This window comes from Sminthopsis crassicaudata, chromosome 1, assembly GCF_048593235.1.
Source record: "Sminthopsis crassicaudata isolate SCR6 chromosome 1, ASM4859323v1, whole genome shotgun sequence".
Taxonomy (NCBI): Eukaryota; Metazoa; Chordata; class Mammalia; order Dasyuromorphia; family Dasyuridae; genus Sminthopsis; species Sminthopsis crassicaudata.
In genome coordinates, this window is record NC_133617.1 from 485,551,554 (window position 1) to 485,816,340 (window position 264,787).

General features: G+C 37.1%; 2 protein-coding genes and 1 long non-coding RNA gene across 13 annotated transcripts in view; 1 reads left to right on the plus strand and 2 right to left on the minus strand.

Annotated features, from left to right (window-relative positions):
- LOC141550501 (uncharacterized) overlaps positions 1 to 14,635 on the plus strand; it is a 26,537-nt gene extending 11,902 nt beyond the window's left edge. The window contains exon 3 of the long non-coding RNA XR_012484610.1: positions 12,828 to 14,635. This is a non-coding gene — a long non-coding RNA (uncharacterized LOC141550501). The remainder of the gene's footprint in view (positions 1 to 12,827) is intronic.
- Positions 14,636 to 43,063: 28,428 nt separating this feature from the next.
- Positions 43,064 to 174,661, minus strand: FBXL18 (F-box and leucine rich repeat protein 18). 8 transcript variants are annotated; one of them, XR_012484611.1, is made up of 7 exons: positions 174,492 to 174,661; positions 156,771 to 156,980; positions 154,105 to 155,651; positions 140,385 to 140,603; positions 110,753 to 110,946; positions 48,314 to 48,372; positions 43,064 to 43,168 (listed from the first exon to the last, which is right to left on the minus strand). XR_012484611.1 is itself a non-coding variant. In XM_074281233.1 (7 exons), the coding sequence occupies exons 3-7, from the start codon at positions 156,975 to 156,977 to the stop codon at positions 110,881 to 110,883; spliced, it is 2,082 nt and encodes a 693-aa protein (XP_074137334.1). In that variant the 5' UTR covers positions 156,978 to 156,980; positions 166,786 to 166,853; positions 174,492 to 174,661; the 3' UTR covers positions 110,136 to 110,880. The 8 variants fall into 8 exon arrangements, 7 of the variants coding, with proteins under 7 accessions (XP_074137330.1, XP_074137328.1, XP_074137334.1 ...); XM_074281233.1 differs by lacking the exons at positions 43,064 to 43,168; positions 48,314 to 48,372 and adding exons at positions 140,974 to 141,016; positions 166,786 to 166,853 and having other exon boundaries at positions 110,136 to 110,946; XM_074281229.1 differs by lacking the exons at positions 43,064 to 43,168; positions 48,314 to 48,372 and adding an exon at positions 97,786 to 101,596.
- Positions 174,662 to 186,121: 11,460 nt separating this feature from the next.
- ACTB (actin beta) lies at positions 186,122 to 191,486 on the minus strand. Of its 4 annotated transcripts, none has more exons than XM_074281237.1 (6): positions 191,265 to 191,486; positions 189,061 to 189,189; positions 188,441 to 188,680; positions 187,519 to 187,957; positions 187,225 to 187,406; positions 186,122 to 186,980 (listed from the first exon to the last, which is right to left on the minus strand). In XM_074281237.1, the coding sequence occupies exons 2-6, from the start codon at positions 189,181 to 189,183 to the stop codon at positions 186,837 to 186,839; spliced, it is 1,128 nt and encodes a 375-aa protein (XP_074137338.1). In that variant the 5' UTR covers positions 189,184 to 189,189; positions 191,265 to 191,486; the 3' UTR covers positions 186,122 to 186,836. The 4 variants fall into 4 exon arrangements, with proteins under 4 accessions (XP_074137338.1, XP_074137339.1, XP_074137336.1 ...); XM_074281238.1 differs by having other exon boundaries at positions 191,216 to 191,362; XM_074281235.1 differs by lacking the exon at positions 191,265 to 191,486 and adding an exon at positions 190,252 to 190,343.
- Between the last annotated feature and the right edge of the window lie 73,301 nt (positions 191,487 to 264,787).

The window sequence follows — 264,787 nt, forward strand, 5'->3', positions numbered from 1 at the left end:
GCAATGGGAGACCTTGGATTTTTTAAGTTAAGGTCTTCAACAGATCCCAGTGTGACTGAGGCTGCACCCATTCCATGATTAATGCCATTCTCAAGTACCAGTACCTTTATTAAGCCTTCCCAGATCACAGCAACCACAGGGATCACCAACCTCAGACTGGATTATCTTTGTATGTACTGCTCACTTGGGTACATACAGCACCAAACCTGGAGTCAGGCTGTCTCATCCACCCAAGTTCAAATCTCAGACATTTACTGGCTGTGTGACCCTGGGCAAGTCCCCTTACCCTGCTTGCCTCAATTTCCTCATCTGTAAAACAAACTGGAGAAGGAAATGGTAAACCATTCTGGTACATTTGCCAAGAAAATCCCAAAGAATTGAGATTGAATATGCTTAAAGAACAATTGCTCATTTGGGCAATTGTTAATCAGAGCTTTATGACTTAGGCTTCTATTTAACTATTACTTCGATGACATGAGCAAGTCATTTAACCATCTCACCAGATCTCAGTTCTCTCAAATATAAAATGAGGGGGTTAAATCAGAGATCTTTACCAGGTCTAGATTGAGCTCCAATAAATTGATCTTTTAATATGTTTGAGCCTTATTGCTGGACTAGATTGTAGGTGCCTTGAGAACAGAAGCCATGCCTTATATTTCTTTGCACTTCCCATAGTGCCTAATGTTGCCTCCTAAACAGTAGGCACTAAATCAACATTTTAAAGAAGTTGAGGGTGGCTCTTAAGATTTGTGGTTGCTAAAGTATATGTCAGGGTCCCACAGATTCAGACACAAGCCTACTTGAGAGACTAGGGGAGGGTGTAGAAAGTGTTGGCGTAGTCCCAGCTGTGGCTTGTGACATGAGAGTCATCACTGCCCAGCCCTCTGGTGTATCCTGTGCTTAGGACTTCTCAGGCAGGATATAGTCTCACAATGCACAAGAGGCTTGCCAGGGACACACACATGCACACAACCAAGATACTTCTGGTGGCACCCATAGACCTGCCATGAGGTCTTGCTTGGTTCTTCTGAAGACTTTCAGCATACTCAACTTTATAACTACATCTGGGGAACGGGTTTAATGCATCGCAGAGAATGCTGCTCTCACTGTTTATCTGTGTTGCCTACAGGCAGTCTCAGAATCAGGGAGAAATGAGTATTCCCATTGGGCTGAGCTGCCTTCCCCCAGCCTCTGTTGCTTTGCCTCCTTGATTAGGGTGGTAGTAGTGCATTTAAAGAGTGAACAAAGTCACCACTATCCATACACGCTTTCTTTAGGCAATATATTAGGGTACTTTATCATCATCTTTAATAAAATTTCCCTCCCTTTTGGGGATGGGTCAGACAAGCATAGTCCCACCCTAGTGCTCAGGATGTTGCTGCAGCTGGAAAGGATATAAATTTTCTGCTGTAAATTAAGTCGAGGGAAACCTTAAGGAACTTATTTCTTACCCTCAGAGAGGCATCCAGGAGTCATGACTCTGATGCTCTCCCTTTTTATAGCTGCTGGTTGTCCTTCCGGATGGAGCTGCCAGCGCCTGCTGAGGACATTGTGTTCCTCATGATGAAGTATCTTGGCAGGAGAAGGAGAGGAACAGACACCTGTGGTGGCATTTCCTTGTTCACTGCTGCCCAAGGGCCTAGTCAGTCTGCCTATTCTTGGAGCTCTTTAGCTTTATGTTCTTATTCCTTAGTTCCTGCCTACAATCTCTGCTGAGTGAAATCCTCCTTCTCTTCCACGGCTCAATCAAACTCTCTCCCTTCTTTCACCTGAGAATGGGCACTCCTCATCTCTCACTCACAATATTCTGATATCCTTTCAAGCGGTCTCCCTGCCTCTGGCCCAATCTATTCTGCACAGATACCTACTGAAATTCTGAAACACAGTTCTGACCAGCCTTTCCCTTGCTTAGGAAGTTCCAGTGGCTCCCTATTACCTCCAGGATAAAATATAAAGTCTTTTGTTTGGATTTAAAATCATTCATAGTCTGGCTTCAGCCTGCATCTTCAAACTAATTACACATTCACCTCTCTGACTCTCCATCTCCCGCCATGCTGCAGTATAACCCAACTGGCTCACCTGATGCTTCCTGTATAAGACATTTCATCTCTAGTCTTCATGCTCGGAATGATCTCTTTTTTCATTTCTGCCTCCTGAAACCCCTAGCTCTGAGGCAGCCCTAGTTTTGGTTTGAATCTAAATTCAAATCCAACCTCAGACATTTTTAGCTGTGTGATCCTAAGTAAGTCACTTAACTCTAAATGCCTCCAAAAAGAAAAAGAAAAAAAAAAAGGAAAAAAATAAAGAAAAAGAGAGAGAGTAGGAGGGAAGGAGGGAGAGAGGGAGAGAGGGAGGAAAGAAGGAAGGAAGGAAGGAAGGAAGGAAGGAAGGAAGGAAGGAAGGAAGGAAGGAAGGAAGGAAGGAAGGAAGGAAGGAAGGAAGGAAGGAAGGAAGGAAGGAAGGAAGAAAAGGAAGGAAGGAAGGAAGGGAGGGAGGGAGGGAGGGAGAGGGAGGTAGATTGTTTTCTCTTCAAGGATGTTTACCTATAAAAGGCCTTTCAACTTGTATACTGGAGTATGCTGGTAAATACTTAACAACTGGATTTCCAGAAAAGAAGAAAAAATATACAGGAAACATTTTAAGTTGAATCTGCATTATTAATGTTTTCTACTTCCTTAAATCTAGACAATCAACAAAACAGTAAATCAAGCCTTGTAGCATTTGCCAATTTTAGAGGTGTAAATGCTCATGCTGATAATTTAACAATCATTCTCTGGCTGTTAGAACAGGCTCCAACACATTCCTGCTTGTATACATTTTGTATTTACTTCTCTGTTGTACACATACACATTGCTCCCCAGTAGAATATAAGTTCCTTGAGATCAGGGATCATTTGGCTTTTGGCTTTGATTGATTGATCATCCTTACCAGAGGTAAGCTCTTCCCGGTGATAGAGCACTAAATTGGGTGTCAGAAGACCACAATTTGAAAACTGGCTTGGTTTCTTACTGCTCATATATGAGCTCAGTTTTAAACCTTCATAGCCTCAGTTTTGAGGTTGAACAGGATGGCCTCAAAGATTCCTTCCTATTCTAATTCTCTGAGCCTATCATCTGAATAATCAGCACTTAATTAATATATAGGGACTCACTCAGGCTGTCTTGCTATTGCGTACAAGCCTTTTCTTCCCCAACAGGATTGTAGACCCTAGACAGTAGTACTGTGTCTTACCCATTGCAGGAGTGCCTGATGCCTTTAATAAGGTAGATATGTGGTACTGTGGATAGAACATCAAACCTGGAGTCAGGAAGACTCATCCTGAGTTCAAATCTGACTAGCTGTGTGATCCTGGGCAAGTCACTTAACCCTATTTTCCTCAATTTCCTCATTTGTAAGATGAACTGGAAAAAGAAATAGCAAAACATTCCAGTGTCTTTGCCCAGAAAACCGTAAATGGAGTCACAAAGAGTCAGACATGAACTAGAAAACAACTGAACAGTGGTGCCTTTAATATTAGCAGACATTAAGAAATGTTTGTCTATGCCCAAAGGGCTATAAAATTGTGCATACTCTTTGATCCAGCAATACTGCTACCAGGTCTGTATGTCAAAAAGACTATTAAAAAATGGAAAAGGACCCACATGTACTAAAATTTTTATAGCAACTCTCCTTGTGGTAGCAAAGAATAGAAAATTAAGGGGATGCCCATCAATAGAGAATGGCTGGACAGATTGTGATATGTGATTATGATAGATTACTATTGTGCTATAAGAAATAGTCAGGCAAATTTCAGAAAAGTGGAAAGACTTACATGAACTGATATTGAGAGAAAGGAGCAGAACCAAGAGAACATTGCATACATTAAAAGCAAGATTATGTGAGGATCAACTGTGATGGACTTGGCTCTGCTCAGCAATACAATGTTTTAATATAGTTCCAAAAGACTCATGAAGGGAAATGCTATCCACAGCCAGAGAAAGAACTATGGAGTCTGAATGAAGATTTAAGTGTACCATTTTTACTTTTTTGTTAGTTTTTCTTTCTCGGAGTTTTTCCTTTATGTTCTGCTTCTTTTTTCACATGGCAGTTGTATAAATATGCTTAATATGATTGTACATGTAAAAAAAAATAAATGTTTTGTGAAATGAATGTAACCTCGTTCCTGTTCATGTTGTTGCACTGTGTAGCATACTAGCAGGGCCCCAAGAGGACTCTGCTTAGAGCTTCTCTGGTACCCAACAGGTTCAGATTTGGGATATGTGGTACATGGAGTTAGGGATTCTCTTCATTAGACCTCAGGGACCTTTCCAGACTATATGGGGCACCACCTTGCCTTGGAGGAATCTCTGTCTGGAAAGTTTGGATGCTATCTAATATCTCCCCCCCTCCAAACCCCACAGTTTTGGGGCCTAAGGCAGACGCCTCAGTTGCCACACCCTGGTTCCACCCCTACCAAAGATTCCTGCAATCTGCAAGTTTGGATTCAAATCACTCCATTCCCCATTGGACAGTGGGTGGAACATTTGTCCCTGGGGATTTCCCTAATGAACACACACCTATAATTAACCTAACTGGCCACTTGGGAAACACCATTATTCATGATAATGTACCTATTAGAAACTCATTTACCTGGCAGTTAAAAAACAAGCATCCACATCAAAAAAAAAAAAAAAAAAAAAAAAAAAAAAAATCTGAATCAGGCAGGTGAGAGTTGGATTAAAAAGATTCTTGTAGTCTGTTTTCCATCTCAAACTGAGTGTTCCAACCATCCCATCTTATTCAGAAGTGAATCTTTAGCACCTAACATTGCAAGAGATGGATTTTTCTTTTCATCTGCACTTTCTTTCTTCATATGGCCTATTTTCCACTGGGCCCAAGGACACGACATCAGGGCCCTTCCCTGGCGGGGAGATGGATGAATTGGTCTCTTGGGTTTTTCATCTGATTGCACTGACACCAGTGACCTGGACCTTGGCGGGGGGAGGCTCATCTATGAATCATGCCATCCTCGGAGCCAAGAAGGGTCTGCTCTTCATATTCAGAGCCTCCCAGACCAGTACCTGCAAGGTTCAATTTCCTAAGAGGATGAATGAGAGAAGAAAAATCCTCCATATTCCTGGCCCCATTTGCCCAGGAGTCTCTTGAGACGAAACCATTGCCCTTGACCTCAGTGGGGAAACTAAGAAAGAACCTGAGCACCAATTCCAAGGGAGGACAGAAAAAGAAATTGTGGAGCCCCTTCCTCATTTATAATCTCTTAACCATCAGGCTCCTCTCTTTAAAAAACGCCAACACAGGGCTTGATTGTGGGCAAGAGCCAGAGCACCAAGTCCAACACTGTGGCCTTTGAGATTAGGGGCTCCCTCTACTCCCTCTTTTATATAGGAGGAATATGATTGGCTAAGACAGAATTGGCAGACTGTAGCCTCTTGGAAATGAATCAGGAAATTTTGTTTTTTTTTCCTTGGATTAATCCCTAGAAGAGTGTAATATCCATTCCTTGCCCATGTAAATTCGCCAACCCTTCTCCTTAACTTTAATTTTCTTTCTATAGAAAAATAAACTAATGATGTTTGCAGAAGGCACTCATTTAGGAAAAGGTCTAGACTCAGCACTTTTCCTCAGGAAGGCAGTGATGTGTTCAGAGGATAGCAGTGTGTGTGCTGGGGGAAGGGTGAGAGGCGCTGATTAATCTAGTCCTGGGGGGGGGAATGGTAATAACCTGCTCCTTTGCTGTTTCTATTACCTGCAATCTAATGCCAAGGTCTAATGGAAGCACCTTCAGAATGGGACTGCCCTGATGTAATCAGTCCCAAACACTTCAGATTTGATGCCAAATACATTAAATATCCTTCACTTGGCTTCCACACTATGGAGAGAAGCCCTGCCAGTGAATTCTGACTCCGCTGCAATGACATCACCTCAAGTGCTTTGTGAGCTGGTAGACAAGCTGTGCTGACTCAGTTTCCCCATCTATAAAATGGAACTAATAATGCTTACCAGTTTTCCCACAGCTGATCAGTGAGAATTTGGGCACTCATGAAAGCTAAGGGAGAGACACTGTAAACCTCTCTGCTGGGATTCTTCCTGGGGACCTGCCCTCAGCCTCTCCAAAGACATGAGAAGTGAGAACCATTCCCAGCTTATTCCTAGATTTAACAACATTTCTGGGGTGTAGAATGACCTGCTATTCAGAGATTCCCAGCGCCACCTTAGTTAATTACTCACCAGTCACCAGAGTCACAGATCTACCTTGGAAGGAACCTCAGAGTTCACCTAATTCAGTCCATAACTGGAAAGTAATTCCTTCAGCAATTTGCCCAACAAGGATTCATCCAACCTTTGCTCCAAGGTCAGAGGTGACCCACTGTCACCCAAAGCAGCCCATTCCACTCTTAGATAGTTCTCACCATGAAGAAAGTGTTCCAAACCTGAATTTGCCTCTTTTGAGCCTCCACCCTGGGTTCCTACCATGATCCTGCACCTAATGGCACCTAGAGAAGCCACAGTCCCTGCTCCTCGGGAGCTTGAAAGGATGAAGAGAGCAGTAAAAATGAAAAGAGCTTCTAAAATAAGACCTGATACTCAATGTGATCTTGAGCAAATCACTTTTCATTTCTCCAGGCCAGGGCTCCTTAAATTTTTTCCCTTGTGACTGCTTTTCAACTGAGAAATTTTTACACAATCCCCAGGTATAGAAGTATATAGAATCTTAAACATCTCTTGATAATAAAGAAATTTATTATTAAAACAATTCCTTGGGATACTTATAATTTTGCCATTTATTAATGAAAACAAAATTTCATACTAATGAGATAGATATGTTTACTTTTACATAAAAATTAAATCTTGGTGGAATATTGCAGGATCTAGTGCATTCAGAAACTTCTTAGTGTTGGGTTGGCAAAATTTTTGCAACCCTCACATTGCAACTGCATATGGGGTCTCGACCCACAGTTTAAGAAGCTTTGCTCTAGACTAGCTTATCTCTAAAGTCCCCTTCAGCTCTAACATTTGAGAATGGAACTATGATAAGGCTCACTGATGGGATGGCTAAGCCACAACCGTAGCCTCAACTTTGATGAGGGGACCGGGAGGTTGGAACTTAAACAGTAAAAGCCAACTTCATACACAGGGCAGAGGGACTGGTACCTGACTCTGTGATGGATTTATTCGTTATTTATAGCGCATGGAAATTAACTCTTCAACATCATCTTCTATCACAGACAAGAGCTGATATTGGAACATCTAATCTCATGAAACAATGGTGCTATCCGGAGATCATTGGGTCAAGGATAAAAGAACTCATTGAGTGCGAGAACTTTGAGACAGAAAGGAACTTCCAATATCATAGATTAGAACTAGTAGAAGGATATTAGAAGGTCATTGAATCCAGCTCCACTTGTCTTACAACCAAATAAATTGAGGATGAGAGAGGTTAAGTGATTTTTCCGGTATCACACAGCCAGTATCTGAGGTAGTATCTCCCTCCCTCACTTACAGATCCAGTTCCCCATCTACTCAGTTTCACAGATGGGGTAAATGATATCCAAAGAGGAGAAATGACTTTTACAGAATCACGTAGCCAAGATTAGTACTCGGATCTCCTAAATCCTAGGCTGCCACTTTTACATGATGCTACTTCCATCCTTTCCTCTTAATTCAAAGGTGCTTCAACAGAAGAGTCTGCAAAGTGCCAATTCTTTCTGGATTAACACACACACACACACCACACACACACACACACGCGTGCGTCCCTCAGGACCATCAGGGAGCTGATGCCATGACACATACTTTCTCTTTGTCTCTCTGTTTCTCTGTCTCTATTTTTCTTTCTTTCTGTATATGTATGTGTGGGTATAAAAACATGCATATGTATGCATACATATATAAATGTATTTATGCGCACTCAGAGACATATATAAACACATAGGAAGGTACACACATATAGATTGTTTTTCTCTTTTATAGCCTAGTCATTTTCTTACCCTCCATCCAAATTAAACCCTCCATTACAACAAAGAAAAACAATTAAGCAAAAACACTTCACATAGTAACTACATTTGACAAACATTTGACCAAGACATTCTGCCCTAATAGTCCCTCACCTTTTTTCCTAAGAATGAGGAGGTATGCATGATTTATTATTTGTTCTTTGAGATTATCACTGTTTTTTCAATTATGCAGATTCTGACTTCGTTTTAATGATCTTTTCATTTATTTTGTTGTGTATATTATTATTTTAGTTCTTATTTCATTCTGTACATCCACAGAAACCTTCCCACATGTCTCTGAATTCCTTACATTTATCTTTTCTTCCTGCACAATATTCGATTACATTCATATATCAGTTATTTTTAGCCATTCCACCTCGGATGGGTACCCGTTTTGTTTGTTTTGAGTGTGGTGCAGTGGGAAAAAATGATGAATTTAAAGTGAGAAAATCGAGGTTAAAAGCCTTCCATTGCCTCTTACCTTTAGTCAAATCACTTAAATTCTCCTCTGTATAATGGAGTTGGACAAGCTAGCCACAAAGATCCCTTCCAGCTCTAAATCTCTGGTTACTGCAAAGAAGGTTACTATGGATCTTTTGAGATATATTGTGCTTTGGTTTCTGTTTTTGGCTTTACCAGGATATATTCCCAGAAGCGGCATTGACTGCTGGGTCAAAGGGAATACACGGTTTAGTCACTTTTCTTTCATGACTCCAAGGATGGATATCTAGAACAGCCAGTCCACTTCACAGCTTCACTCACAATGTACTAGTGAAGCACCTCCTGTTTTGACCAGGGCTTCTTTTAAATCAGCCAGGACACAAAGGCCATTGCTAGCTAGGGCCATATGTCGGATCAGAGATGAAAGAGCCCTTAGGGAAAACCTCATTTAACCCCTTCATTTAACAAAGCAAGAAAGGTACTTCTATAAAACTGTGGAGGCAAGTTTGTGGAAGATTCCACTGTTGTAGGTCATTTTGATTCAGGAAAACTGGACCCTCAAAAGAACCCTATATATCCAGGGATCCAATCCCACCTTTGGGGCCAGAACCCAAAGTAATAACCTTCTAGAGGTGAGGAAAGCTTAGCCATCCACTCAGATCTTAAGAGGGGCTTTATTTAGTGTTTGTTTGGTGAGGTGTGTGTGTGTGTGTGTGTGTGTGTGTGTGTGTGTGTGTGTGTGTGTGTGTGTGTTTGCAGATAGAAAGCTTTTAACTGCTGGGACAATGGCAGCCAAGGAAGAACGCAAAAATACGCATGGTAGGCACAGCTGTGATAATTTTTTTTTTTTTTTTAAAGGGACTGCTGTTGTACAGTAAGGCTGTTTATACAAGGAATCTAAAAGCCTATGTTTAGGGTCTTTGCTAGTACTATTAAATCCACCACTCTCCCAGGGAGCTAGCCTATCTATTCCATAGACTGTAGCGACACCCACTGGTTCCTTCTTCCATCATCACCATAGAAACCTACAGATGCAGGCCTCTGGAACAAACCTTGAGTCCCAGAATGGACAGGACTTGAAGCTGGGGGGAAAGGGGGAAAACACTTCTGTGCTAGGGGATTTGGTATCTGAAAAACTAACTTAATCCAGTTCCTAACCAAAGCTATTGCAAGGCTGACCAACTGTTAGTGCCCCAAATCCATCATGGTTTTCCTTCTAATAGTTGGCTGTATTCCTAACACTCAGAAGGAATGAAGGAGCTGTGGGGGCATATTAGCATGAATTAAAATATAATGATGTTTTTAGGGGTGCCTAGGTGGCAGGGTGGATAGAGCACCAGCCCTGAATTCTGGAGGATCCGAGTTCAAATTTGGTCTCAGATACTTAACACTTCTTAGCTGTGTGACCCTGGGCAAGTCACTTAACCCTAATTGCCTCAGCAAAAAAAACAACCCCCCCCAAAAAAAAATAATGTTTTTAAAACCCTAGGAAAAAAATACCAAGGAATCTTGACAGTCTGCTACTCTTTCTCTCTCTCTCTCTCTCTCTCTCTCTCTCTCTCTCTCTCTCTCTCTCTCTATCTTCCTCTCTCTCTGTCTCTCTCTCTTTCTGTCTCTCTCTGTCTCTCTCTCTCTATCTCTGTCTCTCTCTCTGTCTTCCTCTCTGTCTCTCTCTTTCTCTTTCTTTCTTCCTCTCTCTCTCTCTCTCTCTCTCTCTCTCTCTCTCTCTCTCTCTCTCTCTCTCTCTTTCTCTCTCTCTCTGTCTCTCTCTGTCTCTCTGTCTCTCTCTCTCTCTCTGTCTCTCTGTCTCTCTGTCTCTCTCTCTCTCTCTCTCTCTCTCTCTCTCTCTCTCTCTCTCGTGTCTGTCTGTCTGTCTGTCTGTCTGTCTGTCTCTCCCCCTCTCTCCCCCTCTCATCTTCCTCTCATCTCCCTCCCACCTCAATGGGGCTGTTGTAGGGTCCAGGAAGTAAAGCACCATACTCTGTTCTGGTGAAGAAAGAATGCATCTTTTTTCCCATACTTAAGAGAGACTGGTGGTTGTCTCTTGTGTTAAAGATTCTCCTGAATACTCTTGTGCTTCCTGAAACTCCTATCAATTTAGAAAAGGGAGAACTGGGGCATTTCAGCCTGGCAGCAGACTCAAGCAGCATCAAGTAAATCCCTGCAGTGGGCGGGAGGCTGCCCAAGGTTGGGAAGAACACCCAAACTTATTCTTAGGTTAGAAAATTCACTTATTGTCCTGAGGCACGCTGTTTTAGGTACAATAGAAAGAGCACTTGATTTGGAAGTTCTATGTTTAACTCTCCCCCTCCCCACTTATTACCTAGACCCTCAGTTTTCCCTCAGTTTTCTGCCCTAGAAATTGAAAGGGAAAGGGAATTCAATGACCTTGAAAGTTCCTTCTGCTTGTACTTATATGGTTCTGATGTAATTAGGGAGCCAGCTGGGAAAGGGGTAAGATGGCTTTGCCAATAGGGCTTAAAAAAGACCTGAGGTACATAGGAATATAGTCAGTCTTAAACTCCTCCAAATAAATTCAAAGGAAGTCTGATTTGTTTCACTCTTATATTGAAACAATGAGGACAGTTCTGGCTCCCTCCCCCCCAGCCTCAATAAAGGATACTAACCAATTCAGAAAAACCTTATAAGCTTCTTAAAAGCCTTCGAAGTGTTTGCAGTAAAAAACAGACAAATACTACAGAGGCCTTAAAATAAAATAAAAACCAATGAAGAAAAATATAATTATGCTTTCTCTTTATTCTGAAATGTATTGTGGAGGGAGAGGTAAGTTTTAGGAATTCTTTGACCAGACAGTGGGCTTGACTAGAAAGATAAAGACAATCCCTAAGCTGGAAAAAAAAAAAAAAAAAAAAAGACTCCAAGATCTGTGTGATCCAGGTATGTCACTTAACATCTGACTGAGTTTCCTCATCTATAAAGTGTATGCATAACACTGAGCTGTTTTGAAGATGAGATGATCTATATGAGCTATTTTGTAAACTTTATAACACTATATAAATGTTAATTATTATTTTTGTTATTGGTTGATTAACTAAGTGAGAGACAGGATATTACAACAAGAAATTCTTCGAGATGGAAGGGGCTTTCAACGTTACCTAGCCCAACTGAATCTTATAGACATTTTCAACAACACCTCTTATGATAGGAAACTCACTATGTGACAAGAAAGCCTATTCTGCTGGTGGACACCTCTAATTGTTAGAATATTCATCATTATGTGGAGCTGAAATATGGCCTTCCAGCTTCTATCCATTAGTGCTAGTTCTCTCCTCCGGAACCAGCACAATAAGTCAGTCTAATCCCTCCTCCATATGATAATCCTATAAATATTTAAAGATAGCTATCACAACCCCCTAAGTCTTCTCTTCTCTAGACTAAACATGTCTGAGCTGAAGCATCCACGACCTTAAATGTTCTCTCCCAATCCAACTGTGCCACTGCTGCACCTCCAACATTCCCCATCAGAAAGGAGGCAGGTGGATGGTAGAAGGTCCCTGACTCATGGTGGCAGCTTGTGGCCAAAACTGATGCATAAATGGAGAAATCTCAGGGAACAGAAAAGATGCCAGAGGCCAGGATGAGTCAGTATAAAAAGACAAAGTGGCAGCAAGCCCTGGCCCAGCCTGAACCTTGACTCCCAAAATCAGGTAAAAGAATGGATCTTAGGAGAACACACTTGGGCAGTGTGATAGCTCCCTAGGGCACCTGACTAAATGAGAAAGCCAGGGGTGTCTGGGGCAAGGAAGGAAAGTGGGACAGAGGATGCTGAAGAGCCCACTTGGAATGCTATAAGGTAGAGGGTGGGAGGGGGGAGAAAATTGCCTGTTATAGCTTCCTACTCTTAACTATTCTTGCAGACTTGATGGTAAGCTCCCTATTATCTAAGGGACTGAGAGATCCAGCAGCAAATATTGTGCTCCAGAGCAAAGCCCCGATCACACCACCCTACTTATAATTCTATTAGATCTTAAGAAATCCTATCTATCCCTTATGAAGTTTCTAGTTGGGTTTGTGATCCACCCAGGTAACATGTTCTTTGGTACAAATATTTGTGATTTCTGCACAGGAGCCAATCTTTCCCTTGTCAGGACTGCAGTAAAAGCACTCTCTGCTTCAGAGTGTGGTATCCCTGTCCTCACACTTATGCAATATTCCACTCAGCTTATTCTCTGAAAAATGTTCAGTTATCTAAGGGGGCCTAGGAAAAAAGGTCAGGTTTTTGAGATGAGAGCTCTCTGCAGCTGGATCAAAAAGGATACCAACAGTCCCACTGGAAAAAAAAAAAAAAAAAAGAACCACTTAGTATTCTTGTTTTCTCTTGCTTTTTGTTTATTTATTTCTCTGAAGCAATCTTTGAATTTTTTATTTCAGGACCAAGGTACAATTGATGACATTTCCAGGCGGTCTGCCATTTTAGAAGACACTTTCAGCATTCTGCAGATCTCACCAGGAAGAAGGCTGCTTAGAGAAATGTTGCCCCCCATTGCCCCCCAGGTCTGAAAATAAGCCATGTCTCAGCAGTTCTCGAGGGAGCAGAGAGCTAAAAGACAAATACATATGGACCTCCAATGGGCAAAAAGTTCTGTTACTGACCTGTTAGCCAGGACAATGCATCTCACTCTAACTCATCCAACCCCTTTCCTGCTGAAGCTGGAGTCAGCATCAGAGGGCTTGCACCCCTTAACCCCCAGCTAAGTTTGAAGAGGTCAGGTTGCTGGGCTTTTAATCTTTCTTGGTCTGCTAGGATTTCTCCTTATCAGCACCAGGCCTTTTAAAATCTATAAAAAAAAATTATAATGAAGGTGGGAGAGAAAAAGGGAGGAGGAGTAGGGGTACAGAAGGACAGTTCTCTTCAGCATGGAAGTTAGCTGAGAGGATAGTGCTTCACTTTCTGAAATTCATCCCCAGCCACTAACTAGCATCTGACTTCTAGCTAGAGGTTTCTCCTTGAGGTCTCATGGGATCCTTAGATTAGAGCAAGCCAGAGGCTCCAGAGGTCATTGGGTCTCACCTCCTCTCTTTACACATAAAGAAACTAAGGGTCAAAGACTTGTCCAAATCACACAGGTAGCTAAGTGGCAGAGCTAGGTTTCAGACTGAAGTCTAGCTCTCTCCCCATCACTTTATGCTGCCATTTCTTCTGCTGTCAAATGGGAGAGTTGTGTTAGGTGCTTTTCTGTGTGTGTCGTGGCCTCTGGGGGAAGAAGAATAGAAGCCCTTTTTCAGAATAAGGTTGTTATTTTACAATGAATAAAATGTCTGTTGTCTATAATTGAAGGAAATCCTCAATTTCAGTTAGAGGTTAGTGAATAAAGATGTAATTTTTTTCTCATGCAAGTTCACAGATACCTCCTCCTCTCTCAAAAAATTGGTGCATTGACCTCTTGAGTGGACCACAAACCCCTAGATTATGAACTCCTACTTTGGATGATCTCGGTTCATGCTTTTCAGTTCTGAGATTCTATGATTCAAATGGCAATGACTTCATATCTCATTCTAGGAGGCCATATCCATAAGAAAAGTCTTGGGGCAGCTGGGTGGTTTAGTGGATAGAGAAGCAGCCCTCAAGTCAGGAGGAGATGAGTTCAAATCCGGCCTCAGACACTTAACACTTCCTAGCTGTGTGACCCTGGGCAAGTCACTTAGCCCCAATTGCCTCAGCAAAAAAAAAATTTAAAAAGAGAGAGAGAAGTCTTGTCATATAGCATAAAGAAAGAACACTGACTGTAGAAATTTTGATTTAATCCCACCTCTGATGCATGCTGCCTCTGTGAACTAAGTCATTTTATTTCCCTGAGCCTTAATTTTGTTCATCTGTAAAAATTAAGGGTGTTGGACTAGATTTGAAAAAAATAAACAATAATGAGTGAAATCAGTCATCTGTGATACATATTGACAGCTGTCTCCCAGAGGTCTGGACCCCCAAAAAACCAGGGTTGGTTCAGAGGTAGTCTTCTAGGATCTGCCATCAAAACATCAAGACCAGTCAGATCTTAAATTTTATCCTGGACCAACATCACCAGGAGACATTCTAAGTCCTAAGGTCTTATCACACAGCATTCCACAAGGGTGGGAGTCTGACAGATATCTCAGGCTGGAGGAAAATATTGCATTTTACACATTAATCAATGGGCTAGAAGAAAAATGATGGCATCAAAAACCCACAAAGAACCCTCTCTCAGATGACTGGAGAGTGCCTGGTTATCTTATCCTAGACTCTAGCCAGATGCCTTTTCCCTCTACCTTTCTCCAGTGGTGCAGAATAGGACACTGTGCACACAAAGCCTTTTTTGTCTCTGGCTAAAAGAGAGAGAGAGACAGAGAGAAGAGAGAACAGAGAGAACCAGAGACAGAAAGAGAGAGAAAAAAGAAAAGAAGGGGAGAAAAGGGAGAGGGAGAAAGAGAGAGAAAAAGAGGAGAGGAGAGAGGAGGAAGAGGAGAAGAGGGAGACACACAGAGAGGGAAAGAAATAGAGAAAAGAAGAGAGGAGAGAAAAAAGAGACAGAGAAAGAGAGAGAAAGAAAGAGACAGATATAAAAGAAAATGAAAGAAAACAGGTAAATTCTAGTCTTAATAAAGGTGGATGACCCTAATCAGACTAGACCCTCCAGTGGCCTGGAGGGGTATGATGAAGTCTGAGGAAGCTGTTCTCCTTCTTCTTGAAGTAATAAAAGCGTTGAATTTTGAGAGCTGGAAGGGACCTCTGAGGCACTGGAGTCTAAGGAGCTTTGGCACCTGGGCCTTTAAGCACTGTGGTTGTCAGCAGTCATGCCAGGGTAAACGGAGCTTGGAAACTGGGGAAAATTGGGCACGCCTTCTCTAGGCTAAGAGCTGCTTCCAAGCCAGGATTAGATCTGTACCAATTCCCAGTAGAGAGCCTGATTCCTTTGAAGCCGATTTCTAAACTTCATTTTGCCTCCCACAGGTTACAATTCCTTTAAAAGAAAGAAAGAACCTAACACATACTCCGCATAATTGCCTCCTGCTAATAACTGTTTGCACCAAGTATAAATGCTAAGCAAACCCTGATTCTGGCCATCAGTACACCTGGAGCCCAATTGCCAATCCTGAGAGATCCCTTGAACCTTTTCTTTCCTCTTCTCAGACACCTCCCCCACCCCCACTCCCGCCACAAACAAAACAAAACAAAACAAAGAATTCCTGCCCCAAGTCCTGTCTGATGAAGGAAAGCTGCACCTGGGTGCAGTTCAGGATTAAGTCTGATTAATAGAGACTGGATTATTTCACTGTCTGCTTCAGAGAAGAGTGAAGAGAAGAGAAAGAAAGAAACAGAGAGAGAGAGAAAAGGAAGGAAGGAAGGAAGGAAGGAAGGAAGGAAGGAAGGAAGGAAGGAAGGAAGGAAGGAAGGAAGGAAGGAAGGAAGGAAGGAAGGAAGGAAGGAAGGAAGGAAGGAAGGAAGCAAGGAAGGAAGGAAGGAAGGAAGGAAGGATGGGAGGGAGGGAGGAAAGAAAGGAGGGAGAGAGGAAAGAAGGGAGGGAGGAAAAAAGGAAGGAAGGGAAGGAAAGAGGGAGGGAGGAAGAAAAAGAAAAGAAGGAATCCTGTACTCAGCATTAATAGAGGAAGCAAGTGACAAAATTACAAGGGGGGGGGAGGGGGAGGAGGAACTGTTTACCTGGAGCTGATTTTGATTTTCTCCTTTCAAATACCAGCAGGATGCTCAGTCCAGCTTCATTATGCAAATAGAAGCAATTAGAGCTAACCCAGGATCTCACCATGTGATACATTATACTCACAGAAATGTTTCCTGCTGCATGAGGAGAATAACAAGAGTGACTCACACTACACTCTCTATGCTGCCTTCTCCTCCATTTGGGGAGGGAGGGGAGGAGGGGAGTAAAAGAAAAAAAAGTTAAAGCCAATTCTAGAACTCCAATTCCACACTCGTCTTTTTAATCTCTGTCTCCGGGGACAGGCCTCTTTTCAAAAGCTCCGGGTACTTTTGAACACCATTTAAGAAGAAAGAAATCCTCCAGAGAGACGATGGGCTCGGATTGGAACAGATTTCCAGGGTTCAGGGCCAGCCAGGGCTCTTATCTGGATGTTTGATAAATGGATGGAATTTCAGGCTTGGGGAGGAAAGAGGAGGGGGGACTTGGGGCTCAGACTGGCAGGACCAAATCTATTGCCACATAAAGAATCACTTGATGTTTCCAGGGTCCTAGCAAAAGCTCAGTTTACAGTGCACCCCCCCCCTCTCTCTCTCTCTCTCTCTCTCTCTCTCTCTCTCTCTCTCTCTCTCTCTCTCTCTCTCTCTCTTTCTCTATCTCTTATTTTCTCTCTCTCTCCCTCTCCCCTCCATCTCTGCTCATCCCTCCATTTCTCTTTCTACTCCCTCTTCTTTTTGTCTCCTGCTCGATTACTCTCAGAATTTCTCTCAATTCCCGTCTTTCATTCCCTCTTAATTTCTCATTCATTCTCTGTTCTTCTATCTTTATATCTGTCTCTTGTACTCTTTCTCTGGTCGGTCTCTCTCTGCTGCAGATTTAAAAACAGAAAAGATGGTATTGCAGTGATGTTACTAGAGAAACATGGTATGCATGTTAATGATGTGGTTTATTTTTTTCCCCCCATTTTAACCATTCTCTGCCAGACTCCTCTCTCAAAACAACTGGATGCTGGGAACTAAGCAAATTTCCAACACACACACCAAGCCAATTCCTCTGACTGCTTACTTAATAACTATAATACAAGAAGTGGCATTTATAGAGAGCCTTAAGATTTGCAAAGCACTTTACAAATATTATTTCATCTTCTCCCTTCAACTAATACTGGGAAGCAGGTGCTATTATGATCATCTCCATTTTACAGATGGGAAAATTTAGGCTGAGAGATATTAAGTGCCTTACCCGGAGTCATGAAACTCCTAAGTATCTGAGGCCAAATTTGAACGTAAGTTATCCTAGGAACAATGGTCTTACTACTGTACCACTCAGCTACTTCACTTAAAAAAGGGGATTCACTGCATGTAGCATAGGGACCTAGAGATGAGATGCTAAAGTCAATGTTGCAATCAATCCTGCAGAGATGGAAAAACTACTCTGTATATTCAAATGAATCATAATCTAGTGACATGGTGCTCAATATATGACTGAGACTTTTTTTTTTAACTGAGGCAATTAGGATTAAATGACTTACCCAGGGTCACACAGCTGGGAAGTATTAAGTGTCTGGGGCTGGATTTGAATTCAGGTCCTCCTGACTTCAGGGCTGGTGCTCTGCACACCTAGCTGCCCCAATGACTGAGAGTTTCTGAGCAGCACTAAAAAATGATAGAGTTTACTTGAGATCTCCCAAAACACCTCCAGATTTTAAAAAGTGACTTAGAAATGTTGTATCCCCAGTACCCAGCAGGGTACCCAGCATAATAAATTAATAAATGCTTATTGACCGATTGATAAAATGTTAGAGTAGAAAGAGTTCTTAGAACTCATCTGGCCTTAATTCCTTTATTTGACAAAGGAAAGAACTAAAATCCTGAGAAAGAAAGTGATTTGAATAAAGTTCCATAATTTGGTCCAGTCAGAACTACAACCCAAGTTTTCTCACTCCCAGTTCACTGTTTCTACTAAGCAAAGTTGTCTTTTTGCCCCATTCTCCTCTATTGCTATTTTCACATGATTGAATTCATGGACAGCTGCCCAATGGAGAAGAATATGATGGAAGTCAGCAAGTTGTGGCCTGTTAAAATAAGAAATTATACTGTATAAGGAAAATAAATGATGTCATCAGAGACATATATTAGTAGAAAAAGAAAAAAGAAAATTAGCCAGTCACATAGAAAGAGGGTGAATCAACTGATGGACAACAGATGTGTCCAGATTCTATCATTGTAATATCAAGAGAACAGAAGGAGGAGATCCATGATACTGGGTGGGCCCTCTGTGACATCCGCATGGGAGGGGTGGGATGAGAACATTAAAGTGCCTACTCTAATACTTCACTAATGAGAAGCAAGTGTGGAGAGAGGCTACTATGAGAATCAAGTTCATCCTTTTTAAAGAAAGGAAGTGATGGGAAACTTTTTGCATGTTTTTCTAAATCAGCGGCTCCCAAACTTTTGTTCTCAGTATACCTTTAAACTATTAAAAATCATTCAGGATCAGTCAAAAAATTTTTGTTTATATGGATTATATTTATAGAAATAAAGATAGATATTTATAGATATAGCTACATTAGAAATAAAAAACTAATTTTGAATTTGTAGACCCTCTGAAAGGGCTTCAGGATTCTCTGGACTACGCTTTGAGAACCATTGTTCTAGAAACAGTGATCACCAGTAAACCTTCACCTCAATCCGACCTCAAACATACACTAGATTTATTTCCAGTTAGGAAAATCTCCTTATAATTGTTAGTGCCCTTCCTTCATCAAAATTACTTTGCCCATACTTTCTATGTATTTATCTGTATAGATGTTGTTTACTAATAGAATAAACACACTTTAAGAACAGGGACTGTTTAGTTTTCTATCTCAATACCCGGTACAATGCTTGGACAGTAGGTAATTGATAAATGTTTATTGAATGAAATTAATGCAATAAAAAAAATAAAATGTAATCATTCTGAAAAGCAGTATGGAACTATGCCCCAAAGTTATTAAAGTGTGTATATCATCTGGTTGTGTTATGCTATTTCCAAGTCTATTCTCCTAAAGAAATCAAAAAGGAAAAGGATATATGTGTTCAAAAATATTTATAGAAATTCTTTTCATGGTCACCAAAAATTGAAAAATAAGGAGGTATTTTCCTAATAAGGAATGTGTAAATGATGGTATGTGGATGTGATGGAATATAATTGTGTCATAAGAAATAATGAGATAGATAATTTCAGAATAAATTGGGAAGAACTTTATGAACTGATACAAAACAAAGAATAAGTCAGTGCTAAGAAAATAACTTATACAAAGATATATACAGACATAGACAGACAGACATAGATAATTATAGAGAAAAGCAACTTTGAAATAACTTGAAACCCTGATCAATACAATAATAAACCATGAATCCAAAATAATGAAGATGAAAGATGCCTTTTCATCTCCTGAGAGAGAAGAGAGAAACTTAAGATGTAAAAGGAGATACATTTTTAGTATGGATAATGCAAGAATTTGTTTTCTCACACTATAGAAATATACAATGAGTCTTTTGTTTTTGTTTTTTCAATTCGCTCTTTTAGGAGGAAGAGGGAGAGGAGGAAGTAGTTACAGGGAGAATACCTCAATTTCCTCATCTATAAAATGGGAATAATATTTGCATTGTTTACATCCTGGGACTTACATCTTGGGTGGGAGAAAAGTGCTTTGTAAACCCAAAGGTTTTATGCAAAGATGAATTATGTTGTTGTTGTTGTTTTAAAGTGGGATGTGGTTTCCTTCTAGCTCTAACTTTCTAATGTTCTATCCAGCTGTGGCTGCAGCATCAGGAAGATTAGAACTCAAAATCTGGGTCAGTGCAATCTGAAGAACAAAGCTAACAGTTTCCTACTGATCATAATAGTTGTTTTTTCTATATTACTTTAAAATTTACAAAGGCCTTTTCTCATGACATATTTATTGTTGTTCTCAATAGTGATTTATTTTTCCAAATACATGTAAAAATAGTTTTCAGTATTCACTTTTGCAAGACTTTGCGTTCCAAAATTTTTCTCCCTTCCTCTCTTACCAGCCCCTTCCCAAGACAGCAAGCAATCTGATATAGGATAAACATGTGCAATTCTTTTAAACATATTTCCATATTTGTCATGTTGTGCAAGAAAAATCAGGTAAAAGGGGAAAAGAATCACAAGAAAGAAAGAAAAAGGAGTCAAACAAAGAACAATTAAAGGTGTAAATACTAAGCTTCAATCCACATCCAGTCTCCATATTTCTCTTTGGAAGTGGATGGCATTTTCTATCCCAAGTCTATTGGAATTTTCTTAAATCACTGCATTGTTGAGAAGAGCCAAGTCGATCACAGTTCATATCACATAATCTTGTTGCTATGCACAAAGCTCTCTTGGTACTGCTCACTTCACTCAGCATCAATCCATGTAAGTCTGCCCAGACTTTTCTGAAATCAGCCTACTTATCATTTCTTATAGACAATAATATTTCATTACTTTCATATGCCATAACTTATTCAGCCATTTTCCAACTGATGGGCAGCCACTCAATTTTTAGTTCCTTGCCACTACAAAGAGGGATGCCACAAACATTTTTGCACAATGACATCCTTGTGTAATATTATAATTCCCATTGTACTGACAAGTCAGATGAAGTGATCTGTTCAAGGTCACACAGTCAGCATTTCTGAGTTGAAACAAACTCTCTCACTGACATTTGTTCAAAAAGGGTAAAATGCACAAAGTACTTTATATATGCTATTCAGATATGTAAGTTGTATAGTAGATAGAATGGTGATCCTTGATCCTAATGAATCTGTGAGAGTTGAATTTAAGTCTCTGGACTCAAAATTCAGCATTCTTACCCTTGCACCACAATGTCTAGAAAAGTTTCCTTAAATATCACTTAGATAACCCAAATTTGGCTGACCAGAAAGAATATTATAGATCTAATCTCCATAATTGATCTTTCCTGTCATGTTGACCTCTATAGAAACACTATTAAGCAGATTCATTAGGATCAAGAATATGATAGTTATTAGCTGTGTGACTCTAGGAAAAATCAATTGACCTATCTGAGTTTCCTCATCTGTAAAATGGGATAATAATATTTGCACTTTCCTCACTGGGTTGTTGTGCAAAGAGCACTTTCAAGATTTAAAGTGCCATATAAATTGTTATTTGAGGTAGCATGGATAGAAAGCAAGTCTTGAATTTAGGAAGATGAGTTCAAATCTAGCCTTAGACACTTACTAACTGTAGACAAACCATTTAATCTCTCTCACCCTCAGTCTCCTTCCCTGTAAAAGAGGTTAATAATAGCATCTATTTTCCAGAGTTATCGTGGTGATCAAATGATCCTTACTTATAAAGTGCTCTATAAATGAATGTTATTGTTATTAATTATTTTTATTAAATGGAACTGAGCCAATAACCAGGTTCCTGCTGAATGGTGCTGTTGTTTCTTCAGAAACTAATAATATACTACACTGGCTTCTTGTATTGGGACTGGGAAGAAAGGAGGGAAGGAGGAAGTATTTTTATAGCGCCTATGATGCTCCAGAGGATAGCTAGATGTCTCAATGGATAGAGTGCTGGTCCTGGAGCCAGGAAAGACTCATTTCCAAAGAGTTTAAATGCAGCTTCAGGCACTTAGTAGCTGTGTGACCCTGAGTAAGTCACTTCACCCCGTTTGCCTCAGTTTCCTCAGCTGTAAAATGAAGTGGAGAAGGAAATGGCAAAATACTCTTACCAGAATCTTTCCCAAGAAAACCCCAAATGGAGTCACGAAGAGTAGGACTCAATTGAAAAACTATTGAACAACCAAAACTGTTAGATTACTGTACTAAGTGCATTACAAATATTATCTTATTTGATCTTCACAACAATCCTTGACAGGTTGGGGCTATAAGGTGCTATTATTACACATACATTATATTACACAGGGGTTCTCAAACTACAGCCCAAGGGCCAGATGTGGCCTGCTGAGGACATTTATGCGGCCTGCTGAGGACATTTATGCGGCCCGCCGGGTTATGGCAAATGGACTGAGGGGCGGAGACAGAGTGTGAGTTTTTGTTTTTACTATAGTCCGGTCTTCCAAAACAGTCTGAGGGACAGTGAACTGGCCCCCATTTAAAAAGTTGAGGACCACTGCATTACAACATGTTCATTTTACAGTTGAAGAAACTGACAGAAGTTAAGTGATTTACTCAGGGTCACCCAACTAATGAGTATTTCTGGCCAAATTGAAATTCAGGTTTTCTTCACTCCAAGTCTAGCATGTGCTCTCTGCCTCTGACTCTCTGTCCCTCTGTCTCTGTGACTCTATGTTTCTGTTTCTCTGTCTCTGTCCCTCTCTCTCTCTCTCTCTGTCTCCCTCCTTCTATCTACCTCTCTGTCCCTCTCTGTCACTTTCTGTGACTCTGTTTCTCATCTTTCTCATCTCTCCTTTCTGTCTCTGTCTCTCCTTCCTTCTCTTTTCTTCCCTCCCCCTCTCTGTCTCTCTCCCTATCTCCTTCCCTCTGTCTGCCTCTCTGTCCCTCTCTGTCATTCTTTCTGTGTCTCTGTATCTCTCTCTTTTTGTCTCTCATCTTTTTCTCTCGGTCTCTGTCTCATTCTGTTTCTTTGTTTCTCTGTCTTTGCCGCTCTCTATTTCGGTCTCTCTCTCCCTCTGTGTCTGTCTGTCTCTCTTCCCCCTGTGCCCAAGAGTTGTCTCTAAAAGTAAGGAGGTTTATGCAGAGCCATCCCCACTCTCTCCTATGGTTTCTCTAAGACTAGGATCATGCATACATTGTGAACCATCTTGCCAGGGGTCAGTTTATCTCCAAGCTCTCAGCAGCAGCAGTAATCTTCTGTGTCCTCATAAGCATATTTTGTAAGGCTTTGCAGAATGAGGTGTGCTTATCTGCCGCGAGGATCTTGGCGGTCTTGCCCACCAGGCTGCAAATAAAATCACTTGACACAGATGCCAAACCTCACATAAACCTTTCCTGCGGGCTGGAACTTGCCCTAAATTGGTCCTGAAGGTGCTGAAGCTTGTTCTAAGCATAACTAGGAAGGGTGATAGAAAGGGCAGAATGGTCAGAAGTCCAGAGAAGGAGGGGTGGGCTCAATGACAAAGAAAAGAAGCCACAAAGAATAAAAGTAAGCAAAATGGAGAAGGGCATAGCATAGAAGAGCTGATAATAGAAGAGGAAGATTATGTTAGCTCTTTAAGGGTAGGGACCATGTTTTTAAAATTCATCCTTCAATTCGCATAGTACCTTGCACAGAGTATCTTAGAAAAATAGACCAGCAGAGCTGTAAATGACCTTAGAGGTGCTCTAACGCAACATCCCTTTTGTGTCATGGCCCCCCTTTGGTAATAATCTGCCTGCGGAAGCCTTTGGACCCCTTCTCAGAACAGCATCTTTAAGCAATTAAGGGAAATGCCACATTTCTTAGCTAGAGGTTAGTGAAAATAAAGATGAAAAATTTTTTCCCATCGAAATTCACTGACCCCCTGAAATCTATCCAATAAGAAACCCTGATATACTGTAACCTTTCCATCCAATCTCCCCATGAGAAAACCATAAATATTCTATGAATGAATGAATACAACAAATAGTTATTAAGTATCCAGACATCAAGGTGGTGCAGTGAATAAAGGGATAGATCAAATGAAATAGAGAGGATTGGCTCTCAAATAAGAAAGAACTGAATTCAAATCTAGCCTTAGATGCTTACTAGTTGTGTGACTTGGAAAGTCACTTATATCTGTCAAGCTCAGTTTCCTCATCTGTAAAATGGGACTCATAAGAGCACCTGGTTTTCCCCTTCTTTTATGAAGACAAATTAGGCCATTTTTTGCCTCAGTTCTTACTAGCTTCTAATTGTTGAAGAGTCAGACAAATTGAGACCTGGAGAAAAGCTTAAAAAGACCAAGATTTCCCACTACATCCAAGACCACTACCAGTTGTCTTGACCTATACCTTGCCCCTTTATTCCTGATGACTCTGCAAAAGAGTGGGGCTGATGACTTTGCCCAGTCCTGTCTCATTTAAATTCAATTCACTTGCAAGTCAAGACAGCATCCTCCTTCAAGGATGAAGGATGAGGGGGCAGCTAGGTGGCTCAGTGGATAGAGCACCAGCCCTGAAGTCCGCAGGACCTGAGTTCAAATTTGACCTTAGATACTTAACACTTCCTAGCTGTGTGACCCTAGGCAAGTCACTTAACCCCAGCCTCAGGGGGGGAAAAAAAGATGAAGGATGAGCAACAACAACAACGACAATACCTCCCTAATGGGGTCATTTGTGAGAAACAAGTGAGATAGTAATTGTAAAGCACTTAGCACAGTGCCTAGCACATAGTAGGTGCTATAAAATATTAGCTATTATTATTACTATGTGAATGAATGAAAGAGTGAATGATGGCAGGAGGGAAGTAGAAAATAAGGGGAAATAACGAAAAAATAATAAAGAGAAATGTTTAGAGGAGATATTGGGAGGGAGATGGAAGGAAAAATGAAAGGGAGCAGAAGTTAAGGTGAGCAAGCAGAGGGGCAGTGATTCATAGGAACAGTAGAAAGAGTGAAAGTTGCTATTAAGTATATATGTAAATGACTAATACCTTTTCCCTTTTGAACATTTGCACTAAGTTATGATCTTCCTGTCATTTCTCCTTATTACATTTAAATATAACATGATGTGAGAAAATAGATAATTTCTTCCTTCTTGGTCCTCCCTTCAGCCCTTACAAACGCTTTTCTAAAAATTTTCCTTTGAAAAGGTTGCCCAGGGCAAGAACCGAACCTGCTAATGTGCTCCCAAAGGAAAAGTTCAGTTTCGTTTGTCATGGACATTTTCCAGTTTAATCATCATGTAAGGAAGACCCAGATGGTACCAACTCAATGGTGCTGGCTGTTCAGTACATTTTTCAGAAAGTTTCCACCAACAACAATCACACTGTTTGCCCCAACCAGAGGCGTGGCTCTCTGCCAATGAATGGAGAAAATATAGTCAGGTCCTCATTAGCACAAATGACAACCTTTACAAATGGTTGTGTTATTTGAATTGACACTATTCAAAGTTATATGTAAACTCTGATAGTTTATTGTAGTCTATGAAATATGCAATACAAATTTAAACAGTGCTTCTGTTTGTTGGGAATCCTTATTCACACTAACGTGTGAAAACCTAGCTGACTTTATATAGGTATAAGTGAGAGCTTCCAAACTGAAAGTCACCCGTCTTTAGTTAGACATGAACATAGTCCATGACAAGTGATATCGCTATGTGGCAAATACTACAGTTTATAAAATTTGGTTGACAAGGCTAAATATCAGTTCATTTGAAATAGATCTGGGGGTCTATGTGATATGGCAATCAAAACGACTAATACAATCTTAGATGACATTGAAATACATGTATCCAGAACAAAGCATCTTTGTGAATAGTTTCCCTACCTAGAAACTGGACAGAATTTCAAACCGAGGGAAGGGGACACTGTAAAATACCACAAGTTATAAGACAAAGTGCTTTGAGATTCTCAAACGAAAGTTTCCTCCAAATGCTTTGTAAGTAATAATAACCAATAGTTAAATAGTACCTTAATGCTTGCAAATTGTGTTATAGATACTTTATTTGAATATCAGCAATACCAACAGTATTATCCCCATGTACAGTTGGGGAAACTGAGACTTGGGAAGATTAAATTACTTTCCTATGGTCACATAGCTTGTAAATGTTGTATAGGAAGGTTTTCTTTTTTGTTTTGGAAAGGCAATCAGGATTGTCCAGAGTCACACAGTTAATAAGTATCTGAGGTAAAATTTGAACTCAGCTCCTGCCTCCAGTGCCAGTGTTTTATCCACTGTGCAATCTAGCTGCATCTAAGACACTATCCAGGACGCCATGTTTCTCTTTAATGGAATATGTTATATTTTCCATCCTGTAGAGATGGTTTTATGGGGATGCAGCCACTGTACATAATAGCATCCAAAGCTAGCATTTCTATAGCATTCTTAAGATTTCAAAGTGCTTTGAATATGGTATTTTATTTGATCCTCACAGGAAGTCTATGAGGTAAGTGCTATTATTGTACCCATTTTACAGCTGAGGAAACTGAGGCAGGCAGAGATTAAGTGACTTGCTGGGGTGAGTGAGTGATAAGTGTCTGAAGCTGATTGAATTCAGATCTTCTTCTTGGAGCCACAGGTAAAAGTTGAGTGAAAGATAGACACCAAAAATGGATGAGCAGCCCTGAAAAAGGCCCTGCAAACCCTCACACCAGAGTGCTACTCTTCTTGAACATTCTTTACATCATTTATTGCATTTAGACAATAAGGAAATCTGGTTCTCATATTGTCAGACTGAATAATATTATTTGGTCCAAATTTATCAGGACTGGGGGAACCATCCTAAAGTCCCATTGAACATCTACTCAGTTTCCTGTAAGATAACTTTCTGTTATCTTTCATTTTATTTTAAACTGTACTTTCATTTTATTTTAAAATTCAATTTTATTTTATTTTCAGGTCCTAAACTATACTTTCAATGCTTTTTAGAGAGAAGGAGCAAGAGTAGATTTTGAATTCCAGAAGATTTTAGCTTTGGTTCCATTCAAGGATTCACAGAAAAAGCAACTTTGAAAAAAAAGTATGTTTGTGCAAACTGATTCTCTGGTTCAACAGTTTGGAGAGAGAATGTGCTACAGGAGAGAAAACTCCGGATTAGAAGTCAAAAGACTGTGTCTTATAATTTATACAATAACAGAAATAATGTAAAGGCAAACTTTTAAAAGTAATTGATGAGTGAAATGGCCAGCCTTCCAAAGGACAATGATGAATCTCATCTCCTGCTTCTCACCTCCAAGACAAATAGATTGTTTATTTGTTTGTTTGGCAAGGTAATTAGGTTAAGTGACTTTCCCAAAGTCACACAGTAAGTGTTAAATGTCTGAGTTTGGGTTTGAACTTGGATCCTCCTGACACCATTTTTCTTCTCCTGTACCACCTAGTTGCTTGGAGTTTATAAAGCATCAGAAGTCATCTTTAGAAGCATCTCAAGAAGTATCTAAGTAGCAAAATGGAAAGAGCCCTGGACTTGGAGTCAGCAGGCCTCAAACACATAACTAGTTGAGTGCTCCTGGGAAAATCACTTAACCTTAATTTTCTCAACTATAAAATGGAGACAATAGCAGTATCTACTATAGAAGGTTGTTGTGAATTGCAGATGAGATAATATTTGTCGTGTTTATTCAGTGATTCGATGAACTTAATGTAAACCACTTTCTCTGTATTCCCCCAGTGACTTTTTCCAGCCTAAACCTATAATTTCATTGGTTTAGAAAGCTCCCAGGAAGGAAAATCGCTCTTCCAAACATTACCTTTTGCTTTTCAATTAACAATCTTGAGAGGTGCCTGGATTCTAAAAAATTAAGTAATATGTCCAGTGTCATTCATACACCTAGTGTACAACTAGGCACTAAGTCTTCCTAATTCTAAGGCCATCTCTCTCTTTTAAAAAAATATCTTTTTATTGTTTAAAATACACACAAAGATAGTTTTCAATATTCACCCTTGTAAATCCTTGTGTTCCAAATTTTTCTCCCTCTATCTCCTTCTACTCCCTTCCTTGGACTGCAAATGATCCAATATAGATTAAACATATGCAGTGCTTCTAAACATATTTCCACATTTATCATGCTATGTAAGAAAAATCAGAATAAAAGTGGGAAAATGAGAAAGAAAGAAAAAACAATCAAACAAGAACAAAAAAATGAAAATATTATGTTGTGATCCAGATTCACTCTGGATTCACTCTAGTCTTCTCTCTGGATATGGATGGCTCTTTCCATCACAAGTCTATTCACTCTTTTGAGGATAAAAAGGTGCCCCATGTAGAGTGAGTTTCAAGAGTTATTTAAATGAACTATGGCATCTATGAAGATCAAGCAACAAGTCTTTATTTAGTGACACTGTAAAGAATATTAAGAAATTCATTCTATGGTACTCTGGTGGACCTTTCAATCTAATTGTTCCAATGAAGTCAAGAAATATTTATTAAATGCTTACTATGTTCCAGACACTGTGCTAAACAATAAGGATAAAAATTCAGGAATAAAGAAAGATATCAAAGGGTTTACACTATAATGGAGGAAACATCAGGAAAAAAAGGAGCTGATTAGGGACTGGAGGAAACAGTGGCAAAACTCTAGAGAGATAGTGATAATGTCTGGAAAAGATTGAAGGATAGTTGGCAAGAATCCTTCCTCAAAATCTGGAGAGGAACTAATCAATGGAAAAAAGGGTTACAAAAGAGGAAGGATCCTCCAGGGTGAGAAAGTCATAGGCTCAGAGAAAATTTGCTGAAGAAAGCTAAGGTGTGATGACAGAGTCCAGAGAGTCAGAAATAGAGCAAAGAGAGGAAAAAACAGGATAATACACACATAAAAATAATTAAAAAGATGAAACAGTATTCAGAACTGAACTTTTTGTAATTGCAAAGGACTGGAGACAAAGGAGCTGCCCATTGATTAGGAATGACTAAACATGTTGAGGAAATGAAAGTGATGGAATATCATTATACTGTAAGAAATCAGGAGAAGTGTGGGAGAACTTATGCAAACTGATGCAAAATGAAGTAAGCAGAAAAACAAGAGACACTATGAGTACAATAATGTAAGTGGAAAGTGAAGGGAGGGGAAGTGTAATGATAATAAAATAATAGCTAGCATTAGTACTTTAAGATTTACAAAGCACTTTACAAACATCTCACTTCATCCTCATAACATTTGTGTTTGATGTTGTTGGTTTTTGGCAAAGATACTGGAGTAGTTTGACATTTCCTTCTCCAGCTTATTTTACAGATGAAGAACTGAGGCAGACAGAGTAAATTACTTACTCAGGATCACGCAGTAAGTATCGGAGACCAGATTTGAACTCAGATGCTCCTGATTCCAGGACTGATGCTCTATCCATCGCACTACCTCGCTGCCCCCAATCATTTGCTTCTTAAAGCACTATCAAATTATTGTTAGTATGAACCCCATGGTCTATAAATGTGAAGAAATTCAGGGACTACTAAGTGAGAATCACTGATTTAGTCTAACTTCTGCCTTTTAGCAGGATTGTGCTTGAATCTATAGCTTGGGCCACCTTCTACACAAGGCTTTCATTGATTCTTCAGTTGTCAGTGCATTATTAATGCCTTCTCCCAAATTATCTTGTACTTCATTTGTACATACTTGTATAATATCATAAAGTTTCTCTGAGTCTCCTTCCCATTTATGAATTGAGCACTGACCACAAGCTGCAGCCTGTAAAAATGCTTTGAGGTCCAAATGAAAATGGCATACACTTTTAGTGCATCCGTAAAATGGGTATAATAAAATCCTTTATGATCCTCATTTGCAGAAGGCTAGAGAGGGCAAGCATCACTAAAAAGTAAAATGTCCTATTCTTGTCTAGAATTTCTGGTTTCAACTTTTTTTTCCATTTCTTTGTATCCATGTTTTAAAAGTCTTGTTTTTTTTTTTTTTTCCTGGAGTTTAGCAAGTAAATGTACATAAAATATTCATGTGAGTGATTGGTCTAGTAACATATTAACATAGCAAGCGTGGTTTGTAATAGGGTCATGCTCCTAATGCAGAATAAAGAGACCAGAACTATTAACAGGTTCTGGAGTGGTAGAGACTCCCGTCTCTAGTAATTAAGTTTATTTTCCTAAGTGCCTTGGTTCTACTGGGAAGTGGGGCCAATGTTTTGCTTAGGGAAACTTCAGGGGAAAATTGCATATGTGAAAGAGTGGTGGAGGAGACACGAGGGTGTGGAGTGGAATATTTTCTAAATGGATAAGCTATCACAGGATCTACAGGGAAAGAAACCAAGAACTCTTGCTTCTGGGAAGTTCCTGACTCCTGACCTCCCCAACTCCCTGGCCTCTATCTCTCATTCATCACACACAGTCAACCTGCTGTCTGAGTGACATCTCACTATTATAGAATCAACTATGGAACTGGGAGGGATCTCAGAAACTAGCCTTTTCAATCCCTTCAATCCCTCTTATAGAGGAAGAAACTTAGACCCAAACAGGAGGAGCATCTTTTCCAAGGTCACATAGTCAGTTAGTGACCACCTTACACTTGACTTTCCATATTAGTTTTTCCACAGATTGTCTCCCCAAATCTGGAATGCACTTGCTTCTTTTATCCACTGCTTACATCTTGGGCTTCCTCCAAGGCTTAGTTCAGATAACTCCTCCTATTTTTGATTCCCCCAAAGTGCTTCTCCTTCCTCATATTACCATATATATTTATTTATATATATGGTATCATAGGACTTGGATTCCTTGAGAGCCTTGTTTTATTTTGCATCTCTCCTCCCAAGCACAGTCCCTTGTACACAGTAGGTGTTTAATACATGCTAGTTAGAGTCTTGAACTGGAGCCAGGACTAGATCATAGTGTCTCCCCAGACACTATACCTGTTATAATGAGAAATGAATCAAAGTCTGGTTCTATTTCCAGGTGGGACTTGAACCAGGAGAGATCAGGAACTGGAATAAGCCTGGATTCTTTGCTGAACCTTCAACCCAACTGGAGAATTAATTTTATTGCTGAACTATGACATGAATCCAAGTTTAAAAGGGAATGAAAGCACCCAATGAACCAATTAAAATCACAGCTGAACCTTTGGAATTTCTAGATAAGTCATGAAGTCATCCTTGGACTACTCCCAAAGCTGTCTGATCATCTGCTCAGGTGTGTTGCCCATAAAAATGCCCAGACTATCAAGGGAGTGTGCTGAAAGGGCCGGATAGATTACTAGGTGGTTGTGAGAAATAGCATAACAGAGGCACAAAAGAGTATTGTGACCCTGGGCAACTGACTTCCATCTCTCAGTTTCCAGTGAATCCTACAACATGGTGCAGCGCACTAATTTTGAAGTCAAAGATTGTGCACAGCTCTGTCACCTACTCCCTGGTCATCTTGGACACGGTTATTAATGTCTTTGGGCCTCAGCTTACTCATCTGTAAAATGGGGGCGATAGTAGTAGTGCCTACCATCCAGGGTTGTAAAGATCAAATGAGATATTTGTAAAGCTCTTAGCATAGTGTCTGGCACATTGTAGGCCCTTGAATGTTTCCTTCCTTCCCTCCCTCCCTTCCTACTTTCCTTCCTTCCTCCCTTTCTTCCTTCCTTTTATTCCTTTTTTTCTGCCTTCCTTCCTTCCTCTTTCTCTCTCTTTCACTTCCTCTTTTCCTTTCTTCCTTCTTCCCTTTCTTCTCTCTCCCTTCTTTCTTTCCTCCCTCTTATTCTCCCTTTCTCCCTCCTCCCTCCCTCCACCTCTCTTATTCTTCCCTCCTTTTCTTCCTCCCTTTCATCCTTCCTTTCTCCCTCCTCTTTCCCTCCATCTCTCTTTCTTCCCTCCTTCCCTTTTCCCTTCCTTCCCATATAGCCTTCTTTCCTTCCTTCCTTTTATTCCTTCTTTTCTGCCTTCCTTCCTTCCTCCTTCCTTATCTCCCTTACTCCCTCCTTTCCTTTCTTCCTTCTTCCCTTCCTCCCTCTCTCCCTTTTCTTTCCTCCCTCCTATCCTCCCTTCCTTCTTTTCTTCCTTCCTTCCTTCCTCTCTCTTTTTCTTCCTCCCTCTTTCCTTCCCTCCCTTTCTTTTCCCTTCCTTCCTTCTTTTCTTCCTTGTTTCCATCCTTCCATCCCTTCTTTTAACCCTTCCTTCCTTTCTCATTTATAAACCCCACAGTCTTTTTTTTTTTTTTTTTTTTTTTGGCTCCAGCTCCTGCTCGCAGTCTTTACAGCTCCCTTATCAGACTATTCCTCTTTCCCAGCCCCCTACTCCCATCAGATTTCTGAGGATGACAGCTATTACTTGATTGGCCAATGTTCTGGAAACCAACCTGAGTGGCTCTGGGGTGGTTCTGCCCTTGCCTGTATGCCATAAGTACAAGGGCACCTCCTTAGAGGAAAGGACACAGAGCTGCCCACAACTCTGCCCATGTCAAATTACTCTCTCCACGGCAGGATTCTAGGTTACAGAATCCCCTTCTGGGCCAAAGAGTTGACTTAAACCTTTTAGTGCAATTGGATGGGCAGAAAATGCTAGGGGAAGGGAATGTTAAAAAAAAAAAATCAATACATCCTGTGCTGAATAATAATAAAAACTCCGTGTCAGCACTTTAACGTGCAGTCCTTACACACAGAATGGGAGTTAGATTTTATATAGTCCTTTCCAGTGGTGTTTAAAGTAATGACTCATGGGCAATGGACCTGTAGCAGCCTTTGAATAAGAATGGCCCAGAAGAAATGATCAGGCCACTTCAGACCAGGCACTGGCAACCTGCTATAATCTCCTTCTTTTGGGGCCATGCCCTTTTCCCAGACAGTTTTCAGAACTGGTCTAGCACATATTGACCTCTCTCCCAAGACAGTTTGACTTATTTTTTAAAATTAAATTTTATTGATAGCTTTTTCTTTTATATCACCTTTGTTTTCTAATATAGCCCCCTCTCTCCTCCCCTAACCAAATAAAGAGCCATTCCTTATTACAAAGAATAAAAAATAAAGGGAGGAAAAAACATGTCAGCAAAACTAACCAAAACATCAGCCAAGTCCTACAGTATATGAAGTATTCCATAACTACATTCCTTCACTTCTGCAAAAAAAGGAGAAAGATGTATTCTCACATCCCTTCTTTGGAGCCAAAGAATGGAAGGATGGAAGGAAGGAAAAAAGGGAGGGAGGGAAAAATGAAAGGATAGAAAGAAGGAGGGAAGGACCTTTATAATGGTCATTATAATGACACTGCATTTGATTTTGAGATTTTTGTTTGTTCTTTCCATTTACATTTTTAATAGCCTTTTATCCATTTACATTGTTGTAATAATTATGTATTTCATTTTTCTGGTTTAGGTTTATTTTATTTTGTATCAGTTCACATAAGTCTTCATATGCTTTTATGTATTATTCATTTTTAGTCCTATGAGTAATTCTCTAAGATTATAAGTTTATAAGTTGCTGAGAAAATGCCAGTCTTCAATGGTAAAGGGAGCCTCTTTATCTAAGAGTTTCTGATATCAATGAATCTACAGGTCCAGTCCCTATTCCAGTACCTATTTCCCCAATCAATGGACATCTACTTTGTTTCCTATTCTAAGTATAATTTTGAATTGCTTTCCAAAATGGCTAATTTAGTTCACAACTCTACTAACAAAATATAAGAAGGCCAAACTTTCCACAACCCTTCCAACATTTACTATTTCCATGTTTTGTCATCATCTTTGCCAATTTACTGGGATATGGCTGCATAAGGGTTTCCAACTCTAAGCTGATTCCCACAAATAACTGAAGTGTTAGGATAAAGGAAAGTAAAATTCATTTCAATTCCACAAATATTTGTTAAATAGCTACTATGTAGAAAGAATTAAAAATGTTTTTAAAATGTCTGATTTTGTTGGTACAGGATTCTTTTACCAGTGCAAATACTAATCTGTCTATAATTTATACACCTAAAACTCAGAGGGGTTGAGTGATTTTCCTATGGTCAGAACTAGCATTTGAACCTTTCTGAATTCAAACTAGGAACTCTATAAAATATTTTATTGTTTTCCCAGTTACATATAAAGATAATTTTTAAATATTCATTTAAAAAATTTTGAGTTTCAAATTTTCTCTCCTCCTCCTTCATCTTCCCCCCTCCTCAAGATAAGCAATTTGATATGGTTATATATATTCAAAAATATAAAAATATTACCCTATTAGTCATATTATGAAAGAAGACACAGTATCACAGGAAAAAATGTAAAAAAATGCAGAATATTTAAAAATAGTATGCTTCAGTCTGTCTTTAGTCTCCCATCAGTTCTTTCTCTGGAAGTTGATAGAATTTTTCATCATGAGTCCTTAGGAATTGACTTGGACAGCTGTATTGCTGAGAATAAGTAAGTCATTCACAATCGATCATTATATAGTATTGTTACTGTGGATAATGTTCTCCTGATTCTGCTTATTTCACATCAGTTAATATGTCTTTCCAGGTTTTTCTGAAATCAACGTATTCATCATTTTTTATAACTAATATTCCAATACAATTATGTCCTACAACTTGTTTGGCCATTCCCCAATTGATGGACATATCATCAATTTCCAATCTCTTATTAATATAAAAAGCTGTTTCTATACACTTTGAATATTACTCTTAAAATAATTTTAAAAAACATTTCTGACCTCAAGAGTTGTTTATGAGGATTCCCTCATTTGATTGTCAAAATTGTCCATTAAGCCTCTCACTTAAGGAGTCAGAAGCACTGGATAAAGTCATACCCTGAGATATACTTTCTACCCTTTCGCCATTTACCATCTAATATATTTCCCATGGTTTTCCCAATAAGAAGAAACAGAATATAGTGTAAGTTATTTATAGAGGGAATGACCACTTGCACAGTGTAATCTGAATATGAAGATTCTTTCAAATATTCTCTCCTCCTCCCTAATCTCTCTCCCTATCTTGAGATGATAAGCAATTTGATATGGGTTATATATATTAAAAATATAAAAATATTACCTTATTAGTCATGTTATGAAAGAAGACATAGCCTCATAAGAAAAAATGGAAAAAAGATATAGAATATTAAAAAATAGTATGCTTCAATCTGTCTTTAATATATCTCCAGATATCTCCTATTCAGATCCCTGAAATTCTATCCTTATTATTATTATTATTATTATGATTACAATTTCAATCAGTCAGTCAACAAACATTTATTAAGCACTTAACATGTGTCAGGTATTGTGTTAAGTGCTGCAGATGGAAATATGTGATGGAGTCTGAATGCAGACTGAAGCATACTATTTTTCACCTTATGTATTTTTTTAAACTTTTTTTTTCCTTTGGGACTGTGTCTTCTTTCATAACATGACTAATTTGGTGTCTTTTTGCATGATTGAACATGTATAACTTATATCAAATTGCTTGCCAGGAAATAACACTCAATTAAAACAAAACAAAACAAAACAAAACAAAAACTTCTACTGCATATATATGATCATGGATCTAGAAGGGTCCTATCTTGTCCAATCCTCTTTTTACAAACAAGGATAATGGAATTCATTTTTTTCCACTTAATAGTATTTTATTTTTTTTCCAATTACAAGTACAGATAGTTTTCAACAATCTTGTCTATAAAATTTTGAGTTCCAAATTTTTCTTCCTCCCTCCCTCCTCTCCCAGACAATAAACAATCATCTGATATATATTATACATGTACAATCATGTTAAATACAGTTCTATAGACAATGAAATTTAGAGAGAATAAGTTACTTGTCCAAAGTCACACAGTTAGTAAAGAACTGATCCAAAATCTGAGCCCAGGTTCTCCAACTCCAGAGCTCTTTCCCCTGTAGCATTTTTCCTTTCCCGTTATGAGTACCACCTTTTACTAGCACCATGGAATATATCTAAAGTTCCTATGTAGACAACTCAAAGACATGGAAGACATGTCACTTAATAATCTGACTGGGCAGGTCAGACATGCACAAAGGAAAACAGAGATACAAGTTCAGGAATAAATGTCAGGCTCTTATGACAAACGAATAGTACAAATCATGAGATGTTTGCTGGATATGGGACCTTTTGCCAATTCACTTACCTTCTTCCAGCCTCAGTTTCCTTCTCTGTAAAATGATGCTATTTTACAGGAAGATCGAGTGACATAATCCATAGGGTATTTAAAATGTATCAATGCAGTTTGAAACCTAATCTCTTTTTTAGATGAAAAACAATATTTTTAATATGAATGATGCAAAAAAACCTTTTTGTCTGCCAAAAATTTTGCTAAGAATTTTTAGTGAGAGCAAAGCTTCATTATTTTCTTTTTTTTTTTTTTTTAAATTAAAGCTTTTTATTTACAAAACATATGCATGGGTAATTTTTCCAACATTGACCCTTGCAAAAACTTCTGTTCCAAGTTTTCCCCTCCTTCCCCCCACTCCCTCCCCTAGTTGGCAGGTAGGCCAATATATGTTAGATATGTTAAAATATATGTTAAATCCAATAAATGTATACATATTTATACAGTTATCTTACTGCACAAGAAAAATCAGATCAAGAAGAAAAAAAAAGCACTGAGAAAGAAAACTACAATGTAAGCAAACAACAGAGTGAGAATGCTCTGTTGTGTTCCACACTCTGTTCCCACAGTTCTCTCGTGTGTGTGTGTTGTGTACACATATATAGGTTATATATGTGCAATTTTTCTAAATATATTTCCATATTCATCATACTGTGCAAGAAAAATTAGATCAAAAGGGAAAAAAGCAAGCAAGCAAACAACAACAGCAACAAAGTGAAAATACTATGCTTTAATCCACATTCAGTCTTCATAGTTCTTTTTCTGGATGCAGAGGGCTCTCTCTATCACAAGTTTATTGGAATTGCCTTGAATCATCTCATAGCTGAAAAGAGCCAAGTCTATCACAGCTGATCATGTTATAATCTTCTTGTTACTGTGAATAATGTTCTCTTGGTACTACTCACTTCACTCAGCATCATTTTATGTAAGTCTTTCCAAGCTTTTTTGAGGTCAGCCTGTTCATCATTTCTTATAAAACAATAATATTCCAATACATCCATATACCATAACTTGTTCAGTCATTCCCCAACAGAGCCACTCAATTTCCAATTCCTTGCCACTACAAAAAAGGGCTTAATCTTAATCTTTTGAGCTATTAAAACTTAAAATTGCACTAAGATACCTGGGATAGACTTATATAAGGCACTTTGCAAACCTCAAAGTACTTTAAGAATGGTTTTGTCATCATCATCATTATTATTACTCCAGGAAGGAATACACATTTAAAAACCCTTCCCACTAATCCAGCACTGTCTCCTGATTACTTATTCTGTGTGTAAAAAAAAAAGTATTTATTTGCCTAAGAGTGGGGTGGGGTGAGTGGCAAGGGCAAGCTTCATGGGGGAAGTGGTATTTAAAAGCTAGTTATAAAGGATAAATAGGAAGGACCTCAATAAATGGAAAAGGGGAAGGAAGGAGGAAGAATACTAATCATATTCTCAATAAAAGTAACATTTATTTATCATTGCCTATCATCTTATTTCATCCTGCCACTGAATTTTGATGACTCTGGAAGAATAAGTGAGGCTGATGACTTGACACAGCTCTGTTTAACTTAAATCCAATTCACTTGCGAGACAAGGCATTATCCTCCATGTACTATTTTACCCCATGATGTCACTGTACCTATGATGTTGGTACTCTTTGGAAATGAAGAATGAACAGCAGTTTTCTATCCTTTCTTGAAGTACTTCTTGGAAGCCCCATTGTGGTGCAAAGTTGATCCTGGGTTTTCTCTTAATTTACTTTTTAAAGTTTTATTGATATGTTTTGTTTTTATTATGACAAACATTTGCAGATTATTTCCACTTCCTAGAGGTCTCTTGTAATGAAGTATAAAAGTTCAGTGAAACTTCTATTAGCTTCTTGTCTCTCTCAACTGAACATAAGGTCTGGCAGACTCTTTATAGAGTCAAAAAGAGTACAAGTAGATAACTAGGCAGATAGATAAATAGATAGACATTTTGACAGCTAGAAAGACAGACCCACAGACAGACAGATATGTAGATGGATAGAAAGATAGACCGGTAGATGGATAGACACAGCCTCATATTTTAGATAGATGATAGATAGATGGTGGACAAACAGGTAGACAGAGACAGAGACAGTAATGTATAGATGAAAATTAGATAGAAAGGTGGAATACAGATAAATGGATGGATGAAGGACAGACAGGTAGAGAGAGAGAGAGAGAGAGATGGATGGATGGATAGATAGATGAAAGACAGAGATAGCAAGGTGGATGATAGACACATAGAAAAATAGATGGATTATAGATGGAAAAAGATGGATAGATAGATGGATTAGATAGACAGATGATGGATGTTAGAAAGAGCTTTTATCACATGCTTACTATGTGCTGGACATATGCTAAATCCTGGGGATGCAAATACAAGCAAGCAAGACAGGTCTTGTCCTTAAAGAGCTTACATTCCAGCCACTCTCAGTTCACAGAGACATCACCTGAGGACTCGCCACTAGTTGATGAATTTTACTCACGGTTTACAAACAGAAGACAGAGGTTGCAGAATTGCATTCCTGTGTAGTTCCTCCCTTATTTCTATCACCACCTTTTCATTCATTCACTCTTTTACTTATTTACTTATTCATTTGGTCAACAAGCATTAATTTCACATCTACTTCCTGCCAAGCACTGTTTTAGATATTGAGGATAAAGTCAGAAATGAAATAGTCCCTGTGTTCTTCTGAGGCAGTAAAAGAAATACAGCAGAAAAGTAAATGCAAGATATGTAGAAAATAAATACTAACTACTTTGGGCAGGGGAATCAGCAAAGACATCTTTAAAGAGGCAGTACTTGAGTTTGGTCTCAAAGGAGCCAAGAGTTCTGAGTACCAGAAGTGGAGAGGGGCAGTATTCCAGGCCTGGGAGGACAGTCTGAGCAAAGAAAGGTCCAGAGAAATGAATGAGAGCAAAGGAGTGTCATAGAATAGGGAGGAGGTCTGTTTGGCGGGAATACAAAGTGTGTAAAAGAGAATACTGTGTAATAAATCTGGAAAGGTAGAAGGAAGACAGATTGTGAAGGACTTTAAAAGACAAACAGAGGAATTTGCATTTTTAGCCTCAAGTTAAGAAGGTGCTTCTTCAGCATGGTCAGACTTGTGTTTTGAGAATATCTCTTTTGGGGGAGCTAGGTGGTGCAGTGGATAGAGTACCAGCCCTGGAGTCAAGAGAGCTTGAGTTCAAATATAGCCTCAGACACTAGCACTGGGCAAGTCACATCTCCAGTTGCCTCAAAAAAAAATATTGCTTTGCCATGTTTGTCGAAGGTGAATTGATAAGGAGAAAGACTGGGGGCAGAAAAACCAATTGGGAGATGCTTGTAATAGCCTTAGCAAAAAGGTAATGGAGGCTTGATTTAGGGAGTTTTTCCCATCCTAGAACAAATGGGGTGTTAGATTCTGAGTTAGAATGGTACAAGGAATAGAGGGTTGGACTCTGAGCCAGAAAGACCTGAGTTCAAATTTTGACTCAAGTACTTAATAGTTGTGTAACCTTGGTTAATGACCCTACATATATCACTGTGCCTTTATTAAGCACCTACCAAGTGCTGGGCACCATGTTAAGCTCTAGGAATAACAAAAAAAGGCAAAAGCCAGACTCTGCTCTCAAGTAGGTCACCGTCTACTAGGGGAAGATGATCTGCAAATAACTATATACAAAATATACAACGAATAAATTGAAGATAATCCAAGAGGGAAGACGGGAGCATTAAGGAGCATTGGGAAAGCTTTTTTGTAGAAATTGGGATTTTAACTAGGACTTGAAGGAAGCTAGTATAGATAAGAGGCAAAAGAGAGGAGATGGAGTATTCTAATATGGAAGACAGCCTGTGAGAATGCCCAATTAAGAGAGAGAGCAGAAATTTCCTGTGTCGTTTTAGCAAGGTGTATCTCTCTGAGAAAGGAGCCAGAGAGGGGGCAACTGAGTGGTACAGTGGAGAGAGCATTGGCTCAAGAGTCAGGATGATCTGAATCCAAATCTAGCCTTAGATACTTACTAGCTGTGTGACCCTGGTAAGTCACTTAACTCCAAGTGCCTCAAGTGAAAAAAAAAAGGGGGGGGTCCAGTATATGTGACTGGCTCCAAACTGAGTAATCTGCTGCCTCTCCATTATTTTTCTATCTTAATACAAAGTCTAAATGAGATAGCCAAGAGCATACTGGGTAAAGGTCTGGGGTTGGCGGTTGGAGGACTTGCCTCAGATGTTTACTAGCTATATCACCCTGAACTTAATTTCTCTCAGCCATGGTATCTTCACCTGTAAAATGGGAATAAGAATAGCATTTTAAAAATCAAATAAGCTGTTGCTTCTTGTTCTTCTTCTCATAGTTGTTGTTATTGTTGTTTTGAAGCAGCTATTGCTACTTGATACTGGCATCTTGATGACAGGAAAGAGCCCTGGAGAAAGTCAGAAATTCTGAATTCTTGTCTCTATTCAGTTTCTATTATTCACTTCCAGTGTCCAGATTCAGGTTCTGCCTCAGTCTAATAAGAAATTTAGATCAGAGGAATCAGCTGATATTCATTTATTAAATGCCTACTGTATGCTAGGAACCACACAGGTGGCTAGGGACACAAAAACAAACAACATTCAAGGAGCTGACATGCTATGAGGGAAGACAACAATAGATGATCTCTAAGGATCTTTCCACATAAGCTTCCAAAGGCTCAGCTTGATGGAAAGCAAAGCCAGACAGAGGATTTAAACTGAAATAGGAAATTTTCTTTTGGAGGAGGTGATAATCTCTGGTCAGAGTACCAATCTATTCTGAAAACACAAAGGATCTTGGGAAGAAAAGAAGGACACAGAGAGGAAGAAGGAAAAAGAGAGACAGAGACAGAGAGAAAAAAAAGAAGAAGAAAAAGAAAGGAGGAAGAGAAGGAAAAGGAGAAGAAGGAAGAGGAGAAGGAGGAGGAGGAGAAGGAGAAAGAAGAGGAGGAGAAGGAGGAAGGAGACAGGGACAAGACACAGACAAGAGACAAAGAGAAAAAGAAAAGGAAGAAGGGAGAAAGAAAAAATGAGAGGAAAAAAAGACCTTTGTATCCAAAATAACAATTTATTCTATGACTACATGTAGGAAAAGGAAACCAGCCGGCATGTCTCCCAGCCAGAGAGCCACAGCAGAGACAAGGGTGATTAAGCTTGGGCTGTGCTGTATGTTAGCAGTTGTCAACCTCTTTTCTGTGAGTGGGCAGGATGGTGGGAATGGGGAGGGGTGGGCGGGAAGTGGGGTGGTTAGCAATCAGCCAGACTTAAAAACCAGACAAAACCATTTCCACATGCCAATAAAACACTGAAAGTGAACAATTTTCTGGAACTGTTTGGGGGCCCCACTGCTGCACTTAAAACAAAACAGAAGGGTTGGAAAACATAGCCTACGATGGCCCAGGCTAGGGATATAATCTACCGGTTTTGCTGAAGCCCTAAGCTCCGTGGACCTGGCCTGAGAGGCTGAGCCTGGGGGACTTGGGGGGAAGGAGCCTGAGAAGAGGGAGCAGGGGAGGATCCTGCCTCACCTGAGCCTCCAAGCCTTCCCCAAGTAACCACCCTCGCCCTGGCTGGCTTGGCATTCACCCGCCCACCCGCATCCGCAGCCTCCTCTGGAAAAGCATTCACCAAGGGCAGCCAGGGAGAAACTGTGTCCCATCAGTGCCGGGAGCTGAGCTGCTATCCAATTTGTTTCACATGTCTTCAGCCAACTACGAACTTGAAAAGAGCTGAAAAATAGCCCACAAGCTAAAAGCTCTCTTGCACAGGTTTAAAAGAGATTTCTTTCCAGCAGGCATCATTCTGGCGTATCCAAGGCCTTATCTTTCCTTTCCAGGGAGAGTCTTTGCTCATCTTACTTACTTACTTTCTTTTTTTAAACAAACTGAGAAACAGGTGGGACTGTTTCTAGTTTGGCTGGAGTTTGTTTGGGGGGCTTAGTGCTGATGATAAGGAAGCGACAGCTGCCTTGACAGCACGGCCTGGTTTGGAGATACTGGGGCTGTATTGACCTTGGCAAGTGAGGCGTTACGGGGTGGTACAGTTTCTCACACTGGAGCATCTTAACTGTGAGCATACTTTCTGCAAAGAAAACATTTTGATATTTTACGAATGAATCCACTGTTGCGGAGGTGGGACATTCTGGCCTGCAAAGACTCCTGGGCCCATATAAACTGTTCCTTGATGTATCCTGAACAGGAGCAGCTGGGTCTGTAGATATGCCTCCAAAAACTTTTTTTAGATCTTTTCTGTGAGTATGAGTGCTTCTTGTTTTTCCCCATAAACATTCCCTTTCCTTATTCTGCCTCTGAAATGTACTTTCGCTTCTACCTCCTAAAATCCTTAGCTTTCCTCAGGATCTTGACATTCAACCATCTCTTACATAAGGCCTTTCCCAATTTCCCTAGTTGTTAGCTCTTTTCCCTAATAACTTTGGATTTATTTGGATATATTTATGAAAGCTCTGTGCCCCAATGGATTGGTTAAATGTATAGACATGGCTTGCAGGTAGCATGAGTAGATCTTTTTGGAATATGGTGAACCCTCTCCAAGGGAGACTGTGACTCCTGTTTTAAGGGCAGGAACAAGAGAATAGCTGGACACTTACTCCTTCCTTTGCCTATCCCTAAGAGATACTGGGATAGAATTATATCTCTCTACCCCCCCCTGAAATATCATTGGTCTAGGAGAATGGTCTAGGTTCAGATTGGAAAATGGCTTATGTTCTTATAAATTTGAATCAATTCTCTATATATTTTAGAAATGAGACCTTTTTCAGAATCCTTGGATGTAAATTTTTTCCCCCAGTTTACTGCTTCCCTTTTAATCTGTCTGCATTGGTTTTGTTTGTACAAAACCTTTTTAACTTAATATAATCAAAATTATTCATTAAATGAGCTCTTTCAATGTCAGAGAAATGAGATATCAGCTCAAACTAAGAGACAGTGCCTGATCTTACTCAAAGAGAAGTTAGTTCTCTCCCCAAAGTTTCTAGGAAGGTAAGCTGGGAATCAAGAACATGATAAGAAATCAGCTTGGCCCACATCTACAGCTTCCAAAGTCTTTCCTCTATTCCCTAGACTCTCCTCCATGTATATGCCTTTCATATGTACTCAGCCAATCTGTAATCTCTTCTTCCATATGCAGCTGTACACACAGTGCTGCATGCTTGGTTGCAAACCCAGGTTCTGTTCACCTGGTTCTCTCCTCTGTAGAACATGAGCTCCTTGAGGGCAGGGCAGTACTTTTGTCCTTGGATACCTGTGACCTAGCACAATCCCTGGCACAATTAGTAAATGCTCATTGAATGAATGAACAGACAGATGAATGAAAGAAAGGCTATTGAGTAATACTTTATTTGTGGGAAATATGTGTAGACAGAGTCTGTGTGGGCCCAACATGTGAATTAGTTCTTCCTCTTCAAAATCATATTAATTTTTCTTCCCTGGGTTGACTTCCTAGGGAATCAGAAAAGAAATAGAAGCAAAATATTTATTGAAACCATCAACATTTGAATGCAAATTCCAGACTGAAATTTTTTGCAAAGGCTTGAGGTTTGCATTGAGTGGCCATCCGTATCAGTAAGGAAAACTGATTTCCATTTATGCTACACTCATGTAATTTATCCCAAGCGTACAGACAGGAACAGGAGGAGAACAGAGAACAGGCATTTGCAAGTCTTCTAGGTGGAAATCACTGAGGGGTTGTTAGTCTGCTTTGTGCAGCCCTCGAATAAAAACTCAATGCAAGAATGCTGCATTATAGTTTGTACTGAATTGTGTAAACTGGTCAGACATCATGAGTGTTTTAATAAATATCTTATCAGTGGCTGTTACTTCTCAATTGCTAATAAGCACTTCAAATGCTCTGCATTTTGTTGGCTAAATCCTGAGGAAGTGCTTTACTAGCTGGGTCATCTTGAAAAAAAAAGTCATTTGTCTTCTTCTGGCCTCCATTTTCTCATTTGCCAATTTTTAGGGATGGATGGTACTAGATGACCTTTTTCTTTCTAGGTCTAACATTTTGTGATAACAAAATAGGGTGCTACAGTCAGTACATCTCAAAGGTGGGATCTGAACTCAAGTCTTCCAGATTTTGAGACAATTCTTCTATTGTTTTTAATAGGGTCTTCTATTATAAAAAACCCTTCATTCTGGAGCAAACTGACATACTAAATTTCACTACCATGAAAAATAAAATATATTAGTATAGGTTGACCAGAAGAGTTAAAATGAGGGATCCCAAGAATTTTTTTTTTAAAATTACAATGGCAACATCCTACCCATTGAGTTGTGCCTCAGCCTCAAACTAATCTGTCTCAAACTAGTTGGATGGCCTAAGAAAGCTGGATTTTTTCTTGCTTATTACAGCTAAACAATCCTGCTGGTCAGTCACAAAAAAGGAAAGATCAGTTGTTGATTTCTAAAAAAAATTTTAGGTTATATATGTACATTCTTCTTTATATATTTCTATATATATAAGTTATGCTAGGAGAGAAAAAATTAGAACAAACAGGGAAAACCATGAGAAAAAAAAAACAGAAGAAAAAAAAGGTGAAAATAGATGCTTTGATCTGCATTCAGTTTCTCTCTGTAGTTCTCTCTCTGGATGCAGATGGCATTTTCTATCCAAAGTTTCTTAGAACTGCCTGGATCATTGCATTGCTGAAAAGAGCCAACTCTATCATAACTGATCATCACACACTCTTCTTGTTGCTGTGTATAATGTTTTCCTGGTTCTGCTCACTTTACTCAGCAGCAAGATCAGTTTTTAACTGAGTTCTAGTTCTGTTTCTAGTTTTGCAATCACGGACAAGTCATTTCACTGTTCTAGTTCCTTGATTTTCTCATCAGTAAAATCAGAATAACATTTGCACTACATACTTTTTAGGATTGGTGTGAAGCTTAAATGGGATGATAAGCATAACATACTTTGTAAATTGGAAAGTCCATATAAAGGTGCTGAGTTTTGGCAAGCCAATTAGGTTACTAAGAAGAGCAAAATTTACCAAAGTTCATTATCACATAATATTGCTGTTTCTGTTTATAATGTTCTCCTGATTCTGCTCCCTTCAACTCAGGATCAGTACATATAAGTCCAGGTTTTTCTGAAATCCACCTGCTCATCATTTCTTATAGCAAAACAGTATTCCATTACCTTTATATACCAAAATTTGTTCAGCCATTCTCCAACTGATGGGCACCAAATCTTCTATAAACATTTTTGTACATGGAATCACCCCATTCTTGACAGAGAGGTGTTGAATTTAAGATGGAGATGTTGACATACATTCTTGGACATGGATAATGGGGGAATTTGTTTTGCTTGTCTAGACATAATTGTTATAAGTATTTGGTTTTCTTTTTTTCTTCTTTTAAATTGGGTGGTCTACTGGGAAATGAGTATGAATTGTTTGCCTTTTTGTTTTTCTTCCCAGATTATTTTTACCTTCTGAATCCAATTCTTCCTGTGCATCAAGAGAACTGTTTGGTTCTGCACACATATATTGTATCTAAGAGATACTGTAACATATTTAACATGTATAAGACTGCCTGCCATCTAGGGGAAGGGGTGGAAGGAGGAAAGGGAAAAGTCGGAACATAAGTGAGTGCAAGGGATAATGTTGTAAAAAATTACTCATGCATATGTACTGTCAATAAAAATTTATAACAAATTTTTTTTAAAAATAAAAAAAAATAATTGGGTAGTATGGGAGCAAGGAAAATTAATGTTTTCGATATAAAAATTTAAATGATTTTTTAAAATTTAATTTAAAAACTGGTTGAGAATCTATTCACCATCATCATCACCACTCTTTTTGCTATCTATGCAAAGCAATACTTGCCTATCTCATCTAATTAATAAAAATGATAAGAATACTCTACTTGGATTTTAAGCACATGAGGCACATATTGACACAGCTCTCAGTTATCACACATAAACTGAGGTGAAGAGAAGGGGTATCATATTGACTTACAAGAAAGACTATGCAGTGTGATATAAAGAACATTCTATTTGGAGTCAAGGAATCAAAGGATCATCGATTTTTAAAGCAAGAAGGGACCGTGAAGGTCTTCTATATCAGCCTTTTCCTTTTTTAGATGAAGGGACTAATCTTAGAAGGGTTCCAATGAACTTGAATTGGAATCCCAGCTCTCCTACTCCTTAGCTTTGTGACCTGGAGCAAATTAGCTCCCCGACCTGTGCCTCCGGTTCCCTCCTTTATACAATGGGCAAGGGGAAGTTTAAATTAAATGTTTTCCATGTTTAAAAGGATAGCACACATTTAATCTATATAAGCTTGCTGTCTTGGGAAGAAGGAAAGTTAGGGAGGGAGAAAGAAAAAATTAGAATACAAAGACTTACAAAAATGAATGCTGAAAACTTTCTTACATGTATTTAGAAAAAGAAAATACCATTGAAAAAGAAAAAGAAAAAAAAGAACTAGATGATCTCTAATACTATGATTACTATACATTATATATATATATATATATATATGTATATATATATATATATATATATAACATCCCGAAAGTGTTAGTGCAATTTTAAGCTTCAATATCACTTAAAACATTGAGATCTTTCAGTTTCATAGTAATGAAAATTCTGCATGTCAATTTGTAAGCTCCATAATGAAGGACATTTTATAATAGAAAGTTTCAATTTTAATTTTCAGTAGCTTAAAATTGCACCAATACTTTTGGGATACCTGTAAAATGCTAATATAGTATATAATAATACATATATTGATACACACACATATAAAATATATAAACGTTATCTTATTTTATCATCTGATGCAGACTCTTCAGATCAGTTCCTTCACTTAGAGATAGAAGACATGTACGTAGAAACTGGCAGAATAACTAATGAATACTCATGCATACAGATTCTGATTCCAAAGAAATTCTATCAACCCCTATGTTTAGCTTCATTTGCTCTATTCATGATTAGAATATTCCAAAATGACTGAATTCTATTCTTGTAAGTTGGAACTTCCAGATCTCCTGGACTCCTCAGTTTAAACAAAACAAAACAAAACAAAAAACTTCATAACTCCCCAATGCCTTTAGGTCATCTAGAATCTGTTCACAAAGTCATGGAATTGCTATAAGCAAAGCTAATTACTTGGGATTCAGCTGTGTTATGTATGTGTGTGTTCCCTACAAACATTTTTGCACATGTGAGTCTTTTTCCCTTTTTTATGATTTCTTTGGGATACAGAGCCAGGAGAGACACTGCTGGATCAAAGGGCATGCACGGCTTGATGATTCTTTGAGCATAGTTTCAAATTGCTCTCCAGTATGTTTGGATTAAGGCAGGTAGGTGGTACAATGGATAGAGCACTATCCCCTGAAGTCAGGAGGACCTGAGTTCAAATCTAACCTCACACATTTAATGCCTCCTAGCTGTGTGACCCTGGGCAAGTCACTTAGCCCCAATTGCCTCCCCCCCCAAAAAAAAACAACAACAACAACAACAAAAACAGAATGGTTGGATCCGTTTATAACTCCACCAACAATGTATCAGTGTCCCAGTTTTCCCACATCCCCTCCATTATTTATCAATATCTTTTCCTGTCATGTTAGCCAATCTGAAAGGTGAGAATTCTCAATTTGCATTGAAATCTAAAATTTAACAAATACATTCCCATGAGGTGGGTGGAAGTATTAAAACCCCTTTTAAAGAAAGGAAAACTGAGATTCAGAAAGTTAACTGACTTGCCCAAGCTGATATAGTTAGTAAATGGTAAAGCCAAGACTTGAACCTCATTCCTTGGACTCCAAATTTGACTTCAACTCTTTCCACTAACAATCTGAGTCACTAGATTTAAGCCTGATAGGAATCATTTAGGTGAGAGGAGGCAAACAACTAGTCCATTTGGTTGCATGAGATTGACAATATTCCTCAGTACAATCCAAACCAGATTAAAATTCAAGTGGCAAACAATAAATAAAAATGCAATAAAACATAGATAATGCTAACACATGGTTTTCTAAGTCAAAATGAGTTGCAGGAATCCTTATATGGTTTAATGGTTCACTTCCTATTTGAGTTTGCTATCAGTGATCTAGAACAATCTCTCCATAAATAAATAAAGTGAGTGCCAATAAGAGGGTGTGATTCACCCAGCTCATATAGATTTAAGAAGCAGAATTGAAATTTGAACCCAGGTCTTCTGAATACAAATGAATATATATATATATATATTTTTTTCCTAATTGCCATCATACTAGAACTGAGAAGTTATCCTGTATGCATGAATATTCATTAGTCACTCTATATATCTCTATCTGCATGTCCTCTCCCACTAACCTATATCAGAGGACAAAAAGAACTAGTTATCCTTTCCATATCATGACTTACCCCATTGCAGTTTTGATTTTGATATATCAGCATCTGCAATTAAATGGGAATTTGGTGGGAGTTTTGTGGAAACCATAGTCAACATTTAAAGGCCAGCAAATGACACAGAAAAAAAGTTTAAAAACTCAGAAATCCATAAAATATATGTATAGTATTGCATAATATTGACATATTTTTAATATCATAATAATTTAGTTTTTTCTTGCTACAAAGAGAGGACCAAAAAACTTTACCTGGATTTTCCAGATCTTGGGGATGCCAAACTCCTAACCCCAATATGCAGAAGGGTTAACTGTAACGTAAACAAGGGATAGTTACTTCAGAATCTTCCCCAAAGAAACCCCATGGACTCTTTGTAGTCACTGTCCAACGTAACTGAACAACAACAATACAGAGAGTAGGAACTAGACTGTGATTTTATCGGTATGGCAAAGAGCTAGATGAGGAAACTTCCTCTACCAATGGACCTTGGCTGCATCTTTGAAACTTGACCTCTATGTGATAGAAACAAGACCAAAGACTCAGAATCAAATTTCTTCCTCTCCCTTATCACTAATATCTCTGGATCTCAGTTTTCTCCTTTATAAAATTAGCAGGAGCAGCAGCAGTAGTATAGTAGTAGTAGTGGTGGTGGGAGGAGGAAGAGGAGGAGGAGTGATAGGACTATTACTAGTAGTAGTAGCAGTAATAGTAGTAATATTAATAACAATAAAATTTAAATAGCACTTACCATATGCTAATACTTTATAATTATTATCTCACTTGATCCTCACAAGAACTCTGGGACGGAGGTGCCATTGTCCCTATTTTATAGATGAGGAAACTGAGGCAAACTGAGGCTGTGTGACTTTCCTAGGATCACACAGCTAGAAAATATCTGAGGCCAAACTTGAATTTGCGTCTTCCTGGCTCCCTGCCCAGCATTCTATTTTCTGCGTCTTTGCTAGTTGGGCATGGTGGCCCATGCCTGTAATCTCAGCTACTGGGGAGGCTGAGCTGGTGGATCTCTTGAGTTTAGGATCTCTGAAACAAAATGAGCTATGCCATTGGGATGTCAGCACTAAGTTCATCTTTTTCTTTCTTTTTCCTCTGCCAAGTTAATTTTCAATATATTAAGTTCCTGCAGGTAGGGGACCAACAAGTTACCTTAGGAAGGGCAAAGTGTCCAGTAGTAGGATTAGGCTCATGATTAGCCCTACATTTTCAGTCTGAGAAAGTGGGGAGACCTTGTCTTAAAAAAAAAAAAAGACAAGAAAGATAAGAAATGGCAAAAATGTCACAACTATGAGGCTGGGAACCCACACCGTCAACTTGTCCACTAACACTGAAGTTTACTGTCCTCTCTCTCCCCAAATCCCTCTCCACTAATCCAGTGCCTATCTCCTAGCAGCCGGCTGTCCTGATTCCTTATTCTGTGTGCAACGAATGTATTTATCTGCCTGGAATATAGAAGGAATGTTATGTCTACCTTGCATGGCAGCTTCAGGCAACATAAAAGAGGGTAACACTGTATGACAGGGAGAAAAATTAAATGCCATCTGAGAAAATTCCCTTCATCAGGAGAAAAGCTGTTGGCCTTTTGGGAATTGTTGGACTCTTAAGGGGGAGCTCATGGCTGCTCATTGTGCTCTGGAAAAAAAGACATCTTACATATTTATAAGATGCATTTATGTCCTTTTCACTCACCAGAAAGCTAGTCTTTATTTGTCCTCCTCTCCCCAGCTCCCATCCCCCAACTAGGAGATGGGAAGATAAGGAAAAATGAAAACATTATGTCCACTAAATAAACCTTTTCCCCAAGAACATACATGCATCAGGACCACGGTGAGCTCAGCCCATCCATCCTCCTGAACAGAGCACATTAAGGGTTCTCCCCTGAAGAAACACTGAAGAAGTTAAAATAAACTGCAGTGAAAATGGGGGAAAAGCTGAGGTTTAGAGCTATTTGGAGGTTGGCTTGTTCCGTGATCTTAGGTCAACCACTTAAAGCCTTTTTGGCCTCAGTTTCTCTATTTGCAGGGCAAAGCCACTTATACTTGAGTACACTTAGATTGCTCCAGGGGAAAGGGCAGTACAAATGTAGAAAGCTGTTATTATTGTTTATTACTGTTATTAGTTTTCCCTTATGAAAGGATTTTAAATACTGGTGAGGACTTTCTCCTCTACTTTTAAAATAATAGTAATAATAATACAGATTGAAGGGAAAATTGGCTTCATTCTGGGAGGATGGTTTGTCTAAAAGGGCTCATGGAACAGAGGCACATAAGTGGCTCGAGCTTCTCCTCCTCTTACTGCAGGGAAGATAGGCTGTGGTGAGGCAAGATGGTGTCCTAGAGAGGGGCACTGGGTTTGGAATCAGACACTTTGGGTTTATGGCCAAGCTTTGCTATTTTCCCTTGGATAGAATATTAGCTCCTCAAGGGCTGAAACTGTTTTACTTTTGAATTTGTCTCCTTATTAAGTACATAGTAAGTGTTTAATAAACATTTGTTAAAGGTTTGGTTTTCTTCCCTTTTTTTCCTCTTCTTTTTTATTTTTAATACATATTGCTTTATGAATCATGTTGGGAGAGAAAAATCAGAGCAAAGGGGAAAACTCTTCCTTTTTTCAATGGGAGGTAGGTAAGAGGGAGAGAAGATGAATTTTCATTCATTTAAAATTTAATTTAATTTTTAAAAAAGAAATTGATGTAGAATGAAGTAGGCAGAACCAGAAAAAAATTTATACACTCATAACATTATAAAGGTAAATAACTTTGAAAGACTTAAGATCTCTGATCGGTGCAATGACCTAAATGACCAATAATTCCAAAAGGCTAGTGATAAAGCACACTGCCCATCTTCCAACAGAAACAGAAAGGGGAAAAGAATAAATAAGCACTGGCAATATGTTCCAGGCACTGTGCTAAGTTTTCCTCTCCTCCCCAAATATCTCATTTGAGAGGTGATAAACTCCAGCTGCAGAGTGAGATGCATGTTTTCAGATATAGCCAGAGTGGCAAATTGTTGTTTGACAATACAATTTGTGACCATAAGTTCAGTTCCATCATATCTGACTCTTCATGACCCCATATGGGGTTTTCTTGGCAGAGATAGTGGAGTGGTCTTACTCCAGCTTATTTTATAGATGGGAAACTGAGCAAACAGGATTGTTTGCTAAGTGACTTATCCAGGTTCACACAGCTAGTGTCCTGTCTGAGACAGATTTGAACTCAGGAAGAGGAATCCTCCTGATTCCAAACTCAGTGCACTATCCACTGCATCATCTAGCTGCCCTATAAACAAACAAATAAATGCCTGTTCATTAACTGATTGTTTGATTGACTCTTAGCGAGTCTTAATCTCTCTCTCTCAAATCCTTCATCTGTAGAGATTAGTTCCAGTTCAAAACCCATGACCCTAAAAGCTTTGAAAATGCCCCCAAACTGTCATTTTTGGTGGAGATGAATCAACTGTCATTTTTTTAAAAGCTATTAAACATATATAAAAATATGTGAGTGGAATACATTTTGTTTTGACAGAACAGATACTTCTGAACTAGCACCTAAACTTTCTCTAGCCCCCACCCCAAAACTCATCCTTGAAGAGTCCAGCAAAACCTCCCACTAGGGTGAATGTGAGTGATCACACTTGTTACCTTCTACTTTTGCAGCCAACTGATTGTTAACAGAACAGAAAGATGTATGCTTCAACTTTGGCAGCATGGTACTAAAATTGTCCACAGTATTTGAACTGCTTGCTTTTTAGTGCTGTTTTTATTTATGTTGTTGTAGCCATTGTGTATACTGTTCTTTTGGCTCGGCTTTCTGCATTCTGCATCACTCCACATAAGTTTTCCCCTCACTCCTCTGAATTCTTCATTTGTGTCATTCCTCAGGGCAGTAATATTCCCTTACATTCACACACCGCAGCTTGTTCAATCGTTGCCCAATCGCTGGGCATGCATTTTGTTGCTAGCTTTTTGTCATTACAAATAACACTGCTATGAACATTTTTGTACACATGGGCATTTTCTTGCTATCATTAACCTCCTCAGGGGATGATCCCAGGAGTAGTTCTCTAGGCTAAAGGGTATGAAGAATTTAGAAACTTTTCTTGCATAATTTCAAGTGATTTCCCAGAACATTTGGAATAATTCATACTATCAGATACTATGTGTCACCACTAATGGATCAGCATTCCTTTCTCCCCCCACCTCCCCTCCCAGCTTCTCCAAAAATGAATTTTTTCATCCTTTTATTTATCAACTTTGCTAGTTTGATGAGTCTAATATTAGTGATTCTAAAGAATTTTTCAATATTTTTTAAAATAGTAGACCAGGAATCAGAAACATTTCTGCCTCAAACATTTTATTAGCTGTGTGATTCTGGGCAAGTCATTTAAGTTCTGTTTGCCTTATTTCCTCATCTATAAAATAGTGATGATAGTAATAGCAACTACCTCATAGGGTTGTTGAGAAAATCAAATGAGATAACACCTGTAAAGTACTTTATAAACCTAAAAAAACTATATAAATGCTAGTTATTATTATTATTATTTATTATTACATAGTACCATATAGTACCTATCCATTTTCCCACATATCATCTTTCCCCTGAACTCCTTAGGCTGAATTAACCAGAGGCAGAATTATGAAATAAGTATTTCTTTCCCAACTCCCCTTGTGTTCTCCTCCTTCCCCTCACAGCTCCTTCCCAGTAGCATCTTTTTCCCTCTTAGGCTTCCATTCTTCTTACACTGACCGAAGTTGGCCCTTTTTACTGTGGCACCCAAACTCCCTACAAGATTTTCTGTTTTGGGCTTTCTCTCCCTTTAAATACATCATCAAAACTCACCTTTGAGAGACAGCATAGTGTAGTGGAGAGCTTGAATAAATTAAAAACTATGATGGTTTTGAGGAAATCTTAGGATACAAACTATATACTTCATACTTCAAAAAAGTAATAATTCCATTGGTGTGCCTCTCATTGGTACAAATCATAATTCCTCCACCTTCTTGTAGATGATTTTTTCAGGGGTTCCTATGGTCAAAAATGATGACCTTGTGGTTAAACTATAAATAATAAGCAAGCTTGATCACACTTAGCAAGGCTGGTCCCCAGATGATAGCTGCACAGCTTCTTCAGTCTGTTGCTGGTCTTAAATCTGGTAATGCCTGATTAGGGATAGTCTGGTCACTGTTTAACTACAGGCTCTCCAAAAAACAAAAAAACAAAACAAAAAAAAACAACCCACCACACATTTTTAAGTTTTCTCCGCCACTTTAGAAATTAACAAAACAATGTCAGCACTGATTTTTTTTTCTTTTTTACCAATTTCTGAAGTGTTTGAGTGCTCATATTGAAAATTTATTAATGGGCTCTCAAGGTACACTCCTGAACCTTCCAGGTAAACTTGGAGAACCCCCAAAATGTTCCCATGTTACAATGAAGCACCAAATAGAGCAGGACAGACAGCTCTGTGGGATACAGGTAAGTACCCAGATTCATCATTTAATTCAGCTTAACACACCAATCAGAGTTATAGAGGCCTTTGCTTTGTTTCCTTTCCCAGTCTCATATGTGGACTTTCAGTCCAAGCAAGTATCTCCATTATCCCAGCATTCCTTGGTTTCTGAGGAGACAAGGTGTTTTCTGTCAGATTTCTTTAGGCAGCTCCATGACATTTTGAGAATTATTGTTCCTTGGTTTTTCATTCAAAGAAATCTTCCTAAAATAGTCCTTTCTTTCCTGATACAAGACCCCCATTCATAATTGCACTGCTGTTTCTCATTCTCTCCTGCTCTACAGCCCTGCTAACAACTCTTGAAGTTTTGGTCCTCCCAGCTTCTCTCAATAGCTCCTCTTTTCTTTCTTTAAAATTTTTTTTGAAGCTTTTATTTTCAAAACACATGCATAGATAGTTTTCAACATTCACTCTTGCAAAACCTTGTGTTCCAAATTTTTTTCTCCCTTCCCCCTCTCTTAATCAGCAATACATGTTAGACATGTGTAATTTTTCTATATATATTTTCACAATTATCATGCTGCACAAGAAAAATCAGATTGAAAAGGAAAAAAATGAGAAAAAAATGAAATGTAAGCAAACAACAATTAAAAAATGAAAATACTATGTTATGATCCATACTCAGTTCCCACAGTCCTCTCTCTGGATACAGATGACTATCTCCATCACAAGACCTTTGGAACTGACCTCAATCACCTCGCTGTTGAAAAGAGCCAAGTCCATTAGAACTGATCATTATAAAGTCTTGTTGCCATATACAATGATTTCCTGGTTCTGCTCACTTCACTTCATATCAGTTCATGTAAGTCTCTCCAGGCCTTTCTGAAATCATCTTGTTGATCATTTCTTATAGAACAACATTCATATACCATATTTATTCAACAATTCTCCAACTGATGGGCATATGCTGTTTCCAGTTACTACAAAAGGCTGAATAGCTCCTCTTTTCCAAGTAACTCAGTTTATATATCTGCACACTTATTAAAAACATTAGTATATCTAAATTTCACATTTACATTATGAATTTGCTCCCATCTCAGTTAGAACCCCATATATTTGGAATAAGAAATTGTCCATCCCCAAAGGGATTTGCTGGTCACCTTAACCATCACTATCAATGCTGCTATTTGGCTGCCAGAATTTCCTCCTCCTCACTCTTTGTATTCCCTCAGAATAAGTCTAGATTGTCATGTGAAAAAATATTTTAAATCATGATTGCTTAGAGAAATGCAACTTTAGACATCTCTGAGGTACCACTACACACCTGTCAGATGACCGAAAAATATAATGACCAATGTTGGAGGGGCTGTGGTAAAACTGGGACACTGATACATTGTTGGTGGAGCTGTGAACAGATCCAACCATTCTGGAGAGCAGTTTGGAACTATGCTCAAAGGACTATAAAACTGTGCATATCCTCTGACCAGCAATGTCTCTACTGGGTCTATATCCTAAAGAGATAATAAAAGAAAGGAAAAGTACAAAAATCTTAGTAAGCTCTTTTTATGATAGCAAGGAATTAGAAATTGAGTGGATTAGAAATCAGTTGGGAAAAGTTATGGTATATGAATGTAATGAGATATTATTATTCTATGAGAAATGATCTGCAGGCTGATTTCAGAAACGCTTGGAGAGACTTACATGAACTGATGCTAAATGAAGTGAGCATTGTACACAGTTACAACAAGAAAAAAAAAAGAATAAGTTTTGATTAAGGGGAAATCATTAAAGAAGGTGGGAGCTCCCTACAACTATGCCCTCCTCACTGACCAAGACAACTGTTTATAGGACAGAGGCAAATCTAGCCTCACTTGAGACCCCTGCCATCCCATACCTTAGAGCAGAGACCCTTTGAGTCTTTCCTTTAAAGTCATGGCCCTTCCTTTGACAGTATGGTAAAGTCTGTGAAACATTTCTCAGAATAATGTTTTTGAACCATTGAAGATTTTGACATGTAACATTTCAATGAGAGGTTAGTGAAAACTTAGATATAGTCTTTCCTCCATATAAGCTCACAGATGCCTTAGGGGGTGGGGGAGTATGTGACCCCAGTATAAGAACCCTTGCTAAAGAAAAGGGGGCCTGGCCTTTCTCCAGTCAGCCTACCTCAGTGTCAAAAATGTTTCTTCCTTCTGGAAATTTTCCCTAAATGCCTCAGCTAGTAAGAGATCTTGCCCTCCCCTGAACTCCATAGCATCTTGTGTGTCCTTCTCTTGCACATTTATCCTATTTCATTTTGCATTAGAGTTATTTCTTTGATTCTTCACATAGAATCATAGTTTTCAAGCTGAAAAAGGCCTTAGAGATAATTTAATCCAGCTCCCTCTTTTATTTTTGTTTTCATTCTGAACCTAACAATACCACATAAAACGACCACTTCCATCTACATTGTTAAAAAGTAAAGGATGAAACTCTGAATCTATTATGTAGGGCTTGCTTTTCTTTTTAAGTATTAATAAATTTAGTTTGTCCTGTTTATGTGTGATTCTTTCTAAGCCCCCCCTCACTTTACAGGGGAGGCATGAAGTGATTTGGCATTAAGCAGTCAAGAAGCAATTCTTTTTTTCCCCTCAATATTATTTATTTTTCCAAATACACATAAAGATAGTTTCCAACATTTAAAAAAAATTATAGCTTTTTATTGACAGAACATATGCATGGGTAATTTTTTATAACCTTGTCCCTTGCACTCACTTCTGTTCCGACTTTTCCCTTCCCTTCCTCTACCCCCTCCCCTAAATGGCAGGCAATCTTATACATTAGACATTTATTTTTGTAAAATTTTTCTCCCTCCCTTCCTTATCCTCCCACTTCAAGACCTCAAGCAAGTATAGGTTATATATGTACAATCATTGTAAACATATTTCCATATTAGTCATTTTGAAAAAAAATCCAAACAAAAGGGAAAAACCATAAGAAAGAGCAAACAAAAAAGAAAAGATGAAAATACTATGCTTCGATCTACATTCAATTTCCATAGTTTTCTCTCTGGATGCAAATATAATTTTCCATCCCATGTCTCTTGGAATTGCCTTAGATCAATGTATTGGTGAGAAGAGACAAATCCATCATAGTTTATCATCACATAATCTTGGTACTGTGTACAATGTTCTCTTGGTTCTGCTCACTTCATTTAGCATCAGTTCATGTAAGTCTCTCCAGGCCTCTTTAAAATCATCCTGCTGGTCATTTCTTATAGAACAATAATATTCTATAACATTCATATACTACAACTTATTCAACTATTCCCCAACTGATGGGCATCCATTCAGTTTTCTGTTCCTTGCCACTAAAAAAAGAGCTATTGCAAATAGTTTTGTATACGTGGATCTTTTTCCCTCCTTTATGATCTCTTTGGAATACAGACCCAGTAGTATGGGTATGTACAGTTTGATAGACTTTTGGGGATAGTTCTAAATCAAACAATTATTCTTTAGAGAGAGAATTGTGGTATAGTAGCTAGAAAACTAGCCTTGGAGTCAGGAAGGTCTGAGTTTGAATCTTGCCTCAGATATTTACTAGCTCTGTGTTCCTGTGTAAGTGACTTAATCTCTCTTGATCACAGTTTCCTCATCTATAAAAAATAAAGATTAAATGAGATAACAGGTGAAAAGTATTTTGCAAATATCAAAGAGCTATGTAAATGCTACCTAACATTATTATTTATTAAGTACTTATTGTGTGCCAGACACTGGAGACAAAAAGAAAAACAGAAATATTTCCTGCCCTCAAGAAGCTTACATGCTAATGTGGGGAAAAGTATATACATACATACATATACATGAAATATACTAAAAGGGGATATGAGGACATACATACATACACACACACACATATATATATGAAATACATAAAAAGGGGATATGAGGAAATACATACATATATATATATATATATATATATATATATATATATATAAAGGCATTGGCAGCTAAGGAGATCAGAGAAGGTCTCCTGCAGAAGATAATGCATCATCTGAGTCTTGAAGGAAACCAGAAATTCTAAAAGGCAGAGGAGAGGAGAAAGAATATTCCAAGCAAGAAGGACAAAATATCACATATGTAAGGGACTTAAATTAGGTACTTCCAGATCATCCAACATGGAAGCACCCTGAATTTTGTGTTTCTCTATTATTGTTTTACACATATGGACCAGCAAGAAGCAAATAAGGCTAGGTCATAGAGTATATTTAAAGAAGTAATATGTAATATATTGTATTTAACTTATACTTTAACATATTTAACATGTATTTGTCAACCTGCCATCTGGGGGAAGGGGTGGGGGAAAGGAGGGGAAAAGTTGAAACAAAAGGTTTTGCAATTGTCAATGCTGAAAAATTACCTATGCATAAAATTTTTGTAAAATTAAAAAAAAGAATATGTAAGAAGATTGGAAAAATATGAAAGGAGCAGATTATGAAGAGTTTTGAATTCTAAACAGAAGAGATTATATTTGATTTTAAAAAGCTATTTGAACTTAGTAAGGGAGTGACATAGTCAGACCTGCACTTTAAAAAAAAAATTCATTTTGGAAACTGTATGGAGGATATATTGCGAGTAGAGGAAGACAACACAGAAACCAATTTGGACAAAATCACTGAACCACCAGTGAAAGGTGATGAGGGTCTAAACTAAGATTGTGGCTGCCTGAGTGGGAGAGAAGGCAATATATATGAGATATTGTGATAATAGAAATGATAAAACCTGATAACTGATAGATATGTGGAGTAACTGAGAAACAGACGTCATAGAAGAGAACCCAGATTGAGAACGTGGGAGATCACACTGTCCTTGATAGTATTAGGAATGTTAAGAAAAAGGAGGGTTTTAGGGGAAAGGCAATGAATCCTTATTTGGATATGTTGACTTTGACGAGCTCTCTTGAGTTCCAGTTCCACATTACCAACTGCCTATTAGCCATTTGAAAGTGGATGTTCCAGTGGCAGTTGGTGGTGTAGGATTGTAACTCAGGAGAGAGACTAGGGCTATATTATAGATCTGGGAATCATGTGCATAGAGAAGGTAACTGAAACCATGAGAACTGATGTGAGGAAAGTAAGAGAAAATAGAATGGAAAGATGATAATTCCTTAATTGTTAAATAGTCAAAAGAAATTCACAGTCACGTTTCAAAGGAAGAAGTACAAACTATCAGCAATTTATGAAAATGATCCAAATCACAAATAATTGGAGAAATACAAATTAAAACAACTCTAAGACTCTACTTCAAACCCTGATCAGGTTGGCAAACTTGATTTAAAAAAATAAAAATTACAAATGTTGAATAGGCTGTGGGAAAATAGGCATATTAATGTGTTATTGGTAGAGCAGTGAATTGGGATAGACATTATGAAAAGCATTTTGGAATTATGCCCAAAGTCATTAAACTGGGTATGACCCTTTGATATCTCAGCTAGAGCCAAACCCCCAAAGAGATCAAAGAATGAGAAAAAGGACTCATATATACAAAATATTCATAATCCTTTCTGTAGTGGCAAAGAATTGGAAACCAAGGGGTGTCCATCAATTGGAGAATGATTGAATAAATTATAGTCTATGGATATAACTGAATATTATTAGGTTAGGTTGCTGTCCTTCGTTTTCTAAGAGGACCAAAATGACATCACTGTTACAGTGAGTTTGTTACAATAAATGAGTCCTGCTATGGGTTGGACACAAATAGTCCCTATGAACATTTGGGGTGGACTCTCTAACTTTGTACAGCTCGCAATTCCTCTGGACTAATTCAATTCTGCTTTGCTCATGGAGCACAACACCTTCTCTGATGAGAGAACGCCATGCTGGGAGATCCTATGCGGGTATCTCCCATGTCATACTATCAACATTAAAGTTCTTAAAGTTAAATTCTTAAGTTCTTAAACTTAAAGTTCTTAAAAGCACCTTGAAAGTGTCCTTGAATAGCTTTTTCTCACCACTTTGTGAGCACTTGCCATGTATGAGTTCTCCACAGAAATGCTATAAGATGCTATAAGATATAATGAAAAATATGGCTTCAGTAAAACCATGAAGACTTGTAGGAAGTTGTATATAGCGAAGTAAGCAGAACCAGGAGAGCAACATAAGTGACAAAAATAACATTATAAAGACAAATGACTTGAAAAGATTTAAAAACACTGATCAATCGCTATTCCAGCAGCTCAGTGATGAAGTAAGCTACATATTTCCTATAGAGAGGTGATAGTGTAGAAGAAGACACATATCCATATATGTATATTTTATGAGTGTATATATGTGTATATATTGGATATGATCAATGTGGGATCATGCATATTTTATTTTATTTTTCTTCCAGGGGTGTGGAAATTCAGAAGTGAGAGGGAAAGAAAATATATGTTAATTGAAAAAAAAATCCTTTTTAAAAAGAGAAGAAAGTCCAAGACAGGACCTTGGGGGATACACATATTGGTCATGACATAAAGATTCAAGAAAAGAAATTGAGAAGGAGCAGTCAGGCAAGAAGGAGAAAAATCAAGAGAAAGGAGTAGCAGGAAAAGAGAGTACTTAGACTGAGAAAGTTATCACTGGGCTCAAAGGCTACAATAAGGCAGTGGGATTTTTTTCCCCATTGGTGGAGATCAATGCTTTGAGTCTATGAGACTGAGCAAAAGTGAGAGAGAGAAGTTCACTTTTTTTTTGAGCCCTTAAGTCTCTTCAAGTCTTCAGAGCTACCTCAAGCTATTCTGATTTTGCAGTTACCCCAGGAACTTCTGGCTTCCAGCTTTGACAGAGAAGGTGGGTGAGTCTAATCCCGCTTCATGTTGCTGAAGGAAAAGATTCTGGGAAGAAGCCAGCATGAAAAGAGCAGGCAGTCTCCATCATGTCCCTATATCCCCATCTGGCTACACTTGAAACATCAGGGAATTTCCCTTTGGGTGAGATCTAGCATTCTCTCTCTTGGATGAGCTGAGTTACCTCACTCCCAGTGGGAGTGCTCCTCTACTCTGTATTATCTGTATATATTCTCTAATGTATACTTTCTCTAGTTTCTGTTCTATTATCAGCTTGGAGAGATGGGTTTCTTGCTAATTGCCATGTGTGTTCATTCAGCAACTAGTATTTGCTGGGAAGGAAGTCAAACAATGGCAACAAAGTTTGGGGTCCTCTCTTACCCTCATTAATAAATAGCACCCAAAAGTTTAGTTTGAACCTGAAAACCACATGCTCTAGATTAATACCATTTAGAGAGCAGATAGATATAATTCTAGTTCAATTCTCTCTCTGTCTCTGTCTCTCTGGCTCTTTCTGTCTCTGGCTGTATTTCTGTCTTTGTCTCTCTTTAGCTCTATTTGTCTCTATCTCTTTGTTTCTCTGTCTCTCTCTCTCTGTTTTTGTCTCTGTCTCTTTCTATCTCTGTCTCTATTTCTGTCTTTGTCTGTCTGTCTCTCTGTCTCTTGGCTCTCTCTTTTATCTCTCACTCTATGTCTGTTTCTGTATATCTCTTTGATGAAAACAGAGTGACCAAGCTTCTGGCCCTAATCTCCTGCTTCCCTTCCTGGCAGAAAATAGTCTCCCTTTATAGAAGGATAGGGAGGGGAAAGGAAGGAAAGAGAAGCTAGAGATGTCTATTTTACCTCCCTTAGAGCCACACAACATCCCCATCTCCATCTCCATCTCTCCTGGTGTCTAAGATAGAACTGTGCACATTGTGTAATAGAAGCTACACAACATCCCCATCTATATGTCAGGAACAGCCCTTGCTATATTTTGAATAAATGCATCTTAGTAAGCATTACTATGTGACAAGTATTGGCTAATCATTAGGAATATTTTTTTAAAAAGCTAATAATAATAATTAGCATTTATATAATTCTTTAAGGCATACAAAACAACTTACAAATATAATAATACTATTTGATCCTCACAACAACCCTGGAAAGTAGATGTTATTATTATTGTCCCTGCTTTATAAATGAGGAAACTGAGGCACATTGAGATTAAGCACTCTAACCATCATGGCTCCTAGCTGCCTCTGAGATTGACTCCAGTGCTCACAGAGCTCATATTTTAATTGAGGGAGACAATCAGACATGCCTCTGTGTATATTTAATCTCCCTTTTAGATCCTTATATATAAGGACCACATGATTCTCCCCTGGTGTCTAAGACAGAACCCGCATATTGTGCAACAGAAAACACCAGAGGAACCCCCTGACCTGGTAGATATGTGTGCATAAAAGTCTCCTCACTATCTTACCCCCAGACCCCAGAGAAATGAAAGCATACATGCCTAACTCCATGGAACGTGCATCTGACCTGCCAATCAAGGAGTGTTAAAGGATCTACTAGACTTTAGCATTTCCCATGGAACTAAGCATGTGTCCTTTGGCTCCTCTGGTTAACCAGAGTCCAGTAGATAAGACAGCTTTCCTGATTTTTAAAAAAACATTTTAATTTATTTAATATATTTTAATTGTATTTATATTTATCATTCTTTTCTTTTTAAATTTTTATTTCCAAATTCTCTCCCTCCCATCCTCTTCTAAGCAATGTAATATCATTTATACATGTGTAACCATGCAAAACATATTTCCATTTTATTTATATATTTTTTAAAAGCAAGAAAGATAAACTGAGAAAATTATATTTCAATTTACACTTAGAGTTCATTTTTTCATCATGAGTCCTTTGGAATTGTCTTGAATCATACTTGATCAGAGTAGCCAAAACTTTCACAGTTAAATCATCATTACATCATTGCTTTTACTGTATATAATGATCTCCTGATTCATTTTATTTTGCATCAGTTCATATAGTTCCTGCCTGTTTCTTCTAGCACAATAATATTCCATTATAATCACATCCTATAACTTGTTTAGCCATTCACCAGTTATTGGGTATCCTCTCACCTTCCCTTCTTTGCCACTACAAAAAGAGCTGCTATATATATTTATGTACAAATATATCCCTCTGGTAACCTGGACTTCCACCTTGATTTCTTCCTTTCTGATAAATAAAACTTATGCCTTATCTTGCCTCATTGGAATGGGAGCTCCTTGAGGGCAGGAACTATCTTGCTTGCTTGCTTTGTATTTGAAAGGATAGCTGCTTAGCACAGTGTACCTCACATAGTAAGTACTCACTAAGTATTTATATACATCTGTTTAGCTATGTGGGATAAACTTATAGAGATAGGTAATCAGACAGCAAAGTGAACTCTTTCATCAGCAGACTGACTTCCAGAAAAAAATCAAATGTTAATTGTGCTTTCACAAACTGCACCCCAAAACACTAGCTCTGAGTCACTGAAGAAATTGATTTTGGCTCAGCATCTTTGAGGATCATTTGATAATTTCTCTAGCGTAGGCTCATGGAGAAATTTTAGCAATCTCGATGGAGTTTAGCAACTTAGCCCCAAGGCACCCCTTGTGACATCTTTCACAGTGTTTTCCAGACATTCTACAGAATAACCTTTAACTTCAATTGGAAAAAAAATTCTCCTTTCTCCTCTTTCCCAATTCCTCCTCTGCTCACATTTCCTTCTTCTTTCCCTTTTTCCATCACCTTTCTCCCTTCTTCCCTCTCTCCCTCTCCTCTCCCTCTCCCTCTCCTCTCTCCTCTCTCCTCTCTCCTCTCTCCTCTCTCCTCTCTCCTCTCTCCTCTCTCCTCTCTCTCCTCTTCTCCTCCTCCTCCTCCTCCTCCTCCTCCTCCTCCTCCTCCTCCTCCTCCTCCTCCTCCTCCTCCTCCTCCTCCTCCTCCTCCTCCTCCTCCTCCTCCTCCTCCTCCTCCTCCTCCTCCTCCTCCTCCTCCTCCTTCTTCTTCTTCTTCTTCTTCTTCTTCTTCTTCTTCTTTTCTGTCTCTGTCTATTTCTATCTGTCTTTCTGTCTCTCTCCCTTTTTCTTTTCCCTCTTCACATACAATGTGGAAAGGATACTTAGTTATGCATTGATCTTCCCAAACACTAGCACACAAATGCATTAGCAAGCTTAGCAGCAGCAGCCTCTGCAATGTCATTCTCTCATTTTCTGCCAATCCTGGGATTTTGCTTTAAAATCTAGAAAGAAGACTCTTGGACATTTAAAAGGTGCTATGTGCAAAATACAGCACAGTTGTATTACTGATTTATACTGACAAAAAAAAAAAAGCAGCAAGTGGGTGATGATGAGTTCCAAGGAATTAATTTCACCTCCAGGTTCAGCTGACTTCTCTCTATCCATCTATTTATACAGTACCTATCACCATGGTACCTCGTTGCCTTAACAAGCATGCTATTATAGCTCAAGAAAACACAAAAGGAAAAAGTGAGACTATTTTTTCCTTACATTTCAGCATGGGAGGTGGTGTGGGGGTGTGGGGGGGAGATGGCTTCTTAATCTGAGCTACTTGACTGGGAGTCAGTAAAGTCTCAACCTAGTTTCTATTCCTGGGTTTTAAATAATCTCAGTAAAATCCTCTGGCTTTTCTGAGTAATGGTGATAATGATCATTGAATCATAGAAGCTCTGAGTTGCAAAATACCTCAGAGGTCATCTAATTCAGCCCATACCTGAACAAGGTAGCTGGCATTTGGGTGGTATTTTAAGGTTACAAAGCATTTTACATATGCTATCCCACTGGGATCATCACAACTCTATGAGGTGGGTATTATTTTCCCCATTTTGCACAAGAGAAAATGAAAATTCACAAAGGGACTTGCATAAGGCCACATGTGCTCTAAAAAATTTGCAGAGCCTGAATTTGAAAACAGATCTTCTGATTTGAAATCCACTTCATGTCGCTATAGCAATATTACCGTTGTTGTTTAGTCATTTTTAGTCACATCTAAGTTTTTGTGACCCCCCACCTCGGATTTTCTTGGAAAAGATACTGGAATGGTTTACCATTTCCTTTTCCAGCTCATTTTACAGGTGGGGAAACTGAAGCATACAGGTTATGCAACTTGCCCAGGAAGTCACAGTTAGTATCTAGGGCTGGATTAAAATTCCTTACTCCAGGTTGAATATTGTGCCACATAACTGCCCCAAAGGGGTCAATGACAGATATGAAAAAAAAAAGTTAAGAAACCTCATATTAGTCCAATCCCTTCATTTTGCACATGGAGAAATGATTCCCAGAAATATTAAGAGAGCTGGTTAAGAGATAAGACACTAAGTGACAGGATTGAGCTTTGATTCCAGGTCACAGAATTATGGTTCTAGAACTATAAAAACCTCACAAGCTATCTATCTAATCTAATTCTCTCACTGTGTAGAAAAGAAATACAATCTCATGGAAGTTAAGTGATTTGCCAACACAGAGCCAGTAGCAAGATTCAAACACAGATTCTTGACCCCAGACTCATGTTATTTCTGCTGTACCACACTGTGTCCCATGTGGGCTTATCTCCCCCAAATCTGACATGTCAGTGTCATTTGAATCAGAGAGTTGCAGCATTCAAAGGCTTAGACTACACATCCTAATTCCTGAGTAAGTACCCACATTGATGGTGGATATCCATACTGCTTTATTGGTGCAAGATGCTTAGGTGAAGCTCCCTCACCTTTTGGAAGGGGAGAGACACAGACTTATGCACTATGGACTCTTGTGTACAGCAGCCTCCTTCCTTTCAATCTCTCTCTCTCTCTCTCTCTCTCTCTCTCTCTCTCTCTCTCTCTCTCTCTCTCTCTCTCATCTCTGTTTTTCTTGTCTCTCTCAATGTCATTGTCTCTTTTTTTCTCTGTTCCTGTTTCTCTCTTGCTCCCCCTCGGTCTCTGTTTCTCTGTATCTCTGTCCCTCTGTTTCTCTCCCCTTCTATCTATATGTCTCTGTCTCACTTGTCTCTCTGTCTCTCTCCATCTCTTTTTCTCTGTCCCTCTGTCTCTCTCATCTTTCTTTGTCTCTGTTTGCTCTGTGTCTCTCATCTCTGTCTCTATCTCTGAATCTCTTTTTCTGTCTGTCTCTCCTCCCTCTCTTATTCTCTCTGTCTCTGTGTCTATTTGTCTCTGTCTGTCTGACTGTCTATCTCTCTGTATCCCCTCTGTCTCTTGGGAAGCAAATCCATATGTCCCTCGTTGCATGGTTCCAAACTTTCAGATTTGACTGTGTTCCCTCCTCCCCCAATACCACATCTGTTCTATCTCAGTCTATCTGAGTCCTTCCAAAAAACAGATTTGGTCAGAGATTTGTGCCCAATCTAGACACTACCTCTACACTACCACAAAAGGGAAGATATACACCCTCTTGGCACCCTCTTCAGTCCTGTGGCCAGATAAAAATAACAAGCTTTTCATTGACTCTTTTCAATGTGAGTTCTCAGCTTCTGTGGTCTAGGGAACCCTAACTAGCAACCACTCACTGACATCACTGGAGTGAAGCAAGTTGACTTGGACCAGAAGAGCATCTTATCTGAAATGATGAGAAACAGGGATCACAGGGTCATAATAATTCCTACAAATGCTAGAAATTTTATGTCTTGTTCTTTAAGAAGGGAATTATATATTTCTGGTCAGGGTTTTGAAAAACCTATCGAGTTGAGTCTCTTTACCAGCTTATCAGGTCCAGGCAGCTCATTTGTAAGTATGCTTGGGAGGCTGGGCACTGTTTAACCAATGGCCAGACTGATTTCTTGGCCTGATTTCATTCTCAGATTTCCTCTGCCCTGGTTTGTCTGGGTCCAATTCTCAAGGGTCTGGGTAGGGAAAATCTTAGGTTTGAGTTGGGGCCAGAAATTGCATCCTCATCAAGTTTTGTATTTCAAGAAATCTGATTATCCTTCCCTACAAATATTGATTAACTATGGAGGCTTTTTTTCAGAATTGGGGCCAACTTCATCCCTCCCTATAGAGTGGAAGAACAATTGACTAAGCTTCATGTTCCTATCTATTCCCATATGGGTGTCCTTGGGAAAGAGTGTGGTGGAATGTTGGATTTAAAGATGGGGATCTGGGTTAGAATCTTGACTCAGCATTTATTAATACATGACCATGGGCAAGTCATATCACCTTAGTTAGTTCACCTGTAAAATGGAGATGATCATGTATTTGTTTATTACCACCTTACCAGGTACTTGTGAGGTTGGTGAGGCAATTTGGTTTAAGTGATTTTCCCAGCTAGTAAGTAGCAAGTATTTAAGCCAAATTTGAACTCAAGTTCTCCTGACTCCAGGATCAGTGCTCTATCCACTATACCACCTAGCTGCCCCAAGGAGAATGCTTTAAGTGATATACATTTTATATATTGCTATTGTTACTAAAACTTGTTTAGCAAGGCACTGTGTAGTTCTGGCTTTTGAATGATAGCTCAGCTAATGCGGTTTCTTTATAGAGCTGTGTTTCAAATAAGAAGTTGCTGCAGAAATCTGATTTTCCCAAGAATATTGGCCCACAAACCAACCAAGAGTGCTTGTTGGAAGGCTGCTCTCTGTGTGGAGTTAAGATGGGACGATCACAAGCTGGGAGGGCAAAGGAAACCTTTTAAAGACACTGAGATGCTGTGTCTTGGGCATAGCAGGGGACCACAGCAGAGAAATCAGTTTGATGTATCTCTATGGAGCTTGAGCCTCTGAGTCCAAGGCTGGAAGTGGATTACAAATCTAAGAAGCTGAATTCTATGCACAGAGGCTATAGCCACAAATCAAAAGGCAAACTTTACCGATATTCCAGGGTTTTGGTCACACATTGGTCTTTTTATGCTATCCCCACTGCTTGATTATAAACTTCTTGAGGGCAGAGATTGATTGACTTTTTTGTTTTAAATTTTTTTTTTTTTTGCATCCCAACCCCTAACTAAAGTACCTGACATAGTGAAGATGCTTAATGTTTTTTGAAATGAATTATGTCTTTCTGTCCTCAAAATTTAGTCCTAGTAGGCACCTAATAAAATGAGAGAATAGGTAGCGTTGCTTGGCAAACCTTAAAGCATTAATAATGGTTAATAGCATTCTTAATAACAATAAATGCTGGCCGATTAAACAGATTTAGCAACATTGTCCCTAGAATAGTCAAAGAATGACTCCACGCCCATTTGCCTCCATATAGTGCTTCTGACTTCTAGTCTTTGTAATTATGACTCAGTTGCTTTCTCACCCTGAAACTTCCTTCCATCAGGCCAGGCTACCTCTCATTGATGAGTTCTTTAGGGATGTGGAGGTAGGGAATGATTCCATTTTGGGGGGCAGGGCCAGGCTGGCCCCTATTCATTCCCCTCCAAGATATGCTTCTGACTCCATAGACTTCACACTATGGGTTCCCTCAGAGACTTTATATTTCAACTCCCTTTCAGTCCCAATCTATGTGTTAAAATCTTGTAAGCTCCCAATGGGCTGTAAAATTGTGCATACCCTTTGACCCACCAATTAAAAAAAAATAATCTAAAAATAACCTATGAGTACAAACATATTCACAGCTGTTTTTTAGAACTGAAAACTGAGGGGATCCCCATCTATTAGGAAATGTATGAACAAGTAAGTATATGATTGTGATGGAATACAGGGTGGTTTCAGCAAAACCTGGAAAGACTTACTGATACAAAGTGAAATGAGCAGAAAGAGGAGAACTTTATATACAGTAATAGCAATATTGTAGCAATGATGAATTGTGAATGGCTTAGCTATTCTCAACAATACCATGATTCAAGACAGATTCTGAAGGACTTTAATGAAAAAAATGCTATCCATCTACAAAGAATTGATGGAATCTAAATGCAGATTGAAGTACACTTTTTAAAAATTTTATTTTTCTTGGGAGTTTTTTGTCTGTGTTTTCTTTCATAACATGACTCAAATGGAAATTTGTTTTGCATGACTACAAATGTATAACCTATATCAAATTGCTTGCCTTTTCAATGCCTCTTCAATGAAGAGGAAGAGGAGAAAGGTAGGACAAAAAACTGGAACTCAAAATTTAAAAAACATTAAAAAAATTTTACATGTTAATTGAAAAAATATTTTAAAATTAGTAAGGTCCTTGAATTCAGAGACTGCCTTTTCTCTGCATTTTTGTTTATTATGTTATTTATTTTATAGTATTTAGTAAGTACTTAATAAATGCTTATCATTCTGCCCTGTTTTGACCAGGAAAAAAAGCCTGAATTACTTAGGTTGCAAAGCATGACATTTGTCTCTTCATAAAACATTTCAAGATTTCTAAGGAATTAGATTGTCTCTGAAGCTCAAATACCTCCAGTATGAGCTAAGTTATCTTTGGGTCCCTGAAGTCACTTGTGGGTTTTGCTAGCCTATATCTAGATAAAAGGAATTTTTCATTAATGCTTGGTAAGAAACTTCCAATTAACAACATCGGCTTATACTAAGCCATTCACCACAATTTAGGAGATATAGGAAGGAATTTTTTGCTTTGGAAGACCAAAGGTTCATAAATATATAAATGGAAGGGATCTCAGAGATTATGGAATTTAATCTTCTAATTGGACAGAGGTGGAAACTGAGGCTCCCAAACATTAAGCGATTTGTCTACAAGTGCATAAGTGAGAGAGATGGGATTTTGAGGCCAAAGTACCAATTTCGCTCAATTTTCCTGGTGCTATGGCTTCTGAATCATGGAGATCTGAATTACAGGTTTTCTTAAAACAGGCCTGTTTCTCTGAATAAAAGAGTTGTTGCTAGCCCCCATCCTCAAAACTCCAAGATCCCCACAAATAAAGGGAGGGAGAGAATATGTCAACCTGCTGAGTCTGGACACTAGATGAAAACTGTCTCACCTTGATGCACAGATACAGGCTATTCTACAGTTCTTTCTCCTCTGCAGATACTTGGGTACCAAAATGAAATCTCTCTCAGGTAGGTGATAAGCCTTCTCCTCTTAGGCCACCAGAGCTCCCCAGCTTCGTCCCTCTCCATCTCCACATTACCTCACCTTAGAAAGGGAAATGAGTTTGAATGGGGTTTGAATGCAGCCCCTCCAATATGCAGCCCCTCATACACACACATTTATATATATATATATATATATATATATATGTATATATATATATATTTATTTATTTATTTATAAAAGGGCTGTAGGAAAACAACTTCTGTTTATATTTCAAAACAGATTGTTTATGTAATTGCCCAAATCGAAAATGCTACAATGACTAATTAGTTAGCTCCAGCTTCAGCCCCTGTAAACAAATGTATTTATAACCAATTTGCAAGCACTTTGCATAAGGGGCCTGAAATACTCGTGCCTGTTTGATGCATTTTGACATTAATTTGATAATGGTGGCTTAACAAGAAATCCAGGCTCCCTGACTATAAATATGCCGTTTTTTTCCGTTTCCTTTTATCTGCAGAGCAAAATAATGTTGTTTTTCCCCCTGCTGCAATAACAGCCATCCAGCCCTTTCATGAATGCCCTTTAACATTTTCAATGCATTTGTTCTGCAGACTGCAAAGGGTTTTTCTTTCTTTCTTTCTTTTTAATATTTTTTTTTGGAAGCTGTGTTGTTCTGGGATAATAGTGCTTCTGGGAAGCAGCGCAGAGAGTCTTGTTTGTTCAAAGGAAATATTTTTCTTCCATACATAAGTGTTGTGTTTATGCTACAAATTTCCCCTCTTCTTCTTTTGTCCTCCCACCAACCTTTCTTCGTTTTATTTGCCCCTTGTTTAAGGTTTTACCCAACAGATCTGTAGGAGAGGAAAAAACAGAGCTGGAGTCTACTTCAGTGGTGACAGAGGAAAGAAATTTGGCATGAGCTTTCAGATGCTGATTAAATGGCAAGAGTCCTTGAAGGACAATCGGCATCCATCCAAGGCAAGTAATAGCAGGAGATGGAATTTCATAATGCCAACAATCAACATAATGCATATACTAGCATGTCTTGCCATGTCGTCCTTATGTCATTAATCTCCAGTGGTTCTCTATTACTTCCAGGATCAAACAGAAAATCCACAATTTGGCTGTTAAAGCCTTGTATAACGTGGCTCTTTTCTACCTTTCCAGTCTTCCTACACTTTTCCTCTCCTCTACAAACTTCACAATCTGGTGACACTGGACTCAATCATCCACCTGTACAATGCGCTTTTCTTATACCTCCACATATTTTCAATTGCTGTCCCCTATTCTAGGAAGGCACTTTCTCCTTATCCTGCTTCTATTAGACTCAGTTCTCAGTTCATATCCCACCTTCAGCAAGAAGTTTTTTCTAATCCCCCTTAAACTAATGAGATTATCTCCAATTTACCCTGTCTATTTTAGATGGACATAGGTATTTTATGTAGTCTAACCCTATTAAACTCTGAGCTAAGTTCTTTGAAGGTAGGGACTGCTTTTTTCAACCTTTCTTTGTGTCATTAGCACTTAGCGCAGTCTTTAATATATTGTAGCTGCTTCACAAATACTTGTTAACTTGACTTGACATGGCCATCTACAAAGGGATTCCATTTATACGATCTTTATTTGATCTTCACACCACTCCAATAAGGTAAGTAAGGCAGATATTTCTATCCCCATTTTACAGATGAGAAAACAGGTTCAGAGAGTTTGTATGACTTGCCTATAGTTAAATAGTTAGTAGAGATATGATTTGGACTTGATTTCTTAGGAATTTTTAGATGAAGAAACTCCATCTACTACAGCAGACTGATTTTTTTCTCTGTAACTTTTTTTTTTTTTTTTACTGTGAGGTAAGTCCTTTTTTAAAAATGATATTTTTCCAAACACATGCAAAGATAGTTTTCAACATTTGGCTTTGCAAAATTTCAACATTCACCTTGTGTTAAAAATTTTTCTCCTTTTCTCCTTCTCTCCTCCCTCCCCAAGATAGCAGGCAAACCTTTATAAGTTAAATATGTAAAATATTTCCAAACATATTTCCATATTCATCATGCTGCACAAGAAAAATCAGATCAAAAGGGAAAACCACAAGAAAAAAAAAAGCAAACAACCCTTCCTCCAAAAAAGGTGATCCACATTCTTCAATCCACATTCCCTCTCCATAGTTCTCTTTCTAGATGAAGATGGCATTTTCCAAACCAAATCCATTGGGACTGTCTTGGATTAATGTATTGCCAAGAAGAGCCAAGTCCATCACAATTGATCAAAACATAACCTTGGTGTTACTGTGTGCAGTGTTCTTGTAGTTCTGCTTAATTTCACTTAGCATCAGTTCATATAAGTCTTTCTAGACTTTTCTGAAATAAGCCTGCTCATCATTTCTTATACAACACTAATATTTCATTACATTAATATATCTTTCAGGCATTCTCCAACTGATGGGCATCCACTCAGTTTCTAGTTCCTTGCCACTACAAAAAGAGCTGCTACAAACATCTTTGCACATATGGGTGATTTTCCCTCTTTTATGATCTCTTTGGGATACAGACTCAGTTACACCCTATATTCTTAATCCAGACAAGATGAAATTTGTTCAATAGTAAACATGAGTATTTTGGGAGCTACAAAAATTCTAAAAACTACAATCTGAACAACCCCATAATACAATCTCTAATAATATGAATAAGCTTTTTTGAAGCTCCAGTTAAAGAGAAGCCTGGTGTCCTTGTGAAGCTTAATGAGAAAGAAAGAACAGTGTGTTCGTGTACTCTGGCTACCATCAATTAACCAATAGATATTTATTAAAATCTTTTCTGTGTCAGACATTGTGGGAGAAGCAAAAACTTTAAGGCACAACCCCTGTCTTGTAAAAGCTTCTAGTCTATTCTAGGACCCACAAACTAAATATATGGGAAAAAACAAATAAAAAGTCATCCTTTACGGAATCTGTGATCTCAGCCATGTGGATCCTCCCTTTGGTGACTGACAGTTTATTTATGTCCTCTCATCCTCATCTCTGGGTCTTTCCATCCAGCCTACCACAGAGCCCTCCTTCATGTATTGTCTCCCCCTCCTGTGAGAATGTGAACTCCTTGAGAGTAGGCACAATCTTATTTTTTTTGTTTCTATTTATGTCCCCAGTGCTTAACACAGTTTTTGACACATAATAAAGTACTTCTCACTTATTCAGACACCTGGGTATCTCCTGTCTATGTCTTGTGATTCTACTTCAAGCCATCCAGTCAATATAATGTAGGTGGAGCTTTATCTAAATCTCTTGACATGTTATAAATACATATAAATGCTATATATATGTATAAATTTCACATACACATATACATATGAACTGGAAGACTTGGGTTCAAGTCAAGCGCTTGACAGACCCTGAAAAAGCCACTTCTTAATGCTTTAGGCAACTCTAAGGCTCTAAGTTAATGAGAAAACATCAAGCTGTATTAGAAAAGGAAATCTCCTCCTTAGGGAGTTCTCTATTTTAATGAAATAACTGGACCAATACCTACCCCAATCCCCTTTGAGATGTCACAAAATACAATGATATTAATTGCTAAGTGTTATGAGTTCAATGAATGAAAAGTCATTTATTAAAAGATTACTATGTGTAATATGTACTTGCTAAATGCTGAGGATGAAAATAGAAAAAAAAAAAGATAGTATTCCTTGTTGTTCTCAAGGAACTTATATGGTAGGAAATATAGATTATATTAGAAGGGTAGGTGGGTAGCACAGTGGATAGAGCACTGGACTTGGAATCAGGAAGAAGCTCATTGGCCTCAGTCTCTTATTATCTGTGTGAGCCTGGATAAATTATTTAACCCTGTTTGCTTCAGTTTTTCATCTGTAAAATGAGCTGGAGAAGGAAATGGCAAATCACTTTAGTATCTTTGTCAAGAAAAACCTAAAATGAGGTCATGAAGAGTCGGACACAACAGAAATGACTAATAACAATAAAAGATTTATGGGTCGTTTTAGCTGTAAACCAGATAGATAGAAAGGCCCAGTGGTCATGGTCACAAAACATATGGCAATACATCTTTTTCTTTTAATTAAATTTTTTTTTCAATTTTCAAACATTTGTTTTTTTTACTTCTCACAAATGAAAAAGAGGAAAGAAAGAAAGAAAAACAAAATCCTTGTGAAAATTGAACAGAGACAAGCAAAACAAATTTCCATACAGACCATGTCAAAAAATGGATCTTATTCTGCATATTTCTGTCAGATGGTAAATAGCATTTTTCATCATCACTCCTCCAGGGTCATGGCTGACCAATGCATTAATCTGAGTTCTTAAGTCTTTCAAAATTATAGAGTTCAGAATAACTGTACCAATTCATAGTTCTACCAATAATGTTAATGCCCTTTTTACCATAGCCTTTCTAACATTTATCTTTTTTTTTTTTTTTGTCAAATTTGCCAATCTGATGAGTATGAACTAGGACTTCAGTTTCTTTAATTTGCATTTCTCTAAATATTAGTGATATGGAGATTTTTTTCATATTGCTAAAGAGAGCTCAGATTTCTTCCCTTGAAGAATAGCTCTGATTCTTATAAATATGAATACAGTAAGTTCTTTATAAGTCTTAAAAATGAGACCTTTATTAGAAAACTCTAACTTGCTACAAAAATCTTTTTCCAGTTAACTCTTTCTCTTCTAAACTGAATTTAGCTCTTTTTTTGATGGGAAAATCTTTTAAATTATTTGTAATCAAAATTATCAATTTTACCTTCTATGATCCTCTTTATTCCTTGATTACTCCTCTTATCCATAAATCTGAAAAGTAATTTCTTCCTTGTTCTTCTAAGCTTGTTTATGATGTGACCTTTATGTCTAGTAATATATCCATTTGTAGTTTATTATGGCATATGGTGTGAAACCTTGGTCTAAATTTAATTTCTGCCAGACTGCTGTCCAGTTTTCACAAGAGTTTTCTTTGTCAGGGCAGCTAGGTGGCGCAGTGGCTAGAGCACCAACCCTGAATTCAGGAGGACCCGAGTTCAAATCTGGTCTCAGACACTTAACACTTCCTAGCTGTGTGACCCTGGGCAAGTCACTTAACCCCAGCCTCAGGAGGGGGGGGGGGGGAAGAGTTTTCTTTGTCATATTATGACCCTAAGTCCTTAGTTAGGATTTTTAGATAAATTGAACACCAGTTTACTAAATTGGCTTGTTTTGGAATGTTAGGTGCTAATCTCTTCCACTAATCAATTTCTCTATTTTTTAACCAGTACCAAATTGTATTGATGATCACTGCTTTATAAAATAGTTTGTGATCTGATACTTCTAAGTCTCCTTCCTTCCTACTTTGTTTTCTCATTTCTCTCAAGATTCTTGATTTTTTTGTTGCTCATTAGTTTTGTAAAGTAATTCTTTGCTAATTTGACTGGTATGGTATTAAGTAAATTAATGTAGGAAATACTGTCATTTTTATTATAGCTTGAACATTTAATATTTCTCCAATTATTTATTGAGAAGAGTTCTAATATGGCCTCATGGCATATGATGCTTGCTTTGGTTTTTCTTTGACTTTTTTTTTTTTTTAAAGGTTCCTTTTGCTTACTTAGTTTTGGTCCTACTTAGTAGGATTTTTAGCATAAGAGAATATTGTGATTTATCAAAGGCTTTTTCTGCATCTATTGTGATCTTGGAGTTTGGGATGTTTTCATTTCCTATTGTTGAACCATCTTTGAATTCCTGAATTAAGTCCCACTTGGTCCTAATGAAGGGTTTCTTGAATAAATTGCTACAATCTACTTGATAGTTTTAAAATTTTTGAGTCAATATTCATTAATGACATTGGCCTATAGTTTCTTTTTGTGTTTTATCTTTTTGTTTGTTTATTTAGGTATTAGAACTATGTATTTCTCATAAAAGGATTCTGGCAGGGTACTTTCTCAATTTTTGAAACTAACTTGTAAAGTATGGGTACTAAAATGTTCTTTAAAAGTTTGATAGAATTCTTCCATGAATCCATCAAGACTAAAAGTTTTTTTTTTCCTTTGATAGTTTCTTTTTAGATAGTCCTATAATCTTTTCTTATATTGAGTTAAGATCTCTAGCTAGCTTTCTGATAGTTTGAGTAGTTTATTTTTGAAGGTATTCCTCTAATTCTTCTAAGTTTGTTAACATATAGCTTTGTAAAATATGTTCTGATTATTCCTTTTTTGGGGAGGGTTTATTACAATTTCATTTTGCTCATCTGCTATCTTATTCATTAGATTTTAAAAAAAAAGAAAGATTAAAGATTTACCTTTTTTGTCTTTTCAAAGACCTGGCTTTTAGTTTTATCATTATTGTGGTTTTTAAATTTCTAATTCATCTATTTCTCTTCTAATTGTTAATATCTCTTCTTTTGTGCTTATTTTACATTTGTTTATTTCTTTGCTAATTTTTAAAATAATACAATTCTTTCCTTTTCTATTTTGTTAATGTATGCTTATAGGAATGTGATTTTTTCCCCCCTATGGACTACTTTAGCTTCATCTCCAAAATTTTGGTATATCGTTTCATTAATCCTTATGTTTCTTTGATAATTTTTTTTATCCTATTATTTAGGATTTAATTGTTTCATTTCCATTTGGGTTTATATCTTTTATTTGTGATCCTTGAATCAATGACTTTTTTATTGAATTATGGTCTACAAAGATGGTTTTATTATTTTTGCAGTCTTAAATTTGTTTGCAATATTTTGTTGCCCTAATTTATGGTCAGTTTTTGTAAAATTCCGTTATGTTAAAAAAAATCTATTTTTTTGCAGTCTGTTATAAAGGACAGGATAAATTCTTTAGGTTTAATTTCTTCAGCAATTTGTTGTTTCTTATTTTCCCTCGTTTATATTTCTGTTAGACTTATCCAAAACCAAGAGAAATTGAAATCTTCTGTCATTTCTGCAGCTTTCCATGTCTTCTTGTAACTTAATTAACGCTTCCTTTATTAATTTGGATGCTAAAGTATTTAGCTAATATAAGTGTATTACTAATATTGCTTTGTTAACTATGGAACAATGTAGTTTTCTAGGTTTTCCCTTTGTATTTTTGAATGTTTTTATTTGATCAGATAGCATGATTGCAATTCTTGCGTTTTTGTATTCATTTAATGCATAGTAATTTTTTTCATACCCTCAGGTTTCTTTGTGTATGTGTACGTTTTTAATGTGTTTCCTGTAAGCAATATTGTAGAGCTTTGTTTTCTTATCCAATCTGTTACTTTTTCTGTTGCTTAATCCATTCACATTTATAAGTTAGGTATATATTGTACTCTCATCTTTGGTTTTTTAAAATTATGATTCCCCTCCCTTCTTCTGTTGTAAACATAGCACTATATTTCTGTAGTTATTTTGACTTTTTTTTTAAGGTAGCCCTTTCCCATTGGTTCTTCTCCTTACTCTAGACCTCCCTTTTTGTTACTACTTACCTTTTTTGAGTTTTTCTTTCCTTTCCTGCTTTAATTTGCTTGATTCTTCCCCTCTTTTTTCTTCTCAGTCAAATAGATTCTCCCTTCCTTTCCTCCTCTTCAACTAGTTCTGTTCATTAGTTTTTTAAATTTCATTTTTTATATTCCTTTTCAAAGAGGATTTCTCTCACTCTCTTCATTATGCATTCTCTATATATCCTACACCGTATTCTCTTATTCATGATCACTGTATTTATCTAATCATTCTCTATTCTTTGCATTCATCCCATGAAATCAAAATTTCAGAGATATTCATTCTAGGCTCTTCTCCCTAAGTAGTTTTGGCACTGCCTTGTGAAGCTTGCCTTGTGGATTCCTCTTTTCCACTATTCCTCACTCCTGGAAAAATACCAATACCTGTAAGTGACAAAGAAGACAATGCTGTAAGGAAAGACCACCTTCCCCAAATCTCTTGATCACACAGCCATCCATTGAGCTATAGCCTCCCTCTTGTCATCTTTCCTTGCCATTTGCCTCAAAATCTCCTCCATGGGCTGATGTCCTAACACTCACCAGGGACCAGTTGCACTAAGGAGTTCTGATTCCTCCACTCCCAAGACAAAATGAGTGGTCTTGTTAAGCACTAAATCCTTCAGACAACACTCAGCCACAGGATCTCCACTCCTTTCACAGAACATCTATCTTTACCCAAAGGAGCATTCATCAATTGAACCCACTCCCACTTCCAAAAAAGGTCTCCCCCTTCTTTTTCTGAGAGACCACAAGGATCTCTTTCCCTTCATCGCTAGCCCTCAATTTTACCCAGGCATATCATACACTCCCTTCTATTTTTTCCTCCCTTCCTGCTTCAATGTACCCTCCCATTCTGTAATGTGGTCCCATAAAAGGCATTGATTAACTGTACATAGGGCACTGAGAGGTTTCATCTATAATGCCCCAGATCCACCTCTCCACTATTATCTCCACATAAATTCTGCCTTCATCCTTGCCTTCTTGTTTACAGTTAGAAGTCTCTTACAGATTTTTCTGTTGCCTATTTATTGGTGTTGATGTACTTAAGAGTTCCTTCATTCACTCCTCCTGCCTTTCTGTTGTCTGGACTGTTAAAACAACAACAACAATAATAAATAATCTCTTTGGGACTGGTTTTCTTTATAAAACTGCTTCAAATATTTCTTTCTTATTGAAAATCCATCTTTTTTTCCATTTATAATTAGTCAGATTTGCAAGGTAAATCACCCTGGTCTGCATCCTAAATTGTATGCCATTCCCTCCAGTATTTTTCTGGCAAGTCCTGAATACTTTTCTGTTATTCAAATTTCCTTTCTCTACATTTAAAAATCTTTCTCCAGGTTGTTGGGAGAACTTGTTGATCTGAATTGCTACATTTTGACACCATGTGTCTCGGCGTTTGCAGTCCAGGGGTGTTTTCTGGAGATGATATTTGAATTCTTTTAATTGGTATTTGTTTTTCTATATTCAAAAATTTGAGGCAGTTTCTTGTATTATTTATTACATTATTTTGTTCAGATTTTTTTACTTGTCATGTTCTCCTGGGAGACTTATAATCCTTAGGATGTCTTTAAGTATCCTGTCCTCAAGATCAATGTTTTGATTGATTAGAAAGCATGTTTTCTTTTATTGATTTTTTTGCTTTTCTTCTTCTAAACTGTACTTCATTTCTGTGCACCTTAACCAGTTGTCATTTTTTTTGTTTCTTTGGTGAGGATCACCACCAAAGATTTAAGTTTTTTTTTTTTTAATTTTGCCAATTCTTTCTTTCTTTCTTTCTTTTATTAATTTTATAATTATAATTTTTTGACAGTACATATGCATGGGTAATTTTTTTTTACAAGATTATCCCTTGTATTCACTTTTCCAAATTTTCCCCTCCCTCCCTCTACTCCCTCCCCTAGATGACAGGCCATCTCATACATATTAAATGTGTTGCAGTATATCCTTAATACAATATATGTGTGTAAAACCAAATTTCTTGTTGCCCGGTAAAAATTAGATCCCGAAGGTATAAGTAACCTGTGTAGAAATACAATAGTGCAAACATTTTACACTCAAATGCCCAGTGTTCTTTCTCTGGGTGTAGCTGTTTCTGTCCATCATTGATCAACTGGAACTGAATTGGATCTTCTTTATGTTGAAGATATCCACTTCAATCAGAATATGTCTTCATACAGTATAGTTGTTGAAGTGTATAGTGATCTCCTGGTTCTGCTCATTTCACTCAGCATTAGATCATGGAAGTCTCTCCAAGCCTCTCTGTATTCCTCCTGCTGGTCATTTCTTACAGAGCAATAATATTCCATAGCCTTCATATACCATAATTTACCCAACCATTCTCCAATTGATGGACATCCATTCAACTTCCAGTTTCTAGCCACTAAAAAAAGGGCTGCCAACATTCATCATTATTATTTCCTGTCATCTTAGCCAATCTGACAGGTATGTAGTGGTATCTCAGAGTTGTCTTAATTTGCATTTCTCTGATCAGTAGTGATTTGGAACACTCTTTCATATGATTGGATATAGTTTCAATTTCATCATCTGAAAATTGTCTGTTCATATCCTTTGACCATTTATCAATTGGAGAATGGTTTGATTTCTTATAAATTAGAGTCAGTTCTCTATATATTTTGGAAATGAGGCCTTTATCAGGACCTTTAATTGTAAAAATATTTTCCCATTTTATTGCTTCCCTTCTAATCTCGTTTGCATTAGTTTTGTTTGTGCAAAAGCTTTTTAATTTGGTGTAATCAAAATCTTCTATTTTGTGATCAATAATGATCTCTAGTTTTCATTTGGTCATAAATTCCTTCCTCTTCCACAAGTCTGAGAGGTAGACTATCTTCTGTTCCTCTAATCTATTTATGATCTCATTCTTTATGCCTAAATCATGAACCCATCTTGATCTTATCTTGGTATATGGTGTTAAGTGTGGGTCCATATCTAATTTCTGTGATACTAATTTCCAATTTTCCCAAGTTTTTTTTTTTCAAATAACGAATTCTTATCCCAAAAGTTGGTATCTTTGGGTTTGTCAAACACTAGATTGCTATTTTTATTCACTATCTTGCCCTGTGAACCTAACCTATTCCACTGATCAACTAGTCTATTTCTTAGCTAATACCAAATGGTTTTGGTGACTGCTGCTTTATAATATAGCTTTAGATCAGGTACAGCTAGGCCACCTTCAACTGATTTTTTTTTTCATTAATTCCCTTGAAATTCTTGACCTTTTGTTCTTCCATATGAATTCTGTTGTTATTTTTTCTAGGTCATTAAAATAGTTTCTTTGGAGTCTGATTGGTATAGCACTAAATAAATAGATTAGTTTGGGGAGTACCGTCATCTTTATTATATTCGCTCAGCCTATCCACGAGCACTGAATGTCTTTCCAACTATTTAAATCTGACTTTATTTTTGTGGCAAGTGTTTTGTAATTTTGCTCATATAATTCCTGACTTTTCTTTGGTAGATGGATTCCCAAATATTTTATACTCTCAACATTTGTTTGGAAGGGAATTTCTCTTTGTATCTCTTGCTGTTGCATTTTGTTGGTGATGTATAAAAATGCTGAAGATTTATGTGGATTTATTTTGTATCCAGCAACTTTGCTAAAGTTGTGAATTATTTCTAATAACTTTTTATTAGAGTCTCTGGGGTTCTCTAAGTATACCATCATATCATCTGCAAAGAGTGATAATTTGATTTCCTCATTATCTACTCTTATTCCTTTAATCTCTTTCTCGATTCTTATTGCCGAGGCTAACATTTCTAATACAATATTGAATAGTAATGGTGATAGTGGGCAACCTTGTTTCACTCCTGATCTTACTGGGAAATGTTCCAGTTTATCCCCATTATGTATGACGCTTACTGATGGTTTTAAATATATACTCCTGTCTATTTTAAGGAATAGTCCATTTATTCCTATACTCTCAAGTGTTTTTAGTAAGAATGGATGTTGTATTTTATTAAATGCTTTTTCTGCATCTATTGAGATGATCATATGGTTTTTGTTAATTTGATTATTAATATGGTCAATTATACTAATAGTTTTCCTAATATTAAACCAGCCCTGCATTTCTGGTATAAATCCTACTTGATCATAGTGTATTATCCTAGGGATGATTTTTCTGAAGTCTTTTTGCTAATATCTTATTTAAGATTTTAGCATCAATATTCATTAAGGAGATTGGTCTATAGTTTTCTTTCTCTGTTTTCAACCTACCTGGTTTAGGTATCAGTTCCATGTCTGTGACATAAAAGGAGTTTGGTAGGACTTCTTCATCCCCTATTTTTTCAAATAGTTTATATAACATTGGGGCTAATTGTTCTTTAAATGTTTGGTAGAATTCACGTAAATCCATCTGGTCCTGGGGATTTTTTCTTGAGGAGTTGATTAATAGCTTGTTCTATTTCTTTTAGTGAAATGGGACTATTTAAGCAATTTATTTCTTCCTCTGTTAATTTAGGAAGCCTATATTTTTGGAGGTAGTCATCCATTTCACTTAAGTTACCAAATTTATTGGCATAAAGTTGGGCAAAGTAACTCCTTATTATTGTTCTAATTTCCTCTTCATTGGTGGAGAGATTCCCCTTTTCATTTTTAAGACTAACAATTTGATTTTCCTCTTTCCTATTTCTGATCAGATTTACCAAAGGTTTATCTATTTTATTGGCTTTTTCAGAAATCCAACTCTTAGTTTTATTTATTAATTCAATAGTTTTTTTTACTTTCAATATTATTGATTTCTCCTTTTAATTTTAGAATTTCAAGTTTAGTATTTGGTTGGGGGTTTGCCAATTACTTCTACCATACAGGCCATAAATTCTACTCTCACAATTCTCATTTCTCTTTTAACCATTCAGGAACATCATGGTTCGATCCTTTGCTCCATAAGCGTTGAGTTGTTTTCCTTTGTTTTGCATTAATTATTCCTAGATATCTAAAGTCATTTGCTACCTCTGGCGTCCATATTTCCTTCTGCTATTAATATTTTCTTAGTTGATTTATTTACTTATCCTCTAGGTCTTTGAATTTTTTTCTCCCTCTTGAGATCTGTGGTAATTTCAGTGCTTCCCCCATATTTTCTTTCTTTCTTTCTTTCTTTCTTTTTTTTTTTTGAGGCTGGGGTTAAGTGACTTGCCCAGGGTCACACAGCTAGGAGGTGTTAAGTGTCTGAGACCAGATTTGAACTCGGGTCCTCCTGAATTCAAGGCTGGTGCTCTATCCACTGCACCACCTAGCTTCCCCAGCTTTCCCCATATTTTCTTACTCCCTCACCTCTGATGATGGTTTCCTTTAGGGTTAAATCTTAGTGTCTTGGCTTGCTCCCACCTTAGATAATCTTCAGTTCATAAGCCCAGGTCTCTTCTCCAAGTAACTTTTGGGCAAACACAACTGGCCCCAGTTTCCCTCTTGTTTAATAGAGTCCCATAGAGTGTTCCATATCATCCCATTCCCATGATGTTCAGTCCTGTTCCTTCTGTTCCTCGGTTGCCTGTCCTGGAAATTCAAAGCAGTTACACTAGATGTATTGCAACCAGGTCATTTGTAATTGGGATCACAAAAGAGAGTGGAGAGGTTGGAGTTTATTGTTCTTTTTTCAAACCCAGCTTTTTTTCATACCCAGTTCCCTCAGTTTCTCCAATCTCCCATGGAGATCTTCTGCAGCACAGAGCTCTGCTGAGGTTTGCTGGATAGCTGTCACAGTCCCAGCTAATTTCTGCAGTTTGGAATTTGGATCTCCATGGCACTAGAAAAAGGAAAGGGTACCAGATTTGTGTTTTATTACAAGCCTGTGAGATGACTGGTGCATCCTTCCAGTTTGCAATGTAGTAGGCAATAGAAGGATAGGCCCTAAATGAGCTTAAGACATATAAATTCATGGTTTGTTTGAGTCAATTTCAATCTTCTTTTGAGTTCCTTATGTTAAAAACATGTAGCACATGACATTCCTGAGTAAAGCCCAAGCCAGATTAAAATGTAATTGAGAAATATTTAACAAAAATGTTTTAATAAATGTTAAATTTAATAAATTGAGAAATATTAACCAAGAACAGAGACAGTGTTAATTTGTGGTTTTAAATCAATATGTGGCTTACAGGAATCCTTATGTCCAGTTTAGTGGTCACCATGTCATTTGATTCTATGCTAGACCATGGAGACAGCTGAAATTGTTTTATCTTTGGTGCATGATAGAGATTTGAGAGACTGTGAGGATCAAACTCTCCAGGCTGCCATCTTATTGATCATCTGATCAATCTGATGATTCTTAAATCTTTCTACAATCTGTTTTTTTAGATCAGTTGTTTTTAATATATTTTATTCTGCTTTTTCAATCTTTTCATTGTTTTAATACTTGCTGCCTTATGAAGTCATTAATTTCTATTTGGTCTATTCAAATTTTCAGGAAGTGTAACTTGAGTAGGGTTTTGTGCTTCTTATACTAAATTCTTAATTCTTTCAAAATCCTCCTTCTATAGCTCTCATTTCTTTTCCAATTCTTTCCTCTAGCTCTACCATTTATCATATTTTTAAACTCTTGCTTCATTTCTTCTAGGAATTCTAGTTGATCTCATGGCCAAATTACATATTTTTTTTCCTTTAAGGCTTTGCTTGTGTTTTGGAGTGATTCTCTTTGTCTGGGTGGGATGTGTGGGGTATTCAGGGAGGACTAGCACCTCTAGTGTGAGAGTCTGCCAAGCCCTTTCCAGAGCTGCTCATTCACCTTTGGTGACCTTGTATCCCCCAACTCTAACTTGTGACTAGGAGAGGCATCCTCTGGTATACCACCCAGCAGACAACTAAACCATATTGAGGATAACCAACAGACCTCAGATCCTCAAGCCCTAACATGTGAAGACTTCCCCAATTGTAATGGGCGGATGAGAACAGTTTGTACCAGTGGCCATGAAGGTGGCTAAAGCAGTGCTACAGAATGCTTAGAGTTTGGTGGAGTGTGGAAGGTGCCATGATCATCCAATGCCTGCCGGGCCACTGTCAGTCATCCTGACTTTTTTTCTTGGCATTGGAGTTGGATAACTCTGGATGGGTCTGAGGCTGACTCTGCCTCATTTAAATCCAATTCATAGTCAAATTAAGATGCCACCCATGATGTAACTGGTCATGTTATATTTTGTACATATTTAGTTGTCTCCCTCATTAAGTGAAGTTCCTTTAGGGCAAAAAGAGGTTTTTGTTTTTGCCTTTTGTATATCTCTAGCATTTAGCACCATGCCTAGAACATAACAGGTGCTTAAAATGCCTGTTAACTTGTCTGTGGGATAAATTTGTGGCCTTGTTCTGGAAAGGTGAACTGCTGAGGTTTCTCACTGAAGTTTACTCCTTAGTCAGATGCTTTTGTGACAATTGATGGAGTATTTGGAGAACTGGGTGCTCATTGCTTCCTCTTGTTGTTCCCTTTGTGATCCATCTTTTTTGGGGGGGGGAGGGGGTCTTTTTTATTATTTATTTTTTAAAATTAATTTTATAACATTTTTTTTGACAGTACATATGCATGGGTAATTTTTTACATTATCCCTTGTACTCCCTTCTGTTCCGAATTTTCCCCTCCTTCCCTCCACCCCCTCCCCTAGATGGCAGGCAGTCCCATACATGTTAAATATGTAATAGTATATCCTAGATACAATATATGTGTGCAGGATCGAATTTTTTTGTTGCACAGGGAGAATTGGATTCAAAAGGTAAAAATAACCTGGGAAGAAAAACAAAAGTGCAAACAATTTACACTCATTTCCCAGTGTTCCTTCTCTGGGTGTAGCTGGTTCTGTCCATCATTGATTAATTGGAACTGAATTAGATCTTCTCTTTGTTGAAGATATCCACTTCCATCAGAATACATCCTCATACAGTATCGTTGTTGAAGTGTATAATGGTGATCTATCTTCTTAATCTCATTTCCATTGATAAAATCATTATTTCTGGTATTAAATCATTTGACAATGCTAAGGATTTTGCTATCAACTTTGTTTTCAATAGCTACAGATGGTGAGGGAGGGGATGGAACAGTCTAAGAGAAAGTCTGGGGAAGAGGGAAGCAGGCTGATTTGAAGCGATGACAGTAAGAAGAGGAACAAGACCTTCCTTTGCCCTCAAACTTTAATCTCCTTTGGACATATTTCCCAAAAGAAGGCTTCTATCTTGGCCAATGTAATTTCCATTTCGTGCTACACTTATCTCCAGCCTGATCTCCAACTTCCCTTGGGAAGAAGAGTAGCACCATACATTTAATTATGAATATACTCACATTTATTCATACAATATACAGCTCAGTAATCTTAAATGCTTACAGATCATTATTCAATTGCCATTCTCTATCACCCATCAACTGATTCCTCATTCTCATTTCCTTCAACCTTCCCACTCCAAAATCCCAACCAAATATCCTCTGGAGTGCCTGTTTTGGAGGCAACAAAATTCCTTTCATCATAAATCTTTTCCTTTCCCACATCTTCCATCTTCTAGCAATCCCTGAGATCAAGTTCTCTCTTCATGACAGAATTCCTGGCTACCCTTTCCAGAATCCACTGAACTTCCACTTATTTTCCTAAGTCCACTGACTGAAGTAGGGAACTTAGAATAACCCTTACTCCACAGTGCCACTTCCAGGTTCTTCCCCTTTCCTCCATCACTCAGTAACCTTTCCTCCTTTGAGGTTTATGCAATCCAAATCTATTATCTAATCAAAATCACATTAGCTATTATTTATAGATCTTTAGGTCTCTTTCCTCCCTCTATACATTCATATGAGGCTCACAATTTTTCTTTCTTCTCCAATACTAAACTTACATACTATAAGTTTAATGACTTTAACATACATTGATTTTCCTAACTCTAGCCAGTTTCTCAACCTGGCAACTTCCTCCACGCTATCTCAATCAACAAAAAGTTGATCTTGGCAACCAATGTACTACCTAAATGTTCAAGAATTCCAAAATCTTCTTAGCTGACCACTAACTATTGGTTTTCCTTCTTCTACCTTCCCTTATCAGACCCTACTCTTCTTCCACACTGGAACCTCCAATCACTTAATCCTTCAGTTGAAGATCATCCTCTCCACACTAGTCAGTCTCCACCCTTTTCCCTGTCCTATACTCTCCTTTTCTCTTCAGTCTTTTCTATTGTACTGAATGTATTCTAAGTCTCAGAGTTGGATTATCCCCATCATCTACTGCCTTCACTCCTACACATGTGGTGCTGGACCAAGAGGGAGAAAATTTTGCAAATGACTTGATTAGGTCTACTACAAATTTATGTTAGACAACTTCAACTAAGCCCTCATTGCTGCTAAACAATCCCACTATACCTCTCTAATCAAATCACTATCCTTTTTATACCTCCTCAACCTTCCATGGCTTCCTGTACCTCACTCCCTTAGCTGAGAATTTTGTCTCATACATTCCAGAAAAAAACTGAAGCCGTTTACAATGAGCTCTCTCCTCCCCCACTTTCTTATTCCACTAAGATGCTTCCTTTACTCCATCTAACATAAGGAGGTAGTTTTCCTCCTTATCAAGGCTAACCTCTTTTTTCTATACAACCCCATTCCATCCTATCTCCTACAACAGATTGCTACCTCTCATTCCTATTTTCTCACTTTCAATTTCTCTTTATCTTCTGCCTCCTTCCTTAATAACTACAAATATATTCATGTCTTCCTCATCTTCAAAAAATGCTCAATTGATCCCTCCATTCCTGATAACTATTGTCTTATATCTCGTCCCCTTTGTGACAAAATTCCTTGAAAAGATCGCTCTACAATAGGTGACTTGTATTTTCTTCTCTTCTAAACCTCTTACAATCTGGCATCCAACCTCTTCATTCTACTGTTCTTTCCAAAGTTACCAGTGATCTTTTAATTACCAAATCCAATGGCCTTTTCTTTTCTTTTCTTTTTTTTTAAATCTGTCACATTTTGAGTTGTCTTCCTCCCTCTCTCCCAATCCCATATTACAGAAGGCCAACATTTAATATAGATACATATGTGGAACCAAACAATACATACTTCCATATATTAGTTCTTTCTATGGAGGTGAGTAGCATTTTTTTTCAGAAGTTCTTCACAGTTGATTTGAATGTTAGTATTGCTCAGAATAGTTTAGTCATTCAGTTACTTTTTGAAATGTTACTATATAAAATATTCTCTTGATTCTGCTCATTTTATTCTGCATTATTTCATGTGTCTTTTCATATTTTTCTTATAATACAGTAGTATTCAATCATATTCAGTCATTCCTCAATTAATGGAGATCCCCTCAGTTTCAATTCTTTGCCACACAAAGAGCTGCTATAAATATTATAGAACATACAAGTTCTCTTCCTTTTTCCCTCATCACTCTGAGAAACAGACCTAATAGTGATATTACTGGATTAAAAAATTCACACAGTTTATAACTCTTTGGGAATAGTACCAAATTGTTCTCCCAAATGGTTGGATCAAATGTCCCAATTTTTCCACCTTCCACCAGTTTGTCATTTCCCCCTTCTTTTACCAATCTCCTAGGCATGAAATAGTAACAAAAAGTTGTTTTAATTTGTATTTTTTTAAATAATGATTTAAGGGTTTTTTTTTTTAAATGTAACTATAAATAGCTTTGATTCCTTCCTCTAAAAACTGCCTGTTTATATCCTTTGACTATTTACTAATTGGGAAATGACTCATAGTCTTATAAATTTGATTCAATTTCCTTTGAGATGAGATCTTTATCTGAGAGATTATCTATAAAATTTATTAAGTGACCATGAAGCACAGACTTCAGGATACTTCAAAGAAGTGGGAACTGTCTGATCTAATCTGGACTTCAAAGCACAAGAATTATCATTCTTTTTTTTGCCATGGTCTGAAGATACCTTATTTAAGAGTTGGGAAGCTCCTTGCTCAACTAATTGTAGATGTATCCTGTCCTGCCAAAGAGCTGGTCATATCTTTGTCAGTAACTGAAATCTGCCTGTATCTTTCTTCCCCTCATTCCTTGTCTTATGTTCTTGCTTTCTTTTTTGTGAGTTAAATGGTGCCAAATAAAGGCCTATTTTTTTTAAGCTTCAGTAACTCTATTAGTTTCATCTCTCTCCTCCCTCCCTCCCTCCCCCCTCTCTTTCTCCCTTCCTCTTTTCTTCTTTCCCTCCCTCCTTCTCTCTCTTTGTCTGTCTGTCTGTGTGTGTGTCTCTCTCTCCTGCTCTTTCTGGCTCAGCTTATGGAATACTGGAGCCCAATTCTCTTAATTCACACTTTTAGACTTATTCCATTATATTACTGCTTCTATACATTCTTCCCCTGGAACAGAAAATCAAAGGGATGCTCATTCTGAAGGTCAAGTTTCAGTGAATAAGACAACTGGTCCCACCTAGAACCCATGACCTTTAATATGAAGAGTGTCTTATAGGGACAGCTAAGTGACTCAGTGGATAGAGCACCAGCCTTGAAGTCAGGAGGACCCGAGTTCAAATCTGATCTTTGACACTTAATACTTCCTGGCTGTGTGACCCTGGGCAAGTCACTTAACCCCAATTGCCTCAAAAAAAAAAAAAAAGATTGTCTTATGAATAGGGGACTCTTTCTTTACACAATGGAAAGGGAAGGAGAGGAATAATGGGGAATAGTCTGTGTTCAAAGCTTCAGTTGTATTCATTTTTAGTTCTCTGTGTCATCAAGAGGTAGAGAAAGGGATAGGAATTAGACATGTGGCTTCATTAGTATGAGGAACTCCCAAATGAAGGAATGCCTTCTACCAATGCAGGGAAGGTCCTTTGCCTGCAATTTCATCATCTTAGAAAGCTGACACTTACAAAGCACTTTAAAGCTTCCAATGGTCTTTATGTACATTATCTCATTTGAGTCTCAGAGCAATCCTGGTATACTACCAGTCAATCAGTCAATCAATCAACAAGCATTTTGTTAAAGTGTTACTATGTGGGAAGCACTATGTTGAAGCTAGTGATAATACAATTGATGATATAATTGCAAGGAATGAAACTGCTAAGGTTTTTAACCTGGAATATATGAATTTTTTCTTAAAACAGTATAATTGGTTTCTTTTGAAATCCTTATAGGATGTTTTATGTATTTAAAAACACTCTTTAAGAAGGAGTCCATAAGCTTTGCCAGATTGTTCAGAGGTTCCAGGACCTAACAAGAAAAGTTTTAGAACTCCTGTTCAAGTGGCTGTTAAACTATAGGCTTAATTATTAACCCAGTTTTACAGATAAGGAATCTGAAGCTAAAAAAGACTAAGTGATTCTTTCATGGCCTCCCATGGCCACATAAATAAGATGGAAGATCAGATTTAAGCTGAAGCCTTTCCAGGACTCTTTCAAATAGACCAAGTTTCTAAAATTAAAATGCAGTATTGTTTTACAGGACATATTTTACAACATTTTTACATTGATGCCCTTATTGCCTTTCACAGATTAGTTAACATTACTCTGAAGACCAAAGACCATAGGAATGCTGTTGTCTATCATTTACAATACTCAAGGATGGTGAGAGCTCCTAAAGCACTATGGTAAGGAAGCCTTCTTGGGTAAGATACACACATTCTTTTGGAACTGAAATAAATTGTTCCCTGAATCTCACTGCTACTCACTTTCTCAAAGGAAAAGAATAAGAGTTCAAAGAATCTCTTCAAAAGGCACATGACAGTTTTGGGGGTTGGGTGTCCTACAGAGAAGCCCAAATTCTTAGCCAGAATTAAATTGGAGAATTGGCACCAGCTTAGTAAAGCAGGCCACATGGATATATGCATTTCCATACTGGGCTATCATGAATCCTAGGATTCTGGCCTGCTGTTCAAAGAGAATCCATCTAAAACATATGGACCAAATAGGGCTCTATCAGATACTTAATTTGGTTCACTTAAGAATATTTCATGAAGGACAAATTCCACCCTTGTGGCCTCCTCCTCTGACTAGTAATCCTACCTAGGAGCTCCATTTCAGGAATTGTCCAGGCCAGTCATGGTCATTTCTTCCTTTTTCTTTTCTTTTCTTTTCTTTTTCTCTCTTTCTTTCTTTCTCTTTCTTTCTCTTTCTTTCTTTCTTTCTTTCTTTCTTTCTTTCTTTCTTTCTTTCTTTCTTTCTTTCTTTCTTTCTTTCTCTTTCTTTCTTTCTTTCTTTCTCTTTCTTCCTTCCTTCCTTCCTTTCTTTTTTTTTTTTTTTTTTTTAACATTTTTCTTTTTTTTTCTCAATTACATCTGGGCAGCTAGATGGCGCAGTGGATAGAGCACCAGCTTTGGATTCAGGGGAACATGAGTTCAAATCCACTTAACACTTCCTAGTTTTGTGATTGTAGGCATGTCACTTAACTTCAAATGCCTAGCCAAACACAAAACCAAAAAAACAAACCAAGAAAACCCCAACAAAACAATATCAATATCAATTACATGTAAACAAACATTTTTAATACTTTTAAATTTTTTAAAATTTTGATCAGGTTGGGAAAGAAAAATCAGAACAAAAGAGGAAAACCATGAGAAAGAAAGAAAAAGAAAAAAAAAAAGGTAAAAATAGTGTGCATTGATCAACATTTAGTTTCCATAGGTTTCTCTCCGGATACAGATGGCATTTTCCATCCAAAATTAATTGGGATTGCCTTGGATCACGGAATTGTTTAGAAGAACCAAGTCTATCACAGTTGATTATAATACAGTCTTCTTGATGTATACAATGTTTTCTTGGTTTTGCTTGTTTCACTCAGCAAGTAATGTAAATATAGGCTTTTCTGAAATCAGTTTTTAATATTTTTTTTTAATTTTGAGTTCCAAACTCCTTTCTTACTTTAACCCAAATCTACTCCTGTCTCCCTAGACTTTTCTATTTCGGCCTCTGCCCTTATACACAGGAGATATAGCCCCTTCATTGTTGGTGAATTCTTGTCTAGAATATCTAGTTAAAGAAGTGTCCAAGGCAGATGAGTTCCTTTCTATCCTAGCTCTATTCCTAAATTTTTATCTCACACACACACACACACACACACACACACACACACACACACACACACACACACTTTATGTGTTTTCTTCCTCGATTAAAATATAAGCTTTTTGAGGGTAGAAAACATCCTTACTTTGGTTTACATTTGCATTCCCGGTACTCAGCACAATGCCTGGCATATATTTAAGTGCTTCACAAATGCTTTATTTGATCTAAATACTATATCCCAACTCCCTCTCAGATACAAAGCTACAGAATCCTTTTCTGTAGAAATCATCTTGAATATCAGAGAGCCTGAAGTCACATTTTTTATTGTGCACCAAGCACTTTGCTAAGCACTAGAGATACAAATAGAAAGTGAGACTATTTCTGTTCTCAAAGAGCATTCAAACTGGGGGAGACCACATAGGCAGGATCAGCTACAAAAGTGTTAGAAAAGTCCAATTAGTTCTTATGGTGCAGAAACTGCAAGGATAGCAATGAGGTATAATCAACACCAAATCCACCCACCTTCCCTACATGTGAAGTTTGAGGTAAGAGTATTTGCACTTTTACTTTTTTTCATGGAAGCAATAGCATTTGATCTGAGCTTTAAAGGAGAAAATTTAAAAAAAAACTGGGAGAGGACAACAGAGTAGCTCTGTTTGGCTGGAATAAGTGAAGAGGAGATAAAGGCTAGAAAGATAAGGTGATGTCAGATTGTGGAAGATCTTGAATACTAAGGTCAGCAGTTTATTCTTTTGAAATGTAAGTTCCAGGCTATCAAGATACTCCAAGTTGGGTGCCATTTATATCATATTGATTATAACAAAAAGAGAATTACATCAACAATATTAAAGAAGGAATATGGTTAAAAATAATAATAGTGAGGAAAGCTCCAGATTTTAGATGGACCGGCATGTAAAAGCTTATCACTATCAAAATGTATAGTACTCAACTACTATGTCTTGCACTTAGTAGGAATTCAATTAATATTAGTTGAATGAACAAATGAATGGATGTATTTTGTCTGGAAGATGCTAGTCTTAATCTTACTTAGCCTCTGATTCCTCCAAGGTTATAGGATGTAAAGGGATCCTTTAAAAATCATTTAGTTCAATTCTCTGTAGATGGGAAAATTGGAGCCATGGAAGGAAAGGTGACATCCCCCCAAAATATAATGAGATTATATAGTAAAGCAAAAAAAGATTAAAATCTGAGTTCCCTGACTCCAAAGTCTTTCCCATTATCCCACACTGCCTAGCTAAACTGAAAGTAAATTATCAGATGAGTTTTGACAATCAAACCAGTTTGGCAGTGCAGATGGTCACAAAGTCACTACATAGCTATGTAAACATCAGGTGAATCAAAGACACGTTGACAAGCCAGTTGAGTTGTCTAGAGAGTCATGAATTTACCAGACAACTATGCAGCCATCTCTTCAGCTACTGTGAAGCTGATATGATTAAGAAAAATATCCCTTGACTTCAATGTGGAGTCCTCAAGCTATTTTCAAGTTTGCTTGTGCTTGCCAACAGGGAAAGCTTCCATGTGCCTGTAAAAATATCCCTTATTTACAATTTACAGTCTTCTTTAGGACAACACCATAATTTCCCTTTTTCCCTGAACACAGGCCCTCTCTACCAGAACATCAGCAAAACTGCCATGGTCTAGTCTGAATTAACTAGTAGTCCCAGCTCCACAGCAGGCTAAAGCAAAGCAGGCCAGGGGGATTTGCATGTCATACAGAGGAATGGCTGTATACAAGCACAACAGAGGGTGGAGGTGAAAGCTCCAGAGCAGACCGCCTGTTGAAACCTCTGGGCACAAAGACCTATCATCCAGGCCAGGGGTGCCACCACCATCTGGCAGGTATGAGATTTCTGACCCTCAGAAATGTTGTCAAGTAGCCAAAACAAACAAAGAGAAACCCATATTGTGAAGCTGTCAACATCCTGTCCAGCGCCATGATTTGGCTGTCTGGTTTGGGGAGCACAATGAAAACTCTCTCATCGCCTTCTCTCTTAGCCATCAGGCTTACACACCCTTCCTGGCTTCCTCATTCCACAGACTAATCTTGGGCTTCCCCAAGAGAGGGGAGTTTGGGAGAGAACCCAGAGGTGAGGAAGATGTGGCTTGGATTCTCAAACTAGGGGCAAAATGGGCTTTGTGCAGGTTAAGTCTCTCCTCCCCCAATCTTGTCACCATCTTTAGCTCTGATACTCCACTACTATTCCCTCAAAGTTATAAGCAAACTCCAGGCTTTAAATATAAAGTACAACAATTTCTCATTTCTTTGAGAAGGGGGGCAGAAACAATCTATTGTTTAAAAAGAAAAGTAACCTAGGAGAGAGCAGACTTGGATTTAAATCCTGGTTCCACCAACTATATAATTTTAGGTAAATCATTTACCTCTGGATACATTATTTTGGTCAATATAAAGTGGGAACAGCACTTCCTTCTTACTTCATAAATGAAAAATTATGTGAACTAAGTACTTTGAAGTTCTTAAAAGGCTAGACATAAATTCTAAGGGGGAATGTTTTCTTTGGATAATATTAACGCTCATTATTCTGATGCTAATTAAGGATGTGGATGATATAGTTCTCTTGCTCCTTTTATGTAACTTTTGATCTTTCCTCTGACTGGATTATGGGATTTTAGAGGTAAAAGAAAAACAAAGATCATCTTAGCTATTACAGACCATTTTATAGATGATAAAACTGAGGTTCAGTGAATTGCTCAATTAAAGTCGTTTCACTAACTTACTCTCAATTTAAGACTATTTCCACCATATCACAATGTCTCTTCAAGGAGGGATGTAAAATCCATATATGTGGTTCTTGCTTCTTGATATCAGCCGTAATAAACAATTTGAAAGAGAAATCTTGGGATTATATATAGTTTGTTTTTTCTTTTTAATTATACAAATGAACCTGATTCTAATCTAGCTTCTACCCCTAACTAGCTCACTTTATGACCTCAGACTTATCCTCACTGGGACTCAGTTTCGGGACTGGGTAATAAACTGAAGGTCTTTCCCTATATCTAATCTTTTTGCTTTCTAAGATTATTGCTCATTATTTAGGAAAAATTGGAAGTTGTATATATAAAATTAAAAGAACCAGGTATATCAATGGACACAAAAATTTTATTTTAATTATATATTACAATTTTTCATCCTATCTCTATTTTATTTGCCCTATAGATTTAAAAAATGTACTACATCAATTGATGCAGCTTGGTCCTTCAAGATACTCAAATTCTGGTCCTAATAGTGTTAAAAATTATAGGTAATATATACTCATGAATACATAAATATATACGTGTATTATACATACATACATAAACACACAGTTAAGCATTTATTACCACTTACTGTTGATAGTTGTTTTCTGTTTTTCTCTACATCTCCAGAATTATTACCTCTTCATTTCAAAGCCTGTTTTGGACAGGTAATATCATGAAAACCTAGAGGTTCTTCTTGCCTTTTTTACTTCTGCCACAAGATAGATTTGGCTCAGGAAAAAAAAAAAAATTTATTAAGAAAAAAACCTGGAAAAAGTATTTACTCTTGTATATTGTTCAGAAAACTCAATAAAAAAAAAAAGAGAGGGGGGGGGAAGGAGGAAAGAAGAAAGGAAGGGAGGGAGGAAGAGAAGAAAGAAGGAAGGAGAAGGAAGAAGGGAAGAACAAAGAGAGAGAGAGAGGGAATTAAGAAGGAAACATAATGCAAAAACATTACAATAACAAAAACAGTACAAGAATCAAACACAAATTGAGAAAATTGAGGTAACCCTACTGGGTTTGTATACTATGATAAATGAAGTGCTCTGTAGAAGACTACCCTCAGACGTATGTGTGTGTGTGTGTGTGTGTGTGTGTAAAATAGACAAATTTTATATTTATATATGTATATTTCACACATTATATGCACAAGCAGTTTGCTTTCCTGGGCAATTTAGGCAGCAGGGTCTCCAGGAAACTTTCTGAACTATTTTCCCCTGCCTTTATGAAGCTACTAAAAGGAGAAATCCAGGGTCAAACTTGGTATGGCAGAGAAACAGAGATCTAGCCAATGCTTCATTCAATTGTGCTAGCCTAGAGACTTTTGATTAGTTATGATTCAGACACTTCCCCCCCACTCCCTTAATGCCTTCACCATTTTGCCATATTTCATGGTTATTTCTTAGACTTGGCTCCCCTCTCCCTCACTCTTATCTGTCATTGTAATGATCAAGTCATAAATGTGTCTCTGAAGTAAGGGCTGCTGTAATTTCTCTCAACTACACAAATTCCCATCTAATATCACCCAGCTGTCATATTTAGCTTTAGTAGTGAGAATGGTCAGCTCCTTCCTATATTGGGAAGGACACTTGCTGAAATACTGTATTAATGAATGAGATTTTTTTTTTTTTTTTTTTTTAAGATCTCAGCTCCCTCCTTCCCCAGCTCTTGGCCAAAAGTGGGATAATCATGTGGTGATTCTGTTTATATGGTAGACTTGGGCCAAGCCTACAAAGATTAACTGGTTTAGTACATATCCAATTTTCTGCCTTCAGCTCTCTCTTTCCTTCTTTTCCCACAGCAGGGCTACCCAACCTGGGGTAACTCATACCCCCGGAGAGTATAAGAGGCTTCTCTTAAGAGTATGGGGAATATCTAGTAAGTAGCAATATGATCCTTTAGAAATTAAACTTAATTTTATTTCTAATGTGCATGTGCATAATAAACTCTAAAATTTATTTACTTATTCATATCGAATAAGGAATATAGGAAGGGTTACTGAAAACTAAGAGGTACAAAGACTGAAAAACATTGGAAATTCCTTCTCTAGGTTTGCTTTCTCAGAGATTCCATCACCTTGTAGAAATTAAGCTATCACTTCTATGTAATAGATCCCCAAATTTACATATCCAACCTTGACCTCTTCTGCAAGCTCCATTTCCCATTTCTATGTATGAAACTTCTCTATCTCTTACTTAAGTCCACCCCAAATTCAAACCTATATTTCCCTACTGTACTATAAAAATGTTATTATTATTATTGCTAATAATATATAACTATGCTTCCTAATTATCCAGGCTTGAAACTAGGGTCATATTTTAACTCCTCTATATTCTTCATCCCAGACTCAGTCATGGCAAGGTGGTCCCTCTACCTTTCAGTGGCATCTACACATTTCCATCTCTACTGCCACTATTCTACTTAAGGCCCCCTCCCTCCCCACAACTTGCCTAGACCATAGTGGTCTCCTAGCCAATCTTTCCTTCTTTTTTCTCTAATCCAAAGTCATCCTAAAAGACTAATATTTCTTTGCTCAAAATCCTTCAATAACTTCCCCAAAGCCTAGTGAATGACATCTAAACACCTGGGTTAAGCATTCAAGGCCCACTGTTACCTGGTTCCTTCCTAATATGCCAAGCTTTTTATAATTCTCCAGAATACCAGCACTTAGATGGAGGGCAGGAGACAGAGCACTAGACTCAAAATCAGAAAGACCTGAATTCAAATCCTGCCTCAGATATTTGATAGCTGTTTGACCCCAGACAAATCACTTCACCATTATCTGCCTTAGCTTCCCCATCACTAAAATGTTTTTGTATAAAAATGAAATCCAAGATTTTGTAAACCTTCAAAGTATTCTACAAATGCTAGCTGTTACCACTATTATTTTAATTTATTAATATTAACTATTAATTTTGTTTTGTTTTGTTTGGGAGGGGAAGAAATCAGTATTAGATGATGCAGTCACATAGTGTCCGAGGTCAGATTTGAACTCAAATCCTCCAGGGTTGGTGCGCTATCCACTGCACAACCTAGCTGCCCCTATCTGCTACTATTATTAATGTTACTACTGAACTTGAAGTCAAGACCTGGGTTCAAAATTCTACATATCTGCCACTGCATCCTTTAATCTCCCTTGGCATCTGTGTCCTTGTCTATAAGATGAGGGCAATATTTAGAGAGCTTTCCTCAAAAAGTTATCGTCAGGCTCAAATGCACACATTAAAGTAGGCAAACTTCCTTTAATCTGTTCCTCAGTACTACAATGCCTTTTCCCTCTTCATCACTGTCTGTTGAAATCCTACTGATTCTTCAAGGCCTGGCTCAAAACTTCTATAAATCCTCCCCAGATCTCCCAAGCCAGAAAAGATCTTTTCTTCCTTTGAATTCTCATACCTCTTTCCCCATACCTCCCTCATGCAGTTCTATTACTTTGCATTATCATTATTTGTTTAGATCTTAACTCCCCTACTAGACTGTAAATTCCTTAAGGGCAGGGGTTATGAAGTTCATTACCTTAGCTCCCTCAGTAGCTTCAGCAGCAGGGGTTTTGCAAATAGGTGCTTGATGTTTGTGGAATCAAATATCTAGATAATCCAGCTGTACTCTGCTCTGGGAAGACCTCGCCTAGAGCACTGTATTCACTTCTGAGTGTGATTTTCTAAGAAAACTGATGGGCTGGATGATGGTGACTTGGACAGTGACAATGAATTCGGTCTACAAAACAGGAAAGACTAAAAGAACCGGGGATGTTTGGCCTGTGGAGGAGAAGACTTAGGAGATAACATGATAGCTGTTGTCCAGATAAAGGACTAACCCTTGGAAGAAGATTTAGATGTGATATAATTGGGTTTCAAATGCCAGAACTAGGAACAGTAAATATAAGTTATAGAGAGAAAGGATCCATAGAGGGAGGGAGGGAAATCCCAATAATTGATGTGGTCCAAAAGTGGAATAGGCAGTTTCAGAAGATAGTGCCCCTTCTTGGGAGGTTTTCAAATGGGAGTTGGATGACTACCTGTTGGGGATGTTGTAGAAATTCTTGGTCAGTTATAAGTTAAATTCTGAAGCTACCAAATTCCCTTCTAACCCCAAGACTGTGATTCTGTGAACCAGGTGAACAAAAGAAAGCTCCATATAACAGGCTATTGTTTGGCCCTGTCCTTTTTATAAAAGTGGATCAAGAGATCTCATTCAGCCCCTGATGGCATACACAATGGAGTTGGAATTTCAATAAATCTTCTATGGATGATAACTGATTTATACTCACAAGGCTTCATTTGAACACCAGTAATCTCCTCTCAAAAATGGGGCAAAACAACACGAGGTAATCTTTTTAAAATCCTTTTCACTTTATTTGAAATCTTTTACATGCCACAAATTTACATGAAAATAGCACATTCAATATGTGATTTGATACTTTGAACACAAAGATCCAGTTGCAAAATACAAGTGTAAAACCAAGTGCACAGATGGAGTCATTAAAATTGAGGAATTTGTCACTCACTTGTAAACAGGTTCTGTTTCCTGCTGTTAATAATATAGCACCTTATCACATGATAAACCAGGACTCTTTGAGCCTCCTTAAATTGTAACACTGTTGACATCTCAAGTCTCTTCTTAAATCACCCTATGATGAATGGACACAATTTTTTTTTTTTTTTTTTTTGGTAAAAGTCACATACACAAAGGAACAGTGATAAATCAAGCAACCAGTTTCACTCCACTTAAATCAACACTATTGACAATCATTGTACAAGAATCACAAGTTTGACATGATCATATATGCATAAGAGAAGATACCCGAGTGAGTGAGCATACCTGAGACTAACTACTCAGGTGAATATTCTCACAGTCACCAAGGCTTTTGTGTCTCATTAAAATTTTGGTAAAAAGATATACCCCCTCCCCCCATCATTTTTATGTGGAGTTCCAGTTTCCACTTCAAAGGACAAACTTCAAAAACTGATCTTATGTCCTAATGGCATTGCGCTACATTACTTAATTGTTATAGAGCTAATTAGCAATGCCTGGTTTAACAATGATTCTCGGTACACTGATGAAATTTGAAGCAGTGGGACTGCTGAGGAAAAAAAAATAAGGTTTCTTGACCTCATGATAACAACGTAAAATTCTACATGAGTGTTTTTCTAAAAGAGCCTGAAAAAATATGGTAATTAAGTCTAAATTGATCTCCCTCTGTCACATCTACAGTTTTTAAATTTCCATTCATGTCTAGTATTCTGCAGATCTCATAGTTCTAATTCTCTGGCCTCAATGAGATCAATGACTGGTACAACTGTCTCTCCCTCAGACCCTCCCCATCTCCACCCTTTTACTGTCAATAAAAAAAAAAAAGTGGGGAGAAAATAGGGGTGTCAAAAGGTCGATGCCACTGAAAACAATGGATATCGACTTTTCCATTTATTTCAACAGCAGAAAGGTCAATGTCTCCCTTGCTTCATGTTTTATGGCTGAAATGGCCAGGATCCTGCTGCTAACAGCAACAATGTTAATCATCTTGCCTCATCCATTAACTTTTTTTTATTATTATTCCCAGCAATTTTCAGATCCTAAAAGCAGCAAGTAAAAATGGGGACAGGAAGAAAAGAAATTCTGCTTTCAGGACTTAATAGAATAAGGATTTTCCATTTTGAGTTCCCCCCACCTCTAAAAGAACTAACTCCCCCTCCCCCACAGCTTTTCTCTTCTCTTCTCCACTAAAATAAGGCCCAAGGCAGTGTCCTATTCTTATTAATCATTACTTCTCTGACCACATCCCAATTGGTTTCTATGGAAATCATCTGCTTGTGCATCTAATCAAACAAGGAGTATTTAGCTGACAGATCATAGAACTAAGATGCTTGCTTTTCTTCAATCTCAAATCTTAAATTCATTTATTTTAAAACATGCTCTTCTCTGAATAGTATTGGTCTCAGTTTACAATGAAATCATTTCAAAGCAAATTCAATAATCTTACATCAAATACGTGCACGCGTGCACACACACACACACACACACACACACACACACACACACACACACACACACGTTTTCATTTTGAGCAAGATTCTGCTCCTAAGCATCCTCTCTGAAAACTGTCTTGGCACTCACTGTGGCAGCTTCTTACCCTTTACACCCCAGGGATCACCTTTTCTCAGTCATTTACCCTGTGAACTGGCAGCTGCAGGGCATCTCACTGCCAACAGCAAGACACAAGTCCCAGCATGAAGCAGTTAAGGGAGATTGACGATTTGAAAAATCAGCACTGCAAGGCGAGACCAAGATGTTTTTTTAAAAGGGGAATTGAATTTGTTATAGGTCACATTTCTATCGCATAAGGAACAGGAGCAATGCAGTGTGAGGCAGATGCTTTTTCCTTACCATCCTCTAAAAGTGCAAGATGCTGATCTGAATTCCGCGCCTCAGAGTGAGGGAGAAGCCAATTTAGATCAGGTTTCCAAGGTTCTTTACAAGTCCCTACTGAAATGGGTCCCAACTAAAAGCTCTGAAACAAGGAAGCTGAATCAGGATCTGCCCTCACCACTCTAGCTTCCTATCAGGATGCCTGTGCATAACAAAGGGCATCTAAATGCAAAGGAACAAAAAGAAGATCTGTTGCTTCTCCTTATCATTTTAGTCTTAAAATGAAACATGGACTATCATGTTACCAAATCAAAATGTTTCATTTATCAAAAAAAAAAAAAAAATCATGGATTTAGACCTAGAAGTAGAATCTACTTTACAGCAAAAAAATACTAGTAGAACCCCCTTATTTTTACACTTAAGAGAAATAAGGCCCAGGTGGGTATAAATAAGTCATCCAAGGTCACAAGGGTAGTAAGTTGCAGAGCCAGGATTTAGATCCTCAGGCTCCAAATCAAACACATTTCCCATGGCACCATGCTGCTTCCCATGGAGGGGGAAGAATATTTAATCAAGCTTTTCTGAGCCTGAACATAAAATTAATTTTAATCAAATTTAAAAACCTCTTTCCTGCTTTCTCTCGAGCAAAATGGGAAAGCAAAGGGCCCTTAAATGCACCAACTTTCTTTGGCTGAAAATTTCCATGTCACCCAGCCTGAAGCAGCTAGGACCCAGAGGCTCTAATCCCTCTTGTGAGCTCTTGAGCAGCACAACGATGAGCAATGTGCTACTCAGAAACAAAACAAAACAAAACTGGAGATGCCACAATGACACCAACCCTTTGGATAAAAAGTAGGGAAATCTAAAGTAGATCCTCTTTTTGAAGTAGATATCAAATAAAATTTTAAAAGGGGAAGAGGAGGAAGTATGCTCAATCCATTTCACCTCCACCCTACTTCCCAGCACCCCCATAATAAAAGAAAAACACACACACACACACAATAAAACTCATTTTGGAGCTTTAATGCTGACCAGGCTCTAAGTCCCATGCTTTTCTCAGCTCAGAACATATGGTACTATGCTTAATAGCCCAGCTCTGCCAATTGGGGACTATTAGGGTGGGTTCTTTTCCCAGTGTAAATGCTGCAGAATATAAATTGTAATTAACACCGGTGCCAAAATAGCACTTAGAGAAAATAAGCACATTATTAACATCTGGTGAATCCTGTCTCGAGTGCAGAAGCAGCGGAAATTCTCACTCTAAGTAAAAGGATTGTTGCAGGGACACTAAAAATATCAGTTCTACAGTTTTGGTGTCTCTTTTCACAGCAATTTTCATTTCCATCCACTACTGACACCCCCTCTCTGCCGAGGGGCTGCCCTTTTCCCAGTCCTGTTTATTAGTATAAATTATGTTACTGTTTAAAATTGCTTGCTCATGAGAATAGAATAGCTAGGCCCCAGTCATAAAGATACAATCATATTCTTCTAATAAATTCCTAAGGAAGGCATACCCCCTTGGTTTTACTATAAGCAGCAACCTTCTGATTAAAAGAAAACTAAAGAAAAAAATCATCACCTTAAGAGCCTGCAACACTCAAAGGACTATGTGTGAGTGGGACTAACCTGTGAAAGAACCAATTCTTTGGGGCGACAAGCTTGCATGTTTAACAGGTTGCACCTGCCTATTTTCTTTGGCAGCTGGATCTTCCAGGAGGGAGAAAACAGGAGCAGCAATTTTCCTCACGATTCAGGTCCACTGGGCCAGAACTAACTCTATGATGGTAAAGGAAAAAGCCTCACTTTGGATATGAAGGGGTCAGCATTGCAGCATTCCTAAAGTACTCCCTCCCCCATATTCTCCCTTTCAATCAGATTGCTGCGCTAGATTTTTTGGGGAAAAGATTCAGATCACCATTCTTTTTCATGGTCTAGACCTTGTTCCCCAGCTTTTTGATCAACTTTATTTCATTGCCTATAGTTCTTGAAAGGATATGGTGGGCCTAGAGAGGCATCATCTGCAAGGAAAAGGCAACTTCTACTATGTCATCTTTACAAACGAGTACAATTCATTTTGTCAGGTACAGAAAGGAGATGCCTGAGGAAACCAGCTGCACAAATTATGGCAGATAACTCCTAATTCTAATATATTCCTCTCTATAAGATAAAAGTAGAAAACAGAGTTTAATCCACACTGGACATAAATAGTCCTGTTATGCTATGGGGCACCTATTTTACACTAAGAACATAATCTCAAATTCCCTTAAAAGTAAAAGTTTCCAAATGTCTTCCTCTTCTCTAAACTAGGTGCACAGTCAGAAGGAGGATGTGGATAGGAAGATTTCTCCAGTGCCATTCCTCTTGGAGAAAGGAGAAAACCAATGAAAAATATTTGCCTATTTTAAGAAATGGAGGGAGAAATGATAAATGTCTTTATCAGTAATCTTTAGTTCTTTAGTAGCAAGGTGAAGTGCAGGACAAAAACATCACAGAATGGTGCTTATGTTAAGAGGTGAATCACTTTGGAAAAATCAAAGAAAGGGCTATTGCAGAGGTTGTTTAAATGTACTCAGATTTGCACGGTCATAAATCAGACCATACACACATAGATGTGAACATGTGACACAGATAAGGCTGCACCACAGCATAATTATATAGTGAATGACAAAGACAGGACAAACAAGTCTGACAGCCTTGATTCAAAAAGGAAGAAAAAAGAGAAGGTGAAAACTTGCAGGAGGAGATATGGTGTAAGCAGGTCACTCCTTCCTCCTGGGCCCTTCCAATAGCAATGAACACCACCCCACTGGAAACAATTCTAAGAAGTAAAATCTAGAGAAAGCATTTTTAGCTATGACATTCTTACAATGAGAACACTACTCGGATGAAATTGAGATGGCACATCTGGAAGCTCTGTGTTTTTTCAGGAAGCCCTTTGGAAATATTGCACCAAACAGATGTGTAACAGATCTAGGGGTACTGAAGAGCCTAAAAGTCTAGAATCAAAATCATTTCTATTTACCAGTGAGTGGTACAGACAAGATGTCCACAAGACACTATAATTAAAGAGGGAAGACCTCACCACCATACAACCTGATGAATTTAATCCTTTACATTTTAGTAAACAGTGGCTAACTTTTGAAACAGCTGTTTTATTTCAAAAGCACAAAATAATATGAAAAGGTTAACCAGGTCAATATTAAGAGCATAAGATGCTTTTTTTTTTTTTAGGTTCCAATATTTTGTAAATCTATTGAAAGTAAATACACACAGATATACATACACACACTATATTTTTCAAAATACTCTACAGAATTTCTAAAAATTATCCAGTGTAATTAATTATATAGTGTAAATTCATATTGTTTAGGTAAAAAAGACAAGGCTGTTTCATTTGAGAGGTAGCCATTATCCTGTGCGTTAAATCAACATAGAGTTGAGAAGGATCTAGCCTATTTCCACAACTCTGTATAGCGTAACTAAGTAAATAATTAGGAGTAACCTATGACCTTATTTAACTGATATGTGATAATTAAAATATTTGATACATAATTGAATTAAAATACTTGTTTCAACTGGATAAATATCTAAAATTTGGAACCCCACAAGTTAAAAAGTCAATTTAAGAAGTCAAGTTTGTTATAGATATTAACTCTAACTGGCAAGTTAGAATAGTAGTAATAAAACAAGCAGTAATTGAGGATTTGCATAACAGTAACTGAAAAATGACTCAATATGTAGCATCTGTGATCTGAGTAGGTTGGATAGGCAATGGGTTTTGAGAACATTGGTACTTCTTGGGAAATGTTCTATTTTTATGGAAACTGATGCTGGATTATAGGCTGCAATAATCTAGGATTTTCTTGTATGTTATCTTTAACAGCTAAATGACAGTTATTTGGGGTTTGTAAGTTCATTGTGAATTTTAGAAAATTGGAATATTTGAGAATTAGGGGAATACAGATTTCCCATCATACTAAACATAGAAGCTGGGATCTGTGACTTTGGAAGTGACATGTGGGGAGCACCTCTCAGTTACATCATTTCTAAGAGAACATTAACAAGGTCAAATCTATTGAAGAAAGAACTGAGGATCTAGCCATGTGTGTAATAATTCTTTCTTTACAGATGAGATGTCCAGTTGGAGTAAGATATATAGAAAACTTTAAAACTGAGAATTTTGACAAGGAAAGAGATTTGGAAAAGGAACTAGAGAAAATGCATTTCTTGCTTTTCCTCATAAGACATAACAGTTGGAAAATGTGTGTTTGGAGTTTTTTGTAGTTAATTGTTTTTAAATCAGTCTTATAATTTGGTCCTAATAGTGCATGTGTAGAATGAGGTGTGAGTGCCTGATAGTGAAAGACAACAGTGTCTTTTCTCTGTGAATTTTATTTTTTTCATTGTTAAGCAATTCCTTTCCACTTCATCTTCTGAGTGGGCAGACAGTAGGAAAGTATTTTGATAGGGGGACACAATGATTTGGTACCATCTATCAGCTAAATACATTGCAAACTGTACTTGGCAACATTGTAGTTTTCTATGGACTACTCATTACCTTCAAGTAATTTGAGATGAAAAGTATAATTCACTATTCTCACCTAGCTCCAGTCAAAAGGATGAGTTCTGAAGAAGGGGGCAGCTGTGGTTAAAAGAATTATCCTTTCATACCATTTCAAATTACACCACAAATTACAATCAACCAATATGAAGGAGCATCCTAGTATTCCAGTTGCCTGTACAAATACACTAAGGCATAAATGCAATGTTTCAATGGCATCCCTATTTTTAATGCTCTACCTAAAGCAAATATTAAGAGAGTTGAATGTAACAGATGATTTACTAATTGGGTAAGTTAGATTAGCAGCTGACTATTGCCCATGATTTTCGATTTCTGTGGGCACCTTCCATTACTATGTTGAAATACTTACTGAAATTCCAAAGGAAGTCATGGCTCTCCTGGACCTGATCACCTACACTGGCCTAAACAGAACTCACCTTAGGAGATTATCTAGCACCATTACTAATCCATCTGTCTTTTTTTAGAGAGTAATAGGTTCCATCATATACCAACTAGGACTCCAAAGGGTTTCTAAAGCCCTGGGAGCAAAGCCCTAAGCTATTAATTAAGTCACCAACCACACCTAGTTGAGTTTCATTACTGAACCCACTAGCAGATATAATGAGAATGGCTGCTGCTATCTTTTTTCATCTGAGCAGAGTTGATGACTGATTCTTTACATTATCTTCTGGACCTGTGTGATTCTTTCAGTACCTACTTCCTATGTCATCTGGCTGCTAACTCAGCATGAGTTTGCTGTTATAGACCCTTTGCTTCCTTGTGTTACATGTGCTCTATTCTACACATCAAACATAGACTATGGATTTGTCAATTTTTGATCTCCTAAGAATTAGCTCTAATTTTTACAGCAAGTTGGATAATAAGACTCACAGACATGATTGATAAATTCAAACTCTATAAAGAAAGAATCATAGCTCAATTTATGTGCAAGAGTCCATTATCCATCAGTACACTGGAATGTGTTACACCTTGTAAACAAATCCACTCGAGTGGACATGGGAAAAATCTTTAACTGCCATCACTAAGCCCTTCATTTGTGGAGCAAAGACACCTTAAAACTTCCACTAAAGAACATTAAAAACACAGTACTCTGTTCCAGTGGTACAAATCCAAGGAACCTAGGAAGTCTACTTACTATGATCAAGGACAAGGTTAAGGACTAAAAAGAAGAGAGAGAATGGACTGGAAAAGACTAGTTATGTTCTATGAACAAGGACTTATTTATTCAGAAAGAGTTGATTACTTGATTACTCTTTTATTTCCTCAACTAAATTCTTGTCCCACTCCTCCTAATTGGTTAAAGATGAATAAGGGTAAAACTGTCTATTAATAAAGGGTAGGATGCAACAGATGTCATCAAGAATGAAAACATTCTGAATTCTTAGGTTTCCTAAAAAACACGAGTACATGGCCTAAGATTCCTACTCACACTATGGTTATCTAGTCTAAAAGTCAAATAGATCATATCATCCAACTCCAGCAAAAAAATATTCATTTATGATTCACTGTTTCCATTTAATGATATCATGGGGTCATGAACTAGATCATAACTTCAGTCTAATTCCAATTTTTAGCATCTATTTTAATCACATCCATCCTTCAATTCATGTGGGGCCACTTTAGCTTACTGCATCTGCTACTGAAAGTTCAAAAAAGCTTACGTCAGAATGAAAGCCCCTTCTAAAAACCTCACGTGCAATGCATATTTTAAAATGAGCAAGAACAAAAATAAGCAGTCTCCTAGACATCCCCCCAAAATTAGAAAGAGTCTCACTATCAGATTTAAAGAGGTTTTGCCAGTTGTTATTTTTAGTACTTTATGGGGTGTCCTATTGAAAAGAGGTCATATACAAGTCAAGAACAATGAATGACATCAGACACCTGTTCTTTTACTACTCCAAGTTTAGTCCTACCTTCCACTAAATACACAAAAGACATCAAGGATTCAGATATCATTCCACCTCTTCATTATGAAAGAGAATCTCAATCCTAGTGTGACATGGCAGTGAGATGTTACACAACAAGTTATGTCAGAGCCTTTGTAATTAGGATCAGCAAAGATGTCTCTTAATGTAGCAATGGATCTCATCAAGAATCTGGCAGCAGAAAATAATACCATGAATTTTTCAAGACAAATATGTGTGCAAAATATTCTACAGGAGAACATTCCTTAATTGCTCTAGTCATTTCATCCTATATGCTGAAGAATCCCATCTTCTTGAGCAAACCTTTGGAAAAAACAGCCATTTACAAGTTATTTGGCTTAGGTCCCACATTAGATAACAGGTGAAACTGTCATCACCACAGAAGGGATCTTCAAACACCCCTTTAGGGGCCCAAACTATAGTGCTGTAGTGCTGACTCCTGTGGTGCTGTCCAAATATACGCTCCTCTCTGTCGGTCCCTTGCTGCATCATGGCAGTCTATTTGCGCAAAGTGACCTAGGACATGGTCCATCCATTAGGGTGAGAACAAATTAAGTGAAGACTGCTGAAACGAGCAGTTTCTCTACACATCTGAAGCTACTTCCTGGTGTCCATTGTAGATAGGAGATTGGACTTGGCAGACCCATACCATTCACCTGAGTTTGCCCTCAGAATTATCTCTTTTCATACCTAACCTTATGACAGCATTTCAAATATGTGGCCAACCTTGAGCAACTCTATACAATGACTGTGAGGACAATTTTATTTTCCAGATGATTCATGTAAAGTAGCACTGATGCTTTAGAATAGCTATTGAAATTAGCAACGTTTGCCTATGGATCAAGATGAAGACCTCAAGTGATCTATTACAGCTATTAAAGCCATACGCCATCTTTTAAAATGAGACATCATGTCCAGGATAAAGACTCATTCCATGAAGAGAAACTCTAATGCACTATTACACTCGCTTGACAGCATCTCATCAACCTCCCCTAAAAATGGTGCCCTGGTAATTAATCTCGACTCTAGGTCGTTCTACAAAGCATTCAGGTCTGAAGTGCAATCGGCACTATGTTTACAACTTGACCTGATGTAAAGGAAAAAGTCATTCTTTCTATCCGGGACATATTGGCTGTGCAGCTCACCATCTTCCATCAATTCAAGGTAGGTTCAATCCTCCATACCAGATTCTATGTGTCAAAGAGAGACTAACTTGTATCCCCAGAGCAGAATCTCTCAGGGGAAGTAAGAAAACATAAGTGAGCTGCTCCCTTGTGTTCTACCCACATCCATCTCCGTTCATCCCCGGCTCCTCAACATGTTGCCATTTTTTGCCATCCCTGAAGAATGACTGTGTAGAGTTTCATTTTTAGATGATGTTTTGGAAGAAGTGCTGAAATGTTTGTCTTCACACAACAAGAAGACTTCAGATAACCTACTACAGTGAAACGAGGCATTGGGTAAATGTCATGATAGCACCAATCTATGTGAGTGTTTATGCCTATCAAGACACATACTGCTGTAGAGTTGTTTAATTCTGGGTGCCTTTCAAACCAAATTCAAAGGTACCTTTATGGCTTGATAGAATTCAAGAGAAATAATAACAAATAAAATGATGCCCACCAGTACCGACAAATCTGAGGGTAATATGTTACATTGCGCATCATTTGTTGGCTAGAACTGAAACAGTCCAAGCATTCTGGAATACTCTAGAAATGGAAGACAAAGGAACTTTAACCTGGGCAGAGACAATTTCCTGAGACCGAGAATAAAGTTACCCAAAAAACTTTCCTATTTTTAAGGATCCAAGTTACTTGGTATCCCCAGAAATATAGTAAGGTAGAAAAGATGGGACACTTTCAGGAATCTAACTTCAAGAAGACCCTGGGACATCTGTTAAACAGTCCTTTTATAAAAAATGCTTTGTAAAATATTTAATTGAGTCAATAATACTTATATGATAGGAATCAAAGTTTCAAAATGGGAAAATGAAGAATCACAACTTGCCTTGAAATAGTTAATATATGAATTAAATCTTGATCCCTGGGAGGAAGAGGATGTGTAGCCAAGCAGGAGCATAGGGGAATTAGAAAGCTTATTTGATAAATACTGCAGTCTCTACAATGTGAGTAATAAGAGGAAAAGGTTGGTTTGTCTGAGGATTTTTGAGGGTGGGTCACCAGAGATATTGGCAGATAAATGAAAGGGAGGTACAGCTGAGAGAGGAAATGGAAAAATGGGATCAGGAGCTGGATAAGTAATATAGAGTAATAAAGCATCTTGAGCAAGAAAAAGGCTTTAAACATGATGATGAAGGACACAAAGGAATGGTTATAAGAGAAGCAAAACTTCAATCAAAAGTTGAAGGCAGAGGTTGGAAGGCGTCAGGCATCTACTAGTGACTGTCAGCCAGCCATTACAAGGTAAATACCGGGCATTATGGGAGGAGAAACAAGCTCTCTTTAATTATTAGCTAGTATAGAAGTTAAAATGGGTGATATATCATGTTGTTGACTTAAGTGTTGCTACAAAACCTGGATAAACAAGGACGAAAGCCTGGGACACCAGGAAAAATAGGCAAAAGAAATCATCCAGAGGAATGATTCACTTAAGTCCCTGAAGTTACAAGTTAGTGAATTCTTCTTGGAGGAAATGCCTAGAACATCTCATTCGATGGCCCCTGACAAGGAGATAGGAACAAAAATGGGTGAAAACACCCTCCCTGGTATTAGCAGCTATAAGGGTAAAAGAAATCAGAGATAGCAACAGATTAGACACTGCAAAATCAAGCTGCTGATCTACAATCACCCCTGAACCTCTTCCCACTTTCCAGTGTTTTCTTGGGCTTGAAATCTGCTATCCAGGTAGTAGCTCCAGGTATTTTGCCATTGTTTTCCCTGCACTGCTGTAAAGCATTGGACCCCACACAGGAAATGCAGCAACTCTACACATTTAATGGCAGAGGAGATGCTTCTTCTCAGTCTCAGAGGACTACAGCAACCAAAACTTGACTGAAGAACTATCATGCTCTTTGCCTGAGACCAAATGGAAATCAATGTTGGTTTTCTGGCATTCCAGTCCGTTTTCAGGCCCTCTGTGCATATATGCTGAGACTTCTCTTATCGAGTGCCGTCCAGTGGAAGCAGCAACAAAAGAAGAACTACCCCAAGGCAACAAGGGCCCCCATAATTTGATGGCACCTTGCCAGAGACAAAGTAGCAACTTCTATGTTTTGGACTAAGTCCTCATTTTTCCTCCAGGCTGCTTTCCTTCATTTGCTAAATGTCTTCTTTCAGGGATTCTCCCCAGACTACTCCAAGGATTCCATTGTTACTTTTTCCACCATGCTGCCATGGGAATAGAGTGTGCCCAGCCCCTTTCTACTTTGTCTCAGGGCAGCCTAAAGATATAAAACTCCCTCTCCCAGGGCAGCACACGGTCCCCAAGCTGTTGCAAGGAGAGAGAATCCCTCCCATCACTGTCTCAAGATAGGTCTCAAGGCTCAAGTACCCCTGGCAAAAACTGGTCTTGAGCTTCCTTCGAGATTTAAATGGAGTCAGAGAGGGAGATGAGTGAAATACAAGGGAGCACATGCTGTGAGGAGGCAGAATTTGCTCTTGGGCTCTCTGATGCAGTCTTATGCCTATGATACGAAGTGAAGGAATAAAGTTACTCTTCAGAAGGCTCAAGTGTTCCAAGGGTCAAAAGTAGGGAGGGGCAAGGGCTAACAGTGCAAATGGCTGAATGTGGAGACCACGGCAGTGTTCATATAAAATTTTGCTGAAAGAAAGATTACAGTACACTGGTCTTTGAAACGAGTCAATAGATTACATCACTCATAGAGATGTTATCCTGATATATTTTTTCATGTGCAAGTACACACATGGTACCTCATGCCTGGGTACAAAGCACCACATCTATTTTAACTGAATGAGTCCTCCCCTTTTAAGGCTGCCCACTTCACTCTCCTCAGGTAATCCTGTTAACATTTAACTCTCAATATAAATCTCACCAAAGCAACAAGTAGTCACAAAGAAAGTGTCTAAAAGTGGAAAGGTTACAAAAGGTACTGCGCTAAGCACACACAAAAGCCCTAGTGAAACATATTGAGTGGAATGTAGTGTGATGAAGAGGGAATATTTTCTCCCCTTTTACATTACAAACCAAAGAACTGATATCCACCATAAGGAAACAGCCAAACCACTCCGATGGGACTTCTCAGCAGAGTGCTGGAGAGCACAAGCAGCAGCAGCAGAATAACCCAATGACAACATTCACATGCCCCTGGAAATGTCCAGTCTCATCTGACTTTGCTGTGGAATTGGACTGTAGTGATTCTAAAGCATCCGATAAGGCAGCTGTAAGCTGAAGGAGTTGGTGAGGGATGAAAAGAATCAAGTTCAGGCTAAAGGAAAATGATTTCACCTGTTGATGCAGACCATTCCATTTCCTGATGGAGTCATCACCACCACAAGTTTGGGGGTTCTTCAGCTACTCTGCTTTTGAACAAGGTAATTTCATCCAGATGCATCATGGGGACATCTCTGATGACATCAGTCAACCCCTCGTGGAGCAAGGGGAAAATAACGACATTTAGTGCTGGACGCTCTGCCTGGAAACTAAATAAAAAAACAAGTTATTAGCCAGGGAAGGACAATGTGAGCTAATTTTAAAATATGAAGGCAAAGGTGGGGAGGAATACAACGAAGAGACTGGAAAGAGAAACTGACTTAGCCAGGCAACAAGTAAAAGCATTGAATCACCTTTGAACTTCCCACCTTCCCAAGTTTTTCATGGCTCAATCTAAGATCAATGAATTGTTAGTCTTTAAACCAAAGCACAAATTATTCATAAATGAAAAATTCACAAGTCCTAAATATGTCCTGTCCTTCAAAGCAGGAAGATAAAGTGTTATCTAGAAGGATGTATGGATAGTTTGGGAAAAGAGAAAGCCACCCAATCTGGTCATAGCTATTTCATTTGGATAATATAATTCAAGAGTTTCTGCCTTTAAATAAAGGCAGAAAGAATACTTAGAATCACACTGATCCAGCTCCAGTGACAAAAATCCAGCAGAGCCAGGAAACTGAAAATCAAATTGGGATCCCTGAAGGCCACCACAAGTTCACAATGGAGTAGGCTCAAGCTTTTAGGTCAATTAAAGATCTATCAGAAACTTCTGGGTGCATCTCTAGATTTGGAATAAATAGGATGAGAGCTGGTATCAATCTGTAGCCCTTGAGTCAGACAGAAATCATGGAGTAGGGTAAGGTGAAAAGGAGACAAAATGAACATATACCTGAATATTCTTATACCTGAATATTCTCTATCATGATTTCCTGAAAATGTCAAATTCCATAAAGTAAATCTACTTTTTTGTTTAAATGATTATGTAGGTGAATGGGAAATCTATAAACTTCCTTCAGAATTCAGTTATTTTATATTAAGAGAAAGAGAATACAGTATGGTTTTCTAAAATAAGAAACAAAAAAGGGTGAAAACATTAGCTCTGAGTATGCAGAATTAAAATATGAAAAACATGGAACTATACAGTTGAATGAATGAATGAAAAAAGCATTTATTAATAAGCAGTTATTATGTACAAAACACAGTGCTACATCTTAGGGATACAAACAAAACAGACCACTCCTGTCCTCAAGGAGCTCATATTCTGATGGGGAGGGAAAGCACATAGATAAGTTTCAACTGTTAAGTCAGATAAAAAAAGTCCCAAGTGCCTTAGCATACAGAAGCACAGCAGATGCTAATGGCTTTTCTTTAATGTCATTCTCATGGATAAATGCTATCAGTTCTTCACTATCAGGGACTTTGGTGACAAGAACTCTCCTTCCTGAGTCACAATTGCTGTGGCTGTGGTTATACTACCCACAGGAATAAAACTGCAAGATTACATCTTCAAAAAGGTTTTCAGGAGGATGACTATGAGATAGGGTTGGAAGCCTTGCTATTTCAAAGGCTCTTGGGTCCTAGTCTGAGGGAAAATGGCAGTGAAGGTGGTGGTGATGTATTGATCTGCCTGGCATATATACTCTCCTATTTCTCTCCTACACTATGAATGGCAATTGGCTGGTAGTAGACAGAAGGAGCTGACCCCTTATATATTATTTAAGTTTAAAGAACTGAAAAATTTAGAAAAGTAGAATAGTTCCCAGATTTCCCTCCCCCCAAGCATTAACAGTCATGGAATTGTATCAAATGGTTAACTTTGTTTAAATCTCTCTTTTACCTCTCCCCTCCCAGCAGCTACTTCCTCATTGTACTAGGACTCTTAAAAGTTCCCTTTTCAATCTTTATTCTGGTGAACCACTCCACTCTTTCCCAGCCACTCTTCCCAGAACACATCTTGAGGCAGACTATGAACAGAGATGGCAAAGAAGCTTTAAAAAGCTTTAAAAATGCGAGCTCCAAAGAGAGGTGAAAGGAAAATTACATCACACTATTTTTAAAAGGCCACTATTCCTGCTATCCCCCTCCCCCTCATTACACAACCATATTGTGTTTTTTATTTTCTTAGTTGTTCTGCATTTTATTTGGTGATATAATGGAGCCAAGCTCCAACTCAGGAGGCAGGAGGACTCTGTAGTAGATTTCATTCTACCTCATCTCATTCATTCCTAATCTGGGGAAGGTTATTTTTCCTCTCATGAATAAAATGAGAAGACTGGCCTAAATGATCCATGGTCCCTTCTAAACTTTTAAAATTCTATGACTATACTATGTTTCAGTAGCTATGACTTAAACTGGTTAAAATATCTAAATGAGAATTAACAAGACAAAGTTAATCTCCAGATGGAATAGTATTATACTACTAAAGAAGTCAAGAAAAAAAAAATTCTGTCATCTGTTAGCTACTGAAAGAAATTTTTATAGGATGATTTTTTAAAAGTATTTTTTGATATTATGGGGAGGGAGGAGAAGGGAAGCAAATGAACAAAACATAACCTTTTTATTTAAAGGAAAGCCTTTGTTAAAACTAAGACAAACCAACCCTCAAGTTTAGATGGGTCATAAACAAAAGACAAACAAAAAAGCAATCTTGACTTTTAATTAGAAGAATACAAATAAGAGTTTCAAAGCAAGTTATCCAGCAAGATATTACAACTGGCAGAAGCATAAACCCCAAATACCTGATAAAGAGTTGGATTTATTACATATGTAAAGTAAATGCCAGAAAGGCTCTCATAAAACTTGATGTTTTGGTAATAAAAATGCCAACAAAATACCTCCTGAATTTTGTTTTGTATTTTTTAACTAGGAGCTATCTATGTGACTGTGAACCTTGAAGGCTACATACCACAGCAAGTCCATGCCTGTAAATTCCCTTTGTGTAATTTACTTGATTTAAAACAAAATGAGACCCACGTGGTTTACTATTATTCTCAACTGTGTGCGTGCAAAGCCCCTTCTTTTCTGCTGCCTAGATCTGCACATTTCCAAACGGCTTTTAATGAGCTGCTGTCATAATGTTAAATTGGGATTAGCATTTTACCAAAAGCAAAGAATGTGGCTGCAGATGCTGTGTGTATGTTCCTTCAATCTTCCCCCTAAAGGCAATTCCATTCTTCATACAGCTGTCCAGGTGGGCCTGAGTTTTTTTCTTCCCCGTCCCCCCCCCCCCCCCCAGCCGTGTTTTTCCCAGACTTTTAAGTGATCAGCACTTAAAAAATAAACACTAAAGGCACCAAAACAAGAGAGGGAGGTGGCATTAAAAAAACAAACAAACAAAAAACCTAAACCCAAAACAAACTATTCTAAACTGATTACTTCATTTTATGCCTGGATTAATTTCAAATTTTGCTAGACCTCTAGCCAGTGTTAAAGTATACAATGTATGATAGAATAAAAGGGAAAAAAAAAACCCCCAACAATAAATAGAAGTAGAGGTCAGAAGACCCAAAGTAGCAGCACAAATCTAATATCTCTTCTGGAAAAGTTCACTTTTTGAAATGGAGAAAAAAAGAAAAGCAAATGGAAGGATATGGGAAAAGGTCCTCTGGAGAAAGAAGAAAACCTCATTTATTTGTTGCACCATCAATAACCATCCGAGACTCAAGATGAATTAAAACGAATATAGAACATAGTGTTACTTCCTTGACCAAGGACAACCAGTATTGGAAATACAACAAAAAGTTGAGGGCTCTCCCTAATTCCAGAGATGGTTCCCTTTTATAGCCTTTGCTCTAGAATTCCAAAATGAGAATAAAAGTCAAACTAAAGGCTGCCTATGCACTTAAATGTATTCTGATCAAAATGAAAAGTCTTTTCAAATTATTAATCTGTTTCCAACATAAACCTACTTCCAAATACATTATCAGGCAGTGTTAATTAAATCTTGTCTAGTCTCTTTAAGCATTCTCAAAAAGAGTATGCCAAAACTCAACAATGAATAAAACCTGAACTTCATTTTTACAATATTGTATTATAGTAATCCTTCAGTTATCCAGAACTGAAGATACTTAAGCAATCTCACCTACTTAGAGACAGGAATGACAACCAGAAAAACAGATAATATCTTTAAGTGGCCAAAGAGATATTATAAAGTCATGTATGTTATAAAGATCATGTTAACAAAAAAATCTAAAGTCTTCACTCAAACACTGTTTGTTTTTATTTTTACAAACAATTCTATCAAGTTTGGTAATCTATTTACTAAGACCACAACAGATTAGATACTGCCATAAGAAATGGTGAGAGGAACTTTAAAAGGAGATAAACTAACAAGGGGAAGAAGCAAGAAGTGACAGGAAAACTATAAAAAGTAAACCTAAGAACTCAAAAGAAGAAAAACACAAAACAAAACAAAACAAGACAAAACAAAACAAAACAAAAACAAAATAACACCAAATCCAAAACCCAAACATGATTCTGGCCATTTAACACAAAACCTACAGCACAATAAACAATGAGGCTACATTTTATTTTCAATGTATTCATCTATGCTACCAAAGATATCATACTAATGATTCAACATAATTAAAACATGTTTAAACTATGTCAGTTATATTCTATTTAAGAAGATGGAGAAATACACAATACATTTTATAAAGATCTGTATCCAAAAAAGTTAACACTCAAAAGGAAGAATAGCAAAGATGCCAGATTGCCAAAATGATGAGAGTTTCTCCCAGTTGCACTGTTCCCCCCCCCCCTTTTTTGATATTGCAAAGAAGGGATGGCTTACCAGGGAGGGGAAAGGAAAGAGAGATACTCTGAAATTAATGTGATATAAAAATAAAAAATTATCAAGATAGCAATCTAATGTTTGAAAAATCCAAAGATACCAACATTTGGGATAAAAATTCATTATTTGAAAAAAACTCTTGGGAAAACTGCAAATTAGTATGGCAGAAATTAGATATGGATCCACACTTAACACCATATACCAAGATAAGATCAAGATGGGTTCATGATTTAGGCATAAAGAATGAGATCATAAATAGATTAGAGGAACAGAGGATAGTCTACTTCTCAGACTTGTGGAGGAGGAAGGAATTGATGACCAGGGGAGAACTAGAGGTCATTATTGATCACAAAATAGAAGATTTTGATTACATCAAACTAAAAAGTTTCTGTACAAACAATACTAATGCAAATAAGATTAGAAGGGAAGTAACAAATTGGGAAAATATTTTTATAGTTAAAGGTTCTGATAAAGGTCTCATTTCTAAAATACAGAGAACTGACCCTAATTTATAAGAAATCAAGCCATTCTCCAACTGATAAATGGTCAAAGGATATGAACAGACAATTCTCAGATGATGAAATTGAAATTATTTCCACTCATATGAAAGAGTGTTCCAAATCACTACTGATCAGAGAAATGCAAATTAAGACAACTCTGAGATACCACTACACACCTGTCAGATTGGCTAAGATGACAGGAACAAATAATGATGAATGTTGGAGGGGATGTGGGAAAAACTGGGACACTGATACATTGTTGGTGGAGTTGTGAAAGAATCCGGCCATTCTGGAGGGCAATTTGGAATTATGCCCAAAAAGTTATCAAACTGTGCATACCCTTTGATCCAGCAGTGCTACTACTGGGCTTATATCCCAAAGAAATATTAAGGAGGGGAAAGGGACCTGTATGTGCCAAAATGTTTGTGGCAGCCCTTTTTGTAGTGGCTAGAAACTGGAAGATGAATGGATGTCCATCAATTGGAGAATGGTTGGGTAAATTATGGTATATGAAGGTTATGGAATATTATTGCTCTGTAAGAAATGACCAGCAGCATGAATTGAGAAAGGTTTGGAAAGACTTGCATGAACTGATGCTGAGTGAAATGAGCAGAACCAGAAGATCACTATACACTTCAACAACAATACTGTATAAGGACGTATTCTGATACAAGTGGATATCTTCAACATAAAGAAGATCCAACTCACTTCCAGCTGATCAATGATGGACAGAAACAACTACACCCAGAAAAGGAACACTGGGAATTGAATGTAAAATATTAGCACTACTGTATCTACCCAGGTTACTTATACCTTCGGAATCCAATACTTAACGTGCAACAAGAAAACTGGATTTACACACATATATTGTATCTAGGTTATACTATAACACATGTAAAATGTATGGGGTTGCCTGTCATCTAGGGGAGGGAGGGGAAAATTTGGAAAAATGAATACAAGGGATAATATTATAAAAAAACTACTCATGCATATTTACTGTGAAAAAAATTTTTATAATTATAAAATTAATTTTTTAAAAAGTGAAAAAAATTAAAGAAAAAATGACAAATCCTCTCAATTGACTCCTAGAAAGTCAAACAGCCAAAGTTTTACAAGCTGCTGTTTTAAGATTCTAGATGTCAACTATGAAAAGAACTAAAAATGGTTAAGTGGCATAAAAACTCCAAATTCTCCAAACCATTAGGGAGAAATAAAAATTTAAACAATTCTGAAGTTTTACCTCATGTGACCAAAAAAAAAGCAAAAGGGACAATGTCACAAAGACTATAGGAAGGTATATGAATACATGCCTAATGGGGCTGAGGAAAGGATTCAACTGTTCTGCATCTTAGTGTAGAATTGTGCAAGGAAGGAACTTAACTACCCCCTCCTTCTATGATCCCTCTACCACCCCAGGGAAGTCAGAATCAGAACCATAAGTCCAAGAGATACCAAAATACTCCTAATGGCATTCTTTATGATAGCAAAGAATTGAAAACATCAAGGTGTCCACTGTGCAGGATGGCTTAACAAACTATGGTATAAAAATATATAGCATGTTCCAATATATATTCATATACATACATATGTTGTATAACATGAATGTTATATTAATTAAAAATCAATTCATGAATTAAATAAGAACCTACAAAAGAAAAATTCAGAAAAAGAATTTATGAACTGTTATAGAGTAATAATAAGCAGAAACCAGACAATATGTGCCATGATTATAACTAGGTAAATAAAAAGAAAGTCAAAACTCTAAATACCTGAAAATCAATGAAGATACCAAAGAACAAGTATTCTAATAATGAAATAGCCTTTTCCAGGCTATTTAAATATATTATCAGTATCTGATATCTACTGCAGATGCTTTTGCTTAATAATTTTCTTTGTCAAGGGGATAGTTCAACTGAGCAGACTGAGGAGGTAGTTTTGGTTGGCATTAACTTTTTATGACTGTAATTTAAAGACAAAAGCCAAGGGGGAAAAAAAAAGTTAAGGAATCCTCCACTCTCCCTTAACCCCTTTTTCCTAAGCTCAACAAAGCTAGATAAGATGTATATGGATGAAAAGAGCAATAGGAACAGTTGTATGTTGCATGATCTATACTGGGATCAATTATCACCAACAGTAGTTTAGAAGTTAAAAAATCAAAAGGAAGAAAATCCGAAAGGGAATACTGAAGTTAGGATCTTTTAAAAATTTTTAGAAATTCGCATTATGTTGTATTATCCTTTGAGAAAGATTCTAGATAAATGAGTTGATGTCCATCAATTGGGGAATGGCTGAATAAGTTAAAGTATATGAAAGTAATGCAATATTATTGTTCTATAAAAAATAATGAACAAGATTTCAGAAAGACCTGGAAAAATTTGCACAAACTGATGCTGAGCAAATCAAGCAGAACCAGGAATACACTGTACATTGTAACAGCAAAATTGTGCGATATCAACTATGAAAGACTTGATTCTTCTCAGTGGGTCAGTGATCCAAGGCAATTCCAATAAACTTTGAATAGAAAACACCATCTATATCCAGAAAAATTTTGGAGATTGAATATAAATCAACACATGCTATATTCACTTTTTTTTTTCTGATTTTTTTCCCCTTCTGTTATGGTTTTTCCCTTGTATAGCCAGAAAAAAAAAAATAAATTATATATATATATATATATATATATATATATATATATATATATATATATATATATATATATATATATATATATATAATAAATTAAATGGAGATCAAAAAAGTGAGAAAAGTTCAAGGTTTTTCCATGTAAAAGAGTAGTGTAAATACATACACAAAAAAGATAGGAATCCTGACATACTAATTAAATGTGTTACCTCATACAAGTTACTTCACCATTCCCTCATCTCAATACGTATTCAATGATCTCTAAATATTTCTTCTAGTTCTATTATTTTTAAGACTGTCTAGGAAATTCCCTTAAAAAGGACAAGCAGAAATATCCTTGCTTGTATATTAAATTAGTAATAGAAAAATGTGTACCTAAAAAAAATTTTTTTTGTAATACATAAGTGAAAAATATTTTGGATTTCTCCCTACCTAAATTTTCTTCTCAAAAACTGGGGGGGAAGTTAGTTGTATACTTCTTACAAGATGTGAAGAACCACCAACTAAGTTTATGAAAATATGTAAAAGTTTTTCATGTCCTGTCTCTAAGAAGAAAAGGAATAAAATAATGGCACAATCTGAAATACAGCACTGAGGAATGTAATATTCTTTGAAAAAAAATTTTTAGAGAAATTGTTCAGCATGGCTAATATGGAAATATGTTTTGCATGACTTCACATGTATAACTGCTTGCTTTCTCAAGGAGGATAGAAAAAATGGAGAGAATTTAGAACTCAAAATTTTTTTTTAATTACTTAAAATTTTCTCAGATGTAATTGGGAAATATTTAACAAAATAAATTTTAAATGAAAAAACAAGACAAAACAAAACAAAGAAGTTGTTCAGAGAACAGTAATAACTAAGGATCTGAAAGTATCCAGAAACGTAAAGATGACCATACTTAATAAAGATGTCCTCTGGATTCATCTGAAGATTGATTCTGAGATTAATCATCAATTTAAGCTCTCTTCAATCATCACTGTCTGAATCAGGGCTTTTTTATATGACAAATCTAATATTTTTCAGAATCTAAAAGTGTTTCTACTCAAAAGCAAAGAAGAGAATAAGATGGAAGAATTTACTAAGAAAGGAGAATGCTTCCAGTAGTCAGTTCATAATGCTACAAATCTTGTTGATTAAGATTCAAAAGCAGAAACCTAAAATGTAAGGCTGCTACTGCATTTGTCTAAACCACAAAATAAATAGCTTGTGGGGGACTTGATATTGGAAAGGAATTCTAAAATACAGCAGAACACAAGACATCTTCAGGTCTTTCGTCATAAAACAGAGTGGGAAGTCTGTCAAGCATATACTTCCTCAAATTTCTTGTCTTCCACAAATTCCATCATCATCTCTAACATTTAAAAAAAATGTATAATGTATGGAAATATATCAAATGAATTTGTTTTAATATAAGTAAACTTTCACTTTCCATAAGTAAATTAAAACGGAAAAAATAAAAGTATTAAAAGAAGTAGAAAGTGCTGATATAGCTCAGAAAATGAGACTAATTAAGCAATGTCCCAAGTAACGAAACTCATGTTCAGCAAGCTTTGGGAATCTTTTTACCTTAGCCATTTAATTAAATATTTTTTGAATGAAAGAAGAATTGTATCTGCTTGACATAGGTAAAAACACTAAGTCCAGGAAAACATAATTTTCTTTTTATTACTGGTTTCTTCTGTTCAAGTTTTTCCTGCCCTCTATTAAGTTGACAAAAATAAATTAGAAATCGAAAATTCCTAAGAAGCTCCATTTATAGCCCCAATTCAATTAGTATTTTGTAATTATCTATATAAGCTCTACTTTTAGAGTTAATAGTCAAACATGTTATGTTGTCATGTTCATCTTCATAAGTTAATGATATAGTGAAGGGAAAAAACTTTTATATTTGGAATCAGAAAACTTTGGTTCAATAAAGATGGGTAAGTCACTTAATTTTTCTGGATCTCAGTTTCCTCATCAATAAATGAAGTGATTGGATTATATCAGTGCTTCTTAAACTTTTTCCATTCATGACTCCTTCAGAAATTTTTATGCAATTCTAGTTATAGAGGCATATAAAATAGGTATACAAATCAAACACTTGCTGATAATAAATCATAATTTTCTACATTCAGTTATTCAACCCTCAAATGGGGTTATGACCCACAGTTTAAGAAATTTGGACTAGATGACCTTTGAAGTGCTTAACCTGCACTAAATCTACAATTAAAGGGCTATATTTTTCTATGATTAATATAACTTTAAAGCTTAAAAAGGGCCATCTAAATATTATTGTTCTATAAAAAATAATGAACAAGATTTTATTTCAGATTTTATCTAAAAAAATTAAAAAAAAAAACTCTCATGTCATCTTTCCTTTAATCACACACAAAGAAAAATAGATTTCTTCTATGTCTTCCAAATATCCAGAATTTGTACATCTCTTCCTAAAAGGCTGATTAATAATGTCAAATTTCCTCATTTTCTATATAATTATGAAGCAAGATTTATACCCTAATAACTTGGCAAGATATTAAGCCTACAGGAGACAAGCAGTGGAGAGTGGTTAATTATAGTCCACAGATAACAATGAGGTTTTACCAAGAGATGGGGAATTTGAGAAGACCTCATTTCCCTAGTCTCTTCTTTTTAGTAGTCGAATGTTCTTAATTCTCATTTTTGTTCTCCAGCTTTTTTGGCCCTGGTGCAGTAGCTCTGTTTTGGAAGAGTGGAAAAAGTGTGTCTTCAAGCTATAACTGTACTTAAACTAGTATATGGCTAAGCATCAAAAACAGATGCCAACCCTAAAAAGCACAACAGATGCAACCATAAAATACACATACACACACACCCCTACCCAAATTCCTTTTACTTTCTGAAAAAGCAAAAACTGCAGACAGTACCTGCCTAAGAGAGAAAGCAATATCCACAACAGACTGATTAAAGCTACACAATTAAAAAAAAAAATTACAGAGTATTGTGGTGAGCAAGATGCCTTAAATTCATAATGGGTATGCATTATATTCATCATTTTCTAACCAAGAATACCAAATATATCAAGGAATGTACCTGAACACTTCCAGCTTCAATTACACTTACCCTATTTAACTAATCAGTCAAGATTCCTCTTTCCCCACTGTCCTTACACATTCTTTCTCCTTTTCCTGTTTGCAGAGGTTTCTAGACAAAAAAAAACAACTGAAAACTTCTATTCTATATTCTACCCTTTCTTCTGTCTATCCATGGGGATCATCTTCACTCTTTCTTCTGCCTGTCTTAAATGTGCTGGTGAAATTATTCCCAAGGTGATTCCCTCATGAGACAGAATTCTATTTATAGCTACCAATACTTCATAGGGACTCTTCAAAAAGAGGTAATATACAAGCAAAAGGGCACAAAAATCAGCTTTGTATCTTTAAGAAAGTAGATCACTTCCCTTGTGTAATCCCTGCTGAAGATCCCTTTGGAATCTTAATATTAACTAGCTCACTCTGGAAGGACTTTCTAAAATCAAAAGCAAAAAAATTCTGAGACTATTAATCAACTAACAAATAAGCATGAGGAATTAACTATAGTCAAGGAAAACATCTTGAAAAATTCTTATACTCACATCACGACTATTAAGTTGGAGTCCTTTAGAACTTAATTTTTTTCCCCTGTGCAACCAGGTTTACATTTATAATAAAATATTTTATAAGCAAAAATGCTGCTCTCTGTTCAACAAAGATTGGCTGTTATTATTATATATGTTGCTTCCAAAATGACTGAACCAAATAGAGAAAAATTTATCTTTTTTACCATCAATGAATGACTTCTTGGTCTGATACCAAATTATTTTACGGTCAGTGGCAAACAAAATTTTCTAGAAATTAAAATCTGATCATATTAGTTTTCTTGATGATGCCAGATTTCAAGAACATATACTATACACTAGGAGAGTGTGTGTGTGTGTGTGTGTGTGAGAGAGAGAGAGAGAGAGAGAGAGAGAGAGAGAGAGAGAGAGAGAGAGAGAGAGAGAGAGAGAGAGAGAGATTTTTTTTTTTTTTGCAAAGAAAGGAAGAAAGGAAGGAAAGAAAGAAGGGAGGGAGGGAGGGAAGGAGGGAAGGAAGGAAGGAAGGAAGGGAGGGAGGGAGGGAGGGAGGGAGGGAGGGAGGGAGGGAGGAAGGAAGGAAGGAAGGAAGGAAGGAAGGAAGGAAGGAAGGAAGGAAGGAAGGAAGGAAGGAAGGAAGGAAGGAAGGAAGGAAGGAAGGAAGGAAGGAAGGAAGGAAGGAAGGAAGGAAGGAAGGAAGGAAAAAGAGAGTTACTGAATCTCAAAAAGAAAACTGACTTTGCCTCCATTTTATTCATTCTTTTTAAAAATAACTTCTTAATTCCTAATGATGTACATAAGAAGCTCAGCAAGATATACTAAAGTTTTAAGTTTCAGCAAAAAGATCAAAAAAGCAAAAAAGAAATTAAAAAAAGAAGAAGAACACAAAGGAGAGGAAATTTAGATAGTACCAACGGTTATCTGGAATCAAGAGTTTTAAAACTGTAAGGGGTCATGGCAAACAACTACTTTAATACTTCTTCCCATAATAACAGATGAGGAAACTGTGGTTGTTAAGCTAAATAATTTACTAAATATACAGTTAGTTGAGATACTGGTAAAAGTGGTATACATACAAATGAAGAAATATCTAAAGACTCAAATACATTTAATTTTTTAAATCCATTCATAATTTTAAACATCTTACATTAACCAGATAGAAAATAATTTATTCATTCATTCCCACAACATATATATTTGTAAAAATACTTAAACATAAGTCAAAAGTATAAAGTCCATCTTATAAATTCCATTTACAATTCCAAGAATGTGTTCAAGTAAGGTGCTCAGGAACTACAATGTTAGGTAATCATAAACACTACTGTAATCAACTACTCCTACCTCTATGTTATAGATGGACAGATAGGAATTAGAAGAAAAGAGCCAAAAAAACGTAATGTAAGAGCACCCTTTACTGATCTCAGGGTACTTGCCAGGAACAAGCCAGAGCACATCAGGGAGTTATTTTCCAACATCTTCTGCAAATTAAGAAGTTATGGCAATAATTACACAATTATGTTTAATTTCTACTTTGGAACCACATTGAAACTGCAGTTAGTGCTTCTGTTCAGTTATCTTTACTCTTCCCTATTCCTCATTGGCATAAAGTGGCCTTTGAGAAACAAATTCCAATACAACTAAGCAAATAAGAAGATTTCCACATGGAACAAAGTGACAGTCCATTTAATAGAACTCCAGGTCCAAATTACAACAATCAACAGACAACGTATTCTTTCTTACACTTCTCAAAAGTTAATTCTCTTCATTCCATACAGAGAAAAGTTTACACATCTCTAATATAAAGGATCCTCAGACTCACAAATTCAAGGAAACTATCTCAAGTAAAAATACAATGGGTCAGAAATTTTATGTATGTGCTAAATGGGCACTACCATATGCAAATGTCTTTTCTTTTAGGGTTTTTTCCTTTGAAACAAAAAACTCTTTTAAAAAGCATTCCATTCCAGATCACATCCATGTGATAGCTAGCAATAGGCAAGGGGCTTTCTAAATTCTGTAAACATAATAGATTTATTATCATACACTTTGCTGATAGAAGCACTAGAAAGCCAAGATACAATTTTGGTAAAATTATTAAGAAATGAGATCATAAATAAAAATAAGTAAACTTGTTCCTGAGTGGCTTTTAGCATGGTACATTTGATGGTTTTATATCATACGTGAAGGGAATGTTGCTAGTGATGATACTATTTAAATATCTTAGTACTGCATAAGCCATCTTACTTCATTCAATGTAAAATTTATCCTCTGATTTGGAACTGCTATTGATAGCCCGATCACAGATCTGATTTTCTGTCTCAAAGACAAAATGCTATCTTTGGTCAAACAAGGCTAAAACCGCTTCTAACACCAATTTATGAATCTATTAGTGAGTTAAACAGGATGAAAGAAGCTTAGATTATCAAAATACCTAAAGAAGAAAACTGTACAACAGCAAGATTATATGATGATCAATTCTGATTGACGTGGCCCTTCTCAATAAGGCCAGTTCCAATGATCTTATGATAGAGAGAGCCACTTACACCCAGAGAGGTGACTGTGGGAACTAAGTGTGAATCACAACATAGCATTTTCACGCTTTTTGTTGTTTGCTTGAATTTTATTTTCTTTCTCATTTTTTTTCCTTTGATCTGATTTTTCTTGTGCAGCAAGATAACTGTATAACTATGTAAATCTATATTGGATTTATGCATATCTCTTTACCATGTTTAACATATATTGGATTACTTGCCATCTGGGGGAGGGGATGACAGAAAGGAGGGGGGAAATAAGAACACAAGGTTTTGCAAGGGTCAATGTTGAAAAATGCATATGCAGTTTTGAAAACAAAAAGCTTCAAAAAACAAAAACAAACAAACAAACAAGCTGTAGCGTAGCTAAAACCAAGAGTAAAAGACCTGGGCTAATATATGAGTTTCACTATAATGCAATTAGAAATAAATGCAAATTAAGTTCTTCTTTAGAAACTATCCAAAAGAATTTACCTGACAAAGAATGGAAAACCATTATAAAACAATAATGACCCAGATCAACATAATACAAATGTCTATTGCTAACACATCTTTGATACTGTATCACTCTGGAATAGCTGTTTTCAATAAAGAACTGAGCAATTAAATAACGTAATAAACTCATACTGAATGAAGTACTCAAGTTACTGTCAATCAATCATATCTTGAGAAACTAGAAGAACTGAGATGTCAAGATGATATGTTCCAAGTAGCTATCATTTTCACTTTGTGTTGTTTTATTCTAGAATTTAAAATGAAACTTTGATCAATTATTTAGCAACAAGTATTTAAGTGCCTACTATATGTTAAGACTTGTGTGGGCTCTAGAGCCCAGCTTCTTAAACTGTGGGTCACACTTCTATGGGGTCTCATATCTAAATATGGGATCAGAATATTATCATTTATTATCAGTAAATGTTTGATTTGTATACCTATTTTATATACTTATATACCCAGAGTCATAAAAATTTCTTGGGCAAAAAAGGAATCACAAGTGAAAAAAGTTTAAGAAGCCCTTCTGTAAAGGACTCTCTACTCACATGGAGCTTAAATTCTGATGCAGGAGATAACACGCAGAAACATATATAGCACAAATATGTAAGAAGTACTTAAAGGCAAGGCAGTTTGGGTGGAACTGCACCAATAATTTGGGAGTGGGGAAATCAGGAAAGGCTTCACATAGAAAATGAACTGGGTCAGTTAAGAGATCTGAGGCAGAGAGATTAATTAGGAGGCTATTGCAATAATTTAGGTGAGAAGTGATAAGGACCTTAATTATGTGGTAGCTGTATGAATGGAGAGAAGGGGTCATAGTCAAGAGATCATGAAGGTAGAAACATCACAATTTGGCAACATATTAGTAATATATGTGGGAGGAAGGAGAGTAAAGAGTCTAGAATACTACTAAAAGTTACACAACTGGGAAGCTAGAATAACAGTGGTGGCTTCAACAGAACTAGGGAAGAACGGAGAGCTTGGGAGAAAAGATAATGAGTTCAATTTTGGACATATTGAGTTAAAGATATCTCTGTGATGTTCAGTTTCAATTTTCCAATAGGAAATAAGTGACACAGAAAAGAAACTCAAGAAAGACTGAAGCTAGATATAAACAGAGAGACGGAGATATAAAAAGAGTGACAAAAACAAAGATAAAGGATATATATAATTATTAGCCTGGAATAACAGTTAAACCCATGAGAGCTGATGAAGTTACCAAAAGAGACAATGAAGAATAAGAAAAGAAAGGGCTTGGGATACAGTCTTTGGAAATATCCAGTTAGGGAGTGTAATATGAATGGATGATAAGTCAGCAAAGGAACCTGGGAGCCATCAGACAGGCAAGAGGAGAACCAAGAAAGAGTAGTGTCTTAAAAACCTAAAGAAGGAAAAGTATCTAGGAGGAAAGATTTTAAAAATCTAAGTTCTCATCCCATTAGAAAGGGCTTCTAATTCAACATAACTGTCTAGAATGAGTTCAAGCAAAAATAAGCAATATGGATCAGTGGGCAACTCCAAAGAAAATATTACCTGCACTCTGAGATACAACCATATAACACATACCCTTTCTTTGGCTTCATCTTGCCCAAAGAAAAAAGTCGGTGGAGCTAATGGTGGACAAAGTAGACTACCACACCCACTTCAGGCAAACTCATCCAGAGCTCCAACCCATTCTTAGGTAATACAAACCAACAAGGATGCCATTTATTATTAATTCAATCTGTGACAAGATGATTCAGGAGTTTCTAGAGGGGCAGGAAATGAAACAGACAATGAAAACTAGAACAAGCTATTGTGATGATTCACTATGCCCATCCAAAGATACATTAAGCTTTCTGCAATGAGGGGCCAAGTCCACAACTTGCTGTGGCTAGTAAACTGGGTTTGGATGCTGTAGGGCCAACCCTGAAGGAGTGAGGGGGAGGAAGGCAGGTGAAAGATCACCATGTACTTGGAAATTGTTTTTCAAAGTGAGAAAGTTAGTGGGCACAAGAAAAAAATTCCTTTACACTTCAATCCTATCTAACTAGGTTTGGTCAGAAGAGCAGAATTAAAGTTGGCAACAAGAAAAATCTAGAGTTCACAATGAAGCTTTGCTTTTTTTTTTTTTTTTTTTTTTTAAGATGACATTCTTCTGAAGTCTAAATCTAGACCAATTCACATGGGATGTACATGAACAAATATTTTTCAAAGAAAAGATCAATTCAGTAGAGTGTAGCAAAACTCTTAAAGGAAGTTAGGAGGGTTGAATAAAAACTTTAAAAATGAAATAAATAAGGCTAAGTTATGTATAAGAAAATGAATCACTAAAAAAAAACAAGAAAATGCTTGAAGGATATAAACAAAAGAGAAAACAAAGTTTTCTAAATAAGATATTTTAAGATAAAAATTAAATAAATCAAAATGTTGACTAGTAAAATGGAAAATATTTTTTGAGTGAAATCTCTTACACCAGAGACAATTCTCATCCCAAAGGAAGTGGTACATGCCCATCAGCTGAGTCATGGAAAAACAGACTAGTTCTAACACAATACTGCAGAGCACATCATGAGAAATAATCCTGCTTTTGCCCTAGGAGACAGACAAGAAGGAAGACTTATAGTAACAGGTCTTTCCTCACACTAATTTTGATAATTCTCTGAATTCTCAAGGGGAAGTACTAGAAAAGAACTGCACTAAGTTACACAAAACAAAATCCATTTTTTCTTTTCATATAATTCCTATTGTATAACACAAGCCTGGAGGAGAAGATAAAATGTTGAATATTTATTCAACACTGAATGGTCATTAGTGATGTTTTAGGTACCATAAACCACATCTCCATCTACTGGAGAAATTTGGGAAAAGCAAGTTAAAAACCTGTTTACATAAATGTAAGAAAGAGGGTCAGGTTCTGAAAGGCTGATTTTTCTTCTACTTAAGCTTGATTAAGTCCTTTGATGTTATTAAGTCATCAATGTTTAAGTGACAAAATAGTTTAAAGACATTAAGTTAGCTGAAAATCATCTTTGCAGCCACAATTTTAAGTAATACAGTCATATGCATCTTAAAAGGAATTGATAATTTCTGAACAGCCAAAAAAAAGCTTCAATGAGCTGAGTTTATGTGGCCTAAGTATCAAGTGGACAAAATAAATGCACAGGCACAAAACATGGAAAAATGGATCACACTACTTAGGTTAGCACTTAATTGTATCAGAAGTTGAAAAGGATGAAGGTGTATCTTTTTCTCAGGATTAAGCTGCAATAATTGGCAATCAACTACATAACAACAACTTTTATTGTTATTACAATGTCCTTTACATTTACAAAGCACTTTCTATCTTTTTCAATTTATTAAGTTTTAAGCTGTATCCTCTCCCCATCCCAAATTATAGAAGGCCACCATCTCTCATCCCTTCTCCCCTATACACATAAATTCTTACTATACATACTTCTATTTATGAGTTCTCTGGAAGTAAATAGCATCTTTCCTCATAGGCCCTTTGTAGTTGATTTGAATATTTATAATAATCAGAATAACTTAGTTGTTCACAATTATTCTTCAAATAAAGCTGTATTCAACATTCCCTTGGTTCTGTTCATTTCATTCTTCATTATTTCTTGCAAGTTTTTCCATATTTTTTCTAAAACCAGCCTGCTTATCATTTCTTATATCACAAGAGTATTCCCTTTTTTAAAACTTAATTTTATTCTCATATTATCTACATATTATTTTATGTGATGCTACTAATAATCCTATGAAGTAAGTAGTACATAAAGAAACCAAAGCTTAGAGTGCTTAAATGAATTCACCTAATGTCATACCACTAATACTAGAAGCAATGAACGTAAACATCAAACTCCAAATCCATTGCTCTTTCCATTAAACCAAATTATTATATGGGCCAATTAGTTCACAACCAGTTATTAATCTAAATCACAAAGTCCTTTATTTCAGTCAAATCCCTGACAAACGTCTAAGCCATGAAAAATACCAAGCCATTCTTCTTCCATAATCAAGTCCTCATAATACTGGCATGGGAAAAAGAGTAATCATAACACAGTCATCTCCCTCTACTATCAACTCCAATTCCTGAGGTGTGTACTGATTTCTTTCTTTCTTTCTTTTTTTAACAAAAGGGATACAAAATAGTAGTACCCAGTGGATGAGTATATAATTTTCAACATATGCAGGGAAAGATAGCATGGCATATTAAACAGAGGGTTAGCCTTGCAGTCAGAAAGATCCAAGTTCAAACCCTGCAATCTATCACATTTAACACGAGTGATAAAAATACCCCCAAAATTTGAGTTACCAAGATGTATCAATTGAGAGTTTCTACACCAGGAATTTGCAAATGAAATCACAAGTTTGGACCCTTTCCACTTCCTACCTCAGTTTATTCAACCTTCCTACCTCCTCCATTCCCCAATTTCCCCCTTCCCCAAAAAAGGATCTTCAGTTACCTTAGCTAGTTTAGTTTGTCGAAAGAAAAAAAAAGAAAAAAAAGAAAAATGTCTGGCTCGTGTCTTAAGGTTTAGTTTTCCTTCTCCCTTTATGTAAGTAAGGACATTTCCCTTCACCTTCCTAAAAAAGGATTGTGGAGAAACATTTGCACCGCTGAAGGAATCTCTATTCTAGGAGTTATCTACACAAATCATAGATCTGAAATTGAAAAAGGAAAAAGCCAGCTGCGTTAGCCATACAAAGCACTCTTTATTTGCTTGTCTGGCAAGATTGGGCTCAATGATTTCCCTCAACCTCTACTTCCCATACCACAAGGTTTGCCCTGCACTGGCACAATTTCTAGCCAGCTTGTTTCAGGGAACCTGTAAGTCCTCTGCAAGACTGAATGTCAACTTTTTGGCAACATTCACATTCTCAAGATGGAAATTAACAGATACTAATATACACTAATTATGGCAATTAGGTGGGTAAACGGAGTGACTGAACATCATAAATTCCCCTGCAAGTTATACCACCAACCCCAGCAAATTCTAGGAATAGAAGATGGTCAGAGAGGGTGTGGGACTTATATTAGCACAAGTTCCCCTGGGTTTTTCTGCCAGCCAACAGGGCAAGAGTTATTCATAACAACCCACACTGGTCTAACATGGATCAAGAACTAATTGAGAGATGGCTACTTCCTAGTAATATGCTAGGACATTTAGGTAGGTCCGTTCTAAAAAAAAATAAATTTTTATTCACATAGTTTTGTATCATCTACATTTACGATTAGAATCTTTATCATTTCCTAGAAAACCATTCTTTATAATAAAATATTCTTTAAGAAAAAATACCAAAAGCTCCTCAAAAAAAAAAAAAAAAAAAAAAAAAAAAAAAAAAAAAAAAAGCAACATAACGAAGAAAATGAATGGTATATGTAGACTTTCATACCCATAGTTTCCTCAGTCTGCAAAGAAGCTTGGTAGAGGTATCTTCTCATATTTCTTCTTTGAAATCAAATATCATATTTTCACAGTATTCTGTTTTATTTTATTAATTCTGAACTTAGCCACAAAATAAAATGGATATTTCCAAGTACATAATAGCAGAGAAAAAGGAAACTGAACAAAAGACTGCATTTTTCTATTATGTACAGATTGCTTATCATTTTAAGATATAAGTTCAATCTGTAGCTTTCAAAACTGCCCTGCTTTTCAGTGTTTCTTTCCGACCTTCCTTCAAATTTTCTTCTGAATTTAAAAAAGATATTTTAACAAGCCTTTTTTTCTTTTCTTTTCACTCAATCCAGTTGTTTTCTTATAATTTTTTTCTATTTACATTGTTTTAGTCACGATTTTTGTTTTTTTTTTTTAATTTTGATACTTTGTGTTTCCATCGTCTAATTTCTCTTCATAGACCCCAACCAACCCTTTGAGAATCTTTTTATATAACAAAGGTCATTTTTTAAAGAAAAAAAAAAGGGGGGAGAAAAGAAAAATAAACAATCATCAAAATCAATATATAGAAAAAAAATCTGAAAATATATGCAGTGTTCCACACCCATGGAACTCCCACCTCTGCAAAAGAGTTGGGGGGGGGGAGGTTTGGGGATAAGGGTTTGAAGAGGAAGAGTTCTCTTATCTCTTCTTTAAGGCACAACTGCTTGCTTTATATAATTTTGTAGCATGTGCTATCTATGGTTTTGTAGTAGTTGTTTTTTCAATTTATATTGCTGTAGTCATTATGTATATTGTTTATAGGGTCCATAAAGATTATATATAATAGTTTTCCAGGCTGTGCTTACTTCATTTTGCATCAATTCACACAAGTCCTTCCTATGCTCACTGATGCAATAAATATGGTTTCCCAAAAATCTTGGTGTAGTTTAAAACTTGGGGACATGCTGTATTTTGGTGTGCACAGGTCATATGTCTAGCAGCAGAATCTCTGAGATAAAGGATAGGGACATTTCCATAATTTTTTTTACATAATTTCAAATATACAATTTCTTTGACTGCTGGCTTAGATTTTCTTTTCTGTAGCTAAAGTTGCTCTGTATCAAGACATCTAACAAATTCTAAAATTGACAAAGCAGCAGTCCATTTTTAATAAGATAGTTCCTTACTTAGGAACAGAAAAATGGGCCAAGAATGCTCTAAAACTAATTTCTAAAATTGTAGATAAGAAACTTAGTAGACACTGCTTTCAGCCCAATATAAGAAGCCTCCTTATAAAAAGTACTAATAAATGGAAATTCTATTTGCAACCAAGTGGAGCTGGAAAAGCACTGAATTATTCCTATGAGGCTAAAGAAAGAGAAGGACTCATCTCCCAAGTAGATTAGGGGAAAAAAAAAATCAACTTTCATACTATATTCTCTTTCAGTTCAGGTACCCTAAAAATAAACCTTCACTTTCTTTCATGCCCCTGGATGTAAAAGGATTGAGAAGAGTTGAGACTGAAGAGAACACTAGGAAAACACAAATAAAGCTATTCATAAAAAATCTATAGTGAATAAGTTTTTTACTAATACAAATTTGAGCTTAGTAAAATATTATAGAAACTTAGCTATTTCTTCTTTTATTGAACTTCCACATTTAACAGTACAGAATTTTAAAATTACATTAAATTAACCAAGACTTTCCAATGGATTCAATGATAAAACAAACAAAACTGAAGGGGCCATATATAAGATTGTATATAACAGTAGCCTTGGTTGCCCTTCAGATCATCTTTAGAGCAACTGAGACAACCATGTACTCTTTCTAGTTTTTATGGCGTTATTGTCATCAGAAAAGCAAAGAACTGGGTGACAAATGGCTTATAGTAAGGTAGGAAATCCAGAACAGTATCTTTATGGAGACATCATTAGTTTCCAAATCAACATGGATGTACCAGTAAAAGACTTTTAAGTCTTTTAAAACTATCTTAAAACTAAAAAACAAACAAACAAACAAACAAAACTCTTTAAAAACTATCTTAAGATATTTCAAATGATTCCATCTTAAAAAAAAAATCTGTTTAAAACAAAATCCTTCTTGTGCATCATTTTCCTTGAATTAGACAAAGTTATAAGGAAACCAAATTTCTACTCCTGTTGAATATTTACTCAAGTTCCTCAAATCAAAATCTTCTAAGATAACAAAATCATAAAGGTAGTCTCTATGTTATAATAAGAGTGATTAAAACTTCTGGATGAAAGTAAACAGCAGGTACAAATACATTCTTTAAAGAAAAAGAAAAAAAAAACCCTATCTTTTCACAAAGTAGTATTCTCAATAATAAGTTAAATGAAGAAAAGGAAAACCAGATCTAGATCTAATTGAAAGCAGAACTGTTTTACATCTACTGGTTTCCCCAAAATTTTCAAGAGACAAGCAACTGTTCCTTAAGTCTCAATAATTCATCTGGGAAGAGACACTTAAAATAACTAAATTGGGGCAGCTAGGTGGCACAGTGGATAGAGCACCAGCCTCGAATTCAGGAGGACCCCAGTTCAAATCTGGTCTCAGACACTTAAGACTTCCTAGCTGTGTGACCCTGGGCAAATTACTTAACCCCAGCCTCAGAAAAATCAATCAATCAATCAATCAATCAACATGGTTTTCCTATACAGAGAGAAACAAGGCTGTCTCCAAGACATAGCAAATATTGATATTGCAGAGAACCATGAAAGACAATAAAAGACAAACTTAATAGATATAGAGTTTAGACTTCTCCCTCTCCACTAGAATAGCCCCCAAACACAGAAGGCTGAGGTTTGTTTTTGTTTTGTTTTTTAAAAGCCATTGATTAATTGGGGCAACAGATTTGCTAGATTTGTGATTTTTAAGGTAAGAGAATATGTAATACATTAAAGAATAAATAAAATTCAAATATGTTAAAATGTAGATTATTTCTTCAAATTAAATAGTTTTTTTTTCTTTTGAATTTTTGGAGTAAATAACATGAAGAATCAGAATGCCAAAAATTAGTATTTCATTTGGCATTTACAGAATATTAACATAACATAGACTTCTCACAGTAAGAACTTCAGAAACATTCTCCTATCAATGTAGTGTTTAATCATTACTTCAGAATATTGATGGTAAAGAATCCTTCCAACCTCTCTGCAGAAAGGTAATGAATAAATAAGTATGGACAAAGTCAGACATTTTCAAATATGGTCAATATGTTAATTATTTTGTTTGATTTGACTTATTTGTAACAAGGGAGGATTCTATTCCCAGGAAGTCATTGTGAAATGGCAGTGGCCTTCAGGTGATAACACATCAGGTAGGAGTGAGTGTTTTCCCCCTTTCCCTTCTTCCTCCTCTAAAGTGATAATGAACATCAGGCTTAGGAAAGTGACCCTCCAATTCTCCCCACTCATAGTCACAGACATGCTTAGCCAGATCTTCAACCCAAGCATTTGAATGTGATTATGAGAGTCAGGGATTCTATAGCAGCTTTACACATCTTGAGTCTGGCTCAATCCTGATGTCACCTGGAACAGAAAGAATAACCTAGAACCTTGGAACAATTCTGAGTCTCACTAATCAGTATAAATTCTATTAGGTTAATATAGATTATAGCAAATGAAGAAAGAAGGCCCAGAATTCTAAATGAAAATTATCCTTTTAAAAGATGTCCAGACTTTCCAAAAGCCATCCACATAAACTAAACCATTCAATCATGAAATGTTGGGTTTTCCTTCATGTTGCACTAAATCATGTGGGGTTTAATAGATGAATAAATGTGACACTAGGGGGGGGGGGGAAAGAAAGAAAATGACAGTAATGTTAAAAAGAAAAAATTAAAAAGCAACAATAAAACAATAAAATACACAGCAGTACACTAAAGTACAGCAGTTTTGAAGGGTGGGTAGATTTGGAGAAGAGAGAATATGAAGCATATTGCAAAATCAAAACTCAAGAAGACTTTTAAACTGTTAGTTCCCACCAACACAACTGCTGTTTTTCAAAGGAAGCCTGAGAATTAAGAAGAGCACAGGAAACATAAGAGAGAATTCCAGACAAATTAAAAGGAGAAGAGAACTAAATATCTTCCTTTGTACAAATATATTCCCATTCCACCTCTCTATCATTTTCAATCATTTAGAACACAATCTAGAACCCAAAAGAAAGCAAAACAAGTGTATAAGCTTATATAGTTCATGAGTCTCATAGATCTTTTCCTTTTCATAAGTTATTTACTTTTATTTTATATATAATTCTTATCTTGTTTTTGATCCCACAACACATCAGTCTTCAATACTTCAGTACATCTGGTGATCTCATTAATAAGGCTACTTGTGGAGAGAGTAACTACAGAATGCAGACATTTTCTCATGCTATTAAATTCTTGTTTATATAATAACATAAATCCTCCACATAAAGTCCACCCAAGGTGCTAAGGGCTTTTCTCTCCATTCCTGCATATCAGACCCAGCACAAAAGCTATCCATTATTCATCATTGATATAAGCCTAACTCATCTCCTCCTCCAATTATGTGTTACACACACACACACACACACACACACACACACACACACACACACACACACCTAAAAAAATCTCATCATCTAAAGGAAATCCCTCTCCCATCTGGACTGGGTACTGAACACCTTCCAAGTAGCAAACACTACTTTATTCTTCAATCAATAGTAATAATCAGAGAATCAAACATAATTATTTCGGCTGTTACATATATCAAGGAATTGTATGATCTTTATTTTAAAAGTTTTATTGGTACCTTTTGCTTTGTCATTAGTCATTTCTAGATATACCCTTCTCTTTCTCCACCTCCCCATCACTTCAAATCTTCCCTAGTAAGAAAAAAATGAAAACAACTGATGATGCCTGAATCTAAGAGTGATTGCAGTCCTAAAATTCTATGATTCAGGGCCTCATCACTTTTTTACTTAGACTACTGTAAGAGCTTCTCAGCTAGTCTCCCTTCCAGTTTTTCCTTTCTCCAATTCAGCTATCACATAAGTTACAAAATAATCTTGGTGATACACAAGTCTGACCATGTTACTTGTTTGCTTGATAACCTTTAGTAGTTCCTTCTTGCTTGTAGGATAAAATATAAATTCTATAGTCTAGCATTTAAGGTCTTCCATAAACAGATTCCAACCAACTTTTTGTAGATTTATTTCATATTGTAACTCTGCATATCCAATTCATCAATATATCTTGCAATTGCTTTCCCCAGAATATTTCTCAAAAACACTCTATGTCTCTCCCCCCTCCACTCACAGTTGCATTTCTAGTTCAAGCCCTCATTATCTTTCACCTATAAAATATCCTTTTAACTAGTCTCCCTGTCTTATGACTCTCTATACTCCAATCCATTCTCCACTCAATTGCCAAAGTGATTTCCCACATCTCTTCCATGTTCAATAAACCCCAGTGGCTATTAGCTCTAAGATAAAATAAAATCTTCCATTTGGCATTTAAAATTGGCTCCTTCCTATCTTTCCAATCTGCTGACATAGTACTCTTCTCTATATACTCCACAGTGTAACCAATCTGGCCTATATTCTGTTCCTCACATGATACCCTATACTGCTATTCCATGCTTTCCACTGGCCATCTCTCATGCCTGAAATACTCTCCCTCCTATTTGACACCTCTGTGGATCCTTCACTTTTTCAGAGTCAGTTCAAGTGCTGTCTACAGACCTTGCCTAGTAGTTCAGTTGCTAATGCCTTTCCCTATAAGGCTACCTTATATTTACTTTGTATATATCTAGTATGTACCAATTAATTTATATGGTGTCTCTTCCATTAAGCTTCTTGAGCACAAGGACTGTTTTTGCATCGCCTGGGTTTAGCACAATGGTTGGCATATAGTAGGCATTTAATAAACACTTTTTTTGGTCAGGTATGGTGAACACACCTGCAGTCTCTGCTACTAGGAAGGCTGAGGCTGGTGGATTGCCTGACTTCAGGAATTCTGAGCTGCAGGAGGACTAAAGCTGATCACAGCTGGAATCATTATGGAGAGCCTCTGGAAGCAGTGGAACCTCAGGCTGCTTGAGGAGCAAACCAATGCAGGTTGAAAAAACAAAGAATGTTAAAGCTTCCACCCAGATCAGTATTAAGATTGGATCTGTGATCGGTCACACGATTTCTAGCCTGGGCTAGATAGGCAAACTCGGTCTCCCCCCCAAAAAAATTAGCATTTTGAGTTACTGCTTGATTGTGCATCCATAGTCATCCACCCCTTTTCCAAGCTATGTTTTGTTATCTGTTCTCTGGGACCAAGACTGGGACTAAAAAGTATTTAATATACTTTTCACTTAAAATATTATATCTAGTCATTACCATATAGTACTATAGATAACTAATATATATGCTATATGTAGTCATGTACATTTTTTTCCTGGTTCTACCTCTCTCTCTCTCTCTCTCTCTCTCATTCACACACACACACACACACACACACACACACACACATACACACACACGCATGCACACACACACAACACATAAGTTCCCATTTTTCTCTGAATTGCCCATATTTGTAATTCCTTATGGTACAATAACATCTATTATATTAGCGTATCATAATTAGTTCAATCATTCTCCAACTGGTGGGCACTCAGTTTATTGCCAAGGTTTTTGCTACAACAAAAAATGTTGATATGAATATTTTCCTAAACAAATAACATGCCTATTTTATTCCCTTAAGAGTACAGGCTCAGTAGTACAATCATTGGGTCAAGATATGATCTTTACATATGCATGGTAAACACCTTGCTAGAGAGGCTTTTTATTTTATTTATTTTTTTTTTGCTGAGGTAACTGGGGTTAAGTGACTTGCCCAGGGTCACACATCCAGGAAGTGTTATGTATCTGAGGCTAATTTGAATTCAGGTCCTCCTGACTGCAGGGCTGGTGCGCTATCCACATGCCACCTAGCTGACCCTGGAAAGGCTTTAAAGCTAAGTTTTACTCTACTCTATCAAATGCTTTAGAGTCAAACAATAAAGATCAAAATAAATCTTCTGTTCCTTGTGCCTATTAATCAAATGCATAGCTATAAGAATAGGGTCTATAAAATACTGTTTACAAAAGCATAATCTTTCTCTTATTTTAATTCAGGATGTCATTAATATTGTTCATTCAAGTGAATATTTGGAAGAGATGATAAAGTAGTAGACATGTAGATCAGTAGTTACTGATTTACTCATAACTGCTTTTTTTTTTTTGAAAGGAATGTCATGTATGTTTTTCTGAAATTTTTGTATCTTGTCCTCATCTTTTAGATATGTGGAGAACTGATGCCTCAATGTGCTCAAAACTGTTCTCTCTAGTCTAGGACTCCTCTACTTCTACTTCTGCTTTTCTTTATTTCTTTTTTTTCTTTTTTTGGTTTATTAGTATCATTTCTTTTTCTTCATTATATGAATTAGGCATACAAAACATGAATATTGAGTTCAAATATGGATATTCCATTGTAATTAATAAAGAAAGCAATTTGATATAGAAATCCTGACATACCTTTTCTACTTTTCATCTATTTGGTGTTCTTTTAGTTTCATCTTTAGATGTTTTTGGTATGATTTGACTTAAATGGCTTTCAAGCCAAGCTTATTTCCACTGGTTTATAAGGTGATAGTTTTCCTAATCTTCCACTGTTCGCGTTTTTGAAACTGAATTTATTTTGTAAATGAGCACTGTCATTGCTTCTGTCTCTTTCTGCTTAGCAAAGAAATAAAGTGTTTACAAGCCATGAGGCAGTTACTAGGATATTTTGGCTTTCTTGTTCAATCAACAACTATTTATTAAGCACCTATTACATCAAGTACTGTGATAAGATGACAAAAAAATTAAATAACTTCAGATCTCATGAAACTTATTTCTATTGTTATGCTTATGTCTTTCACTGATTAAAATTCCAAAGCAAACGGGCAGTTTGTGTTAATATTTGTTCCTCAATGCAAACCCCATATTTTTAGTCAAAAACTTATCAAGTTAAACTATTTTAATTGCAGGTTTCTTCTGTTAATCTTTCTTGTAATTTACTCCTGATTTTGTTCTTTGTTCTAATAAGTTGATAGTCTAATTAAGACAGAAACAGATGACTCAGAAATGATCCCCTAAAATGGTAATTACTTTTTTCTATCTGTTAAAATAGCTGATTACATTTTTTTGGTGATGTTATTCAATATCACCATGTTCAGTGTCTTCTGACTATCTTCTTGAAATACTCACATACTCACAAGGTATAAAGCTTCAGATAGTCTACAAACATTTGATCACTTTTATTTCTTGATCGTAAGACATATTTTCCAACATACTTTTCCATGTCCTCTACTACACCTATCTTTATATTTATATTCATGTTATATATATAAATATATTTATATGCAGATTAAATTTGTTAAATCTTATTAAGTTTTATGTAGAATTTCTCTACCTCATCCTCTGCAACAGATGTTGACACATAAGCTGCAATAATCTTCAAGGTGGTCTTTTCATTTATGTTCATCATGGGCACTACAAGGCAAGATGACCAAGTGTCCCATTAAATTATGTTTCTTGTTGCCTTTAGACATAGGATAAAACCAACTTTGCAAATTCCATTATTTGCCTCTTTTAGAAATGTCTGTGAATCATCATTTTATTTTACCCAACTTCTTTTTTCTGATTTCATTTATAGTAAGAATGTCAATATTGATATAATCCAGTTCCTCAAAATGTATGTTCAGTCATTTATAATTGAACAAGGATCTTTCATTTAGATTACAAATAGATTAATACTCATAAGTGATCCAAGAACTATGTAAATCTTAGCAATCTTTCCATCCTTTTCAAATATTCTAATATTGTCACTCTAGAAGTATAAGGGGATCAAGCAGAAATGAGAATCACTTTGTATTTTTCTTTGTTTCATAGGTTGCCATGGCAAAACAACTCATCATCTAATGGTCAATCTTCTAGTGATAAGCTTTCTCCTTATTTAGTCAGACTGCTCTTTGGGAAGCACATACAGTCTTACACAAAGACTATATAATCAAAGCATTCTCAGGATGCTAAAACCCAAAAGACCTTGCATTCCACTGACATATCCTTCATGAAGCCCAAGTTATCCACACCACCAAGAAGTAGCTGAGTAGTATTTTTGTGAAGTACATTAGAAGATATAAATTTAAAGCTAAGAAGTAGATACAATGAAGAGAAGTCTTAAAAACTAAAAAACAGACCTAAACATGGCAGTAAGGGCACTGTTACATACTCTTGACAATTCACAAGGGCAATAGACAATAGGACAATTTTCCTAACAATGAAACTAAGTAGTTAAGAAAGGGTTAAATAATGTTTGAACTGTTTTGAAACACAAGGAAGTATATAATTGGAAAAATATTTTAATTTTAAAGTGATTTTTTTTGACACTTAAAGGGATAAGCATCAATTATAGGGAAAATTCATTTACAAGAGACATATTCACCAACAATGTCAAATAAATGAAGTATAACTGAAGTGACACCAAGAACAAGCTTTCTGTATTAAATCACCATATAATTATTTTTACCTAAGTATAACTGATTAAAAAGTCATAATACCTTAAGAAAGTTAATTGATACTCTTTACAGACATGTTCATCCTGAATGCTCACACCATTTGAGGACACAAATGGTATGAGCACAAGCACTGATTAAACATCCTACTCCAAAACTTCTAACTCTCACCTTCGAACAATGGACTGCTGAAGATTCTTGCAGGCGGTGAGGGACTCTCCTGTAAACATGTGGCACATGATGAGCCCAAGACAGCTGCCCATGAATGACATCACAGCATCTGACTGCAAAGTACCACTTCGGGAGATGATACAGAGACGCTGAAGGGAAGAGCAATGACTCAGAGCCTGGAAGAACTGAGCATTCGCACTGAAGTAGGGCTGCTCTAGTCTGAAAGAAAAGAATATGAGCTATGACTCTAGATAGAGAGAACAAGTCCAAAACATGAATAAACAGATAGATCCAATAAATTCAGACACATAGGATGATAGAATGTTAGCACTTAAAGGGATGTCAAAAATTAAAATTAATCCAACTTCTTTATTTTAATGATAAAAACAGTGAGTCTCAAAGAGTAAAGTGACTTGCCCATGATCACTTAACAGCAATAGTTGGGGACAGAACCCAGATCTACTCGATCCCAGATGCAATGCTCTTTTTACCACACTGCACTGTTTAAGATAATGCAAACTACACAATAATGGATTCTAAGACCAAGAGTGTCACGATGTAAAAGAGGTATAATATCTATAATACTTACCCCATAAGATTGTCTTAAGAGGAGAATCTTAACAGGACCATCTCTTTAAAAGAAGATAATTTATTTAATAAAGTGATTACAAAACATAAAGCATGATCAACTACTCATTATTATTATGATTATTATTAAGATGTAAGTAATAGTCAAAATTTAATACATTTTAAAAGGTAGATGGATTTGATAAAATGTTTAGTTGTGAACAAGACTTTATCATTCAAAGCTATAAATAGCTTTGAATATGGACAATATAATGGACAAAGTTGAATCCAGTGCCTTTAATTCAGGCTTCTTCTACAAAAAAGGGGACAGTTTTTTCCAACCACAGAAAGGAACAAATGTACTTTCCTTCCCTTGTTTCACTGAAACACATGTTTTTAAAAATATTCTTTACCTATCCCATAATATTTTCAGCAAAAGGATACTGGGTCTGTATGGTGATAAATTGAGTTCTTCATATCAAATATTCAAAGTTTCCTAGAGTCTACGGGACTTTAAAGTTCCAAACTTACTGTGGGAAGAAAGCATGTCAAACTTATGAAAATTCATGGTCCATTAGTATATCATCAACTGTTCCCATTACCAGAATCTGCAGTGGTATAACCTATCCATCTTATACTACCTACCATAAATAATATACATTCTAAAAATAGAGTTGTATATTATGGACAGAAGGCCAGATAGAGTCACCTTGACCTGAGACATTCTTCTATGGTACATTACCAGCTCAATTTTATGAAGGACCAATAAAGTAAGTTACAGTGTGACAAATAAAATCCAATGGAAATTTTAGATTGCCCATTTCTTGCAGCAAACTGAGAATGTCAAGAAACAGAAACTCAGGACTATGCTGATAAGTTGTCCTATTGGGATAGCTATAAAGGGAAAGAAAGTTTCTTCCTTAAAAAATTAGTACAAAAAGGCCAACACCCAAACTGGTCCCAAATAACCTTGCTAACCACCCAAGGTAATTTTCCCAGGAAAAAAAGAGGGAATACTAATAAAAAAACAAGGTTGCTTTTTAATTACCAGATTTAAGGGAGAACAAAAATGCTTCAAAAATATCTATACATGTGTTCAAATTTCAACCATAGCAAATGTAAAAACAACTAGGAAGATTTTGTTTCAAATTTCCAACTAGTCATTAATTCATTGGGAAAAATGCCAATAAGTCATTTTACTCCTTGTGATTAGTTAATGAAGATGGAAGGACTTTAAAATTCAGGCCAACTTCAATTAAAAATAGGCACTGCTTAACTATTATTTGTGCACATAAGTTGAAAATAGAGCCTGCCCTAGACCTTAACAACATCATTAACTGTATCAAACAAGTGAAAAGCCTAAAAGAATTCTTGAGGTGAAGAATGCAATTTGTCATTAGGGACTAAAATGAGTTATCACCTGGTAAATTTAAAATTCACAACATTCAAGTAAATTAGCAATTGTCCAAGTTGCATTGAATAACAAGAAGATTCCACAAATTCCCAATTCCACCTATATCAAATTTTTATGTTTTTCCAATAAAATTTTTTACAGGGTACACCCTTACCTCTAATTTTTAATTAATAAATTAATTGTATAACTTTATTCAATCTTTCTACTTCATCTTTTCATATACCCTGCAGACTACTCCATGCATGCTCCTGGAAAACAAAGACTATTCCTCTATTTGTATTCCTAGCATTTTAGCACAATGTTTTTTCATTCATTCATTGATAGTACCATAGAATATTACAAGTACAAAGACCTTTGAGATCATCTAATCCAAGAATCAGCCAATTATTGACTATGTCTATATAGCCCTTCACCCTTCTAAGCCAAGAATGAGTTTTACATTTTTAATAAAATTTTGCTATGGATTTGGCCATCAGCACAAATGACCTTAATCCAAACTCATTTTATAGATGAATGAGCTAAGAAAAGTTAAGGAACTTATTGAAGGTCTTAAGTGCTAATTTATTGAGAAGCAGTAGAAAGGAAGACAGATGGGTCACGGGCTTCATTTTTAAAAAATTATTTCATTTAAGTTTGAACTTATGGAAAATATACATGAAGATGGACTACTGACTTAAATATAAGTAAACTATATAACTTAGGCATGGTACAGAGAGTAAATAATTTTCATTTTTACCCCCTCTAACATGCTTGAATGTCAAGAAATCATTTCAGCTCTAAAAGATGCATTTACCATGTCACATGTAGTTGCTCTGTCAGTTTTCCTTAACTGTTTTTGTTACAAGGAAGGATTTTATTTGTGTTTAGAAGAGGCAGGGGAAGAGAAGAAGGAATGCATGGGGAAATGGCATTAATAAAGTTTTTGTTTTGTTTTGTTTTGTTTTTGTTAAGAGAAATTCAGATAACACTTGATCCTGACCTTAAAAAATAAATCAATAAATAAATTTTAATGCAGCTATTAATAGGAAACTGATTCTCAAAAGGCATACTTTCATTTTCAGAAGGGGAAAAAAAGGTCAAATTGGAAACAGAGAGAGAGAGAGAGAGAGAGAGAGAGAGAGAGAGAGAGAGAGAGAGAGAGAGAGAGAGAGAGAGAGAGAGAGAGAGAGAGAGAGAGAGAGCTGTTTAAGAGCCTGAAACAAGGGAGGCAATAAATCTGTTGCAAAACCCATATTATTCTCAAGCTGGGCAAACAAATTGCTTTTCCCTTCCAACAGTAGTAACGTCGCTACTAGCATCTGACACAAAAGCACAAGAGTAGCTCTTGTTCAAGGATATGAGGTAACCAACAAATGCTATTTGTTTTGTATGCAAAGCAATAACTCAATACGGCAGGTGAACGCATCTTATGAGTTAGAAAATGGGAGGAGGAAGATTGTGGAGGGAAGCACCATAGCAAAAACTTTGGACACTAGGTGGCACTATGGTCTCACGTTAGCATTTCTAACCCTATAGACCGTTTTTAAATCTCACAGTTTAAACCTCTATGTCTACACATAAACACAAATATTAAACAGCTAAGAAGACAGCTCCTTGGCACTTGGATCTCTCCCATTCACCTGTTTAAAAATCTTCCTGCCAACCTGATAACAAGAACCATGCTGTGTCTACTGGGGCATAATTAGGTGGAATTCCTTTTTGGAGGAAGCTATTTGTTTTCTGCCACCTCTGTCCAAAATAGTCTTGAACTCAGGGGATAAATTCCTGAATGCCCAAACTTAGCAGAATGACTAGCTATTAAATAACACCTTATATTATACTTCATTCTCATTAATACTTATTCTAAAAGTTCTCAATCAGCAAGTACTGTTTGGAGATAAGAAAAACAGACAAAAGGCTTACAAACACTGCAAAACAAAATCATTTTTTTCTTTCATGCACAGTAACAATAGCTAATTGACAAGCAATCTGCAGAATGGAACCTAATACAACTGACTCAATGCAACTGTTAAACCTGAACCAACTACAGGTGATTCTGTCAATTGCTCAACAGCTATGGTGGAGTGGGAAAGGAAGAACAGACAGTAAATTAGTTTTGCTGAACATAAAATCTTAGTATTGCTATGATTTGTTTTCATATCAAATGATTTCTTTCTTCCCTTCAACTTAAGTGATTCTCTTTCAACCTTAAGGGGGGAAGTACCTGATTTCCGAATTCACATAACTTTGTGAGAAGACATTTCAGAAATTCATGGGCTCTAAAATCTAGCATGATCACTTAAGTTATGCTGCCCACATGGTACAGAAAAATAAACATTTAATTACAAGTTGGGAAACCTAGACTCCAAAACTAACATCCCAATAACTAAACATATGATTCCGTTTCATTTCTCTGTAAAATGGTGGAGGCCAATAGTATCTCTGGTCTTTTCTAATGCTTATATGCTAAGATCAAAGTTTCCCACTGACCTTGAGTTCTATTTCTCCCTGCATCTTACAACCTCTTTAGATTTCAGTTATCTCACCTATAAAACAGAGATAATACTTATTAACTAGACTACAGCAGTTCTAAGGATTCAAAAAGTTTTAAAGTTATAGCTCTAAATAATTGACATTTTAATTAAAAATCAAATTGCCACTAAAACATATCCAAACTCTCTAGATATCCAAATTACTATTTCCAAAGAAATCAACTTAAGTCTGGGGATAAGAAATGTGTTCCCCTCTGCAATTTCATTAGTTTCTTAGTTTATTCTCTCCTGCTTTCTGAAGAAAAAAAGCTATTATCTTATTTTCCCGTACTCAATAGCAATAGTACTTCTAGAAGATATATGTACATTTTGCTCCTCAGTGACATTACCTACTAGGTCAGAAGACAAGCCAACGACTTAAGAATTTAAATTATTTTATCCTGAAACACAAACCCCACTATAATTTCATCAGTATGACAAAACAAACAAACAAACAAAAAAAAAAACCTCTACAAATTTTTAAATGCAACTGAATAGAGAAAAGAGAAAATATATCAGTTCTGGGGCAAAAAAAGAAAGGACTAAATGATTTTTATGGATCCAAGGATGATGACTTCTTAAGTATTGACCTGACTATATCTGAATGTTTGTTCACCTATGAGCCTTCTCTTTTTCACTTAAAAATGCAAAAGAAGTCTTCATCCTAAATTCACAAGTTCTGACCAAGAGGTACAGAATGCAAGAGGATAGAGCCAGTTTCATCTCTAAGCATTTGAAAACCATTTTTCTTTTTAATACTATTTCTTCCTATCAGCTTTAACCCAAGGATGGATAAGTACCACCTGCTCCTTTCATCTCAGTCTGCTTTGGCTCTTCTTAAAACTATGATAGCAGAAGGCAGAAATTCAGTTAAGAGTTCTAAATTGGCTACATTTTAGGAACTGGCATTTATTACATGCAGGCCCTAATTTACAGAATTATGTGCCAAAAGTTCGTTTACAAAGAATCATTTGGAACTCAGAACACATTTTCCCATAGTAACAAAATAAACAGGCCAGGCTACAATTTCTTTAACCCATACTACATTGGAACTATATTCACTAATTGACCCTAACTACCATTTTATAACACTGTTTATGTAGGAAAACATATTTCTTCTCCCAGAAACACATAACCACAAGTCCAGGCAACAGGAACAGAGTTTGTTTCCCATTGCCTTCTCCTTCAGCAGAAGACTTCTATTGCTTCCATAGCAGTGATGGGCAAAATAGAAAGTATCCACATGTAGAGACAGAAGTAGTAGCTAGCTCTTCATATGTCCATGTATGCATTATGTTTGTAAACCAGGCAAACCACTGTAACTCAACCTTGAAAGGTGTGACTGTAAACAAACTGTAAGTCATATATGAAAATTACTCATCATTTTTACCACCTTAAGTATAGATGCATACCTCCATACATTCTCCTGTTTCTGTTAAAGGTATCAACATCCTTCCAGTTTCCTGGGTTCATAACCTTAGCATTCTCTTTGATACCATTTAACCAACTACATGTCAAACTTGCCATTTTTCCTCCATGTCTTTCACAGCCAAGATCTTTTCTCTACTCACATAGCTAGCATCAGCAGAATGCTTCCTGACTGATCTCCATCTCAGATCCCTTACTATACCAGTCCAAGCTTCACACTTCTGCCAAAGGAATTTTCCTTAAGCAAAAGCCTGACCACCTTACTCCAATGGCCAACTTTAGAGACTCTCTATGCCTCTAGGATCAATGTAAGCTCTTTCGTTAACTCTGAAAGACCTTTACACCAGACCCCAACCTATCTTTTAGCATTATTGGACATCACTCTCCCTCTGGCAGCCTGGGATACAAATACTGGACCCCACTCCATTCTTTGCACATGATACCCAATTTCCATTCTTCTGCCCTAGTTATGCCTCCATGCTTAGAAAATTTCTCACCTCCATCTCACAATCTCTTCAAAACACAGTTCAAGCATCATCATGAAGTTTTTCCTGATGCTCCCAACTGCTAATACCCTCCCACACTAATTACTCTACACTTAACAACTTTATATTTATTCTCTTTTCATTTATTCTACTTATATACTTCTCATCTCCCCCATTTGAGTAGAAGTTCCTTGCCAGGAAAGAATTTTTCATTCTTTTTATTTCTATTCTCAGGGCTTAGCATTTAATTTTAGGTATTTGATAAATGCTTTTAACGAACAATTTATTACCAATTGAACTTGCCTCAAAAGGTGGTTAAGGATTACATAAGATAATATATAGAGAACACTTTGCAAAATATTAAAGGATATTTATGTGATGCTTTATTAAAAAGATCTTGTTTCCACCTCTTAATAAGAGCTAACACTGACAAAATATAAGATTTACAGACCTGTGAAGAAGGGATTGCAAGTGTTATCATCCCCATTTTACAGATGAGAAGCCAGTCAGTATCACATGACTGACCACTAAGTGTCCAAAGTAGGGCAGATTACTTGCAATTGAGGAAGAAGAAAAATTACTTGCAATTTAAGCTCACAATTACTAGGAAAGGAAGGAAAAACCTATCAGATTTTATTCACAAGGTAACTAATAGTAACAATAACAACTCACATTTCAATAGTGCTGTAAACACTTACAAAGCACTTTTCTCCAAACAAGTTTAAGATCAGTATTAGTAGTAGTAGTAGTAGTAGTAGTAGTAGTAGTAGTAGTAGTAGTAGTAGTAGTAGTAGTAGTAGTAGTAGTAGTAGTAGTATCTTCATTTTACAGATGAGGAAACTGTAGAGAGGCTATAACCCTATAATAACTAAGGTCTCCCAATAAGTTGTGAGTAAATAAGATGACAAAGAAAAGGGACACAAAAGTAAAGATGAAAAGAAGTTACATCAGCCTGCAATCAGAGATAATTAAGACCAGATGTTGCAATTCTAAAGCACAAGTTCAAAAGAGAGAAGTTGTGGTTAAAATCTCCTAGACTAAAACGAGAGCTGCCAAGATTTCCCAAGAGAAATGATCTTATTTAATAATTTCTAAAAGGGATGACAAAGAGAGATTTGACTATATATGGAAAAACAGAAAGTACAACAGGGCTGAGTTCAAATCCCTGAAAGCCAAGAAGGAAGAAAGCCATCTTCTTTCAACTGTTAATATTTTGCACTTCTTGAAATTATAGCCAGCCATATTCCTTTAATGGCTTCTTCCAAACTCCTTTCCTTTGTAACCTTATTACTCTCCAAAATATTTCATATTTACCATTCCTGGTGCCTATTTTACCTCTTCATTTTGTCCGTAACCTCTTCTCCTAAATAAATGAACCTTTTTGGCTAAGAGGGGAAAAAAAAAGTAAAGCCAGGGCCCCAGGAAGTTAAAATTCCAAATCTGGGGAAAACAACAGCTAAAAAATAAAAGACCAAAAACACTGGAGGCATTGTGGAGAGGCAAACATATGAATATACTGTTGGTAGAACTGTCTGTCTAGTTGTCCAACCATTCAGGAAAACAATTTAGAATTATTCAAAGCATGTAATTAAAATATCCATATTCTATAACTTGGAGATCCTACTAACCATTTACCCAAGGAGTTCAATAATAAAAAAGAAAGGTCCCATATACGCTAAAATCTTGTAGCAGCACTTGTACTAGCAAGTAATTGGAACAAAGTAGATCCCAATCAATTGAAGGAATAGCTAAACAAATTTGCCACAGGAATATCATGGGAACATTATGCACTGTAATACACAATAATTATGATAAGTATATAGAGAAACATGAGAAGATCTATCTAAACTGATGAAAAGTAAACTAAACAGAACAAAAAAATACACATGAGGACAACTGAAATGGAAAAATCAACATTAAAAAAACCAGGAATTGATTGCTGTGAAATTAAAATGGCTTCCAAGTTTGCTTTCAAGAAGAAATATGAGAACAGACCACCTTACTCCAAGTATGGAATACTGAGGTCTCCACTTGATTTGCAGAACCATTTTTCCTCTTGTATTCTCCCCCTGGGGTCCAGAGGGAGGGGGTAAAGAGGAAAAAAGGGGAAGAGAAGAAGGATCTTTTGGGAAAAGCAGATGTTATAAAATTTTAAAATATCAATAATAATTTAAAACCACAAAATTAAAAATACCAATAAGCAATGATTATTATTTTAGAATAAAAATAAATTCCTATGAAAAAACGTTAGGATGGTATATACTATCAAACCAGATTTTACTTATAAAGTCACTAATAAATAGTAAAACAACAACAACTCATTTCAATAGTGTTATAAGCACTTACAAATCACTTTTCTTCAAACAAAACTCTGAGATCAGTAGTATTATTATGCCCATTTACAGATGAGGAAACTGTAGAGAGACTAATAACCCTATAATGACTAAGGTCTCACAGTTAAGTTTCAGACAAGAGGCAAAAATATCTATATGTCCTGATTCCAAACCTAACATTCTTTCAAATATATCATGTTTTATCTTTGATGTAATGATAAAGGTGAAGAACAATTATTTTTATTTGTTCTTTGGTTAACAATTATCCAGTTTACTTCATACCTCTCAGATTAGCTAAAATGACAAGAAAAAATAATAAATGTTAGAAGAGATGTGGGAAAAATGTAACACTAATACATTGTTGCTGAATTTGTGAAATGATCCAATCATTCTGAAAAGCAAGTTGGAACTATGCCCAAAGGAGAATCAACTTGTGCATACCCTTTGATCTAGGAGTGTCACTACAGCATCTATATCCCAAAGACATCACAAAAATGGGAAAAGGATCCACTTGTTTGTAGCAGATCTTTTTGTAGTGGCAAGGAACTGGAAATTGAGTGGATAGGAATGTAATGGAATATTATTATTATATAAGAAATGACGAGCAGGCCGATTTCAGAAAAGCCTGGAAAGACTTACATGAACTGATGCTGAATGAAGTGAACAGAACCAAGGGAATATTGTACACAGTAACAATGTTTATTTTTTTGGTAGTATATAATGACCAACTGTGATAAGACTTGGTTCTTCTCAACAATGTGGTGATTCAAGGCAATTCCAATAGGCTTGAGATGGTAAATAGCAAACACAACCAAAGACAAGACTATGGAGATTGAATATGGATGAAAGCATGGTATTTTTCACTTTTATGTTTGGTTTTGTTTTTTTTCTTTTAAGTCTCATTTTTCTTGCACAACACAACAAATATGGAAATATATTTAAAAGAATAACACACATTTAACCTATATCAGAGTGCTTGCTGTCTTGGGGAGGAGGGAAGTGAGAGAGAGAGAAAAATTTGAAACACAAAGTTTTACAAAAATGAATGTTGAAAATTATCTTTACATGTATTTGGAAAAATAAAATTCTATTGAGAAAAAAAAATCATCCGGTTTTAGGTAATTTTCAAAATATGAGGTTTGACTTAGGTTTAACAGAGAGGTACGATCTACAAAGGGATAGGTATTTTCATTGTTTCACACTCCCTGGGCCTTAATTGTCTAATTTATAAAATGAAGAGAATAATACTATAGTACTTACCTCAGAGTTGTTGTATGGGAGACAAATGAAATAATACCTAAAGCACTTTGCAAATTTTGAAGTATTATAGAAATAATAGCTAATATATTATTGCATCTATAAAGCATAGACAATGTGGAGTAGTGTAAAGTAGGACTCAAAGTCAGCAGAGATCTAGATTCAAATCCTCCTTCTCAAATACTAGCTGTGTGAACATGAGTTAAGTCACAACATCTTTGAGCCACAGTTTCTTCATCCATAAAATGGAGATAACAATACGTATAGTATTTACTTCAAAATGGTGATATAAAGCTCAAATGAGAAAATGTACATAGTATTCTCTGTAGTGCTAATACTTATAAGCTATCACTATACCTTTTCTATAAAATGAAGGTGTTAGATAAAGGCGCTTTCTCATCAACAAGTTATGACCCTAAAGGGAAACTGGGGGTAGAAGAAGGTGGAAAGATGGAAAGATGGGGTAGAAGAAAACTACAGGATCACTGTCTTCAAGTAACTTAAGTGACTTTCCTATGGAAGAAAGAACAGATTTGCTTTGAGCACATAACTAAGACCTATGAAGAGAAGCTACAAAGAGCAAACCAAGGCTTAATCCAAGGAAATAAGTCCTCACAATTACAACCATTCCCAGCCTCAGCAAATGGTAACTTACCCTTCACAGGGGGGATACATGACTACTTTTGTGAGGCATATACTGGTAAAAGGGCTTTTTTTTTTTTTTTTTTTTAAATACAGATTGGACTAGAGGTCCCTTCTAACATTCAAATTCTATGATTCCAGTAAATTACTATCAGTGGCCTTCTTTCTTTCTCTCTGCTTATCTACACCTAATCTTTAGGGTAGGTACCAAGATATCTCATTCTATGATTAGCATCTAATCTAACATCTTACATGTGGCAGATCAAAAAATGTTTTCAATAATAAAGATAAACAGGTTTTATCTTTTTGTGCAGCAAGAAAAAATAAATGCTTTTTAGAGGGCTGCAAATTTTCGAGGCTTAATTAAAACTGTTATCTTAACCCAACTCAACTCAAAAAGGACTCCGATTCACCAAATAAAGGAAACTCTCCATTTCAGAACATATGGAAAAGTAAGTCTTAGACTAGAAACTATGTCCTTGGGATACTAAGATCTTTTAATCTTCAATTAACCCTACCTAACTGCATGGGGGTTTTGGGAGGGGGGAAGGGGGTTGAAAGAACTCTTTCCACTCAGGCAAACTGTAACCCTGCTATATATAAAATTTTTTCTCTCTCTTTGTCTCTCCCCCCCCCCTTTCTCTCTCTCTCTCTCTCTCTCTCTCTCTCTGAAAAGTCAGTGTGAGTTGGCATGGCTAAAAAGTTTTCATCACTGAGTTGCCCTCCTTTGGTGTGAAAAGCTTTGTCAAACTTAGCTGGGCTCATCCTCATATAACAGCTATTCATCCTGGTGATAGGTCTATACTCAGAGCCAACCTAGCAAAGCCCTGATAAATGCTGAAATTCTCTGGTAAGACTTTGAAGAATCCAGGGACATCCCCATGATATGATAAAGTATCACAGCAGCTCTGTATTTCAGAGGATCATAGAATCATAACTACTGAGATGGAAGGAAAAAGGAAAAAAAAAAAAAAAAAGACAGATAAAGAAACTAACACTTAAGAGGTTAACTGTCTTCCCTAGGGTCAAAGAATATATCTGAGCTGGGGTTCAAATTCCTGTCCTCTGACACTAAGTCCAGGGCTCTTTGCATTACACTATGTTGTTTTAAGTGTGTGCACATGGACGTGCATGCACAAATATAAACATGCATACATAATGCCTAAAGAGAATTTTTTAGAAAAGAATCCCATCTGCACTATCTAAAAAATAGCAAAAGCACAGGCATTTCATCATTATGCCAGTAAATCCTTTTTTAAAACCCTTGACTCATTTTTAGTTACTATTCAGTAAAACTGGGGATTTTGTTGTTTCTTTAAGCAAATCTATATCTAAAAAGCACTCATAAATATTTTCACAAGCCAATGTTTTCAGCAAAAAAAATTTTTTTTTAATAATCCATGAAACAACACTTCAAATAAAACTAGATCTGGAGCTCCACATTTTTGGATACACAAAACTACATTTCTGTCCTCTTTTACACAAAAATAAAGCCAAAAATTTACATAAATTTAACTTTCTGATTGAAAAATGTTAAATCAGTAAGAGTTAGAGAAAGCAGAGCTACATTTCTCAAAGCAACAGTAACATGGATGCAAGAGACAGTGGTATAAATAACTGCTAAATTCAAAGTAATACATATGCTCAAGGGGTGAGCTACCGTTGCTGAGAAACAAAGCATAGGAGAGAAGTGTTGGTTCAACACAACAGTGAAATACACATGATTACAGCAATCTGTTCTGCCGTCTGAATGTCTTTTAGTCCTAGGCTTCTCATCTCCCAAGATTTGCAAGGGTCTAGAAATCCTTGAAAATATTTTGTTCTGTGAGGAATGAGGGGGGAAAAGAATACAGTATTACTTAAAAGCAACTTTTGAAGATACTGAACAACAATGACTAGAATCAAATTTGATTTGCTTCAATTCTTTACCCACCATCTACCCACAAAATAATAGTTGTTCTTCAGAACTTCTGTTATAATGGTAATAGAGGCCTGAGCAATAAGTAGGAAGATAACTAAAAACAACCCATTAGAATTCTATTTCAGGATAGAAGGTCACATAAATTTTCCAAATTCCAGAAGCATAATATCTAAAATCCAAAATTCTACATTATCATATACACTAGCTACTTTACTGTATTGGTACTCAAGACTAGCTAATAAGACAAGAAAATAACAAATTCAGCAGTTAGGACCACTTACATTTAAATTCAGAATTTTAGCACTGAAAGAGAGAGTATGAAATCATCTTGTTCAATTCTTTCATTTAATAGATGATTAAGCCCACAAAGAAAAAGTGACTAAATCAACGTCACAGAGTGGCAGACCTGGGATAAAAATCTGATCTCTAGTACAATGCTCATTCAGCCTTCTCAACTTTACAGAAAATATTTAAACATTATTAGTTATAAGCAGTGAGTATAACTTTATCATACATAATATGCTTAAAATCACAGTAATGATAGAGTTCTTCAAATACAGACAAGGGATGAAAGCATTACAGATTTAGAGCTGAATCAATTAAGATTTTCACATAAATAGGACACCCGATTTAAACCTATAGGATCACATATTTAGATGAGAAAGAACCTTAGAAGCTAATGAGTTTTAACACCTTCAATTTTACTGACATGAACACTAAGGTAGAGAGAAATTACGTGACTTTCCCAGAACCAGGCAACAAATTAAGTGTCTAAGACAAGATTTGAACCCAGATTTTCTTGACACCAAATCAATGCCCTATCCACTACACCAAGATTCCTGTCAGATATGCTATTCAAAGTGATTAATGGAAATCCATCAAAACAGAAAAACTCTGGAAATTCACTCTACCATTTGCCACAAAACTGAATTCAATATGAACACATCCCTTTCAGAGTCTATCCATGTGTGCTTAACTACTGTTAAATAGTTCCATTATATGTTACTAATAAAAATCCAGTATATGTACAATTCTAATTCATGAATTGGACTAACAGGCCTTCCATTCTGAGGTATTAAGTCTCTGTGTTCAGTGCAAACCATAATGTAGCTAAATCTTCAAAGAATGAAGAAATTAGAAAAAGATCATGAGTCCTTCCTCACCTGAGATCTTTTAGCTGTTTGCAGTGCTTTAGCATATCAGAGAGGGCAGACATGTAGACCACTTTCCCCATCATGCCCAGATTGGCCAATGATAGTGTTTGCAGTTGCTGGCACTGCAACCCAATGCTAATGAGACCAGAGCCTGTAAGAATGCTGGGCAGCTGGGCCAGTGTCAAATTTCTTAAAAATGCCAGCTGGCCAATGGCAGCCACCTCAGCATCCCCAACGTTCTGTGCACGGCTGCAGGGGGGTAGTGAGTTTCGAATGGCAGGCTCATTCCGAGGCATGGCAGAAGAAAAATTGGACCCAATTAATTCCAGGGTTTCCAAAAATGGCACATTCTCCAGAAGAGTCCAGAAAACAGAAGACGGCTTCTGAGTTACTGACTCAGAAGACATGGTCCTGGGATATGTCTGCACTCCAATTCGGACTTTCTTTCCAAATCCTCGGGGCACTGCATTAGTCACTATCTGTGTGGGTGCTTTATCTGCCTTTGGTGCAGAGTCCGCAATGGAGCAAACAGGAAGGGATAAAGAACGTAGGTGTTGAAGCTGAGCTAAGAGCTGACACAAATGCTTCCCCAAATCTTCAGAACTGTGATGGTGTGCAGCAGATAGATTTAAATGTTTCAGATTGCAGCATGACATAACCAATGTTTCCAGGATGCTGCTATCAATATCATCCTCTGCTTTGCGAAACAATGAGTCTGGAGATAGACAATGAATACAACCACTGAGATTCAAGCTGGCTAAGCTTTTGAGGTCTTTTCCCCCATTAATTACTCTCTGAATAAGATGTCCTCCAGACAAAGTACAGCGGCTGAAACTGAAGTAAAACGGGTTGTTGAACTTCATATTTTGAAGGAGTGAGGAGCCATTAAGCCAGGATTTGGGAAGCTGCAGTGCATCCAAGGAGACATTGCGAGCCATGGAGTCCAGGAGGTTTTTAGTGGCTCCACTCTCTGCAAAGCTGCCCGGAACCGAAATAAGAAAGGCATGAAGGTTTTCAGGTGTTCGGTCACTGAGCACAGCCAAATAAAGCCTTACTACCTCTTGATTGATGTAGCCAGGGGCCAATCTGGCATAAAATACACGAAGATTCTGGTAGTGAGGGACATTACTTTGGCCTACCATTAGCTGACCTGAAAGAATAGCTCCTTCCCGGGTGCGGTCTAGTATTTCAAAATAAAGCAGCAGTTTTTCAAGACTAGTACAGCAAGGTACCACCCCATATGATGGCGTATAGAGGGTCTGTTTCAGCTCTAGCACCCGGCTGAGAGTGGCTTTACATTCACTGCTCAACTGGCTGGCATCAAACCCCGGGTTGACATCGATGGCCAAAGAGCGCAAATGCTGGAGGGCTGACAGCATCTTAGAGAGTCGGATAGAAGTAAGATGACAGCCGGACAAGTTCACTTTCACTAGGTTCCTGCAGCGTGTCACATGTTCAATTGTAGTACCAGACAGCCAGTAACAGCCTGCCATGTTCAGCTGGTGAATCTCTTTCCCAATCTCCCTCACCAGTTGTTTTACTTTATCTTCACTGGCCTGCATTAAAGAAGGAAGGAGAAGAAAAAAGACTTAGATTTATAAAGAACATAAGTCCAACAAGTTATTTTATCCTTCCTCAATTCCTTATATAAACCCTCTTTAAAAAATTAGGATCACAAAATTTTAGAACAAAAAGACCACTTCTTTCCAGTTTAAATTCCTAAGAAGGAAGCTTTACTCTTCTTTCCCCTCCCTACAGGGATTTCATATTAACTCACAAATTATTGTATTCTTCTAAATATAGGCCACACATATCCCATATCTGGCTTTCATAAAAACCTATGCAAACTTATGCTGTTACCGTACCCACATTTGGGAAGATAGCATATATTTAATAGTTGAATGTAACAGTTAAAAATTTCAAAGACAGTTTATAGATTTGTTGTGTCCTGTCTTGCAGAACCTAAAAGCAACTATAAAATTTCTGGACTGAATGGAAATAGCAAACATATAAATATATATGTATTCTTAATAAATACAAATTTATAACATTATATTTTGAATTAGCATGTTGTTTATCAGCTCTTCTACATGGTATTGCAATTTCCCTATAAGAGAAATCCATCCACTCCTTCATACCAGGGTTATCAACATTAAGGACATGCTAGGGAATTTAACTATTTCCTAGAAAAATAAGCCTTCTTATGAAGCAATAATAATCCATGGTGATAATTGAGGGCAATTGCCATATAATTTCCCTTATGTCCTTCTATAAAAAGAGTATGTAAAGAACAGAAATAAGTCACATAACAAAAGCAAAGGATAAAAAATGGACAGCCTCATTACTCCCCTAATGTCCAAGATATATTAAAAGAATCAAAAAAAGCCCTCCAATGTGATATATAAATATCCAATGATAGATAAATAGATAGACAGAAGATCTAGACAAGATTCACAGAGAACTGAGATGTGATCTGCACCAGAAGAGCCTTAGAATTAAAAATCTCTAAACTGGGTACTATTTTTTTTTTCTTTTAAACAGCCTTTTTTTTTTTTTTTTAAAGTACATAAAACAACCAGCAAAGACAATCAACACCTACCTAAGAGCCATTTTCTCAATCTAAATCTGATTTGAAATGAAATTGAAGCATAAGAGAGTAAATTAGCATTTCTTACCTGATAATCCCTATGAAGCAACACTGTATGAGTGAGACTTTTGTCAAGACAAAGAGTTGCCAACTTCCTGCAGGTTCTCCTAACATTCAAAATCAAGTCTGTGCTGGGGATATAACTCAGGATGTGTAAAAGGATCTCATCAGAAAACTCCATTAGGTTTATGCTATTCATTAGGTCAATGGTGTTTGGTTCATCTTCATTCGGCATCTCCTGAAAAGAAATAGGAATTTTTTTTTTAAGTAAAAACAAGATTCCAATTGGATATGAGAGAATTGAAAAAGCCATGTAAACAAATTCTACCTGGCCAAGCAAAATAAATAGGCAAACAAGTGAAAAGAAAATAACAAAACCCCACTACATTGCAATAAAACACATTTTGAGGGAAAAAAATTAAAATCTTATTACAGAGCCTTTGACCCATTAAAAAAAAAAATGAAAATTCTTTAACTTCCTTTATATCAAAATCTACAGTATTGAAATTCTTTTGAGAAAGAATGAGTAAAAATAAATATATTCATATCTAAAAATTAGTTTACTTGTGTAGTGGGTTTTCAATAGAAGTTGACAATAAAAGTATTGTGTCTTTTAAGCATAACACTTTCACCAAATAAGACTACCTTCCCTCCAAAATTCTTTTCCCTATTTTAATGATCATCACAGCATGAAAAGCAGCAAATAGTCATTTGTACTATTTATTTTTAAAAACAGTTTTGTTTCTTAAACCTCTGCTTATGTTTTTCTCCTTTTTTATTCTCATTTTCTGTATATATCACGTCAAAGGCTTTCATTTCTTCGATTGGCCTACAAGATCCCATGGCAACAATCACTATGAAAGTCTTAAAAAAAAAAAAAAAAAAAAAAAAAAAGCCTGCTTTTTTTAATAGTGCTTTACAAACATGCAGTGGTGGGAATGGAAATCACTTTGTTCTGAGAACTGTTAAATCATTTGTATATTGTCAAATGCTTTGCATGGAAGAACAGAACAGCCCTAGAAATGAATTTCCATGAATATTCCCCACACACATTTCCATCAGTGCAAACAAGTATAATCATTTTCCAAAAAAGGAAACCAAAATGTAAGTTAAAAGATTTGATAAAAATTGTGAAATGTCGATTTCAAACCTAACATTCTATATTGTCCTGCTCTTAAATTCCAAAGACTCTATAGCAAATATCAATGAAAAATGTACATACTCTTTGTGAGCTTCAAAGATACCCCTAAGAAAGTGGTAACTAGAGGGTAACATGCTATTTATACCTCAAGTGTAATGTAATACACTCTTTAAAATAGCCATCAGCCAAAACATTCCTATATCCTGCTTTGCTAGCCTTTCTATACTATGACTTCCTTCATTTTCCTGCCCCATTCAGGAAGGAAGGAAGGGAGGGAGGGAGAGAAGGAAGGAGGGAAGAGAGAAAGGGAGGAAAGAAGAAAGAAAAGAATAAATTCAGATGTTTGCCAAAATACCTCTGTGAACATATGTCCATGTGTGCTCTGTTAATTTAATTTATATTTTAGAATGGGAATTCGCAGGTCAAGATCAGGCCTTTTTAAAATAAGACAATAGTAGGCATTCAACATTCATTAAAAAATGAAATTCCTGGAAATAGGATGAAAACACAAGTAATTCTCCAAGTTCCTCTGCTCATATTTCCCTAATATATTCTACCTAGTTTTATTTTTTTTCAACACACCACAATTTACCAGTCCTTCTATAATAAATCTAGAATTATTTTGTCACTTGTCAAAGTAATCCAATGCCTTTCCCATTCTCCAGCAGGTCCTGATGCATTTAAGCATACAGTATCCAAATACAAAAAGAAGTGTCTCAAAAAAGGCTGCTACAATGTCCTACATCTAAGTCTGGATTAGTCTTAGATATTCACATTAGAACCAAACGTGTTTGGTGCTATCTTCCTCTATAATGGTAATCTTGTCATCAATTGGTCCAGCATGTTTGTCTACTAATACTAAAGAGTTGCTTTGATGCAAGTTTCTTCTTCTTGGATTCCTGAAAGCACATTCACCAGGCTTGTGAGCAAGGTCAAAGGGGGGATAGGGGGATGGAGGGGAGGTGTACATTCTGCCTATGAGAAAGTGCTTTTCCTCCTACTTTATCACACAGCAATCACAGAATTAAGAATTAAAAAGAACCAAAGGGCCACCTTCAGCAGGTAAACCTGAACAAGAATGTCATCCACAACACATCTAACAAATGGTTATCCAACTTTAGATTTCAAATCTGTCACCCAAATGCAGAAACCAAATAAATTAACTGCCCCAAAGACATCTTTCCGTGTGCAATAGAATCCTTACTTGTGGGATACAATGATAAAACAAATTACAATCTAAAACTGTTTCTGTATTGTTGAAAACTTACTATTCAAGTTAGAATCAAGTTATGATTATCACTTTGGCATCAAATTAACATAATCAAAGGAATATGTTAAGAGAAGCACAATTCAAAATTGATTACTTTACCTTTCCTGTTTCTTCAGGCTCTGCCTGAGTAGGTGGTTTTCTGAATTGGAATTTTTCAGTCAACAATATTTATTGTATGTTTGCTGTATGAAATGAATACTTTACTAAATAAATCAAAATAAGGAACTCAAAAAAAAAAAAAAAAAAAAAAAAAAAGGAATCTGAAAACCAGAATTTATCTTTATGTCCAGTGCAAGAAATTATGCACCATTCTTCCCTTATGAACTTAGACCCAGAGAGACGCCAAGTCAAATTGTAACTGAGAGAAAAAAAAAGACAACCAACTTTCTCCAAAATAATCAGAAAAGTTCTCCTACCAAAAAAGGGATCCACATGTGCAAAAATGTCTGTGGCAGCCTTTTTTTGTAGTGGTAAGAAACTGGAAACTGAGTGGATGCCCTTCAATTGGAGAATGGCTAAATAAGTTATGGTATATGAATATTGTGGAATATATTGTTTATAAGAAACAATCAGTAGGATGATTTCAGAAAGGCCTGGAGAGATTTATGTGAACTGATACTAAATGAAATGAGCAGTACCAGAAGATCATCATACATGGCAACAAGAAGATTATACAATAATAAATTCTGATGAACATGGCTCTTTTCAACAATGAGATGATTCAGACCAGTTCCAATGATCTTGTGATGAAGAAAGCCATCTACACCCAGAGAGAGGACTGTGGGAACTGAGTGTGGATCACAACATAGCATTTTTACTCTTTTTGCTGTTGTTTGCATTTTATTTGCTTTCTCATTTTTTTCCTTTTTGATTTGATTTTTTCTTGTGCAGCAAGATAATTGTATAAATATGTATGTATATATTGGACTTAACATTTATTGAATTACTTGCCATCTAGGGGAGAGGGTGGGAAGAAGGGGAGGAAAAATTGGAACACAAAGTTTTTTGCAAGGGTTAATGTTGAAAAATTATCCATGCATATGTTTTGAAAATAAAAAGCTTTAATTAAAAAAAAAAAAAAAAAAAAGCTTTCCTACTTTGAGGGTTCAGTTTTTCAAGCCAAGGGGAAAAAAAAAAAAAAAAAAGAGGTATCCAGAACCTCTTTGCAAGGGACAAAAGAGAAAGTAGGATAAAAGCACTAAAACTTTAACAACTTTACAGAAATATAGATAGGAAAGAATGCTAACCTCAAGTACTAAAGCCAAATAATGAGCAACAATTTCCACACTACACACTAGAATATATCAATGATCTTTTCCAAAAAGCCATAGGTGAAAATACTTCAAAGTAATAATTAATAATGTGAGTACTTAATCCCCCAGTATATATTGCAATCTACTCATCTATTCTCATTTTAATGGATTTTTACCAGCACCAGCATAACATTTTGGCTATTATTTGCCTATTATCTTTAATCCTGATTTGTGACCAGCCCACCTATTTGATTTTTATGACTTTTACAATATTTATTGCATTCAAGTTACAACTGGTAAAGATCAATAGCCTTTCATCTCCACTGTTTTTTGAAATTACAGTTTTTATAAGGTTGTCATGTTCCATGATTGGAAGATATAAAACAAACAGAATCTTGGTGTTAAAGAGAAAGGCTCATGTGTCAGGGAACAGTGTGGGTTTAATCAAAGTAACTGCACAATATCACAAAAACTATCTCTGCTCCTGCTTCTATTCAACTCTGATCTCAGCTCAATGTCTTCCTCCTCATTCAACTATACATTTTTCATCCATTTTGTTTTTCCTTGGTGGATAATTAACCATTTTTAATGATTATAGATTTCATCAGGAGGTTTTTTAATATATTAGAGACTTGAGGCTATAAGAATGTCATCCACAGAGATTTACATGAACTGATGCTAAGTGAAATGAAAAGAACCAGATCATTATATACTTCAACAATAATATTATATGAGGATCAATTCTGATAGAAGTGGCTATCTTTGGCAATGAGAGGATACAATTCAGTTCCAACTGATCAGTGATGAACAGAACCAGCTACATCCAGCAAAAGAACACTGGGAAACGAGTATTGAGTGCTTGCATTTTTGTTTTTCTTCCCAAGTTATTTTTACCTTTATAAATCCATTTTTCTTATGCAACAAAAGAACTGTATAAATATGTACACATATATTATATTTAAGATATACTAAGGTATATACATGTTTAACATATATGAGATTGCCTGTCATCTAGGGGAGGGGGTGGAGGGAAGGAAGGGAAAAGTTGGAACAGAAGTGTTTGCAAGGGTCAATGTTGAAAAATTACCCATGCATATGTTCTGTCAATAAAAAAACTATAATAAAAATAAATAAACAAATGAAAAAAAATGTCATCTACAAAAGAGGTTCAAATATCACCATCTATATATAAGGGAAGCCCTCTTTGAGTTGGATTTTACACAGGATATCCTCCATGACACTGGAAAACAATTCTAGTGAACATGTCACTCTGTTTTATGCCCCACTTAATAATGATAACCAAGAGACCAAAAGTTTTCTTTATTGTTTTCTCTCTTTAAAAATCTTATGAAATCATATGAAAATATGGTCTATGAAATACACCAAGTTTGTTTTCCAAGAATCAATCTAGCTAAGGTGAAAGATTTACCACCTGTTAACTGGCAACTTAGCAATGAATTCTTTTGACTGTGACAATCTATGAAACAAAACACAACACTGGCCTTAGTCCTAAATATGCTTTTTCTACTTCTATGGTAAAAGAGTTGACAAAAAAAGAGGGCAAAAGATGCTAAGATTCACAAAGTACTTAGCTGTTTAAAATCTTAGCTGTTGATATGCTACATGTGAGAGTCTTGTCTATTGCCAAGTGGATCTACTTTTGGACAAATTAAATCTTCAGTCGACCTTTTTCTAAACTGAAAGGAAGAACTTGCAGATAAATGAAAGAATAAATATCTTACTCAGCAAATGTTAGGATTACAAGGTAATGTACTTGGTTCACACCTTTAAAGGAATTTACACCTTTAAAAGGAGCTCACTCATTGATTCTTTTTTTTTTTTTTTTTTGTCCTTCATTCTTTTTTATATATATATATATATATATATATATTTTATAATATTATCCCTTGTATTCATTTTTCCAAATTACCCCCCCTCCCTCTATTCCCTCCCCCCGACGACAGGCAATACCATACATTTTACATGTGTTACAATATAGTCTAAGTACAATACATGTGTGTGAATATCATTTTCTTGTTGCACAATAAACATTAGAATCCGAAGGTACATGCAACCTGGGCAGACAGATATTAGTGCTAACAATTTACATTCCCCTCCCAGTGTTTCTTCTCTGGGTGTATCTACCTCTGTCCATCATTGATCAACTGGAAGTGAGTTGGATCCTCTTTATGTTGAAGATTTCCACTTCCATCAGAATACATCCTCATACAGTATTGTTGTTGAAGTGTACAGTGATCTTCTGGTTCTGCTCATTTCACTCAGCATCAGTTGATTTAAGTCTCTCCAACCCTCTCTGTATTCCTCCTGCTGGTCATTTCTTACCGAGCAATAATATTCCATAACTTTCATATACCACAATTTACCCAACCATTCTCCAACTGATGGACATCCATTCATCTTCCAGTTTCTAGCTACAACAAAAAGAGCTGCCACAAACATTTTGGCACATATATGTCTCTTTCCGCTCTTTAGTATTTCTTTGGGATATAATCCCAGTAGTAGCGCTGCTGGGTCAAAGGGTATGCACAGTTTGATAACTTTTTGGGCATAATTCCAGATTGCTCTCCAGAATGGCTGGATTCTTTCACAACTCCACCAGCAATGTATTAGTGTCCCAATTTCCCCACATCCCCTCCAACATTTGTCATTATTTGTTCCTGTCATCTTAGCCAATCTGACAGGTGTGTTCACTCGTTGATTCTTTAAGGAGTTCCCACAAGCCCATTCTCTGGGAGGATATAAGGAGCCAACATTGAGTGGGGAGGTCAGTCTGATTTGAGTCAAGGAGAGGATTTCCCGGGAGAACTTCAGGTATGAACCAAGTACATTACCTTGTAATAGATTACCTTGTAATCCTAACAAGCACTTAATATATTTGCCAAATGACGAGAAATGATAAGCAAAAACTAGTTTCTTAAAACTGCTTCTCATAACTGAATGTGGGGGTTGCAAAACTGTGTTTTATTAAGAGCAAATGTTTGATTTGTATACCTATTTTACATAATTATATGCCTGGAGTCACATAAAAAATTTTTGGGCAAAAAGGGGTCACAAAAGGAAAAAGTTTAAGAAGCCCCAGTTTATGTGCCCAATAGGCTATTAAAAACTCAGCATACCCTGTGATCTAGCAGTGTCTGGGTCTGTATCCCAAGAAGATCATAAAAGAGGGGACAGGACCCACATCTGCAAAAATGTTTGTAGCACTCTTTTTATGGCAGCAAGGAATTGGAAATTGAGTGGATGCCCATCACTGGGGAATGGCTGAATAAGCTGTGGTATATGAATATAATGGAATATTATTGTTCTATAAAAATTGATGAGCAAGCTGATTTCAGGAAAAACCTCTTAAGACTTACATGAATTGATGCTGAGTGATATAAGCAGAACCAGAACATTGTATACAGAAACAGCAAGGACGTGATGATCAATTATGACAGACTTAGTTTTTAAAGCACTACAGTGATCCAAGACAATTCCAATAGATTTGGTATAAAAAAATGCCAGAAAGAGAACAAACTATGGAGACTGAATGCAGATCAAAGCATACTATTTTCATCTTTTTTTTTTTGTTTGTCTTTTTTTCTCATGGTTTTCTCCTTTAGTTGATTTTTCTTTCACAATATGACTAATATGGAAATGTTTAAAGTACTGTACATGTATAACCTATATTTGATTGTGGTCTTTGGAAGGAGGGAGAAAAAAACTTAACTCAAAAAATCTTACAAAAGTGAATACTAAAAACTATATGTGAATTCACAAAAATAAAATACTATTAAGAAAAAAAAAAAAAAACAGAAGCAGCCTCGGTTTAGAATGCAAACTCACTTCTTCAAGAAAAGGATAATAAAAGAAATGAGTATATATTATAAAATAGGAAGAAGCAGTAGAGAGAAAAATCAATTTTAATAAAGTTTGACAAGAGAATCACGCAAAGTCGTTTCAAGGACAGGTAAGGTCAACAACAAACAAAATGGAAAAGATCAGTACAACTCTTATTTATTTTGTCATCGGGGCAACAGAGTCATCACAGTTGGACCAAACAGCACAGTTGCAGGTGTGTTTAAAGAAGAGGCAGATACTGCACTAAGGCAAAGGTTCTTAACCTTTTTTGTATGTGTGTGAGACTGGACTTTTGATAGTCTAGTGAATCTCCTCAGAATAATGTTTTTAAATACATAAAATATATGGAATTACAAAGGAAATCAATTAATTTGAAAGTTTTCAAAATATTTTTATTATTTTATTTAATAATATTTAGCAATAATGAATAATGTAATAAATAAAAATTATTTTTAAAAAAATAAGTTTAGGGGAAGCTAAGTGGCAGAGTGGATAGAGAACATCTGCCCTGAAGTCAGGAGGACCTAACTTCTAAGTTTCCAAAATATTTTTATTTAATAATAATAACAATAATTTAGTAATTAAATTTTATTTAACAATACTTAATAATTATTTAATAATAAATAAAAATTTATTTTTAAAAAATTTAAGTTTAGGGGCTGCTAAGAGGTGCAGTGAATAGAGCATCAGCCCTGAAGTCAGGAGGACCTGAGTTCAAAGTTTTTAAAAATTTTTTTACTTAATAATAATAATAATAATTTAATAAGTAATAAATTTTATTTAATAATACTTATTTAATAATTTAATAATAAATATAAATTTTTTAAAATTAAGTTTAGGGGCTGCTAGGTGGTGCAGTGGATAGAGCAACAGCCCTGAAGTCAGGAGTTCAAATCTGACCTCAGACATTTAACACTTCCTACCTGTATGACCCTAGACAAATCATTTAACTCCAATTGCCTTAGCCAAAAATAAATAAATAAATAAGTTCAGATACCCAGGTTAAGAACTCTTGCACTATTGGGAACAAAGATGGGAAAAGCAACCCAACTAAACAAAGTGTATATAGAAGGTATAGATGCTAAAGGCAACCCAATGGTGAGGTTGTGGAGGGATCACAAAAATCAAGGTTTAAAACTGGAAGTAACTCTAGAGGTCAACTGATGCAATCTCTTCATTTTACAAATGAGAAATTGATACCCAGAAGGTTAAAAATCACATAAGTAGTTCAATTGTAAAACCACGACTTCAGGTTCTTTGATTCCAAATGCAGGATGCCTTCCACTATATCACACTAACTCCAGATTCATTTACAGAATATCTGAAAGATGATAAAATGCTAAGGACATGGGTGGGTGGGGGGAAGTCTACCCCTTATTTTAAAAGGCAAATGAGAAATAATCTTTTTTTTTTTTTTTAATAGCTTTTTGTTTACCAGATTTATGCATGGGTAATTTTTCAGCATTGGCAGTTGCAAAACCTTTTGTTCCAACTTTTCCCCTCCTTTCCCCCCTCTCCCCCAGATGGCAGGTTGACCAATACATGTTAAATATGTTAAAGTATAAGTTAATACAATATATGTATACATGTCCAAACAGTTGTTTTGCTGTACAAAAAGAATCAGACTTTGAAATAGTGTACAATTAGCCTGTGAAGGAAATAAAAAATGCAGGCGTACAAAATTAGAGGGACTGGGAATTCTATGTAGTGGTTCACACTCATTTCCCTGAGTCCTTTAGCTGGGTGTAACTAACTGTTCTATTGGAGCTAATTTGTTCCACCTGAGAGATAATCTTAATTGTCTCATAACTGACTTAGAAATAGAAAATATAAGTCCCACTAAACTTACTGTTTGTGTTTTAAAAAAGCAATTGATTCAGTAACACAAAATGTCACCTTAAAAATTCTTTGCAACAAAGTATCTATCAATCACAAAGCTACTCTCTTAACCGCCAAATCTAATGTCTTTGCTCAATCCTCATTTTTCTCGACCTCTGAAGCACTGTTGACCATTTTCTCTCCCTGGATACACTCTCCTCTCTGACTTTTGTAATGCTGTTTTCTCATATTCTCCTCCACCTGTGCCATTCCTTGCCAATTTCCTCTACTAGATTTTCATCTACATTATACCTATAGGTAAACCCAAAGGTTGTATTATATCCTCTTTTCTTTTCCCAATACACTCTCTCATTTGGTGATCTCTTCACTATAGGGTTCACTAATCTCTATGGCAACTTCCAGATTTTGTTATCCAGCCTTAGTCTCTCTCCTAAACTCCAGCCGCATATCACTAATTGGAAGGAGAGTAATAATAGACCAAAAATCTCAAGTTCTCTACCTTTCAAGGTGAGAGAAGAGTTTGCTATGGAAGAATCATCCATAAAAATAGGTCTGGTCCATTCTCATTATTTTCATCAAGAATACCTTCAATACTTGTGGAGATTATTTTCATAGATGTCTTGGCATCATAGACAGGGCACTGATGTTACATATAGAAAGATCTGGATTTAAATCCTACCTCAAGCACTTATCAGGCGTGGTATCCCAGGCAAGTTACCTAACTTCTCTGGGCTTCTGTTTCCTCACCTGTAAAATAAGGAAGCGGTCTCAATGACCTCTAAGGTCCCTTCCAATTCTACATCTATAGTTTTATCTCTAATATACAGAATACCTTCAACACACACGATATCTTCAATACTCATATAGATTATTTATTTAAATAATTCAGCATAGTAGAGAGAGCACTGGTAGAGTCAGGTAGAGGTGGCTTCAAATGCTACCTCAGACACTTAGTGTGTAACTGACTCAGTCCCTTACATAATTCTATGTTATATAACCTCAACTGAGCATTCACTGCTGCTACTATACCTCCCTTATTAATTCACTATCCCATTTTTTAAAGTGGCTCTTTCTAACCTTATTTCTCCTCAAACTTCCCATGGCTTCCCTACCCTCCACCCTTCACAGCTGAGAGCCTTGCCTCATATTTTACAAAAAAAATTGAGATCATTCACTGTCAATTTCTCCTCCCTTCTTCATCTCCTCTCATACACCTTCTGCCACTATCTCTTTTTTCATCCCTCTCTCACATAATGAGGTGGCTTTACTCCTCACCAAAGCTAACTCCATTAACAAGTTTAAGTGATCCCACTTCATCCTGTCTCCAACAGATTGTCTTTTGTCATCCCCATTCTTTCACTTAGATTTAATCTATCCCTTTCTACTGGCAAATTTCCTACTGCTTACAAACATGCCCAAGTCTCTCCTACCTAAAAAATCTCTCACTTGATCCTGCCATTCTTGCTATCTTCCTGTATTTTCTGCTGTTTGTAGTAAACTTGAAAAGGCCATCCATATAAGAAGTACCTCCATTTTCTTTCTTCTCACTCTCTTAACCTTTTACAATCTGGCTTTTGATTTTATCATTTCTATCAAAACTGATCTCTCCAAAGTTAATGATGGTCTTAGTTGACAAATTCAATTGCCTCCTCTCAATCCTCCTCCTTGACTTCTCTGAAGCCTTTGACACTGCCGATCATCACTTCCTCCTTAATACTTTCTTCTGTCTAGGTCTTCACGACAAAATTCTCTGCTGGTTTTTCTCACCATTCCTTCTTAGTCTCCTTTGCTTGATCCTCCTCCAGATCATTCCCTCTAACCCCAAGTATCCCTTTCTTCTTCCACACTAGGTGATTTCATCCATTTCCATGTATTAAATATCATCTCTATGCTGATGATTCTCAAATCTATCTTTTCTGCCCCAATCTCTCTGCTAATCTCCAATCTCCCTTTTCCAACTGCCTTTCAAACATTTCAGAATGGATGGTCAGTAGACATCTTAAAATTAATATGTATAAAACATAACTTAACTTTCCAATTAAACCCTTCCCTTGATTCCTACTTTCCCTATTACAATACAGGGTAACATCATCCTCCCAACCCCTTAGATTCACAACCTAGAAGAACTATCTCTCATCCCCTACATCCAAGCTGTTGCCAAGGCCTGTCAATTTCATCTTTGCAACATCTCTCAGATATGTCCTCTTCTCTCCTCTGACATTGCCACCACTCAAGGCCAGGTGCTCATTACCTCATGTCTTGATTATTCCAATAATCTGCTGGTGAGACTGTCTATCTTTTAGTAGATGCTTAATAAATGTTTACTGATTGGATAATTGACAAGTCACTTAAACCAAGTCTCAGTTTCTTCATCTATAAAAGAAAATAATAGCATCTACTTCATAGGGTTGTTGTGAAGATCAAATGAGATAATATTTCTAAAGTATTTTGCAAATCTTAAAACAAATATAAATGATTGCTAATATAGAGATGAAAAGGGAAGTTTAAGGAGTTGTACTTGCTACTATTTGCTCTGTCTGCTAATTTTGGAAATCATACTAGTTGTGATTTTTCCTATCCTCCTGGATTCTTCCTCTTAATTGGTCTCTCTGCTTTCAGTCTCTGTACTCTCCATTTATCCTACAAATAGCTGTCCAAATTGTCTAAGATATAGAACACATCATTCCCATGCTCAAAAATGTTTCAGAGGATTCCTACTGTCTCAAAAATAAAAATAACAAATTCTTCAGCCTAGCATTTAAGGACAGCCACAATCTGGCTCCAACCTACCTTTCTAGCCTTTAGTTCATATTACTCACCTCTACATTCTAGTCAAACTGGACTACTAACTGTTCCCCAAACTCAACATTCCATCTCATACCTCTACACATTTGCTCATGACATTCTCCAGGCTTAGAGTGGGCTCCTTCAACTTCACATGACTAAATACTTATCTTCTTTGAAGAACACCTAAGGTGTTACCTTCTTAAAGTATTCAGATTCCCTCCCCTCTATTAATATTCTTTCCCTGCTTAAAATAGTTTATATTTACCCATCCATGTATATTTTGCAACCCAGTAGAATGTAAGCTCCTTGAAGGCAAAGCCTGTCTCCTCTTTGTCTTTGAAAAATCCCTTCTTTGATATACCTTCCAAAAGGGGGGGGGGGGGGGGGGGAAGCAATTCCTGAGCACTTTAAAAATTTCATCAAACCCTCCTCCCACTCACATAGTAAATTTCTTCAGTGTATATTTGATCAGGTTCAGCCATAATTTTTAGCATTATTTTCTTGAAACCTAATTTTTTCCTTTAAAAAGCTTTTTCATAAAGTACTGAGGATTTAAAAACCTTAATTTGGACATTACACTGAAAAGTCACTCACTATCAAAATACTAGAAAATACTAGCAAATCTATTCCATTTCATTCCTATTAAATTCTTTCCAACTTTATCTATAAAAACTGGGACAACTTGGATTAGATAAATCTTATATCAAGTCTTCTGCAGGTTTATTTTTTCCTTTAATGCTTTCCATATTTTGTGAGAATATTATACATACTTTGATATTCAATGATTTCAATGCAGAAGGGGTAATAGGTGAGGATGGTGAGAAACACATTGGAAAGCATGGGTCACAAAGGAGGAATTAAAAAGGCCAAGAACTTGTAGCCTATAGAAGCTTTACACTTTTACATCATGACTATTTTCAAAAAAGAATTCTGATGCTGGACATGGCAAACACTGAATATATCACCATTATCCGCCCCCCCCCCCAAAAAAAAAACACCACCAAACCATTTTGACAGGAAAAGATTTGTTACTGACATAAGTCACCAATGAATCAGCTATCTATATGTAATCAGACTAAAGAACAGAATTACTAAAAACTTAGAAAAGAAAAAGAAAAAGATTTGGAAAGACCAAAGAGAGGTCTTTAACTTCTCTTTGTATTCCCAGAATACCATCAGCAGTTAATAAATGCTTACTATTTATGCAATTGAAAGAGCAAAATCTTTAGGACACACACATACCCCCTAGGATATCTCTCCTCCATAACACATTTTACACAAATCCCACTCTGGTTATTGTTGATTTGAAACAGCATTTAATTTGGTAGAGTAAAAAGCCCTCTTCCAATAAGATCTCTCCTTATACATATTTAACATTCCTTGAAAAATATTACTGAAATAACGTTGTTCAATTTTGGTCATAAATATCAGGCAAAGCATAGAATAGATAGCTATATGCTCTTCAAAGGTGCTCAACATCATCTTGGAAGAGATTCAAAACTATCTAAATGGAAGCTGATTTTACTAGGAACATCCTCCAGATGCTCCTGTCTGTATGAAATTTAACTGATTCCAATGAAGCAGCAATCACTGCTAAGCTTTTTGGAAAAGAGCCTGAAACCCTCTGAATGAGTTTGGCTTGATAAACCATACTTGAAAAGACCAACAAAATGAAAGAATTTCAACTGACCAGATTATAACAAGAGAACAGGCTGAATTACTTTCAGAAATCTAGAAATTTTATTTAATGATCTAAAGCTTCTTGGAGAGATAAAGGTTTTTTGTTTTGTTTTGTTTTTAAACAAAGTGCCACAGTTTTCTTTCCTTTTTTTTTTTAATGGCTGAGAAACACAGAAGACGACAGTTTCTAAAGAACTGAAAATGGGTATTGCAGAGAAGGCACTGGAGAGGTACACTGTAGGTATGTAAGTTGCAACATGTATCCAACAAGGGATCTTGAAGATGATCAAGAAAATATGCTAGGAAGAAAAGATGGGCTAGCCCTCTAGCATAGATGAGACAATAATAATACAACCTTAATACTCCAATGGTATCTATTTATCAAGAGAAAGTGAGGAAGGCTGCCTAATGTAGATGTTGAAGACTGACCCACTGAGTCACATAGGACTGCACACATTCAAAAAGATGAGACCACAGATCCATCTGAATAGTGTTCATAAAAATTTAATCATCCTTTTATATAATGGTTTCAAGTAAGCTTTTTTCCAAACTTATCCTGAACAAGAAATTCCCTGTAACATATTTGAAAAGTGGCCAGCCAGATTCTTCTGCAGTAAGACTTCCAATGACAGAGAATTCACAAATGCCTAAGGCAGTCTACTTTGGTTTTGTCTAATTATTAAGAAATTTTATTCACATCAAATCCAAATTTGTGCTATTGTACCTTCCATATCAGTGTGCCAACTTCTTCCCTATGAAACCAAATATAATGAATCTCATTCCTCTTGCTTGACAGCCCTTCAAATATTTGAACGCGGCTATTATAGTCTCTGCCAAATTTTATCTCCTTTCATCCAACATAAAGACCCCCAGTTCTTCTAGCCAGTCCTCATAGACATGTTCTCAAAGCCCTTAACCATTCTGGTTATCCTACTATAAACACTCCAAAATATCAATGTCTTTTTTTTAAAGGCTTCTTTTCTTTAAAAAAAAAAAGCTATATTCTAGATGTTTTAACAAGGACAGAGTATCAACATCCTCCTGAGCAGCAGTCTTTCTGAATGCAACCTACAACTGTATTAGCTTTCTTCTTTGCCATATAGAAGTAGAACCTCAATACATAAATACTACATTTATGAAGCCCTTATTGTATTCTGGAAGCTGGGTTAAGCAAAATGCCATGACAATGCCAGCCCTCAAAAATTTACATTCTAATGGGAGAAGACAACATAAAGGTGGGGGCAACTTAAGGATCTCTTTGAGACACAGTCTGGAAAACACTAGAAACTGAGATAGAGAGCTAGAAAAATAAATATCCTTCTATCAGAGCACAAGGGCAGAGTCCACGTATCCAGTTTGGGAAAAGATCTGATTAGAGGTAAGATGCCTTAACTTAGAAAAGAGTTAAGAGCACACTTCCAAGGGCTGTAACATTTAGGTGCTGAGCACTATATAAACTTCTTTATAAAATTCTGTATAAAACTTTACCTTATCACGAAGAAAAACTGTTGTTAGGCAAAGTCTATTCATAATTCATAATATTCAGAATTTAATTTTCTGAACCCAAGTAAAAAACTTTTTCACTCTCTAGCTTTTTATGTAGTCATTTATCATGTCTAGCTCCTTATTTATATTAGACACCTCCCCCTTTGATCACTCCAATACCTCAAAGTAAACAAACCTTAAGTGAATCTATCTTATCCTTCTCTCTCTTCTCTTAACTTGCTCATTTTCACTGATGATACCATTATTCTTTCATCCAAACAGGAAATAGCTTGATCCTTCCATCATTTTCACTCTCCATATTAAAATATTTTAATCTTTTTTTCTAACTAAATTAGTGCACAAAGACAGCTGAATCTGAAATGGCTCCCAGGTCAGTAATTCTTCACAAAAATAGCATTCATAAATGGTAGGTGAGCTTGTATCTTTGGACTCTTAATATTTCTTCAACTCAAATTATACTTTTCATTTATTTTACCATCCTTCTTTGTGCTTAACTTCACACTGCGGGTGCCATTTATGAGAGTGTATTTTAATGTGGTTTGGAAGATTTTCTCAAGTACTTGGTAGAAATCCTCTGCTTCATTCTCTGCAGCTTATGTGATGAAGCCTCAATTATCTTTTCAATGGTCTTTTTGCTTATACTCATCATAAGCACTTCTAGATGAGTTGGTCAAGTATCCTCTGAAATTATTCTTCTTGTACTTGATTGCCTTTGAAACTAACTCAAGTCAACTCTCCAAGGAGAACCTGTGAACTGTTTTTTTTTTTTTTGTTTTTTTTTTACAGCAAGACTATAAATATTCAGTTCCTTTAGTCATCCAGTGGGCACTAGATTAAGATCTCAAATTCACAACAATAGCAGTTAAATTTAAATTTGTAGATAAACGAACCTGCATGTTGTTTGGCACTCTATTCTTTTTTACTACTATCCACTATCATTGCAGCAACAGAAGTGACGGAACTACATTTTCCAGGAAGGGTCAAATTTACTTAAAATGTTGTTTATCTAAACATATAAAATCTAAATATTAATAACAAAGAAAACCCAAATCTTCTCAAGGAACTTGTCAATTTAACCTCGCAATGAAGCTTTCAACATGGATCACAAGCACTTTTTTCCCTTATAATCTTAGAGATAAGCCACAAGATGTTATCAAAGCTGTCGGGGACTCGGAAAGGAAGGAGACATTGTCAATACCCACAACAATCCAATTCTGCGCAAAGCATCGTTGGAGTGTAGAGCAACATGAAGAAGATAAAATAGACGGTAGCACTCAACCAGAGAAGTCAGCTTCATTCACCTTCAGATCTATCGGGATCTGTGTTGAATGGAGGATGATTTTATCTTCTGAGGGAGAAAAGTTAACTAGATCGCCAACAACACAATCAGACTCCTAAGTGGAAATCAAGGCCTGGAACAAGAGAATGAGAACCACAGACAGAAGGCTGGAAGAACCCTCAGAAGTCATCTAGCCCAATCTCTTCACTTTACTAAAATGGAAACTGGGAGTTAAATGATTTTGCTGTTCCCATGAGGGAACAGCAAAGCTGAGATTTTAACTTAAGGCTTCCCACTGGATCAGGGCGCTTCGGCAATGATGGGGCAGAAGATGCATTTTTTTAAAGCAGGAATGTAAAGACTGACAAGAAAGCAGAGTAGGATTCTTGAGCTAAAAGAGAAAGGCAAAAGGATAGCGAATTAAAGGGAAGAAATAGAGCGCTGAAAAGGGGGGACCTGAGAGGGGCAAGCGTGTGAGGTTAGCACTGAGGGATGAGAGAAAGAACAGACGACTGGACAAGGAAGGAGGTGAAATGCTGAGAGAGAAGCATTTTATGGATGAGGAAACCGAGACCCGGGAGAGCACACGGACCACAGATCTAGAACTCAATAACAACATCAGAAGCCACCTAGTCCAGCTCCACGTTTAATGGATAAGGAAATGAAGGTGCGGAAGAAACGCTGCCTGCCCAAGGTCGGAAAGGAAGTGTCTGAGGCTGGCTTTGAACTCGGGCTGCAGAGCCATTGTTCTTCCCACCGCGCCAGGGAACCGAGCCACTGACAGCCGCACTGCAGGCCGGCGCAGAACCAGGGCTCGAACCCAGGCTCTTCCTGCTGCAGCAAAGGCGGGGAAGGGGCAGCGGCGCGGCGGAGTAGGAGACCCTTGCAGAGCTGAAGGAACTGGACGAGGAAGCAGAGATGAAGCTGACGGGAGGATGGAGAAACTGACGGTGAGGTGCTGGGGCTCACGCAGGGCATGGTCAGAGGGAAGGGGGGGGTGCAGTAGTCGTGGAAGTTTAGTTAGGGGCTAGCGGTCCGAGGGGGGCCGGAGTCTAGGGAGGAGGGGGCGGGGAAAGGGCCGGCCGGGCCCAGAGGAGGCTGATTCGAGCGCAGGGCGCCTGGGGTTGTAGTACCTCTCCGGAGCTGGACATGTTGCGGAGCCGAGGACGCCGCGGCCGCCACCCGCCCGGCGAGTAGCCAACCGAGTCTGCAACGCCGGGGCCTTCCCAGAGCCCGGCCGGCGCCACTCAAACCCGGCGCTTCGGCTGCTCAACTGAGGGCCCTGGCGGCCGGGGGCGGGGCTGCCCCGCCACTTCCGTCGCAGACCAGATGAGGTCACTTCCGAAAGCCACTTCGGCCTCTTGCGCAGTTCCTCGCGGTCGCCATCTTGAGTGAGGCAAATGGACTAACCTCCCCCACCCCCTCCCTCCGCCGCTATTTCTTCCTCCTCTTTCCCAGCTTCCAAACGAGCGCGCAAGTACACAAAACGCGCGCGAGCGGGGCGCAACTTAGATACTCAAAGCCACACTCGGGTTAAAAGGAGGAGCTAAAGCACTACCTTTTAGACGTGCGAATCCATTTAGTAGTGAAAAGAAACCTCAGTCAGAGGCAGCTAGGTGGCGCAGTGGATAGAGCACCAGCCCTGAATTCAGGAGGACCGGAGTGCAAATCTTACCTCAGACACTTAACACTTCCTAGCTGTGTGACCCTGGGCAAGTCACTTAACCCCAGCCTCAGGGGGGGGGAAAAAAAAAAAAGAAACTTCAGTCTCCTGCACAAAATGCGGAGAAGAGGCTAAGCGCCTCTTTTAGCAGGATAAGTCTGGATCAAAACTTTCGTCAGTTCCCACCTCGGTCATACGGGACATATTAATCAACCAATAAACGAATACCACACCCGTGGCCAATGCCAGGTACCGTACTAGGCGCTGGGGCTGCAAGACAAAAATTTAAATGATGCTTGCCCTCGAGGAGGTTACTTAACGTACAGTTAGCAAGCACACATCTAAGTCTGTAGAAGTCAGGGTGACACAGGCTGGGAGCATGGACGAGCAGCCGGGAGAGCCCGGAAGGAGCGCACGGCGGCGCGCTGCGGGAAGCGAGCTTCGGAGGATGCTCATCTGCGAAGGGCATTTAACGCGTAAGCCCTCGCCAAGGCCTTAGCATCTCACCATAAAAATGAGAGTCGGAGAATAACACACGCTGTACAGTTGTTCGGACCTTGCCAACGCCTTCTCTCTGAGCCTCAGCTTCCCGCGCTGTAAACTAATACTTGCAAAAGTCCCTTTCCAAGAAAAGGACCCACGTGTGCAAACATGGCTGTCCAGCTCTTTGGGGAGCGGCAGCGAAGAACTGGAAAAGGAATAAATGCCCATCCGTTGGGGAACAGCTGAACAAGCTGTGGTACAGGAAGGTAATGGATTATTACCGTTCTATAAAACATAAGGAGAAAGCTGATTCTAGAAAGAACTGGAAAGTTTCCTCAAACTGATGCTGAGGGAAACGAGCAGAATCAGGAATGTAACGCACCCAGTTGTGGCCAGATCGCGAGATGATCAGGCGTGAAAGGCCTGGTTCTTCGTAGTTAGTGATCCAAGGCAATCCCAATGAGCTCTAGATACAAGACACCATCTGGTGCACAGAGAGAACTGTGGAGCACGAATGTAAATGTTTCTCTCGTGGTTTTCCCCTTTTTTCTGATTTTCCTCAGTATACTCATTAAAAATGTGTATTTTAAAAAATTAATGTGCAAGGAAAAATAATAATAATTTAAAACAAAACAAAACAAAAGCTTTGCCAGCAGAGGGAGGTCAAGTTATAAGCAGGATCTAACGGAACAGGACTTGCTAACTTGGCGCCCTTCCTCCAAAAGTCAACTTGGATAAATTAAAAGCTGCTTACTTTCAGCACGTTGGCTCAGAACTTAGGAATTGTTTTTGGTCACAGCACTTCCCAAACACTATCTCTGGAAGTGCAGAGGGAATTACTATACTTATCCCTTAAAATCTGGATCCTTGAATTATTGAGGATTCAGTGAAATAGTATAAATAAAGCATTTTATAACGGTCAACTTTTAGTTCTCAATATCTCATTTTTCAAGTGAAGGAACTTATCTCAAGTAACAGATAACTTAAAAACAGTTATAGCTAACCGTATAATACTGTTCTAGGTGCCTCATAAATCCCAGCTCTTCTTGTTATCTCTCTTTTACCCTTGGGGAAACTGAGGCAAACAGCTGTTAAATGATTTGCTCAGAACTACACAGCCAGTAGGGCAGCCAGGTGGCAAAGTGGAGAGAGTATTGGGTTTAGAATTAAAAAGAAATCAAACCTAAAAAAGTATCTTCTAAGCTGACAACAATAACACATCCTAAACTTCTGCCTCAGTTTTCTCATCTGTAAAATGAGCTGGAGAAAGAAATAGCAAACCCCAAATAGGATTACTTAACAAAAACACAATTAGTAAGTGTCTGAGGCGCAAGTAATTAGTTATTTTGAACATCAGTCTTCCAGTTTCCAGACCCAGTACACTAAACATTGCACTTACCTCTCCAATTTTACAAACAGGCCAGTCAAACTGAAATAGAAACAGAACTTAGTCTAAAAGAAAGTCTATTGATATATGTCAAGGCTCTTTCCATCACTTTTCCAACACTGCCTCTCATAGAAGAATTAGAACCTTACTCTCCTACTTAGACTTATGATAAAACTCAGAAAAATCCTATAGAGATTTCCTCAAAAAGTAAGTCCTCAAATCACTTCCTATTCTCCACTACCCCCATCCTGCAAACAACAATTAAAAAAAAATTTCATTAGCTTCTATGAAATATCTCCAATAAGAAACTCACAGTTTATTTACAGTTACTTAATACTTACTCTTTTGCTCCTCTGCAAATTAAGATGAAAATTTAGGTTTGAAAACCATTGTGTTTTGGGGTCAGATCAAATACATAAGAGTAATGATTGATTCCCCAGTAAGAACTAGTTCTATTATCTATGAATAGTTCAACAAAAAATGGCAGAAAGTGGATTAGAGGGGTAGAATTCAAAAATAAATAATAAAATCCAGAATTTAGATGGTTACATAAGTTATCTTCATTGATCATATATTGTAAAGTATGTTTAATTATCCTCTCATCTTACATTTAAGAAAACTGAGGCAGTGATGTTAAGTGACTTGTTCTGAGTCATATAACTAGCATCTAAGGCAGTATTTTTAAAAATCAGATCTTCCTGATTCTAGGTCCAGCTCTATCTACCATACTACATGGCTGCCAACATATACAGACTTGTCTTCAAGGAATTTAACAAATCAGTTAAACTAAGGCATAAATGCAAATAAGTGTAATATAAATTTTGATGTTGTTATTCAGTCGTTTTGGTCTTATGTGACCCCATTTGGAGTTTTCTTGGCAAAGATACTGGAGTGATTTGCCATTTCCTTCTCCAGATCATTTTACTGATGAGGAAACTGAGACAAACAGGGTGAGGTGACTTACCCACAGTCACACAATTAGTCTGAGGCCAGATTAGAACTCAGGAAGATGAGTCTTTCTGATTTGAGGATTTGAAGTTTAATACTCCATCTATTCCACTGAGCTACCTATCCTTTATGATGCAAATTAGAATGGGATAAATCCCTTTGTAGATAAGGAACACAGAAGTAATGGAGAAGGGCTAGAGGAATCAGGAAAAGAAGAAAAGGTGGGAGGAAGGGAAGGAAGGAGGGAAAAAGAGGAAGAAAGAAGGGAGGGAGGACAGAAGGATGTTAGTTTTGTCTTAAAGGAAAGACAAGGTTTTAACACAAAAAAAGTTGTCTTTTTATTCATCATAGATAGGTAGTTGTATCACAAAATACCTTCTCTAGAGCTCCAAGAAATCCAACTTTCACATTTCTAGCACCAATAAACCCCCTTTCAGACTGAATTACTTTGTTTGATTTTGACTGGTCTATTAGATCTAAAAGAGGTGAAAATAATCAGTTTTATTATAGTGCTGGAAACAAAGTATATGGACTTAATATGTAATTCCCCCACCCCCAAGGCTGGGGTTAAGTGACTTGCCCAGAGTCACACAGCTAGGAAGTATTAAGTGGAGATCAAATTTGAACTCGGGTCCTCCTGAATTCAAGGCTGGTGCTCTATCCACTGCGCCACCTAGCTGCCTCTTAATATATAATTTTTGTATTAATTAAAATACATGCTTGTTAAATGAATAAGTGAATGAGTGAATAATCTGATTATTACTAATTTTTTAAAAGTATTTGGTGGAGAGATTGAAACTAAGGATAAAATGCAATTTATCTATTTGACCTTAGAATACTCAGACAGGTCCTCATAGCTTGATCTTTGACAATGGTAGAATCATAAAAACATTCTTGCATTGCCTGAAAACATAATTATCTACAGTTAATTCCATCCTCATCCCTACCTCAAAGCAAAAGAGAAAAAGAACATAGAGGTAGCTGGTAGTGCAATAAATAAGAGTGCTGATCTTGATCAGAAAGACCTGTGTTCAATTTGGCCTCAAATATTTATTACTGCACAATCTTGGGCAAATCACTTATATTTTGTCTGCTTGAGTTTCCTCAATTATAAAATGGAGATAATAAAAGCATTTTATCCTCACAGGGTTGTTATGAGTATCATAGGAGATAACATTTGGGAAAAAAATGCTTAACATAATGCCTGGCACATAGTAGGTGCTACATATGTGATTTTTATTTTAAAAGAGCAACTTTAAAGCACTAAATAAATTTATTTTGAATCCAGAGTGATGATTTGCCAATGAAGAAATCCTTTCTACCATTGCAGAGATCCTATTGTCAGTGCCCTGGATGGGGCTCTGTTATAGAATTCTCTCATCTGAGACTTCCCTATATCAAATAAACCACAGAACCAGTCCTTATCCTTTTTATTATAATAGTTCCAGAAGTTCTCAACAGAATACTGGAATTTAATAGGTGGGATAAGGCATGTTCACCAATAACTAGAATAAAAGTACAAAGGAGAATTCCAGGTAAAATGAAGCAGATCACATTCAGCTGGCTGAAGAAAGTAAAAAAGAAGAACTGATGGATAAGAAGGCAGATAGGCTAGGTCTTAAAAGAAGTAAATAAGCAATGATGAAGCACCTACTGTGTGTTAAGCACTTTATAATTATCTCCTTTGACCTTCATGACAAGCCTGGGAAGTATGTACCGTTATTATCCTCATTTTACATTTAAGAAAACTCAGGCAGTTAGAGATTAAGTGATATGTCCAGGGTCCTGGAGCTACTAAGGTAGAATTTGAAGTCAAGTCTTCCTGACCAACAGTTTATAAAGCACCAGCTAACTGTTGCCTCTAAGTAGCTCTGTCTTGAAGAAACCAAAGAATCTCAACAGGCAAAGAGTGAGGAAGAAAACCATTGGTGTTCTTTAACTAGAGTCCATGAACATTTTTTTAAAAATAGCTATTGATTTCCTTTGAAGCCTATGTATATTATTTTACTCATTTAAAAGTATTCTAAAAAGAAGTTTATAGGTTCTACAAGACTGTCAAGGTCCATGACACAAAATAGGTTATTAAGAACCCATGCACCGGAGTAAATAGAAAAAAAGTAAGCAAAACCCCAGGAATAAAGAAGAGCAGAAAGAAATGTTAGAGCCCGTAAAAGAAATTGTATAGAACGTCCTTTCAGTTTTCATGACCCCTTTTGGGATTTTTTTGGGCAAAGATAGCATATTGGTTTGCCATTTCCTTCTCCAGCTCATTTTACAGATGAGAAAACTGAGGCAAAAAGAGTTAAGTGACTTGCTCAGAGTCACATAGCTATTATGTATCTGAGGTTCTATTTGAACAAAGGAAGATGAATCTTCCCTATTCCAAGCCCAGCACTCTGTGCACTATGGCGCCACCCAGCTGCCCCATATGGGATACATATGCCCTAGTTTTCCACCAAACTGGAATAATCACCGTTTTCAAACAAGACTAGAATTTTCCCCTATCTTCACCTTGACCTGTGCTGTGACTTACCCCCATAATTTCTTCCCCTACATTCAAATCCTTCTTTCTTTTTTTTTTAAGAGATCTCCAGATTTTATTTTTATTTATTTTTTTTAAATTTTATAATTATAAAATTTTGACAGTATATATGCATGAATAATTTTTTAATAACATTATTCCTTGTATTCATTTTTCCAAATTTTCCCTTCTCTCCCTCTACTCCCTCCCCTAGATGACAGGCAATCCCATACATTTTACATGTGTTACAGTATAACCTAGATACAATATATGTGTGTAAATCCAATTTTCTTGTTGCACATTAAGTATTGGATTCCGAAGGTATAAGTAACCTGGGTAGATACAGTAGTGCTAACAATTTACATTCATTTCCCAGTGTTCCTTCTCTGGGTGTAGTTGTTTCTGTCCATCATTGATCAACTGGAAGTGAGTTGGCAAATCCTTCTTTCTAACGGAAGGAATCTCTGTCTTCTGAATTTCCTTAACCTCTTATATTTATCTATTTCATGTCATTTATAGCAAACATTGCATATTAGTGCCTTCCCTATGAGATTTATCTCTAATTTATCTGATATGTTTTGTGTATACATAATTGTTTGCATCTTGTCTCCTTGACTACCTCATTAAATTGAATTCCTTGATAACAAGACTTTTTGCCTCTCTTTGTATGCCCCATGCTTAGAACAATTTTAGGCATATAGTAGGTGCTTAATAAAGGCTTCTTGCCATGTTCTCATCTTTTCTACTAGAAAATTAAATTATTAAATTGTGAGCTCCCAAAAGGCAAAGACTGTTTTTTGTCTTTCTTTGCAATCTCAATGATTAGAACAGTACCAGGCATATAGTAGGTGCTTAAAAATGCTTATTGATACGTTCTAATCTTTTCTACAACATCAGAAGCTTTTGGAAGGCAGGGATAATATCCTAAAAATTTGGATCTCTCATAGAATTCTATACATAGAAGGCACTGAATAAATGTTTGTTGATCAGTGGATTAATAAGAAGGCTAGAGGGAAGACTGATAACTTCCTGTTACTGTACAAACCCATCATTCTGCTAGTCATCAGATGATGGCATCCCTGTCTTGATTCACTCTCATACCACATATTTAATCCTTTGCCAGATCTTGCAGTTTCTTTCTCTACAACATTTCCCTTTCTCTCCTTTTACACAACCACCACCCCATTTCACTTCTTGCTTGGACTGTATATGACCATATCCAATCTTCTAATTGGCCTGCTTACCCCACTCTAGTCTACCCTCCATTCAGCTGCCAAAATGATTTTCCTAAAACATAGATCTGACCATGTTATCTATGCCCCCTCCAAACACTACCAGCTTTCCCTATTGCCTCAAGGATCAAATATAAAGACCTCTGCTTGGCATTTAAAGCTCTTCACAACATGGCATTTTCTATGTTTCAGAGGAGCACTGAATTCAAAGATAGAAGAACTGTCAAAAATCTCAGTTCTGATATTAGCTCTTTGATAATCTATAGTATATGGCTGTTGTGAAGACAGTGTTTTACAGATGCAAGTACTCTTATTTTTTAATATTTAATATTTAATATATTTAATATTATTAATATTAAATTATTTTATATATATATAATATATATATTATATATATTATATATATAAAATATATATATTATATATATATATAATATAAATATTAAATTAATTTAATATTTAATATTTAATAATTTTAATATTTTTAATATTTAATTTTTCTTTTGTTACTTTATGAATATGTGCTATTGTTATTGTGCTGGGAAAGTAGAGATAGAAACAGTGAGACAAGAGACTGGGAAAGAGCTAAGAGATATGCTTATGATAAAATTCGAAAGAGAAGAACCCAACCAATAAAGATGAAAAGAATCAATTTCCAGTAAACAATGACTAGATGTGTGGTCCAAATATCCACAATAGAAACCTGGCAAACCATGACCAGAATTATAGTTTGAGGGTTAGTGCAGCATAATATATATATTATATGACTTAGAGTCATAGAGATGTGAATTCAAAATCCTCCTTGAGACATTTGGTAGCTATGTAACCCTATGTCAGTTAACCTTTCTAAGCCTTAGCTTTTGCATCTGTAAAATGGGGATAATAGTATCTACCTCATAGAGTTGTTAAAAGAATCTAATGGAAAAGTATATTTATAAATCATTTTGTAAAACGTGAGGCACTGCTTACATTTAAATAATTTTTACAATTTGGTTTCTTCTCCAATAATTGTATTCTCTAGGGAAGGATAGTATATGCTAGATTTACTTCCCTAATAAACATGTATCCTCCTGGGAAAACAGGGTCATCCAGGAAGAGAGGAAGGACTCTTACTTTTATATTTGTATCTTCAGGATCTAGTAGTGTCTTAGCACATACTAGGTGCTTCATGATTACTTGTTAGGAAAAAAAAAGAAAAAACTCAACCTTGAATTCTGTGTTTTTCTCATACCCAAGATTGACTCCATAGAAGAGATATGAGGAGGTACCTTCTTCCTTCTTAGGCACTCTGTGGGTGGAGCACTTTCGATGATGTCAAGTTTCTGGGTTATGAAAAAAAAAGAGAATTATTTGGTTTGACAGTTGTGTAGTTTGGCTCAATGATTCCCCCTCCTCTTTTATTTTTTTTGTTATAAGGGATAGTTCTCTAGGAGGAGAAAGGGGATATGTTGGGAGGAAATGAAGGAGATATAAAAACAAATGAAGACCACAAAATTTTAAAATAAAAATACTGGCTGGTCCCTTCATTGATTCCAGAGAACAGGTCTTACCACCATCCTGGGAGGTGAGCAGTTCAAGCATCACTCATTTTTCATTCAGAAAACCTGAAGCTTGGATGATGCCATTTATCCATGCTCAAACAAGGCTCTTAAAAAAAGAAAGAAAGAAAAGACACACCAAGGCAAACAGTTCTTCTTGAAATAATAAATTGAGGTTAACAGCTTCTTGACCAGCAATGTTTTTGTTCTCTATTTACTTTAGATTTTTATGTAGATGTTTCCAAAACATAAATGTCAACTGAGGGATTATACTATGGGAAATAGTTGTTTTAACTAGTTGTTCCTCCCCCCCCCCAAAAAAAAAAAAAAAAAAACCACAAACAAATGTACTAAGATTTACATTCAGTTCTTACAGCATAGCATGCTGGATTTGGGGGTCAGATGTTGGTTCTGCCCTTTTCTGCCTGAATAGTCTTAGTACACACAGTGCCTGTAATATATAGTAAGTGCTTAAATATTTGTTGACTTAACTTAGGCAAAGCATTTCCCTTGTTAGGGACTCATCCATCACTGGTAGAGTGGACTCAGTGACCTCTAGAACTCTTTCCAGTATAGTTATCCTAGAAGAATGCCAGAATGAAAGTGGCCTAACCCCTAACTTTTTTATTTAGATTTGGAACATGGTGGGGGTTTTCTGGAAGTTATTAATATTGATGTTCTGTTCTTTTTAAAAGTATTTTCTGAGATTTGGTCCCATCTGTGTTCCCATCAACAAAGAGGCAATGTGGTGGAATGGAAAGAGAACTCATTCATTAAGGAGTCAGAAGGCCTGAGAATCTGGTTCTACCCCCACTGGATTATGTGAAAGTCACAAGTTACATCCCCTTCCATGAACTTGTCTCCTCATCTGAAAAACAGGCCTGTTATTACTTGTACTACTTGCTTCACAGGCAGCTAGATGGCGCAGTAAATACAGCATCAGGTCTAGAGTCGGGAATAAATATACTCAAATCTGGCCTCAAATACTTACCAGCTGTGTGACCCAGAGCAAGTTACCCGGTTTGCCTCAGTTTTCCCATCTGTAAAATGAGCTGGAGAAGGAAATGGTAAACCGATCCACTCTCTTTGCCAAGAAAACCTCAAATGGAGTCAAGGTCAAAAGAGTTGGACAATACTTGTGTAACTGAACACAATGTGACACAAGCCAAGTGCTCCATAAACTCTGAGATTAAATGGAAAATTGAGATAACTGAGATTAAGATTTATGTAGATGTCCCAGAAGCTGAGCAATTAGGGAAGGGTTAAAGGAGACTTAAAAATTTCTTGAAAATATTTAATGAAAAAATCTTTTTCACTTTTTCAATGGGCAGAGAAGAGGCTGAACAGAGAAAATTTGGAATTCAAAATTACTTAGAACTGATTGGTCTTTATTTGAATGTATATTTATAGGATTAACAAAATTAGAGCTGAAAAGGACTTAAAAGCTATTAAATAATTATATCCTTCTCATTTAACTGAGGAAATTGAATTTAAGGGGAGGTTAAGTGATTTTGCCCCAGACTTCATAGCAAGTAAAAGTTTGAAGCAGGACTTGAATTCAGGTCTTTTCAATGCTTAATGTTTAAAAAAATGTTTTAAAAACCTTTTAAAAAACCCACCAATTATTATAAATATTGCTCAACTGACAAAGAGAAACTGCAAGGCAGGTAAGTTCCTGCTACAGCCAAAAAAAACCCCTCAAAAACCAAAAGCTGTACCTGTGCATGTAAAAAGTTGGCAATACCCAAATCCCAAGCTACATTTTGATATCACCTGGTATCTACATGTTTTCTTGCAGAGCCTAGCCCACCCTGGCCACATTTCTGGGTTTGGGCCCTGAGGTGAAGAGGAAGTGACCATATTCCTAATATGAAGGTGAGAATAAAGGAGAACCATGGATGAGGTACATCACTGGTCATCTGTAGTTAGTAGTCTTTTAGTTTTACTTTTTGTTATAAGGAGTGGTTCATTTGAAGGGTGATATTGTGAATTGTTACTTGGATGCTCCATATTTTGCATTCCGTTTGTCTTTAACCTCCCTATGCTATTTCTATGGTAAAAAGGGATGAGGTTGGGGAGGGGATTATGTTCCCATTCTGTTTTTGACAAAAGGATGTCTGCAGCCTAGTGTCAGGAGGATAGGAACCAATTCTTGGAATTCACAAAATATGGCACTTCCTAAAAACTTTATCCTCTAGTGCTTGTTAAAGGTTTATGTTAAGGTGCCTGGAATTTCTGCAAGAGAGTGAAAACTGCTAGCCTCCCTGCCTCCCTCCCCACAGGTGTATAGGAACTAACCAACTCCCTTGCCGTCCCCATTTGATCACCCAAAAGATATCCCAGGAGGTAAATGGCTCATAATTATCTTATGCTTCTCCATAAATTTCTAATCCCAAAGCAAGTTTTCATTTGCCTATCATTCCCCTACAACCTAATGTTAAAATCTTAGAGGCCTACTAGCCATACTCAACAATTATGGTTACCAGTGGCAAAAGGGTGGTGGGAAGGGGCATAGTTTAAGGAAAGTCAGTAAAATTATAGTTCAATTCCTAGCTATGTTACATAGATATTTTCCCATTACAAAGCAAAGGGCATGAAGAAGGGAGATTGAAGGTAACTGAGCCAGGTTCCAGGTTCCTTAAAGCTCCAAAAACTATCACCGAAGTTAATAGACCAGGTTGATGACTTATCATATGAACATTTTGCAGATCATATTCTACTCAAGGCTGCCAGGGAGAAGTGAATAACTACTGTTATCTGAACTACATGAATAAAAAACTTTACTAAATTTATTACTAAAATATGAGCCAACATATCAGATTACTTGCTGTAGTGGGAAGAAATCTTTACATGTATTTAAAATTTTAAATGCTATTTAAAACTTAATAAAGGAGCCAAAACTTTCTCATTCAACAGGGGGGGGGAAAAAGCAAGCTGATTTGGCTATAACCAAGATTGAAAGACAAGCATAACACAACACAATTGGCCAAGTTTCTTTAACGTGTGCACTTTTATTTGAACTGGTCTTAAGTCAGTGTACAGGTAAAGCTCCTCCCCTCCCCCAAGTACTGGCACCAATCTCAAAACTCAGCGGGAGACTGTAAAGTCTGCATTCACATCTATGTTGGGGGCAGGGAGGGAATTTAGGGGGCCATTTTTTTATGGCTCTGACAATTAAAAAAAAAAAAAGGAACAAGTATTAAGGCGGAAGATACAAAAAGTTTTTTTTTTGTTTTGTTTTAAAGGATTACATAATTTACATGTAAAGCAATACTAGTACCTTCCCTCCTCCCCCCCCCTCCCCGCCTGGATTTGTTAAGTAGCTCCTTTGCTCTGTGTGTAAGAGCAGGACAGCCTTCATAGAGGCAAGTAACTCTGTAACAATGCATTATACAATATTTGGAATGACTTAAAAAAAAAAAACAAAAAACAAACATGTACAATCAGAGTCCTGAAGACGCACTGTAGAACTTTGGGGATGTTTGCCTCCAACATACTTAGACTGCTCATCACCTTCACCGTTCCAGTTTTTAAATCCTGAGTCAAGCGCCAAAAAAAAAAAACAAAACAAAAACAAAAAAAAAAAACAAATAAAGCCATGCCAATCTCATCTCTTTTGGGCAATTATGTCACACCCTTTGAAAAAAACCAACCAAAAAAAAAAAAAAAAAAACAAAAACAAAAAAAAAAAAAACAAACAGTCCATTTAGAAGCATTTGCGGTGGACAATGGAGGGCCCAGATTCATCATACTCCTGCTTGCTGATCCACATCTGCTGGAAGGTGGAAAGAGAGGCCAGGATGGAGCCTCCAATCCAGACAGAGTATTTGCGCTCAGGTGGGGCAATGATCTATAGTTTAAAAAAAGAGAAGAAATACCACATTAATTCCCAATAGAACCAAGTCATTTCAGAACATACATCAATTCTGATAAGCCAATTAAAACCTGGTAAGAGGATGCTCTGAACATGACAGAGGGGGAGGCAAATAAGGAACAAATCTAAGCAACTCAATAAATTTTGGCTGATTCCCCAAATAATAGCATAGCATTTACTAAGCACCAGGCTGTCTTAGAGCAGTTCTTAACCAACTCACCTTGATTTTCATTGTGCTGGGGGCGAGGGCTGTAATCTCCTTCTGCATCCTGTCAGCAATGCCTGGGTACATGGTGGTACCACCAGACAATACGGTATTAGCATACAGATCCTTACGGATGTCAACATCACACTTCATGATGGAGTTGAAGGTAGTTTCATGGATTCCACAGGATTCCATACCTACATGGAGAAGCAGCAAATGAATTTTAGTCTTTAAAAAAAAAAATTTCCTCCTTTGGTCCACTAATCCTTAAGTAAACAGTGGATGTTTAAGAGAGGAAAAAATCCTTACCTAAGAAAGATGGTTGGAAGAGAGCTTCTGGGCATCGGAATCTCTCGTTGCCAATGGTGATAACCTGACCATCAGGAAGCTCATAGCTCTTTTCCAGAGAGGAGCTAGATGCAGCAGTGGCCATCTCCTGTTCAAAGTCTAGGGCGACATAGCACAGCTTCTCCTTGATGTCACGTACAATTTCCCTCTCAGCTGTGGTAGTGAAGCTGTACCCTCTCTCGGTCAGGATCTTCATGAGGTAGTCCGTCAGATCACGGCCAGCCAGATCCAGACGGAGGATGGCATGGGGAAGGGCATAACCTTCATAGATGGGCACAGTGTGGGTCACACCATCACCGGAGTCCATCACAATACCAGTAGTACGACCAGAGGCATACAGGGACAGCACAGCCTGGATGGCAACGTACATGGCTGGGGTGTTGAAGGTCTCAAACATAATCTGGAAATAGAGAGTAAAGCAGTTGAGTGAGTACAGTAAACATTGCAAAATGTATACAGCAAGGTTATGGATAATCATGCAAGTGCGCAACACATTTGTAGGTTTGTAAATATCCTGAAGTAAAAACAAAATTTTTAACTGTTGTTCTAAGACCCACACATTGTTATCTTAGAGATATACCAGCTTATGGCAAAAACTAAAGTTTGAGTTTAGATTTTTAGAAGTCACCCAAGACAAGTGAACTGTTAGTACCTAGACAAACGATTCAAATTGCTAGTGAAAAAATAAAGTCAGTTCAGAAAAAGCAAACAGAACCTGTAGATATCCAAAGAGAAGACTCAGGTCAGAGAAGAAAAACCCTATAGACAATGGCAAAGAAAAAAAAGGGAAGAGAAGAGAAAGGTGAAGCAGGGTGTAAAAGAATAGCAAATAGATGAAGTTGACATGGCTTAAAAATCATGGTACCCCAAGAAGCCCACAAACCTGAGTCATCTTTTCTCTGTTGGCTTTGGGGTTCAGGGGAGCTTCTGTGAGCAGCACAGGGTGCTCCTCAGGGGCGACACGGAGCTCATTGTAGAAAGTGTGATGCCAGATCTTCTCCATGTCATCCCAGTTGGTGACAATACCATGTTCAATGGGATACTTCAGGGTCAGGATACCTCTCTTGCTCTGGGCCTCATCCCCCACGTAGCTATCTTTCTGGCCCATGCCCACCATCACACCCTGCAGAGGAAAAAACACCAATTGTCAGTCTCATTCTACCAGTAATATTTATAATTTGTATTTGTGAAGGTTCTAGATTTTTAGTGCTAAAAATTGTCAGAAATGCAAGTCTCTCATTTTACAGATAACTGAACTAAAAATCAAATTAAAAACAACTTGCTCAAATTTAAGTGGCCATTATGTGCAGTAAATGAGTTCTTAGTTAATATAGTCACATTAATTAGGCTCAGGTAAATGCCACCTGACCTGTTGATTTATCCCTCTCCAAGCCAATTCCCACAATTGTTCTAGGCTCTTTGCAAAGAAAATCCCTTCAATATCCTTCCAGCCAGCAAGGTTTAAGATTTTTGCCAGAATTCCCCATAAGCTACTGTGCATACCTGATGTCTGGGGCGCCCAACAATGGAAGGGAACACAGCCCGAGGGGCATCATCTCCTGCAAAGCCAGCTTTGCACATTCCAGAGCCATTGTCAACAACGAGAGCAGCAATATCATCATCCATGGCGAACTGTTGAGAGAAACAGTGTAAGGGTTACAATGTTTTAATTCAAATACTCTGGGTCCTTTGAAAGCCAAAATAAAATAAAATGCCAATCCACATTTAATAAAGTAGCAGTCAAGTTAAAGTGCAGATTCTTCCATCCTATTCTTGAGATGCTATGGTGGAGGCGTACTGTGATGGAGATGACCAAGCAGATTGGAGGGACCACTCCCCAACCAGCTTCCTTCTCAGTTTCCTGTCAATTGAACGCACCTCTCCTCTGTGGCCGCTAGGGGGAGTGCCCGCTTGCATTTTTCGCCTTAGAGATTTGGGACAAAGGAAGTCCCAGCTCTCTTGCCTCTCATTATTACCATAAAAGGCAATGGTAAGAGGCAGCTTTGCAGAAGTCAGTGGTGCGGCAGGAAGCCAGGTTTCTCCCCCCCCTTCTTTTAAAGGGAGACTCGATTAAAAAAGGAGAAACCACTCCCCCTTGCTCCCTCCTCCCCCTGGCCTTTTTCAAAATGAGGCTTGGCGGTGTGGCCACACCCAGATCAGTCTCCAGTCTCCACTCCCCACCCCACCCACCCCTGCCAGACGTTAGCAGCAGGGATGGGTCTGGCAGCCACGCTTATGCAAGCGGCTCCAGGAGAGCAGGGCGCTGCCGGCGCTGGGCAGGAGAAGTTCAAAAGGGGAAGTTACTCACGCCGCCCAGCACCCCCGAGATTTAGGGAAGGAACTCATCCCGGACAGTCCCCACCCAGTTCTGGGAAAATCAAGCCTCGGGAGAAGTGGGGAGCCAGTCATTCAAAGCCAATTAAGGCTTGAGACAAGTCTCTGCAATCACTAGGCCAAGGGGGCATAAAAATCCCTTTTCCTTCACTCCTTAAAGCACTAAAAATTTTTCTAGAAAAGGGATTCCGTTTCACAGTAACAGTTTAAATTAAAAATCAAGATACTATTTCAAGTGACAGTCCTTCCCCCTCCTTAAAAAAATTTCCCCTTTTAGGGAACGGATGTAATAATCAAAGCAGCAGACTTGGAACTTGGGCTTGCAAAGCTAACGACTTTCACTTCTCCACAAACCCATACCGGCTTCGCGAGTCGGCTGCAAACAGACCCCAGTCCACTTCCCTTGCACCCACCGCGGAAAGGAGGCATTCCCACTCCCGCAGAGCCGGGAGGACCAGGGCTGTCCCCACCCCCCCGCACTTTGTAGCTTCCGCCCTATAACCTGTTAATCCACCCCACGCCCTTCCCGGCCCGGCCACTACGGGGCCCAGACCTGAGACAAAGACCCTTAATTCATTCCCCCGCCTTTGAATGAAAAGTGGAGGGAGGAACCGGAACCTCCTCTCCCTCCCCCCACAAGGCACTGTGCCCACCGCCTCTTATGCCCCCTGCAAAGCACGAGCAGCTACAAAGGAGGAGGCTCAGGTCACACCCTGGCAACCTCCCTCCCGCCTCCTCGGCGGTTAAAGCTCCTCTTCCCCATCCCCCTCCCTCCTGCCTGGGTTCCCCTTTTCCCGCCGCCCCCGCCCTTTACAACTTCTCCCAACCCCGCCCGCGCCTGGAGGCGCCCTCGCTCAGCCGGTTGGATGGGGTTCGAGCCCCAACCTTGGTCTACCCAGCGCCAAACAGATTAAGCCTTCCCCATTAGTGAGTAGTAACCATCCGGGGCCCATTATTCCAAACGCTCAGCCTAAATCCTCTTACTCCGGGCCGAAGGGAGAGCCCGACTACGAGCCCCGGAGCAGGCGCTGATTACCCTACAAGGCCCGCCGGGAGACGCTCAGCCCAACGCCCGACCCAACTTCCCGAAACGCTAACCCCCCGCCCACGCCGCCCAGGCCGAGGGGCGCCGGCTCAATGGGCATGGAAGCTAGGGTTACCACTGCCCTGACATCCCACCTAGCTCTTGTTAAGTTTCCATCCTAACCCCCTCCCCAAAACATACTTCCCCAAAAAAGTCTTACAGGCACTGGTCAATGCCCGTCACCCCCCCCTCCACCTTTAAAGGTCTCGGAGTGGGAAAAAGGCAAAAAGAAATGCGCACCCAGAAGACAGCAGAGATGAAGGGAGAGAAGGTTCTCGCAGGCTCTTACCTTTGAAGTGGCAAGTTTAAACCCTTAAGAGAGAGAGGAGGTGGTGCCGCACCTGGAGGCAGGGGGGAGGCAAGTGCACGCTGGGTGGAAGAGCTCACAGCTACTCCAGCGCGCTCGCGCTCCGGGTTTTATAGGGCGCGCGAGCTCCCCGCTCGAGCCATAAAAGGTAACTTTCGGAACGGTGCGCTCTGATTGGCCCGGGGTCGCTCACTCACGAGCCTCTTTGCACATTGCAGCATTTTTTTTTCTTCTCTCCTCCTTTTGCAAAAAAAAAAAAAAAAAAAAAAAAAAAAAGACAGAAAAGAGGGAGGGAGAGTTTTTTCAGCTTTTGCTCTCTATGGGCGCTTCTCTGGCTCCAACCTTTCTTTGCTCGTTCTGAAGCTCTGATTATCAGTGCCACAGCAATGCAGGGCTGATTGTTAACAGAACTCGGACAGAAGGACGGCTTTATTGTGTACAGCGCGTCGGGGTGTATGTGCGTGCTTTTTTCCAACCTTGTCAGAGAATCCTGATGTTAAATTCGGCCCCCCGCACTTCCTCGGGCTGGGGACGGGCCCTCGCTCTGGGCGGAGGAGGGCTGGTGCAGGCCCGCTTTCTCTTTCTCCCTCTCCCTACCCATTGACTCTGGCACCCCGGCATGATGGGATGGGGAGGCTCGGACCCACCCCAGCCGGTGCCAGGAAACGCCACACTCCCAAGCGGGGCTCCCCTCGCGGCTCCCACCAACAATAGTGCCTATGAGTCATTCTCCCCGCCTGGAACTGTGCGCGGGGTCGGCTCGCAATCCCACCCAGAACGCCGCTGTTTGCACAGGCTCTGCTTCCCCGAGCCGGGCCGCGCCGGGAGCGGGACCCGGAGCTTTCCACAAGCCCTCGCTCCAGAGGCCTGGGTGCCCCCGCCCCCCGTGTTCATTCACTTTCTTCACCCCTCCAACCGTCCCCTCAATTGTGACTCTCCGAGAAGTGCGTGTTTCCCGGCCTCGGGGATAACAGGACAAAATGTCGGGGTTCTTGTTCGGGGGGAGGGGGCAGGGGAGGGCGCCAAACTGAATTTCGGGGATTCAGTATAGAGATGTGGATTGATTTGTCCGAGCGGAGTTTGAGGAGGGGCTTTCGAAGTTGCTAGGTGCAAAGGAGTGGGCTGAAGACTTGAGAAATAGAGCCATGTTTCTTTAAAAGAAAAAAAAGCTTCAAAAAGGTTATGATTGTGAATATTGTGCATATGCGTGTGTGTCCACACATCCACAATCCCCCATTCATGTGTGGACCACGAGAGCCCACGGGGAGGACAAAGGTAACGTCAGGAAAGCAGGCTGGGTGTGAGAAATCCGGGGCACACTGAGGAGCAGGTTGTTTGGCCTTATAAGGGCGTTAAGCTGCTATTTCAAGATAAAAACTGCATTTTGGTAAACACGGGGCAAAGTTCTCTTACCTCTAGGGGCCCGTAAGTAACATTTGCACAAAAAGTAGCTCCTACCACCTCCCAGAAAGCTGAGGCAGCTTTGGCTGACCCAAACTTAATTCATTTTATTTTTCTCAACTTGGACTCTGCCATTAGGCTTGGATTTCTCACTGGGGTGGGGGTGGGGCTGGACCCACACACAGACACCTGAAGCTGGGCCTCCGCCACAGCCGGTCCCCTCCCCCTTCCTCTTCCTCTTCCCCTTCGGGCTCTCCGAGTGACTGGGAGAGGCTGGCCTCCCCGAGACTTGATTTTTCTTACTGTCTCCTTTCCCCTCTGCCAAATTAAACTGCATCGCTTTCTGGAATCTGGAAGGTCTGTCCTGAAATCACAAAATCCCAGGATCAGAGGAGATTGTGAAAAAGGGGCATTTTCACACACGCCCCCCATTATGCTAGGGTTAACTTTGAGGGGGAAAAAAAAGCATAAAATTAGTCCCTCCCACCACCTTTCGGTTTTAGCCCTGCTGGAAGCTAAGAACATTTGCAATGGAACTAGACTGATTTGGAGGCAGTTCTTTTTCAAAAAAAGTTGAGGTGAGGGATGGAATCACAGCCAAAATCATCCCCAGGGTCATTAACCTCTGACCCGGCACCAACTCTGCAGGGCTGTGCTCCTGGGTCTGGGTGGAGGGTTGCATTGCACGCAGAGAGCTGGAAGGCTTCTAGCTCAGTTTGATCCGCCCACAATATCTATGCAGCTTAGTGAGCCATCTGGAAGGTAATAAACTTCTTGGGGAAACTCAGTGTGCCAGGGAGAAGACTGTGGAGAAATATTGTAGGAGAGACTGGGGACAGAGAGACCAACTGTCCCGTAAAAGAACTCCCTCTTCCTTCAGAGAATAAAAGGGATCAGAGTCAGAGCTTGGAAGGGACCCTGAGAGCCCTCTGAGGCCTGCCCCCTCCCCTTTTTACAGATGAGGAGACTGAAGCACAGAAAGGTATTAAGTGTCTCAGATGAGATTTGAGCTCATGTCTTCATCAAGCTAAATCCAGTACTACTAGATCATGCTTCCTAGGGCTGGGGAGGGAAGCACTCTGTGTGTGTCTCTCCAAGGATGTCTATGTACACACATATATGGGCATTATCTATGTACACACGTGTAAGTCTGTATACATAGGCATTGCGCACAAACATACACATGCCTGTATATATAATATAGTATATAAATCTGTATCATACAAATAAAGGTATATGTATATATGTGCATGTGTATATTTATGTATACATATATGCGTGCAAAACTACATACATCTAGGCACACATGCATGCATACTCACACATGTTGATGCACATGTACACGTATAACTATACATACAATACAGATGTGTGTACATGTGTCAACGTGTGTTCAGACATGTAGACATACGCATATTGATGAATGTAAGTTTGTGTGCATATATAAGCAGTATGTGTATATGCACACATCAGTGCATAGATAAGATAAATTTGTATACACACATGTATATACGCAGTGGTGCATTGTGTATGTGTAAATCTACATGGTATGGGCATGTGTATATATGTATGTATGTACATGTGAATATGTAGATATAGGTATATGCTTTCTAGGGGAGGGGGAAGGGAAGGAAGAAGGGAGAAAAATTTGGAAAACAAAGTTTTCCAAGGGTGAATGCTGAAAACTCTCTTGGCACATAATTTGAGAAATAAAAAGCCATTGTTATTTAAAAATGGATATTTGTTCAGTTGACTTAAACTCCTAGTGTTTCAGAGCTACAGATCTTCAGAAGAACTTTAGGCTTTTGGATTTTAATCCCAACTCCCTACCTGCTGTGTGTGTGTGTCAGTGATCTTGGAGCAAATCAAGTCAACTTTCAAAGCCTTTATTTCAGCTTCTTAAAATGAGGTCCTTTTAGTACAAATCACAAATGAGATATTATATATAAGGAATTTTGCATATTTTAAAACACTTATTAAAAATCAAACACAAGCTTTTTGTCCTTCAGAATAACCATTACACTTCTCTCACTCCCCAATACAAACTCTGGTTCTCACTGCCTTCTCAGGCAGCCCCTAACAGCATACTCCTCCCTGGGCCCCAAACCTGACTATTAATTCTTAGCTTGACTGAGATAGAAAGAGAAAGAGGGTCTGATCCTAGCCCCGAAGTCTACAGCAGAGCAAATCCATCCCCTCCTGATCTGTTAGTGGATTAGACCAGGAAGTGCCGAAAGGTATGTCCCTCCTGAATCTCAGACAAACTGGGGGAACATCTTCTCACATTTTCTCTTATGTCACTTCTTTTCCCTGTCAGGGCTCATCTTTGATATTTACTATTTGTTGTTCTTCAGTTGTTTTCAATTGTGTCCAATTCTTCATGACCACATTTGGAACTATTTTGGAAAAAAAAAAAAAAAAAAAAGCTTTGCCATTTCCTCCTCCAGCTCATTTTACAGATGAGAAAACAGAGGCAAACATGGTGAAGTGACTTGGCCAGGGTCACACAGCTAGTAAGTACCTGAGGTCACACTGAACTCAGGAAGAGGAGTTTTTCTGATCTGGTACTCTATCCACTCTATCCCTAGCTAGGGAAATAATACATATTAGTCAGACCATATAAAAGAAATGTGGAGTAGATAGAAGGTAACTATAGAAGAGATTGCATTGTATATTGGATTTAACATTTTTTTTTTTTACCATGTTTAACATATATTGAATTGCTTGCCATCTAGAGGAGTGTTGGGGAGTAAAGGGGAGAAAAATTGGAACACAAGGTTTTGCAAAGATTAATGTTGAAAAATTGTTCATGTTGTGAAAATAAAAAGCTTTAATAAAAAAAATAAAAATAATAAATAAATAATAAATAAATAAATAATAAATAAAATAAATTTAATAAAAATACAATTAAAAAAAGAAGAGATTGTATTGGCCTGCACAAGTCACCTAGCTTCAGTTTGTTTCTGTTTCCTCACTTGTAAATGGAGATAATCACAGCATCTACTTCCCAATGTTTTCAGGAGTAAGCTCAATGGAAATGAGCTTTATTTATTGTCTCCCAGAGTTGTTGGAGATAACATGAGATATCCATATTATATAACCAATTATAATTGTTATGAAGAGCTTAGTCCAGTAGGCATTATATAAGTGTTAACCTTGATTTTTATCATTATTAGACAATGAGAGCTTGAACTAGAGTGGTAATTGGATGAGAGAAAAGAAGGGGATATATGTGAGAAATATTGTAAAGAAAGAAGTTACAAAATTTAGCAATATGTTGTATTTGTTACAATATGTTGTAATCAGATAGAGGACTGGATGACACAGAGATTTCAAACCTAGATGCCTGGAAAGATGGTGGTATCGTTGACAGTAAAAAGGAAGTTCATCTGTTGGGAGGTGGAGGGTAGCAGTAGATCTCTTTAGGACATGTTGGATTTCAGATGTCTAAAGGACGTCTTGTCCAAGGTACCCAACTTGGGATTGGGAACGGTAGACTGGAGCTCAGGAGAGAGATTGATTAGAGCCAGATATATACATTTGAGAGTTATCTGTGTTGGGAGGATAATTGAACCTAGGGAAGTTAATGAGGTTGGAGAGGTATTATAAAAAGAGAAGAGAGAACAGGTGAGTGACTGAAGGCATACCTATGGTTAGTGACTAACATAGAATAAGATGCAGCAAAAGAGACTGAGAAGGGGCGAACAGGTAGGAGTCATCGCGTCTCTTGGATGATACCTTTATTGCATGGCTACAAAGGACCACCAAACAATGCCTGCTGGTGTCAAAGGCGGCACTAGAAGTCATAGAGCAAAGCTTCTGGCCTAGCTCAAAAGAAACATGAGATACATAAATTTAGAGACATCTTCACTCCAAATGTTCAGATGGAGAGACAGCTAGGTGACATAGTGGATAGAGCATGAGCCCTAAAGTCTGGAGGACCCGAGTTCAAATTTAGTCTCAGACACAACACTTGTCCTAGCTGTGTGACTCTGGGCAAGTCACTTAACCCCAATTGTCTCCAAAAAATAAATAAATAAAAATAAAAAAACAAATGTTCAGATGGAGCATTGGTGTCCAAGCTGCCTTAGAGCCATCTGAGCTCTTATTAGTCACAATCAGACACATTGTCCCTTGACCCCAACAAAGTGATGTCAATTTGGTTCTCTTCAAGTTATTCAATATATGTTAAACATGGTAAAAAAAAAAAAAATTATGTTAAATCCAGTATAGGCATACATATTTATCCAATCATCTTACTGCACAAGAAAAATCAAATCAAAAAGGGAAAAAACTGAGGAAAAAATAAAAAGCAAGCAAACAACAACAAAAAGAGTGAAAATGCTATGTTGTGATCCATACTCAGTCCCTGTAATCCTCTCTCTGGGTGCAGATGGCTCTCCTGCTCATAAGATCATTGGAACTGACCTGAATCATCTCATTGTTGAAAAGAGCCACATCCATCAGACTTGATTGTCATATAATCTTGCTGTTGCTGTATAAAATGACCCTGGGCAAAACATTTCATCTGCCTGCCTCAATTCCTCAACTGTAAAATGGGACTCAAAATAGTGTAATGAGGATAAAATGAGGTAATATAGGTAATACCAGGTAATGCTGGTAAAGTACTTTGTAAATGAAAAAAAAAATTCTATATAAATGCTACCTGTTATAACTAGTTGATTCATTGATTGATGGACTGATGATTTTTTAAAAAGATATGATAGTACTTCAATAACAGTACTATATGATGATCAATTCTGATGGATGTGGCCATCTTCAACAATGAGATGAACCAAATCAGTTCCAATAGAGCAGTAATGAACTGAACCAGATACACCCAGTAAAAGAACTCTGAGAGATAACTATGAACCACTACATAGAATTTCCAATCCCTCTAATTTTGTCTGCCTGCATTTTGGATTTCCTTCACAGGCTAATTGTACACTATTTCAAAGTCCGATTCTTTTTGTACAGCAAACGAACTGTTTGGACATGTATACATATATTGTATTTAATTTATATTTTGACATATTTAACATGTATTGGTCAACCTGCCATCTTGGGGTGGGAGGGGAGGGAAAAAATTAGAACAATAGGTTTGGCAATTGTCAGTGTTGTAAAATTACCCAGGCATATATCTGGTAAATAAAAACTATTAAAAAAAAAAAAAAGATATGATAGTATCTTGCAGGTTAGAAAGATAGGTTGTCATTAAGTTATGTAGGACTTTAGAAGCTAAACAGAGTTTCTATTTGATCCTGGAAGCAATAGATACTCTTTGGAGTTGGTTGAGTAGGGGGAGGGGGGGTGTCACAGGGTCAGATCTTTGTTTAAGGAAAATTATCTTGGCAGCAGAGGACAGTATAGAATGGCTTGTTGAGAGGCTTGAGGCAAGAAGACCAATTAAGTAGGAATCTTTTGCAATCATCTAGGTGAGAGATGAAGAGAGCCTGAACTAAGGTATTCTTTTTTTTTTTTTTGAGTGGCAAGAAAGAGTCAGATCTGAAAGATATTGTGAAGTAGAAGCAAGATTTGGCTGATCAGATATATGGGAGCCCAGAATAAATACTGAAATTACAAACCTGGGAGAGGGAAGGTGATATGTAAGCCTCTGGTTAATACAACGATAACAGAAACAGTCCCTGCCCACTAGGAGCTTGTTGTTGTTCGTCCTTAGATCTCAAAGAGGACCATGACATGCAAGTGAATTGGAATTAAGTGAGGGAGAGCTGTACAGGGTAACCTGACTTTTTTCTCCAGAGTCATCCAGGTCCAGTGGCCAGATATAGATCAAGATGACTGGAAATGGCCCTGGATGCAGTGTGAGACCTGGGCCTTTTAAGGTAAGGCCTTCATTGAGGGGTCACGCCCTTTGAGTGATTAAGGCAAGATAACAATTGAGACAAAGAATTTCTACCTAGTCAAAAAAACTCCAGGAAAACATCTAAATAAATAAATCTGGGAGGGAAAGATCCTTCTCTTTCCTCCTTCTGAACTCATAGGATAGCATACCCTTACCTACAGATGCTCTTAAAAGCTTTTTTTTTTTTTTCTTTTGGATTTCTGAACCCTCCCAAGATATCTTGGGGTTTATGGGCTAGATTTCTTTCTTTCTTTTTTTAATAATGCTTTTTATTTTCAAAATATATGCAAAGATAGTTTTAGCATTCACCCTGTTTCAAATTTTTCTCCCTCCCTTCTTCCCATCTCCTCCCCTAGACAGCAAGCAATCCAATATATGTTAAATACGTACAATTCTTCTATATGTATTTTCACATTTATCATGCTGCACAAGAAAAATCAGATCAAAAAGTGAAAAAAATGAGAAAGAAAACAAAAAGGAAGCAAACAACAAAAAAGGTGAAAATATATGTTGTAATCCACATTCGATCTCCACATTCCTCTCTTTGGATGCAAATAGCTCCCTTCATCATTGATCAATTGGAACTGGTCTGAATCACCTCATTGTTGAAGAGAGCCACATCTGTCAGAATTGATCATTGTATAATCTTCTTGCCATGTATAATGATCTCCTGGATCTGCTCATTTCACTTAGCATCAGTTCATGTAAGTCTCTCCAGGCCTTTCTGAAATCATCCTGCTGATTGTTATAGAACAATAATATTCCATAACATTCATATACCATAACTTATTCAGCCAATCTCCAACTGATGGGCTTCCACTCAGTTTATTTCTTGACAGGTAGATTTCTTAAGGACCAAGCCTTGGATTAAAATCACTCTGATTCTCATTGACTGGCCACCTGTAGATTCCAGGTGAATCCTCCTTTGGTCATTGGATCCTGATCCACTCAGACTGAATAAAGAGAGAAGGTCTAGGATAGAGCCTTGGTCAACACTCACAACTAGCAAGTGCAATATGGATAACAAGCCTGCCAGGGAGACTTTCAAAAAGGTAGGAGAACCAGAAGAGAATAGTGTCACAAAAACCCAGATAGGCGAATGTAGTTTTTAAGAGAGGATAAACAGTGTCAAATGTAGCAAAGAAGTCTGAGAAAAGACCTTCATATTTAGCAATTAAGAGATCATCTATAACTTGGTGATAAGATCCGGCTAGACTGCAAAGGGTAAAGGAGGCTGGGAGTGAGAGAGCTTTTCCTAAGTAGTTTGGATAAGAAAAGGAGGAGAGATATAAACTAATTTGAGGGGTTGACTGCTGAATATTTTTTAGAATTAGAGGAGACTTGGGGTTTTTTTGAAGGCAGCAAAGAAGAAGCCAATACAAAGAAGATGAAGCTGCAAAGGAGGGGGAAAAGAAATAACTGATGTACTTTTCTGGGAAAAGAGATGAGGACTTGTTCAAGTGAACATGAAAAAGGTTGTCTTGGTAAGAAGAAAAGCCATCTCTATCAGAAACTGGAGGGAAAGAGAAGAGTCAGAGAGCATATTTAGGGTTTTTGAGAGGACAAGAATGGGAATGGAAACTCACATCAAATGAACTCAATTTTCTCCCTTGGCAATGTTTTCAGTGAAAGGCAAGGAAGGAAGAAGTGTGGGAATGTTGAAAAGGGAAAAGAAGCAACAATTTTGGTGATTCAAAGCAATTCCAATAGACTTGAGATGGAAAGTGCCATCCACTTCTAGAGAGAGAACTATGGAGAGTGAATGTGGATCAAAGCATAGTATTTTCAACTTTTGTTGTTTGTCTTCTTTCTCATGTTTTTTTCTCTTGTTCCGATTTTTCTTGTATAACGACAAATATGGAATATGTTTAAAAGAACTGCACATATTTAACCTATATCAGATTACTTGTTGAATTGGGGAGAGGGGAAAGGGAGAGAGAGAGAGAGAGAAATTTGAAACACAAAGTCTTACAAAAACGAATGTTGAAAATTGTCTATATATGTATTTGGAAGATAAAATACTACTGAAAATTAAAAATAAAAAAAAAAAAAAAGAAGAGAAGGTTGGCAATAGCTTCTGTAGCTCGAAATAGAGAATTAGAGGGGAATAAAAGGACTACTTTCCAAAGATTGGGGTTAGACAAAATGAATTTGTAATGTACCTAGCCAACACAGTTATAAGACTTCATATTCAGTTAAGCTGGATGAGGAGAACTCAACCCCAGGATGAATTTTACAGCCATGCTACTTACTCATGCCTGCAAGTGTGGAGAAGCAGTGGACTGATCCGCCACACTGATGAATTTTTGGGTCCTTGGAGTATTGACAAATAGTCTTATGCACTGGGTTCTGCTTTTTTTATATTATTTTATGTACTCATTTTTCTTTATACTAAAAATACTTGTTGCTGTTAATTGCATTATTATTAGGGGCAGAAGACCTGGGTTCAAGTGCTCCCTACTTTATCCCCTAAGGGATGTAGGGAAATTATTTAACCTCTCAGTACTTAACACCACCACTCCCTCCATTCCGGTCCCATTTCCCAGTTCTGTATAAATTGCTTATCTGCATTGACTGGACAGTTTTCTCATGAAAATTCCCCATAGAAATGAAATGACATCCATTTTTAAAAATTACTATATAATATTCTACTCTGTTAATTGATCCCAGTTGTGAACTGACTATTCCTGAACTATTATATATTTTAAGTTCTTAACATTATTATTTTTTTAATTCAAATAATGCTACTATAAATATGTAGGGAAAAGTAGCTCCTTTGATAATGTTCTTAAGTACTAGTCCCAATAATCAGTATTAGTAAATCAACTGGCTCTGGAATATATTCAGTTCAGCACACACATTTTGTTGTTATGGTGCTTGGTAACATTCAGCTGATATTCAGTTAGGCTAACAGGGGAATTCCACCCAAGCACTTAGCAAACCAATGTTCTCTCTTGATTGGCCAGGGCCCGTCTCCAGGACTGCAGGCACCTGACTGATACGCCCAACCACTGGGTGAACTGAAATATTTGAAAGGACCAATTGGGTGTTGCCATAGCCACCAAGAAACCTATAAAAACTCAGTACCACCCTTAGCTGGGTGAAGTTGCTTAGTCAGACGGCTCTCTCTTGGTCTTTTTGTTTTGGTTCCTAATTTTCATTTGATTACACAGAATATATATCTTAACAGTGTAATGATTTGAAAAAGGAAATGATGTCCACTTTCAATCCTGGACACTTTTAACACATTTTTTCACTTAATATTCCTCATTCATTCCAATTAACATTAAAATTCCCATTTAGGCAGAACATTGAAATCTTTTTTTTTTTTTTTAAATAGCAAAATGTTGCAGTATATTTTATTTTTAAAATATATTTTTATATTTCATTAAATGTATTTCAGTTACATGTAAAATTTTAGTTCTTTTAATTTCTTCTAAATTAATTTTTTAAATTTCTGAAAACTTTTGAGTTCCAGGTTCTCTTCCTCCTGTCCTTCTTCTACCCCTTGAGAAGGCAAGTAATATGATTTTGATTATCCATGTGAAGTTATGCAAAATATTTATTAGCCATGTTGATAAAATATATTTTTACCATTTCTTTTTGGCAGGTGGTTCAGTGCCTAAATTTTAATTCAGAGCAACATCATTGCATATCAATAAATTAAATTGAAATAACTATAGAGTACCATAGAATACATCTTTTTCTTTAAAAAATCAATTTATCCCTGTTTTTTGAGACCACCTCTCTTTACACACACATACAATTGAACAAATGAAAAAACAAATAAAAAAGAAAGCCTTCACTTAAATAGATATATAATCTGGGAAAAACAATTCTTACATTGGTCATGTGTGAAAATATACATCTCTATCTTCCTCTTAAGTTCCTCATCTCTGTCAGGAGATAAATGACATGTTTCATCTTAATTCTTTTGACTTTGTACTTTCTTATTGTGCTCAGAGTTCTAAAGTTGCTTTTCTCTTTAGTGTTATATAGATTTTCTTTCTAATTCTGTTTTTCTCTTTGTATCAATTCATAGAAGTCTTCCTATTTTCCTTGAAACTGTCCATTTTGTCATTTCTTATGACACAATAATATTCCTTTGTGTTCATATGACACATTTTAATATAAAGTCAGAAAGATACTCTCCCTTTAAAGTTTCCAGTCTTCACTGAGTAGGAACTATCTTTGAATCACAAGGCACCTAAAACTCATCCAGTGATACATAAACAGTACCTTTTAAATACCTCTTAGACCATATATTGTTTGATTTTGGCCTCTCTTTTAAAAAAAAATTTTTTATTGATTTATCTTTAAATCATCCATATTTCTCAATAGAGCCTCCCCCTTTTCTCTTCCTAGAGAACCATAGAAGAAAAAATTAGGGGGGGGGTGGAGAATCCAGTTGGGCAAAACAAAACTATATAGTATTCCACACTCATCCCCTCTGCAAAGGCATCTTCACAGTATCAGCATTGCTAATGGCTTTTCTACCCAGTTCCCTATCTAGCCACCACATAGAATAGAATGGCTGCCTCCTTACCAGCAGCAATTATTTTATTTGAACCACTAGCACTTGTAGAATTGAATTGATAGTTTCTTAATGTTATAAAGCATATAAAGGTTGTTTAGTTGTTCTGTTCTATTGTACCTCACTTTTTGGTACTGATAGGTTCTTTAAACAACATTCAGGGTGTATACTCATTATTTAAGCCTGTTATGGTTTGTCATTTCTAACTCTTTGAGACTCCATTTGGGGTTTTCTTGACAAAGATACATTTGTCATTTTCTTCTCCAGATCATTTTACAGATGAGGAAACTGGAGCAAACAGGATTAAATGAGTTGTCCAGAATCACACCGCTGGAAAATGTCTGAGGCCAGATCTGAACTTACAAATTTAAGAGTCTAAATTGAGCTGTATAATAGCACCTGTATCATACGGTTGATTTGAATATCAAATGAGAGAGCATATGAGAAACACTATATAAATACTATTATTGTTGTTATTTTCCCTGAGATGACAGATTAGAAGATGGATCCTTCTAAATGTCCAAAATTATTTGTAGCAGCTCTTTCTGTGGTGGCAAAGAATTGGAAATTATTAGGATGCCCATTAATTGGAGATTGACTGTACAAGTTGTAGTATGTGATTGTGATGGAATACTATTATGTTCTAAGAAATGATGAACAGGATGCTCTCAGAAAAACCTTGGAAGACTTACATGAACTGATGCAAAGTGAAATGAGAAGAACCAGAACATGGTACATAGCGATAGCAATATAGTATCATGATCAACTGTGAATGTCTTGGCTATTCTCAGCAATACAGTGATCGAAGACAGTTCAAAGGACTTATGATGAAAAATGATTCCTCTTTAGAGAAAGAACTGCTAGAGTCTGAATGCAGATTGAAGATTTTTTTTTGTTTTTTATTTTCCTTCTTCATTCCTTCGTTCCTTCCTTTCTATTTTCCTTCCTTTTGTTTTGGTGTGTATTTTCTTATGTTGTGGCTAATGTGGAAATATGTTTTGTATGACTGCAGATGCATAATCTTTATCAAATTGTTTGTCACATCATCTTCTCAAGGTGAGGAAGAAGCAAGAGGGAGAGAATTTGAAAATTTCTAAAATGAATATTAAAATCGTTATTACAAGAAAAACTAAAAAAAAATTACTTACAAAATATTTTAAAGAGAAAAAAAAAAGAAAATTGGTCCTTTTTGTTACTTTTGCCAACAAGAATTTAAAGACTTGTCAAATTAAGACAAATGGGATTATTGGGTCAAGGGACCATATTATTCTGACAGCTCCAATGATATAATGCCAGATTGTTCTCCAGAAAGATTGCATCAATATTTGCTATTTTTTTGTATGACCCTATTACTGTCTCTTCCAGGTGAACATGTTGGAATCCATATCCTTCCTGTATCTGAGGCCATTGCTAAGCACATATCAAAAAGTGCTTTTTGACATGACTGTGGAATATATTTGGCCATAGAATTAAGTTTACACAAATGACTTCATTAAGAATTAAAGTGAAAAAAATGTCTGAAAATATTGGTGGAACTGCCAGAAAGAAGAAAACGGTGGCAAAAAGGAAACAAGTAGTTATCTTATATAAGAAGAATGCTCAAGTTGGAAATTTCAGGGTCATCTCCAGTAGTTCTCAAACTTTTGTTTTTAATATCTTTATACTATTAAGAATGATTAAGGATCTGTCCAAAGAGTTTTTATTTATGTGGGTTATATTTATAGATATTTAGCATGTTAGAAATAAAAACCAATTTTGAATTTGTAGACCTGGGTTTCAGAAAATCCAGAGAATCAGAGACCTCAAGGATTTTCTAGACCACACTTTGAGAACCACACTGATTCTAGTCCAACCCACACATAAAACAGAAATCCCCTCTGCAAAATCCCTGACAAGGGGATTTTATTCAAAGTCTTACAACTATGGGGAACTCCCATGATTTCCAAGACAGCTCATTTCACTTTTAGATACTTTTAATTGTTAGGAAATGCTTCCTTATAGTGATGGCCAAATATCTCTCTTTATAAAGAGGACCTTGTTTCCTGGACCTCGCTGCTGGCACCATACAAAACAGAATTTCCCTCTTCCACATAATAGCCCTTCAAATAACTGAAGAAATTATCGTGACCCCTTCCCTCATTGTTCTTCAGTTGTGAGAAACCAAGGAAATGTGTGTAAATAACAACAATAATAGCTGATATAACTATGGAAGTGTTTCAATGTACTTTCTTACATATTATCTTGTTCTTTCATCTCACAACAGTCCTGTGAAGCAGGTATCACAGGTATTTTCTCTTTCTTTTTTTTTTTTAATAGATAAGAGAAGTCACTGTAATGTTGAGGAGAGAACCAAACATTGGTTATAATACTTCTGAATGTGGCCTGAACCAGATTAAAATGTAATTGGAAAATATTTAGGAAAATGAGCAAAAATACAGTAGAATATAGATAATGTTAATATGTGTTTTTCCAATTTAATACATGGAGAGTATCTAAGTTAATACACTGGCCCTGGATTCAGTAGGACAAACACTTAATACTTATTACCACACAGATCCTGGGCAAGGCATTTATCTGTTTTTGTTTAGGTTTCCTCATCTCTAAAATGTGCTGGGAAAAGAAATGGTAAATCACTTGAATATCTTTGGTTCATGAACTGACTGAAATGACTGAAAATCAACAAAGTCAATATGCTGTTTGAAGAGATGCTTATATATAGGTCTAGAGGTCCCTGTTTCTATTTGAGTATAATGGATAGAGGATTAGCCTTGGATCCAAGAAGTCCTGTGTTCAAGTCCTTTTTCTGACACATATTGTCTGTAACACTCTCTAGCCAAGTCACTCCTCAGGACTCTAAGATGTAGAGTAGGGGCTGACCTAATTTGATAGGAGTTTCCTTACTTCAGGAGTTCTATATACAAAAGAACCACTGGTCCATTCCCTATCCCTTTAACAGATGCTGTGATTGAGAAAGAGAGAACTTACTTGCTCATGGACATATAGCTAACAAGTACCTCAGAGAAGATCTGAAACAGGTCTACCCACTGTTAATAATTTTTCTTTCATTTACTTGGCTGCCTCTTTAAAGTAGACTTTGAAAACTGCAAGGTGATTTATAAATGCCATCTGTGCCTATCACTGTACATTTTTACATTTCCAAGTAAACTCAGGAATAGAGAGATGGTTCCTATACCAGTCTTTACATAAACAGATAGGTGGATGGACAGACAGAAAGATAGATGGATAGATATATAAATAAATGGAAGGATGGACTAAAAGACAGATAGATGAATGGGTGGATAGACAGTTGGTAGGTATGTAGGTATGTTGAGATACATAAGGTATTAAGGAAGGACTTGTACCTCTGGTGTGAGGGCTTGTTGAGCCCTTTTCTGAGCTGCTTATCCACCTTTAGTATTTATCTGATTTAGCCAACTCCCACCAAGAAATTAGCAGTCTGGACCTGATCAAACCATATTAACAGGCTAACCCAGGCTGAGGGTGAGCAACAGGCTTCAGACCCATCAAGGAGTTAAGGAGATGTCTATTGAGCATGTAAAGGCTTTCCCCAGTAGAATGGACAGGTGAGAACAATTTGTTTCCGGAGCCATGAAGGCAGATGAAGTAGATGCTATGGAGGGCTCTAAGTTTGATCAAGTATTGAAGACACTAGGGTCATCCTTTGCATCCCAAGCCATCACCAGTCATCTTAACTTTTGTCTTGCCACTGGACTTTGACGACTCTGGAAGAGATGGTGAGACAGATGACTCTGTGCAGCTCTAATCCAATTTATGTACAAGTTAAGACATCATCCTATGATTGGTCCTCTTCCAAAAAATAAAATAAAATAAAAGGACATTACTAGCTGTGTGACCCTGGACAAGTCATTTAACCCCAATTGCCTTACTCAAAGACAAACAACAAAAGGTAATAGCTTGATAGAGACAGACACAGAAACAGATAAATACAAAGACAAAAAGATGGGAGATAGGTAAATAAATATGGGCAGATTAGAATACTTCTGCATCTCAAGGACCTGTAATTTCCTTGGTACAATAACTTGTACTCTGTACCTTGCAGATTCCTTGGTCCTAAGAGATGCCTGGGTTTAATAGTGTGTTGTTACAAGTCATAAAGGAACTGAAGAATTATGCAAGAGAAGTCCCTAAAACTATTTCGAGTCTTTGATCCAGCTATCCTATTACTGAGCACACAAATCCCCAGAGAAGTTTGTAACTTTAGACTCTTAGAAATTTTTCTTAGGCTCAGAGATTAAGTAACTTGCCCATTATAATACAGCTAGGAAATAACAATCAGGAAGTGAATCACTAACATCTTTAGTCAATTCTCACACATTTTTTCTGACTTTTTACTATCATCATGTACACTCCACTTACTGTCAAGTCAAGAAAAAGATTTAGAACTGTGTGACACCCAGCCAATCACTTCCTCACTTGTTCTAGCTCTCTAACACTGAATTGCAGAAAAGGTTCTTAAAGGGAGATTCCTCCTTCAGGAACCCATTGAACCAATGAAATCATAGATCCAATCTCTATTCCTAATGTAAAATAAATACATATATTTTTATGAATGTGCTTTGTATATAACATTTCAGAAATGTCACATGAATATAAAATATCATATATTTTTATATTTAGATGGACAGAGACCCACCCCAAGGGAATCATGGTTTTTCTTTTTTTTTTTTCCCCAACATATTTTTCTTTGTATAATTAAATATTTCTCAATTACCTGAAAATAATTTTTTTTAAATTCTTTTTTTTAATTTAAAATTCTCTCTCCCCCTCTCTCTGCTGCTGCCTCCTTGAGAAGGCAAACAATTTGATATAGATTACACATGTGAAATCATGCAAAACATATTTGCCACTTTAGCTTTGTATTTATAAAGCACATTCAAAGCTATGTTGCAAAAGAAAAAAAAAACAAGAAAAAGAAAGTTTAAAAAGTATGTGTCAATCTACATTCAGATTTTATTCTTTTTTCTGGAAGTGAGTAGCCTTTCTTATTATAAATCCTTCCAGATTATTTTGGATTATTATATTGCTGACAATAGCTAAATCATTCACAATTCATCAACATACAATTTTGCTATTACAGTGTACAATGTTCTTCTGGTTCTGGTCAATTCATTTTGCATCAGTTCACATTATTCTTCCCAGGTTTTTCTAAAACATGTTAATTTCTAGACAAGGATTGTGTGAGATAGATATGATAGATACATAAAATGTGTCTCATTTGGCTCTGTGTTGGCAAACTACATGTTAACAGAGGAATGAGGATCAATGAAAGCATCTATGATAAAGCAGTCTGAGCTGTGGTTGAGAACATGAACCATAATACCAAGAAAAACTCAGCAAGGATGGATCTCTAGAGGAGATGGCATGATCATACCTGCCAAGGATTAGCAAAAAGGAAGTGGGGGAAGGATTACTCCCAATGTCAGTGCAGACACAATATACTTTCTTGGAATTTGACCTAGGGGTGTCAAAAAAAAAAAAAAAGTCTCACTTTAATTGCAACATTGGATCCATGATTCACAATAGACAGGAGGGGATTCCAAATCCAGTTTCATTTGGAAGAGCCTCAATGGCAGCCTTCCAATCTCTTTTCTGAGAGGACACACCCAAACACTAGTACTAGGGAAGGAAGCTCCATCAGGGTGGGAACTCATGTAAGGAGCCCTCTTATGGAACATAGATAAGCATTGGGAGCTTAGAGAAAGAAGGAATTTTGTTGTTTCTTTTTTATTCAAATTATTTATTTGTTTTTCACTTAGTGATATTTTATTTTTTTCTAATTGCATGTAAAGATAGTTTTCAATTTTTTTTTTTTGTGATCCAATTGGGGTTAAGTGACTTGTTCAGGGTCACACAGTCAAAATTCATTTTTGTAAGATTTTGAGTTCCAAATTTTTCCCCCTTCCTCCTTTCCCTTCCTTCCTTCCTCAAGCCAACAAGCAATCTGATTTAGGCTATGTATGTACAATCATTTTAAATTTATTTCTATATTAATCATGTTATAAAGGAAAAATAAGAACAAAAGGAAAAAATCATGAAAAAGAAAAAATAAAAAACAAAGTGAAAAAATATGCTTCCATCTGTATTCAATCTCCAAAGTTCTTTCTTTGGATGGTGGATGGCATTTTCCATCCCAAGTTTATTGGAATTATCTGGGATCACTGTACTGCTGAGAAGATATTGAGTCTATCATAGTTGATCATCACATAATCTTGCTGTTACTGTGTTCTCCTGGTTCTGTTCACTTCACTCAGCATCAGTTCATATAAGTCTTTTCTCTTTCCAAGCTTTTTCTAAAATTAGCCTACTCATCATTAAAAGAGGAAACTTTCAAAAGCTGTCTTTGAGGACCTGAAATATTCCTGGTCTTAGAGACTGTCATGTCCAAACAGAGTTATTATAATCCATTCAGAAAGTAAATATAGAATTGTGAGAGAAAAGTCATAAAAACTGTTCCCTTTAACTCTGCAATCCCAAATCAACCAAGCAATCAACCCATAAGTATTTATTAAGCATTACTTTTTTATTTGTATATATAGGATGGAGGGCCCTAGGAAGAGTGGGGATCAAGAAGGGCTTCATGCAGAAAATGGTGCATGAACTGCCTCTTAAACAGAAGAGAGGTATTCTGTGAGTTTGAGGTGAGTAGGGGAAACATTCCAGCCATAGGGGATGACCAGTAAAAAGGCAGGAAATGGGAGATGAAGTACGACTTTTTTTGTAAAAGCAAAGGAAAAAAAAGAAAGAAAAATGGAAACAAAGCAGATGTTCTTTGACTAGGGAATTGCTATATTATGGTATATAAATATTTATTTGTCCATTATGGAATGAATCATTCTGTAGGAATTCAGAGAAACAAAAAGATAAAACAATGAAAAAAATAATGTAAAATCAACACTGAAAGACTTTAGAATGATTAACACAATGACCAATTATGACTTCAGAGGATAGACCATAAAATATGCCTTCTGTCTCTCCCCAAATATGTAAATATGTATATAATACTTTAAATATATATATATATATATATGTATATATATACTGCAGAAATAAAAGTCTTGGAAAATAATTGGCAGGTTTCTATAGGCTTGGGCTGCATAGGGCAAAGATATGATTTGTGTCTTTGTAGGAACCAAATCATCCAGGAATATTTCATTTCAGGCATGAATAAGGTTTACTTATTCTTATGCTTAGTGCTACATCACCATTCTTCACAGAAAGTTTTTTATAATATTTTCTAACTCACATTTCCACAACATTTTAAAGCTTACGAAGTTTTGCTTACAATAACCTTGTGATGTGAGTAGTGAGAGTATTATTATCTCATTTTACAGATGACAACACTGAGACTTAGGGACTTGCTTAGAGGGTACTTTGGGCTGGGACTTGACTCTGATGATAGCTGTTTCTATCATCCCTTGCTATGCACTGAGCTCAAAGTCCTCACAGTTCATTACATAGAGCACAAACCATTTCAGTAGAGATAACCCCCTTGCACTACAGTGTATTCCATAAAATTCAATTGAAGCTCCTTGGGTTTTGAATATCCTCCAAAGTGGTTATTTAATCTAAGTCCAAACTCCTGGCATTGAAAGCCTGCTCTCTATAATCAACCCCACCTTACTGAATCAACCTTATCTCTCATTCTTCAACCAGTAACTACCAGGAGGATTGTAGGATTATAAACTTGGACCTGGGTGGAATGTTAGAGGTCAATTAGTCCAATCCTTGCAATTTATGCATAAAGAAACTGAGACTCAAAGAAGGAAAGTGACTTAGTCAAATTCACATAGTAAGTGGTAAAGTTAGGATTTGAATCTAGGACTTCTGACTAAATTCAGTTCTTTTTTTCCACTATGCTCCTTATCCCACAAATATGCCACATTTATTCTCTTTCTCCACCTTGTTCCCCCAATCTCTCATATTGTTGTTGAGTTGTTTTTCCGTTACATCCAACTCTTCATGACTTTATTTGCAATTTTCTTGGGAAACATTCTGGTGTGGTTTGCCATTTTCTTCTCAGGTTCATTTTTACAGATGAAGAAATGTGATGAAGTAACTTGCCCAGGGTCACGCAGCTAGTTAAGTGTCCAGGGCCAGATTTGAATTCAGATACTGGAGTGATGTCATTTCCTTTTCCAGGGCGTCCCCATTTTACAGATGAAGAATTGAGACAAATAGGGTATATAGACATAAATATAAAATATGCCCACAATGCTATGAAAATTCAGAGGAGAGATCTGGGTGGTACTGATGTAATAAAAACTTTGTGTCTCCCTGATCTTTGTGGAGGATGGGCCAACCTGGCCTGGGGAAATTCCTAAAAATGATCCCCATCCTCCTACCTGGTTCCCACAGAAAACTCCCACTTCCCAATTGTTCTGAAAATCCCTTTGGACTGAGAAACAATCGTGACCCTTTATTGATTTGAAAATTACCCCCAATCAGTCTCTAGCCCCAAACTATAGAAGGTTAATTAAAAAAAATGACTCTGTACCCCAAACATTTACTGATCCCTATCAGGAACTGACCACTGCTTGCCTCAGTGTAATAAACCTTTTTTTTTTTTTGCCAAAAATCTCACTTGGAGATTGGGATTGCAAATTCTCTTGCAAAAACCTGGTACACTGTCCTGGGGACCCCATTTCTGTTAGGGTATCTCTCACCCATCATTTCTTACTGCTCAATAGCACTAGAAGTGATTCTTGAAGATGGTGAAAAGGAACTGGAATTTCTTTCTTTCTTTATTTTTGATATACATTGCTTTATGACTCATGGAAGAGAAATATCAGAGCAAAAGGGAAAAACCATGGAAGAGATTTAAAAAAAAACAGAAAAAAGAAGTAAACATAGCATGTGTTGATTTGCATTCAAATTCCATAGTTCTTTTTCTGGATGCAGATGGAATTTTCTGTCCAAAATCTATTGGAAATGCCTTGGATCACTGAACCACTAGAAAGAAACAAATCTTTCATAGTTGATCATCGCATGTTGATCATCTTGCTGTTACTGTGTACAATGTATTCCTGGTTCTGCTTGTTTTGCTCAGTATCAGTTTGTATAAATCTTTCCTAAAATCAGCCTGTTCATTATTTTTTATAGAACAATAATATTGCATTATCTTCATATACCACAAGTTATTCATCCATTCTCTAATTGATGGGCATCCACTCCTTTTCCAATTCTTTACTATCACAAAAAGAACTGCTACAAACATTTTTGCACATGTTGGTCCTTTTCCCTCCTTTATGATTTCCTTGGGAGACTGGACTAGAATTTCTTTAAGAACCTGTAGAATATCAATAGGTATTGTTTGGTCTTATTCTCAAAGAAAACCCTGGTATCAGGGAGATATCGCTGTGATATACAAGTGAATTTGAGGGAGAGAGGGCTGTTCAAGATCTCCTGCCTTACTTTCTTTTCCGGAACCTCTGGGTCCAGTGGCCACATATTGATCAAGATGACTGTAGATAGTTCTGAATACAATGGGAGACCTTGGCCTTTTTAACCTAAGGTTAAAGACCTTAGTTTGACTGAGGCAACTACCCATTCAGTGATAAAGTATAGATAGGTAGAGAAGGGAGGGAAGGCCATTTCTGGGAAAAGCAGCTAGTGTAAGAAATAGAATAGAACAAGAAAAGTTGTTGAGACAGCTAAGCATGGGAGTATTTGGAGAACAGTGCATAGTCCAGTCTATCTAGGAAATAAGACACAGTTCAGTATGAGGTAATAAGAACATAGGACCTGGATTATCAGTTTGTAAAGTAGAGTTTTAAGTGCTGTCTGTGTGTCAGGCACTGTGCTAAATGCTGGGATTGTAAAAAAAAGGCAAAACCCAGGCTCTATTCAGAAGAAACTCATAGTCAAATGGGAAATGCAAATAACTATGTACAAACAAGATCTATGCAAGATATGGCTTTTTTCACCAATGAGGTGATTTAAGGCAATTCCAATAGACTTGGGGAAAATGCCATCAACATTCAGAGAAAGAACTATGGAGATAGAATGTGATTCAAAGAATAGTATTTTCACCTTTTGTTGTTGTTGTTTGCTTTTTTTTCTTTCTTGTGCTTTTCCCCCTTTTGATCTGATTTTTCTTGCACAGCATGATGAATATGGAAATATATTTAGAAGAACTGCACATGTTTAACCTAGATCTAATTGCTTACTGTCTTAAAGATTGGAAGAGGGAGAGAAAAATTTGAAACACGAGGTTTTGCAAAGATGAATGTTGAAAACTATTTTTGCATGTATTTGGAAAAATAAAATGCTATTTAAAAATAAAAGATCTATACAAAATAAATTGAAGGTCATCAAAAAGGGAAAACACTGTATTAAAGAGGTCTGGAAAATATCTGAGACTTGAAGGAAGCCAAAGGAACCAAGAGATGGAGATGAGGAAAGAAAGTGTTCCAGGTGTGGAGAACAATTGTTGAAAATACTCAGAGTCAGAAGATGAAGAGTATCTCATTTCAGGAACAATATGGAAGCCAGTGTCATTGGGTTACTAGATTAACTAGGAGTTGGGGAAATGGGGCATAAAGAGGGCACCAAGTTTTTAAGGACTTTAAAAGTCAAAATATTTTTTTTTTTATCCTGGGGATGATAATTATTAGAATTTAATTGAATTTGTTTTAATTAATTTTTAATTTAATTGAGTTTTGATTGAATGAGGACAAAGAAAGAGAGTAACAGGAAGCAGGAAAATCAACCAGGAGGCTATTGCAATGGTCTGGGGGTGTGTCAAAAAGATACATATATGAAAGATATCATGAAGTTAGTAATGACAAGACTTATTTGATGATTGGATGGGTATAGGGGAATGGAGGAAGGAAAGGAAGTGAGTAGAAGAGGTTGACTAGGTTGTGAGCCTGAATGACTACAAAGATGGTGATACCTTCTTCATTAACAGGGAAGTTATGGAGAAAGAAGGGTTTAGGGGGAAAGATAATGAATTCCATTTTGGACAGGGTTGAGTTTAAGATGTTTATGGAGCATCCAGTTTGAGATGTGTAACAGGCAGGTAGAGATATAAGACTAGAAGGCAGGGAAGGAAAAAAAACAAGGTTTGTATCACCAGGCAGAAGGAGAAGTGGAATGATAACATTGAGATTAGATAAAGAGTTCAGAGTTCATGAACATGAGAAGAATCTACATGTGTATCAAGAGCATTTTTGATGATTCAGGCAAGAGAATAATAGGGAAAGCTGGTATTTAGATAGGGCTTTAAAGTTTATATGCAGATATACCAACACCAACTGGTTCCAGAAACATTGCCATTATTTAATTTCTCATTGCTTTTGGCCAATGGTTCCCAAAATATGACTCTCTATATCTGAGAATCTGTCAAACCTTTCAGAAGATCTAAGAGGTCAAAATTATTTTCTCAATAATACTAAATGATATTTACCTATTAAAATACTCTTTCCTTTTTCAACATTATCTGTGTGAGGCTGCATTTTCTTTGTGTCCTTCAAACAAAACAACATATTGCAACAGATTGAATGCAGAAACAGATAGGAGAATCTATCTTTTATTTAGATATAAAAGAGATTAGCCAAAATATGTAAAACCATGACACTCTTCTCACTATTTTTTTTTATTTTGGAAAATATAGTTATTTTCCATTAAAATAAGTCATTTATGCTATCATGTAATGGATTTATTGTTATTTTAAATAATTAAACAAATATTTTAAATTTTTATATATTTTAATTTATAATGCAATAAATATAAATACATGTAACTAAACACAAACACATACATATATTAAAGTGCTTTAAGATTCTCAGTAATTTTTTTCAATAGTTTTTTATTTTTCCAAATATATGTAAAGATAGTTTTCAACATTCATTTTTGTAAGACTTGATGTTCTCAATTTTTCTCTCCCTTCTTTACCTCCCCATATCCAAATCAGTAAGCAATCTGATATAGGTTAAATGTGTGCAATCCTTTTAAACATTTTTCTACATTTGTCAAATTCTCACTAATTTTTAAGAGAATAATTAAATCTGAAATCAAAAACATTTGAGAACCATAATTCTTTGAAAAATCTCTAAAACTGGGTGTTGGCAAATGTTGGCCATGGGCCCAAGTTCAACCAATGCCTGTTCTTATTTTGCCAAGTTTTCATATTTTAAAATAAAGTTTAATTGTATTTTTAACTATAAACTCTATTTTCAGCTCACAAACTATTTAAAAATAGTCAGGGGTCCAAAGCAGGATATACTTTGCAGACCCCTGCTCTAAAACTCTAAGTCATGGACAAAGTGATTCTGTCTTGCATTTGTGAAGGGAGTTTCCTCAACATAGAATTCCTTATGTCAGTAAAATCACAGATATGGTCCCTGTCCCTATGCTTTAAAGTTTGTAAAGCATCTCGTCTATGTTTTTTTCATTTGAGCCTCAGAGCTTTCCTTTGAGCTAGATGCAATGGGTATATTTTATAAATTAAGAAACTGAGGCTTAGAACAGTTAGTTGATGGACTTCAGAAGTGAAATTCAAATCAAGTGTAAGAGCCTTCAGTACTGAACCCTGCTTCTTATCACAAGCAGTTCTTCTTAAATGAGCTAGACCAGTTCTTTACATCCTCACAACTGAATGAAAGGAACAGAAAATATAAGATACCATTTTACTTCCTGTGTAACTATAAACACCCTTTATTCAGTAGAGTAAATGTTGCATTAAAATCTTCCCTCTAATGAAGTGTTTCCCACGAATAGATAAAAGTTATATAAGGTGCATCATTTAACTTCCTACGATGGCTCTATAATTACAAAGATCAAACAGGGAGAAATATACTTACCACTGTCTTGAAGGAGTCTAGCACAAAGTCCAAATAAAAGTGGGATACATATTTGGTAATTTCTTCTCAACATTCCTGTTTGTAAATTACATCGTGTAGGTTTCGCCTAACTTTGGAATGTTACAGATGTTCCTAAATGATACATATTCACTCAATAGAGTTTCATCTAACTATTCACACAGGAAAAACCAAGTGGATGAAAAATTCCTATTGGCTAGATTATGACACGCTATTGAATGGAACCCTTGTCTTTAAAGAACTTATATTCTAAGAGAAAAATCTGTCAACAAACTTTTATTAAGTATTGTATTTATTAACTATGTGCCAGATACTGGGAGACAACAGATGTAAGGGGAATAGCAAGGATCCAGGGAAGGGAGTTTTTTGTCTATGGAGTTACAGGAATGGTGAATGGAGCCATGGACAATGGACCATCTTGCCCTTTCCAAAAGCAATGGTAGTATTCATTTGAATTTGTTCCCAGAGTGAGAGGTAGAAAGCCTACTGGGGTTGGGATAGGACTAAGGGGTGTGGGTAGCTTGAAACAAAGATACATTGTTTTAATTCAAATATTCTTCCAGTGATGCTTTGTATTTGAAAAGCATGGAATAAACATGAAATACTATAGTTAATGAAGAATGAAAGTTTAAGGTCACCCAGAGGGCGAGGGAAAGAAACATGGTGGGTGTAACTAGGCTACAGTATTGTGTTGATTCATTGATGTTACTGGGGAAGAATTACGTTGGATAAACTGTATAAAAGATATATAAAAGATATTATCATAGAAATGCATGACTACAAAAAGAGGGGTAGTCATGAAATGAATGAGAGATAGCCAGTGGACAGCCTGCAGCCTTCTTTGATACAAACTGTATGTCAAAAAACTACAAAAAGACCCCTAGCTGACTAGGCTAGACCCATTGGGAAATTTACTCCTCATTTTCTACCCTTTGTCTCATTCATGAATAAGCAGTTCTTATGATGGTCTGATGTAGATGAGACATCGTGTAAATGAGCGTGAGAGATAGCCAGTAGATAGCCCGCATCTTTCTTTGGTATATATCTAATTTCAAGAGATCCATAAAAAACTCCCAGCAAATTAGACAGATTGTTGAGGATCTATGGGAAGACCAGGACTAATGGAAAATTCTCTCCTCATTTTTACTACCTTATCTCATGTGAGTGAGTACCTATTGGTCTGATGTCAGTAATCATAGTGAAATTTCCTATACAAGGAATTCTGTTTTTATTGAAGTTTGTTGTTTTTCCATAGTCATTACTACCATTGTCTAATACTTCTTCATTATATTATACTATTATAATATACATATACATAATATGTAGTATACATTATTATATATATTATATCTTCTGGAAGATGGGAAGGTATGGATTGATTGCAATCTTTACTATTGCAGGACTTTACTATTACATGTCAGTAAAGTCATAGTCCATCAAAGTATTGAAGTATTTGTCTTTGCTATATACTTCAGTATCTTCATACACGAGTAACAAACTGCTTTCTGATGTTTACCTTTTCTCCAGTCCAAAGCATTCTAGATATAATTTTAGGGGCATGCAGAAGAATAGTCCCCACATGACAATGAACCCAGCTGTTTGGCACAGGGGAAACAATATTACTTCTAAAGTCTGGCTTTAAATATCACCTCTGACACTAGCTGTGTGACCCTAACCAAGAATCTCTCTGGACTTTAGTTTTTTCATTTGTAAAATAAGATACTTGGATTACATGGCTTCTGAGGTCCTTTCCAGTTTTGGATTTTTTATTTGGGGGGGCAAAAAGGTCAGTGGTTCTTCTTTGGCACTTGAATGGAGACATGAACATCAGAATGATCTTTATAGATAAGAGGAAAGGCTTATCTTCAAACTCTGTCTTCAAGGGACAATGCCAGAGTCCTCAATCCTGAATACTCAGATGACTTTAGATATTCAACATTCATTTAACACCTGTTACATGGAAGACCCTATACTAGGACACATAAGATGTAGGCTTTGCCCAATTTATGTTTTATTTTATTTTTTTACAATTTTATATTTTATAAAACAGATATTTAAAATAACCTAATAACCTTTAAAAAACGAGAAAGAGGTATCTTAGAAACTCAATTGTAATTTTTGTCCTGCTGTATGATCTTCATCAAGACATTGACCCCTTATACCCCCACCTATAAAATAAAGAAGTTGAACTAGTTGCTCTCTGGGAGTCTGTTTTAACTCTAAATCTCATGATCTAATAAGTAGAGACCTTGATGGTTATAGAAGTCTGAGGAAGGGGAGATCCCTATGGGCTTTGGCTGTTGGAGTAGGGGTAGGAACCACAGAGAGAAAGGATTGGAGCTGGGCCTTGAGTCAGAGAAGAGGGGAGGAAGACATTCTGAACCAGAGAACTGGGTTGAGAATAGGAGTGGAGGCTGAATACAGAGGATAGGGTGTGTTCAAGGGCTACCAAGGAGATCAGTTTGGCTGGAACAGAGGGTTCATGCAAGGGAGTCCTGGAGATAAGGCCGGAAAGAGAGAATCATACGACATTAAAACCAGAAGAGCTTTCAAGGACATTAGGTCCAGTCCTCTGATCTTACAAACAAGGAAATTAAAGCCCAGAGAGGAAGTGAGGGAGGGAGAGAATTAAGAGGATCATGAGATCATAGGTCTAGAGTTGGAAGGCACCTTAGAAGTTCAAGGGTCTCATTTTACAGATGAGGAAACTGAGATCCAGAGAAAAAAAATAGTAATGATAACTAGCATTTATGTAACACCTTAAGGTTTGCAAAATGCTTTAAATGTTATCTTGTTTGATCCTCCCAACAACTCATTCCAATTTTACAGATGAAAAAAAAATTAGGTGACATAGCTAGTAAATGTTGGAGGTGGAATTTGAATTCAACTCTTCCCCTGCTCCAAGTTCAACTCTCTAAACAATGTGCCACCTAAATATTCTTCCCAAGACCAGCCACCCAAATACTAAGTGACAGAACAGGCATTTGAACCTGTATCTTTCCATTTCAAATGCAGAACTCTCCCTCTATAACCCAGCATAAGGCTTTGGGTCCAGAATTTGGAGATCTTACAGGTTAAGCTATTAGTAGTTTACACTTGAACCTATAAGTTGTGGGGAACAGTTGCCTTCTTTTGAAGGGTAGAGCTTCTAACAAGATTTGATCTGATTGATGAACAAATTCAGTTTTGAATTGATTCAGTCTCAACATGTTTGGAGTCCTTTTCATTTATATTGAATTCATTTATATTTCCAAATGTCTGAAGAAGTTGGCTAATCCCTGAGTTTGGGAGCCTGAGATTCTGTAACATGGGAAAAACCAAGGCCCAAAGAGGAATTCTCTTCTCATTTCCCTGACTTTTGTTTCATATGAATCTGATGTCAGTAATTACAGTAAAACTATAGATGAAAGATTCTGAGGATTCTGCTGTGGTTGTCATCACTACAGTCTGTTTCCCCATAATTATACTCAAAAGTTTTTATTTCCTCTTTCCCCTTTGTTCTCTCTCTTGATTTCCCTCCTGGACAATCCTCTTTAGGATATACAGAGAGGACTTTGATTGGGTATTTCAAATGCTTTTTTATTAGCACATTGCCTGGAACCTAAGAAATGTGTTATTGATGGACTGAGTCTGTGCCCTTTTGTGTCCATACAGTTCCAGGTCGCTAACTTTTTCTAATAGAAAGAACCTAAATTTTAGCATCAAAAACCAAAAGTTCCAGTCCCAGGTATATCAATAAGTGCTTTGATTTTAGACAAACCAATGGAATCAACAGCTATTTATTAAAGTCTCCTATGGGCCAAGCACTGAGAATCCAAAGACAAAAATAAAACAGTTCTTGACTTTAAGGATCTTATATTCTATCTGGGAAATAATATGGAGGCATAGGCAAAAAGTGTAAAAAATAGATGCAAAGATATTTGGGATGGGACTAGGACTAATGGCTGGGATAGAGGGACTAATGCAGAGAAGGTAGGTAAGATAACTCTTAAAGGAGACTAAGTGAGGATGGAGTACATTCCAGGCATGGGGGATAGCTTATATAAAAGGCATGGTTGTGGGAAATTAGTACTACACTGGTGATAACTGGCTCAATATTACTGTGCCTCCATTCCCTTTTCTTCAAAGATAATAATAAAATTAGCATTTTATTATTATAAATAATAAAGATAATAATTCTTACACTGCCAACTTCTTGGGACTATTGTAAAGAAAGCACTTTGTAAACTTTTTTGATTGTTACAAGCCTTTGATTTCACTGATATGAGTCTTAGGAAAGGGCTCTGACTTTAACTTATCTCTAGCAATTTCTAGAAAAAGTCTTCCTCTTCCTCCTCCACCTTTTCCTTATCATCATCATCACCACATCTTCTTAAGCCTAGTGCTCAAGATCACCCATAATGTGATCCTTTCTAGTATAATTTCCCATTAATCTTTTTCAAATACCTTCCACTTAAGAATTACAAAATCTGTGAAATGGAATAATAATAATAATAATGATGATACCTAACATTCATATAACACTTTAAATGTCATCTCATTTGATTCTCACAACATCCATGAAATGGATGCTTTTAGCCTCCCCATTTTACAGATGCACAATCACTTGTTTACCTCCAAGTTCAACAGTATGCACTGAATTACCTAGTTTCCTTAAGATTGGGAGAGTCCTTAGCAGCCATCTTTTCAACACATGTTGAAACAGAATCAGTCCTTAACTACTATATACCTGACAAATGACCATTCAGACTTTTCTTGAAGACTTCCAGGGAGGGGGAACTCATTCCCTCCTGAGGCAGCTCATTCCAATTCTGTAAAACTCCAATAGTGAGGTAGTTTTTTTCCTGACAGTAAGCCTACATCTGGCTACTATCCATTGCTCCTAGACCTTTCTTCTATGGCCAAACAGAATAAATCTAATCCCAGTTCTCCATGACAACCCTTCACACATTGAACATTCAAGTCATGTTTCTCTAAAATATTATGTACTTTCCTGAAGCTGTGCACACTGTTCCCTTTCCCTGTAATGTCCTCCCTGATATCAGCCTCCACTCATTGAAATTCTATTTCTTTTTCCAAATGTAATTCAAATACCATATCCTCCATAATGGCTTCCTGGGGCCTATCAACCAAAAGTCATTCCTTTCTCCTCTCAACTCTCATAGTATTTTGTGTGACTTTTTTTGGCAGAACTTTTTACATTTTATTTTATTTCATATCTGTTTGTATCCTCACCTTATCCTCAATTCAACAAAACACCACCAACATTCTTATTAACTTCCTGCTGTGAAAAACTTAGCTATTCTGATCAAGACAGTGACAATTCCAAAGAACCCATGATGAAAAATGCTATTTACCTCCAGAGAGAGAACTGATGAGTTCATAGAGGGCAGATTGAAGCATACTTGTTTCACTTTATTTTTCTTTCCTTTTGTTTTTGAAATATGGCTAATGTAGAAATATATTTTGCATGATTTCACTTATATAATTGATATATTGATTGCTTTTTCCAGAGGTAGAGAAAGGAATGAAGAGAAAGAATTTGGAACTCAAAATTTTCTCTAGTTTTTATTGGCCTGGAAAAAATCCTTTTTTTTTTAAAATAATAATAGCTTTTTAATTTTTAAAAATACATGCAAAGATAATTTTCAGCATTTATCCTTGAAAAATCTTGTGTTCCAAATTTTTCTCCCTTCCTGACTTCCTCCTCTTTTCCCTAAACAGCAATTAATCCAATCTAGATTAAACATGTATAATTTTTCAAAACATATTTCCATCTTTATCCTGCTGTACAAGAAAAATCAGATCAAAAAGGGAAAAAAATGAGAAAAGAAAAAAGATCAAGAAAACAACAACAAAAATGGTGAAAATACTGTTGTGATCCACATTTAGTCCCCATAGTTTTCTCTTTGGATACAAATGACTCTTTCCATGACAAGTCTATTGGAAATGGCTTGAATTACCTCATTGTTGAAAAGAGCCACGTCCATCAGAGTTGATTATTATATATTCTTGTTGCTATGTACAATGTTCTTCTGGTTCTGCTCACTTCACTCAGCATCAGTTCATGTCAGTCTCTCCAGGCCTTTCTGAAACCATGCTGCTGATAGTTTCTTACAGAGCGATAATATTTTATTACATTCATCTACCATAATTTATTCAGCCAATCCCTAACTGATGGGTCTCCACTCAGTTTCTAGAACTCAAAATTTTCAAAAAAAGAATGTTAAAAATAAAATAAATAATAAAAAATTTAAAATAAAAACAAAATGCTTCCTACTACATCTTAGACACTAGGGGCAAAAATAAAATAAAAATAAAGTTCCCTTAGGAAGCTGGAATACACAGATAAGTAAATATTACAAGTTAATTGGGGGGAAGAGGGCTATCAGCTTGGATGGTTAGGGGAATCAAATATGATTAAAGGGGAAGGTGACATCCAGGCAAAGACTTGGAGAAAATGAAGGATTCTGAAAGATGGAAATAAGAAGAGAATAAGTACGTCTTTGGCAGGGGGTATGCATTCTATAGTTTTTGTTGTTATTGATGATAAACATTTTTATTTTTCCCCAGTTACATTTAAAATACTTTTTAAAAAACATTTGTCTTTAAAACTCTGAGTTCCAAATTCTCTCTCTTCCTCCACACCTCTTACCCCCCATTAAGAAGGCACATGTGAAGTTATGAAAAACATTTCTATAAAAGTAATGTTGTAAAAGAAAACATAGATCTCCACCTCCACCCCCCAAAAAACTCAAGAAAAATAAAGTTTAAAAAACCCTAGAGTTTGCTTCAGTCTGTATTCAGATACAAGAATGAGCTTTCACATTTTATTTCAATTAATAAACCTTTATTTTCTCTCCTTTTTAACTCCTACCTCCTGCTCTCCCCACACTGAATCAATCAATGAATGAATATTTTTAAAGTATTATTAAACACATAGTGCTAAGTATTGGGGATGCAAAAAGAGGCAAGTCCCTGCCTTAAAGAAACTTGTAATCTAATGATTGCATGGAATTAAATGAATTGAAATTGTAGCTGACAAAAAGAAAAATAATAACCTTTGTAATAAATATTCATGATTTAAAAAAACAGATTCCATATTTATCATGTCCAAAAATGTATATCTCATTCTGCTTCTTGAATTCATCACCTCTCAGAAGATGAGTAGTATCATCATGGGTCTTCTGGAACTGGTGTAGGTCCCTGCAGTGGTCCAGGTTTTCAAATCTTTCAAAACTGTCTTTACAATGTTATTATTGTTATATGTCATTCTTCTTGTTCTGCTAACTTCATTCTGAATCAGTTCATACAAATCTCATCAGGTTTCTCCTAAAGTACCCCTTTCATCATTTCTTAGAGTCAAATAATATTCTACTACTTTTAGATACTTCGCCAATTCTTAATTTAGAGAATTCTTATAATACTGCACCAAGTACCTTAAAAATTGCTCTGCCTGTCTTTGTGACCAATTACCTCTTATTTTGGGGGGATTGTTAAGAGCTAGATAAATCAAGGACTATTGGTTGCATTAATCCTTTCATCAAAAGGGATGCCCCTTGACATTACCCCGAAACCACCCAGCATCCCTTCCCTAAATTAGGATGTGACTGGTATTCCTCAGACCGTGACATCTTCAAAAGGGCTTTCTACCCACACACTCCCCAAGCACACTAGAGGAACAAGATGAGGTTGATATTTAGCCCCAAAGAACTCAAGACTTGTTGGAAACTTTTGATGCAAATAAAGGGAATTTTTTAAAAAATCATTTTAAAATCCCCTACCCTTATACTCCCTACCATCCCCCACCTTTATTCATCTCCTCCCCTCCAGAATTTTGAAACTTCTGCTAATATCAGGGTTTTTTCCCTCTGTGAGACAATTAAATTATCTAAGCAAAGATACATTGACTTCATTGCAACCTATCCTCATCTACTATAAAATTCCTCCTCAGGAGTTCCCCCAATAGATATTGATTTGGGCCCATTTTTGAAAGACTGGGCTTCTTCCATTGAAAAATTTTCAGAATTGAACATGTTTAACATATATTGGATTACTAGGGGAGAGGTTAGAGGGAAGGAAAGAAAAAAATTTGGAATACAAGGTTTTGCAAGGGTGACTGTTGAAAATTTTCCATGGGGGAGGAAGGAATTTATGACCAGAGGAGAACTAGAGATCATTATTGATCACAAAATAGAAGATTTTGATTACATCAAACTAAAAAGTTTCTGTACAAACAATACTAATGCAAACAAGATTAGAAGGGAAGTAACAAATTGGGAAAATATTTTTAAAAACAAAGGTTCTGACAAAGGTCTCATTTCCAAAATATATAGAGAACTGACCCTAATTTATAAGAAACCGAACCATTCTCCAATTGATAAATGGTCAAGGGATATGAACAGACAATTCTCAGAGGAAGAAATTGAAACTATATCCACTCACATGAAAGAGTGTTCCAAATCACTACTGATCAGAGAAATGCAAATTAAGACCACTCTGAGATACCACTACACACCTGTCAGATTGGCTAAGATGACAGGAACAAATAATGACAAATGTTGGAGGGGATGTGGGGAAACTGGGACACTAATACATTGCTGGTGGAGTTGTGAAAGAATCCAGCCATTCTGGAGAGCAATCTGGAATTATGCCCAAAAAGTTATCAAACTGTGCATACCCTTTGACCCAGCAGCGCTACTACTGGGATTATATCCCAAAGAAATACTAAAGAGCGGAAAGAGACATATATGTGCCAAAATGTTTGTGGCAGCTCTTTTTGTTGTAGCTAGAAACTGGAAGATGAATGGATGTCCATCAGTTGGAGAATGGTTGGGTAAATTGTGGTATATGAAGGTTATGGAATATTATTGCTCAGTAAGAAATGACCAGCAGGAGGAATACAGAGAGGCCTGGAGAGACTTAAATCAACTGATGCTGAGTGAAATGAGCAGAACCAGAAGATCACTGTACACTTCAACAACAATGCTGTATGAGGATGTATTCTGATGGAAGTGGAAATCTTCAACATAAAGAAGATCCAACTCACTTCCAGTTGATCAATGATGGACAGAGGTAGCTGCACCCAGAGAAGGAACACTGGGAAGTGAATGAAAATTGTTAGCACTAATATCTGTCTGCCCAGGTTGCATGTACCTTCGGAATCTAATGTTTATTGTGCAACAAGAAAGTGATATTCGCACACATGTATTGTACCTAGACTATATTGTAACACATGTAAAATGTATGGTATTGCCTGTCGTCGGGGGGAGGGAATAGAGGGAGGGGGGGTAAATTGGAAAAATGAATACAAGGGATAATATTATAAAATATATATATATATATATATAATAAAAAAAAAAAAAAAAAAAAAAATTAAAAAAAAATGCTAAAAAAAACCCAAGACAAAACAAAACAAAAAACCCAAAATTTCTTTCCTACCATCAGTGTTAAACTTAATGCTATTATATAAGGCTTAATTCCATTAATGGGGAAAGAACCTTTTCCCATATCCCAAATAAGGCCCGATAGTCTGAGGGGGCGGGACCAGGCAGAATCAGGTACAGTTGGTCCCCCTAAATCTTCTATCTCAATAAAGGAGATAAAAATTATCTAAAGTCATAAAGGAAACTAAATTTATTGAAAATGGAAAAAATTATCAGAACTACAAGACAAAAAAAGTAACACAATTGTAACAGCAGAGATTTTAATATCCTGTCAATTTTGGATAAGTTTCACAGAAAGATAAGCAGATGAGAAAATGAAAACTTGAACAAATAGTTAAGGCTACCCCACCCTAGTTAAAGTTCTGCTTCAGTGTGTCAACAACTTTGGGAGGCATCAGAAATGTTGCTGAATAATTTTTTTTTCCCTTTTATGTCTCTTCATGATCTGATTTGAGGTTTTCTTGGCAAAGATACTGGATTTACCATTTTCTTCTCCAGCTAGTTTTACAGATGAGGAAACTGAGGCAAACAGAAGAAAGTAACTTGCCCAGAATCACACACAGTGACAAGATATTGACTCTGTAATTATAGGACTTGCATTCAGATTTTATCAATGACATTATCTGTGTGAATGTGGACAAGCCAATTTTTACAGATTTTATGTATAAAATGTGGGGATTGGCCCCTAAAAAAGCTCTAGTTGCAGAGTATTATGCAGTGTTTGAGTGTTTGACCAGAGGTTTTGGGGGAAAGGGGAATGAAAGGAAATAGAATGAAGAAATAGAAAATAAAATAGAAACAGAATGAAGAATAAATAGTATGATTGCCCTCCACAGTGGTTCCTAGGGATGGGAGAAATGCTTCAACATATGAGAGCAACAGTTAAGACTTCTCATTAATACAGAAGGCCAGAGTCAGGGACTTGTCACTAAACAAACCCACAGATCAAATAGTCAGAGATTCATCAAATGTCCCAACAACGAGAGATAGAACTCTACTCATTGGGCCAAGTTATGAGTCCCTATCAAGTAGCTATCTGCTTTAGAGAAGAGTTTGGACTAAATCCTATAACTTTGAAATACAGAATAAAAGGGAAGGGATTCCTCTGTAGCTTTGGACAAACCAGTGCTATTATGTATTGCTATTATAATACCTATATCACTAGTGCTCCTTCTGAAGCCCTCTTTTCCTCCAGTTTACTTTATGGCCTAAACTCACAAAATCCTAGAATATTAGAACTTAGATATTGTTTAATCCAAATCTCTCATTTTATAGATGAAGATTCTAAGAGACTAAATGATTTATCACTTGTCACATTGTGACAGCTGGGATTTGAATTATTCCCTCACTCCCAAGAGTCGTAGTTATTCACCCAAGAATAAATTGAACTTTAGGAATCGTGGGATATGAATAATGATATAATCTCCCATTCTGGAAATCTCGTGCATGAACTTCCTCCCTTGAATCAGTATTCCTTATTCAGTCCTATTTTCGTTAAACTATTCTACTTGTAGTTGGAGAGACCCAGTCTTCTATTCTATTTAGACCAAACTCTTCTACCTAGTTTGTATAGTCTTTGATAGACTGGTTCCACACTGTCTATCTAGTTTTATCTTATGTGACTCTCTGACAACAATCCCCATTTCTAGTGCTGTATTGATCTAGATACACTGACTTCACAACAGCTAATGATCATGTAAATCAATTCTGTTTAATCTTGCATAGCCTTCTATAATCTTGTATAATTTCTAAGTCTATGTAACTGCACAGCTATAATGAGAAACATTTTGAACTGGGGCAAAAACAGTTGGAGAGGATAGTATATGGGACAGGACTGGCCAACTATAGATACGATTGTACTCAGAAAGAGTGAACTAATTCTAGGCCCCTTGGGGAGATGGGCCTCCCAAAAGACACTGCAGTTGCCTGTGGAGTGAATGATGGCTTCCAGGATTACTTCCTGTGAGACATTGGGCAACATCCATCCAGTTTCCCTGTCATTACAAGTAAGAGGTTAGATTGGATGACCTGTGGGATCACTTTCAGGTCTAGACCTATACATCTGTGATCCTGTGATAAACCTGGAGATAATTATCCTGCATTGTGGTGTAAGTTCCAGCTATGGGAGGATCTTGGGGGCAAGTTTAAGTATAACCATTGTCACAGGAGGAAGCATATTTTTCTGTTCAGGTCCCTGGAGCAGAGAGGCTCAATGTCAATTACAACTCTGCTTGTCCATACTACTTTTACTCTCATCAATATATCGATTGATCAATAAACACCTGTTGTGTTCTAAATATGAGGTATACAAATAAAATGAATGAAACAGCCTTTATTCTCAAGGAGACAAGTATATAATACAAATATATGTATATATAATAATTAAAAAGAGGATAAGTAAAAGATAATTAGACTTACCTTCCTGGGTAAGTGTGTGTGACTCTGGGAAAGTCACTTAACCCAGTTTGCCTCAGTTTCCTTATCTGTAAGATGAGTTGGAGAAGGAAATGGCAAACCTCTCCAAGTATTTTTGCCAACAAAACCCCAAATGGTTAGACATCACAGAAAAATGATTGAGCAACAAGAAACTAGGGAAGATCAGGACATGTTGTAAGAGTATAGTGGTACTTTAGCTATGTCTATGAAGAAAATTCCTGATCAAGACTGAAAAAGAATAAATATTTATGAATTTCCTAGTATGTGCCAAGCACTTTTTACAAAGATGATCCTCACAACAATCTTGAGAATTGGGTTTTACTATCCCTATTTTTATAGCTGAGGAAACTGAAGTGAATAAGTTATGTTACTTGGCCAGGACCTCACATCTAGGAAGTATCTGAGTGGATTTGAATTCTAGTGCTCTATCCATTGTGCCCACTCTGAGATGAAGTGCCCACACTGAAGATGAGAAGAAGGAAGAGCTAAACTTTTTTATAGTTTATAGGTGTTGCCATGAAATAGAAATTACCCTAGGACTCTCCCTTTTCCTCCCTGATTTGAATACATTTTTCACTTCCTTTAAAAAAACCCATCTTTATTCACTTTCCAAGCCACCCCTGAAACAAAACGCAGGCCCTCCAAATCTGATCTGGGAATCTGAAGGATGAAAGGATCTGGGCTGGCATGGACACGATGCCTTCTTTGCCCTACAGTGTTCAGATTAATCCTTCCTACTTGTTAATTCATGACTGAGAGCCTGGGTATCAGCTCTCCTTCCTCTCCAGCTCCTGAAGCCTTGGAATGTGATTGCTAACAAAAATATTCATGATAACCAAATTCCACTGCAATAAAAGAACCTCGGGGAGTTCATCCGGGTGGAATTTGACCTGTACTAGGCCAGCCTGGGCCAACCTTTTAGGTTGGGGTTTTTTGTTGTTGGGGTTTTTTTCTCACTAGCTCACCTTTCCCCTTAAGAGGCCCTGGAAGAATACAAAACATGAAACCTCACATTCCCCAGGATTCAGAAGGCATTAATCATTATTCACTCAAGCAAAGGGAGAAGCTGGCTCTTTACTCCTATCGGCTTGACAACCAATATAGCCTTTTCATGGTGGAAGGAATAGAAAAATGTCTATGTGGTACAATTTTTCTGAGATACCAAGAAAATCTTGCTGCCTCTAAAACATTTCTCCATCCTGACCTTATACCTGGTACTTCTCAATGGAGCTTTATCACTTTGACTTGAGGCTTTGATCTCTGTCCAAATGCCAATATTCTCCAGAAAGTTACTTTAAGTTGTTATCAAGTTAACACAAAAGAATGTCAGATCTTTCCCTGGAAATGGCTTTTAATAGGACAGAAAAGGGAACTGGGAGTCTCTGAAGTCATTGGAAGTTACCCTAGAAAATACAAAGGTAAGATCACTATATATGGCAACAATACTATATGAGGATCAATTCTGATAGACGTGGCTATCTTCAACAATGAGAGTATTTAAACCAATTCCAGTGATTGTTCAGTGATGAAGAGAGCCATCTACACTCAAAGAGGTCTGTGGGAACTGAGTGTAGATCACAACATAGCATTCTCACTCTTTTCATTGTTGCTTACTTGCATCTTCTTCTTTTTACTGGTTTGATTTGATTTTTCTTATGCAGCACAATAATTGTATAAACATATGTGCATATATTGGATTTAGCATATATTTCTACCATGTTTAACATATATTGGACTACTTACCATCCAGGCATGGGGGAAGAGAGGGAAAACTGGAACACAGGGCTAATGTTAAAGAATTGTCTATGCATATGTTTTGAAAAATAAAAAGCTTTAATAAAAAAAAAGAAAAGAAAAGAAAAGAAAATACAAAAGTAAAGGACAGGAGATAAGGGACATAAGTGAAGGAAAAGATACGCAAGGACCTTAAGTGGAACAATCAGAACTAGAAGGGACCTTTGAGGTCTACCAGTTCATTCCCCTTCATTTTACAAATGAGTAAACTGAGGCCCCAAAATGTTAATCAACATATCCAAAGTCAAAGATTAATAGTAAAGCTAAGATTCACACCCAAGTTCTCAGACTCTGCCTTTGGGGCTATTTCCACTATCCTATGCTTCTTTATAGGTATCAAGCAATGTCAAATACTTGGCTACCATTTTAAAAAACAAAACAAAACCAATCTTATTTTTCTTCAAAGCTGTTCTCAAATGCCACTTCCTTCAAGAAGTATACCTCAATCCCCCTAATTGAATTTGCCTTCCTCCCAAATTATCTGGTGCATATTTTTATTTAATTTTCCATGTACATGTTGTTTCCTTCTCTAATAGAATACAAGTTTCTTGTTCATTTCCTCTTCATTCTCCTCCTCTTTCTCTTCTTTCTCTTCTTCCTTTTCCTTTTCTTTCTCCTCCTCCTTTTTCTCTTCCTTTTCTTCCTCCTCCTCCTCTTCCTTCTCTCTTCCTCTTTCTCCTCTTCTTTCTTTAAAGAATGTAAGCTTCTTGAAGGCAGGAACTCTGATTTTTGTCTTTATATCCCTTACCCCTTCCACAGTACCTGACACATAAGACAAATAAATATTTATTGAATTGAATTTTGTTAACTGTATTTAAGTTTCAGAAAACTAAATGTATTATACACACGCACACACAAGCAAATCTATGTTCTAAAATTTCTACTTGGATTCACAAAATTTAATAAAGATAATCAAAAATCTGTCTAATTTTAGTTTTAGTGAGTGAAGGGTTGTCATCTATCAGATTCTATGTCAAGAGATGGGAGTACCTATTTATAAAGCAGTGATTGCAATGGTTTTCTGTTTATTCAGACTGATTGCTTGGAGAATGTGACATTGAGAGAAATAAAATATCTCCATTATATTGATGTTACTATATATGCCATACATGGGCTACCGAGTTTCAAAGTTAAAAAAATTACACAGTAAAATATAGTACATAAAACATTAAATTAAAAGGGGGAAAGAAGTCTGAAGTCCTTTTCAGTTCTAAATCTATGATTCTATGAATTTCATCTTTGCCAATCCCATCTGGTAGGTGAGGCACCATAAAGCAACTCTATATGGCCCTTACCTCTGGCTCTTTTCCATTGGGTCTCTCTGCTAAGGAACCCCACCCTCACCAAGGGAGACAGGATTTAGCTATGAGCAAACATGGTGCACTTTGTTCTCTACAAGATACTAAGAGGGAAATAAAAGAAAAAAAAATTCCTGTCTTTGAGGGGCTTATAGTCTCTCTATGGAACTAAAATAAGCACTTATGATAATTACAAATGAAGAAAAAATATATAATTAAGAGCCAAACTGCAGTATTGACTGAGTTCTATAAAATTTTGAGAAGGGGAGATCTTAGGGTCATAGAATTAGAAGTTGAAGAAAACTTATAAATCATCTAATCCAATGCCCTCATTTTATAGATGGTAAACTAAGGCCTAGAAAAGTAAAATGACTTGTCCAAGGATAAAAATGTAGTTAAAATACTCTGATTTCATGTTCTGATTTGTTCATAAAGTCAGGGAAGTTGGAACTTGAATTGGACCTTTAAATATGAATGATGAATTCTGAAAAGCAGAGAGGAAAAGGGACAAATACTCAAAATGAAATGAATCTCATGTTTCCCCCAGTGCCTTCGATAGGCTTCCACACATAGTAGGAAGTTTGTAAAATGTTTGTCAAAGGAATGAATGAATCCTTAGGACGGTATTGCCTGCATAGGATATTATCTATCTCCTTGTTTTGTCCATACAAGGCAATCTAAAGGTCTAGATTTTTCAAGGATGGGATGAATCCAAATTGTTTCCGAGGATAGTGAAGGAGGAAGAAAAGATAGAATGCAAAGTATGCAAGATGTACCTAAAATGTGGCAGTTCCGTTGGACCATCCGGCATCCCCCATTGCAGATTGCATTTTTGGAGCCTTTCCCACCCAGACAAATAGTACAGTGTGCTCTCTATGGATTTGTTACATCAGCTGTAACACACACTGCACAGATGTTTCAAATGCATGGTGTCATTTTACCCTAGTTAGATGGAAATATTTTCAAAAAAATATCATTTAATTGGCTCCTCATACTACTGGAGACAGAACAAAATTACCATGAAAAATTCTCTTAAGTCTCCTAGATGGGAAATGTTACAGCTATTTTGATAGCTGAGACCTTGGTGGAATTTAGTCTCATCTTCTCCATGTACTATCAACATGCCCTAGTTAACATTAGAAATGGTATATACAGAAAAAATGACTTAAAATCATGTAGATAACTAGCACATTGTAAGCACTCAATAAATACTTGATTTGATTCACTCATTCATTTATTGCATAATGATAAATCTTCATTAATATCATCTGTGCTAGTGTTAAAAGGGACTTCAAAGGTTGTCCAAATTAACTCTCATTTCAAATTAACTCTCATTTCAAATACAGGAACCCATTTACAATCTTTGACAGATGGTCACAGCCTCTGTCAGAATATTTCCAATTATAGGGAATTCATCAGGCACAGTTGGTGATTATTTCCCTATTCCATCAATACTAGTACCTTTATCAGGGTGTTAGCAGGTGACCTTGTCCAGCCCTCCCTCACTTAAATCCAATTCATTTGCATGTCATGGTCCTCTTCAAGAGTGAAGGACAAAGAACAACCTCTGGTGATATTATGAGAATCCCTTAATAAATGACTGATTGGCTGAACCATGATATTATGGAAAGGGACCTGAAAGTTCAGGTAAAGTTTGGACATGATGTATTGACTACATTAATGCAAACAGATAGTTGGTTGGGCAGTATTATTTGGGGTATGTCTGTGATGTTCATCCATGAGATGAATAGATAGGAATTATATAGAGAGATTTTGTAGCTCTTTCTTTGTTTTCAAAGAGGATAAATTATATATGAATGTTATGGAATATTATTGTTCTATAAGAAATGACCAGCAGGATGATTTCAGAAAGGTTTGGAAAGACTTACACAAACTGATGCTGAGTGAAATGAGCAGAACTAGAGGATCATTGTACATGGCAACAACAAAATTATACAAATTTTTAAAAAATTTTTATCATTTTATTTTATTTGTTCTTTCTTTTACAAGGCCAAAATGGAAATATGTTTGGCATCTCACATATATAATTAAAAATCAGTGTTAGCCTTTGCAGAGAAGGTGGGGGGGGGCGATATGGAGGAAGAGTAATTGAAACTCAAAATTAACAAAATTATACAATGATCAATTCTAATGGACATGACTCTTTCCAACAATGAGGTGATTCAGGTTAATTCCAATAGTCTCATGATAGAGAGAGCCATCTGCACCCAGAAAGAGAACTGTGGAGATTGAATGTGTATCATAGTATTTTCACTTTTTTGTTGTTGTTCACTTGACTTTTGTTTTCTTTCTCATTTTTTTCCTTTTTGATCTGATTTTTCTTGTGCAACATGATAATACAGAAGAATTGCATGTGCTTAATGTATACTGGATCATTTGTTGTCTAAGGGAAGGAGGGAAGGAAGGGAGGGAGAAAAAAATTTGGAACACAAGGTTTTACAAGGGTGAATGTTGAAAACTATCTTTGCATATATTTTGAAAATTTTAAAAAAGGGGACCAATGACATCATAGGGTGATGTTTTACTTAAGTAACGTTGAGTTGCAGAAAGCCGGCAGCTTCAAAGTTCAAAGGCAGGACAAAAGATAGGATGACCGATGATGGCTAGGGATGCAGAGGATGACCTTGGTGTCTTTGATCTCTGACCAAGCTCTAAATGCTTCATAGCTCATGCTTCGGCCCACTTCGTGGCCATTGGAACAAATTGTTCTTGTCTGCTTGTTTGGTCAGGAGAAGTCTTCACATACTTAGAGTAGACGCCCCCTAACTCACCAACAGGTTTGAGGCCTGCTGGTTGCTTCTTGGAGCCATAGATGAGAATTAGATAAAGGTAGACACCAAAGGAGGGGAAGCAAGGGCTTGGCAAGCCCTCCCACCAGAGGAGATAGTCTTCCCTGAGCACCCTATACACCCCAGATACATAAATAGGTAGATAGGGGAAGAAGATGGAGAAATAAGCATTTTTTATAAGACCTACTGTGTGCCAGGTACCATATCCTTTCATTTGATCATTTGAGGTAGTTGCTTTTATTATTTTTATTTTACATTTAAGGAAACTGAAGGAAATAGAGAACTAATAACTCATTCAAAGTCATATAGCTAAAAGTGTCTGAGGCCAGATTGGAACTCCCATCAGTCATCCTGATTCCGGGCCCATTTTGACCCTAGCTACATGAGAGGTTAAGTAACTTGAGGAACCCTCAGCCAGCATAGATATCATAGGCAGGTTTTGAGCTCTTAGTATTATTTTATATATTTTAAAGCACATAAATTCCACAAACACCATCAAATTTTCTTCATTTGAACCTTAAACTGCTATGAGTAACTATTCTTTCCCCCTTTTTACAGTTGAAGAAATTAATTTGTAAAACATAAAATTGAAAAACTTTGCCTGAGGTCACACAGCAAACTAATGGAGAGACCAGAGTAACATTCAGATTCAGACTTTTCACTCCTTGCTCTTTCTACTATTCCACACACTATCTAAGGGAGGGAATTTTGAGGAGTCTTTATTGTAGGCAGATACATGTTTTGGCTAAATCTAGACAGACATTTGAGTCAGGACAGGGCCAAGGGTGTGGTAACCAATGGAAGGACCCTAGGGAGCTGATGCAGAGGCTACTATAAGGATGAGGACTTTAAGGATTTCGATAAAAATCAACTTAGAAAGTCCTATAGCCTCAGGGGACAGCAGCTAAATTCTGTTCTGGGCCCTGGAATCCTACAAGAAGCATTCTAGGAAGGAGGAATGGAAGAAGAAGGAGGAAAAGAAAGGGGAAGAAAGGATATTGTTGAGAAATGAGGGTGGGGCCATACCAAAGACTGCCAAATGAATGATTTGGAAAAATGATCTGGAGAACCAAAGGAATTGACTCATGCTTTCTCTCCAGATCATACTTCGGGAGCCAAAAATCTTTTCTTTTAGTTAATAGCATCTTTCCCTTGGCTCATCAGGGAACAACAAAGAGGAGGAAGACAATCATGGTGATGAACAAGACACTGACTCTTTTACCCTTCTAATTCTCTTTACTGCCTATAAAGCACTTTTATACCTATCATTTTATTTTATCTTTCTATTTAATCTGAGCAGAAATATTATTTCCATTTTTTATAACATTGAAGATTTAGAGCTGAAAGGACACCTACACCAATGCCTTCAAAGAGGTCAGATAACTTATTCAAAGTTATACAGATAATAAGTAGTAGAACTAAGGATTGAGCCAGATCCTCATTCCCAATCTAGCATTCTTTCCAGTGAACCAAATCAAGTTTTCTTTTTTTTTTTTTTTAATGAAAGCTTTTTATTTTTCAAAACATGTGCATAGATAATTCTTCAACATTAATTCTTGCAGAATCTTGTGTTCCAATTTTTCCCTCCCTTTTCCTCCCCTCCCCCAAATGTCAAATAGTCCAATATATGTTAAATATGCAAACCAAGTTTTCTTGACCTTTTTGGGGTCCGGGATCCCTCTAGGTTCCTTCTCAGGAGTATAAGCAAAACACATAGGATTACAAAGGAAAATAATTACATTTAAATAGAGTTATTAAAAATATATTTTAAGTTCAGAGACACCAAATTAAGAATCTTAGTACTAAAGCAAAAAATCCAGATTTATAACTAGTGGGGAGGATTCTGGTGGAGTAGGACTAGATTAGACCTCCAGACCATTTATAAACAAAGAATTGGAGACCCCCAAAAGGTTAAATTAATTTATCTAAAGTTATATAGAGGAAAAAGTTGAATACTCTGGATTTAAACTTAGTTCTTCCAACTCCAAATCCAATTTCTTTTCCATTGTATTCAACTGACTAAAGAAAATCATGCGATCATAGATAGATTTTGAATCATAAACAACCTTTGAGGCTATCTGTGCTGCCCCGTCATTTTAAAGATAAGGATCATAAAATATTTTTATGCCACAATGAGGCATTGGTGAGAGAATTTTTTTCCATTTTAATTCTATTTTATTTTTCTTAGATATACGCAATGATAGTTTTCCACATTTACCTTTGCAAAACCTTATGTTCCAAAGTTTTCTCTCCCCTTCCCAAGATAGCAAGCAATTCAATATTGGTTAAACTTGTGCAATTTTTCTAAATATTTTTCCATATTCATCATATTGCACAAAAAAATCAGATCAAAAGGCAAGAAAACATGAGAAAGAAAAAAAAAACAAGCAAGCAAACACACAATAACAATAAAGATGAAAATAATATGCTTTGATCCCCACTCAGTCTCCATAGTTCTCTCTCTGGATGTGGATGGCACTTTCCTTCACAAATCTATTGGAATTGCCTTGAATCACTTCATTATTAAAAAAGAGCCAAATCCATCACAATTGAGAATCATGGAATTATAGCTGGAGAGCTAGAACAGAGCTCAGAAGCCATCTCATCTAGCCCCCTCATTTTATGGAGAATGAAGCCCATTGCAGGTTAAGTAATCAGCAAGATCACTCAAACAGTAAGCAACTAAACCAGGATTAGCATCCACAATTTGTGGAGAATCCAGTGCTTATTAATTTCTTTGGTGTTCTGAAGGTTCTGGAATTCTAAAGGAAAAGTGTTCTTTTCCAGGGTACAAGACTTGTCCATTTTCTCTGCAACTGGGAACCCTCTGTTATCATGGCCCCTCAGGGGTCTCCGGTGGGAGAACTTTGAATCCAGTCCAAGACTGTATCTGATAGGTCATCTAACAAACACCTTCTCAGGATTATAGAAATCTGTGCTCTTAACCTACATTTCTTGTTCAGACAATCAGTATCTGGTAACCCTATACAACTGCATCTGATTACAGTCTCCAAATGCAGGCCAGAATTTTCCTCCCTCTGACTTACATGCTGGGGAGATTTCCAATTGTCTTGGCCTGTTTTTGCATTCTTCCTGGCAAGAGACCAGTTATCGACCCAGAAACTCACAGAATGTCAGAGCTTGACAGGACCTCAGATGTTGCCAAGTCAAAACCTTATTATGGTTTTGAGGAGAAAAATGAGACTTCGTGTGGTAAAGGAATTTGTCCAAGGTCACTCAGCAACTGTGACCCAACTGGAAATTTCTATTTAGGATTACTTATAGAATACATATAGATAACAAACTAAGTCTTTGAGATTTGAGCAGAAATTCATTTTCAGAAGTATATTGACATTTTCTTGACCCTGTTCCTGGTTTTCTGAATTCACCTCAGGGAGCTTTTTCTCAGCCATAAAACTGGTTAATGCCCTTTGCATTTAAATACTGGGTGATCTACACAGTGACCTATGAAAAAAACACAAGCCATCTTCCTATATTCCAATTCAGATTAATATCCAAGCAAGCATTTATTAAGTTCTTGATATATGCCAGAGACTGTAGTAGGTAATGAAAATATAAAGACAAACCAACCCCTGCCCTCAAGCAGCTTACATTCTTTTTTTTTCCTCCATAGTATTTTATTTTTCCAAATACATATAAATATTCAATATTTCAATATTCATTTTTGCAATACTTTGTATTCCAAATTTTTCTCTCTCCCTTGCCTCCCCAAGACAGCAAGCAATCTGATATAGGTTGTCTTTTTAAACATATTTCCATGTTTGTCATATTGTGCCAGAAAAATCATATCTAAAGGGAAAAAAAAAACTACGAGAAAGAAAAAAATAAACAAAAACAAAAAAGGTGAAAATACTATGCTTTGTTCCATATTTAGTCTCCCTAGTTCTCTCTCTACATGTGATTGGCATTTTCCATCCCAAATCTATTGGAATTGCCTTAAATCACCTCATTATTGAGAAAAGCCAAATCCATCACAATTGATCATCACAAAATGTTACTGTAATTGTGTACAATGTTCTCCTGGTTCTGTTCACTTTACTTAGCATTAGCTCATGTAAATCTTTCCAGGCTTTTCTAAATCAGCCTACTCATCATTTTTTTGTTTTTAATTGAAGCTTTTTATTTTCAAAATGTATGAATGGATAATTTTTCCCCATTGATCCTTGTAAAAGTTTGTGTTCCAATTTCTACCCTTTCCCCACCCTCCCATGCCCTCCCCTATATGGCAAGTAATCGAATATAGGTTAAACATGGTAAAATATATATGTTAAATATACTTTAACATATTTAGCATGTATTGGTCAACCTGCCATCCAGGGGAGGGGGAAAATTGGAACAAAAGGTTTTGCAACTTTCAATGCTGAAAAATTACCCATGCATATATTTGGTAAATAGAAAGCTATAATAAACATATATATATTTGGTAAATAGAAAGCTATAATAAACATATATATATATATAAAATCCAATATAGGCATACATATTTATACAATTATCTTGCTGCATAAAAAAATCATATCAAAAGGAAAAAATGAGAAAAAATAAAATTCAAATAGCAAATAAAGTAAAAATGCCATGTTGTAATCCACATGCAGTCCCCACATTCCTCTCTCTGGGTATAGATTATCTCATTATCACAAGATCATTGGAATTGACCTGAATCATCTCATTGTTGAAAAGAGCCATGTCCATCAGAATTGATCATTGTATAATATTAATGTTGCCTTGTACAATGATCTCCTGGTTCTGCTTACTTCACTTATCATCAGAGACTTGATTTTCTTATCCACTCTCCACAAAACCTAACTATCAAAAATGAAAACACGTAACAAGATCATTGTCATTGGCATAGGCCCACCTTTATCCCCATTTATCTGAAATAATTAGCTTTATGGGTCTAACTAATAGATTAGTCTATAGTGTTTTTAAGCTTTTGTCTAGAAAAGACCTTTCTTTGCCTGGCTCTTTAGAACATCATTATATTTGTTTTTATTAGTGGAAGAAAGGGGTTCTTATTCTGTTTTTTTAATTAAAGTTTTTTTTTATTTTCAAAATATATATGTAGATAATTTTCAACATTCATTCTTGTAAAACTTTGTCTTCCAATTTTTTTTCTCCCTCCCTTCTCCCCCATCCCCTCTTCTACGGGGCAAGTAATCCATATGTTAAACATACACAATTCTTCTATACATACTCCCACAATTATCATGGTGCACAAGAAAAATCAGATCAAAAAGGAAAAAATGAGAAAGAAAACAAAATGCAAACAAACAACAAAAACGACCAAAAAACCATGTTGTGATCACACTCACTCAAGGGATCCTTATTCTTTTTCATTTAGTCACTTATAACTTCCAAGTATGGAAAGTATCCACTGTCTAATTGAATATTAGCTAAACTTTCTAAGCTTTTTTGTTTGTTTGTTTTTAACTAAAGTTCCCCAGAGACTAGCCTAACACTCATATTGAGGGCAGGCCACAAGCCTCCATTTCTGCTTCTTGTAAAATGGGAACAGTAATATTTACCTTGTCTCATCTATAAGGTTGTTGGAAGAAAAGGATTTTAGAAACTTTATATTGCAATGGAAACTTGATGTGATAATATTATCAATCATCCAGCTCATCCTTACTCTCCTATGGTAGCAATATGGTGACTTAGTGATACAGGGGATAGAATGCTATGCCTGAAGGTAAAAAAATCCTGAATTCAAATCCTACCCTAAATTTTAGTTAAAAAAAAAAAAAAAAAAAAGCTTAGAAAGTTTAGCTAATATTCAATTAGAAGTGGATAGTTTCCATATTTGGTGGAAGTTATAAGTGACTAAGTGAAAAAGAATAAGGTCCCTTGAGTGAGTGAGGTACTCTCTAGATGTGTGAACTGAGCAAATCACTTGACTTATCTCAAACTTAGTTTCCTCAACTGTAAAATGGAAATAATAACACCTGCTTCAAAAGATCATTGTGAGGATCAAATGAGATCAAATGAGTGTTTGTAAAACACTTAGCACAGTGTCTAGCAAATGGTGGGTACTATATAAATGCTTATTTCCTTTATCTTTTTATTGACTGGATGAGGAGACTGTGATGTTGGAAAAAGAGGTAAAGTTAGGGGACAGTGACACCGGCCTGCTTATTGTTCCCCAGACCAGAAATTTTCTCTCTCCAGGTGATTTTTCTGGCTTCCTCATACCTGATGTGCTTTATTGTGATTTTCTGGCTTTGTTCAAGGCTTACCTAAAATCCCACTTTCTATAGGAAGTCTTCCCCAACTCCCATTTATCATTGATGTAGCTTGACTGAACATAATTACATAATTCCATTAGATTGTGAGCTACTCAGGGGCAAGAACTAACTTTTTTCTCTTCATACTCCAGTGCTTAGCACAGAGACTGGTATATAGGAGGTGCTTAATAAATGCTTATTGACTGACCCACCTGTAGGCTGGGATCCTATCTCTGCCATAAAGGAATAATGTGACCTTGGACAAGTAGACTTAAGGCCCAAATAATATAGAAATAATCATACTGGATATGATAATTAAAGAGTCAGGTTGAGAATCAGGAAGATGTAGGTCTCTGACTTATTTTAGACATGAATTGATTGTGTCAACTAGAACAAATTAGAACAATAAATTTCAGAATTGGCCCTATTTGCACTGGAAGAGAACATTTCTTCAACTACCCTACACCAATGAAATCACAAGCACAAATATATAAAAAGTAATACTGTATTACTACACACATACCTTATGGTTCTGATATTAGCACCAAAAGAGAATGATAAATGGGAAAGTAGAATAATAAATAACTAGTATTTACATAGCACTTAGGGCTTTCAAAATATATAGGTTGTTACATATGTTCCTAATAGTTATTCCTGGGAGGGAGGGGATATTATTATCACCATTTTATAGATAAGGAAACCAAGATTTAGAGAAATGACTTGGCCAGAATCACAAAGCTCAGAAGTATATGAGGGAGAATTTGAACTCAGTTTTCCCATCTCCAAGTTCCCAATCTATCCCCTAACTGCCTTAAAACACTAGACAAACATGTATAATTATAATTAGAACATAAGACTTCTCTGTGCTGAGGGCATAAGTTTGGTTTCAGGGCAGGGTGGGGAAGTGGTAAGTATGAGAGTTTTTCTGTCCCTTACCATTAAAAGGTCGGTACTTTCCAGAGTTAATTACTTCCTTAGTTAAATTAACTTTGTGTTATTTATGATTAACTTCTAGGCATGATTAATTAGCCCCCCCCCTTTTTTTTTCCTTTTTCTTTTGAAGAATTGAGTTCTCTGGTGAAAGGGAGGACCTTTATTGGGGCCTGGGCTACATTTCACATTTATCTCATCTGTCTAGACACTGGGGACCAGATGAATGACTGAAAGCTTGTGGGCTTATTTCTTGGTGATGATGCTTTTAAGGCAAGGGATTGCTGAGATCACCTCAGCCTGGAGGTAGAGAAAGATGGAGAAAGTCATATCCTTCCCTGCACCAGCTTAATTTCAGCTTCTTTCATTTTGCTAGTGGCTATGTCTTTCTTGGTGTGAGTTTCTATGCTGAAGGACTCTATTACAGTAGAGTTCTGTCAGCAGACATCCTCAGAGACCCAGAGATATAGAGAATATTCCTTGCATGCCGGCAAATTCAAACATCATCCCCTGTGGAGACAGGGGCTAGAGGCAGCCTGGAAAGAGTAGAGTCAGCCCACCTGAGATCAGATCTTTACTCTGCTACTTATGAGCTGTTTGCCATTGGTTGTGGAGTCATTTCAGTAGTAGCTGACTCTTTATCACCCCATTTGGGGGTTTCTTGGCAAAAATGCTGAAGTGGTTTGCCATTTCCTTCTTCAGCTTATTTTACAAATGAGGAAATTGAGGTAAACAGAATTAAGTAACTTGCCCAGGGTCACACACAACATTTTTTTCAAATGAGTGGATAGAGGCAACTAAATGGCTAAGTGGATAGAGCACCTGCCCTGTAGTTCAGAAGTTCTTTAATCTCTTTTACTTCTCTTATTGCCAAAGCTAACATTTCTGATACAATATTGAATAGTAATGGTGATAATGAGCAACCTTGCTTCACCCCTGATCTTACTGGCAATGGTTCTAGTTTATCTGCATTATATGTGATGCTTGCTGATGGTTTTAAATAGATGCTACTGATCATTTTAGTTGGATTTTGTCAAATGTTTTTTTTTTTTTCTGCATCTATTGAGATAATCATATGTTGTTGGGGTTTTTTTTTTTTTTTTTTGTTAGTTTGGTTATTGATATAGTCAATTGTGCTAATAGTTTCCAAATATTGAACCAGTCCTGCATTCCTGGTATAAATCCTACTTGATCATGATGTATTATCCTGGGGATGACTTGCTGTAATTTCTTTGCTAATATTTTGTTTAAGATTTTTGCATCAATATTCAATAGGGAAATGGGTCTACAATTTTCTTTCTCTATTTTGACCCTACCTGGTTTCAATATCAGCACTATATCTGTAGGACTTGAGTTCTTAACACAGCTATGTGACACTGTGCAAGTTACTTAATTTTAATTGCCTAGCCAAATAATAATAATAGTAGTAATAAAATCAGTGGGTTCAGATCAGATAATAATGATAAAGATAGCATTTATATTGCTTCTTTCAAATCTCAGCTAAAAATTCTACCTCTAGGAAGAAAGCTTTCTCCACTTTCCTCAATGTCCTCTCTTTGAGATTAACTGTAATTTATTGTTTGTGTATATTTATTTGCATGTTGTCTCCTCCAATAGGACAGGGATTATTTTCTTCTTCCTTTATTATCTCCAGGGCTTAACATGATGCTTGGTATATCGTAAGAACTTAGTAAATGCTTATCATTGGCTGTTTTGTTTGTTTTTTCAAAGTAACATGTTATCTCAAAATCCTTACAATAACCTTATGAGGTAGGTACTTATTATTATCCCCATTTTATAGATGAAGAAACTGAGGTTGAAGGAGGTTAAATGAGGGGAAAATTTGAACTCATGTCCTCTTGACTTCAAGGACTCCAATCTATCCCCAGTTCCATCTCCAGTTGGCCTCTGAGTACCTTTTGGCTGGAGGTGTGTGAATTTATAGCTAAATGACCTTCTAAAATTCCCTTCGACTTATAATCATTATTAGCTCAGCATAGTGGAACAATTAATGACCTAGAAGCAAGGAGAGCTTGCTTCTAACTCTGGTTTTAATTCCTTGTTGAACTCTGGACATGTCCCTCCCCCCTCTAAGACTAAATTTCTTCCCTTAACATTCCTTTCTGAAAATAAGAGGTTGGAGCATGAAATGAGCAGAAGGGAAGAAATAAACATTTATAAATGATACCTACTATGTGTCACTTATTCTTACAAATATTATCTCATTTGATATAAAACTAAAGCACCAGGATTCAAATCTAACCTCTGCTACATGGGTGAACAGAACCAAGCTGCTTCACCCCTAAATGTCTGTTCCCTCACTTGTAAAATATATGGCCTTGGAAAGCTTGGTCACTTTGTCAATTTACAATCCATAGTAATGATGATTTAGTAGTTAAGAGATAGAAGAGAAAAGAAAAGTTTGCCTTTTCCCTTTTTCTTTTTTCCCTCCATTTCAAAGGAGAAAAAGTTCTAAAACTAGATCTAAGAAAATTAGGGACTTGGGAATTAGCCTGCAAAATAAAAGGAATTAGAACAATGGAGCTCACATTTACAAAGCAATCTCCACTTAACATAAATTAACTCAATTAGATCCTTTTGTTATACCCTTGAGGTAGGTGTTATTTTTATTCTCATTTTGCCAATGAGGAAACTGAGGCTTTGTAAGTTTCTAGACCACGGTCATCCCTCTAGGAGGTACCTAAAGTGAGATTGGAAGTAGAGCACTTTCTTGACTCTCCAGGACTCCCTCCACTAGAAGGGAAAGGATATGGAATAAACCTGAGGAAGAGAAAGACCCAGACTCTTGGCCAGGTGATCCTACACAAAAAGAACTTACACATACTGTATTTATTTATTGTGAATATGTTCGATATCACCTTCAACCCCTGTAAAACATGGACTCCTGGAGGGCTGAGCCAATCTCACTTTTATATTTGGGAGTAGGAGTAGTGTGCTTTGGGGATCAAGCACCTTACTTTTGTTCTCTCCCTCCCCCCACCCCCTCCACCCGTCCTGCAGCCCCTCCTCTTGCTCCAGGTAGCCTATGTATCTTTGATGTCTCAGATACTTTCTCTTTTTTCTTAAAGTGGGGTGGGGTCCCTTGTGACCAGGATGAAAAGCAGCCTTATAAACTCATTCATTTTGTTATTGTTCAGTCATTTCAGTCACATCTCACTCTTACTGAACCCATTAGAGATTTTCTTGGCAAAATTATTGGCGTAATTTGCCATTTCCTTCTCCAGCTCATTTTATAGATGAGGAAACTGAGTTGGGCAGGGTTAAGTAACTTGCTCAGGCCTATTTCTGGATTGGTCTTATAGTTGGTAGACTTACAATTGAGTCTACAGAGCTTAATTTACTCTTTGTGTGACCTTTCCCTTTCCTACTTTGGCGCTCAGTTTCTCTAACTGAGCTAGAAATTTGTTTCTCTTTTGAGAATATTTGCTTCTTAAAAGATGATTGGGAAAGGAAAAGACAATGCTTAACCCAAAGGGGACAAATGTGTAATAGTAGATTAAGCATGAGTGAGAAAATTTTGTTTATTTGTTTGTTCGTTCATTCATTCATTCATTTTTCTATTTATCTTTTTTTTTTAATTGCGTCCCAGAGACCCTCACATCTACAAGTATGAGATGTCCCCAGTTGAAACTGCTATTTGTTACTCAATCAAAAAACATTTATTAAATAGTGACAGGGGGTGAAGCACTCTTTCAGGTATTTGGAATACAGATAAGAAAGTAAGATAACTATCAAGGAGCCTACTACAGTCTACTGGGAAAGAAAGGGAAAGAAAATAATACATTGTTGGTTGTTGACTTGCAGGGGAGAACGGAGAAAAGAGGGAGAGAAAAAATCTGGAACTCAAAATCTTACAAAAATGAATGTTGAAATGAGGTGGTTCAAGGCAATTCTAATAGACTTGTGATAGAAAGAACCAAACACATCCAGTGAGAGAACTATGGAGACTGAATGATCAAATGCACAATATTTTTAATTGTTGTTGTTTTGATGTTGTTTGTTTGCTTTTTTTTCCCTTTCTCATTTTTCCCCCTTTTGATCTGATTTTTCTTGTGCAGCATGATAAATGTGAAAATATGTTTAGAAGAAATGAACATGTTTAACCTATATTGAATTACTTGCTTTCTAGGGGAGAGGAAGGTGGGATAAGGGAGAAAAAAACTGAAACAAAATTTGCAAAAGTTTTTGCAAGGGTGGAAAACTATCTTTGCATTGCATGTATTTTGAAAAATAAAAAACTATTATAAAAATGAATGTTGAAAACTATCTTTAGCATGTAATTGGAAAAATAAAATACTATTGAGGGAAAAAAGAAATACTACACTTTCATAAATTAATAAATCTAAGACATATATATATATGTATATATATATGTGTGTATATATATATGTATATATATATATATATATATGTGTATATATATATATATATATATATATATATATATATATATATATATACATACATACATACATAAAATACAAAGTGATGGGGGAGAGGCTTTTTCTTAAAGGAAATAGAACCTGACATGACTTTTGAGACCATCTGAACAAAGGTAGGGAGATATGGGACATTCCCTGCCTGAGCTGAACTATGACATGATCAAAGGGGAATGAGGTTTAATCATTTTGGAAAGCTAGGCAAGAGCCAGATATTGAAAGACTAAATGCCAAATGAGAATTTTTGTCTTATCCTAGAGACAATGGGGAGCCTTTAAAGCTTGTTGAGCCAAGAATCAATGTGGTTAAACATGAACTTTAAGAAAACCAATTTGGCAGCTATATAGAGTATAGATTAGGGAGAGGATATTGGGTGAAGGGAGACCAATCCATAACCTATCTTAATAGTGCAGGTGAAAGGTACTGAAGACCTAAATTAGGGTAGTGGTGATAGAAATGGTGATAGTGTTGAGGCAGCTAGGTGATAGTAGGGAATAGAGCAGAGGGCCTGGAGTCAGAAAGATTAGTGTTGAATTCAAATCCAACCTCAGACACTTACTACTTGTGTGACCCTGGGAAAGTCATCTAACCATTGTCTGCCTCAATTTCCTCAACTGTAAAATGGGTTTAATAACAGCCCTGCCACACAAGATAGCTATGAGGATCAGATAACATTTTGTAAAACACTTAGCCTACTTCCTGGCATATACTAGGTACTACATAAATGCTTATTCTCATCCCTTCTTTCCCCTTTCTCCCCAAATAGAAGGTGATATATATCAGAGATGGGTGAATTAACAAGAATTGACAAGATAACTTTTTTTGGGGGGTGGGAAGGAGATAAATAAGTATTTATGAAGCACTTACTATGTGCCAGGCATTCAGCATTTTATAAATATTATGTCATTTGATTTAATGTAAATTAAATGCACGTATAAGAGTGTAGAGTATTAGAATGACTTTAAGATTGATATACTGAGGGACTACTTAGGGAAGGTATTTTCCTTAGAAATAGGAAATTCTGGAAGCAGAGCAGGAAAGATAATATATTCTATTTGGGACATCATTGAATTTGAGATTTTTATGGGACATCCAGGTGATGTCCTGAAGGCAATTAGAGATGTGAAAATGGAGTTCAGGAAAGCAAATAACCAGTAAATACTTGTTGATAGATTGATAAGTAAAGGCTAGATTTGGGAGTCATTTGAAGAGGCAATGACAGTTGACTCCAAGGAAGCTGATAAAATTGCCAAGGAAGAAGACATAGAAAGAAGAAAGGGGAAGAGTGTTGGGGTACACCCTTAGGATTGGAGACATGGATGATGATCCTGAAGGAGGCTTAGATATCTTAAGGGGCAAAGCGGAGTCATAAACTTGGATCTGGAAAGGACCTTGAAATCCATCTAATCTCATCTTCCAAAGAGTGGTTATGTGAGTTATTATTGTTTGTCCTTTGTTCTTGAAGATGACCATGACATCTGGGAGGTGACTGCATGACATGCAAGAGAATTGGATTTCAGTGAGCAAGGGCTGAACAAGATCTCCTGCTTCACTTTCCCCTCCAGAGCCATCTGGGTCCAGTGGTCAGATGCAGATCAGGATGACTGGACATGGCCCTGGATGGATGCAAAGAGAGAGCTTGGTCTTTTATCTTCTCCCACAGCTAGTAAGGTTTTAAATCTCAACCTTCCTGATCTTCAAATCCAGTACATTGTCAGCTATCTCATGCTGTCTTTTTAAGGGAGACCTGGGCATTTTTTGAAAACAGCAGAAAAGGCATCAGTGGAAATTAGAGGAAGAGATGATTATTCAAAGGGCAAGCTTCCAGAGGAACAGGAGGGGGATGGGTCTGTGAACTCCAAATCAGAAAACTTCTCTGGACCTCAGGTTCCTCCTCTGTTAAATGAGATAATTAGAATAGATGACTTCTAAGGTCTCTACCAATTCTGAATTCAGTATCCCATAAGCCCATGAGCCTTTATTCCTTCTGTTTCCTTTGTTTAACAGTCAAGGATGAGTTAGCCTCTCCCCAGGGAAAGTAAGTCATGAGATGAGGACTTGGAAGGAGGTTTCAGGGCTGTGATTTCAAGGTGTGTTCTGGATCTCAGCTGTACCCCTGCAGGCTACCTAAGAGCAAAAACAAATGTGAGTCACTGAGCTTCGATAGGGGTTGGTATCTAGCTCTCACTCTTTACAGATGGAACAGGTTTTATAAACAAAGAAACAAACTGACTCCTGTTCCCCCACACACACATTTTTTTTTTTTTTAAGGACATTTCCAAGCCCTGTCTTCTAGGGACCTCCTAGCCTAGATATTACAGGGAACATCAATTTGAATAAATCTATCCTCCAGTTACTAAACCATCCCATGCAGAAGTATAGGGGAGGCAGAAACATGACACATCATTTGGGCTGAGTACTTAATCTAGGTGCCAAAAAACCACCCTCCCATCTCCCAATCTTAACTCCTGATGATGATGCCCTGGGCCAGGAAGCTAGGTGGTAACTACTTTAAGGTGGTAACTACCTAGGTAGAGGTGAGAAAGTGGAAATGGAAAAAGGGGAACTCGTCATAGATCGAGACCTGTTATACTACCTTAACAGGAAGTTGCCTCAGTTTTCAGGAGAGCAACTGACCTAATCTGGCCTTCCTAACACAGTGAATCAAAACTCTGAGGATCGGAGCTCTGTCTCTTGGGTTTTTAAGACTAAGTTTAGCTAACCTATCTCCCTAACATAGGAACATAGATTTAGAATTGAAAGAGATCTTAGTGGTCTTGGGTTGGTAGATTTTGAGCTGAAAAGGACTTGGAAATCTTCTTCCCCTCCCCTTTTATTTTATAAAGAAATTAAGATGAAGTCAGGAGGATCTGAGTTCAAATCCAGCATCAGACACTTAATACTTCCTGGCTATGTGACCTTGGGCAGGTCACTTAACCCCAGTTGCCTCATCGGAAAGAAAGAAAGAAATTAAGACCCAAAGGGTAAAGGATCTGTTCAAGACCACACAGTAAATGGCTAAACTGGGGTTTCAAGTCATGCTGCCTCATCTATTCCAACCCTCTCACTTTAAAAATAAGGAAATGGAGACCCAAAGACTTGATTAAGGTCACACAGGTAGTAAGAGACAGACCCATCATTGTCTTTACCATGAACTTAGAAGCAATGTGAAGTTGATGAAATAAATTCCCAGCATTCTTCAGCTTCACTTTTACTCTTCTGTTAGATGGCTCAGGAAACACCCACCCACCCACATGCCCCCTCTGACCTCTGCAGTTCCTCTATTCATCCTGACCAGATAATCTCATACCTACTAAGGTGTGAAGGACTTAATGTGTTCCACCTCTCAGAAGGTGGGTGTTTTCATTTTATGAGAAGGCAAAAGAATGAATCACTAATAGTGAAGTTTCTAGTGTCACTAGAGATAATCTGGGGTGGAGAGATTTAAGCCAAAGACCTATAAATCACATCATGTAGATCCACCCCATAATATTCAATAGTTATAGTTGAGTTTGTTTTTTTCTCTCTGGGAAAAAATATATATACTGAGCAAAGGAGAGGGCTGGAGAGTTACAGCTTAGCAGCAAAGTTTCCTTGTACACACACACACACACACTCAGAGGAACACCTTCTACTATACTGTTCTGAATGTTTCATTATGAGACAAAGGTATTTGTAGACTCATACATAGGGTTCAATGAAACTACTGGTTTCCTGTCTCTTGTAGGTACTTGCAATTAGGCAATTCTAATAGACTTCTGATGGAAAGTGCTATCCACATCCAGAGAGAGAATTATGGAGATTGAATGTCAATCAAGCATTCTATGGTCATCTTCTTGTTGTTATTTGCTTGTTTTGTTTTGTTTTTTTCTTTCTCGTGTTGTTTTTTTCCCCCTTTTGATCTGATTTTTTTTTTTTTGCTCAGCATGATGAATATGGAAATATGTTTAGAAGAATCGCACATGTTTAACCAACACTGGATTACTCCCTTTTTAGGGGAAGGAGAAAAATTTGGAACAAAAGGTTTTGCAAAAGTGGATGTAGAAAACTTTGCATGTATTTGGAAAAATAAAATATTATATTAAAAAAAGAAGAAAGGTACTTGCTTCAGTCAATAAGTCAAATACTTGAGTATTTTTTATCTGTCTACCACTGAAATTCTCACTCTAAAGGAACTTTCAATCTATTTCAAAAGCCAAAATAGACACAGAGGGCAATTAGAAAATAATAAAGAGGTAAACTGTGCAGCTGATTATTAGCCCAATAGGAACAAGGAAAAAGAGATATCTATAAAGGTGAAAATAATCAGGAAAAGCTCTTCTTGGAATAATAATAATAATGGCAATGAAATCATTGATGACAGTAATAATAGCCAACATTGATATAGCAATTTAGGTTTGTACTGCATTTTACAGGCTTTATCTGATTTGTACCTCACAAACATGAATGACCCTTTGAGGTGGTGACTACAGCTTTAATTAAACCTATTTTGCAAATAAAGAAACTAAGGCTGAGAGAGTAAAGTCTATAATCACAGTTAGTCACCCCCAGAAACAGAATCTGAACTCAGATTTTCTGATTCTAAGACTAATTCTCTGCACTAAGAGGAAAGAATTGAGTTGGGTCTTTAGAAGGATAGATAGCATTTGAGTAGATATGGGAGAATAGGCAGAGATGGGTATAGGACATGGAGAAACAATAGCATGAATGAGAATTATAGAATTTTAGATTTGGAAGAGACCATAAGCATAGTATGAACAGGTTATTCCAAGGAGAACAATGGGGAATTAATCAGGTAGATAAGGTGAAGTTTAATTTGTGGAAAAGATGAAGGAAGAAAAGTATGGATCATCCATTTCCATTTATGCTATACAATTCACAACTAGGAGATAAAAGTTGCCATTTTGTGTAGCTGTTGCAAGCCCCAAGACAATCCTTCTATTCTCACTAAGAGCTAGGATTTTAGGTCTAGGTTAAGAGCAATGATACTTAGAATGATATTTCTCCCCTATCCTTCTTTTGTGCCTGACAGGCTGCCTCCCTGATGTCCTAATAGCCTTAACGAGCCCTCCTACCTTCATCTATTCCCTTTTCAATCTATTCTTTATATTGCATGGATTTAATGTCAGTCTCATCTTCAAAAAAAAAAACTTTGTTGGTTTTCAACTGCCTCCCATATAAGGCATGCACTCCTTATCCTAGCATTTCAAGGCTCTAACTTATGTTTCCAGTCTTATCTCGTGCTACTCCCCTTCATGTACACTATGATCCAGGCTAACTGGGCCATTGCTGTGCCCTCATCTCACCCTCCCCAGTCCCATGGTTCCTCCAGACCTGGAATGAACTCCCTTGCCATCTTCAGGTGCAGACACATTCTTCCAGTCCTTCAAAGCCCATCTTAATTACCACCTTCTTCAAGAAGCACCATAAACCCCCAGCAGGATCAGATTAGCTCTGCTTCCCTCCAGCAGAAGAACTTTCTTTCCTCTCTCCTCTCTTTATCTAATGGGATCACCAGAATTGACAGAGGCAATATTTGAACCCAGGTATTCTAATTCCAAAGCCAGTCTCTGATTTAATGGTCTTTATATAGATCTTTTTTTTGTTTGTTTTTTGTTTTTTGAAGCAATTAAGGTTAAGTGACTTGCCCAGAGTCAAAAGTGCCTGAGGCTGAGTTTGAACTCAGATCCCCCTCACTCTGAGCCCAGTACTCTACTATATGAAGCTTTAAAGTCTGCAAAGCACTTTTCATATATTATCGTATTTGAGACAATCAAAATGTATCTATTAATCACCTACTGTATGCTTCTAGAGTAGGGGTGGTAGAATAGGATTTTTTTTAGCCTTTTTTCGTATCATGGATTGTTTTGACAGTCTAATGGAGCCTATCTATCCCTTCTCAGAATATCATTTTTCAATGTAGAAAATAAAATATATGATATTGCAAAGGAAATTAATTATATTAAAATACAAGGTTTCCCAAAAGTCTTACTGTTGTTTTAAGCTATTAAGGCTTTAACAGTTGAAAAAAAAGGTTTCAATTCTATTAAAATATACTTACTAAAATATATATTAAAAAAAAAAAAAACAGCAGGCTCATGGACCCTAAGTTAAGAACCTCTGTGATACATTCCAGGTCTCATAATAATCCCCCTGAAGTAAAGATTAGAGATATTGTAACTCCCATTTTGCACATGAGGAAATTGAGGTCCAGAAAAGCTCCTAAAATCATGGATGTAGATGTGGAAGGGACCTTGGAGGATAGTCAAATCCCCTTATGTAAAGATGAGAAAATGGGCTTAGAAAGATTAAGCAAATTGTCTAGTATCACACAAATAACAGAGATCAGTTTTTGAATCTGGGATCTCTGACTCCAAATACATTTTTTTTTTTATTTTCCATTGCCACTTTTTTCCCATCATGATTTTACCCGGGGTCTCATACAGCATCAACTTTGATATTTGAACCTAGGCCTTCTCTCTCCAAACCCAGCACTGTTCCCTCCACCCCACTCCCTTTTGTTTCTGTCCATCACTTGCAGCTGGGCTGTGACGAGACTCAAATACTTAACAAACATTTATTATTCTCAACTGGGAAAGAAACTGAACTTTCTACTTGGAAGCCCCATAGGAACATAGAATATCAGGAGTTGGAAAAATCCCGAGCACCTGTCTAACCCAATCCCCCTCATTTTTCAGATAGGGGAAACTAAGGCCTGGAGAGATCTGGGTGATTTGCCCAAGATCATACAAGAAATAAATGGGTGGCAGAGCCTATTGGCACAAACAGGCCTTTTTTTTTCTATGCAGCTGTTGAGAACGTGGGAAGGCGGCCAAAGGAGATTCAACAGCCGGGACCACCCTAAGGGCTGAAGAGCTGAGACTCTGAGAAAAGAAGGATGAAGGATTCACAAGCCGGGGATTGGGGACATGCTCCTCCCAGAGCCAGAGAGCCAGTGCCAAGCGGGAACGGGAGACTCAGCATCCACATCTCCTTTGTCCTCAAGAAACCCTCTGGGAAAATGATCCTCTTTTTCAGCAGGCTCAATTTAATGACCCACCTGGGGTCACACAGTGAAGTCTAAGACCAAGGTAAAAACAGTCTCCGGATTCCATCCTGGCTTCCTTGTGAATTTGTTAATTTTTTGTTATTCTGACCAGAAGTTTCAACAGGATTTCGAGGTCCCTGAGATAAACTTCCTTTTATAGTCTCGGGCAGTTAGTTGCCTAGAGGTACTAAGAGATTAAGAGATTTATCCAATGACGCCTCACTCCCACGAGTCAGAGGCAGGATTTGAATCCTGAATCAGAATCCAGTTTTATCCACTATGCCATATTAAGTCTCTAACATATTTGCATAATAAGAACTGTTTTCAGTCAGTCAATAAAAATTTTATTAAACACCAACTGTGTGTCACACCCTATGTTAAGAGTTGGGGATACAAAGATAGATATGAGATAGTCCCTACTCCCAAATTATTCATTCTAAGAGGCTTTCAGGCTGTCAGATGAAAGGTCTCTAAAAGTATTTCATGGTGTGCTTTTGACTGGGTATCTCAAGAGAAATCCATTCAGTCACAAATATTGTTTTGTGCTCAAGATTGTGGTAAACTGGGAATATAGAGGTTTTTCTTTTCTATTCTTTTCTTTTTTTTAATTAAAGTTTTTTATTTTTAAAACACATGCATGGATAATTTTTCAACAATGACCCTTGCAAAATCTTTTGTTCCAATTTCCCCCCTTCCCTCTATTGCTTCCTCCAGATGGCAAAGAATACAATATATGTTAAACATGGCAAAAATAAATGTTAAATTCAATATATGCATGCACATTTATACAAGTCTCTTGCTGCACAAGAAAAATCAGATCAAAAAGGAAAAAAAATGAGAAAGAAAATAAAATGCAAGCAAACAACAATATAAAGAGTAAAAATGCTATGTTGTGACCCACACTCAGCTCCCACAGTCTTATCTCTAGGTGTAGATAGCTCTCTTCATCACAAGATCATTGGAACTAGCCTAATCATCTTATTGTTGAAAATAGCCACATCCTTCAGAAATGATCATGGTTTAATCTTGTTGCTGCCATGTATAATGATTATAGAAAAAAAATTTTTTTTAAGTTCTCATCTCCAAGATCACATTCTAAAGAGGGAGACAACAAAGAAATAATGTGTACGTACATGTTAATTACAGAATGTTGTTCAGTTGTTCATGGACTGTGGACTGTACTGTCTGGGAGGTTTTCTTGGCAAGGACACTGGAGGGGTTTGCCATTTCCTTGAATCCCCCCATAAGCATGAGTGGATGGAAGGTGTTTTTATATGGAAAGCGTTAGCAGTGGATTAGGGGGAGAGGGACTAGAAAGGCCTTTTCTTGCAGAAGATAGGATTTCAGTTGAGTCTTAAAGGAAGCCAAGGAGCAGGGGTGAAGGGGGAACCCATTGCAGGTATGGAGGGATGAGTAGGGTATGAGGAACAGCAAGGAGGCCTCTATGGCTAGGTTATAGAATACATGGGTGGGGGGAGACTCAAGTGTCAGAAGACTGGAAAGGTAAGAAGGGGTCAGTTGTGAAAGGTTGGAAAGGCCAGAGGGAATATTTTGTCTCAGATCTATTGAGGCAGAGTATTAGTAACGGGGTCTTCATTCCTGGGCAGCAGAGTCAGTGCTTTCAAATTGCTCTGTGGCTTCTTCCCTTCACCCAGTTGAGAGGGAAGGAGCTGTGAAAGTCCCTGAAAGGGGCAGGCTTTTAGACAGAAGGTCAGGGAGTTGTCTGTCTCCAGAAACACCAGCTGGAGGGGGAGGCTTTTAGGCAGAGCAGACAGAACTGCAGGAGCCTGCCTGTCTCCATCACTTCCCACCCCCAGCCTGCTCGGTTTCAGGGCGTCGGAAGCATCCTCAAGTGACACACCTCCTCAGGAACTCCGCTGCAGGCCGTGGGGCTGCGAGAACTTGTCGGCCTTAAATGGCAAAACTGTGGGGTAGGCCCGCTCAGCCAATCAGAGCCGGACACCGACCCCGCAGGAGTTAACGGAAACAGGAAACCACCGGGGCAGCCGAGCCTCCTACCCTCCCTGTCTGACAGCTGGGGGGGTGGGGGTGGGGAGGATAGGCTTTGTTCCTCTTCCCCTCTCCTCACAATGGAGACCCTCGTCATTGCTTTCCTTCCTCCTTTCTCTCTTCCTTCCTTTCTTTCTTTCCTCCTCTCCCTCTGTGTTTTGTTCTCTCTCTCTTCCTCTCTCTCCCTCTCTCCTTCCCTTCCCCCTTTCTCTGTCTCTCCTTTCTTTCTCCCTTTCTATCTCTGTTTCTGTCTTTGTCTCTCTCTTTCTCTCCTCTCTCTCTCCTTCTTTCCTTCTTTCTCCCTGGCTAGGACAGGAGGACAGCCTTCCTACTCTCCTTTAAAGGCTAAAAAGAACATTTTATCCTTTCCTTCTCTTTCTATCTCTGTCTTTCTTTGTGTCTTTTTCTGTCTCTGTCTTTCTGTCCCTTTATCTATGTGTATCTCTGTTTTTGTCCTTCTGTCTGTCTCCTTCCTTTCCTCTTTCTTTTTGGCCAGGATAGATGGACCTTCCTCCTTGCCTTTAAAAGCCAAACAAATAATTTTATCCTTTCCTTCCTTTTCTTTCTCTCTCTGTTTCTTGCAGTCTCGGTTTTTGTGTCTCTCTGTTTCTCTCTGTATCTCTGTCTCTCCCTGTATCTCTGTCTCTCCATCTCTCTTTGTGTGTCTGTCTTTGTCTGTTTCTGCTCTTTCTTTCCTGCCTTTTCTCTTTCTCCCTAATCAGGACAGGTGGGTTTTTGTCCTTTCCTTTAAAGGCCAAACAGAGCAGTTAATCTTTTATTTCTTTACTTCTATCTGTCTCTGTCTCTGTGTGTGTCTCTTTGTCACTGTCTCTCTGTCTCTGTCTATCTCTCTCTCCACCACCACCTCTTTCTTCCTTCTCATTCCCAGGCTAAAAGAGGTGAGCAGCCTTTGTCCATTCCTATGAAACTTCTGTTCTGGATCAGCTTAGAAACTTAGAAACTTCCTTGTTTCTATCCATTCATTCTTTCTTCTCTACTGGGTTCAAATATATGGGGGTTCTTGATTAGGCTTCTTCAGGGAATGGTGACCTTTCTCCTACTCCCACTACAAGTTGATCAATTCATATCAATTCACCAAATATTTATTAATCCTCTCCTAAAAGTACAAAGTTGAAACAAGAGAGAGTCCCTGTACTGATGATTCTTGACTGTAGCAGGGAGATAAGATGACAACACAAGGAGAACAGAATACACACTAATGCATAGAAAGACCAGGCATGGTCAAGTGGAGACAGGGCAGATCTCAGAGTGAGGAAAGGTAAGAAGTAAAGTCCCACTTCTGGCACTCAGCAAGCCTCTTAATCTCTTAGTGCTTTAGGCCCCGATCTAAAATTATAAATTTCATAGTACATGCTGATCTGAAAGGCAGAGGGAGTTTCCACCCAGGAAATTCCTTATTCCAATAAAATCACGTCCTTTTTTTGTTTTGTTTTTAAGTTAATCAACATATAGTTAGTAAGTCCTGACCAAGTGTTAGGCCCATGTGCTAAGTAAAGTTTGGGAAACACCAAGAAAAAAGAAAAAAAATTCCTGCCCTCACAGATTCCTCAGGATTCCAATAGAGGAGAATTACATACAAGATACAGGCAGCAAAGGATAAATATTGATATAGTGCCTACCATGGTAAAAAATGCTAAGCATTTTACAAATTGATACTCACAACAACCCTTCAAATACAAGTGCTGTTATTACCCCTGTTTTACTATTTTACTTGCCCAAGGTCACAATATGTAAGGTTAGATTTTAAATCAAGTCTTCCTGATTCTTGCACAGTACACTTTGGAGGAAGGAAGAGAGTGGGATGGAAAACATACCTTTGGAGGAAAAGGCACTAGACATGTAGGGGGAACTACAGGAAAAAATCCAATGGTTGCAAAACGGTGTCTTGTGAGGTCTGAGAGAGAAAATCTTTGCTAGCCTTAAGGGATTAGTGAATGAATGAGTAAATGAATGGAAAAATATTTATTAAGCCTTTACCACATGCCAGGTACTGTGCTAAGTCTGGGGATTTAAATATAGGAAGCCAGAACATCCCTGCATGCAAGGAGTTTACATTCTTTTAGGAGAAGATAAACTATATAAGGTAGTGAAGGTCCAGAAGGAATGTTTTGGTCAGAGAAGTCACTAGTTTACTGATTGGTGATGGGAGTGATAAGGCATTTGATTGACAGGCCATTTCCTGGAATGGTAGTTTTGATTTTTGTTAATGTGCTCAGAGCTAGGCTTGCAAAGAAAGAGGAGAAAGGGTATCTTTCCAAAGTTTGTTGTAAGGATAGTGTAGGACTGAGTCAGATGGGGTAAAGGCTCATCAATCAAAAATTCAGGATCACAGGATAAGAGTTGGAGTGTTTGAGCAAAGGTAAAGGCAAGGTCTCTGAAGCATCTGGCATTAGGAAGGCCACATAGTAAAGAAAGATAAATAAAGAAAACATCTGGGTCAAAGGATAGGTGAGAAGTCAGTGAGAAGTGGGTAAATAAGAGTGGAGAAAACATCTCAGGTGCACAGAATGGGACATAGGTTGTAATGTTCTTTTCTAAAATATAATCTTCTCTAGGAGCAGGTTTCTTGGGGGGCTTCTGGAGGCAGCCTTCTTTTCAGTTCAGTGTAATCAGAAGTGCAGCCAGGTATTAAAAGCCCAAATCCTTTATTTTCTCTTTCCAAGTCTTATCTCCCTTCCTGAGGGCCCAGTTAGCTTTCTCAGAGGCCTTCTGTAGTCTTGGTTCCAAGAGCTTAAACTGCTTTCTGTAGCTTCTGAATCTCCTGGAGTGCATTCTGGTTGAGGCTCCTAGCTTATATATACTCTCTTAAAGGTGTGAGTCTTATAGAACTCTAATAAGTACTAAGTACATCTAGAGAACTGTTAAATATCATGCTAAATTAGATAACTGACTTAGAACCTTGTAAGAATCCTAACATCTCCTGCTTTCTTTTGATTTTAGAACATAGGTGGTAATAACCTCCCTGACTTCTCAATGAGGTGAGAACCCCAAAAAAGAAGGTGATCACTCCTTCTCTGCTCAAAAAAGGGGTGAAAATACCATAAAAGGAGGTGATCACATTCTCCCTGACATCTCAGGAAGGGAGAAGAAAACGTCAAAGGAAATAGGAAATCAAATCAGATTAGCAGGTTTCTGAAGGGGCTCACTTTTAAAACAGGTATACATAAATCCATCAATATGGGAGGTATTACACATAATTACATAAATTACATAAGCACAAAGGAACATAACACAGGCTAGTAGTGATGTAACAAATAACATGAATCAACACGCAGAATTATACATGTCCAAAGTCCCAGAAGTAGTCCAAAAGGAATCTATTGTCCATTAGTTCATGTGCCAGGAATCCAATAATTCCTGCAAGTTTTAAAGTCCTGCAATTGTCTCATCTTGTGTTAGGGAATCCAATGATTCCTGATGGTTTTCAAGTCCTGCAACAGTCTCATTATCAGCCATGCTCTTTCAATGTCAGATGTTTTTTAGGTCTTCTCCTTTGTTTTTGAGGTTTTTCTCCTTTTCTGTCTGTCTCCAAGTGCTCATTGCCACCCATCTGTTTCCTTATCCATCTGTAGGAATACAAGCAAACCCTCTCTCCCAGACAGTTAACCTATCTAATCCCCTTTTATTTACCACTTTCTAGATCCCTCCTTATCACCTGGCAATTACATTGGAGCTGCTCATTATATTGTAGCTGCTCTCACTAGATACTGCCCTTCTGTTGGGTTAAAAAAGTCTGTATTCTCCCCAATTGTAATCCCTTTCTGATATCTGATTGCTTGTTGACTGACTGATCATGATCCCTTTCTGCCATGTTATTGGTTTTTGGCTGATAGATCACATCAGAGTCCTGACTTTCTAAAGACTCTCTGGGTGTAAACTCAGCTGCCATCATGTCCCATCTATGTTTTGTATGATATCTTGAGGCTGGGCTCTGCCTCTCATTTCCCTGGGTCAATCCACATTCTGAGGCCCAGTGGAAGCCCTTGTGGCATTTTGGACATACATAGGGTTTTGTGTTTTCTCTCACCCTGTTTTCTCACTCTATCTCTTTGCCTATACTGAGCTCTTAGATGTCCAACTTTTCCACACTGAAAACATTGATGAATTTCTCTAGAAGTCCCTTGACAAGAGGGACCCTGTCTTTCCTGTTCATCATAGTCTGGATATAATAAGCACAGCATTTTATGATCTCCTCTAAAGGAGCATCTTTGTGTAGTCCCCATATAATTCTTTTGCAAATCTCATTAGCATTTTCCTTAGCCAGTTATCTGACCATTATTTCTGTAGCTTCATTTTCTCCAAGGTTTTTATGACAGCAGATTGCAGACGGCCCACAAAATCTGCAAAGGGTTCATTGGGACCTTGTTTTATTTTTGTGAAAGCTTTACCTTCATCTTTCTCTGGGAGGGAACCCCAAGCTTTTATAGCAGCAATAGCAATCTGTTCATAAGCTATTGTGGGGTAATTAATCTGTGTTAAATTCTCTGTATACTGATCTTCACCTGCTAGCTGGTCAAAAGTGATTTGTACATTAACTCCTGTTTGCCTATTTCATTGGGCTTGAGCCCTACATAATTCATGATACTCCAAAAGCCACAACAAGTTTTGTCCAGGTTCTAAACATGCCCTTGCTATGGATTTCCAGTCACTAGGGTTAGGATTTCATAAGCCAAAGTATATACTAACATTTTAATATAAGATGACGTAGCCCCATAAAGAGTGCAACCTTTTTTCAAATCCTTAATTTTTTTTCCAGATCAAAAGGAGTGTATCTTCTCCTTTTTTGACCTGAAGAGTCAAGCTCTTCAATCACAGGGTATGCATTTATAAAATCAGATACATCCCGTCCTTCATTTTTTGCTTTAGCCAGTGCCTTTTGTAATCTTGTCATAGGCTTCTTCATAGGTGGTGCTGATTGTGTTACTGCCTCTCCCCCCTCCTCCTTCTCCCTCCACCCAAGAAGGGTTAATTGAGGGAGGTAGGTCAGGGGATAGAGAATGACCTAATTTCTCCTACTGTGAAGTACCACACACAGAATTGTACTTACCTCCATTCTTATCTGATTCTTCATCCTTTTCACCTAATTTAGTTGTCATTCACCCTTTTTTTTTTAATTAACGTAATAAACTGATAGTTATATAATATTTATAAAACACTTTCTATGTCAAGCATTCATATCAGCCTTGAAACAATTCTATGAGTTTACAAATATTATTATCCCCATTTTACAAAAAGGGGAAACTGATGCTCAGGAGGACTAAATGGATTGCCTAATTAAGTGTCAAAGGTAAGATATGAACCCTGATCTACTCAACTCAAAGTCCAATGAGCTTCCCAATATACCACAACAACGTGGCTCTTTTGCTTCCATGTATAGAAGAATAGATTTATATTCATCTGCAAGTGGAGTTCCTTGATTTGCTTTTGCTTTAAATGCTCTTCAAATATCAGAGTCCAAGAGGAGTTGGACCACTGAGTTCATCCATCTCCTTCATTTTACAGAGAAAAAAACTAAGTTCATAGATGTGAAATGAGTTAGGGACAATGTGTATGGAGAAAAATATGGATAAGAATAGATGCTTTAAAGGAAAAGATTTGAGAAGGAAAAGCCAGAAAACTATAACCAAAGATGTCACATAAAAGAAAGATTTTTTTTTCCTGTATTGTTCCAGTGAGGGAGAGTTAATACCAGTAGGTTCCAGCTTATTTTGGTTACATAGAAGGAGCAATTTTCTTACAGTGAGAATTATCCAATAATGAAATGGGCTGCCTCAAGGCATAGCAAGTTCCCCATCATTGGATATCTTGATAGATATATTCAAGAAGAGATTGGTTAAATATTTGCCAGAGATACTGTAGAAAAAATCATTGTACCTGTGGGGAATGGGGAAGGAGCTGAACAAAATGACCTTTAAAGTCCCTTCCAAGTACGAGATTCTCTCATTTTGTGAAACTGAGTCCAAATATAAGGAAAGGCAGCTAGATGGCAAAGTAGATAGAACACCAGGCCTCTGAATTAGGAAGATCTGAATTCAAAACCAGCCTCAGACACTATGTGACCTTAGATACTTAAACTTCTGTCCTCTTCAGTTCCCTCAATAGTAAAATGGAGATAATAAGAGCACCTACCTCATAGAGTTGCTATAAGATTTGTAAAGTGCTTAACACAATGCCTGGAATATAGTAGAGGCTTAATAAATGTTTATTCCCTCTCTCCCCAGTTTGACACAGTTAAGCAGAGGCAGGACAACACCACAGATCTGATTCTCTGGTTAAGCATTCTGCCCATCATCCACTGGACCACACTGCTTCCTTGAATATGAAGCAGTAAATAGAGAGAATAGAGAGTAAACAAATCAAAATTGGTGTGTACCATATGGAAGAAATGGGACCTGTAGAATCAGGAATATAAGAGCTGGGAGGAACCTCAGTTGACTGTACCATTTGACCTAAAGATGCAATAAAATGTTTCTCCCTTGAAAAAGTAATGAGATGGAAAAATATTAAAGAACATCCAAGGTCACTCCTGAAGTACTTGGCTAAAGGACTAGGACATTTCCCTATGGCCAATCTAGAAGAAAAATTTGTCTGTCATAGTTTGCCCCTGTGAAAATTATTCCCTGCTTAAAAGCAGACTGGCTGTACCTTATGAAGAAGATAGATTTCCAGTGCAGACTGATCTGTTGCCAAGGACTTTCTAAAGTCTTGGATTCAGAAAGGGCAGAGTTTTATCAGTAGAGACCAGGAAAACTGGCTTAAATTAAAAGAGGGGTTTGATACTGCCTAATAATTTCTCCTCTCCTTCTGAGGTCCTCAAAGAATCCCAGGATCTTAGAGCAGAGTGTACCCCACAAGTTACCTAACTCAAGCCTTCTCCCCTGCAGAAATTGCTGCTACCAGTCCCCTAACAACAAAATCATGGGGCTTGAACACTTCTAAATGACAGCAAGCTCAATACTTGAGCTTGAGGCTGTCCATTTTTAATTCAATTTTTAAAGATGGTTTCCAAATGTTTTAGATTTTCCCCAGGCCCCTCACTTCCCCCTTCCACCCCATTGTGAAACTAGTATTAGTCAAAGCATACCTCTCCTAAAAAAAAAAAAAAAAAAAAAAAAAAAAAGCTGCTCTAGGTAGTGAAAGTTGAAACAAAGTTTCCTTATAAGGTCTGCAGTGGGTGGTATCTCTAGCAACAGTGTTACAAAGGAGTCACTGAGATGAAATCTGCTAAGTTTAGGCTTACAGCCCTGACCCTGAAAAAGTATTCATCTGTGCTCTAGTAGCAACAGTGTGTACAGTAATAATAGAACAAGAAGGAGAACACAAAGGGGGAAAAATGAGGAAAAGGGAATTGGTCAAGAAGACAGAAGGAGCTTGACCTCCAGAAGATTGAGGAAGATCTCAGTTAAACTCTCACCTCTAATATAATTTGGCTGAGGATTCTAAGCAATCCACTTAACTTCCTCAAGAACTCATAGACTGCCTAAACATCTGTGGCTGATTCTTATTGTTTGAGGGGGTTTCCTCACCTCCTTCCTAGGAGTTCCTAGGGAAATCAAGGTTGGGGGGAGGAAGGGAAAAGGGAGAGAGGAATATTAATCTCCTGTTTTTATAACACTTAAATTTTTTTTTTCAAGACTCACATTTATTATTTCATTTTAGTTGCATGACAACTCTGTGAGGTTGGTAGGGCAACTACACACACACACACACACACACACACACACACACACACACACGATTTGTTTTATTAAAGCTTTTTTCCCAAAAAACATATGCGTGGATAATTTATTCAACATTAGCCCTTGCAAAACCTTGTGTTCCAATTCAGCCTCGCTCCTTCTCCTATGTCCTTTCCTAGATGGCAAGTAGTCCAAAATATGTTAAATATGGTAGAAATATATGTTAAATCCAATAGATACATACAAATTTATACAATTATCTTGCTGCACAAGAAAAATCAAATCAGAGGGGGAAAAAGAGAGAAGCAAAATACAATGCAAGCAAACAACAACAAAAAGAGTGGAAATGCTATGTTGTGAACCAGTTCCCACAGTCCTCTCTCTGAGTGTAGATGGCTCTCTTCATCACTGAACAATTGGAACTGGTTTGAATCATCTCATTGTTGAAGAGAGTCGCTTTCATCAGAATTGGTCATTGTATAATCTTGTTGCCATGTATAATGATCTCCTGGTTCTGCTCATTTCACTCAGGATCAGTTCACGTAAGTCTCTTCAGGATTCTCTGAAATCCTCCTGATCATTTCTTAAAGAACAATAATATTCCAAAACATTCCTGTACCATAATTTATTCAGCCATTCTCCAATTGATGAGCATCCATTCAGTTTCCTATTTCTGGGCAAGTATTTTTATCTCCATTTTACTGATGAGGAAGTTAGGGCTTCCAGAGATATCACAGGCTAATTGTATTGAGAACTAGAAGCAGGAATAATCAGCAATCAGTAATCAGCTGATTGTTAAATTTTCAGGGTGAACATTCCTACCTCCCCCCCAAAAAAAAACCCAAAACACTTCAAGGCTTACTTTGTTGTTTGGTGGATTGTCTAGATTTAAGAAAGTGAGGAAGAAAATGGTGAAGATTAAATGGGAAAATGGTATTCTGCAGACATTCCCTACTCCATCCATCCCAACTGGTTTTTAATTTTTTCCAGCACATTCTTCGCTAGAGGTGATCTTTAGAGATAACATAGCCTAGCTCCCGCATTTTATAGATAAGAAAATAACCTCAATGAAGGGAAATGACTTACCTATAGCCATATAGTTATCATGTGTCATTTGAATTCATCTACCAGGCTCCTGGGGTGATACTGGGGAAGAATGAAGTTTGCTTTCAAGAACTGGTATTATTATACCAGCAATTTTCCTGAGGCTTGATAACAAAGCCATTTCAGGTAATGGTAAATGCTGACACAAAAGCAAAAAAAAGGGATCTAAAGTCCTTGATGGAGGAAGCAATCCTAGGAGAGAAGCAGGATTAAAAAAAATAATAATAATTAATAATAATAGTCACAGCCTATATTTGCATTGTGCATTCTGTTTACAAAGTACTTTCACATTCAATATTTCATTTGATCCTTGTAACAACCCTGGGGGGTAATCAGGATGAGTATCATTATCCTCATTTTACGGAAGAGACAACTGAGGCTTAAAGAAATGATTTATCCAAGTTCACATAGCTAGTGAGTAGAAGAACTGGAACCTGAAGGCACATCCTTTGATTCCTTGTACAGGTGCTTCTTCTATTACAATTGAAAATTATAATAGGTTACCAGTTTTTAAGGATTTTTAGCCTTTGAGCTTTTTTTTTTTTCATTACAAAAATATTTTATTTTAACTAATAAGCATTTTCTCCTTTCCCTGCTCTTATCCAGTCTCCAAACTGAAACAAAGAAAATGCTTGTGGCTAATATACATAGTTAAGCAAAACAAACTCCCATATTGATCATCTAAGATGTATATGTCAGTGCTGTTAACTTGAGTCCATTTCCTATAAGTCAGAGGTGGGGAGTGCCTTTGATCATGAATCCCTAGGAATTATAGCTATTGCATTGATCAGAATTCTTTTTTTTTTTAATTTCTTTAAAAATTCACATGCCATAACTTATTCAACTATTCCTCAATTGATGGGCATTCATTCAGTTTCCAGTTCTTTGTCACTACAAAAAAGGGTGCTACAAACATTTTTTCACATGTGGATTGTTTTCCCTACGATTTCTTTGGTATACAGACCCAATAGTGACACTGCTGGATCAAAGGGTATGCACAGTTTGGTAGCCTTTCTAGGCATAGTTCCAAATAGCTTTTTATTTTTTTTTTTAATACAAGAAAAGATATTTTTCAACATTCACCCTTGCAAAACCTTGTGTTCCAATTTTTTCTCCTTGCTCCTTCCTCTTCTCCCTCTCTAGACAGCAAGTAATCCAATATAGGTTAATCATGTACAATTCTTCTAAACATATTTCCACATTTTTCATGCTGTGCAAAAAAACCAGTTTTGCAGTTTTTCAGAGTTGGCCCTCTGGTCTTCAAGCCCCTTGCAAACCTGGAGAGTTTGTGCTGATTTGATTCATTTCTCTCAAGGCTCATCAACAGATGTTTAATACTTACCAAGATTTTTGATAAAATGAGAATGAGTCCTGCCCTGAGAAAGAGGTGACCCCAGAGATCATAAGACTAGATGGAACTTTAGAGACCATTGAAGTCTAATATTCTTACTTTACAGAAGAGGCCCATGGAAGTATAGTGATTTGCCTAATATCAGAGAGACAATAAGAGTCAGAGGTGGGATATGAAACCAAGTCCTATTATCTGAATAAGGCCACATTGTT

Bases quoted from the DNA above. Each gene is read 5' to 3' on its own strand.
- FBXL18 (XM_074281229.1), bottom strand. The intron at 140,604-154,104 runs GTGAGGAAGGAC...CTTTTCTTTCAG, and splicing joins AAACAGCTAAAAGATCTCAG to ACTAGAGCAGCCCTACTTCA. The intron at 110,947-140,384 runs GTGAGAGTTAGA...TTTTTTATTTAG, and splicing joins CAGCAGTCCATTGTTCGAAG to TTTCCAGGCAGAGCGTCCAG.
- ACTB (XM_074281235.1), bottom strand. From the start codon at position 190,320: ATGCCTCCTTTCCGCGGTGGGTGCAAGGGAAGTGGACTGGGGTCTGTT. The intron at 189,190-190,251 runs GTATGGGTTTGT...TTCTCTCAACAG, and splicing joins GCAGCCGACTCGCGAAGCCG to TTCGCCATGGATGATGATAT. The intron at 188,681-189,060 runs GTATGCACAGTA...TTTCCTCTGCAG, and splicing joins TTGGGCGCCCCAGACATCAG to GGTGTGATGGTGGGCATGGG.